General features: G+C 35.0%; 6 protein-coding genes across 6 annotated transcripts; 1 reads left to right on the top strand and 5 right to left on the bottom strand.

Moving 5' to 3' along the window:
• Positions 1 to 51,745: 51,745 nt before the first annotated feature.
• Positions 51,746 to 55,191, bottom strand: l(2)37Cb (DEAH-box helicase 16 lethal (2) 37Cb). The gene has a single exon (XM_076462589.1). The coding sequence runs from the start codon at positions 55,027 to 55,029 to the stop codon at positions 51,913 to 51,915; it is 3,117 nt and encodes a 1,038-aa protein (XP_076318704.1). The 5' UTR covers positions 55,030 to 55,191; the 3' UTR covers positions 51,746 to 51,912.
• A 9,817-nt stretch (positions 55,192 to 65,008) lies between these two features.
• Positions 65,009 to 70,485, bottom strand: mRpS18A (mitochondrial ribosomal protein S18A). The gene is made up of 4 exons (XM_076462590.1): positions 70,329 to 70,485; positions 67,587 to 67,729; positions 66,911 to 67,034; positions 65,009 to 65,286 (listed from the first exon to the last, which is right to left on the bottom strand). Exons 1-4 carry the CDS (start codon positions 70,396 to 70,398, stop codon positions 65,210 to 65,212), a joined length of 414 nt encoding a protein of 137 aa, XP_076318705.1. The 5' UTR covers positions 70,399 to 70,485; the 3' UTR covers positions 65,009 to 65,209.
• Positions 70,486 to 72,923: 2,438 nt separating this feature from the next.
• LOC143229799 (protein MEMO1-like) lies at positions 72,924 to 105,813 on the bottom strand (the record flags this gene model as incomplete). The annotated part of the gene is made up of 9 exons (XM_076462591.1): positions 72,924 to 78,179; positions 79,729 to 79,833; positions 81,246 to 81,322; positions 82,585 to 82,721; positions 89,776 to 89,887; positions 92,176 to 92,288; positions 97,295 to 97,363; positions 104,312 to 104,396; positions 105,681 to 105,813. Coding segments are annotated over 9 exons (972 nt in total), but the record flags the coding sequence as incomplete, so codon positions are not given.
• Positions 105,814 to 108,732: 2,919 nt separating this feature from the next.
• Positions 108,733 to 150,321, top strand: Fibp (acidic fibroblast growth factor intracellular-binding protein). Its single transcript, XM_076462593.1, has 9 exons — positions 108,733 to 108,946; positions 115,467 to 115,665; positions 120,709 to 120,835; positions 123,573 to 123,673; positions 124,896 to 125,029; positions 135,286 to 135,461; positions 135,715 to 135,801; positions 140,507 to 140,607; positions 147,171 to 150,321. The coding sequence occupies exons 1-9, from the start codon at positions 108,862 to 108,864 to the stop codon at positions 147,247 to 147,249; spliced, it is 1,089 nt and encodes a 362-aa protein (XP_076318708.1). The 5' UTR covers positions 108,733 to 108,861; the 3' UTR covers positions 147,250 to 150,321.
• Positions 150,322 to 155,569: 5,248 nt separating this feature from the next.
• On the bottom strand, positions 155,570 to 174,596 carry LOC143228392 (uncharacterized). The gene is made up of 10 exons (XM_076459656.1): positions 173,866 to 174,596; positions 171,152 to 171,359; positions 167,600 to 167,706; positions 166,297 to 166,502; positions 165,614 to 165,785; positions 163,580 to 163,757; positions 161,968 to 162,065; positions 160,432 to 160,576; positions 159,255 to 159,503; positions 155,570 to 155,691 (listed from the first exon to the last, which is right to left on the bottom strand). The coding sequence occupies exons 1-10, from the start codon at positions 174,004 to 174,006 to the stop codon at positions 155,570 to 155,572; spliced, it is 1,626 nt and encodes a 541-aa protein (XP_076315771.1). The 5' UTR covers positions 174,007 to 174,596.
• A 910-nt stretch (positions 174,597 to 175,506) lies between these two features.
• Positions 175,507 to 195,503, bottom strand: LOC143229800 (uncharacterized). The gene is made up of 10 exons (XM_076462592.1): positions 195,185 to 195,503; positions 192,856 to 193,063; positions 192,446 to 192,552; positions 189,122 to 189,327; positions 188,110 to 188,281; positions 182,852 to 183,029; positions 180,878 to 180,975; positions 179,719 to 179,863; positions 177,307 to 177,555; positions 175,507 to 176,923 (listed from the first exon to the last, which is right to left on the bottom strand). Exons 1-10 carry the CDS (start codon positions 195,311 to 195,313, stop codon positions 176,799 to 176,801), a joined length of 1,617 nt encoding a protein of 538 aa, XP_076318707.1. The 5' UTR covers positions 195,314 to 195,503; the 3' UTR covers positions 175,507 to 176,798.
• Positions 195,504 to 207,205: the final 11,702 nt, after the last annotated feature.

Raw genomic sequence — 207,205 nt, forward strand, 5'->3', positions numbered from 1 at the left:
CTACAGTTTTCTGATTACTAAGCGGTAATCACAATTAAAGCTTCCGAGGCTAATAGTATACTGACTTTAGCTGGCCAGTAGTATTCTATAATTGTCTCTTTGCGTCTTGTGATGGTTTGTTTTTATACTCATTAGCTGAAATTCTCGAAAGTTAATAATTGAAGATACGCTAGTTTTTTTCCATAAAACATATATTGTTGATTCTTACACTCTGGTATCTTCTACAAATTTACAGAACAGGCGGAATTTGTGCAATACACATTTAACGATATATGTTACATGCATTAAATTGAAAAAAAAGTAGATATTAATGTATAACAGCAAATTCTTTACAGTATATATGCATATGCAGCTGCAAAACTGTGCATAGCGAACCATAATTTTGAACTTCGAGACCAAAGAGAAGGCAGCTAGTTAACACCTTGAACTACTTCAGACTAATTGAATACTGAAAATTGACTGTCACTCTTATAACGCACTTATGGCCCTGAAGTGAGGAATGCATTTTTTGATTTCGACAACAGAATTCGAATCGTGAACATTTAGTTTAACACGCCCATTGTTGCGAAGTGTATAAATCAAATCCAATTACAACTGGGAAAAGCAAACTTAAATCCAAATTGAGATGTAATTTTCTTGTATGAATATTTATCACAGATGTAAAACACATCCGTAAGGTCCATTAGAAAAGTTAAATTCATACGTAAAATCCAATTAAACTCATGAAGAGCGAGCATAAAGGCTTAATCTAGGTGAATATATACCGGCTCTATGTAGATTATAATTATTTTTATAAAGCTCTTTTTCCAAACTTCACCCATAAAGTTAAGTGATCACATAAATCGTACATATAAAATAGATTTTGTTTCTTTAGTGTTAGGTGCAAAGCTAAAAAAGAGGCTACCGGTGTTGTGTTCACCACGGGTATCAAACCTCGATATTTTCAGGTTATAAGCACTCCAACTTATTCCAGTTAGCTACGGGGGCCATACGAATAGGTCTATACAGCACTGAGCATGAAGAACTGTTATAACAAGCTGCTACTTGACAGTTTGTTAATACATAATGAGAAAGACCACTTACAGTAAAATGAATTGACTGTTTTAATTTTCCATTTTAATATCTTAACTTATTAATGCTAAAAATAAACTGTATTCACTGATGCAGTGTTTTCCAAAGTTTTCAGCTCGCGGAACACTTTTAATATCCCAAACTTTTGCAGAACGTGTAAATAAGTTCGTATAGCAGGCCTTATGATACCCCTTCCCCGCCCCGACTAAAACAGGTAGAAATTGCTGTAATGTTGTATATTAAGGAGAAAATAAATAAAATTTGAAAATGTAAAATTATATTAAATTTAAATCACTGAATAAAAACGGCTTAATAACAGAAAACATTTTGCAGTACACAGCTTGGGAAGCACAGCACTAAGGTAGAAACTTTCCCATTAAGATTAATAATGTCTACATTTCCTGATTCTTCCTCTAGAGGGGATGAGAATTACTCTGTCATTTCAGTTTTACGTGGGATAGTGTTTCCAGTTCTGCTCACACACACAAAAACGAAACATTTGTTATCTGAAAATACTACCTATAATTTGTTGTAGTGGTACTGTGGTTACGCTATAATTTTATATATTTTGATAGATTATGTACTTCTGTTTTCCACCCTTTAAAGGCCTGCAAAATAGTTCAACATGCTTTTATGGAGTTGTTCGTTGTATTTTTTTTCTTTCTCTTGTACATATTACTGTTGTATATACTTAATGTTTTTTTTGTACATTATCGTTTTGTATATACTTAATGTTTTTTTGTACATATTCGTGTTGTATATACTTAATGTTTTTTTTGTACATATTCGTGTTGTATATACTTAATGTTTTTTTGTACATATTCGTGTTGTATATATTTAATGTTTTTTTGTACATATTCATGTTGTATATACTTAATGTTTTTTTTGTACATATTCGTGTTGTATATACTTAATGTTTTTTGTACTTGTTTGCCACTTCTGTCAAGCCATTTTGTATTGTTTATTTTACTGTAAATAAATTTCAATATTTCCCGTGAAAAAAAAAATATTTATTTCTCATAGAATATTAGGAATTTACAAAATAGTGTCAGTGATCACTTTTCCCATTAAGTAAATTAGTGCCCTCTTTTTTAAGTTTACTTTTTGCTTTACATCATCACTTATCAAGTAACAGGAAACTTTTTTGTGGGTTTTTTAATCAAGAGAGAGTCAAACTAAGCTTTAGCTGGCGGAACATTATATTCAGTAATAATTATTGAACTAGCAAAAATTGTGTTATTTTTAAAGGTTAGAAATACAAAAGAATAAAACTATTCGTGTCAAACGACCTTCAATATGTAAATAATTTTTTTTTTTATTTTGCCTTGTTTATTTAAAAGAAAAAGCAACAAGTGACATCTGACTTAAAACAATGTCACTTAATATAAAAGTGCTTATCTCGAAAGTATGTATAAAGCAATGTCTGAAAAAGAAACCTCTCACATGATTGAAGGAATTTGAATACGCAATAGCTTAAAACGTTAGCTCTACGCTGTTATTATAAATAGTTTAGTTCTTGTCCTTGATATATCCGTTATGATTGCAAGTACATAGATTGTATATATACCCCATGTAATAAAAGAAGAAATTGGAGAAATCCCATCAGTTTTCTTAGTGGCCCCCTTCTGACTGACCTATATTTAACCATCACTAGCGCTACGTCATTTATAAATTTTAATAGAAAAATAACTACTTGACCACCCCAAATCATTCCTAATTTATTAAACCATGTTTGGCAGGTCTAAATGCAATAATCTAGGAGGAGTTAGAAGACAAACACGCTTCTCTTAAATTATAGTTGGATTGTCAGTCTTACTGTAATTCAAGATTTCATGTGTGCGCCGGCGAGAACGAGAGAAAAATGTAGTTAAGCAGTGAAAGTTAATTAAGTAATAATAATTCTTAAATACATAATAAATATAAATAAGACGCGGAACACATGTTAATTTCGGGAAGAAGGAAGGGCTTAGCTAACACTTACGAAATCCTCATTTGTTCTATCCAAATGATGACCGAACAATTAGAAACCTAAAACAAATATGAAATTAGAGAATTTAGATGAGAAATAATTCTCTAGTTGTCTGGTTATCATGCAGTTTATATAATGTAGTATAATTAATGTTTTAATGGTCGTAGATCGATGCAGTTTGTATACTGGTACTGTAGTATGTTTAAAGCTCATATAACAGAAAAAAATATTGTGATTATTATATTACAATAAACAAGTGGTGTCTAAATGCCCTGGCTCGTCATTTGTTTAGGTGTCTAGTGTCCAATTGTTCAGTGTTTAGTTGTCTATTGTTCAGTGTCTAATTATTTGGTGTTTACTTGCCTGTTGTCCGATATTTAGTTGTCTATCGTCTAACTGCCCTGTATTTAACCGTCCAGTGTCTAGTACCTAATTCTCCAGTGCTGACCTGTCCATCGTCGTGTGTCAAGTTGTCTAGTGTCCAATTGTTCAGTGTTTAGTTGTCTATTGTCTAATTATTCTGTGCTTAGTTGTTCATTGTCCGAGGTTTAGTTTTTACATCGTCCAGAGTCAGGCTGTCGACTGTCCGATGTTTGGATTAATCAAAACAGCGACGTCTCTTGATAATTATGTACATCTATCTCTCTAGTCCCCATTCAAAGGTGCACTTTGCTACCGGGTCAATATTTGGATGGAAGCGGCATGTTTAGTTAAGCATTCTAAAATAATTTAAAACATAACACCCTGGTTTCCCTGATAATCATCAGGACCTTATAACATAATATCATAAACCATTCTGTCTATAATCGGTGGCACTGTAAAGTGATCTCTTCAAAGAAGTAACTTGTAAACAGTGTACCGGTAATCGTGTTATATGAAAAGGTTTATATATCCTGTATACATATTTTTACTTGTATAGGGGAATATTTTTTTTCTATTTAAAATACATTCAATGTATAAGTTATACTGCCATGGATTTTAAAATTTGGATCTTGGAAATTTATAGCGCATGATGGTTAACGAAATTCAGTTACTTTATGTAAAAGTTAGTCCAAAGTAATTACGTAAAGAGATATTTCATCTAAGAACTTGTTCTGAAATAGTATCCATTTGCATTTTATACAAATATATATGGATAACACTAGTAAAATAATTTTAATTTTTCTTGTTCTTGAGCAGAAAGTGTTATTTCCCAATTGCTTATGCCTAAAGTAAAAGGAAAAGACCTATTTTTCTCTTAAAACTTTCATTTTGTGACCTGGGTAATGAAAATTTTAAATTTACCCATTTTCCACAACATTCCAGGTAGATTCAGTGCTAAGGAACTGATAGAGAAATTTCTCGAACTTACAAGAATTTTCAAGAATATTTTAGAATTTTCTAGAAATTTCCATAGTAATATGTATACAGGGGCTCACCACTCACCAATTCAGTTTAGTTCTAGCTAATTGAAAACATAGACCTATTTGATTTTACCAGAGATATCATCGAGAAGCTGCAAGCATTCTCCAGATGCATTCTGTTAAGTATGTGGCCAATTTATTAAGACAAGAGCGAAAAAGTATTCTGTGACAGCATCTGCTAAAACGTATGAAGCCTAAAAGGCACATTTTGGCATGCCTGTCGGGGATAAAGACAAACCCTGGGCACCTCATTTTACCTGCGAGCACTGCAAAAAAACTCTAGAAGGTAAGACAGGCGATTTTTGCTTGCTTGAATAGTAAAATTTTATAGTATATAAATTTTAGACCTTTTAAATTTTTTTTTTAATTTCCAATAGTATAGAAAAAATACCACTATAAAATATTTTGCATGAACCTCTTTACACATTAGTTGTGGATGAAATAAATTTATTCTTTATAATAATAATTTTATTTTGCTCTTTTGCAGGATGGTACAATGGGGAAAAGAGAACCATGAAGTTCCATATTCCAAGAAGTTGGCGTGAACCCACTGACGGCTCAAGCAATTGCCACTTCTGCATGGTAGACCCTTCCAAACGTCGCGCTGGAAAGAATGCATTTGCTATCATGTATCCGGATCTTCCATTATCCATCGCCCCAGTACCACACTGCCTTGAGCTCCCTGTACCCATTCTGCCAGAGAAAAAGCAGCCATCCTGAGAAGAGAGCAGCATATCAGAAGAGAAAGTACACGTTGAAGATCCAGATTACCATTTCAAAGGTGTTGCTAGTGAAAGAAACCAATACTACCCCAACTAAAGAGACCTCAATGATTTGATCAGAGATATTGGTCTAACAAAGAGGAATGCAGAGCTTTTGACATCTAGGCTCAAGGAGTGGGATTTGTTAGATGAAAGTGTGGAAGTCGCAAGTCAGAGGAAACGTCACCAACATTTTTCAAGCTTCTTTACTCGTCAAGATGGGCTCTGCTTCTGCCACAATGTATCCGGTCTGTGTGAGGCAATTGGAATTACCTGTAACCCGAACGAGTAGCGCCTCTTCATTGATAGCTCATCTAGAAGCCTCAAAGCTGTGCTGCTCCATAACGGAAATAAGTATCCATCTCTTCTCCTGGCTCATTTGGTGCACCTCAAAGAGGAATACAACAGCGTCAAGACCTTGCTAGAAGCCTTGAAGTATGATGGGTATGGCTGGGAGGTTATCGGAGATTTCAAAATGGTGGCATTTCTGGTGGGTCTCAAAGGAGACTTTACTAAGTTTCCCTGTTATCTTTGCCTTTGGGACAGCAAAGACACCGCAGCACACTACAACAGGAAGCACTGGCCACAACGGACCGAGTTCTCTGTGGGGAGGCACAATGTCAAGTGTGAGCCACCAGTGGACCTCCAGAAGGTGCTGTTCCCACCATTTCACATAAAATTGTGTCTTATGAAACAACTTGGCACAGCTCTTGATACGGAGTGTGCAGCCTTCAAGTGCCTTCGAGACTACTTCCCTAGATTGTCTGAGGCAAAGGTTAAACTGATGTCTTTGTTGGACCACAATAAAGAAGATCTTGGAGTGCACAGTATTCTCCAAGAAGTTCAGTATGAAGGAAAAAAGCTTGGAGCAGCTTTGTCGCAGTGGCTCGAGGCTTCTTGAGTAATCACAAGGCCGAAAATTGTGTAGAACTGGTTGAGGCTCTGGTGAAGAACTACAGCAAAATGGGCTGCAGGATGTCCCTGAAAGTCCATATCCTTGACGCTTATCTTGATAAATTCAAGGAGAACATGGGAGCATGGTTAGAGGAGCAAGGTGAGCGCTTCCACAAAGATATACCGGACTTTGAACGCCGCTACCAAGGAGCGTATAATTAAAACATGATGGGAGACTATATTTGGGGGCTGATACATGAAAATGATTTACATTACAGTCGCAAATCTCGAAAAAATATCACTTCTAAACATTTTTGTATAACTTTAGTATAAATACATGTAAATCTTGATTCATATGTTGTTTTATTCAGACCTTATATAAATGAAAATGTGCAAATTTGCCCGTTTTTACAAAGAAAATAGGTTAATTTCTAAATTTCATTATCCAGGTCACAAAAGCAAAGTTTGAAGGAAATAATGGCCATTTTCTGTACTTTTACAACATAACCAATTAAAAATAACACATACTATCCAGGAACAAAATTTGTGTTACATAGTATAATAACTCATCTTAATCCACTAACCAAGATAGCCATCGTGTAGCTATGTGCGAAATTCGAAACAAAACAAACTAAACTACTTTATTTCCCTGGTGGAACAAGAAATTTTTCCAAACTTTCTGTCTTTACAACAACACGACTCGCGCGTAGTTTGCTGAGAACCTTTTATATAGATCGTTAAAATCTAAACAGCATTGTATCTTTGACCGATTATTTAACGCCTTTTGGGCATTCGTGCAGACCCCACAAAAGCTTTTGTATAAGGTAATTCTGACATCGACCCTACTATTTCCTTTTAACGTATCATTTATCGAGGAAGACAGAGTACTTGTCTCTTTTCGGTCAAAAAAGTCTTGAACCACCCGGAACGTTTCTTCTAACTCTTTGTCTCAACCCTCTATCATAAACATTGATTTACATTCTTTACCTTGACGATGATGTAGCTATAATTTATAGAAAGTAATTAACGTGTTAGGACAAATTCCTATTAAATAAAACTGAAACTAAAGCCGCAAAGCTTCGTTTCTGTCTCCTGGTCACATCGAGGCCTGATTCTCTTTCTTTTCTTTTACCAAATATTTTTACTTTTAATGGGCAGTTCGTAATGCAGAAACTACATTCAGTTATTATTATTATTGGCACGGCATGGCCAAGCGTGTTAAGGCATGCGACTCGTAATCTGAGGGTCGCGGGTTCGCATCCCGGTCGCGCCAAACATGCTCGCCCTCCCAGCCGTGAGGGCGTTATAACGTGAGGTCAATCCCACTATTCGTTGGTAAAAGAGTAGCCCAAGAGTTGGCAGTGGGTGGTGATGACTAGCTGTCTTCCCTCTAGTCTTACACTGATAAATTAGGGACGGCTAGCGTAGATAACCCTCGTGTAGCTTTGTGCGAAATTCAAACTAACCTTTTCATTATTATTATTTTAGAAGTTGGTAATTCAAGAGTCCTCATACATCGTATGTTGTTACCACTTGAAAACTGTTGCAAATCAACTGTTTTTTATCATTCTTTAGATACTATATTATTCTATGCCTGCGGACTTATACTGCTAGAAGCCGGATTTTGATAATCGTGGTGTGCAGAGCACAGAATACTCGTTCTGTAACTTCGTGCATAACAACAAACAACAACAACCAAATTATACCGAAATAACACTAATTTACTTCTTAATATTTTTGTTTTTCACAATTCTTTTCGAGCACGTGATGGCTATATGATAAAGCTATGGATTTCGGGACTGGCAAGCATGGTTAATAACCATGCGATACTACTGAATATTTCATACACTTTTAAAAAAGCTATATATGACAGTCAATCCCTTAAGGTGTATGGTGAGATGTAAACTGCTGATGATTGGTTGCTTTCTTTCTGGCCAGTAGTTCAAAATTAGGAACAACAGGAGATAATCTTACTACCTTTGTCATAAATATAAAATACATATGCTAAGTTCTCTCTGATATCAAGCAGAGAAGTAGAATCTGACATTTGATTTTTTTTTCATAAAATGCAATTAACTCTCCACATATTACATTTCCCAAACGCTTATTTATAGATCTGCAATGAAAAAAAAAAAAAAAAAGTTTCAGGTTAAGAGATAGTCTTATGTTTTTCTCTCACGTTCTTATGCTCGGCATAGCCAGGTGGTTAGGACGCTTGACTCTCAATATTAAGGTCGTAGGTTCGAATCTACGTCCGAGTAAACATGCTCGCCTTTACAGCCTTGGGAAGGGGGAGGGTTTGTAAAGTGATGATTACTCCCTCTATTCATTGGTAAAAACGCAATCTCAAAGTTGGCGGTGGGTAGTGATGACTAGCTGCCTTCCATTTAATCTTTCATTGCTGATTATCGACGTGGATTTGATTCCTTGAACTGACTTTTAAAATTATATATTTCACAATAATTTTAAATGGATCATTGTTTTCATTAATCAACAAAATATAAGGCTTACGTCAATCCCTTTTATAAGTTCTATAAATATTGTATTTGTTTCTTGAAAACTTCACACGACCCAAAGACTTTTAGTATCCCGATAGTTTTTTCTACACCCTGAATTTAAATAAAATTGATTTAGCAGTCAGTTTTATGTAACTAAGCACAAAGTTGTACAATGGGCTACTTGTACTCTGGCCACCACGTGTATTTAAACCAGGTTTCTACTATTGTTAGCCCGCAGACAGACTACTGTGCCACTAGAGGGCTCCGCAGTCTCAGAGTATACTTATTACTATGTTATTCTCACCATCATTTCAAAGGCTTAAGTTGTTTTTTGTTATTGCTATAGTTTAAACTGTACAGACAGAACATAAAAAATCTAACTTTTTTCATTCTCTCATCCAGGTGTTGTCGACACTAACTCCCCACGGGCAACTAAGGCAGAAATAAAACCAGCAAACTACGTGACGTTACTCAACATCATATCACCCTCAGGCGAAAGAGACTGTCGTAGTACCATCTCAATTAGCGAGATAAATACTTACCCTGTAAAATAAATCCGATTCCAAGGGATGATTATCTCCTTGTAAGGATATAAGACACTCGAGATAATTTTGCCGTCAGACCACCCGAATACCATTCTGTGTTGATCCGAAACATTTAGCACTAATTACACACTAAATATAATGTTTACGAATTGGAGGATGAGACCTGAATACATTTAGTACTTTAAAACAAATTCGAATGATTTTTTACGAAACTAAAGTAATGTTCGATATTTTGAATAACCAAAGCCAGCTGAACCTGTTAACAACGTCCAATAAAAAATTCCTAGCACATTTAACCTATTTAAAAGTGTATGAAGTGTTCGAATATATCAGATTAGATCTCACTTAAAAGATATATACATCGTTCACAAAATATATATCTAAAATTCCAACTTTAATACAAATTATTATAGAAAGAAACTACTTAAAGGGGTCAGTGCAAGAATAATATTTTGTTTTTTATAGTTGTAAAAGAATAGTCACTGTAGTAAAGAAACGAGATGGTAGTTTCCAGAATACGAATTGGATATTTTGTCAAATATTGTCTAAAATTAGACACTAAGTCTAATACTCCCATGAGCAGGACATTGATTAGCGTGCTTAATAACTTACGATTCGCTGCCCGTTCCCACAAACACATATTCCACACATTGGACAGTGAGTAACAGTTAAATCCCACCACTGTGTCATATAAGAGTAACCCAATAGTTGGCCATGGGTACTGTTTTTTCCCTCTAATCTGTCAGTTCCAAGGTACAAATATACACAGTCTTTGGCCTAGCTTTGCTCGAAAATTATATTACAAAACAAGATAATTTAGTATATAGATTTAGAACTAACTTCAATATTCTAAGCTAGCTAAACCTGGTAAGATATTATTGGGATAACCGCCATATGTATTAACAGCAGCGCGAAAACTCAGGTGGAGAATAAATGCAGTTTAATGATCGTTTTTGCTTTATGACCTTTTATACACGTAGTTAGAATGGTAAATATAATTAGTACTTTAGTCAATGGTTAATATATTTAGGTAGTTTACTTTGATCAGAAGTGAATGATAATTGGATTTCTTTCCTAACTGATGAGGAGCCCAGCATAGCTAGGTAGTCATGGCACTCGACTCGTAATCCGAGGGTCGCGGATTCGAATCCCCGTTACACCAAACATGCTTGCCCTTTCAGCCATGGGGACGTTATAACGTGTCGGTTAATCCTGATATTCGTTATTAAAATACCTAAGAATTGGAGGATGAGATCTGAATACATTTAGTACTTTAAAACAAATTCGAATGAATTTTTATGAAAGTAATATTCGATATTTTGAGTTGGCGGTGGGTGGTGATGACTAGCTGCCTTCCCTCTAGTCTTACACTGCTAAATTAGGACGGCTAGCGCAGATAACCCTGTTGTATCTCTGCGTGAAATTCAAAACAAACCAAACTTAACTGATTTGGAAAATGATTAATTATAACAACAGATAATATTGTCAGAGACTAGAACTTTTTGAATATCGACTTCTCTTATTTTCATATCCCATTGTTTCCCTACCGTCTTCCTAAAAGACAAAAGATATTTAATCAATACGCTGTAACAAAGTTTTTGACAGGTTTTATACTCGATTCTGCTTTTGTTAGTTTCAAAATTTCACGTAAAGTTACAAAAAGGGTTAACTACACCAGGCATCCTTAATTTTTAAATGTTAGGTCAGAGGGAAGAAAACTACCAGAAACCTCTAGACTACTCTGATCGATTATTCAAATACGTTGTTGTTTTGTTTTTGAATTAAGCACAAAGCTACACAATGGGCTGTCTGTGCTCTGCCCACCACAGGTATCGAAACCCGGTTTTTAGCGTTGTAAGTCTGCAAACATACCGCTGAGCCACTGGGGGGCATTCAAATACGACTGTCATTTTTATAACAGATCCATCGCCCAATAGTGCAGAGTAAGTTTTTGGGGCAATGAGACGCGAACCGTGGACCCTCATATTCACACTTAGACACCATAACTACTACTTCCTGTCCGTCTCTGTATACTGAGAAAGACCAGACGTGTTTGTACAATTAAAAAATGATAAACTGACTTTCTTTTTCTTACATTTGATAACTTTTTTAAAGATACGAAACATAATTAACCTACAAAAACATTTCTGTTTTGTGTTAACGAATTACTCCTGATAAACCGGAAGACGATGAAGTGGTTTTAATAAGGTAGAACTATCACGTTCTACTTGTCTGAAGTTGTTAACTGTAGTGTACAAGGCCAGGACCTGATAAGGTCTGTTTGACTTATTTAATTTAACCTGAAACGCTTCTTCTTAATGTTTATTATATCCTGTTTTTAGTTGCTCGGTCTATATTCATAAATCTATAACGTAAGAGTGAAATATTTTAAAGGAAAGAGGAAATGAATGGCAGAGCCATACCAAGGGTCCAAGAACATGCATCCTTAACAATATTTTGTAATTGTCTCTGAAAATGGATTATTTCGTTGTTATACAAATATGGATGCAATTTAGGGGGAGCGATCGACCCGCCATCCTACGCAAACGATATTGTGATAAGTTCAAAGATTCAACCACGTCATAACACTGAAACCAATCACTAATACCGAGACATTTTCCTTCCTTAACCTTGAAGAAAAGGCTTAACCTTTTATAATCTTATATGTATTTTTTGTTCTCACGCTGAAGCTTTTCGTGATAAATGAATAAAAAACGTTTCACAAAAATGGTTTTAAAAAACAACAAAGATATGCACGAACTCTGCGTTATTATTTTCGATCAGTACAGAAAAACAACAAAAAACTCAAACACAAAAGAACTGTGACAGGTAAGCTAGCAGATTCTACTCGACTCTCAGGTTAAGAGGGAGTGATTCGGGGGTTGTTTCCACTCCTTTAACTATTGTTTGGAGTAGCTCTTTACTCTCCACAGAAGGTTAGGACTGTCTCCTGGTCTACTCAAACACGTCGGAGAAAACAGACATATAAAATGAAATGAATAGTGCGCTTGTGTACTTCCTTAAACAGTTTTGTGTAATACAAAAAAAAACACAAAGAGAATGCAAAATATTGGAACATTGCATATAAATTGTAAGCAGCCATAGCGTGTCTTATCTACATAATACATGATTTCTTCTTTACGCCTCGTGGAAGACTGTCGTTTCTTTTTAAATTCTCATGCTCAGGAAACTCATGAATCACGTCCATTAAGTGTTAGATTTACCACAGCGAAACGACTTAAATGGGATAGTTTTTGAAGCAGGTCACACTTCATGATTAAATGGCTTCTCAGTAGACAATGTATATTTGTTTGACTATAGTCAGTGACGTAATTTTCTTAATACAGAAGTACAGGTGTTCACCTTTGATCTTGACTCTTGGAAGAAGTATGAAGTTTTCTGCAAGTTAACAACATGCTTTTTTTCTTGCATTAATCAAATTCAGTTACCGAATACTGACAATGTCTGAACTTGGTATTGGATAAAACAAATACACATACACTGACACAAAAGCTGTAATTCCACTTTCATGGTAAGTACAGGTTTATTTTCATGCCTGAATATAGTATGTTTTACATCTGTACATTTCTGTTGTTATTGTGTTTAAACATTGATTTATATGAGATAAACAGCTTTGTATTCCTGACAAAACAAACTCTCTGTTTAGTAGAACTTAAACATCTGTTCCACTAACCACTCATCATGGAAACATACCAGTGGAGAACTAAATAAAGTTACTGACACAAGCATTAATGTGTGTAAAATATCTAAAACATACTTTAAACATCTTATAGAGTGACATTTTTATCATATCGTTCTTTTTGGTTCAGTATTTTTGTTTACGAAAACTTTCTACGTATTGAATATTATAACGTTAAAGAATAAAACATTTGACAATTTAAAATAATTTAATCACTCTTTTTGTCGCATTGATTACCAGATAATCTCCTTATGGCCCGGCCATAACACTGACGGCTTTTGTAAAATTCGAAACTCGATCCTTACGGTAGCCCCTAGTATAGATTCCTGTACGTGGTGAGGGGACCTCCCAGGGAAGGTTCTGTTCTTTCAGTTTATCTCGTCCGAGATCTAAACATCCACCCACGTGTTTACCGAGCGTGGCAACCCGTGAAGGGGAGGAGAGGATCCTGGTGGTTGAGGGGTCCATCCCTAACACATCACTTTGGCCTTGAATTCCTGTAGACAGGCAGCTATGGGGTGGCCCCCCTTGGGTCAATCGGCTGGTCCACTCAGGCTAGGGTCAACCAAGTACCAGTGTTTGATGTTCTCAACAGGTGTTGTGGACATTATATCTGATGTTGGTGTTTGGGTATAGTGCTCACAAAACCATGGCGTTGCTGCAGTGTCCTTGTTTGACGTTGTAGTGCATCCTCTCGTAGGGCTCCATGGTGGGTGGGGTATTTCGTCATTATGAATCCCAAAAATAAAAACTTAAATAAAATAGTAAAAAAAACAGTTCATAAGTAAACGACAACCTTTTGAAAATTCTGAACAGCAGTCTTCAACATCTGTAACGTCTGCTCCTCTTTTTCTTATATTATATTCTCTTCCCGACAAACCTTTAGAGCAAATGTCTCCCTCTTTTATCCAGAAGAGACTTGCTGGCTCTCCAAAGTCAGTCAAAAGGCTTCGCTCTGGCGACATATTAGTGGTAACATCCATATCTAAACATAGTGAACTCCTCTTATATCCGAAGGCGATTGTGGATATTCCCATTGAGGTTCCTCCCCATGCTATTTTAAATTGTCACGAGGAGTTATTGTTGAGAGGGATTTGAAGAACATCTTCGAGCCGAAGATTCTCGCTGGTTTCTCCACCCAAGGAGTTTCTACAGTGAGACGTATCTTCACTCACAAAGATGTCATTATGATGCCGACCAATGTCCTCGTTTTAGCAAAGACCTCCCCAATCAACCCAGAGCAGGATTAATGAGGGTCAATAGACCTCCCTCGAATAAAGAAAAAAGACGTGGTCGAAAACAGAAGGGTTCTCCACCCAGTTCGCCTACACATAAATTAAAATGGACACATTGATAAAATAGAACTGTCGAGGTTTATTTTGTAATCTGGATGACATCAAAGCACTGATTGCTTCTTACCATCCTGTATATATTTCCTTATAGGAAACATTTCTGAAACTTGCCGATACAGTCACCTTTCGGCGGTTTTCTTTGTACAGAAATGACAGGCTGTGCGATAAAAGAGTGCATGGAGAGGTGGCACTGTTGGCTGATCAGCATGTGCCTACCCTGTCTTTGCCACTCGACACACCCTTGAAGGCTGCAGCCATCCGTGTTTCCTTGGATCATACCATCACTCTTTGTTTTCTCAACCTGTCGCCTGGAGAGACATATGATCAATCAGACCTTGATCCTCTCATTTAACACTTGATAGGAGGTGTCCCTCCATAGAGCATATGCTATCTGATCACAACCTTTTTCTTTTCAGTACTGGTTCTTATACTTATTTTCATGCACCTAGTCAGTCCTTTACTGCTATTGATCTCTCAATTTGCTCCCCTTCGCCATTCTCCCATTTTTCTTGGAGGGTTGACAGTGGATTCTTGGAGGCAGTGATCATTCTCCTATAATTTTGAGAGACGTTGGCCGTGGCCGATACCACCCGACCCATGTGCCCCGGTAGAAGCTGGATCAAGCCAACCGTTCCTCTTTCACTGCTCTTGCAGAACTTGATCCTACCATCATCGCCTGTAAGCTATCAATAGACGACTGCGTGGCAGCAGTAACTGACTGTATTATACAAACAGCTGCTCAATGTATTCCTAAAATCTCTACACGTTTTCCACGAAATTCTCGTCCGTGGTGGAATCCTGCCTGCCACATGGCATAGAAGGGCTCAGAAACAGGCGTGGGGTACTTTTTGTAGGTATCCCACACTTTCCAACCGCATTGCTTTCCAGCAAGCACGTGTACATGCTCGGCAGGTAAGACGTCAATGTCAGAAGGAATTTTGGATTAAGTTCACAACCAGCATCTCTTCTACCACCAGTTCCAAGTCATATGGAACAAGATTCGAAAGGTCAGTGGGAAGTATAATTATGTCCCCCTTTCGATCTTGTCCTCTGGTGATCAGGAAGTAGCTGATACCCAGAACATCGCTGATACTTTCAGTGAAAGCTTTTACCAGATATCTAGCACTTCTGCTTTGTTCTTCACGTCATAGCCTTCAAGACTCAAGCAGAGCGATCACCTCTTTCCTTTCAAGCTCATTGTCTCTATAACTATAATCGCCCTTTTACACTGGGGGAACTCAAACTGGCCCTTCATCGGTCTGGCAGTACGTCGGTCGAACCTAATGATATACACAACGAGATGCTGCGCCATCTATCTCGTGCTTTTCTTCTATTCTTCTGATTCTTTTTAACCAGATCGGCAGTTGAATGATTTTCCTGATGCCTGAAATCAGGCAATTGTCTTACCTTTCTGTAAGCCTGGGAAGGATCTCAAGATTTCTGTACACTACCATCCAATTGCTTTGACGACCTGTCTCTGTGAAACCTCAGAGAGGATAGTTAATGCTCGTCTTGTTTGGTTCCTCGAACCAAACAACCTCCTCTCGCCCACCCAATGTTGGTTCCGACAACAGTGTTCCACTACAGACCACCTGATTTGACTTGAAACATCAATCAGAGAAGCCTTTCCCAAACGGCAAAATCTTGTATCAATATTTTTTTTACCTTGAGAAGGCTTATAACACCACATGGAGGTATTGCATTTTATGAGACCTCCGCTTATATGGGTTACGTGGTCATTTGCCCATTTTATTAAAAAAAATTTAATGGACAAGCGATTCCAAGTTTGTGTGAGTTCAACACTTTCCCGTTTTTTTCTACAAAAACTTGGAGTCCCTCATTGCTGTGTTTTGAGTGTCACACTGGTATGAGATGTGAGAGTCATCGAACTTGAGGTATATTGAGTGGCAGCTACAGACTGTCCTAAATCGTTTACTGAGGAGGACCACAACAAATGGTTTTAACTTCTCTCTCTCTAAAGCGTTTGCATGCACTTTTGCTATCATCGGGATATTCTCCCCTATCCTAAACTTGGTGTCGGTGAAGTTGTACTACCTGTGGTCCCTGAGACAAAATTATTGGGGCTTATCTTTGACCATAAGCTGACCTTTATACCATACATCAAGCAGCCATGTGTCAAATGTAGAAGAGCACTGAACATCCTCCGTGTCCTCTTTTCTACCACTTGGAAAGCGGATCGATGCTCTATGCTGGAGATATATATCGTGCTCTTATTAGATCAAATCTAAACTCTGGGTTACTGGTCTATGGCTCTGCTAGGACCTCGACCTTGAAGATGCTGGACCTCATTTATTATCAAGGACTTCGACTCTGAACTAGGGCTTTCTGCACTTCCCCAGTTCAGAGCTTGTACATCGAATCTCAAGAACTTCCTCTACACCTCCGCCATTTACAACTGTTTTTACTGTATGCTCGAAACTTCGCCCATGACCAAAGCATTCCACCTGGGGTTGTGTTTTCCTTTCTTGATGGGCCATTCTTTATCAGAACAAACGATCTGCCATTGCTCCTTTTGGCCTTCATATCCAGGTGCAATTCAATGAATCGGGTCTATCATTGGATAACATTGTTGTATCCATTGGTTAGCCCATCCCACCATGGCTTCTTACAGTCCCCAAATGTGACCTATCTTTAAGTCGTCTGAGAAAAGCAGATACTTCTGATTGGAAATACTGTCTGTTGTTTGCTGAACATCTTTCGAACCATCCTTTCATTCCTATTTATACAGATGGTTCGAAATCGGGTGACTGTATTGGCTCTGCCATGGTTTGTTGTGATTCGATGGCTGCACGCAGAATCCCTTCTACAGCTTTTGTGTTCACTTTTAAACTGTACGCCATTTCTCTTGCCCTGGATCAAACTGCACTATTTATACTGACTCTCTTAGTTCTCTACTGGCCCTGGAATCGCTTTACGTTAGTTCACACCCTGTTTTCGCCGATATTCAAAACCGACTGGCCCATTTCTCTTTAGCATCTACTTCTATTTATTTTTCTGGATACCAGGCCACGTTGGTATTCGCGGGAACGAGCTCGCTAATACCGCAGTTAAGTCTGTCTGCTCTGGCACCATCACTGTTGTGCCTATTCCATACATGTACTATGGTCCTATATTCAAGGCTTAGTTCCGTGCCAGTTGGCAGTCGACTTGAAGTGAGCACACGGCCCGGCATGGCCAATCGTGTTAAGGCGTGCGACTCGTAATCTGAGGGTCGCGGGTTCGCATCCCAGTCGCGCCAAACATGCTCGCCCTTTCAGCTGTGGGGGCGTTATAATGTTACGGTCAGTCCCACTATTCGTTGGTAAAAGAGTAGTCCAAGAGTTGGCGGTGGGTGGTGATGACTAGCTGCCTTCCCTCTAGTCTTACACTGCTAAATGAGGGACGGCTAGCACAGATAGCCCTCGAGTAGCTTTGTGCGAAATTTAGAAACAAACAACCAAACCGTTTGTCACCTGTTATGATAATTAAAATTATATTAGACAAAGTCCTTTACAACTTGTATTAATGTAGTTTTTCTCTTACTGCTGTAACCTAGATACAAAAATTGGATTTAACGCTATTTATGTTTTTAATTAAAATATTAAACTTTGTTTTATTTTACCGTGACTGCGTTTTACGAATCTGAATAATTTTACTTTGATTTTAACTTTTATCGGATGTTTGATGCGGATAGTCTAGTTGCTTTGCGCCGTAAAACGCCAAACCAATCAACCATACGGTGGAAACATCGCAGATAGCGTATTGTGCAACTTTAAGTAAACACAGGGACTTAGAGAGTAATAAACTACACAAAAAGTTTTAAGAAAAAGAAACGTTCGTTTACACTTACTCATTTCGTTTAGAGTTGTTTAACAAAATTACTTAAATCATGTATTTATAATAATTTCGGACATCAGAATTTTCGATAAGTAGTCTAAACTATAAAGTATTATATTACAATGTTTTCAGTTGTTGTTTTTTTTCTTAATGACCTCGGTTGTGTCTCTTCGACTACCATTTTCAGTCGTCTTTTACTTGAGTATTTTGTATACATGCCAGAAACACTGCCACGTGTTGCCACTCGCGTCATAGAGTTATCACGCATTTTCGAAAGTGGAAGTTACACGTGAACTCTAAATCTTACAATAGATCTGTACACGGCTCAGTGGATCTTACAGCAATAAGCAAGAACGTGAGAAACACATGAAGACGTTTTAGGGAAGATTAAATTGAAAAGTTCGTATCTGTTGGTGGCAATAAAACGGAAAATTATTCGTCTTTTTTTTTTTTTTTTAGGGTTCGTAGTTTATGTTTAGAGACGGTTCACATTGTTTTTTATTGTGTTTATTTTTCAAAAACAGTCTGTGATTATAGAAAATAAAACAAAACCCAATAAAAGATACATTACAATGATGTATTTTCGAAATAATTGTTCGAATTAAATAATTATCTTTACAACCTCACCAAAACATATATTTTTCTTGTATGTAGAGAGCATACGCTGACTGATAAAAGCGGTTAACTTTCGTTAGCATCGTAATAATATAATTAACCGATTTTTTAATCATCTACAAATATTTTATTTTCCCATTGTCAATAAACATAGAGAAGGTCGAAACGTTGTTCTCTACTTTATTTTAATAAAAGTTTTAATACCCATACCAGCCGTCTTGAGACACAGTTATGCATATTGTTATAAGCTATATTTTTTGTTGTAATTTAGATGTTAGTTATAGGGCATACGAAGTTGATATCAAGTTTGTTAGGGTGTGCTTAGAATATTCTAAACTCGCATCACAAAAATCTAGATCCTGTGCGAAACATCTAGAACAAGGATTAGATTATAAATATTGGTGAAACACTTAACTGGTTTCTAAGTAACCTTACAGCGAAACAGCGAAACATCGATAAGATAAAATTTATATTCTAACCGATCAGTCAGTGACTTACATTGCACAAGTATGTTGATTTTTATGTTAGTGCAGTGCATGTAGCACAACTGTAAACGAACGATTGCAAATAACAAGAAGACGAAACTTTAAAAAATATTAAAGAGAAATTAAAAATAATTTGTTATCGTTTCGTATTGAGTTATTTTCACCAGAAAATTTAAAATAACCGACAACGAAAGAAGAACTATATAACAATATGTCTTGTGTTTTCAAAGTTTAAGAAATATAACTCGAAAGACAGGCGAATCCACACTCAAAAATATTTTTTTTCCAATGGCTCAACTATAAGTCTAAGAGCTGATGATGCTAAAATACGGGTTCTGATACCCGTGTTTGGCACAACTCAAACTACCCATTTTATAGATTTCGCTTAACAACAAACAAACAAAAGGTTCGTGTTCTTATTTCTTTTAGTCAAGTTGTTGTTGTTTGTTGTTTTGAATTAAGCACAAAGCTACACAATGGGCTATCTGTGCTCTGCCCACCACGGGTATCGAAACCCGGATTTTAGCGTGTAAGTCCGCAGACATACCGCTGAGCCACTGGGGGGCCTCTTTTAGTCACTCGTTTAAAGTCCTGCTTTCTGCACTGTTCTAGCGTAAAAATCAACATACCTGTGCAACGTAAAACACTGACTGATTGGTTAGAAAATAAATAATCTACCAATTAATATACTACAAGTTGACTGTGAAGAAAGAGTGTAGTAACACCATGGATTGCCAACCAGTGGCTCAGTGGTATGTCTGCGGATTTACAACGCTACAGATCGGGTTTCGATACCCATCGTAGGCAGAGCACAGATAACACATTTTAGGCCTGGCAAAACAAACCAAAAACCAAGTTAAATATTGTCATTAACTTTATAGAAGAGGCATCTCATGGCCACGGAGTACTGACTACTTTATGGTAGTTCATGCTATTGCTAACTATGTATTGTCATGACTAAAACCTATGTCATTTATTTAGAATTAATAAGTCTCTAAACACGCGAGTACAAAACGGTATTAGTAAAATGTATTATATCATGTCTCACTTGAACTTAAGTACATTTATGGATTAATCTCGTGAAGTTAATTTGTCAAGCGGTCCGGCAAAGCCAGATGGTTAGAGCACTCGACTCGTAATCTGAGGGTCAAGAGTTCGAATCTCCGTCACACCAAACACGCTCGCCCTTTCAACCATGAGGGCGTTATAATGTTACGATTAATCACCCAGCCCTCGAGTAGCTTTCCGCTATATTCAAAACAAGCATTTGTCAAGCTTATAATCATCTTTATGTGTAATACATGCATATATATATATATTCACTTTGAGAATAAATATATTCCTATTTTTGATTAGTAAATAAGAATACAGTTGTTTCTCTTAAATACTTTATATTGAAGTAATGTAATATTTCGTGGTGAAGTTTATAATTATTAGCATTTCCGGACAGAAACTTTTATTTCCAAATTACAAGTGGAGTGTTTATGATTACTTTTGATATATTGTTTTGTCCAATAATTTTTAACTACACAAATACACACACACACACACATATATATATATATACGCGATTTAATAAAGTTTATGAAATTACAAAGGTTTATGGATGTTTGTGGGGTAAAACAAGTAACACGATGAAAATCTATCATGACTTTTACACGATTTTCTGATACCTTTATGATTCAAAGGTTCTTGAAATAAAACATAATTAAAAAACTGCTTCCACAATTTTTGTTTACAACAAACTTTAAAATGTTAATGGGACCGTCTCTTCCAGAGAAATAAATCAGATCTCTTTCTTAGAAGATATTGAACAAGGTAAAAAATTACAAATAGCCTTACTCCTGTAGACAAGAGATAAAATTTGTAGACGGTGCATGGATCGTTACGAAGTTACGATTTGTCGTAAGGGGACATGTCTCTCGTTCTCTCTGTACCGTTTATAGGATTTCAACTTTTACAGATTTAAATCTCTAGGCTGATAAAACGTTCCACTCCCAGATTCAACTCAGAGTTGTTTCCAGGTCTAACTTTCAAATTTAAAACTTGTTTCAGTATAAGGACTGACTACCAACACTCATTCCATCGTGTACATCTAAATGTACATACAGTGACCTTAAGGTCACACATACACCAGTAAAACTCTAATAAAAAACGATAGTATTCTAAGATCGATGAAATTATCTAATCGTTCCTCATTAAACCTAGAGCTTGCCTTTTAAAGAAATGTAATAACGGACGCAGTTATAAATGGGGCTACATGGTAACTCAGTCTCGTGAAGATTCTGTAATTTATTTAATAGTTTTATTTTATCTTATGACGCACGTAATGAAAAGTGTGGCGCCAATAATACGCTGTTATTCATTTCTCTTATCTTAAGGGCTAACGTGTAGGAAGGTCAGGAGTCAGTTTACACTTGTCCAGCAAAGTTCTCAATATTCAATATTAAGGCGCTGTGCTTCACTTAAAATTTCCACTTCAATTAATAATATGCAAAAGCGTAGGTATAAAGACTCAGCTAAGACGACAGCGCGGAAAAAACAAGTGGCGTTTTTTTTTTCCTTTCAAATATTACTTTATCTCGGACTTTAGAATACATTCTTAGAATAAGGAATCGTGAGAATGGAAGGGTCAAAAGGATTTAAGTGATTTATGAGTGGATTTTTTTTTTAATTTTTTGGTACACAACTTCAACAAAGACAGTTTCGTTTGTGAGGAGACGCATAACTGTTTCGACTAGTTAAAACTACTGTATTAATAAATTCAAGAACAGCGAAACTGTTTTCTACCATAATTTAAAATAAGGAATAAGGTATTTTTATGTAAATCTGACGACGAAGATTCCATTGTAACAGTTTACCTGTCACCTTGTGAAAGCACAGCGTTGAATCCCAGGTACTCGTGGATTTGCAGACTGGGGAATATGTAATTTTAAATGTTAAATGTTTGTTTCTTTATATGAGGATTCTGAGACAAAGTTACACGAATGGGTATAGCTCTATAGCCGTCCTTCATGTTGACCTGGTAAACTAGAAAAAAATAACTAGTTAACAATACCCTCCGCCAACTCTCGAGCTACTATTATCTGACCTGTCGCTCTTATAACGCATTCATAGTCTCAAAGCAACATGTTACTGAGGTAATGGTACAAAAGTAACACATCATAGAATTCATGATCCACGTTTTGGATGTAAGAGACTCAGAATTGTAACTATTTATATATTCTATATTTGTTTGTTTGTTGTTGAGCGAAATTTATAAAATATGTAGTTTGTTAATTATCACGTGTTGTAATTTATCTCGAGTCTCTGATTTATTACGTTACAAATACTATGTATTAAGGTTTTAAATCTCCGTTCCAGCAAACATGGTCGCCTTTACAACTGAGGTGGTGTTATAATGTGATGGTCAATCTCACTATTCATTGATAAAAAGTAATCTAAGAGTTGGCGGTGGAAGGCGGTGACTAACTGCCTTCCCTCTAGTCTTACACTGCTAAATTAAGAACGGTTAGCGCAGATAGCCCTCGTGTAGCTTTGCGCGAAATTCAAAACAAACCAATTCTACAACAGTTTACCTTATCAGTTAAATATGAATTGTGTAGTAACAATTTTACCAATTTGTGACAGAATAATTTGCACATGTTTCTTTATCTCATGTTTTACAAAGCCGGACTTTTACATATACTTAAGCAAAAGTATTGCTGTAGGGTTTTAAGAAATATATTGTGACGGTACTTCTATAAGTTGTCAGAACATTATTTAATTTAACATGTGTGAATAATATTACAACTTATATCTTACTACATATGATTAATTGCTATTATAGAATAATCAACATTTGCTATAAATCTTTGAAGACCACGTTAGTAACGTAACGTGTTCAAAATGCAATATACAAAATACAGTACCTGTGATATTTGCGTCAGTGATAGTACAGAATCATGAAATACAAATTTCTATGTGTTATTTTTATATACGACTAACAAACTAGTATCTGATAAGAAGAAAGACCAGAGATGTCAAGCTTTATTTTAAAGTACTTTAGACATCCTGACACCATCAACTTTAATTCAACACATTTTACGAAGTCTGATTCAATGAAGACTACTGATCACCTTGAAAATATACAAAAACATCTTCTTAGAATAACAATGGTCAGTTCTGAGTTGATCAAGCTGAATCTTTAAAGGTGCAAAATAAACATAGATTGTGTTGTAGTGCAGAACAAAGTAAACACAGATTGTGTTGTAGTGCAGAACAAAGTAAACGCAGATTGTGTTGTAGTGAAGAACAAAGTAAACACAGATTGTGTCGTAGTGCAAAACAAAGTAAACACAGATTGTGTCGTGATGCATATGACTTAAACACAATTTTTGTATTTAAATCAAGTGTACGTTTCTAAAATGCAATTGATAAAACATTGTCGCTGCCTATGAAAGCTAATTACATGGTTAGACAAAACACTAATTGTATATTCACAGTATTCGATGAGTTAGCGTACAGTTATTGCATACTGTGATCAAAATAAAAAAAAAACAGTTTGACTGTATCAGTCGACTTAGAACAATTTTTCAAAGTGAAAGATCGATTCTACTTAGATATTTGAGATTTCATAATTATTTTAATTATCTCCTGTTTTCAAACATTGTTGATATATATTAGACGAAGATTTCAAATCACTGACAATGATCAGTTTTGATTCATCTAACAGCAGTGATAAATTTATTATACGATACTTTTTAAATCAAAGACATGACAAATATTTTATTTATGTAAACATTTCTATCAGGATATATTACACTGAAAATCAGTGTCATAACAATTACACATAGAACTTACAAATTGTCAAAAATATCTTGGGGAAAACCAATCACAATGTTAATTGTACCAAGAAAGAAAAACAATCTCTTACCATTATGCCATTTGTCTAGTAATTCATTTTTGCTACAGCTAATAGTAATAATTGATTGCCTACTGTTTATATATACATTTTGAAATAAACGTTCACGAAACATTAAAACATGCGCATATACGATCTCGAACTTGTGTCAAAGATTATCACATGGCCACACAGGTCAATAATTAATGGTGATGTTTACTGTAAATTTAAAAAGTGAGAAATGTTTCATCAGTAGAGGCGACATGTGCAATAACAACTTTCTCTTTTCTTACAATGTGATAGACCTAAAAAAACTTTAAATTTTCGTACATTCAAACAAAATCGTTTTTTCAGAAGAAGAACAGCCTTCATCATCAGTCCGAATATAGAATATCTAAATGTTAATTCATACGATCGTCTAAACAAAATACATCTTCATAAACCAAACAAATACGATACTCACCAAAATTATTTGTTGGGATACACTGATCACGTGACTAAGCATTTAGAAGATATTCTCCACAAAGAATACACTCGTGACTTACAGCTCTATCTGTTCCTGTTTATTATTTTACGCAGATGAATATATATATATATATATGTGTATATATATATCAAAAATAAAGAAACATTCTAAGAACAGACACTAAAGGTTGACCAGAGCGTTGACCCTTGTTTATTAGTAATATATTAGGCAGTTCCTGTATCCCTAATATCGGTTGGAAATGTCACGTCTGAACTTAAATATCTTAATAAGTTATGTAATATTAACAACTGATATTGTGTTTTGACCGACAAGATGATTGAGAAAAACAAAAATTATATTCGTTTCTATACAACGGTCAGACACACCAGAAATACCGGCCAGCATGGCCAGGTGGTTAAGGCGTTCGACTCGTAATCTGAGGGTCGCGGGTTGTAATTCCCGTCGCACCAATCATGCCCTCTCAGCCGTGTGGGCGTTATAAGGTAACGGTCAATCCCACTATTCGTTGGTAAAAGAGTAGCCCAGGAGTTGGTGGTGGGTGGTGATGATTAGCTGCCTTCTCTTCAGTCTTACACTGCTAAATTAGATACGGCTAGCGCAGATAGCCCTCGTGTACCTTTGCACGAAATTCAACAAACAAGACATATAAGTAAAATCACATATTTAACAAGCATACTAAAACATTTGTGGACAAAATTTCAAGATATACATAAACTCGTCAAGTTTACAATCCAAACCACGTGATCAGTTGGTGTACAATAATTACGTAGTGTAACAGCAAATGTTCAAAACGTTCAGAGTGTGTCAGTCAACTTGGAATTAGGTTACCATAAATGAAACATAAGGGTCGAGTAATCAAAATTGTATTTATTTTAGAAACTAAACAAAACGTTTGGAAACTAAATTTCCTGTCCCTTCCCCGTTCTGACCTTCACATACGACTTGTTTACAGCTAATAAGTTTTTATAATTTTTAAGTTAAAAATCTACATATTGATTCTGTTTAGTCAGCCAAAACAAGATAATCTTAGTTATTATGTGCTTTTCTTCATTTTAAAAATTATACGATAATAGTTAAGAAAACCTATAAAAGTTATTTTCTCAGCGTGAAAGCTACCATCACAAACAAAATAATAAGTTGAAAGATTCACGTATCACTTGAATTTTCGCTAACTTTCTATATTTATTTTAGGTTTACATTTAGGTTACATTATATTTCTGAATTCATGTTGAATACACTACTATTAATAAAACTCAAAGTGTAGAATTTTTTCCCCTGAACTATTTACCTGAGAGAGTTTGAAAATGTCATCTTAAGTACACCACTCCTGAATCGTGAACCCCCTGTGTGCAGTATGCAGTCACCCTTAAATACTTTCACAGTAAAACAACCAATCAAACACGAGTTTAACAAATATAAAAAAATACACATATGCTTCTGTTGACCTTCTTTAACCTTATTTTAATTCTCGTTTCATTGCTTGTTCTCAAAGGTGACTGGAACAAACATAAATCTTTAACACTTTGTTGATGTCCTGCCACATACCGTGTTGATCTTTGTCAGTATCAAGACGCCTTAGAAGTTCACAAATTTTATGGAAACCATGCGGTTCCAGCGAACGACCTCGTGTAACACACACTCATTCTAGCTTGTTAAAGTCTCGTGACAAATTGTTTAAATATTGTAATTCCCGATTGTTCATTCAGTTCTTTCACATACATTTTGATTTTCTCAGAGGTTCACATTTTCAAAGTCACGTGTGTACTACTTGTAATGCAAATTGTGCTCGTTATCATAGCAATACAAACTAAGTGTTTGAGAAGTGATTGTAACTGTCACCTTATTTATGTGACATAGATGAATTAGTATACAAAGACACAGTTGATTAAGAACGCATAAAAATCACATTCGTTTTCGTATGTGGCTCTGCATATTTTGTGAAGTATCATCAAACATACATTTATAAACATTCACTCATAGTATTTAAACTAATGTCAGATATAATAGGATCAGAACATATCTATACCCCTTTCTCAGTAGCACAGAGGGACACCTGCGGACTTACAACGCTAGAAACTGGGTTTCGATACCTGTGATGACAGAGCACAGACGACTCGTTGTGTAGCTTTGTGCTTTGCTTCCAAAAGAACAGAACGTATAATACTGAGCTGTAAATGCTAACTAAACTCATAACCATATATTTATTTATTATTTTACCTAGTTTTGCAGGTGTTTTTATTATCAATACGTTGCATAGGGAAGACAATTAAAACTAGTTTTAATTAAATATTGATAAAATATATACAGGTTGAGTTCAGTATATCAAAGCTTATTCAGTTAGTCCTTCTATACATTGTAATTTAAATAAATCACAAAGAAGTACAGAGCAGAACCTTTTCGAAAAATGAAGTCCTAAATATTGTTTAGATTTAATGTGGTTCTTCTTTTCTCTTTCACCCAGTGTAGCCCTGCGGTTAAAGAGTATGTTAGTGGATCTGCGGGTAGTACCTCGTTTGCGTCCCTTGCTGCTAGTGTGTTATAAAGATGACAGTCAAATACCACTATTTTGTCAAATGAGAGAAACCTCAGAATCGGTGGTTGATGCTGTTGACTAGCCGCTTTTCCTCTAATCTATCATTTCAAAAATTTGAGTGGCTAGAGAAAATGACCCTTAAGAAACATTTAAATTTTTGAATATTATGTATTACTTAGATATTCTATCTAAATAATAAACACAGTAACGTATATAAAATCTCAAGTCCGTAATTATGATAAATATAACCCTGTAGTACATTAGGAAACTTTTATCAATCCAACTAGGCCGAAAACATAAGGTCCTGCTCGAAAAAAATTTAGCCATTGACTTATACTGTAATATTTACAAACACATGTTTATGTATTCTGAACATTACTGTATTTTTAATGTTATTATACACCATATTTTCACTATCCTCGCCCCTTTTTAAATTTTCCGTTTATTCTTGTATAGATACAGTTTTCAAGCAACATGTGGTCAAGAAAGTTGAAAGATTTTTTTGCTCCAGCTACACGCTGTGTCATTTGCCAGAGAAAACATGTTGTCTGTCCGTAAAAAATAGAGCTGTAAAGTTGTGCATGCAAGTGGACAGCAGTTTTATCCAATGGTTGTTCAGGTTATATCACGAGGTTACCCTTTCGTTATTTTCTAATACGAATGTGTGTGTGTGTGTTTTTTTTCTTATAGCAAAGCCACATGGGGCTATCTGCTGAGCCCACCTAGAGTAATCGAACCCCTAATTTTAGCATTGTAAATCCATAGACTTACCGCTGTACTAGCGGGAGGACTAATAGGAATGAGTCCGAATGACCAGTCATGTTAATAGCGCTGGGAAAGTTTTAACCATATGATTTTTTCTTCTGAAAGGAATGGAATTCACAGTTGCAAAACTTATACAGATCTACAAAGAAGTTAGAATTTGTGTTCAGTAGAGAGAGTCGTCCTTTGTTCTAAACACGCATACCGTTGTTTTACTTGTAAGTAAATATTGTGTTATGTTGTGTTAAATCTTATTCTTCATACAAACACAGCTTTGAAAAAATTCACAATTACCTTGTGACATTTCCAAGTGGAAACTCCCATTATATAATAGATTTGTTTTAATAATTCTTGGGGAGGGTGGGTTCATTTCATCTGAAAATATCACAGAGTCTCAATAACCAATACATTGTTGTATAAATATGTTACATGTACACTGCTACGTTGGCGAGAGTCAACTAACCGGACGGACAACTTAGCACTGCCCAGGTCCGTATGTCATGGCAACACAAAAAATAACAGATCAAACAGAAAAACAATAAAGAAAGAGAAAACAATAAAATCATAAAGACAGAGTGGAGGCAGGGCATCTCAGGAGCCGTTCCCCACCCGACCCCCATCAACGCACAAAGAGGCGAGTCCTCATAAACCCCCGCTGACCCATCCTAAACTGGGAGGGCAGAACCCTCCTCAGAGGGTCCCACCCCAGCACTTACAGGGAGGGCAGGATCGTGGGCGCCCACACAGTCCCAACCCCCACACCATCCGACAGGGAGGCCTGAGCCTCCAGGGAGACAGGGGACGCCGCAGGGGCAACAAGTCCGAAATGAACCCTCACAAGGGCCCCATCCAAACCAGGGCCCGAAGGACGGGCCAAAGCTTCCTCAGAGGCTCTCCTACCCGAACGGTACCCAAAGCAGCAGCGTCCTCTGGGGTGGAGGGGCCAAGACTGTCCTTCCCCGAACACGGCAGCCACTGGGACAGGCAACCCCTCGGGGTCCCCTCACAGCCACCGTGGACGAAGCAGGAGGAGGAGCTGCTGCCACCGCCCGTTTCGCCCTCGCCCGTTTGGGCCGCACAACCGACGGTGGCCCCGCAGCTAGTGCAGCATAACTCACCACACCCCTCGGGCATCGCGAGGGCGTGTGGCCACCACCACAAATATCACACCTGACAGTACAGGCACTATCTATATGTCCAAAGGCCAGACATATCCTGCACCGCGAGGTCTGGCACCCAGCCAGCAGGTGGCCTTTGAGTCCACAGCGGCGACACAGCCGTCGCATACCCGGATAATGACACATTACCCGAAACCGTTCACATATAAGAAGTACGGAAATGGCGTCTTCATGCTCATACATACACGTCGGTTCCCAATACACGCATTAGGGCGCAACTGGTGCGCCTCATGTTCGACCTTCCTGACAGACCCGTACGCCAACAATACGTCCTTGACGATGTCATGGGATAGTTCAAACGGAACCGCCTGGAGGGTGATCCACTTAATGTTCTGCCAGGCCGGCTCCATGGACACGCGCTGGTCGCCCAAGGGAAAGTCTCTCTGGTCCAGCAGGCGACGGGCGTGAGCGGCCGACATAACGCCCGTTGTCAAAATGTTGCAAGCAATCAGTGTGGCTACTCCCAACAGTGGCGTTCTCGGCGTCTATGACCGCCGAGGGTAGCGTGGCTGCGGGCACCACAAAGCGGATAGACCGCGGCCGAACAGAGTACGGCCGGATGGCAGCAGCCATGCCGACCTACACGGTACTTACACAAACACAGACACGACAACACTGCTATACAGCACGGAAACCCCACAACACACAACCAAGATTCACAGAGAAACCCGAACACGATACAGCCCACAGTAACAAATAACACAAACTCCCGGAACGGGCACGGCGAACAACGGTACTGACAAAAACCCTGAGCCGCTTGGATACTGAATTTATTTACAACAATAAACTGTACAAAGGAGCGCGACATGAAATATATACAAGAAAAACAAACACTAATCAAATACAAAACAAAACTTCAAATATCTACAAAACAATACTTTAAATATATACAAAACTTTGAAGATATACAAAACTAAATGAATACAAAACATTAAATATATACAAAACATAACCGGAAAACAAAACTGTAAAAGGCATACAAAACAAATTCGTAAAGAAATACAAAACAAAACCCTAAACAGAAGCAACGCAAGACGTTAAATGGAAACAAAACGGTAAAGATCGAGAAAATGTTGATGAGCGACAAAACAGCAAAGAAATACAAAACTTGAAATATAAACAAAAAGTTAAATATATACAAAACATAAGATATATACAAAAAAAAAATAAAATATATACAAAAAACAATAAATATAAACAAAAGAAAACAACAAAATTATGAAGAGACAGTGGAGGCAGGGCGGCTCAGAATCCGAGCTCCACCCGGCTCCCCAGCAATGCACAAAGTGGCGAGACGACCGGCCGCCAGAGATGGTAAAAAGTCTCGGAACCCAGGCGTTGATAGTCCGCCTCAAGGCGGAGCAACAGCCGACATCTGGCCCTTCCCAGTATCGAAAAGTACGACACCGGCGCCTGATCGAAAACGAAGTTGTTTCGAACAAGCCAGATGACGTTAAAGATGGTGACGGTAAACTGAAAGGAAAAGACGGCTGGGAACAGGGACCGGTACGTGGTACAGGATGGTCTCCGTCGAGAGCGGCGGGACCCGGCGAGCAACCCTGACCTAGATCGCCCACGTCGGACAGAAGACCACCCTGTGCAAGACAGACTCCACTTGGGTGTGACACACTGGACACAACTCAGTCGCACCAGAATTCCACATGCACGAACGCTCTTTCACCGGCAGGATGTTATGCACAATGCGCCAGTTGAAAGCCTGAAGACAGTTGCCAACATGGTGCAGCGCTGTGCGGCCCCAAATAAAGTCCTACGGCAGAGCAGGGTGGTATCGCTCGATCCTGTGGGTACATTCGGGGACCAGCAGGCGGTAGAGGGAAGGGAAGTCTGTCGGTACTTCGGCAGACACGGTACGACACCGTCGGATCGCCGCAGCAGCGTCGACGTACCAAGAAAGAGGGTCAAAACACATAGGTGTCTGCAGCCTGCCCCCCGTACCAACCAAGAATATCGCGAGGTGGCAACAGGGGAGACCCTCCAAAGACAGACAGCGAAAGGTAGTAGAGAGTAAAAGGGATAGACACTGGGTCCAGACATGTGGAATGCCCAGATCTCCCCTGCAGGCGGCAGTGTCAAGGAAAGCCGAGACACCGCCTCAGGCTTGCCACCCCACAAGCAGGCAAAGACATGACGCTCGATGGCTCGTGCAGTGCAGTCATCCAGAGGAAGAACAGCCCCCAGGTACCAGACCAAGAGGAGTATCCTCCTCCTCACCACCTCTGGAGGAAGAGCAGCCCCCAGGTACCAGACCAAGGGGAGTATTCTCCTCCTCACCACCTCTGGAGGAAGAACAGCCCCCAGGTACCAGACCAAGGGGAGTATCCTCCTCCTCACCACCTCTGGAGGAAAAACAGCCCCCAGGTACCAGACCAAGAGGAGTATCCTCCTCCTCACCACCTCTGGAGGAAGAACAGCCCCCAGATACCAGACCAAGGGGAGTATCCTCCTCCTCACCACCTCTGGAGGAAGAACAGCCCCAGGTACCAGACCAAGGGGAGTATCCTCCTCCTCTCCAACTCTGGAGGAAGAACAGCCCCCAGGTACCAGACCAAGGGGAGTATCCTCCTCCTCACCACCTCTGCCCTGTCAAACAGGTTAACAGGAGCCCCCAGGTACCAGACCAAGAGGAGTATCCTCCTCCTCACCACCTCTGGAGGAAGAACAGCCCCCAGGTAGCAGACCAAGGGGAGTATCCTCCTCCTCACCACCTCTGGAGGAAGAACAGCCCCGGGTACCAGACCAAGAGGAGTATCTTCCTCCTCACCACCTCTGGAGGAAGAACAGCCCCCAGGTACCAGACCAAGGGGAGTATCCTCCTCCTCACCACCTCTGCCCTGTCAAATAGGTTAACAGGAGCCCCCAGGTACCAGACCAAGGGGAGTATCCTCCTCCTCACCACCTCTGCCCTGTCAAACAGGTTAACAGGAGCCCCCAGGTACCAGATCAAGGGGAGTATCCTCCTCCTCACCACCTCTGGAGGAAGAACAGCCCCCAGGTACCAGACCAAGGGGAATATCCTCCTCCTCACCACCTCTGGAGGAAGAACAACCCCCAGGTACCAGACCAAGGGGAGTATCCTCCTCCTCACCACCTCTGGAGGAAGAACAGCCCCCAGGTACCAGACCAAGGGGAGTATTCTCCTCCTCACCACCTCTGCCCTGTCAAGCAGGTTAACAGGGCAGTAGCGGTAATCGTGCACAGCCGAAACAACACGCCGAACCACCCCCTCCCAAGCCGCTCCAGGACTCTCGAGAAAATGAACCCTGAAGCAAGTGATCGGGAAGGGGTTTCAATCCAGACCAAACGAGGAGTCGGCAGACGAGGCCCATTTGCCAAACCCCCACGCACGAGACTTGAGAATATTCAGCTGGGCAGCACTGGCCCAAGAGAAATGATAGATGATGGCCAGTGCTGAACCTAATGGAATGAAGTTCTCAAGAAATAGGTTCACATCGTCTGCATGCGTGACATACATCACGCACGAACCCCCTAGCATCTGGAGGTCACGCACCGAGACCGAGTGGAACAGATGAGAGAGCAGACACTTGATAAACAACATGGATGGCCCCATTAAAATGCGGGTGAAAAAGGATCCTCACCCCACGCAAACGTGCAGTGCCAACCGACCAAAAGGCACGGACAGGGTAACGCGAAGAAAAGGAAAAATGGTCCCTCCGAGAGGCAAAATGGGTGTCCTGCAAAAATATGGCATCAATCGCAAAGCCGTTGAACAGGGAGAATGTGTAGAATTAGATGTTTAAAGTGATGCAAAAAACACCCATCATCCAATCATAGGGGAGAAAGTGTTGGGGACAACGGGCAGCCCTGACGAACCCCCTGTAAGATGGGAAAGGAAGATGTCAGGTACCCGTTAACCAAGAGCCTGCTCGAAGCAGTCGTATAGAGGGCTCGCACGTACAGGACAAAAACCAGAGGGAAGCCACACCTCTCCAGAACGAACCACAGAAAGCCATGGTGAACTCGATCGAAAGCTTTGCTCTGATCGAGGGATACAAAGACTGCAGGAACATCCTGATCCGTGATGTAGTGGAACAGGTCCCTAAGAAGCACCAGATTTTGTTGGATACTTCTGCCCCGCATGCTGCACGTCTGCGTACAGTGAACCAAGGAAGGCATAACTGCACCCAAACTAGCACACAGGACCTTAGAAATAATCTTTGCATCCACGTTCAGGAGAGAAATGGGTTGCCACGAGGAAAGATCTTCAGACTGGCTGGGATCCTTACAGATAAGTGTAATGAGCCCATCCAGCGTTCCCGGCGGCAGAGACCCCACAGTCAGACAGTCGTTAAAAAGCCTTATGAAAGAAGGTCCAACAACATGCCATACGTGGCTGTAAAATTCCACCGGCAGTCCATCCAGCCCAGAACACTTTCCGAGCGGCATGGACTGAATGGCCGACCAACACTCACTCAATCTGATGGGTTTCACCAGCTGGTCGTGAAAGGAAGGGTCGAGGGAGGGCAAAAACCGAGTAATGTCGTGTCCCACAAACCCTCGTCCACGGGTGAAGCCAAGAATAAACGGCGGTAATAGCCGAGGCACGCGACCAGAATGTCGGAGATGTCAGATGATGATTGACTATTCTCCAACACCAGACTGTAGATGTGTCTGCCCTTAGCCATCTCCCGCGCCTTGCACAGTGGACCCTGGTGGCAGTTCTGGGATCGAGTGATTTGATCAGACTAGTGATGCTCACAGTATGGAACAGTCCAAATCTATTTACCTACAGAGTGTCTCAGTGTTCGAGATGACCCAGCAATCCATTGGTCTGCCATGAAGTAAGGCAGCCAACGTGTCCTGCTTGCCCCACAAGGCCAGGCGGCAGGCCCTGCGAATACAGCATACCGGCTTGCCGCAGCACGGAGGCACAGGCTTTCTTGAGACTCGCCCACCAAGACCCAGTAATAGACTCGACACAACAGAGCTCTCAAACAAGGGCAAGCAAAGTGGCTCCAACCTCACCCTCGGCAAGGAAGAAGACGTTGAGCCTCCACACACCATGGCCCCAAAAAACGGGGGCAAAATCCCGAAATGTTGAGAGTAGTGCCTGATGGTCAGACACATGAAACGAGACATTCCTAACCCGGTGAACCGCAGCCCCGCTGAGGCTCTGCCGAAGGTCACGTGTCACATAGAACCTGTCAAGGCGACAAGAAACGCCCCGACCACTCCAGGTTGCCACAAAAGCAAACCCATGAAGCACACGCCAGACATCGGAAAAGGCGAAATCTGACATCACCGCATGCAGAGACTACGTATACTAATCACCAGAAAGAGAATCACCCCAATCTTGTCAAGGTGAGGATCCAAGATGCAGTTGAAGTCGCCACCAAGGACGATATCACTCTGTGTAACCACGAACCTGTCCAAGCCCGAGAAGAAGGCCTCCTGCTCCCCAGACCAGGCAGGTGCATAGACATTGACAAGCCGAATCTTACGACCCCAGCGACAACATCAATGTACACTACCCGCCCCTCAGCATCACTATGTGATGCGAGGATGGCCCCATTAAAATGCGGGTGAAAAAGGATCCCCACCCCACGCAAACGTGCAGTGCCAAACGACCAGAAGGCATGGACAGGATAACTCGAAGAAAAGGAAAAATGGTTTCTCCGAGAGGCAAAATGGGTCTCCTGCAAAAATATGGCATCAATCGCAAAACCGTTGAACAGGGAGAATGTGTAGAATTGGATGTTTAAAGTGATGCAAGAAACACCCATCATCCAATCAGAGGGGAGAAATCACTGATGCTGCTGCTTTGACAGAGTAGATGGAGGCAGGGGGCGTGCGGTCTCTTGAGGCCACCCGACCCCACCCCTCTTTGCAGCAGCGGCCGCCAATATCCGACCACTGCCGTTGCACAACAGAGAAATCTGGACCCAAGTCCGGCAACAAAACGGGGTTGCAAGGCCCCCGCACCTCCCCACTGTTCTCACTCAGTCCAGAGAGACAAGGAAGACTGGGGAAGTCCAAAAATCTGTCAAACGAGCTGAGTGACGGCAGCTCGTCCAGTGTCGGGGTCGGCTCCTGCACGGCCGCGGGGGAGGGGACCAAAACACCCACCATTCCCACAGCCAGTGCTGAGGGTCCCTCAGAACCCCCAGCCACTGTAGCACCAGCAGGGGAAGCCAGGGGCTCCACAGATTACCCATCAAACCCAGCTGACCCATCCCAAAAAGGGGGGCAGGACCCTCCTCAGAGGGACCCACCCCAACACTTACAGGGGGCAGGGGCGCCCACACAGCCCACAATTCCCACGCCAACCGACAGAAAGGCCTGAGACCCCACGGACATAGGGGACGCATCAGGGGCATCCAGTTCATCCAGAACCCTCACAGGGGCCCCATCCAAACCAGGGCCCGAAGGATGGGCCGAAGCTTCCTCAGAGGCCTCCCACCTGAACGGCACCCAAAGCGCCACCCTCCACTCCAGAGGACGCAGTCTCCACGACCTGGGCGGGCGAGACATGACCCCTTCAGGGGACCGATACTCTCCCTCCCCGGACACGGCAGCAGCTAGGACAGGCACCCCCTCGGGGAACCCACCCACAGCCGCTGCGGACGATGCTGGAGGAAGGGCTGCTGTCCTCGCCCTCGCCCTTTTGGGCGGCCTAACCGACGGCGGCCCCGCAGCCACCGTGGCATAACTCGCCACACGCCTTGGGCATCGCGAGAACGCGTATCCACCACTACACACATTACACTTCGCAGTGCAGGCACTGTCTATGTGTCCGCAGGCCAGACATATTCCGCACCGCAGGGTCTGGCACTCTGCCAATAGGTGGCCTTCCAGGCCACAGCGGCGACACATGCTCTTACCCGGAACCCGTTCACAGATTCGAAGTTCGGAACTGACGTCTTCATGTTCATACATACACGTCGGTTCCCGGTACACACATTAGGGCGCAACTAGTGCGCCTCATGTTCGATCTTGCGCACCGTCCCGTACGCCGACAACACGTCCTTGACGACGTCATGGGACAGTTCTTAGGGAACCGACCAGAGGGTGATCCACTTAATGTTCTGCTCGGCCGGCTCGACAGGCGTAAGCGACCGACGCCAGCGTCGCCACATAACACCCATTGCCTGTGGCTACCCCCGACACCAGCGTTCACGGCGTCTATGACCGCTGAGGGTAGCGTGGCCACGGGTACCACAAAGCGGATAGACCGCGGACGTAGCCATACAAACGTACACAGCACTGTATACACACACGACAACACTGCGAAACAGCACGGATATTAAACAACACACGACCAAGATTCTTGGACGAAGCCGCCACACGATACAGCACACTGTAAAAAAACAACACAAACACCCGTTACGGTCACGGCCAATGACAGCACCAAAATCCCTAAGCTGAAGGAGATACCCCACGCGGAATGCAGCTCAAGAACAATAAGATGGCATCTACGAGAGAAAGGCTTTAAAAACCGTAAACGTCTTCAAAGTCCATGTCTCCTTCCACACCACGAAACAACTCAATTAAACTTTGCTGAGAAGCACCAAACATGGGACCTAGAAAAGTGGAAGAAGGTTTTGTTCTCTCATGAGAAAAAATTTAACCTGGATGGTCCAGATGGCTTCCAACGTTACTGACACGATAAGGATATCCCACCGAAGACATTCTCTACACGACACAGTGGAGGAAGTTCCATCATGATCTGGTGTGCTTTCTACTTCCATGGAACAATGGAACTTCAGGTTATACAGGGACGTCAAACAGCAGCTGTCTATATTGGTATGTTGGAGAAAGCATCCTTATTGACTGAAGGCCCTCGCTTGTGTGGAAATGACTGGATCTTTTATCAGGACAACGCTGCAATCCACAATGTGATTCTTTTGGACTATCCAACGTGTTCGCTTGAACTGAACCCCATTGAAAATGTTTTGGGGTGAATGGCAAGGGAAGGCTATAGAAATGGAAGTCAATTCCAAACAGTGCATAATCTTCATGAAGCCATCTTCACAACTTGGAATAACATTCCAGCCAGCCTTCTGCAAACCCTTGTATCGACCATACCAAAGCGAATGTTTGCAATTATTCGCAATGACGGTCGTGCATCTCACTACTGAGACCTCTTGTTGGGCATTTCCTGCCCTGTTTAGGACTTCTTTTAGGTATGGTCTTAAACTTTTGACCAGCTAGTATTTAGGCTAATTTCATAGTGTTTACATTTTCCCTATTAAATGCTAAAAACGTTTTTTTGTTTTTTTTTCATCTTTCGAAGCTTCTAGTAGAGCGGTGGACCATAGAAGTTAAACTGTAATCCATAGGTCGATGGTTCAAATCCGCCTCGATGGACAATCTCTTTTGGGCCCGGGATGGCCAAGCGTGTTAAGGCGATCGACTCGTAATCCGCGGGTTCGAATCCATTTGCACCAAACATGCTGATCCTCATAAAGTTATAAAGTGACGGTCAATACCACTATTCGTTGGTAAAAGATTAGCTCCAGGGTTGGCGGTGGGTGGTGATGAGTAGCTGCCTTCCCTCTAGTTTTACACTGTTAAATTAAGGACGGCTAACGCAGATAGCCCTCGAGTAGCTTTGCACGAAATTCAAAACAAACAAACTTTAAAATTTTGGCCAGCAGTGTATATAAGAAATACGCAAATATTTTCATTAATCATTTTATATTTCGCTTAATATTAAAATAAAAATTTATCTTAAACTTAATTTATTAAGAACTATTTCGATTTGAAAACAAACTATGAAAAGTGGTTTCTTATATCAAAGCCACATCGGACTATCTGCTATGTTCACTTAGGGTAATCAAACCTCTGAATTTAGCATTGTAAATCCGTAAATTTACCGCTGTCCCTTCAGTGAACAAACTATTGAAAGTGACAATCAATCATATTGCATTCAAACAGAACTGTCCTATAATGGAAAATTGTTGTTACTTGTTATTAAACAAAAAACTACACAAAGGGTTATCTGCTTACCACAGGTATCGAAACCTGGTTTCTAGCATTAAACATCCGCAGTCATAGCACTGTATCACTGGGGGTTACGTTTAAAAAAACAACAACAACATGATAATTATTTCATAATGCACAGACAAACAATAAATCTAGTAAAACATACACTGGTCTCTGTAGCTTCCATTCCAGCAAATTATGGGTTTTATTTGCATTGTTTCACTGATAGAGAACGAAGACTGCCTGGGGGGTTCATCTGATTTTCTGTTTTAATCACTCATACCACTATAGAGTAGTTAGTTGTTTGTCAGTCAGTCAGTAGGCACAAAAATGACATCACATAATGGACTTTTTACGTCACAATTGGTATTATAGTGGTGTCAGTAAAAAGAGCGCTGACCATGAATCACAAGAAGAATTATGTAATCAGTAGATAAGAACACTGAATTACACATGAACTTCAAAAGCAAGAAATAAAAATATTTGTATCCTTAATTTGATTAACATCAAAAAGAAAACATTTTCAAGAATCCTGCGCAAGTACACCTAGTTTGTTTTTTGTTTTTTTGAATTTCGCGCAAAGCTACTCGAAGGCTATCTGCGCTAATACGTCTAGTACTTAAGATGTATAGCAAAGCTACTGAGGGAGCCTTAATCTGTCCCTAATTTTGAATTATTGAATAAAAGAAACGCGTCCAAGCAGGTGGAACCTCTCACCCAACATTCATGTAGATTGATTGTTATTCTTATAACACACTTGCAGCTTAAAGTACGGAGAATATTTTAATGTATATTACGGATTCAAAATTGAGAGCTTTGTCAGAGGGCAACCCTCATCTGTTTGAAAATGAGAAACTATGTGTTATTATTTTCAAATTAGAATATAAAATCAGTTTCAAAAGGCTAAAAAAAAAAAAATCTTTCTTTGCCTGTGAGCCCAACCAATCCACCACTAAATGTTGGTGCTATTTACATAAATTCAATTGTAATTAGTGGCGTACACACAGGTAAGGCCGCTTTTTTACAGTACGATTTGAAATCCAGTTGTTGTCTTAGTAGTTATTCGACTCTGTTAATACAGAGGAGGCCGCCTAACCCAGCTCATTCCAAACACAAAACTTGTGAGCTATATAGCAGAGTTCCATTTGATGGCACTCAGTCCCAACACACATATGCCCAATTATAATATGTACAAAATTTAGCCTTTAAGGATCTTTGGGCACTCCATACGTATAATTGCCACTCATTACACACCGATCTGTGTACAAGACCAGTATTGCAGACCTTGAATAAATCTAAACGTCAAATCTGAAACCATGCACTATTCGTGTTTCTTTCTTTGGTAGATTTTCCCTGTTACGTCTTCATTCAAATCCGGTTTCTTTGGTATTTTCTCAATCAAACAAATTTTGTAAAGGTTTCGCTGTTGGGCGGCTTCTTTTGCATTATTTGGTCAAAATAATGATAGCGAAAACATACTATTTCTTTGGCTACAGATTACAACTTCAACTGTTTCTCGGATTCATAATAGGACGAATGAGTCAAATAGCGCTAAACATTCACTTATTTGCTAATTTCTTCCATATTCTAGGACTTCTTTGAAACACAAAGTTAAAATTTACAAAAGTAAATTAATTGACCAATATTACCATTAAATAAATCAGTCTCGTTAATTAATCAACGAAAACGTCCTTTTCACCTGAATCGCATTTTATTCATTCAATTCATTTCCCAAACATTCAAGAAAGGCCTTGCATGGCCTGGCGGCTAAAAAAGAATTCGATATGAAATCTGCGGGCCACGGAATCACACTCAGTCACCGAATATACTTGCCTTTTCAGCCGTGGGGGCATTGTAAAGTTACGGTCTATCTCACAAGTAGCTCAGAGACGGAAATAAATGGTGTTGACTAGCTGTGTCCCTATAGCCTATAACATCAAAATTAGGGACATGAGGCGCAATTGTCCTTAAAACCTTTACGCAAAATTTTACAAAGAAACGACTTTTCAAGAACATTCAATATTAATCCACATCCTGGCCCGACATGGCCATGTTGTTAAGGTGCTCGACACGTAATCTGAGGGTTGTGGGTTCGTATCCCCGTCGCACCAATCATGCTCGCTCTTTCAGAGGTGGGGCGTTATAATGTAGTGTCAATCTCACTATTCGTTGGTAAAAAAGTAGCCCAAGCGTTAGCGGTGGGTGGTAAAGACTAGCTGCCTTCCCTGTAGTCTTACACTGTTAAATTAGGGACAGCTAGCACAGAGAGCCCTCATGTAGCGAAATTCATAACAAACCAAAGAAACAAACAAGCCTACGACGTCAGTTTTTAACTACTACTCATAATTACTGTACGCTTATTTACACCAAACAATCAAATTAAAGTAGCAAAATACTGCTGATTTGAGTATCAATATCGTTTTAATGAGTTTTAATTTCCGAGTAAATAAACACAAAATAAAAGAAATTGTAATGATTCATTTTTAAATTGTATGAAACTGGGTTGAGAGGCTCTGTTTCGTGTCCCATTAACCTCTCCAAACAAACCAAAACTACTCCTCATTCAGGAACCGTGGGTGCGTTACCAGAGTGATAGTCAAATACATATATTCCGTTTGACAAGATCAGCCCAAGAGTTGGCGGATGACGGTGTTCACTGGTTGTTTTCCTTCCAGTAGTGCAAGTGAGAATAACCAAACAAGGGATGTGGTATATGGCAGGCCTTAGTAAGTGGGTTCAAAACCCCTGGAACGCACTTTATAAGAAGAAAAAAGTGATGGTAGGAAAAGCTTTGATATTAACAAAGTGGGAGTATCCCACTCTCCCTCACTTCAGGCACTGCTTCCCCTGAGTCTATCACTTCAAAATTCAGCTCTCTCGCATAGCTTTGTAAGAATACAAGAAAGAAACAATAGTGTATGACATCATGGTAAGACCAAGTGCTCCTCTAAACTGATAGTTTATGTTAAAACATGAACCATTTTACCTTCTAGGGTTTCGTATAGACTTTGGTTCTAGTCACTTGCTTATTTAAAAATATCGCGTATGTAAACAGTTATATAGCGGATAATTTATTACACTTATTTAATGAAATAAATAGCGTATATGGTGTTTATTTTACTAATAAACTGGTGATGGCATTGCGCACTTGACTTTTTCATCTACACTACATATCAAAGGCCAACATAATGTTCTTCATCGTCAACGCAGACGGTGAAGGAATGTTAAGTATCAGACAGGCTCTCTGTAGAAGAAACTGACCCTGAATATTAATCGGTCTGCGTCTCAACTGCTCTTAAAAACCAATAGTTAAGGGCTTCACAACGTTTAAAGACGTAGTTCTTCATTTTTATACCTTGTGAAGCTATTCTATAAAGCGCGGATGACGCAAGAATGTAACATTTTAATTTTTTTTTCAGTCGGAGTTGGGTGTGGCCTAGTGACTAATGTGCAAGGTTGGAAATCAAAAGACCTGAATTTTAGCAATATGTGCGTTATAAGAGTGACAGTCAATCCCTTTATTTATTCGGCTCAAAACTGATAAATCATTTGTGGTGACAGCTGCTGCTGACTAGCATAGTTCTTTCTGATGAGTAATTCTGAATCAGAGGCACATGTACATCAGCCCTAAGGAGTCGCTTTATTAAGAGTTGGTGGTTGAGCCTTAGTGGCTTTCTTGTAACTGTTTCATTAACAGGAATTCGCTGGCGGATTTCGAAATGTCGAAGACTCAGTTACAACAGTTTATTAGATACACTGAAAGTCTCGAGGTTGCAAAACACGATTTTGTTTTTGTAGAATTTTCGAACAAAGGTAAACAATCATTGTTTGCACGTTGTCATATCTAATTTTAAATGGCTAGGCTTAAGGAGAAAGACAGTTAATTAATAGTATCGACCTTCAGTTCTTGAACTGTTCTTAGCTGACCCAGAAATGGGATTTGACCCACATACTTATCGCTGATCACGGCCCCAAAGCGGGGATCATGTTTCTACTCTAATGGGTTTGTTTGTTTGTTTGTTTAAAATAAGCACGAAGCTACACACACATATATACTATGCCAGTGCCCAAAAAGTACAACATGTATTTAGTTTCAGCTGAACTTTCGTATCTTAGTTTCTAACATTTAAACTTTATCATTACAACTTTCACTTTAATAACAGTTATTATAACTTTGTAACCTATAATTTGAAAGTTTTTATTTAGGTCTTTTTATAGCTCTATGTTTGTTTGTTTTGTTGTTATCCACAAAGCTACACAAAGGGCTGTTTGTGCTCTGCCCACCACGAGTATCGAAAAAAGTTTAATAGCAATTTTTTTTGTGAAAAAATAAAAGATCAGGTGGCAGCTAAAGAAGTTTTAATATTAAACATATGAAATAAAATTATCCAATGCTAGAAGAAAACATATAACAAAAGTCTTAGAAAACGAACTAATATTTCTTCTAGCACATTATTGCAAAATAAGTGTGTGACGGTCAATCCCACTATTCGTTGGTAAAAGAGTAGCCCAAGGGTTAGATGTGGGTGGTGATGACTAGCTGCCTTCCCTCTAGTCTTACGCTGCTAAATTAGGGACGGCTAGCACAGATAGCCCTCGAGTAGCTTTGTGCGAAATTCAAAAAAACAAACAAACAAGTGTGTGACTTGTCTAGGAATGTTTTAACTCTTTTTACTTTCTAATAGTTGGTTAGAATTACAACAAATTGGTTGAGGACATTTTCCCAGGTCGATTACAAAACGTTATTTTTGTTTCTGCGATAAGTCTGTGGACTTATAAACCTAGAATCCGGGTTTCGATACCCGTAGTAGGTAGAGCCCATTGTGTTGCTTTGTGCTTAATTTCAAACACATAAATAAATTCTTGTTAAGCACAACACCACGCACTAAGATATCCGTGTTGTGCGAACCGCGACTATCGAAACTCGGTTTTTCAGCGCTATAAGTCTTCAGACTTATCACTGAACCGCTGGGATGCCAATGGAAATAACAAGATTTCTGTTTGAAGGGAAGTAAGTAAACAAATTATATTGTTTAATCACCAAATTGGAGACTTGGTTTTATACTGTTCTATCTATAGTGAGTAATTTTATGTTTTTGCTTGCCACGAAACTTGTAATAAAACTGATCAAAATATTGGGTGACGTCAGTTAGATGCTACATACAAGAGTACCCAAACAACAGTTAGGGTCAATTAATCGAATACTGATTGTCTTTTCTTAACACTGAAGTGTATTTGTCATATATATTATTATTAACCTTTTCTTTTTTGTAGTGTAAACACAAGGCTACACAATGGGCTATCTGTGCTCTGCCCACCGTTGTCATCGAAACCCGATTTCTAGTTATACTTCGTACTGCTGTGCCACTGCGGGTTGAAGACCCTTGTAAACAACAAAATTATGGACTCACAAGCAATGTGATGCATAAATGATTTTACAAATGTATTTAAAAAGCAGACGTTACTAGTTGTGGCCAGAGACTAGAATAATTTTGATTTACTAAACTCCATATATCTACAGAAAAATGTAATTAACACATGCTCCTAATATGGCTCTATCTCACCATCTTATCTGGCTTGGGGTCATGTCCCATTCATCTGTCAATCAAACTCTTTCGCCACACACCCCAAATAGGCGACTGCAGTTTGCCACGCCCAGTGGACCGTCATCTGTTACTCAAAATTTCGCCTGGTCTCGAGCCATAAACTACTAATCATACGAACCATATCCGTAGCTATAGTAGCATGAGAAGACAAAATAAACTTGATTTTTCAAACAGTTTTTAATAGTTACCTCTAGCTTTTTCAAGAGCCCGGGATGGCCAAGCGTGTTAAGGCGTGCGACTCGTAATCTGAGGGTCGCGGGTTCGTATCCCCGTCGCGCCAAACATGCTTGCCCTTTCAGCCGTGGGGGCGTTATAATGTGACGGTCAATCCTACTATTCGTTGGTAAAAGAGTAGCCCAAGAGTTGGCGGTGGGTGGTGATGACTAGCTGCCTTCCCTCTAGTCTTACACTGCTAAATTTGGGACGGCTAGCATAGATAGCCCTCGAGTAGCTTTGTGCGAAATTCAAAACAAACAGTTTTTCAAAATTTTAAAAATTAAGTATTATTTTGTATATTTAACCGAGAAAATGAAGAATAAAGAGTTTCAGAAAATAAATAACGTTCTCTGACCACGATTTAAAAATAAAGGTCTGTTTCGTTCTCCTTGTTCAAGTCAATCAGTCCTCATTTCTATATTGTAAAAATAAATAATATGAACATGTCAATTGAATTTATGTTAATCTGATTAATGAATATGAGTTTTTATTAGCTCAAATCAGACAAGTCGATGGATTAAAAAATATATATTTGTCTGTCGAAGCTAGAGCTATGGATTCTCAATTAAAAGGTTATATGTTTGAAACTTATTCGCTACTTTGTATTCTTGAGCAAAGCTCGGTACCAGCTAAAATTCATGGGTTATTCTGCAATGTACTGGCATTTCGTCCAGGTGAATGTGCCGTTATTCTAATCGACTTGCACTACTGCAAATGTGGGTAGGCGCCGTGCGTATATGTCTATGAAACACAAAGAGATTAATTTTTAAAACTTTTATCTTCTTAGAGCTTGGTATGGCGTGCTTAGCTTGTGGAACTGGAAATTTATGGTTGACGACTTATTCCTATACAAACACTTTCCGTTATTTATCACCATAGGTGTACTATAAAAATAATAGTGTGATATGTGAATATACCTTGCGTTCTATTTTCTTGAAGAGTTACAGTATTTATTTCGAATTTATCCTTTACTCAGTATATGCGTATGTTTCACATAACACGTGACCAATAACGCTGATAGCTCATTTCGTTTTATCTGCTTTTTTTCCTTTGTTATTCTCAAGTAGATAACACCTTGTTTGAGTGAGGGGAGGTAATGCGACAATTATAGACGTTGTGCAAGTACGTCCCAGCAGTGTCCTTCAACTGTAGTTCAAATTATATCTAGAGGTCACGACCTCACCTATATTGTGATAATAATGGCCAGTCACGTGGGTAGTGTTAGTTGCTCCGGGTAAATACGACATTTCTTGCAAACTTAGCATTGTTGTATTTAGTCAGCTTGGAGCACGATTTTGAAAGAGGTGTAGTTTATAGTATCTAGTAAAAACGACAGTTCGTCGTGTTATAAAGCAAGTGTCCACATTGTGCTAGTGTTTAATGTTGTGATCAAAGTTGTCCATTTGAAGATGTAGTTTATAGTATATAGATGGTAGACAGACTGTAGATAGCCTATTACGTACATTTACACTATAAAACAAGCACAATATGCACACCAGTAAATAAACTCTTAACACGTTCGAGTAGCCATATCGAAGGCTTATAGTCTTGACAAGATATATGGACAACTTATGCCCGCTTTCAAAACAACAAGCTCCTCAGTGGTTCAGCGGTATGTCTGCGGACTTACAACGCTAAAACCTGGGTTTGGATACCCGTGGTGGGCAGAGCACAGATAGCCCACTGTATAGCTTTGTGCTTAATTTTAAAAAAAACAACAACAAAATTAATGAATTTTAATTACCAACCCAGATTACACATTATAACCCACTGAAACGTATTCTGGAAAAGTAAGAGATGATTATTCAGGTGATTCAAGAAATACTTTCAGTTATCTACAACTAGTCAGCTTTTCAAGTGATAGTGTAGAAAAGTTACACCAGATTCTGGTTAAGGTGAACTGAATACATGATTAACAGTAACATTCACTAACTAAATCAAAATTAACATTTAACAATAACTTCACACATGGCAAACAATAAGACTAAACTAAAAAACAACTTTAATGATGGTTGATGGACAGAGCTGAATTACGAGAAGGTGCAGTTGTGTACAGTTCCCCCGATCCCTTCAAATCGGCATGGCCAGGTGGGCGTTATAACGTGACGGTCAGTACCACTATTCGTTGGTAAAAAAGTAGTCCAAGAGTTGGCGGTGATGACTAGCTGCCTTCCTTCTAGTCTTAAATTGCTAAATTAGGGACGGCTAGCGCAGATAGCCCTCGAGTAGCTTTGCGAAAAATTGGAAAACAAACAATTCGTTGTCATCAATTTATATTAATTATAAATATCAGAAGTAGAATCGATATATTATTTGCTCATCGCTTGTGTATTGCTCAAATTGTATTTAATAAATGATATCAATTGTGTATTTGACTGATTGATTTATGAAGTTCGGCTCTTGGGACTCCCACCATTTTTTCTCCTGACTCCAACTTCTTGACCTGGCCCTGTTGATGGAGAAGTAACTTGGCACAGGAAGACCTTCATTTGGGCTAAGACAATAAGTAAAGTCTTACTACCGGAACCTTCCTCTTTGAGCATGAATTTCACGAGGGGGATAAAATTATATTTAGAGTAGGGACATGAATTTCCTCAAGCTAAGATCATGTACCATGATGGTTATTCAAAGGAGACTGAACCAGCTGGGCGTAGCTTTTATTGTCTCTGTACCAGTATTCGGTCATAGATGAGTGAAAAGATGGTACAGAAATTTTTGCAAGTTAGTATGAGTTGGGAGATAATTTTCCAATAATTATGTTTATTAAGAATGATCATTGACGTGAGAAAACTACGATTGTGGGATATTTTGGTCTGAGATGTAAGTATGCTACTGGCATAATCTTCTTTTATTGGTCAACTGTTTGTTTGTTTGTTTTTGAATTTCGCACAAAGCTACACAAGGGCTATCTGCGCTAGCTGTCCCTAATTTAGCAGCGTAAGACGAGAGAGAAGGCAGCTAGTCATCACCACCCACCGCCAAATTTTGGGCTACTCTTTTACCAACGAATAGTGGGATTGACCATGACATTATAACGCCCCCACGGCTGAAAGGGCGAGCATGTTTGATGTGACGGGGATTCGAACCCGCGACCCTCAGATTAAGAGTCAAACGCCTTAACCCACTTGACCATGCCGGGTCTTGGTCAACTGAAAAGACAACTTTGAGTTTGTTTGCCTGTGAAGCTACAAAACAGGCAACTCACACCCCGTCCACCACAAAGAATCGCATCCTGGTTTATTGTATTGAAAGTCTGTAAACTTACCGTTTACCTATTCGGAGACGTGATCAGAATATATATATTTCACTGTCTTTGGTCCCGTAAAGACGTGTCTTTCATGTGCTCCAGTAACCTACAGTTTGAACACTGACAGCATATAAAAGATTCTTGGTTTTCTGAAGTGTGATAAATAAAGATTGTGATTTTGGTTTTTAACTGGTGTTTGAGTCTTTACATTACTGCTTGTGTTCAATTAATTTTTCTGCAAATAAATTACGGACTTATAGCCGTCTGTTAGTTCTAATTTTGTTTTGTTTCTTTTTTACCCTTAACACATTAAGTGTTATAGAGTTATAACTTTTTTAGAAAAGGTTTTTTGCTCTGTTTAGCTTAGGAGATGCCATTGTTTGTTTTGTTTGTTTGTTTTTTGAATTTCGCACAAAGCTACTCGAGGGCAACCTATGCTAGCCGTCCCTAATTTAGCAGTGTAAGACTAGAGAGAAGGCAGCTAGTAATCACCACCCACCGCCAACTCTTGAGCTACTATTTTACCAACGAATAGTGGGATTGACCATAACATTATAACGCCCCCACGGCTGAAAGGGCGAGCATGTTTGGCGTGACGGGGATGCGAACCCGCGACCCTCAGATTACGAGTCGTACGACGCCTTAACACGCTAGGCGATGCCAATCCAGGAGATGCCATATAAGCACGATTTCGTTTTGTAGCAATCCTCTACAGCAGCGAAGACAAAACAGTGACGTCAAGTCAAATATGCAAATGTCAGTAAAATCTAAGTGTGAAGTGGTTTGGAAGTTACAGACAAATCTAAATTTAACATTTCTATGTATAACAGTGAATTGTAGCGTCATCTGAAAAGTTTGAAATAATTCCCTTTATATTAATAATTCATAATATAACCTTGCGCCTTGAGAGAGGGACATTGGCTCTTAATAGAGTAGGAATACTATAGAAAAAAAGCAGCAGTTATTCGGTCAAGAAAGGCAATCGAGTGTCTTAACCACCTGGCCATGCCGGACCTTTTCTTAAATAAAATTGAACAAGACTAACCAATGTGGTTGCTGCTAACACTTGGCATTGAATATTCTTGAAATCTAGCTCTTAATAACTCTAGCCAGCTATTGACATCTAATCTTTTGATTTGTATTCAATTACAAAACAATAAATGTTTGGTCTTATAATTAATAATTCTCTAAGTTATTTTTTCTCGATAAACGTTTTATCAGTGTAAAAACCTTTTCCCCTTTAACCTTTTAATTGCGTTAAAGCTAACGTGTTGGGTAGTGCAGGAGTGAATTGTCTTACTGTCACAAGTTCCTGACTTTTCAAGACAAGATACAATACAACTTACCCCATAAAAACCAGAATATTCTCCCACTTGTGAATAAAAACATTTCATAATTTTCCCCTTGTAACTGTTTAATTAGACACGTCAGAAGAGTGACAGCTAATACTATTAATTAAAACAATCCTGTAACGAGCACTATTGAGTGCCTTTTCTGTAGTCCGCAACACTTGTATATAGTAACACCCCTTTTCAACACTAAATATACAATTAAAAATCCGTACTGATACTGTGAAATAATATACTGAATTTTGTTTCATTTATGAATGTCGCGCAAAGCTACGCAAGGGCTATCTGCACTCGTCGTTTCTAATTGCTAGTGCAAGACTGAAGGGAAAGCAGCTAGTAATCACCTCGCACCGCCAACTCCTTTACCAACAAATAATGGAATTGGCCGAAACATTATAACGCCCCATTGGCTAAAAGGGCAAGTAGGCTTGGTGTGGCAAGGATTCAAACGTGCGACCCTCAAATTGCGAGTCGAGCGCCATAACCATCTAGCCATGCCAGGTCTAAATTTTAAGATGTTAATTTTTATTTTAAAGGATTAAATTATATTAGCGCAAGAAAACAACTAAAATCCGGAGGTTTTAAACCTTCATTGCATATTTTTTGAATTGGATGACAGTAAAATGGGGGCCTGGCATGGCCTAGCGCGTTAAGGCGTGCGCTTCGTAATCTGAGGGTCGCGGGTTCGCGCCAAACATGCTCGCCCTCCCAGCCGTGGGGGCGTTATAATGTGACAGTCAATCCCACTTTTCGTTGGTAAAAGAGTAGCCCAAGAGTTGGCGGTGGGTGGTGATGACTAGCTGCCTTCCCTCTAGTCTTACACTGCTAAATTAGGGACGGCTAGCACAGATAGCCCTCGAGTAGCTTTGTGCGAAATTCCAAAACAAACAGACAGTAAAATTGTTAGTATCACAAAAACATACATGAAACGTTTTTGTTTTACGTTTTTACCAAATGACTGACTACTTTAGCAGCATAAAACTACGGTTGGTAGGAAGGTATACATTTCTTTTCCATACATTACCCGTATTGCAGTATTTAACATAACATACCAACTAATCACTTCCCAAGTTAAAATACTATGTAGGAAAATGAGATTTTTTTTTAAATATACCCGCGTGCACAAACACGCATATTTTAATAAAGGTCAGTGCTGCCATCCAGTGTCAAGACAATAAAATAGTCAGTGCTACAAAGATACGACACACTTGTTCAAAGCGTTATAACACAATAAGAAAATTTAATATATCTAGAATACTGAAAAAACAAACAAACAGAAGATCCTTTGAATAATGAACAAGTCCTTACACAGTAAATAACTGGTAAAATCTTTAATTGCCCATGGAGGTGAAAATACAAAATTCATTAAAAAATGTTCACTATTCACATCTGCACAAAAACAACAGTGTACACAGGATATTTCTGTAGCCACAACTATTACAAATAAAAAAAAGGGTTAATACAATATAAAGATGTTTCATCAAAATATCCATTCAAAGATACTTAAGAGCTATCTGTACTAAACTCCCTAACTTTGAACTGACAGGCAGGCAGCTAATGAACACTTCATTCATTACCAACTCCTGAACTAATCTAACTCAATAATAGGATCTTGAAGTCAATCTTATACTTCACCAATGATCCCAAACGGCAGATTTTGCAGTAAAGGGTAGTAAACCACAGATTCTTAGTTAAGAACATTAAATGTGGCTAAATGTATTGAGATATAATTGTATCCTTTGTGTCAGAAGCTATACAAACCACATCCACAATCATAAGAATATTTTATATTGACCCATAAGTTTGTTTTTCATAAAATATGTCAGATTTATATAAAAAAAAAGTTTTACAGATCAATCACATATGCATCTTTGCTGGTTTGGTTTTGAATTTTTAGTAAAGCTACACAAGGGCTATCTGTGCCAGCTGTCCCTAATTTAGCAGTGTAAGACTAGAGGGAAGACAGCTAGTCATCACCACCCACCTCCAACTCTTGGGCTACTCTTTTACCAACAAATAATGGGATTGACTGTTACTTTATAATGCCCCCATGGTGGAAATAGCAAGCATGTTTGGTATGACAGGGATTTGAACCCACGACCCTTGGGTTAGAATTCAAGTGCCTTAACCGCCTGGCCATGCCAATCCCTTTGCTGGTTTTTGCATGCACATAATTACCATTTGATTTATATGGTCCTACTCCCTATCACCTGTTCACACTTCTCAATTTTATATGTACAATAAAAAGGTTCATAGTTGTGGCAAGTGAACACCCAAAACTTAAATAAAAATGTTAACTACCATATTTAATATTAAATCTTTGTTCAAACTTTTGGTAATACAGCTTCTCACAAATATTCTTCCAGTAAGCACTTTATAACTTTTAAAGTTGTTTGTATTATATTTGCTCATTTATAATAAAATGAAGGTTAAACATGTTCTGAGAAGAAGTACATGCGGCAAAATTATTGTTGCTCCTATACAGACTCAATATTATCATATATAAAAAAGCAGTTGTTTGATTTAAATTAGCTTTCAGTCAAAGTTAACACAGAAATGAAAATTTTTGTCTAACAATATCAAGCTATGGTGTGTAAGAAAGTTTTCAATCATTTCTTTTATAATAGCCAGGCATATCTTGAAAGAGACTCCTTAGTATGTAAGCTCTCTTCAGCAGAAGATACAAAAAATTAGGATCAAATATTTGTTTCTAATTGGAGCATCACTTTTATCTAACAAGCACACCAAAACACTGACGTTGTTCCATGATAATGCTACATTTTGTTCAAAAATATATGTCCTTTTCATTAAGAGGCATTTCCATCAAAAGATATCGTGATCATAGATGAGTGTCGTATTATTCCAAGTTTGCACACATTCAGTAAATCTGATGCTTCTATCAGACAATATTTTAATTTTTTTCAGCTTCAACTGGAGAAAATCTACTTATTAATGAGTCAGCTATTAACATACAGTACCTCTCATGTTTCGTAAAACTAAAATACCACATAAAAACATTTTGGGAAACTTTAAGTTAAAAAAAAGGCCATTTGTAATTAGGTGTCTGTTAAAAACCAAAAATAATTTAATTATAAACCATGTGATGGTTTTTAAGGTAAAAAATTCTGTATCAACATTCTAAGATCTTACAAAGTACAGCTTAATATATATATACCTTCTTGTTATGTAATTGTATTTTAAAAAAGTCATTACTTTAAATTTGTTCAATAACTACAGTTATGACAAGTATTCCAAGCATTACCTAATATTTTACAAGTCAAAAGTTTATAATCATTAGGTTCATTGACCCTTCCTTACATATGTATTCTAACATAACTTCTGAAATCTATGTAACTGTCAGTACCAGTTCCAACTTGTTTACCTTCCAATATTATAAATTAATCATTTTTATTTGACCAAAATATACATTTTCAACATAAAAAGGATTTTCATTATGTAATTTAAAGCTTTATGTACAAAGATTTCAGTAAGTCATAAGTGACTGCTTTTTACAGAAGAAAAAAACCCATAACATTAGATAGCTTCAGTTATGCATTTTCACCTTTCCAACTCAGCTCGAGCTTTGCCCGTGTTTTTTGGCATTTTCTTACTAGAACTGTCATCCAAATCTTTTGCTTTGTAGAAGTGTGGAGCCACTTCAAGGAGCCACGAACATTCAATTTCAATTACCTCTCTCATAAATTCCTTGGTCGTAAAAACAAGTTCGTGATATATCAGCCAGCGAGGTAAATCTTCGAACATTGAGCTGTTGGGATGAATCATCACAGTCTGTTGATGTTTAACAGTCTTATAGTGGCCACTCTTGCTCAACCTTGCAGTGTGATAAAAGTATCCTGCTGTTATAGCTTTCCTAATATTCACCGTGTCAAGTGGGTTAGAGACAACTTCTATCTCCACCCGGTCCATCAAACCTTCGAGCTGCTCTCGAACATCCCTTGCCCTTCTCATAGACCGATGTTGAATAAAGTTCTCAAAGCACCATTGTGTTGAATAACCCGTTTCCATCCACTGGTTGTAAACGTTTAATAACGTCAGATGATCTCCACCTGGGCTGAAGAAGTTTTTTCTAGCAGTATCAGCATGAACTATTTTGTCTTTTGGGCGATAGAAGATTGAGCTGTTACAAGACAACATTGCTGCAATTGTAAGAATTTCCTCTGAGCATTTGTACTGTTCAGAAGCTAAGATCATTTTGGACATCATGGGGTCAATAGGAAATTCTGCCATACGTCTCCCTCGCTTTGTCAATTCCCCAAGGTGGTTTAGTGCACCAAGAGCATACAACTGTTCCAATGCTAGAACAAGAGTTTCATGAGGGGGTGGATCAAGGAAATCAAAATGAATGAGATCATTGATACCAAGTGATTTCAACAACAAGACAACATTCCCTAGATTTACACGCTGGATCTCGGGAATAGCGTTATCTTCTAATTCATGCTGATATGCCCAAGCGGTATAGAGCCTAAAGCACTTTCCTGCTGCCACCCTGCCTGCACGCCCAGCCCGTTGATTAGCTGAAGCTTTTGATATTGGTGTTACTACTAATGATTCCATGCCTGTACGAGCATTGTAACTGTTCTGTTTGTTAAAACCCGGATCTATTACGTATATTATTCCATCTATTGTCAATGATGTTTCTGCAATGTTTGTGGCTAGAATAACTTTCCTGGCACCAGGTGGTGTTGGTTCAAATATCTTAGCTTGCATATCAGATGGTAGGTTTGCATAAATTGGGAGAACTATAAGTTCCCGAATTTTAGAACCTAAGCTTCGAGTTCTTTCCAATAACATTTCTTGGCAAGTTTCAATTTCCTCTTGACCAGTCAAAAATACAAGAATATCACCCAACGGCTGTGTAACATGTATTTGCAACACAGTTACTACACAAGCATCCAAATAGTCTGCCTCTGGAGCTTTGGTATAGTAAATGTCAACTGGATACCTTCGTCCCGGAATTCGAAATATTGGAGCACCATCAAAGAAGTCTGAAAACTTTTCTGCATCGAGTGTTGCACTAGAAATTAAAAGTTTCAAATCTGGTCTGAACCGAGCAATATCTTTAACCAGTCCAAACAAAATATCTGTATGAAGAGTCCTTTCATGAGCTTCATCAACTATAAGCACACTGTAACCAGACAGATCTGGTTCTGACAGAAATTCTCGTAATAGCATTCCATCAGTTAAATATTTCAGGACTGTTCTTTCGGATGTACAATCTTCAAACCTTATACTATATCCAACTTCATTACCAAGTTTAACACCCATTTCTTGAGCAACACGAGCAGAAACACTCATAGCAGCTACTCTTCTGGGCTGAGTACAGCCTATTTTTTTCTTGTCTTTTGTATATCCTGCCTCATGCAGGTACTGAGGAATTTGGGTTGTTTTACCAGATCCCGTTTCACCTTCAATTATTAGAACTTGATGGTTTTTTACGGCTTGCAGCAAGTCCTCTTTAAATGGAAAAATTGGAAGACTTTTTCTCGTTTCTCCTATAGTTAATTTTTTTTTCTCATACTCAGACAACTCAGGTTCAACCTCAACTTTCCCATTTGACCCTGGCATTTTCAATGCTTGAACAAATTCAACTGCATCATCCATTACTAATTCATAATTTTTTTCCTTGTTTCGTTTCTTGGCATCTCGAGCTCCAAAATGCATCTGTGCACTGCCTAGTCTTTCTTCTTCCCATTTCTTTTGTTCTGCATTAGGAACTCGTTCCTTTTCATCAACTTCAACATAATGTTTTGGAGGTTCTTTATCCTTCTTCTCTTCTGGAATATGATATCTCTCAACTTTTTCTAATTCTTGAGCCCTTTCATGTTCTTTTGTAAGTTCTAATACTTTCCTCTTATATTGTATTTCAGCTTTTTCTCTTTTTGTTACATAGATTTCAGAGAAAAGAAATTCTTCATCTGCAATATCTCCTTCTAATTCTAACAGTTTATCTTGTTTTCTTTTCTCTAAGTATTTTCGACGAGACTCAATTCGCAGTTTAGGAACAACGTTCTTCCTATCTTCAGCTTCTAGTTTTAATCTTCGTGCTGCTTCCTTAAAAGCTTTTTTGTCAGATTTTTCAATAATATTTCTTGTTTTATCTTTATCCTTATTTTTCAGTCGAGCTGCAAATTCATCTCTTTCTTTCAAGTCCTGAAGACGTTCATGTTCTGCATCATCAAAATCACTATCAGACTCCATGTTACGATTAATTTTACTTTGACTAGAATTGTCTGGTAGAGGTTCACTTTCATTTGAATCGTCATCAGACAACATTCTTTTCCTCAAATGTTTCTTTCTCTTTTTTTGTTTGTTAGTTCGAGATTTTTTTGTAGGGATTTGATCACTATCTTCATCATCCTCTATTAACTGATAACTTTGATTTTTCTGCAAAAGTTCTTGCACTGCACGTTCATGAGCACGCATTGGCTTCTCCCTTTTTTCAACATGTGGAACTTTATTCCAAAGTTCTGCAGCAAATCTGCTGAGTTTTTTATCAACTGTAAGTGTCCCTGTATTTTCAACTTTGGTTAGAAATTCTTCTACACTGACACTCTTTCCTGCTAAATTTATCAAAAACTGAGCTACATATTTGTCACTAAGTCCAAGCAGTTCATGCAACTCATCACTCACCCACTGTTCTACTTGCAAATCCATGGTTTATAAGTCTTTCAATCAGTAAGGAAGCAAAATAACATTTAAAAAGTCCACGGTTTCATTTTTTTAAATATAATTACTAATTCTGTTTAGTAAACGAAATAAACCTCTTAGTAACTACGCTAAGCCTATCACATACATTCACACACAGTCTTTCAAAGAACAGTGAGCCCTCTATAAAAAAAAATTAAATATTAAAACAATCAAATTTGGAAATAGTATAATTACTCATTTTTTGTTGATGTTTATAACTACAATAAATCTAATGTAGCTGAGTAAATAAAACAGATAAAATTAAAATAATAATTTATTGACTAATAATTTGACTTGTTACGAAACATAGCGAAAATTGGGCTATTAATCAAAGTTTATTACATTTTAAAAGAAACTTTAGTGCAATTATTTTCCGAAGAGCACTGCCATATTCTCCTAGTTACTCATCGGGACGTCCGCCGATTTACAACATTAAAAGCCGAGTTTCGATACCTGTCTGTAGCAAAGCAAAGATAGATCATTGTTTAGTTTTGTGCTTAACTACAAACAAACGAAAACGCACTGCCGTAAGTTACTAAAATTATCCCGCTGGGGCAGCGGTAAGTCTTCGGATTTACAACGCTAAAATCAGAGGTTCGATTCCCTTCGGTAGAAACAGCGGATAATCCGATGTAGCTTTGCTGTAAGAAAAACACACAAATTACCAAAATTTACATGGTTCAAACGTTATTCAAAAAATAAAGTGATAGAATGTCGCCAAAATGCACAAAAACAATTAGATTAGGTTATAAATATTCTACCATGATATGCAAATATACGAGAAACAGAGAAACTATCAAAGAAATATATCTAAACATCTAGGTAAAGCAAGATAATTGAATATGCATGAAGTTAAATAAATTTACCAAGAAACATAATAGATTTAAATAATTCAAATTACTTTTAAAAACAGAATAAATAACATCACCATTAATTTTTTACAAACTTTTGTTATTATCGTTCTTAACCATTAATACTTGTGCATTTGGAAACGATCGCATCAGTGACAGAAGCGTCGTAATTGTTCTATAAACAAATTTTACCTACTTTAAAAGCTGTAACTTTTAAAGTAACATGAATTTTTGTGATGTTCTTGCACGACAGAGATTGTTTGATTTTTTCAGGTGAACTGATTTCTTCGTAAACATTAAATAGGAATATGAAGCAATCTGCATCTGAAAACTGACCGAGTTTTAAGTGTTATATTTTTGTTTATTTGTTTGAAATTAAGCACAAAACTACACGATGGGTTATCTGTGGTCTGCCTACCAAGGGTGTCGAAACGAGGATTCTATCATTATAAGTCCGAAGACATACCGCTGTGCCATTGAGGGGCCTTAAGCTTTATAAGAAACAATGAGGCTGTATAAATGTGATGAAAAACGATAACTATCTTTATTACGAGGTCTGTTAAAAAAATACGCGGACTGTTTGAATTGCGCGGCTCCAGTTGGTTCCAGGGAAATCCGCTTGGTGTCGCTAGGTTCGCATAGATCAGCTGATTACGACGCCATTTCCCGATTGCAGATATCTTCATTTGTGTATTAGCTACGCGGTTTTAAGTGAAGTGCGAATTTTTCGTTTGGCAGATTTCAGAATGAATGACCTGAAGGAGCAACGACTTGCTGTGAAATTTTGTGTTAAACTTGGAAAATCTGCGACTGAAACTTTTGCTATGCTTAACACGGCTTACAGTGATGTTGCTATGAAGCGTACGGCATATTTCAAGTGGTATGAACGTTTTAAGGATGGTCGACAGTCCATTGAAGATGATGAGCATCCTGGACGTCCTTCCACGTCAACTGACGACCCACACGTCGACAAAATCAACACCCTGGTGCGGGCAAATCGACGTCTGACTGTCAGGGAGCTTGCTGAAGAGTGTGGGATATCAGTTGGATCTTGTTACGAGATTTTGACCGAAAAATTGAAGATGCACCGCGTTGCTGCGAAATTCAGCCCTCAGAACTCGTGAGTTTTTGGCCAAACACTCGATCACTGTTCTTCCCCACCCCCTACTCACCTGACCTAGCTCCTTGCGATTTTTTCTTGTTCCCCAAACTCAAAAGACCCTTGAAAGGAAGAAGATTTGAGACGATTCCCGAGATTAAGGCAAATGCAACGAAGGAGCTGGAGGACATTACAAAAGAAGCGTACCAGGACTGTTTCAACAAGTGGAAACACCGTTGGGATAAGTGTGTGCGTTGGGGAGGAGAGTACTTTGCAGGGGTCCCAGACCTGTAACTTCTAAATAAAGTACATTTTGTTTTATAACGTCAGTCCGCGTATTTTTTGAACAGCCCTCGTATTACACAAAAAAAAACAACAACAAAGAACAACAACAAACAAACAAAAAAACAGTGTACGAACTTATGTAGACATTTATACAGGTGTTTTCACTGGAACTCTGAATAGATTATCAGTTTCTCCTACTGTGAGATAAATTTATATAAAACTAGCTATAACGATAACCAGTTAGAACTCTAAAAGTATCAGTTCGGGAAATTTCAGTCCCTTTCTTTGCAATATCGCCACCATATGACCGGTTGTTCTCTAAGAACATGTATTGGCTGGAACATTTAAACATCATCCACTTTTCCAGAGCAGGAAATTATAGTCATTAACTTCTTTCTTACATTGATGTGCAAAGTTGTTGTGACCTCCCTGCTGGCAGAGTAGATACTATTTGCTATCGAGAATAGCAAAGACAACTGAAACGAAATAATTTAAGAGTTTTCTGGACCACGTGTGTATACACGATAAGCGCAGAAAAAGACAAAGTGAAAAAATTGTAAAACCTATCTCAATAAAGATAGTGGAAAACATTAGAAGTCAGAATGTTACAACTTTATTATTATTATAAATGTTTCTACAATCTAGCAGCATTGTTTACTGTCATCCTCAAAACAGATAAGTTGTTTATCACTTAGATTAAAACTATTTCTTTGTTAAGTATTCTATAAGTTACTGTTGTTAAGGAAAGGTCTTGTTGAAGATTTTGTATAACAAAATATAGAATAGTGCACATTAGTTATATGAAAAGATGTGATAAACACAATATTTTTCGAAGAACAAGCTAACTGTGTTACATTATTATTACGTATTAAACTCGTATTAAAAAAATATAATTACTTTGGCACGTTTGTAGCTCAAATACCTTTAATAACAAAACGTCTCGTAAAATTTTTCTGATTGATTTCAGTTTTTATTGCAGATGAATCTATCCAATACTTGCTAGAAAATCGATATTAATTAGAATAATACAAGTGAAAAGGAAAATAACATTTGTTGCCATTATTGATTTATTGTGTGAATCTCTGGCGAAACAAAGTATTACATGTACATACATCCTAATTACTCTGTTTTAACAAAAAGAGTTTAACTGTCAGTGTGAATAATTTCTCTGAATGTTGAAGCACTAGAAAGTAAAAGATTGGGTTCACTCATGAACAGAGCCAGTTTAACAAGAGAGGTATCAGTTGGAGGAGTCCTCTCACGGGTGTAAAACTTTCACTGATGCTGCAGAAGGTCATGACATCAGTAAATCTTTGCTGACTCATAGTGACCAGTATGCATTTAGTACACTCATATTGCGTAAACAGGTCGTGCCCCCTACAACAAGAAGGAGTGTAGATGTCTGATTTCTGCTTGCCATCTTGCAGCCACGTAGTATTAGATAACAGAGTGCCAGTAAATAGTTTCTGTGAAGAGTCAAGAAGATTGACAATACTTCTATCTGGTGTCCATCAGGGTCAACAAGAAAGGAATAGGCATCGCTCCAGCACAAAATGTATGGTAGATGAAGTGAGACAGATCACGTCTCCAATCTTTGAAGAGGTAGTGAAGGATGCCTTTGATCGATTTTTAAAACATTACAGGCAGGTGACAGCTTGGAATGGACTCTAGAGCAAGCAGTTTAATTTCTTGTCCTAAGCCCTGATGTTTCAGTCCTCGATATCATAGACCACCTGAATGAAGTGCAGTTAAATGTCTGGGAAAGCATTGTGGATAATTTTTACAGTTTATCTTGCAACCTCTGGTAACTATAATGGCTAATAAAGCCAAATTTAATGCTTGAAAGAATGCTAACATTGAAGAATTGAATACTTATGTCGATGGTTTGTGGCAACTACACAAGAAGGCCAACCCAACAATAGCCATGACAAAATAAGATGATACCTAACAAAGATAAATTCATCAGAGATCCCTAGAGCTCCTATGCAACAATACCTAGAGATGAGAGATACTTTCACCCTTAAGTTGTGTCTATCCAACGCTATTTGAGGTGATAATATCACTACAAAAACCAAAAAGAAATCCCACAGCAACTGATGCAACAGTAGTTCCAATGAAAAAAGAGCACAAAATAATATACTAAAATCAATAGCTACTTCTACAAAACGCAGATGCATAATAATCACATTGGCTCCTGCTGAATAGTTCAGGATATGAGGGCTTAAATCTGCCAATGGGATACATACTGCTGCAAGGGCCTCAGACAGAATACCTCATACAGTCACTACCAATGCCCCAACTGAAGCATTTATTTCACCTGTGAGATTATGGGACATTGAAAAAAGAACTGACCAAGCCACAAGATTAGCAGGGCCAATTATTCCAGCCAATGACACAACAAGTCCAGATTGGCACTCATGCCTTAACTTTGCTGAACAGAAAAGTTGGCAATGGGGTAAGTGCCACCCAGCAGATCTGTAAGTCAAATACAATCAATAGTAAGCAGTGAATATTGTGGTTAATGCTCTGGAAAACTAAAGAAGCCAAAGTTGGATTTGGTTACATGTTTGGGAAGATACAGTGATCAGCTTAAAAGAAGGAGTCTGATAGTCAGCTCAGCTTTGTCAGAACTGTACAAGGAAAATGACGTTCAGCTCAGCTTTGTCAGAACTGTATGGTACAAGGAAAATGACGTTCAGCTCAGCTTTGTCAGAACTGTACAAGGAAAATGACGTTCAGCTCAGCTTTGTCAGAACTGTATGGTACAAGGAAAATGACGTTCAGCTCAGCTTTGTCAGAACTGTATGGTACAAGGAAAATGACGTTCAGCTCAGCTTTGTCAGAACTGTATGGTACAAGGAAAATGACGTAGAAAGAGAAAATGTGTATGACAGAGACACTTTGTGAGCTATATATGGCCACCAAGGCTGTTGTTCAATAACGCATTATTATACTTTGCATAGTTATCACTATTTTGGAAGTGAGCTGTGGTCAGAATAGATTATGTTTAAATGACTAAGTGATGCATCATAAAATGTCTACATTACAGACATTTTTCAATAGAATATGATCCTTCATATACTATCCATTTTTTTGCAATGCTCCTAAAACGTTGCATGAGAAAAGAATCGCTCTGTATATTTTACATAGTACGAAACATTACTTACCATAATAAGATGACTTTGAAAGATTTGTAAAACAATAAGAAGACACGCCTTTCCCTCTTTGATAATAAACGTCAAAAATAATTACAGCTCTTGCATACAAAAGTCTAGAGATACAGCAACTAATACTTTCTATTCCAATCTGTAGTAGTTTGGCTTATTAAAAACAGTTACTTCTGTAATATTTAATTTACTCAACAAACCAACTGTAGAGCAAACTGGGCAGAGGAACAATATTACATAGACTCGTAACCATCATAGTTAACAATTGTTTGAGTTCCACCAGGCTGAGGTGGGTGGAGCTTGGACTTGATCGAATTAGTATGATGGTAGTCAAGTCCAATAAAAAGCAAGTTTATTACAAATAACTAAACTAAAGACACATATATAATCCTAATATGGAAGCCACCACCTCTAGGTATTGCACATTCCATCATATCTAATAATCTACATATTAGTTCTCTCTTATAAAAATGAAAAAGCACAAGTAATTGATAAAAGCAAAACAAGGCACAACAAAGTAATTTGTTAATAAACATAAAATTATTTTTTCAGAATAAGCAAAATAAAAAGATATCAATGAACAAAGATGAAAATTGACAAAAAATAAACATTTTGAAAAATTATTACTCATTGTCTGCATACTGAGAGTAGTGAAGACAAAAATATTGATGTAAGTTATTTGTTTCACAGCAAATCAGAATTAAACTATCTACTCTTCTAACAAAGATAATCGAGCTTCGGATTTTAACACTATAAGTACATAAACTAACTGCTATCCCAACGGGGGATATTGAGCTAAGAAAAAGAAGTAACTTTATCTTCAAATCAAGACATTTCCAGATCTGCAAAACTTGAACTAAACAATTCCAGGACTTGAATTTTTGTTTACATATTTTATAGGTTTCTCCCTGTTTAACAACTGGCTTAAAGTTCTCACTTCATATCTGGTCATGATATAAAGTACCTTAATTAGGATGAGGATATCCCTCAGACCCAAGCAATGTTTCATTATCTTGCCAGGAAACCCCTGAACAAACTTGTCCAGGAACATGTTTTTCACAATGTGTAGTCATTACTGGTCAATATTTACCATGCAGATACAGGCCTCCCATGTAATTGACAAAACACATTCAGAGGCAATCCTTCTGAGCTTTTAAATTCAGCCCAGTGGTCTACTCAGTTTTCCAATAGATTGAATCAGTTGCACAACTGAGCAATAACTGTGTTTCAATTTTCTTCTGGTGCTTATCAAAACACTTGATCAAACCCATGGCTGAACTGTCTAAGCTCAGAATCAAGTAATAGATTGTCTTTTCTTGAGGAGTTCAACCATTTCAAACCATTACCTGCCTGAAACAGTTCAGATATTCCTTCACCACACCTCTCCTTTGTGGGTTCCCAGCCAGTGACTTGCTGAGATGCTACCATTATCATGGGTATGGAGAAAGATACGTACTCAGAGTCTCTCTGGCAAATTCTCCCTTTTGATTGTGATTAATTATACCCACAGAAAAGAAAGTATTTTTTCGGCAAAAAATGTTACTTTTAATTAATTTAACCCAAGGGTTTAAATAAGGACAATATGCATATTAGCAAAAACAGAAAACTACACAACACCAAAACTTCTATTTACCTACTCTTTGGTAACTTATTTCTTCAGAGAGTGTTCGATATATCTACTTTGTAATATGGAAATCTGTACAGTAATGCTTAAACCTAACACATTACAAGAAATATATTTACCTTTAATATTTGCATTACTCACGAACATTTTAATTAATTTTTTAAATATCATCTGCTCTACCATTGAAAGACATTACTGTCACTGACCTTCTTGTACAACATGAGGCATTACAGCAATATTCCTCAAGGGCAAAGCGTGTATTCTCTCCAGACAATAAAACGACAAAAGTAGCCAGAAGGTCCACTCAATGATTTTTTTGTAGACTACTTATTACGGAAAAAGTGCACAGACTCAAAGTAAATCAAATATTTTGAAAATTTCTCTTTTAAAATATACAATACTTCACACATTTGTGACTGCTTTTGTTTTAATAAACTATTCTACATATTCACTTTTCTGGAGAGGTGAATAAAATATGTAAACAAAAATTCAAGTCCTGGAATTGTTTAGTTCAAGTTTTGCAGATCTGGAAATGTCTTGATTCTCACACCTACACTACACTTAGCTCAAGCTATGCTGATGATTAACCAATCACCCACAAACCTTAACCTTGAAATACTACATCGTTTTTCAGTGAATGGACAGGGTTATTCAGGTCTGCCAATGTTTTATTTGTTGTAGCTTATGTCAGTAATGCCTCTGCCTGGAAACTGTCAGAGGTGGTAGGAGTAAAGCATCTGCTTCACTTGTGATATGTTGTGGTACTGGAAATGAACTGACCATACTTTTTCTCATGAGCAACAGAAGTGGTAATTTATTCTAATAAATGCCTTAGCTGGTGCTGAAGAACCAATGGTGTCTATACTTTACCAAGCAGTAAAGTAGACAAGGCAGTTTGTTTCAGCTAAATAGAGAAGTTATGGTAACTTAATGGAACCAATTTGGGTCAAGCCACTGATTTATGGGAACATCAGCACTGATGAGTTTGGTATTAAAAGCCAGCTTTCTAAGAGGACAAAAAACTATATTCATGATTAACAAGGAAGCAGCCAGAATATTGGTGGATCTTGCACAATATCAAGCTCACTAAGTGGGACGCCACTCTGGCCACTAGATACCGACTTCACTCTGGCAAATGGTAGCAGACTAGACTTAAATGGAAGGGTAGATTACTAGCTGTATGTAAAGAGCTTTCACTGATAGAATAGAAATAGCCATACCTCAAACCTGGTACTGGCATCCTTTTGATGGATATACTGCAGAAATCATAAATCAGTTTGACCTGTGCAACAGATATACTAATGTTCTTTTGAAGAGTCATCCGATGTTGACAAGATCAATTCCTGGAACCTGATGTACACAACTAGTGATTTGTGGTTCACTATGGATGAAGTTCAATACATTGGTACCATGTCTAATAGTTTGAAAAGTCACACATGAATGGAGTTGTTTTCTCTCCAGAAATGCAACAGCATTAGCTCAGACAGTTATTTGTCTAAATTGGGTTGAAGTCCTGGCAATGTTTGTAATTATGGGTAATTGGCTATCCAGTGATACACTTGAATGGTTATAGGTGTAAACAAAATGTAAATAAACAAGGCCAGAGGTGATAGTAGGATGATCTGTTGCACCATGGACAAAAATAAAAGTTGCAACCAACATACCTTAGGTCATTGGTGCACCAAAAGCAGTTCAGTGACTTGTTGGTTGAATATGATAAAGTATTTCTAAGACCAGACAGTCTTTGAACAACAGCAAGATTGCCACAATGCAGAAATTGGCAATGCTCCATTAACAAAAGTAAACACTGTGCCTGCCTTCTTGAATGGAGTCATAAAACCTTCTGAGAGTTGTGGTATCTCTCATGTAATCAGTAACTCAGAGAAGTTAAGCTCACTTGTAATAGGAGATTTTGGGGCCTCTGACTTTGAGATGTACTTTCCTCTGAGTTACAAATGGTGGATTGTGAGAAGATAGTTAGGACATGAGGTTAGAAAAATAACAAATGATTAATGAAAAAATCACAATTTATAATACAGACTAATGCAATACAGGCAGCCAGTGACCTTGTGTGTTTTAGGATGAAAAGTGTAGAACTAGCAGTTGTCATACGAAATGCTAGAATTGTTTCAAACCTTTCTTGAATGTGACACATAATTTGTGCAGTAAAAGTAATTTATGTTTTTCATACATTTTTATGCTAATGTTTATTAGACCTTTCAAGTACAGTTACTGTATATGAACTACACTTTGTAACATGAGAAGGTTGAATGTAACTTTATACCAGCACAAGAGGAAAGTTTGTCTGTGATGAAAGTAGCTACATACGCTGTTGTTAAAGGAAAACAAATGTTTTACACAAGAGGTACTTTTAAACTTGTTGGCATATATTTTGTCATCCCTCTCAATGAAACCAATGATCAAATATTTAGGAAAACTGCATCTGCAAGAATACCCAAATATTTCAATGTGGTTGTAAGATATAAAACTAAGACAAGTGTGAATCAATGAACCATTGTTCTTTGTAATATAATACCAGCAACACACATTTCAAATTCTGTAATATTAATATTACAATTAGCAATGCAGCTAAGTTCAATCTCTACTTAGTTAACTTTCACATAGACAGTTGTAACTGTTTTTAAGATGTTGCTGCTGAGAATCTTCAGTCAAATTGTATGAATGATTCATGTATATTTTACATTTCACATGAATTTAGTCTAACATATTATGTAATCAAGTATTTATTTTAGTTTCCTATTGTCATGCTTTTTTAACTACTACTTTTTTAAATTTCTTGTTATCAGCAGTTGAAAGTTGAAAGTATTATTGTTACCTGTATTGTACAAACTAGGATCATCATGTTTCATATAAATAAATCACTGAAAACTGTTTAAACCCAACATTAAAATAACCACACTTGAATAACTTATCTTTATTTTTTCTTCTAAATCAACAGTTTTTAACAGTGGACTGTTCTTAAACAGATTTGTTGTTGGTTACATTGAAAGCATTGATCAAAACATTGCTCTGATCTATGTTCAAAATAAACATGCTATTAAACCTGTCTTGTAAAAAAAAAAAAAAAAGAGATCCTTGTACTGGGCTTCCTTGTCTAGCTTTATTTCTTGGTGGTATAAGTATTTAAGTGCTCCCAAGGTTCTGTCGCTGGCATGTGAGGCTTTCGTGGAAGCAAGCCTACAGCAAACAGCATATTTAATAACACACATTTCTATTTAAGTGTTATGCTGCTGAAAAACATAAAAGATATCACTAACAACGAAGAAACATAATTAATTTGTATTATTTCACAAAATATATTAAATTTTTGTTACCAAAGTTGTTAAGAAGTCTGTATCTGATTACATCTTTACACATGAATTCAAAAACTAGTGTAAGGATTCTGTATTAGATATTAGAAACATTAGTCACATGTACAGCATAGTAATTACTGATAAACAAAAGCTGCAGCTATAGAAACAAAGAGCAACTGGTTAGATTTCAATAATGTTAATGCACCATATTGTTATCATGAATATTTTTGTTATACGACCAGAAAGTAAATTACAGTTTCATTCTTAAACAGTTAAAACTAGATTCTTCCATAATAAAAAAATAATGATAAGTGTCTGTTCTGATAACAGTTCATAACCTTTGAATGACAATTACAGAAATATATTCTAAAAGACAAAACTATATTTAAATTGTCCAGTTGTAACATTAATGAAAGGTAGTCAATACCTGAATAATAAAATGTTAATTATTAAAGTAACTGTAAACATGAAGAGTGTTAGTAAAGCTTCCTTTGAGAGTTTGATAGCTTCAAACATTACAAAATTAGATTTTATTGTACAGGGTGTTTGGAAAGTCACTCTGCAGTTTGGAAAGCAGTGAAAACAGCATTCATTTAGTCTATATCAAGCTAGCAACTGATAGCGATGTTTAGAAACAAAATAAGAAGGATCCAAGCCTGTATTGATGCCAACATGGGTCACTTTCAACATTGTTTATAATTGTCATTCATATTTACCTCCTGTATTCTGTATTGAAACATGTCTGTTAATAAATATATAAGTGCAAAGTGACTTTCCAAACACCCTGTACAATGACTACATGGAATAGATTTTATAACTATGCAAATTAATTAAAACCCAAGGTTTCTGCAAAGCTAAATTTATCTTTACATATCATATTAACCAAAGATATAAAAAGTTACATTTATTTTATTATGATGTATTGTTTTACATTTCAGTAATTATTCTCTCACTCTTAGCTTCAACTGTTGATATTATACATTTAAGTTTAGCATTCACTTTGAAAATCTTCTATAAATAACAAAGTAAAACAACTTTTTTGTTATTCTTTCATATATCTAATTGTTTTACACAAAATCCATATTGAAGTTACAAATACAATCTACAGTTAGCAACCAACTATTTTAAAAAGAAGACAGCAAAAAATTCAGTATCTTTAATTGTATCAAACATGTTGGTGAGAAAACGATTTTAGTAGTCACTATGAGAAACACCTATAGACTACATAAGTGAAAATGTCACATTGGAGACTATTCATTTTCTTCACATTATATAGCCCCACAACAGCAGGTATAATAAATAACTTTAATAGTTCAGGGTTACCGATGAAGAGTGAAATTCTCCAAAACTAGAAAAACCTAATAGCACACATTAATCAGAGTGTAGATTGAACTGGAACTTCCTTGAACTTAGAATTTGAAGTTAAACAATTTTTAGATTACTAAGTTTATTTATCTTTAACTGAATATTGTTATTGTTTTTCCCTAATCTTGCAGTATGATACATACCAGCTAACTGAGCATGATGAACCATAATACCAACTTGTCTGTACTGCCTACCACACAAACCTGTTATTTGTTTTGGCAGTAAGGTCCCATCAGAATTGATAAACTGACTTAAGATTAAAACATCCTGAAACAGAAAATGGATTTCATTAAATTTTATTTTTTTATCCTTTATCATATTTGAAGTATAAATCATACATCTCTTATTGAATATTAAAAAACAACAAGTAAATCTGCAAAAGTGTCTTGTTTCTATTTTGGTTTGCACAGACAAAAAGAAATACTTTGTCCAAATTAACTATGTCATAAAACTAGTAAGAACACTTCAGCACGAATATAACTTACTTTTACCAGTCAGGAAACATTACTCTCTTTTGTAAAGCATGGTAAAATTACAAAATACAATTTGTAATTTATTAATTTTTCAAATAAAACATTTTTCATAGCAAATCTATTACAACCATAAATAACCACTGTTTTCTGTGATAAATGTGTGGGGTACGTTTACATAACATGTCTCACTTTTGCCAGTCTGAGAAGATATTTCTTTTAAAAACACTAACCAATATAAAGTTTAATTTTTTTTTTACATATCTTTCATAACAAGACCAGTGCAACCACATATTAACAACAATTTTTGTGTTAACTATGTGGTGTGTGTTTGCTCACTTTTCCTTACCGTATGTCTAATATTCTTCAGTCCAAGTCTACATAGTGGACAGGCACGGGTATTATTCTGTACTTTGATAACTTTGCCCTCCCTTGGAGATTTTACCTGAACACCTTCAACTATGACAGTGTTTTCAGTTTCTGTATGAACAACTGAAACACACAATTATATAAAGGAACTTAAAATGTACAAAAACAAAACACATCATTTTCAGTGTTGCTACAAAATACGAGATTCTGATTAATGACCAACTGGTTGTTTTAATTCATTAGGTTTACCTAACATTGAACTAGATTTTATTGGTTACCTGGTTTCACTAATTACAGGAGCATTATATTTTTACCAGTTTTTTTTTTGTGTGTGTAAGGCATTAAATTAATAAATCTATGTAAGAGAAATATTTTCTTTTCCATGTAAATTGATAAAGTTTAAAGACTAAATGGAGATCCCAAAACAATGATTAACAACCTTTATAAAGTGAAACACATGTAGTTCACACAAGATATTGATCCACAGTTTGTTTAACGTTGTTTTCATATTTACTGTCGTTTTCAATCAGAGATTTACCTGCTTCTAAAGTTAAATAGACAGTCAAATAAAACTTCAAATGTAATTTCACAATGTTTCCAAATATGTATACCTATTAATAATTTAGTGAATGCAATGTTATGTTCTGATAAACCACAGAATATGACGTTTACTTACTTCAAATAGATTAAAAAGAAATATTCAACACTACGACATGCATTATTAACACTGGTTATAATTCTGCAGCATCACATAACACAGTGAAATATTAGCTATAAAGCATTATTACGTTAACATTAAATAGAGAAATGTTATTTATTTCAAGGCTCTGCTAAGTTATACGCTTATGTTTATCATTTTTTCTCCTCATAACATATCAAATGTGCTTGTAACAAAACTTCATGTTTATTCCTGTTTTAATAGTGTTTTACAACAGTATACTTGTATAAGATATATTATCACATTATATCGTATGATATATTATCATATTCTGACATGAAGGTACACAATTAATTTTCATGAAAACAATTTCTTTTATGAAGTAACTTACTAACAAAAAAAGCAACCAATTCATATATGTGTTCTGTGACAAGAAAATAGTGTGTTTGTAAACTACCCCAATTGAACTATGTGTGCAGTTTATATAAGAAGGTATTTCACATGTTAACAAAACACTGAACTTACAATTACATGTTTGTAATAACAGTTTTGAAGAAGTCAAGCCTACTTTTAGGCTTTATGATAATATTAAAACGGTAACTGAATGTACTACTAGTAGCTTCATTTTTGTATGTTCTGCTTATTAAAAACTACTAAATTACTGCAGTTTACTAAACCAGATTCACAGAAATCTTTCATGCATAAAAAATGTATTTAATCACATTATATCATAGTTTAACCTTCTGAGAATAATTTATCCACTTTCCTTTCACCAAAGAATAGAAATTCTTAAATCTCAGCATTCCTCAATAATACAAGTAATAAATGAATTATATAGAATACATATAATACTTTCATGCAGCAAAAATATCTGTACTGTAGTTTATTTAAAATATTACGAAAATAAATACAATACCCTTAATTTCACCAATATCATAACAATTTAATCACCTATTTATCTTTTGTATGGTACCTACCAAGTGATTTTGTTAGTTTAAATACGCAATACTACATTTCATGCACAAATTACTTACATTTTTACAGTTATATTTATAGTATTCTTACAATATTGTTTTGACTTATTATATTTATAACATTAGTACTTATATTGTGACAACCAAGAATCAAAATATTCCATTCATTGGTACAATATGTTTATGCAATATTAATTATTACAGTGCAAAGCTCGAGCATTATATAATGCAATCAATTACTTCAAGTTTCATAATAAACAAAACCAACATCAAAACCAGATTTAAAGTTTAAATTTACCTTATAATTTAGATCAAAGTCATTTACATCTCCTAAAACCTGCCAACATACTTTAGGCCAAGAAAAAATAGAAATGTCATTAACTTCCTGAGTTTTCAAAAAATGATGGAGATGGTCTTTTTCTACTTTTTTATAATGATCTCTTTGAAAGTTTTAACCCTTTCTTCTTGATTGTTGCTTGTTTCCAAAAGCTCCATGTCAAACAGAAGTCTTCATAGTTTAATCTTTTATGAAAACAATATAGAATTTATGACGAATAAAGACGAAGAGCAAAATGATTAATTTTTTCTTGTAATTAAACCCAAAGTTAAACTATGTTTATTGAAACCTGATTTCTAGTGTTTTAAGTCAGCAGACATATGGCAATGTCAGTTACTCATCTTTGTTTCTTTACATGACTGAAAAACGACAATTTAAAAATGTAAAAAATCGCCAAAAAAGTGGAGGAAAACAGTTGACAAAACAATTAAATGGGAGGGTACGCTAAACACGTTTGTTTTTTTTTAATTTGGCTTTATCAATAAACTTTATCAAAGGAAATGGTTTTGAAAAAATAACTTACTGACATGTACTTTTGAAGTACTGTACTATGTAACCTACCCTATTTATGACTCCAACAATTAGATTACACTATTAAACAATAGTATATTGACAATTACCGAGTTAATGTAACTATTTACTGTTTTTAGTTATGAATGTGAATCTGTGATCGAAACCACATAATAATATGAATTTATCTGAATTAATGTTCAACATTACATGAAAAAACTTCCCTGGATAATTTAAACTTACTTTTTTTTAAATAATTTTGTTTTCCTATTGATAACGCTACTGACTGCAATGGAAATGGCTTCAATAACATAGAATTTTTCTACCAACACATCGGCTCAGAGTTTTACAACCATACACCAACGCCATATTGTTCAAGCCACCTAACGGAATAATTCACTATTAACTAAAATACCACTAAAATAAATGAATACCGTTACTATGTAAATTTACCTCAGTTCCATCAGAGGGCATGTGGAGTAGAGTGTAAGAATCTGCTAAGATAACAAAGATTATTCCATTTTTATCATCTTACAGGCACATTGCGAACAGTAATTGTGGTTGGACGCAAAAGCAGTCCAAGATGTGACGCTTATAATGCTTATTCTGAGGCCAAATACACACAAAATGTTTCCAGCAGCCTTACCTAGCCTACTCTTTAAATGTAGAATAATAATAATGATAAATAAAGTCTTATCTACACCATTTTGAAACTAAACTCTGCATCTTTTTTTGTACCTGTTGAGCTTTAAAAAGCTAATGAACCGAATCTGATGGAAAGAATGGAAACACAAGACCTTTTAATGTTATTAGTTAAATGCGTTAGTAATTTTGTTAAAAATAGAACCAATACTTCGTTTATTTAACCTCAACACAGATCTCAAATTTTATTCGTTGGGATGAACATATCTTTACATTACGCTCATAGCTTGGTAGACAATGAGCTTAACATACCTTATCTTTCACGCAAACAACAACAAACACATTGACAAAAGTTTGTTGAGCGAGATTTTATTCTGTAGTCGTCGCCACTGATTGCACACTCATAACCCAAATATGACTTTTTGATACAACAGTATAATTAGTTTTACCGAACTTGACATGTATCTAAATCGAAGCACCCTTCAACTTCTGAAGTAGTATCTGAATACAGATTTATGTTCTTTTTTTACCCATTACATTAAAAAATAGTATTGGGCCTTCATTGGAATTTCGAGAGTCGTTAAGTATAGTACGTGGTGCAAACAATGCATCAAGATTCACGATAATGAAGTTATTAGCTCTTTTATTGAACAAAGTTAACTTTGAAAATGTCTCTACTGTCAATGTGATTACGTTCATAAAGGTTTTATTAGATTACGTAAAGGCTGTTACCTCCAAAAATAATTTATTTTTATAAAAATGTAAAAATAATCACCATGTTTCGGCCAGTAGGTAAAACCTCATTTCGCATTCAGATATAGCATGAGGATTAACATACAACTCAGTATGATCGACATTCATCTTAACGAAGTGTCTACAAATACACACAACACTAAGCAAGTGCCAAAAAAAGTGCAATATATATCCAATTTCATCAGAGCTTTCTTATCTTAATTTCTAACATTTAAACTTTGTCATTGCAACTTTCACTTTAACTATAATAATAATTATAATTTTGTAGCCTATATTTTCAAAATTTTTATTTAGAGCTGTACATTTGTTTGTTATTATGCACAAAACTACACAAAGGGCTATTTGTGCTCTACCCACTATAAGTATCGAAACATGATTTCTAGCAGTATAAGTTCGCAGACATATCACTGTGCCACTGAAAAGAGGAGTCTATGTTTTCATCTAATCGTGATGATGAAGTAATAATCGACAAACTTCAAATAATACATCAATGTGTACTTTGATTATACATGTGAACAATGAAGAAGTAATAACATAGTAATACTGTAACTTATATTTTTAATACTGTCATTTGGATGTTAACTAGAGGGCGCATGACGCTAAGATAGGCTGATAAAAGTTATATGTCGATGCCATGTTTTTCTCGTATACTCGAAGCTAGATTATAAAAATAGAATACCTTTTTCACGAGTAGAGTGAGTTGAAAGGTAGTTGAGAATAATGAAGAGAGTGTAAAGTTCTTTTAACGTTTCTTTAATCAGAGTGAGGGAATGCACATCAAAGAACCGCCCATTGCATCTGAGGTTCAAGACTTGCCTTAGGGCCCTGAAAGCTCTTGAGTTTTGAATTAAGCAGCATGGCCTGGTGGTTAAGGTACTCGACTCGTAATCCGAGGGTTGTGGGTTCGAGTTCCCGTCACACCAAACATGTTCGCTTTTATCCGTTGGGGCGTTATAATTTTACGATCAATCCCACTGTTCGTTGGTAAAAAAGTAGCCTAACGGTGGTGGGTGGTGATGATAGTTGCCTTCCATCTAGTCTTACACTGCCAAATTAGGGAGGGCTAGTGCAGATCGCGCAAAGCTACATGAGAGCTAAGTTCAAAAAACAAACAAAACAATTCCATTTTTCTTGAGAATAATTTTTCTAAATTTTATCCATTATAACTGCGACAGATTGAAAAGTGGGGTTCTGTCCCCTCTCCTTCTTGGCGAATTTTTAAAGAAAATAGTAAAGTGAGCTGGTTAGTATGTTATCTTTTGTAGTAACTTAGTGCAGATAAGTTGATTTTATATTAAAATGCATACAGAATAAATTGTTATTTGTTTAAGATGGTTGATAGGAATTAAAATCATGTCTGATCCTTGTTCAAGTTAAATTACGTATATCTGACGTTTTAAAATTCAGCAACAATACGCAAAAATAACGCAGGCATATAACAAATTACGACATTATACAATTGTTTAATTTTCTCAGAAATGTTAAAGGAGGAAATAAACTAATTTATTATAATTTAATTAGACTGGACTTTGAATTATTACCACCAGATAATTTGAAACCAACCAATGATAGAACGACAATACAGCGTTAAAGTATTTAGCCTGTGAATTACCGAGTAGTTTTGATCAAGTTAAAGTTTCTGTAAGATAATCAGTAAATTGGTCAGTATTTGTTATTAATCAAAGATGTTTCTGTTCAACTTCACTAGTGTATTAAGCCTACAGCATTGTCAGAGTTATGTTGAAAAATGTGTTTGTGAAACACAACATTTACAACTTGCTTCAAAGTAATTGTAACTTTTGGTAAACGTTACTGAAGAAATAAAATAATTCGTTATCATTACATGGACTGGACTTGGCATTACTTTTGTCAAGCAATTCAAACAAGCAAACAAAAGAAAACCTTATGGTAGACAGACATTACATCACTGGCCTCAGAAGCAGAATTATTTTGATGATAATAAAAGAGAAGTTTCAGTAAACTTGAACTTTCAAAATGACCTCACAAGGAAAAACTGTAAACTTATTGGAGCTGATGAAAAATCAAGAAAAGAGAGAGAGAAAAATCAAAAGAAGTTTAAGTAAATGAGACGTGAGTGTAAGAATAGAATTGAAATAAAGAGAAATAATCCTTAAATAATCAATAAAATTAAATGTAAATATAATTGAAGGCAAAATCAACGTAGCTATTGGAGTTGTACATAAGCATTACAACAACTAGATGTGAAAAGTACACAAAGATTATAACAGCAAGACAGATGAAGTAAAAAAAAAACCAACATAAGTGGCAGAATAAAACGTGGCCCGGCATGGCCAAGCGTGTTAAGGCGTGCGACTCGTAATTTGAGGGTCGTGGGTTCGCATCCCCGTCGCGCCAAACATGCTCGCCCTTTCAGCCGTAGGAGCGTTATAATGTGCAGTCAATCCCACTATTCGTTGGTAAAAGAGTAGCCCAACAGTTGGCGTGGGTGGTGATGACTAGCTGCCTTCCCTCTAGTCTTACACTGCTAAATTAGGGACGGCTAGCGCAGATAGCCCTCGAGTAGCTTTGTGCGAAATTCAAAAACAAACAAACAAGAATAAAACGTTTGAAAAGCGAAGTGATTAATATAACCAACCACACATTTTCTTGCAAAGGCCCAAGAATTTTAATTTTAAACATAATTTACTATTAAACATGTGATAAGCGAAGCTATTTAGTCTACATCCATTGCCATTACTTCTATGCCATCTGTAATTGCAGGATCTTCCTGGACTACTCCAACTATGTAACCACCAAATCCAATTTCAAAATTCAGCTGGTCAGTTTAAGAGCATTGCCCAATCAAGAAATTTTAATAAATAATAATAGAAAATTACCACGAGAGACATGTCAGATCGAAGTAGTTTTTAAAGTGAATAAATGTAATACTGAGCATTAATGTTAAAATTGTTACCCATTTGAAAGTATCAGCTTCTTCAACATAACGAATCAAGGGACCACAGTGTCAATAAGAGAACACTATATTAAGATTTGAATATAATAATGACCATTTGGAAATAAGGAGGAAGAGAGTGCATCTGATAGGTTCACTAATTTTTGAAAATTAATCCAATCACGCGACCCAAGAAGACTATATCTGCAGAAGACCATCCTCATTGTATTATTAACACCAACAAAAAATCAAATAATTAATTAATTAATTAAAACCAAGCATGATCCTCCTTACACTTTTCATTTTTCAAAATTTTCCTTCTCGATTTGCATTCCTATTCTACAGTTTATTTCCAGTTGATTTCAAAGCTCTAACAACATAATATTTTCTAGAAATTTCCAATAAGCATAAAATGTATTACTATCTGTAACCACTTTTTTTTTTTAAGATGGCGTTGCCCCCCTCTCAGCTTCATTCTTTATTCCTTTCTCTTCTGTTGGCGTTAAATTGGTGAGGGTAAATCTTGTTTGAAGGCTCGCCAGGATTTACCGTACATATGATATAACATGGTTGGATTCATCGTACTTGGTCCTGGCAATATATATACAGATTTATTTCGTTCCTGCACATGGCTTCTTGATATAATTCAGTGTTAACATTCACTTAAAGGTTCTGGGCAAATAATAATCACGAATGTCAGATTGTCCATCCTCAGATTTCGCATTTTTTACTTAACCTTCTTGTCTCTGTAGCTTTCATCGAACAGGTATTATCTTTTTTCCATATTCCAATTTAAGTTTAGGGAAAGAATTTCTATCAGTCGGCTTTTATTCGAGTTTCTTCAGATGACAAGAATCTTATAATAGCTTAAATAAACACATTCTTCATGCACTTGTCCGTGAATAACACACTTTTTTTTCATAAATTTAGCTTTCGGCTATTATTTGTGCATCTACTGACGATATATGAAGTCCTTCGACTTGGGCTCGGCATGGACCGATAGTTAAGGCACTCAACTCTTAAGCCGAGGGTCGCAGGTTCGAATCCCCGTCACACCAAATATGCTCGTCTTTTCAGCCGTGGGGGCGTTACAACGTGACGGTCAATCCCACTATTCGTTAAAATAGTAGCCAAGAGTTGGCGGTGGGTAGTGTTGACTAGCTGCCTTCCCTCTTATCTTATACTACTAAATTTGGGAAGATTAGCGTAGATATTCCTAGAGTAGCTTTGCGTGAAAAAACCAACAATAAACAAAGCGTTCGACTTTCGCTGTACTTTTATTTACTATCCGTTACCGATTCTTAAAAAAATAGCAATTTAAAAATTAAATAAATAATCGATATTGCTGTGGCTAGAGATGTGGATTTTCTTTCTCTATCATGGCCAGATGGTTAGGGTGCTTAACTCATAATCTCTAGTCTTTCACTGCAAAATTAACCTTTTGTTGCTTTGCGCCAAATTCAAAAGAAACCGAATTTTCACTACGGATGCATCACGTGATTGATTAATTAAATACAATAGTATTTTTAATCACACTGTTCGCTATATCACTTCTAACAAATACAACTGGTTAATAAGAAGAACGATTCGCCATTTTAAAATGAAAGTATTTACGCCATAACAATTAATATTATTTTTTATCAAATGGATTATACAATGAGCGTATGCGAGTTGTGTCACAGCCGGCTTGATAAGTTACTGTATGGAGTGAAACGCATCGTTGACAATGAAAATTGCAAATATGGTATGGTTGAAATAACATTTTACACGTTTATTCTTAGCAAAAACTCTGACGCAGGCGTGGATTTACATCATTACCATCTTTCACGTTAACCGGTCAGAAAGAATAAAACTCCATTGACTAAGAACATTCGATACATTTTTTTTTTTATTAATGAAAAGATAATTCGAATATACGTGTTCCTAAAAATTCTACTGCACCGCTGCTTCGTTTCAGAGGCGTAGCTAGGGTTTTCGCGCCCCCTCGTGACAAAATGTAAGCCATAATTCCTAATTATGTGACATCAATTTGCCCACCCCTGATGCTGCGCCTGGGGACAGATGTACCCCCTTGCTCCCTCCTAGCTACGCCACTGCTTCGTTTTCTGTTTCAGGCCGTAATCTTATGGTCGCGGGTTCGAATTCTCGTCACACTAAACATGCTCGCCCTTTCAGCCGTGGGGACGTTATAATGTATCGGTCAATCACCCTATTCGTTGGTAAAAGAGTAGCTGAAGAGTTGACGGTAGGTGGTGATGACTAGCTGCCTTCCTTCTAGTCTTACACTGCTAAATTAGGGACGGCTAGCGCAAATAGCCCTCATGTAACTATGCGAAAATTTCAAAATAAACCAAACAAATCTCTCCCGTACTCCAAGAAATTTGATTTACAAGCTGTTTAAAACAATGATCTTCTGTTGGTTAAGGTAGCCGGATTCGAGAATAATACAACCACTGAACTATAAACAATTCATATTGTGTTCCCTTGTTTATAATAGATAGTTAACTTTCCAGTAAGACAATGCTGTTATCTAACAGTTATAAATCTTACTACATCGCTCCAGTTGTCCAACGGAACGCTGGACATGGCTGCGAAAGGACTTCTGACTGTGCAGAAAAACATGCCTTTTAAGATAATTCATTCGATTGGTCATATGAATCGGAAATGAAAGCGCAAATATAGTCTAAAATATGTGTTGGCGAATTTATTAGCCGAGATTGGAGTAGAACAAAATAGAATTGTATTATCAATGAATTCTGTGGTTAAGGAAAAAACGACAAAAACCTGCCATTCAATATATATTTCAGGCTGTTGATCAAGGGGTAACTCAAAGTTTGGATTTGCTCTCGGCCTTTGTTTTAACATAAATTTCTCCTAGTAAGAGTAAGTTACTGACATTACTTTAAAATAATTTATTGAATGATAAAACTGGAAAAATATAGTGAACCAACCAAACTATATCAGCCATTAATTTTAATGGATAAAATAAGCATCTGATAATCATCTTCAAACCATCGTATTTCCTGTTAACCCTACTTCTTTCGTAGATTGCTTACGTATACACATGTGCTAGCCGTATATTATAAACGTATACACGTTTGGTGTAATGGGGAACTTTGACATTATTGGTATTTAATTGTTCCTGTAAGAAATATGCAAGAGTTATAAAAAAACAGTTAACAGATCCAAGACTTAAAGTGGCTTGCTACGATACTCTGAAAATACTATAAACTATCCAATAAAAATAATTTTAATTAGTGAATTATCATAAGCAATCATAAAGCTTCATTTAATGTTTCACTTGAAATATAATATTTATTTCTTATCATTTATTATTTCATTTAGTCTTCAATTTTTGGTTTGAGGTATGTAATATAGATTTCTTGAGCAACCCAGAACTATTGAATAATACTATTAAAAATGTTTAACAACAAAAATATTCCTATATCAAACACCATAATATTAACAACATCAAGTTTGGGCACTTACATGTCACAGAGAAGGTGAAATATACAAAATAAACCAACAAATGCATTATAGATATTGCATAGACAAATCCTTGAGATCTACATAAGTGATATCAATAAACACAACTGATGATATTTGTTTTAAAGTAACTCTTAAACATCCTACAGTATGTATCATCATTCAATCTGTAGGCAACCAGCAGCATAGCTTACTGATGAGTCATGCATGCTAAGACACTGGCTAGATTGGGCATAATGAAGAAATTTCAGGGACATCTTGTGGCCATTACTAGTAGTCTGTTGTAGAATGTTAACTGCCTGAAAAAAAATATCAGAGAGATACAGAGTTAACAGACAGATATGATGAAAAAAAAAACAACCAAAAAAACATTCATATTGTATCTAATAGGCATCTATGTTAGATTACCAAGAGAAGAAAGAGAACTGTGTCCATTAAGAAATACAAAACATGTGTTCTTCAGCAGTAAGTCTGAGGGTTTAGAGCACAACTAGAAATTGGTTTTAATATTTGTATTGTGAACAGAGAAAAACAGCCAACAGTGTAGTGTTCTGTTTAATTACAAACAAATAGAGCATCAAATAAGTTATTTTAAAATAAAAAGTAAAAATAAAATGAAAATAAAAGTAAAAGAAAACACTGAAAAAATCAACTGGAATGAGGTTTATAAACGTAACAGATACAGAAATAACATTAACATCAAAACGTATTATTTGTGAGTACATAACAAGGTTGGTAACAAAATAATATAAAAAACATGCAAAGTTAGTAATGCATGAAGTTCAGTTTACAATCTGCATTGAAAATTTTAACACCAAAACAGATCTGCTTGAATCAGAAAGAATGTCTTGTTGTTCCAAGATTCTTTTGATAAAATGTTATTTAGTTAAAGTTTATTGGACTGTTAGGAACAAGTTTAAGTCATATTAAATTCAGATAATCTCATTTGATAATACTAAAATAAATTAAAATAACTGTATTAGATAATTTATTTCAGAACTGCAATTCTATAATGAAGATCAGTACATCAGCATATAATTGTAGCAACTTCAGAAATACTGAGGAAAAACAAAAGGAAAATTAAGAAATCTACCACACTAGCAACAAAACATTAACTCTGCGAGATTAGAAATTAGTTTATAGATATTACTGGTTGAAAGAAAAAACAAACACCATTCTAGTAGTACCATCCTCTAAAATGTTTTTTGTTATGGCTGAGCAGACTAGACATAAACACTGACAGTTGAACCACAAACACGACAAACATGTATGGAACTGAAAATAAATCACACAGTTGCCTAACCACCAGTTCACGTGATTGGTTGTCTAATTTAACAACTTAACTACCCATTATCTAGTAAGGATGCCTTTTAAATAAACAATTTATTCACAATCTGATTAGAGATTACAAAATTTAGATTTAGAAATCACAGAGCAGCAAGTTTGATCATTCAATAGAATATTCTTGAATTTAAGCAATGCCATATACAATACGTACATCCAAATAATTCAATACTGACCAACATGTTGAACCTAAAATTGCATTAACTTGAATTATTAACAAAGCATAATTACAAAAAAATTAATAATACTAATAAGTGTCTTGGACCTAAAGAGCACAATTTTAATGCCAAATAATGAGCAATAAAATTATACACTTTGAAAAGTAAGAGGAAATTTGTCTATTATTTTATAACCTAAATATTGTTAAAAAATTGTGTGCTTATATAATTATTATTGGTTGCTTTATACATACTGTTTCAAACATGTCACCTACAGCTGTTGGTGTGTGTGTGTGTGTGTGTGTGTGTGTGTGTACAACTTCTTTCAGCAAAAAGCTTAACCTACATTTAAGAGAACACCAATGGGATGACGTCCACAAATCGTGTTTCCAAACTTTCTCAGATATGAAGTGAATTCAGAGGGTGATAGAGACTCAATAATTTTCATACCCTAAAAGGAAAAGGTAAATGACAACTAAATAAGTGATAAAAATGAGTAAAGTTCAAAAATTCTTTATTTCTGTACCTGTAAAATGAGCTTGTTGTTTAAACTGCAAGTACATTTAGAAGAAAATTGATTGCTATTTTAGCTACAAAGATATGCACAATTTTTTCTAACACATGACCACCATAATAATACTTTCTAAACCACCATATTTATTAAATAAATGTAGAATAACCTTTTTTCACATATCCTGAAACCAAATGCAAATATATTTATAAGTCATTGATTATTCAAAAGCTACAAAAACATATTACATGATCAAATGCTTTGATCATTCCACTAAAAAGGTATAGGTGTCTCCACATTTTTAAATGCTGGAAGTGCAATGGCTTTTACTCTGTTAATTAGTAGGTATTAATGGTTGAAGCCAGGTTGAAGAAAATATATATTCTCCAAGACAAGAGTAATTCAAAAAGTACTTGTCTCTTTCATAATTTATCCCAAAGAAGGCAACAGATGTGAAATTATTTTTACAACCTGTTGTTCAATGTGGAACATAAATAAATTGTAATGCTATCTGTATATGATAGAAAAAGAAATCAAACATTAATTTAATGTTGTTTCAAAAATAACACTTCACATATTTTATCAACTTAACTTATTCTATATTCATTAACATATTTGTCATACATATTTTTTTGGACACTGAAACAATTATATAGACAAAACAAAACATTCTGCACACTCAATAATTAATATTTGAATGTCACTGAGCAATGTAATATAGAACACTTGCTTGTAAGTGCTAAGTACCATTACCTGACTTCCAGTAATAAAGAAATATTTCTGTAATTTTCAAAAGCAAATAAGATATCAAAAATTTGTAATATGAAAAACAAAAAAAATCCCACGTCTTTAATCATACAGGAAATATATCATAAAATTATTCTATCCAACCATAAAATGTGGCTTTACCAGACCATCCTTCAAAAATCTTAATTTCTATAACATCTGTTACAAATAATGAGCAAGTTTAAACTTCAAAGGTTAGTTCCTTTCACAATATACTTCAAAAATTAGTTGCACCTAACTGTTACCTGTCCAGAATAGGATGAAAAGTCATGTTTTACATTTTGTTTAAATGATAGTGAACTAACAATGTCTAAATTAAGCTTCATGGTTTAACAGGGGTATTAAAAGTGACAGAGACAGAGCAAAATGTAGTGCTTAGTTGTTATCTATTTAATAAATTATAAAAATCTATAAGCAATTAAAAATGCATAGAAAACACAAAGCAAGAATATAGCTACCACAGCATCAATGAAAAACAGATTATATAAGTGAAAAACAAAAACATTAATTCAGTCAAATACTTCAATTATTTGGAACACCACACACAGAAATAAATCACAACTTACCATTTCATCTAATTTTTGAATTGATTGGTAGATATCTCCCCACGACTTATCATAGTACTGGTAGTGGAAATGAGCTCCTACGATTGCAAGATAATGGTTTTATTGTTACCATTATCCATTATTTAGTAACAAATTTTTAGTTTTTACCATGCAATACCTTAATTACATAAAAGTGAACTGAACTAGAAACAACAATCCTGTTATTTTTTTTTTTAGGTTATATTCTTTTTATAGAATTTCAATATTTATTGTTAAAGTGATATTGGTTTAAAAGGAGTAAATTTTTGAGTTTAACAAAGTTTTATGTTCCCTAGAATGTTTATAAATTGTTTTTAAGTATGCTATGACTTTCACTATCTCATTTGTTGACTGGATGACAGGCAGAAATAAGTTCAACTGGGTGAATTTCAAGTAATTTCTACTTGCAGTTTAAACTAACAAACATGTCCAACATAATGATTATCAGCCAGCTTTCATTTATAATTAAAATACAGAACTTAAGCCAGTAATGTCTAAATCAAAGTAGTTTTCTAACTGCAGGATAGAGACCTCTGCTTTTATTATGAGAACTGAGGGTTTGTATAACTTAGAACTTGCCAAAAGTTAAAAGTCCTTTATAAAAATACAATTATAAATTAATTATTGTGCTAATAAAAGCTTCAATAATGAACCAAGGTTATCAACTGGGTCTTGAGAATTCTACTTTATCAAGTTAGTTTCTACTATGGAATGTTAAATTATATGGTGACAAAAAAATTCAAAATAATAAAGATGATGCTTTATAGTGACATACTTAAATTATTGATGTTTTGATATGTCAATACCTCTACTAGCTCCAATGTTGTAGGATCTTCAATGGCTTTTAGCAGTTTTTATAAGATGTGAAAAATAATGATACAGCATTAGTTTGTTTTGAATTTCACACAAAGCTACATGATGTCTACCTACACTACCCGTCCCTAATTTAGCAGTGTAAAACGAGAGGAAAGGCAGCTAGTCATCACCTTCCACTGTCAACTCTTGAGCTATTCTTTTACCAATGAATCGTGGGAGCCTGTTTGGTATGATGGATTTGAACCTCCAACACTCAGGTTACGAGTCGAGTGCCTTAACCACCTAGTCATGCTGGGCCTTACAGCATTAGTGTTCTTGAAATTTTGATGAAAAACTCCTACATTTTTTCTTACAATTTTATTTATTTTACTTAATTGTTAACTTTCAGTAAACAAATCTAAAGTACCTCAGAGAAAAATGAAAATAAGTAATAATAATATAAATAAAGTCAAATACAAATATAACAACCAAAACTGTCTTATAAGTGATGGCAAGAAAAGCTCACCCCAGTGACAAAAGTCAGATGAGATGACAAATAAGTTGTTGGGATCAGCTATAAACTTGCTAAAAACAGCTCCATAAGAAGCCTCTTTTTCTGTTGTAAGAGATCCCACTAGTATAGGCACTATGGCAGCTTGGTAGCTAAAATAATTCATGATACAAGTAAAACTTTGATTTTCTACAGTCATCTATCAAAATAGTAATTAACTTATCTAGCCAATTAGTGAACATACATACATACTTTACATGGCTTAACAAAAATTATATTTGTTTACATAAAGTAGTGGCATCAGAAAATGTTTCTATCATAGTACCAATTATAAAGTCCCATTTTTTGATTCAACAACTAATGACACATACAAATGAATGTAAAATAAGTGTGGAATTTCTTCAGAAGAGCTCTTTTAAATTCAGAAGTCCGACACCATGTCCTTACAAAACTGATTACAGAAGAATAATCACTGCACAAACATCACTTGTACATTAACAAAAACCTACTATTTTAAGGATTTTTTTTACAAACTATAAAGCACCATTTGCTGTTATATATTTAAATCTTAATTTTAGTTTAAACACTTCACATATCATAGCCATAATTAATAGTATGTAAAACTATTTTAGTATCTCTGTGCAGTATGAATCAAAACCCAGGTAATACAAATAGGCAATAAAATACATTGAAACTAAGACTAAAACTTTGGTAAGGTTTGTTTTAGATACTTGCACAGAACTATCTTTCCCACAGGGTTATCTGTGCAATCCTTCCCTATTTTTGAGCTAGTAAAATACAGACAAAACAACTAATCATTACCTCTTGCCACCAATCCTCAGAGTACTCCAATTGAAATGAGGGATTTGGTTTGTTTGAAATTTCATGCAAAACTAGACAAGAGCCAGCCAATTCTTGAGCTACTCTTTTACTAAGAAATAATGGGATTGATGTGCACGTCTAAATGAGAGAGTATGACTGGTAACAGTGATTTGAACCCACAACCTCCAAATTTGGGGTTGAGAGCCCTAACCACTAGGCCACAGATAGATTTGATATTCACTCTCATAATGTATTACAGTCCTCCCATATACCACTTAAAGTTAGTATAGTTCATTCACATAGAAACATGGTTTGTATGAATTAATTTCTTCAACAAATGTAGCAAGTTAAAAGGAAGACCGACAAGACAAGTGACCAAATGTCAGTAGCAGGGTTAGTATCAAAGCAGTATGTCATTGAAATATATTATATATAAAGAAATGGAATTAAAGGTCAATGGGACATTTATGCTTTCTGAGCAGTGAATGCTATTGTGTAGAAATATTTTTTTTTAATATGGAAGAAAGATGATTATAAAAAAAGTCATTTTACCATGTTTCACCACTAACTATGAAACAACTTCGTGTAAATTATGATTCTATTTGAATATTGACATTTCTCAACATTTTTGTCTGAAAACAAAAGAAAATTACAGTGGAAATATGTCAGAATTTCCTTACTGTTTAATGTAATGTCAAATTCATACTTCAGAATGTTTAAACAAGTTTTAAATGGCATAAAATATTTGTAGAGTACTTCATAACAAATCAATATATCTAAACAATAAAAGTTCAAGAGGATGAAATATGAGGATCAAAGGTAAAAAAAACCTACATAAACACAATGAAACAGAGCATACTATTGTGAATAAGCAGAATTTGAGCTCTTTAAGAAATGTTTTCACATATTTAGCTGCCTCTTTTATTCTTACTACTGGAGAGCCTTAACAGTGATAAATGTTAATAAATATTAACCCAAGTTACCATTTTATTATTGTGTTCTATTATTCTGTTTCTATTTTTTATATATTACTTATTTATTTAGGAATCAAATTAATAATTCAGTTTGATATTTTTGGGCATGAACAAAGGACAACATGTAGGTTTTGACTTTTATTATTACAAAAAACACGCAGTTAATAAGCAACTTGGAATAAATATCAATTTGTATCAGAAATAATTCATGTTCTTTGACTGTAATTTATTTATTTTCTTATTTTCTCTTACTAACTCTTCACATATTATGAATATAGGAAGTCAACATATTCATTACCTGAGAATGTATTTCAAACAGACAGTCATCTTTTCAAAAGACTGATAACTAGCATCTAGTATCACTGCTGAAATTTTTGCATGTTTTAAATCACAAGTTGAATCACTACCCCCACATGTATAAAAGCATACTGTACTGGTCTATAGTACAATCAATATTAGAATCTAGCCATGCACTAATAGGAGGGTGAAACATCCTCCAAGCTCAGTATATCCCAGGTACATTTTGTGTATTAATGAAGACTCATTCTTGACAAGACTAAAATAAACACATCAGAAATGAGAAAGACTGGTGGTAGGCTATGTTGGGAGGTGAATATCTGTAAGAAATATATTTTTACAATGAAACTTTAACTTCACAAGTGCTACTCACCTAACAATACTCACAGTTAAAATTTCATATAAATAAGATATTGCAATGATTGGTTTAAAGAAAGCAGTTAAAGGATGAGCACCTTCATAATAATATAGCATAAAAAAAGAAAAATTCATAATGTATAGCATTCACTTCAGAGAATAATGCTTAGTGTGACATCACTGCATGAAAGACTACACCCATTTTATGCAGTGAATACTTTTCACCCAAGAGGTGGTAGAGCAAAAGGTGCAGTGAAAAGAATCTCCTGCTTGGCAGTAAAGTGTTGCACAGGTGGGTGAAATAAAAACTGCTAAACTGGCTTGTATATCCTGGGGGGGGGGATATATGTGTGTGTGTGTTTTTCATATAGTAAAGCCACAAAGGGCTATCTGCTCAGCCCAACGAGGGGAATCAAACCCCCAATTTTAGCATTGTAAATCCGGAGACATACCGCTGTACTAGCGGGGGGAAGGGGGGAATAAAGCATGTATGTGTATGTAAGTACAGAATAAGCAGATGTAGGGAGAAATCATTCTAGACCTGCATCCTGAGGAAAATAGACATTCTGGTTGGCATAACCACTGGGAATGATCTGGCTCTCAATACAGGAAGTGGCTTCTGCTATACTTCCATCTATAATTTTGATCAAGAGTTGTGTTCACTTAGTCTTATGCCAGTGGGATTATACCAACCTGAAGGAGAATTATCCATACTGATCTCCCCAGAAGCTTGGGACTGAGGAAGTAACAGTTCTCCCTTTACTTCAAAAGAACAAAATTAAAATAAAGAATATGCATATGAAAAACATAGGAGGGGTGATAAGAATTCATAACATCTATAGTGGGTCCCATAGTGATAGCTCATGCAAAGGCTCATCATGAGAAGGAACGGAAGGCATGAGCCAGATGTGAGGGCAGGTTTGCATTTGGTGCTGTCATTTTTTGTTTGTTTTTCCCCTGAAGTATGGCTTGAAAGGTAAAATGCTTATACACTGCCAAAGAAGTCTTGCAGAAAGACCCATCTCAACAGATGACACTGATCAAAAGCAGATGGGCTTAACACTGTCTGTTATCTTCTACTTGATATAGATTTTGGGAAGTATTAAAAAAAAAAGAATAACGAACTACTGATTTCCTTAGAGTATCTGTGATGGTTGAAGTATAGCAACTAAAGGGAGGCAAAAATCAGTGACTGAAGGAACTGCAGTGTGATGTAACCAATGTGACACAAAGATGTCAAAGGTTGTTTTTATCCTTGCCTGTAAGATCTCATCCAAGGGACATCAACAGCTAAACAAAACAAAACAAAAGAGCCATAAAATGACAAACTTCAGGGAAGTTGACAAAAGAAAATAAGAGGTTCATTATCTATAGAAAAAAAATTACATAAAAGAACTGTTCAATCTAGCCTGTAAAGGTGAAAGAGATAAGTTATGGGATAACTTCACAGCAAGAAAAGATGATGTTGACTGCCTTGAAAGAAGGCAGATAGGAAAAAAACAATAAAAGGTAAGAATGATGAAACAGAGAGGAAAAAGAAAGGGAGGGTGATTAAAATGAAACATCTAATCAACCTCCCAAACAGCTTAAGTAGAGAACAGTCTAGGAGATGTTCAATACACAGATGTTACAGCAACAATTCTTACAATGAAAAGAATAAGAAAATATACCATTAGAGAAAGACAGTATAGTAATTAGGTAGCCAAAGATTTGTATAGGGGAAGGTTGGAGCCCTAACAACTAAACAGAATTTCCAATCCAGAAAATAAACTGGATAAGCAGTATAATTCATGATAAAAGCTATATATCTGTATCAACCAAAGAAAGAAAAGAAGAATGGCCAAGGAAGAAATGAAAGGTTGTTAGTGAACTTATAGATAGTGACTGGACCATTTCTGACTCAAACCATCTATATTTAGAATTTCAGAGGCCTGGATTGTAACCAAGAAAGTGGAAAGAAAATTGATGGTAAGGGGAATTGCAATGACACTGATGAGAGTACTCTTAAGGTTGGAACAAATTCAGAGTAGAATGGAAAGAACACTCCATGGCAATAATTTAATCTATATGAAACATCTGATTCTCACTAAGTTAAAAGCTCCCAAGATGAGACAGGCCAACAACCTAAAGTGTTGGTTGTGGGGCCAAAAAAGAAAACAAAGACTCAGGAAACAAAGGTCTTGAAAAAGAGTATCTTCTTGCTGGCTGATATAGAAAAAACAGTAAAATTGTCTGAGTGTATGATATGACTGAATAGATGAGGTTGAATATCATGGCAAGCAACATTCTTGAGGGAGTTATGCATAGAGAACTCTTTTGGTGGACACTAGGACCTGGAAAAGGTGCAGATCTTAAAACCACCTCCAATCTAGGAAAAGATGAATTTTCAAACACAAATACAAGTCTGTCAAATAAAGATGTCCAGGACTGTGTAGAACAAAGTAAAACAATATAACAAAAAGGAGACAAGAGAAGACAGTGACCAGCCAGTGTATCTTGAATAGGATGCATATGGAAGCATTCAAGAGAAATAAGGGAGTTAAGAGAAGTTACAGAGAAAATAACAGTGGTAAGACAACTTGAATGTAATGATATACTTAAAACATCAATTTTAACTATCAACAGCCTTGGAGATAATACTCTCCTCACAATGAGAAAGAACTCAACTGGGAACCAAGAAATAACAAGAAGTTGGTTCAAATAAGATAAATCTATGAAATAGTGCCAACCTCCCAGCTTGTTGAGAACAGAAAAGATGAAATTAAAATTTCAGAGTGAGTTCAAGAGCTTGTTACACAGTGTTAATAACATGAAGATAATAAAAAACATTCTCCTGGCTCCAAAGATGCAAGAGATTGAGAAGGAGGAGGAAACAAAAGTTTGAGCATAAAAAAGTCAGGAAAAGCCTGTGAGAATGCACCACTGTGACCCTAAGATATTTTGCAGAGGGAGTTCACAGGTAAAAAAATGTGAAAGAGCTAAGCTCTTACTAGATGATAGCTGACTAACAGCTTCAGAAAAAAGCCATCTCTATGGTATATGATGACCAGCTCTACTATAGGAGGGGAAATAGAAAAGTATGGAGAAAATGAAGAGCAGGTAAGGGGGCAACCTTACAAGTCCCCCAAATATGAGAAACTTGTAAGAACCTCCAAGTACCAAGTAAAGCATGAAACCAAAGTAAGCAGAAATAAATGGTGAAGAGCTACCTCAGCTTGAATGTCCATTGCATAAGAAATTCTCCCTAAACTTCATCACAAAAGAAGGATGCCACAGTAAGGTCCATGATGTAAGACTGAGAAAGTCAAAACCTGGAAAGTATGGCAAACCAATTAAGTATATCCTAGAAACAAAGAAATCAAGTAAATTGGAACAATACAAAAGAAGAAATAAAGGCTAAAGTGGAAAACAGATGGGTGTGCTTGTTCACAGTGAAGTTGTTGGGCTTGCAACGTATAGACTTGGAAAGAAGATGAAAAAGACAAACAAGGAGCTTCCCAATCTGGAAGAAGAGATCTTAGAGGCTGAAGTTCAAAGAAAAAACAATAACCATTACCATACACCACAGATTAAGATTTGAGGTCTTGAAAGATAAGTAAGTTGGGGTTTGGTACAAAAGTGAGCACAAAACAGTATCAGCATGAACACAAATACCAAGGAAGAGAGAAAGAGAAGATAGTCAGAAAAAGGAAGAGAGTGATGCAATAACTTAGCCCAAAATTCACTTGAAAAATAGAGTTTCACATATCTGTATAATAACAGGACAAAGGTGGTGTGACCTGTTCTTCGTCTGGAAAGAAAGAACCAGAAGCAAAAGAGTTGATAAGTACAGCTTGACAAAATCATCCAAACAGCAGGCAGTTCAAGCAAAACAACAGCAGCAGGAAGACAAGAATCTTGGACCTCAGATTAAAATTGAATCAACAAGTTGTACAATAGAGGTAGCATCAATGATCCTCAAGATTTTAAGGGGTGTCATAAAAGTATATGTGAAATCGTGATTGAGTTTAACCACAAAAAACATTGACCTTTTCTTTTTTTTTATTATATTGCTTTAAATACAAAATTGGTCTGGTATGTTCATGGGACATAAGCCTTGGTCACTGATAGAAGGATGGAAATTTTGATTAATTATCAAAACCCAAACACTAAGAGAATAATAATGAGGATTATTCTAGTCAAAGACACTATATCACAAACTGGAACATGTCTCTTATTTCATAATTTGTTCAAAATGAGGAATAATATTAACAGAAGAAAATATAGTTTGAATCAGAAGTTCTAATTCAAACATTTCATATTTAGTAATCTTCTTTTACAAAATCAACAAAAAATAAAGGGAAGGTTACAATTTCAGATGACAACTAAAATGTTAATAAAATAAGTGCAAGTATTCTGTAACTTGTAACTCCAAAAACATGTTTGAATCACAAGCAGTACCAAGGAAAGAATGAAGCTTTTTAATAACACAGTGCCCATATTGCCTACTATGAGTGGAAGATGCATCATCATTCTATTGGTGTAAGGCTATATTCTGCTGCTGTTTGCATCACAAATTAATGTAGTATGTGTTAATATTTATAAAGCTGTAAATTTTGTTTTTTTCTTTTATAGATTAGTGCACGTTTCAAAATACTTTTAGCAGTAGCACAAGGTAACAGCTGTCAGTTCTGTGAAGAGCTCAGTAGCATTTCTGAGTAACTATCATGATCCTTGCAATCTTGAAAGCAAAAAGAACAAATAAGTTAAGCCTTACTTTTCCATTATTTTTGCTATGTAAGGAAGTTGCATTTCTATGCTATGTTCATCTTCATCAGTGAGAACAGACATTTCTTCAAAAAGACCAGTGCTATAGAGCTCATCGTACACTGTAATGAAAAAGAAACAATCAAATCAGTGCTAAATATAAGTAAGAGTTTTACTACTGATATAATTTTACATTTTTAATTACACTTCAAGGATTAAGTAAGTAAATACAAGATATACTATGTTAAAAAACAAAATGAATATATCAGTCTATTGTTCAAACCATTTTCACATTTTCATTTATTTCTTACAACATTACTTCAAGTTTGGTGAATATTCAATGAGAGCTTGCATAAAATAATTCAATAAATATGAAAAGTACCAGGAGAATTGGTTAAGTAGTTTTTTGTATGTTTTAAACCTCTACACTTGATAATAATACCTATTTCAATATCATGTGTGTTTGTTTTCAAAAGGTTTCACAGTTAGAATAGAACCAACCACCTAGTGCACAGCAGTATTGATTTTTAAAACCATCAGAACTTCAAGAGGTGAATTCATAGATGAGTTGATCCACAAAACCATTTGTCGTTTTTATTATTTTTTAATTTAAAAATAGCTATAATATGTCTGTGGGGCATAAGCTTTAATCAGTGATGTAATAATGACAATTCTCATTAATTATCAATACCAAATGGTGGATAACAATGAGAAATATTCCAAAAGAAAGTATATCAAAGTTTGGAACACATCTCTCATTTTGTAATTTCACACGTTTCAACAATTAAAATAATTATTTTGCTAAATAACAACCTTTTACAGTTCCTATATTTTTTCAACTGCTTGTTAAGTATTGCTCCAAATTACATTCTCTGATAAATGTTGAGAATCACTCTGACAACATCATGAAATCTTAGACAAAACATTTCGAAATACTCCAAGTAAGAACAAACGGAAAGGAAAAGAAAACCTAGTACTGTTCAGCAGTAATAAGTGTAAACACTATATGCTTAACCAGAATTTTGTAAGAAAGTAAAGTGTTCATAACTAAAGCACCACACGCAAATCTTGTAATACACATAAACCTAATTTTAGTCATCTCTGTTACACAAGTAACCTAAACAGAGAAACTCAACAGTCAAATGTAATATGGTAACATAAAAATAAAAGCAATGCCTCTCTTTTTAGAAAGAGAACAACAATGAAATATTATACGTGTACATAGAGATAAGGAATATTCAACAGCTAGTAAAATACTTTCTCCGTATGTGCACATATATACCTTAATTTTAAACCTCAAAGATTCAAATACAAAAATAACTAGGTTATACAAAATAATGTATTTATCAGATTACACTATTGTTAATATCTAGAATTTATCTATCAAAAGAATCATTTTATAATAGCAAAAAAAAAAGTCAGTCATCAAATATGTAATATAATAGGGGTTATAGTCAGTTACACATACCTTTGAAGAAGAGTACAAATATAATGAAAGACTCAGAACATTAATTCTTGTACACACAGACTCACCACTGATATAAACTTGTATAATCAGGTCAGATTAAAAAACTGCTTCTTTGCAAAACATTACTTTTCCTAAATACAAAAAAAACAATTTCCATTTCCAGAATTGTTTTAGTCTATAAACTTTCTCAAGCCATTAAATATGAAATGAAGTTTACATCTAAAGAACATATTCATTCACATCCAGAAGTTTAAAATCTTTTATTAGAGTCCTAGATAGTAGAATATACTTGGAATATAATTTCTGCACCTTATAAAAGACACACTGTGTACATAAATATGTAATGACAATGTCAGTATGGCCTCTTAGTAATATACATTTATTGTAATTAAAGGTATACAGATATTCTTATACTGTGAACAAGTTTCTTACAATTAACTTATACTAAAGTTAATTTTTTGTGCATTATTATTTTACAGATGTCAAAATGCAATATTTTTGTGAAGAAGAAAAGGATTATTTTTTAAGAACTATTTTGATAACAAACCATAGTTCACAGTATTTAACTTTTCTATTTTAATTGTTTCTTAAGTGTTCCTAAAATTTACCTTCTCTACATTATGGGAGCTTTCAATTTCATATGAATCTTTCTCTAATTTGTATTTTTGCAGCATAATAAAGATAGCTTACTAATAATGTTAATTACAAATGTTATATAAAACTAGCTATGATGATATTTATTATGGGCACTGTATGTTATAAAATTAAATGAATGCTAACAGAATTTGTCTTCTTAAAGTATATTTATGTGGTTTTGTCTTGGGCTAGTGTAATTAATATGTTTTTCATAAAAATGGTACATAGAAATGAATCATTACAAGTTTGAATTTTCCAAGCATTTTATGAAGGTACAAAAAGTGCACATGAATCCTATAAATATACCTTGTTGGTCAATGGAAAGATCACCAAGGGGGGTTCTGTACATCTTAGCTGGAGAAAGAGCACAACCACCAAGTCGTACATGGTGAGATGGGCCTAAGATGAACACACGTTTTCTAAAATCACACAAAAATAAACACAACTAATTATAATAAACTGAAAAAAACAAATAAATTTTGTCATGTTACCACTTTGTTTAAATCAATAAACACAAATACAACTACAAGTCACTCATCCATCATAATTTTATTAGTACCTAAAATAGAGCTGTTCTAATTCCTTACACCACTTACTACTGGTAAACATGATGCACAGATCAAAATAAGCCAGTATGATTTAGTAATGGTTTAAGATATCATACTGGGGATAATGATAATTATTTGTTTTGTTTTTGAAATTTGCACAATGCTACACGAGGGCTATTTGTGCTAGCCATCCCTAATTTAGCAGAGTAAGACTAGAGGGAAGGCAGCTTGTCATCACCACCCATTGCCAACTCTTGGGCTAGTCTTTTACCAACAAATAGTGGGATTGCCAATAACATTACAACACCCTCACAGCTGAAAGAGTGAGCATGTTTGGTGTGATGGGCATTCGAACCTGCGACCCTTGGATTACGAGTCGAGTGCCTTAACCACAGGGCCATGCTGAGCCAATAATGATAATAATAAAAACTTTTGAAGTTTGCAGATGAAATTAAGATTTTTTGGGATGACTAACTGTATCAAAGATGCTGCAGACTTACAATGAGATTTAGATCATTTGATGCATTGGGCCAGAACATGGCTGACAATGTTCAACTATCCAAAAGGTAAGGTGATGCATGTCACAATTTAAGTTACAATTTAAATGGGAATATATTAAATACAGGATTAAAAGAAAATATCTTGGTGTTGTGATCGAAAAATAACTTAAGACGTCTAAACAGTGTATTATAACTAGCAATAGAGCTAATAGGATTTTAAGTAGCATCTACAGAAATATAGAATGCAAGACAAGGAATATTATTGTTTCACTATATATATATATATCACTTGTAAGGTCTGTGAACAGATTTTGATTCCCTTCCTCAAGAAGGACATTGAATTGTTGGAAAATGTTCTGAAAAGTTACTAGAGTGATACCTGGGATGGTGAGATTGTCCTATGAAAAGAGATTAAAACCTCTAAACATGTTTTCTCTGGAGAGGAGAAGAGTTAGAGAGGATATGATTGAAGTGTTTAAGATTATTAAGGGTATTGATAATATAGATCCATCAACCTATTTTGTGTTTAGCAGTGAAAACAATAAGACGAGAGGTCAAATTCAAATTTTGGCAACGTAGAAAACATTTACAGTTTAGACAATATTCAAATGGGGTGGTTGGTTTTTGGAATGAGTTGCCTTCAAGGATGATACAGACAGTATTTAACTGAGTTCAAGAAAAGATAGGATGAATGCATGAGTAATAATGGGTGGTTATAGTTGGGAGCCAGAAGGGTCATTCTTAATGGGTTATTTAGCTCCTATTTGTCCTTTCAAAATTTTATGAATTTATGGATATTTCCCTTTAAAATTATTTTTGCTTGTTTACTGAATAAATATTTTATTATTTTCAAAGGTCAATAATTCATTACTCTCTGTGATTGGCGAATTGTATACATTTACACAATTGAAATAATTGAGAAACTGCTTGTGTCTTCCTTACATCTGTTGGTATGCAGTAGCAGGGGATTTTGTTTCAGAATTTTTTGGTGAATTGTATACATTTACACAATTGAAACAATTAAGTAAATGCTTCTTTCACCTTTGCATCTGTTGGTATGCAGTAGTAGGGTTTTTTTCAGGATTTCTTTTATGAAAATAGAATCATGTTTGGTGACTGATGTGGCATGAAGTATTTTATTATGTAAGGAGTATTATCTAAATAAATATCACCTAGTTGTTTTTCAGTTATTATTTTACCCATCTAAAATGATGTAGTTTTAAGGGTACCTAACTTTCTCTAACCAAAAGTTAATCTTACAGAAATAAAAACTCAAATTTTCATAAAATCTAGGGGTGGATTGGAAGGGATTAAGTCTCAAAGTAAGCTTCCCCCTGCCTAAAAGATAGAAAGCTCCTGTATTAGCATACTGTTGATACCTGTGTGTTAAGTAGCCATATTGGACTGGTGAACTATAGGGTAAAACATGACAACTAAAATATTTCATTCTGTGATGACAAGAAAACCCACTTGTAGAGAAAAACGTGTAAAAACAGATGGTATGGATAGAGAAAGCACTATGTAGAGGAGCAAACAACATTTTGACCTTTTTTCAGTCATCATCAGGTTCACAAAGAAAGAAAGAGGTAACTGACCGATAGCTGATCACATGTTTGAAGGCAGTTGTGTAACTGAGTGTAGGAATGTAGAGGGCATGCTTAAATGTTTGATTATATTTATTAATATAGGTATAAAGGTGTTCCTTTGTATTGGTTTATTTTGGGCTTGAGTTGTTGTATAAGTAAGGCTTCTTTAATTTTGCATTTGTTTATGTTTATTTCTTTATTTAATATTTAGGTGTTTTCTATGGTTATGTTGTGCTTATTTGATTTACAGTGTTCAAAAAGATGCGAATGTAACTTTTTGTGTTCTTTGAATCTGGTTTCCAATTTTTTACTTGTTTCTCCAATATAGAAGTCGTGGCAGTTATCACATTGTATTTTATAAATAATGTTGGTGTGGTGTTTGTCAGTGTAGTTTTTACATAGTATAGACCTTAGTTTTGTGCCTGGTTTTTGAATAAATTTGGTATTAACTGGAATGTCATATTTTATTACTAGTTTCTGTCAAATGTTGGTTATTTTTCTGCTGATGTCAGGAATATATGGTATGTAGCCATACATGGAATTAAATGAAAATACTAATGTAGGTGAAGTGCTGTGTCTGATATATGAAGTTATTTAAAAAAAAAAAGCATTCAACAACATGATGCAAATAAAAGGAGTCCATCCTACAGCCTGTAAATTAAAAGTCAACATCTTGACTAATAACCTAGTGAGAATCATATGTGAAAAAAATCAATATTAGTATTTTATGAAACAATAGTTGAGGTGGATGAGATGAATGAGAGGACATGTAGTAAAGTAAAAAAAATGTTTTCTGTGTGTGTACTAGGAATCTCTTGAAAACTATTAAATCATTTGAGTAAATGCTAAAAAAAATAATTATAAGAGCTATGGAAAACAGAAGTGAATAAGTATCATAAAGTTGTTGGAACATTATCATTCAAAACTTTCAGTGTACCTTTACCATATGCAATATCATAAACCACCTATCTTTCAGCTTAATGTGAGCAATTTCATTCAACTCCAAATTAATAAAATTAGCATACACAGGATTTCGGCAGAGGCAAAAAAGAATTACTTATGGAAAGACATTGCTGTCTTGGGAACTTAATCAGTTATTAATACTAAATTCAATGATGCTGCATTTTTCTGTTATATCCTTTCTATGAAATGCTTGCTTTAACAACTAATGTAAAACTGCACCAGGATGATTTGGAAGGTGGTGGCAGACACAAAGCGAGAAGCAATGATGTCTTAAGATACTTGATAGCCAATCACAAAATATGAAATTTATTAATCTTCATTATTTTATACACACACACACACACACTCACATATAGCCATATATTTTCTGCACAAATTATAAACAAATATGGATTCATTTACTTTTGTCTTATACAATCTAAGAATTATAAAAATTTGTTAGTAATTTTTAGAACACACCACTTTATGCAGATATAGAACATTTCAATAGTTGTGACATCTGTATACATAAATGCACAACTGAAGCATTTGCAGCATTTCTTGGCATTTCAAATGTTTCAAATGCTGAGCAAATACATGCAGTAAGGAAAAGTGTGATATATGTTCACAAACACATAAAAAAAGATTATATAACAGCAATTGCCTAAGAAGAGAGATATACTGAAAAATGTTCTTGTTTATGCCAACTACAAGCAACACTATTAAGGTCACAAGAAGGGTTATGAAAGCCTCACGAGAGAGACAGGAAAATAGACTTATCTACAGTCTGGTACCATCACAGCAGTGAGGAAACTACAGCAAATGTTTACATTATCTTGAACAAAGTTGCCAAGAAAGAAAATAAAAAGTTCAATGCAGTATCAATTTCAAAAAGTGTGTATATGGATACAAGTAAGAAGGCTGTCAATTTACCAACTTTATCTACAACCAATAAGCAAGTGGTTTTAGTTCTGGCTTTGAGAAATGTGAAACAATCAAGGAAAAACAACCAGTTCAGTGTCAGATCTACTTATGGGTAGTTGTGTACATTATTTAGAAGATTGTAATAATACCAGAAAGAGTTTCTATAAAAACTTAAGTTTGAGACTTGAAAGTCAATTGTAGTTGTTGTCATTGAGTTGAATTTGTTGTCATCAACCAGTAGCCTTGAGCAGTTGCAGCTATTGCCAGCAGACTTTACAAGGCTGATAAAGGAATCGTAACCATCTTTATGATGAATATACCCAACTTTTCTCGAATAAGCTCTTTGTAGGTACCTTATTGCTAGCAGCTTTCTTAGCATTGAATAACATGATCAAAATATAGCTGATCTGATTAGTGCAATGCTTAGTAATGTTATTGAAAACGCACTTAAAGAACGTTTGTTAGTTATACTGCAAGTGTTTTCTTAGTTCATTCATTTTTTCTACCAAATCAGTTATAACAGAGAACATGCTATAAAGCTTATTAAAGGTGTCTTATTACGTGAAACTTAGTCTCATAGTCAAATTCTTCACTTTAACTGTAAATTCCTCAAGTTAGTGCTCATGTGCTTTGCTCACCACTACATTTTCAATTAACATAAAGTTGTGACTGGAAGTAACAGTCTAAACTCCAATGACTAGCCTACCTGACCTGCCTGTTACACAACTGTATGTCATGACTGATAATCTTCTGTGATTGCTTGATTATTGTTGGTATATCTAAAGAAATTGTATTATGGCAGACAAGCATTACTTTTTAAATTACATTTTCTATCACGTCTTAAGGAGTCCTAAAATAATTTATAATTTCTGGGTCCATAAAAAACATAACTTACATACCTTTTAAAATAAATTTAAATACTTACACAACTGAAGGTTTAACTTGCTTGTACGCATAAGCAGCACATGCACCACAGTACTGGTATCCAGCATGACTGGAAAAATATTAATTAATGATTAATCAATTTGAATTTTTATACAGTTATTAATATTACCATATTTACATATCCATATGTTTTATGACTGTGCATCATAAAATTACTGAAATCTCTAAGAAATGACTTTCTATTTGTAGAAGTATAGATACGGGAAAGCCAACTTTAAAAGCAGTAGACAGTGGCTGAAGCTGCATTGTAAGTAAGAGGATTTATAATGTTTTTGGCCAAATAAATGCCCAAACTCATATTCAAGATATATTTTGATTTATGTTCAAAACTAATTCCCAGCATTTTTGATAGAATTATTTAAATAAATAATAAAACAAGTAAAAATATGTAATCACTCTGGACGAAAGTCATGTATATATGGCAGCCCCATCACAATTCAATAAGTTAAATTCAAAATACTCTCAAAAATCATTACCTTCTTGCAGAAAATAGTTAAACTCCTATGTGTTTATCAATAAAAAGCAAACTTATGTACTGATGGGAAGTAAGATGAAATTATTTTTTTTTAGAATAACACACTAAAAATATATACAAATATATATACAATTATTTTACAAATTTCTTTTATTCTTAGTTACACATTACAAGAACATACAGTAGGTAGACTACAGTAAAGACACCAAAAGCAAAACATACGTCAAATATATTCATATTATCTGTACCTCAAATGTATTTTCACAGTTTAGCAAAAAGTAATTTACAGCCTGTTTCAGGTATTAAATGCAATTTATGTTGTACTCTTCTGTAAATTACTTTTTGTACAAACACGTGGTACTTTGTGAGTTTGTTTTATTTTGAATTTTACCCAAACCTACATAAGAGCCTTTTGCACTAACTGTCCCTAATTTAGCATTGAAAGAAAAGTGGAAAGGCAGCTAGTCTTCACCACTTATCACCAATTATTGGGCTACTCTTTTAACAATAGAATTCACCATCACATTATAATGCCTCCACAGCTGAAAGAGTGAACATATTTGGTGGCATGGGAATTCAAACCTGTGACCTTTAGATTGAAAGTCAAGCACCCTAACCACCTGGCCACATTAGGGCCTATCCTGTAAGTGGTATATTTCAAGACTATTCTCTCTCTTTGTTTTCTATAATGGTATACATCATATACAATGCTTTTTTAATTAATGTCATTTTTAGGAACACAGTCTCACTTTTCATATAACCACATGTTGATTGGCATGTTTACATACAATTGTCACTTGCCCCTGAGGAAGGAAAGTTACAATTTTTCTACATTGAATAAAGGCATGTTATAGCTCCAACTGCAATAAACATGCAATCAAAGAGAAAAGGGTTGAATGTTGACATACAGATTACACACAAGATTGCAAAATCTCAGATACTTGATTTAAAACATGACCAAAGAAACAATACAGAAATCCCAACATGAGATAGGCAGCAAGTGTACCTGTAAAAAAAACAATCACAAAAAAAAAAATCCCAACTACAGTGAAATCACTGAAAAGCTAGAGCCGATAATGACAAATGAGCCAATGTGACATTAATAAAAAATTATAGAAAAACAGGAAATTGGATAAAACATTCCTGAGAAATCATGTTAAAATGTCATAATAGGCCTAGCTGATTCTGCAGGAGGAGTGGGGAAAAACATGTCAAAATTTTTATCAGCCTGAACAGGTTTGGATTATTCAGAAATATCAGTGGGATAAGTTCAGGAGAAGAAGGCTTACCCATATGATGATCAATCTCACTATAGATAATAGCAGAGGAATACAACAACAGGTCTCTCCCAGCTACAGTCTGTGAAAATAGTGCTAGAGGTATAACACCTGAAATGGGAACATGAATGAGCCTTAAAATTCAAGGTAGAAATATTTAAATCAAATAAAAGAGTTTGATGTTAAATATGAAAGTGTGAGAACATAGTAAAGGTTGAGAAATGAAATGAAATTAAAAGATTTCTTTAAATGTAAAGAAAAAAAGATTAAATCCTATTTTGAAAATTAAGCTATTAAAATCCTGATTTATATTAAGAGAACCAAAAGAAAAAATGTTTAACACAAGTATTGCCTAATGAAAAGTGATAGTTTGGTAGAATTGTATAGAGGGAATCACATGTCATGAGAGTATGTTGCACACTTTTTGGTGAAGGGATGATGCATGGTGTTTTGCATTAGAGACCCATTGGATTCAGTTAATCCAACAGAGGGAGGATAGAAGGCAATTTGTGGTATGCACAAACTTTATTTTTACATATAGTGCAGCACTGAATGAGAATAGCTATTTATGTGAAAATAGGTAATGTACCATATAAGAAGATCACTTTTCAGGAAGCAGAAAGGAAAACCAACTTCTGTTCTAACAACCCAGGCAGGGCACATGTGCAGACTTAGTACACAACCAACATCAGGTCACCCAGGAGCCCAACAACTAGACATTGATAGAAAGAGGGAATGCAAATATGGTAGTGGGTCAGCAAGTTCAAAATCAGGCAATGTCAGGAATTTTTTGTCCTATCCATAGGAGGAGAAGGGCTTCTGTCAACCACATGTTGGCTGGTCTTACAATGATCCCACACAAGATCACCTGGGAGCCAACATCCAGATGATGGTAGAATGGAAGAAAGCCAGCTTGAGGGGCAAACTATTTATGGTGGATTCATCCAGTTCAAACCAAGGTGGCATTGGGTATTTCTCTTCCAGTCCACAGTTGGACAAAAAGTCACCACCCTACTCTCAACTGAATGGAAGTGGTCACACTGAGAAGGAAGGCTCCATGGTACACAACCCCATTAGCAATGGCAGTAAGTGTAAAGAACTCCTGTAATCCAGTGAAAGAGAGGGAGAAATCAACATTGTGGAGAATCCAGAGGAATGCAACTCCTTAAGAATGTACAGTGGGTGATCAAGAAAATCCTATTTATTCAATTTATTTAACTAGGACCAGAGGAGAAGGCAGAAATCTTGAAACTGCTACACTCATGGTAGTTCATGAGTTGGTACAGTCTGGAATGGACCTTAAATATGATGCAATATATCAAATGAACCCTCAAGTTGTTTTGTGGAGAACTCCATCTCATCAGTGACCATTACAGAGCTTTAAAAGTTACAAGACATGGTTCAAAAGTTAAGTACACCTGGACAGGCACCACTGAGTAGATTCTATAGGTGTAGAAATAGTTGTAAAGGTAAGATACATAAAAGAACTTACTCATTCAGCAGCAGTAAGGGGTATGTATAATAACAACAGAAAAAAGTCAATATTCAAAACAAGGAATGATTAGAAGATGAAGAAAATGTGTGACAAAGGTGGGGTAGTCCCTATGACAATTTGCATGAACTCCACCAATGGATGACAGAAGTGAAGAGCCAGAGAAAGAGAGAAAGGTGTTGAATTTGGTGATAGAACACTTAAAAGAGTTGATGTGAAGTTACATCTAATAAAGTATAGACTACATGGATGAGATGCTGTAGCCACCTATTGAGAATATCATAAATATCTCAAGGAGGCGAGAAATATCAACAAGCAATCTGGACTTCTCACAAAAGGCTTTTCTAACAATATGAGAGTCATAGCATTTGATAGAAATATTTGTGAGAAAAGTTCTGGGCACACAAATGTAAGCATATTATTTATATAAATTTGATGGACAAGTTTGAAACAACTTTTATTTCTCAACATAAATGTTGTTAGTTATTTCTTTTCAGCAGACAAATTAGACAGTTGGCCTCAATTTTTTTATCTCTGGTTATTTGTTCACATCCAAGCATCTAATGGAATTTTTTAAAAACAATTTGTAGCATAGTTGTAACATTAGATAACATTTAGTAATCTTGACATATTCTATTCTAATGCCTGATATATTTTCTTATGTTCCAAAATTCATGTTTGCAGGGTTCATGAATTCTTAGATTTATCTTACCTCTATGTGAAATTACTTTAGAAGGAAGAAAATAGTAGAAAGTATAGGTAATTGTTGTTGTTTTGAATTCAGCACAAAGCTACACAAAGGGCTATCTGTGCTCTGCCCACCACAGGTATTGAAACCCGGTTTTTAGCGTTGTAAGTCCGCAGACATACCGCTGAGCCACTGGGGGGCAGTATAGGTAATAAAACAATAAAAATGAAAGTGAAAAGCTTAACAATGTAGTAAAATTATTCATTACAAAAAAAATATATTGTTCATTTTATTTTATATTTATCAACCTTTTATTTCAATGCTCCTTTGTGAATTCACTACAGTTAGTGTTAGAGAAAAAAAATAACAAAGGGAATGTAAGCTTTGAATCTGCAAAACCACATTTGATATACATTTCAGAGATTCTAGAGGTTTCACAAATAAAGTATGAAAATATTAAAACAAAGTGAAATATTACTCATAACATGAAAATCATCCTGCACTCATACTGAAACAATAGACTTTATAAATTGACCTACAAATTTTCAGCAGAAATACTTCATTAATAATTCTGATTTTTTTTATGAACATATTAAACACATGCCAGCTTTTGTGAAGATATACAGTACTGTGGAAAGATGTCAGAACAAAAAATAGTTTGTCATTCTTTCCATTTTATGGGGCTAATTCTTCCATGCCATTATAAAATTATAATTTCAACATTATTGGTAATACTTCACTGATCCCTGTTGACAACTGAATAACCAGGTAACAATACTTGTCACTCTTTAGAATTCCAATATAATTGTACCAAGAGCATGTCATAAGGGTTCTACTTCACTAAACATACTGATCAAATTTAGGGTTTGAAATAACTGTCATGATACCCCATGCAGTATTTTAACTATACAGTAAGAAGCTAGTATATGGTAGAAGTAATCAGTTTAATAGCACTTCACAATTAAACCTTGATAAAAACAGCATTTAACACTATATATTAAGTTTTGTAATCATTACATGCCCCAAAAATCATAGAGAATTGTCAGTAGAGCAGAGTGTTCTCATAAAAGCTTTACATGATGCTGGTTGGACTCGGACAAACTGCTGTGGACTTGAAATGTTTCCCAAATACTATCAAGCACATCCTAGATCATGAGACCAAGACAGATAAATCTGAAAATTGGAAGAGGAAGAACACCTAAGCTCAATGACATTGATGTTAAGTATCTTTGTTTATTCATACAGCCTTTGGGACAGAAGGAAAATTGCCACTGATCTCAAACATGAGATAAACCACCATACACCAAATGACCATCTTACCCAAAGTTAAACACAAAATGCAGCCTGGCTAACTAATGAATGAATATTTGTCATAAAATTATTATCATTGCTATAAATGTAGCTACCAGTTTGGCCACCAACCTTAATCTTATTACTTTAAGTCACATGTTGAATCCTTTTTTGGCCACACCTTTTTTTTCTTCACATCTAGGTGTTTTTGATCAGATTGAAACTAAAAAGGATTTACTTAAGCAAATTGATGGAAAGGGTGTAGGCTTGACGCATTTACTTTTTAAAAAAAAATTTGATAATCGAAAGGATAGCTATGAAATTCTCACCTATAAGGGTTAGAGAAAGATTAGTTTATTGACCTACAGGGTCATTGGATGGCTAAAAAGTAAAGCTTATTGTTAATATGATTCTGTCAAACTGAACCCTTGTTGCTAATTGACCATCTGAAGTACCAGTGGTTGGGCCTTTGCTTTCTCTTATTTACATTATAATGTTGTTAGAGGATTAATTCATATATTTGAAAAGCTTATTTATGACATTAAAATATTAGGTACTTCTAGTTGTATTAAGGATACTGATGAATTATGGAATGATTTTTATTAATCAACAAGTTTCACAAATATTTGGCAAATAACCTTTAACTATAAGTTTGAAGTAATGTATTTGGGTTGTCATAATTTGGATCACACTATTAATATAATATGGATATAAGCCCACTCAATGATGTGAATAAAAAATATTTCAGCATCATGGTGGAAAAGTCACTCAAGCCATTGAAGCAGTGCTGTGTTTCTAGTAGTAAAGGTATTAAAACTTCAGGGTGTACTTATGGACATGTTGATTAGACAACAAAACAGGTAATTATTTCTTCATATAAATAATTGGTTAGGCTTCATTTCAAATACTAGGTACAGTTTTGGTCCTCTTATCTATGACAGGATATTGCCTTCCTCATGGGAGATTTATTAGGATCATTCTTAGATTTGATGGGTTATGTTGCAGAGAGAGGTTGTGATCTTTAGATTTTCTCTTAAGAAGAAAGGGCTACGAGATGATCTTACTAAAGCTTATAATATTATTCTAGAGATAAAAGCCTTGATTTTGTTCTGATATATTATAAAAACAAAGAGAAAATCCTCAATAGCTGACAATGTCAGAAGGGGACAATAATAGGAGAACTGAAGAGAACAAATTGAAACAGCTCTACAGCTAATGTCGTTCAAACTGTAAAAAAGATCTTAAAAACTACTATCGCAAAACTGATACCCAAGCATTACATCAATAATATTTTCAAATCACAAAAACAATATAAAACAAAAACATCTCTACAGTATATAAATATGTTGAATAAACAGCACATTTTAGCAAAAAGTTGCAAAGCAATTAAAGAATCAAAATTAATAATCAACATAACATAATAATCTGGTAAAACACTGAAAGAACCTTCATCGAGCTTCCAATTTTATTTTTTACAAACACATGCACATCCTGCAACACGTGTTATGCAAATGCAAACAATATAAAACTGCTTCAGAACTTCCCACATAAAGACAGATCCCAAAAATAGACAACCAAACCCCTTTTACAGTTCATATCTTAAGAACAGAACACAGATTTGTTGAAAAATATGATAGTTAAACCAAAAACAAAACAAAAATAAACAAAGAGGTACACTTAACTAAACATCCATTCAAACACACATAGATATACCATGCCCAATATGGTTAGTGTAATAAATAATGTATCATTTTTCACACAACAATTATACTTACGGGACAATGATTGCTCTAGCAGGGAAGTGAGAGGCTGATCCGACAGCACTCAACCAGTTGTCTAGTTGATGTCTTAATTCTTGAACTGAAAATTAAAAGTACATTTCATTATTTACATAAAATTTGTTATAGCACATAATGCTTTTATGAATGATATGATAACACTCCAATCATGAACACTTTAACTGCTAACTTAATAAAATGTAAGGTAACAGAGCATAGAAAAATGTTCACTTGTAGTTGTATAAATGCCAGAAACTAAGATTATTTCAATGATCACACCTATAGTTTATATTATTCAGTATTTTGTTAGTTTTTTTTATTCATGGTCTTTATAAATTATTTTGGTACTGGTACATTAAAAATCTACCTTTATGTATGAAATGATGATACTTATGAATACTTTGTCCTGGTATCCTTCATAAAAAATCATTCTAAGTATTTTTTTAATCACTGCTTGGTTATTTTTAAAATTAACAATCTACCTTATACTATTAACATCACACTTAAAACATTTGTAAAATTCTAAAGTAATCTTTTTTACAAATCTAACAACTAAATTATTAATTCACAAAATCCAGAATCCAGTATTTATAACACTTATAATAGATTTTGAGTCATGTTCTTAAATTAGAAAAAACTAAGCTGGTTTTATTAAATAGTTAAAGAAAAAATAAACTTTTATAAAGCAGGTATTAATATCATTTTCCACATTCCACTGAAATAACATAGTGTTTACTATAACTAATCATTATCACAATTTTCTTCCTACTTTGAGAAATCGACATGAATAAAAATGATGTTAACATTTATATCTGTTTGAGTGTGTATTATTTAGAAAAATGCATAACAGTGTAAAAAGCTATTCAAAGTTATAGGAATAAGCACTTAAAGTTTACACAAATACATAACTAATACTTGGCACAGACCACATCATACCTATAACTTTAAATGTTTGTCTCGTAAACTCAGATATACAATGAATGCTAATTGCTCGCTGTATAATTAATACACACTGAAATTCCAGTAATGGCACTACATAATTCTCATAAAAGCTACTTTAAAAGTTTATTTTTTTAAATTTATGGACAGCCAAATAATATTTTTAATGTCACTTTTCTTTGATCTTTGGAAGTAAGAAATACTAATAATAATACTATGGTAATATGGCTATCAAATAATAGCAATGGAACACAAGTCATTATAACTAATAATCTTGTGTACAGCGTAAAGTTCTATGCCTTCATATTGACACTCTGGTCACAGAAAATTTAATATAGTATGTAGGACATATAAATCTTACTCTTCTATTATCTCTGTACTTACATGATTTATTATATTTTCATTAATATCAGTAAATATTACTAACCAACTAAAGAGCTTTTTATATATTTATTTGATAGATACTTAATGACAAACAGCCAAATATGAGAGTATAGATACAGGTCTTTCTTTTTATAACAACAGACAGTAGAAGACAGAAATATTAAATTCGAAGTGAATAAAATTTATCAGAACTATTAACTATAAACATTGCTTCAAAGTCGCACTCACAGACCTGATTCACTGTACCAGCTTCCTGAGTGAGTTGCCCTCCGGACCGATTTTTTCGGCTGACATAACGAAACCAATTTTGCCAATTGAGTTAAATTCCTGTTAATTAATATTATACGAGATGAAGAGTTTGCGATTTTTTTTTTATTATAATGCTTAAACCTTTCAAGGATTTGGGAAAAAATAAAAACTTGAATTTTTGTCAAAATGACAAAAAAAAAACACAAAAAAAAACAACTGACAATGAATAAGAGTATAAATTACTCCGATCAAAACCTTTAATTTTGTGGCTCTTGATATGTTAATTTTCCATCGTAGCGCTATCTGTTTACAAAAATATAACAAACTATATTCATTACTTTCATTTCTTTTCACATACAGATTATATAATTTAAGTTATTTTGAGCTGTATACTTTAATATACTTGTACTTTTCCTTATTTCTATTTAATCTCAAACAGTATTTCGTACTTTTATCTTTTCCTTAAATTTTAAAATATCATGCGCTCTTTGTAATTTTCAACAGGAATAATTATTGATTCATATTTGTAATTATGCGCTACAAAATAGAATGATTTGGTGTCACTCTTGACAAAAAAAAGTTGAATCATAAAATTAATTTTCTGTTAAAACGTAATTAAAGTCTTTGTAAGTTAAAAGAATATGGTGAATGACAAACTTATACCACAGTTTGTTTATAGGATATATCGATTTCACCTTTGTCTAAAATTGGTAAAATTGGTCGTATTTTTCTATCTTCTTATTATGTTATAGTATTATTCCAGATTTATTATTTGTTTTGAAAATATGGAAGTTTCACATAATACATGGTTAAGAACATTCTTAAATTGACCTTATTACGATTTACTTTTGTTCGTTGTTATTTTTATAGTAGATAATACTTGTTACCGCTTGCGAAATACGTATGACAGGCTTATTTACAATTGTTGGTGACGAGAAACCAACTTGAAATAAAAATGTTTCACAGAACGGCTGTCATATGTATTTGACAAGCGGTAACAACGCTTAATCTGAAGATGACCAAAAAAGGTCGAAACGTTGTTCTCTCCTTATCAATAAACATGTCAATACCCATACCAGCCGTTCTGAAATACATTTTTATTTACAACTGACCTAAATGCCATTACTATAGTGAAGTGAAACGTACATCTGAAATCATAATAATATCGATCCTTTATTTTAATTTCTTAACTTGGTATTTACTTTACTAACTGGCATGGCAACAGAAGGTGAAAAAAAATATAAAAAGGAGGAGGTACTTTATGTTCCGTCAATTGATGTTCAAATACTCGCAGAAAACTAAACTGATGGACGAAAAAAGATATGTGCGATATTCACGAATAAGTGCATGAAGAATATACCTGTGTCATCCTTTTAAAATTTCATGTTATGCCATCTGAAGAAGCAGTTATACTCGAATAAAAGCAATAAACAGAAAAAAATTATCAAGAAAGGGTACATTTACGCAGAACATTTTCTTTGCGTTTCTTGTACCATGAATCCAACTATGTTATGTATAATGATCATATGTATGCAAAACCCTGGTCACAGTTTCAAACAAGATGTGCTCAAACCAATTTCACGCTAACAGAAGAAAAAGGTGTACAAAGTAAACTCGGTGGAGGGACAATGTCAGCTTTAAAAAAATGTAGTTACACATAGTAATATACTTTCGTATATAGGTGCATTATGTGTGTTAAATACGATTATTTAATAATTTTAATAGATTATTTTGTGTGTGATTTCTTTTAGTTTTAAGGTGGGATAATAAGTGAGTTTATTCTCGTATGCCTTTGTACACTATAGTGTAAACTATACACTAGTAATTACATATATAGTTCCTTTATTATTGTATCTGAGGTTTTAGTTTATTATTCTGATTTATACACAGTAAAACAAATATTGGATAACTGTATTTTATAAAATTATTTTATATATGTCTTTTCATATATTTTCTCTGTATAGTACTAATGTACTGTTATCATAAATTAAATTTTTATGTTTATTTTTATAGGTGTGTCCAAACAAGTTTTCTTTCATCTTTGATTGATGTAAGAACTGGATTCAACACGTTTAATTATCACACGAGAGTAGCTGACCATTTAATGACTGTTTTAATGACTTCAGTTACATTTGATATTTTACGACTTGTCTCAAAGATTCTTAAATATCAAAAAATCTTTTATGTAAATTTTTTAACTCGCGAATTATAGTTCTGGCAGATAAATTAAATTTAAGGATTGACCTACATATAGGTAAGGACACTGATAAATTAGAATATTAGTGAGAACAACAGTTTTGTATACAAATAACATTGTATTCGAAAAATTTATACCTTTATCTTTGATATTTCAACATAAGTTACACATTCAATTATTGCCAGATCTCGATAAATTAAACATTTTTTAATTTGATGTCCTTGTTGTTCCAATTCAATTTATAAAGGTATATTTCTCACTATCGTAAACTACTATATGTACAAGCACATTGAAAAATGAACATCAGTGAGGGCGATAATCGAAGAAAACCTGTCTGTACACTCTTCTAATTCTTGAAAATCCGTAAAGGACTAGATTATATCATCCTTCGCCAGCTTCTGAAGTGTAGCTACATAACAAAAAATATCAAATACATGTACTAATTATTTTGCCACTCTTTGGTAGTAGGCTGTTTCTTATCGGTTATAAAGAGCTGATTATTAAGGAGGTTTCAAATATGTTTTATTCGTGTTCTCGTAAACTAAACTCGTCATACTCGTTCTGGAATTAGCAGAAAATAAATCACAGAGAAAGATTTTATTATTTTTCACCACTTAATATAAAAAATAACAATCTAGGTCGAAATTATTACACCAGAGGGCTAATTTCAAGTAAAAAAAGATACGATTATTAAACATTACTTATTGGCTTGTCAGAAGGTTGGTGATTGTCGTAAATTATCTCGTGAATTTGTTTTACATGTAACGTACTTTGAAGAATGTTTGCTGAAGTTGATGTATTTGTGGGGAACAACATGCTTGTTGACCCAGAAGTGTACCAGTTTTGGTTAAACGGATATACAGGTAGCGCTTTCAGTTTAATTTTACTGCAATGCTCATACCTAATTCGTAGTAATAACATTATTACTAATACTTAGTATCGTTATCAGTAATAATTAACACTAAAGTACATATTAATACTATTGCTTCTGGTAGTATGACTACCAGTGAGTACTAACTTATGTAGTACTACTGTCAATACTTGTACTACAAAGTAGCACGACTAATACCAGAAGTAGTACCACTTGTACTGTGGTAGTACTTATTGTTTTAATATTAGTACTAGTTACTGCAGCAGGGTAGGTTGTATAACATTAACAACAGTACTTTCGATAGTAGATTCATTAAAAATAAAGCTTTTGAGCACAGACTGTTACTAAAGGTACATAGTAGAAATATGGACTGTGTTTTCCACATTTGTGTATAAAACTAGAAAGCAGCAATAAGTCCATAGTTATATATAGTGAAATAAAAATAAGTAGGCTTTGTAATCGAATTTTGTGTAGCCAGTTGAAAATGATACATAACCAACATATAATATATTGTTTTGGCTATACACATAACCATATTGGAATGTTTTATATTTTTACTTCTATTCAACTACTTAGCTGCATTATAGTACATAACATTTTAACCATGAGTAATGAAACTTAATCTATAATAAAGTAATATAATCTGATCAAATGTATCCTAGATGGTAAGAAAATGCTAAAAAATATAGTATGCCTGTTTATGTGAATCAAGGTGTTGTGCACAGTCAGAAAAAGGTAGAATATAACAAAGTAAATATTGGGAAACATTTTTATGAAGAAGTAACAGTTTATTAATAATAGTGATACTTTATGACATGGGAGATAATCATCATAACTCGTGTATCATTCAAATTCTTTGGTACATATGCATGATTGGCTTGTAACTTAATGTTTAATTTTTGAACATAATTTACAGTTATTGGAGTTCAAAAGTATGAATAAAATGACAATGATATCTATGTAATAGGACAGTTAATTTTATCATAAAGAATATACAACACTGAACTTATTAGCATTTAACTCGGTCAATCACTGCTCACATTTATGTTGTACCCTTATTTCTGCATTAAGATGAAGCTTCTAGATCCTTAACTTTTGCCCCTCAGTGTGGGGATTCCTATATGTAGTAAGGGGACCTCCAAGAGAAGGTTCTGTACTTTTACTTTACCTCCTCTGATATCTAAACATCGACCCACGTTTGCCTGCATGGTAACTCATGACAGGGAGGAGAGGATCCTGGTGGTACAGGGTCAATTAGCTGGTTCACTTTGGCTAGGGCTATCCGAGTACCAGTGAAGGGCGTTCACACCAGATGTTGTGGACATTGTGTCTGATGCTGATTTTTGGGTATAGTACTCACAAAACACTGGTGGTTGCTGCCATGTCCTTGTTTAGCAGTATAGTGTGTACCCTCAAAGGTTTCTTTGGTGGGTGGGGTTAGTGGACACTGAAACTTTCTTTCTTTATTAAGGATCCCCCAAATAAAAAGTTAAATAAAATAGTGATAAAAATAGTCCATAGGTAAATGACCATGTCTTGAATATTCTGAGCAGCAATCTTCAACTTTTTCAACACCTGTACCTTATTTTCTGATATTACATTCTTTATCAGACAAATCTTTAGAGCAAATATTTCCCCTTTTTTTGTTCAGTAAAGATTAGAAGGTCTTGCTGGCTCTCTTAAGTCAATCAAAATGCTTCATTCTGGGGAAATCTTGGTGGAAACATCTACTCCAAAACACAGTGAACTCCTCTTGCATTCAAAGGCCATTGGGGATATACCTATTGAGATTACTCCCCATGCTACTATGAATTTGTCATAAGGAGTTATTGTTGAGAGGAATTTGAAGAACATCCCCGAGTCAGAGTTACTCGCTGGTTTCTCCACCCAAGGAGTTTCTGCAGTGAAGTGTATCTCCACTTGCAAAGATGGAATTATGATGATGACCAGTGTCCTAGTCTTGACGTTTGCATCACTACATCCACCTGCCACCATCAAGATGGGTTATCTAAATTGCAAGGTGCAGCCATATATTCCTTACCTGCCTATAAATTTCCAATGTAGTTTGGTCACTCAAAGACATTGTCATAGTTACTTAATGTGTGCTTGCTGCGGTGACAAGGACCATGATGCTTACGAGTGTGAAATGGACTCTCATTCTGTTAATTATAGTGGCTCTAACCCAGTTACTTTCATTCTTGCTGTAGATGGGTAGAGAAAAAGAGGTAGAGCATTTGAAAATGGTTCATAACATTTCTAACCCTGAAGCTTAAAAATTACTACCAACCGCTCCATCTTGGAAGTATGCTGCTGGACTCCATTCCACTGTTATAGTGGGAATGCAGACAGATCACTTTGTGTCTCCAACAGAGTTGGTTTCAAACCATGTGAAGCAGCTTTTGCTCTCCATGGTTAAGTGAGTTGACTAGTCAACATCAAAACCTATCTCTATCCCCATAATTCCTTCCAGTGACACCCCAGATCTACTTCCTCTGGCTCTGGCTTCTGGCATTTCCTCAGTCTATCTTCTTATTGAACCCAGAGATGCAGAACAATTATTTGTTTATGCTCTCAGTCACTGGAATCTTCATCTACCGACAGAGACTTGCCCACTCAACTCAGGGCAGGATCCATGGAGGTCAATAGAGCTCTTTCTGGTAAAGAGAATAAAGAGTAAAGACGTGGTAAAAAACAGAAGGACTCTCTGCCTAATTCTCCTCCATGTGAATAAAAATGGGCACATTGATACAGTGGAATTGTCGAGGTTTACGTTCTAATATACGTGGCATCAAAGTGCTGATTGATTTTTATCATCCTGTGTGTCTTTCCTTACAAGAAATGTTTTTGATACCTGCCATTATAGTCACCTTTTGGCAGTTTTCTTCATACTGTAATAACAGGTTGTGTGATGGACGAATGCATGGAAGTGTGGCGCGCTGCTGGTTGACCAGAATGTGCCTGTTCTATCTCTGCCACTTGATACACCCTTGGAGGCTGTAGTCATCCATGTTTTGTTGGATTGTACCATTACTGTTTGTTCTCTTTGCCTGTCTCCTGAGGAGATCTATGATCAGTCAGACATTGATACTCTCACTGAACAGTTTCTGTCTCCCCTTTTAATCCTGGGGGACATTAATTGACATAATCCCCTCTGAGGTGGTGTTGATATTGATGGGAAGAGTCTTCCCATAGAGTATATGCTCCTGGATTACAACCTATCTCTCTTCAGTACTGGTTCTTGTAATTATTTTCATGCACCTAGTCAGTCTTTTACTGCTATTGATTTCTCTATCTGCTCCCATTCACTTTTCTCTGATTTCTCTTGGGGGGTTGACAGTGATCATTTTTCTATCATATTGAAGGAGACAAGCCATGATTGATGCCATCTGACTCGCATGCCATGGTGGAAGCTGGATGAGGCCAAGTGGCCTTCTTTCACTGCTCTCTCAGATCTTGGTCTTTCTGTCATTTGTATGCCATCAATAGATGACTGTGTAGCATCAGTAACTGACTGTATTGTCCAAGAAGCTGCTCAGTCTGTTTCTAAAACCTTGACACATTTTTCATAGTATCCTCATCCATGTTGGAATTGTGTTTGCTACATGCCATGAAAGGCTTAAAAACAGACATGAGATACCTTTAACAGGTATCCTTCACTTTCATACTGCATCACTTTCCAGCAGGAAAGTGCACATGCGTGGCAGGTAAGGTGTCAAAGCCAGGAGGAATCTTGGATTAAGTTCACAACTAACAATTCTTTTATCACCAGTTCCAAAGTCATATGGGATAAGATTCAGAAGGTCAATGGGTAATATACTTCTACCCCCTTTTGATCTTGCTCTCCAGTGGCCAGGAAGTTGCTGATGCTAAGAGCGTTGCCCATACTCTTACCGAAAGCTTTTGTCAGGTATCTAGCACTTCTTCTTTTGAGCTGATTGTCTTTATGAATATAATCCCCCCTTTACACTGGTAGATTTCAAGCTTGTTCTCAATTGGTCTGGCAGTATACTGGTCAGAACTGATGATATACACTATGAGATGCTGCACCATCTTTCTCCTGCTTATCTTGCTATTCTCCTGGTTGTTTTAACTGGATCTGGCAGGAGAATGCTTTTACTGATGCTTGGTACCATGTTATTGACCTACCTTTTGATGAACTGCCTCTGTAAGATCTTAGAAAGGATGGTTAATGCTCATCTTGTTTGATTATTTGAATCACACAACCTCGTTTCACTGTTTGCAACTTTCTTTTCCCTATACTTCAAAACTTTGATTCTTACCACAGCATCCCACCTGAAGTTGTGTCTTCCTTCCTCAGTAGGCCATGCTTTTTCAGAACAGACAGTCTGCTATTATTCCTTTTGGTCTTTGTATCTGTGCACATCTGACTAGATTGGGTTTCTTTGGATAGTGTTGCTGTATCCATTGGTTGACTCCTCATCCCACTGTGCCTTGTTGTCATCCCCAAGTGTGACCTTTTTTAGAGTCATCTAAGGAAGGTAGATACTCCTGATTGAAAGTACCATCTTCTATTTGCTGAACATCTTTCGAATCATCCTTCCATTCCCATGTATACGGATGGTTTGAAATCAGCTGACTCTGTTGGCTCTGTCATTGTTTGTTGGGGTTTGGTGGTTGCACACAGAATGCTCTCTACAGTTTCTGTGTTCACTGCTGAATTATATGACATTTGTCTTGCCCTGGAGCATATAGAAGCTAAGCAGTGCTTGAATTTCATTACTTATATTGATTTGCTTAGCTCTATATTGGCCTTGGAATCATTTCACATTAGTTCTCACCCTGTTCTTGTCCATATTCAAAACCCAGTGGCCCATTTCTCTCTATCATCTACTTCTATCCAGTTCTTCTGGATACTTGGTCACATTGGTATTCATGGGAATAAGCTCTCTGACATCACAGCTAGGCCTGTCTGCTCCAGTACTATCACCACCATGCCTGCTTCATACAAGTACTACTGTTCTATATTCAAGACTAGGCTCTGTGCCAGATAGCAGTCAACTGGATGTGAGCAATATGATAAGCTTTTCCAAATCAAACCTTCTATTGGGACTTTGTCTTGCTTCTTTAAGTATCAAAAGGAGGAAATTGTCCTAGCTAGGCTACACATTTATCACAGTTTTTTAACTCATTGTTTTCTATTATCTGGGACTGATGCACCAATGTGTGGTCTGAGTGACACTCAGGTCACAATAGCCCATGTTTTATGCTGTCATTACGATTAAGAGCAGTGGCATCATTTTAAACATATTTCTACCATGAGTTCACCCTTGATGTTGGACAGTGTAATTGGTGATGGTGACAATGTCCACCTCAGTTGTGTTTTTAAATTTTTAAGGGCCATTGGCCTTTTTAACTCAAAGTTTTCAATTAAAAAATTGGACTTTGTTTTGTTTCAACACGATTCCTTTTTATGTGCTTCAATAATTTTACTTTTATTTTTAGTTTTTTCACCAGTTGTGTGGAGCAAATTGTCAAGTTGATTTTCACCAGTAAACGACGACCAACCAACCTAAACTTTCATCAATCATCTAGCAAATATCTAAATTAAAACATGAAAAATATAGCATGTAATACTTTATTAATAATTTACAAATAAGTGTGATAATATGTGGTGTTAAATCCAATTTTTAAATGTACATTTCATTTGGGAATTTAACCTTTTGTGTTCAATTTTGTGGAAAAAAAGTTTGTTTGACAAATCCATAGATCTGTAAACATTCAGTTGTGAATGTCAAAATGTCAGCAAAGTCTGTGTGACAGTGGAATTAAGCTCTGGGTTTAGGTACATTGCAACTTGGTCTTTACTGACTTAGGAAGAGCATCTGCCTCAAACAAACTTTAAAATGTTTTCATTTAAATGTGTCAACTTATTTGTTTTTACCTTTTATTGAAGTTTTTCCTCTCACATAATTTTATTTATCATGACTTTGATTCAATGATTGCTCAATAATTGAAAACAATAATAATTAGTCACATCAATTTTGATTAGTTTATTATTTTATGCGGCAATCTACTTAATCAAAAATTTGATTGATTGTTGGTATAATAAAAAATAGCAATTACTGGAAACACTAATTTTGATTGTTTTTGTGACAGTTGACATAAGTGGAATTTAGATTAATTTATTGTTGAAATAATCAACATTTATTTTATTTGATTGATTTAATTGTAATTTTGATTAGTAGGATTAAATTACATGACAGTAATCAAGGTAGTAGCTATTCATAGGTAATTACTTAAATGGCCCATACCCAGTCACTGTGTGGAATAGTTTACTTTAGGTGTAAAAAAATCTTTAACATTCAGTTGATTTAAGAGAATATTATAAAACTATTCTAGAAATACCCTATTGTTATACCATGCAGTTCAAATGAAAATAAATTTATATTTAATAGTTATGTAACTAAATGTGTAAGCTTATTTATCTTGGCTGTGTAACACAAATGTATCTTCAGACCTCATGAATTAAATTATTGTTATCATGCTATTAGCTGAAGAAGCTGCAGCAGTTCTTCAGAACCATGGTGTATTGAAACAATCTGGTCTTCCTCCTGACCTTCTAATCAGTGATGTCACTGACCATTATCGTACCTTTCAAATGTTGGAACGATGGCTTCATTATCCATCTCGTCTTACAGAACAATGGAATTTTCAGATGGCTCCTCCAACTCAGAAGATGCTTGTTGAAAAGTAAGAATAATTACTGTGTTTTTCATAATATTACTAACAATAAAAGTGTTTTGGAGCCTATAAAATTGTGTGTCATTACTGCTATTTTGAAAAAAAACATATTCTGTGTGATGCTGCACTGTTATGGAAAAGAATTGTTAAAAGTGAAGTGAAATAAATGGAAGAGAAATTAGCTAGAGGAGATAATAAAAGACTTGTGAACATAATATGCAGTGTTAATTGTAAGGATTCGTGAGAGGGAAGGAAAGAGATCAAGTTTTTCTGTGATAATGGATGTGTGAATGCTGATGTATTCTGACTTTCTCCATTGCAAACAACTGTTTTAAATTGATTTGCTCAATATAATAAGACAGCAAGAATGAAATACTGAATGTGCAATTTACTTTGTATATTTTTGTTTCTTTTACATTTTTGTGTGTGTATCTGAATTACTCAGTGTGCAGACATTTACTATTATGTTTTTTATTTATCATTTTTAAAGACAGAGGGCACCCATTAATTCTTTCAATAAGTTTTCCTATGGGCAAATAGTAATTAAGAACATGTGAATAGAGAGGCAAGAACTAAAGGAACTTTTGTTTGACATTTGGACTTATGAAGAGGCAGCTGGATTATTTTGTTCTGTTGGTCCATGGACATGATTAGTGTGTCCATAATAATTCATCCAATTGGTTTGGTGACAAGATTGTTTTGAAAGCTTACTATAAATTTACTGGAGTCTGCTTACACTACATTTAAATAAGGAAAGAGATATTTTAGTGGCTTTCAGGAAATTACTTTTAGTTTAAGTTGAAAAAGTCAAGTTGAAAAATAATTTGAACAATACAAAAGGTAAAATAGATGTTTTTGTCTTTCAGATTCTTACTTAAATAATTTGAAATATTATTTACTTGTATTGAAGGGTTTATTAACTGTTGAAGTTACTTGAAATATAATTGTGGTATATTTTTGTTTTCATAATACTTTGGTGTCTTTAGAAAGATTGTTATAAGATAAAGAAGGATTGGTGAAAAAGTATTTGAACAGCTATTTCTTAAAACAACCATTTAACTCAATGGAAATTAATTAGGGGATGATTAGAACACAAAATGAGGTGATAATTAATTACTAATCATTAAACATCTGTACTTTGAGTGTGTATTCATGACAGTTTTTCTGAAAATATTGTCACAGTAGAGATGTATGTAAATTATTAAAAAAAATATTGAGAATTTGTCAGAGTAAATTTTGTTAGCACAGTTCTCCAAAACAAAGACTCTTAGGAATACCAGTATTATTACAATATAATGTTTGTTTATACCAGAAAGCAACTCAAAGTCAAGTCTTGATACCATGTGGAGATAATGATATAATATGCTACTTTGTACAAAATAATAGCTGTATTTTTGTTTCATCATTAAAATTTTTAACGCTCAATTTGACAGAATGTGATTTATTTTTTTTATCCAACAGAATGCACAAGTAATTACAGAATAATTAAAGTAGTAAGAAAATTAAACCATTTATCAAATTATAAAAAAACAACAGAAAATTATATTAATTGTTTATATTGCAATATTTATTATTTATGCATCAGTTTTTAAAATAATCTTTTGTACCAATTGTTAGGAAGTCGTATTGTTTGAAATTGTAAGTTGAAGACAGATGATCTTGGAAAACATAATAGGTATAATCCACTGTTGTTGTTAAAGACAGTGTCTGTAATGTGTTCTACCTGTCTTTATCAAGAGGATTTAATAACTAAAAATGTAAAAGTATACATCTGTTTTATACATAATGTACATCTGGGACATATAATTGCACTTGATAGTCTGAACTTTATTTTATGGGGAAGTTTTCAACTTGAGAAGTATTTTATTATTGTTGGATTTATTTTATTCCGAATTAGTGTGTAAGCTGAATTAATTTGTTGTGAAGTTTCACCCTGCCAATATGGGCTAGGTGGGATCCATCCAGTTGGTAGCCAAGAAAGTATATATGAAAGTAATTATTTTATAATTCCTAATAATGCATGTGTATCTTTACAAGATTTTGCAGCTTACTAGTAAGTATTACAAGGCTTTCATACACAAAATATCAGTTTCTTTTTTAAGATTAAACATTAAAAGTTTCTTTATGAAAGATTTTCTCATGAATTTTTTTTTCAGAATGTTGACTGTTCAATGTGCAAAGTAATTTCAAATTTATTGACCTTTGAACCTTGTCTGACTGAAAATATTCCAACACAAGTTGAAACTTACATGATGCACATGCAGCTTGCACTACTATATCACAGTGTAATGCATACATTACTATATTAAATAGTGTAATGCATAAATTGCTGTTGCATATACACCATGAAGATTTTTATTATTTTTCTTTTGTTGTTTTAGCTAATAGTTTCTATTTTTTACATTTTAATTATTTTAATAATAATAAATACTGAAAACAAATGAAAACCTCAATCATGTATTATTATTTTCACTGTATTTTCTTTACTTAACATTATACTTATTCTCTGGCTTGCAGGTAAGTAATAAAAGTATGATAAAAATAATGGTTGCAAATGGAAAATAAAATATTGTTAGTGTGGATCACAAATTTCTAAGTACTTGTGGTCAGAGTTTATGCATTTCACACTGTAGTTATTTTACTTCTAGTTGATGGCTTAGAAACTAGAAGAACAAAAATGAGTAGTACTCTGTCCTTTTCAGATGGACAATGATATTTTCCAAAGTAAATCTCCTGAGAGTTTCTTTTAATCTTTTTTATACCTATTTCCTCTGTTTATTCTATTGTTAATGGGGGAAGTAGAAACCTGCCAAATATAAAGCATTGATTCACCTTTCCTGTTTAGGTATTACTGTACTTTGACACTGTAAGTATGAAACAAGCATTTTTGGCACAATTCCCCAGAACCTTCCCTGCTTTAAAAAAACAGTGGGGTAGGGTTTATCATCTTGTTGCTAGTATAATGGTTACAATGATAATTGTTTAAAGTATTTTAAAATGCTTGTTCTGTGGCTTTGTAGAAAGTCTGGGCCAATTCAATAAACTTAAATAGTTTAATGTTGGTTGATAAGCTCTGAAAACACAGTGAGGTAGGATTTATTGGTTTGTTTACACAGTATGATAGTTGCAACAAGACTTGTGTAAAGTACTACACAGAATGATGTATCTGATTCAACAAACTTAGATGGTTGGTATTTGGTGATAATACAGGTGTGAAAGTGCTTATGAATATCCTGTTTCTTATTTTACCATGCTTATGCAGTAATCGATAAATGCATAGTTTCTAATTTTCTGGAGATTTGGTTATCGTACAATTACATGTACATATGTGTGTATTGTTACTATTTGCAAATAAATAATTAAATTTCTTTATTTTTCATAAAACAGAAACACCTATATGAAGAAATTCGTAAAACAGTGATCTCCATTACTTTTAATGTTTATAAGTTCTTTTTTGTACTTTTGAGTCATACTTGCTAATCCTTGGCAGAAGCCTTGTCTAAGTTCACATATCAGTGTAGAAAAACTTAATTTTTCTAGACTTTATATATGCATTTTTGAAAACCAAATATTTAATTACTATACTGTTACCACATAAATCTATTGTGCTTTACCAGGCTTCCTTACTATGTTGTATGTGGGTGTAGAAGAATCTAACTTCTGTTCAGAGAATAAATAGTATTGATCAAAACACTTCAAACTCTCCAACAGTGTAAGAGCTTTTTTTATCTTAAGTAACTTAGAAAGACTAACAGAATTATGTAGAGGAAATTTAGAGCTTTTGGTTGGTTATGAACTTGGGTATGAAAAAGCAGGAATAGATAAACAAGTCTTTTCAAAAGAAGTGGTAAGAGGAACTAATATGGCAGATTTGATAAATATTATGGAATAGCAAATAGGAAAGGTAGGAAATATTTTATATTCAACTTGCCAACATAAGAAATGTGAGTTTATAATTTGCATGAAACAATAGATGTTGTATTTTCAGCATCAACAAATGTAATCTGACCAAACCCAGAAGATGATGTATCAGTGTGACACACAAAATTCGATATTTAGCATTTTTTTATTTACTTTCAAAATAATAAATTAACTTGTGTGTAATACTTTAATTTGAGCTAAAAGCTACAATATGATATTAAGTTTATTGACATAAATTTGTAAAATAGTAGTTCAATAAAATTTTGAATGCAAGTCCACAAACATGATGACATGCCCTCCAATATCTAACTACATGTATAGATAGGGTTAATAATCACAACCATAATTTTTTTTCAGTTTCATTGGTTAATAACAGCTTTTGTCATAATGAGTCATTTAATCTTCAAAATAACTGCATTACACTGAAAATCAAAACTTGGTGATGAAACTTTGGATAATATTGGTTTCAGTTATATTTTTTGCTCGTGCAACATCTGACATTTCAGCATTATTCTACAGTGTTTACTTGCTGCACATTCTTTTTATTTTTGTATTAACATCCTCTTAAGTACCACCCAAGGCAATTACAAAGTAAATTCACTTCATTAAGTGCAACAAATGGAATAATGTACTGTTCAACAGTAACCTCAAACTTCAGATAATTGCCAGGCAGTGATTGCTGATATAAATTGTGAAATTTTCTTTTGATTTGCTATTCCCTCTGCAGTAAACTAGTTTTGGTTAACCACAGCTTTTCAGTATTGCTTGGAAGAACAAATGGAAGAGATACCTGAAGACTCCATATGACAGTAGAATGCAAATAATTTATAGGATGTGAGGCAAAATTCTTTACATCAAATCCTACAAATCATTGTGTAACTTGTAAATCAACTTGTCATAAGAATGAACTCCCATGTTTTAATGTTTGTTTCTTTAGAACTGGTAAACACACAGGTGTATCATATAAATACCAACCAATATCACATGTGGCATGCATGACTGTGGTTTCTAAAGCATTTTTTATGTGCAAAAATATATAATTAAATGAAATTATTATTAATGATTATTTGGATATAAGTTTTATAGTAAAGTGTTTAAGATGTAAGTTGTAATTCATTTAAAACTTTTCAGGTATTATGAATTTGACACTGCAGTAATCAGAGAGTTCCTTGGTAAGAAATTGTCTTCGCGTAACAGAAAAGACTTAGATGACGTCAGTGAAAAGACAGGAGTGGACATTAAAAGTTGTCGTAGACAGGTATAACATGTACCTTTTTAACTACAAAAATAATTAGCCATTTCATTTCTAGAGATTATACTGTCATTGTATACATTTCCATGAAAGAAACATAAAGTTAGTTTATAAATATTTCTTAATTTGTGTCATAAAGACAAAATAGTGTTCTATGTATGTAAAAACGGCTGGTTTGGTTTGAAAAAACTTTTGTGTAAAGAAGCAAACAACGTTTCGACCTACTTCGGTCATCGTCAGGTTCACAAAGAAACAAAGAGGTAACTGACCGATAGCTGATCACATGTTTGAAGGGGGTTGTGTAATTGAGTGTAGGAATGTAGAGGGCATGCTTAAATGTTTGATTATATTTATTAATATAGATATAAAGGTGTTCCTTTGTATTGGTTTTTTTTGGGCTTGAATTGTTGTATAAGTAAGGCTTCTTTAATTTTGCATTTGTTTATGTTTATTTCTTTATTTAATATTTGGGTGTTTTCTATGGTTATGTTGTGCTTAGTGGATTTGCAGTGTTCGAAAACGTGTGAAGGTGAATTTTTGTGTTCTTTGAATCTGGTTTCCAATTTTCTACTTGTTTCTCCAATATAGAAGTCATGGCAGTTATCACATTGTATTTCATAAATAATGTTGGTGTGGTGTTTGTCAGTGTAGTTTTTGCATAGTACAGACCTGGTCTGGATGCAAAGAGTTGATGTAAAATTAGCAATTTCAAAGTTTGTGTCCGTATTCCTGATAACATGATTGATATGAAAATAAAAACAGTTAGAAATAATTGTTTCAAACATTTTAATTAAAATTAAATAGTAATACTTATTTATAATTATATATGGAAAAATAAAAGTCTATTCTTAAACTTTTGTTATAGTGTTCTTAAGCAGGATTATCTGTTGTCAAAAGTGTTTGAGCCATTACTGATAGTCATACCACATACATTTTCATTTATTTTAGGCATTAACAACACAGAAAGCATTTTTCATATCAGAATTCTAATTTCCAAACAATGAACAATAAATTCTGTAATACGTATTTGCTACAAGAGTTGTGTCCTAAATACTCTAAAATTTGATGTAAACATGTTTCTGAAGTATAGATACATTGTTGATTTCAGAAAATCTAAAAAAAAAAATATATGGTAATTAATAGACCAATCTTATGTTGTTTTCTTTTTTGAAAAACAATGGGATGAGGGTCCTGATTAGGGCTGTGACAATTACGGACTTTTGTAACTGGTTAATCTTTGCCTCGTAATTGAACCTTAACCGGTTAATCGTGTAATCGTCACAGCCCTAGGAATTTGCGCATGAAGGCTGCACTGAACGTTAACAAAAACATTAAAGGCTTTCAACAACAACAACAAAAAATTCAACCAAACAAAAAGGCAAGCAGTTCGTAAAATTGCGATAGGCAAACATACCAATGTCAAGGTCAAATAATGGAATATTTACACCCACATGTTGATAATCGTATTGTTTCTCCCATTTATTTTTCTCGGAAAAACATCTTAGATTAACTGGTTAGGAACTCCGTAACCGGTTGAGAGCAGTAACCAAATCGTAACCGTTTAATCGTGTAATCGTCACAGCCCTAGTCCTGATCTCATGGATCCTTCCCATAGACCTGTACCTGCTTACAGAACATTAAGGAATATAGTTATGCAATTGTAAATTAGAAACATAACAGCAGATAAAAAACCAGTAAACTCACACTTTATGCAAGTTTAAAATTTTTAGTGCTAACTAGAGAGCTCTTTTCATTGTTAAAAGGAGGAATAAAACCTGACCCATCAGTTGATAAGTGCCTTTTTTTTCCTTGATAGAACCATAAAGATGAAACATTTACTTAAATAAAATTAAGTATATTGTTTGAAGTAACAGGCTGTGTTTTATTTCTCCTTTTAGCAAACTAAACAGTTTCTTTAACACTCAAGTTCTCTAAGAAGTGGTTGTCTGTGCTTCCAGTCAGTTGCCTTCCCTCTAGTCAACAGCTCAAAACTAGTTATAGGGGAGGATGATCTTAATATCTTGGCTTGCTCTTTCTTTGTTATGCCAAGTTTGATGGCATTGTAAATTGAATCAAAGACCTTCAAATCACAAGTTACAACCCTGTAAAATAACCTGGACTTAAGCTCAACAAATGTGAAGTTAAAAAATAAAATAGCTAGTGTTAGAATTCGGTTTTGTTACTTGCAGTGAGCAAAACACGTCTAGTATATAGCTCTGTGCTTAATAACAAACTTAATAGCTATATTTTGATTTTTACTTGCACAGTTTGAATAATCAAAAAATGGTAATAGGAAATACTGATTTTGATTATTGTATTATTTTCATGCCATTAATTGGTATAATTGTAATTTTAATAAATTAATTATTGTGATTAATCAAAATTGTTTAGTAATACGTAGAAACACTTTTAAGTTTTTGTTTATTCTCATGACAGTAATTGATTTACTCATAATTTTGATTAATCAGTCAGTTTACATGATACATATAATAACTGCTTATGAAACATTATATTGTGTCACAGTTAAGTACTTAGAGAAACTAGTTAAATTTACTAGTACATTACAATATTTATACATACTAATGCTCATTCGAATGTTAAGTTGTATATTTAGTATAATTATTTTAAGCAAAATTAGAAAATTTTGAACTACCAAAACAAGCGTACATATAAATAATTTCAGGACTTGCTTATCTTTAGTTAAGAATATTTATATAAAAACTCTATATTTTGCTCTTCATAGTTTGACAATGTGAAGCGTGTTTACAAAGCTGTAGAGGAAACAACTGGATTTTTGGTACAGAACATCCAAGCACAGTTTCATTTACCTGAAAAACTGGCCAAGTAAGATTTCAGGAATTTGTATTTTGATTGCTTTTTAGGTTTGAAAATAATGTTTGAAAATGTTGAATTTTGTTATTGAGATTGTTCTTGCATGTAACTGTATACCTAAAAGCATGTTTAAATCCTTCACATTATATTGTATATATATATATATAAGTATATATATTGAAATCGGTGAAATATGGAATAGCTAGTTCCATGCTGTGTGAACACTAATATTTACATTGCATATGGTATATACTAGGATTAGTGAAACTTAAAGGAGCAATGAAACTGTAAATACTATGTGGTTTTTATTCTCAACATTTCAACTACAAGTCTTACACTGAGAATAAAATATCATGTCATAGCATTCAATTGTCTCATTGCTACCTTAGTATCCATTTGTATATGAATAATGCTTAGTGAAACTTAAAGAAGAATGATCACAGTTTTTTACTACTATGAAGGGGATCAAGATAGAATACATGTAGCTTTTTGTAATTTGTCATTTTATTCTGAAGAGTGATGTCTGAGTGTTCATTCTTCTATTTACAATGGCCACTTCTGCAATGCCTTTAAAAACCTGTGCACACAGGTATACCTCAACATTTGCTTTTGAATTGATGGGAGAACAGACATAAATAATGTTGATGTCAAATCTGTTTTGCAAGCAGAATATTCTACACTAAATTGTTGAGAATCAATTATACTATTATTCACATTTCAGAATGTAATGCAACTAGAATAAAGATCTAAATTTACTGCATGTTATTGTTTAGTGTCTCTTAGCATGACTGAAATGTTCAACATTTACTTTTCATATATATCAGAGTTTTAGCTCTGAGTGAAACCAGGAATGCAATACAATTAACCATTTTAAAGTCCTTGAAGTAATTTAAATTGATAGCTTATCTTAAACTTTTCCTGTCACTGCAGGTGAGGTACTTTTGTATATAATTCAAATGTTTAGGAAGTGGGGTTTTGGGTATGATAAACATGTAACTTTCCTATGGTTAATTTGAAATGCTAGCTAAGAAACAGTTGGTAAGATCGGTGTTTGTATAATAAAAATATCCTTACAAAATTACCACTGTGTAATTTACCTACAGTTAATCTGAAATGTCAGCTAAAAAACAGTTGGTAAAACCAATGTTTGTATAGTAAAAATATCCTAACAAAAGTTAAATATCCAGTCCCAACCACTAATAATGCTTTTTCAATCTTCTTTTTTTTTTTATAGAAAGTATGCAGCTGTTGTGTATATAACCAACAACAGGTTTGAAACTGGGAAGAAGAAGCTGATGTACTTGACTATTGATGACTTCCTATATTGTGCTAATGAAATGATGATCAACTGGGCTTGTCCTATCCCAGGTATAGTAAAACAAGTGAAGTACCAAGCCTTTCCACAGAACCATATTTTATAAAGGTATGAGTGAAAGTAAACTCTGAATAGGCACATCGTAATATTATCTGTGTGTTTATTTGAATAATAATTTTTCTCCTTTTTAAGAACTTAATGTGTTTGGGACATCTTGGGACCTGTTGGTTCATCTTGGCTTTCCATCCTCTACACTAAACTATATTTCGTAATAAGTATATTTAAAAAAATTAAAGCCAAATCTTTTCTTCCATACACTTATCAAGCTTTCTCTTGAAATTACTTAAATTTATTACATCTATAACATTTGAAGGCAACCCTTTACAACAGTTCAATGTCCTTTATAAGATAATGAGCCAGAAACAGAATATAATACTCCAAATGTGGCCTGACCAGTGACCTATACAATGAAATTATAACCTCTGTAGACTTTTTTATTCAGTGTATTTGTAGATACAGCTTAAAATCCTATTTGTCCTACCACTATTAACAGCACACTGCTTGGATGGCTGCAGAGATTGATTAACCATTACACCAAGATCCCTTTCTTTCATGACACTGTTAAGGTTATTCCCATCCAGATTATACTTATTCAAATTATGGTAATCCACCTGCATTGTCTTGCACTTATTATATTTAAAATCCATTTACAGTTTATTTACCCAACTCACAAAGTGTTCTGAATCATCTTGTAAATCAACACCATCTCCACAACTAGCAATACCAAAGACTGTAATATCTGCATATTTAAGTAATTTATTGATCAGTAAGTAGAGTACCCTTCCTCTGGACAAAATTTATGTAAATTCATGATTAATGAAAGGTTATCTTAGGATGTATAAAGTTGCTTTGCTTATATGTATTTGTAAAAATAGCAAACACGTCCATAAAAGCAGCAAAACTGAAAATGCAAACCTTGACATTTGTATGTGTCCTGCATGGAATACTAATTTTGGTGAGGATCCATCTACACCCTATGAAGTAGTTACATGGATAAACCACAGATGGAATTATTATTTTAATATAGATTCTTTCATTTAGGTAATTGAGGTAAATTAAAAAGAGCAAAGGTTCTAAGACTGAGCCCTGCTTGTAACATTAACCCAGTTTGACTGAAATCCATTTGCTACAATCCTCTACTTTCTTTCATTCAGCCACTATTCTATCTAGTGTGCTAACATACCCCCTATGTCTGTAGAGATGTTTATCAGCTTTTTATGTGGCACTTTGTCAGTTGCTTTCTGAAAATTCAGATGCACCAAATCCACAACTTTCATCTATATAAGCAGTAACCTTTTCAAAGATTGTGAAAAGATTTGTAACTATCCAATAAAATTCTAAACTTGTTTTTAAATGGCTTTCCAAAGTATCTTTTATTATACTTTCCAATGCTCTTCTGACAATTAATGTAAGACTAATGGGCCTATAATTACTTGAACAATTTTTATCACCCTCTTGGAAAGAGGGATGACATCAGCTAACTTCCAATCATCTGGTACCTGCCCATTATTCAAGGACTTACAAAAATAGTAGCAAGTAGCTCATATATTCAATCCTTAAACACCTTCCATTTATTGGAGAAATATTATCTGGCCCAGGGAAAACCCTTGAATGTTTTAGAAAAACTTGTCTTCAAACACCTTTTAGTTATTAGCGGTAAGTTTTTTTTTAGTGCACAGTTAGTGATACTTAACAAAATCGTCAAATTTTTCTTCAAATGTAAACTTACTCTTTTATATTCTATTCATTTTGACCATATTTTGTGAAAAAAATTGTGAATATTCATACTACCATAAGTCGAAAAGAATGTTCAGCGTGTTTTCCAAGTATACAGTATTTACTATAAGCACTGCTCCTTTGGAAGTGGCAGGAATGCACAAGTTTGGTTTCATTTATGTTTCTTGGCTATGGCCGTGTCTCAGCAACATGATATTCAGAATACTTTATGGGCATGTAGTTGTGGACATAGCCTAAGATCTAAAAACATTTTGTGTCCTGAGATGTCGATGATTTGTTCATGAGTGTCAATCAGTGGTAACCAGTGTGGGCTTATTCTGAATATTCTGTTGAATATAGCATATCATTGGAGCATTATATGCCAGTAAAACAATTAAAAATGTCTTCTTTAGCAGTGCTTGGTTGTGCTGCAATCATGGATGAGTCAGTTAACTAACTATTGAAATTAAAATGCTCAACTAATAAGAAATTTGTAAGGATCTTTATAAACCTCGGTACTTTTTTTTTAAAACAACTTTGAAGTTCATTAGTGTTACAGGTTTTGCAATATACAAGATCATTAAGCAAATTGAATTTTTTTTTTTTTTATCCCTGAATAGTTAAATTCTTCATCTTCTGACAAATATTTTCCCTTTTGTTATTTATCTGCTTTTTAATCCAGCATCTTTTGAAGTTGTTTTCTTTAACAGTTGAATAATTAAAAGTGAAGCTTTAGCTTTAAAGAAGCCTATAATCTATTATTACAAACAAGAAGAAATGAATGCCAATGTTTGATAATACATGCTAAATAACATGTCAACAGAAAACCCAGTGCTAAGTGAAATTTAACACCAACCTCCAACTGCATGTAAGAGTATGTAAGGAATTAAAGCTTTATTAATAAGTTCTGAATATGGTACTAAAACACACACACACAAAAAACAGGAAACTAAACATTCATATATCCCCATCCTTCTTTGTTACATGATAATTCTCTTCTCATTGTTTGGTTCCTCCCACCTTTCCCTGGAAAATAAGGGTTCATGCTAAGCATCTTGTTTCTCTGATGGTTGAGGGTGCCAGCATTCCTTGCCCTTCATAGGGTTTGTATCAGTTTGTCTTGGCCTGCATTCAGGCTGAATGTCTGTTTCTTGATTACCAACATTTAGAATCAGTTTTGTTTGTGTGGTTAGCAGACCTAGATCATTCTGTTTATTTATTCCATGTTCAATTTTCCCACCTTTGTCTTACCCTGTTGACCCTCCTACAATACTTGTCTACTCTCTACCTCCTTTCTTAGTTGATCCATAGATATCCTGAGGGTTTCCTGAGGAATTACTTCTCACTGATTACCTTCTCATTGGCATGTTTGTCATCTTCTACCCTAGCCTTATATGCACAGTGTTCTGTTGTTGGGATCTCCTGGGAAGGGATACAGCTTTATTCTATGTTCATTTACTGTCTTATTATCTCTGAGATGTACATGTGGCCCTTTTTTTTTGGTGATATATTTTTAGTAATATTCCTAAGACTTTGGAATCTTGTGTGGAGTTGGTGCAATGGCAAACTACCCTTTCTTCCTTTGTGGATCATTTATTTCATTCTTCATAACCTCCATCTTTACATCTGGTTTATCCTGGTGCATCACTTCTTTATCTTATTCCCTTCAAATATCCTCTGAAAATGTTTATCAATGGAAATGGAACATTTTCTTCCATTGGTTATTGAGTCAGGGATTTTCACGTGCTAGACCTACTTCTCATGATATTAGGGATGTCATCACTTGGCTCTCTAATCAAGGGTCTTCTGTCTTCTTGATCCCCAGGTTATTGGGCTGCATTATTTCACAGTTCATTTTTTCTGACCATAAAACTTTCACCTCTTCTACCTTTTTCCTTTCATTACATTCATTTCAGATTAGTCATCTATATTGGCATGCTGCCCTTTGGGATTGGGATGCTACTGTGGTTCTTCACTGCCTCAGTTTGCCTCCATTTGAACCACTGTCCTTGTGCTCAATTTTTCATTTATCCTTTAAGACTTCCTTCCTTTTTCTCCTAGCTGGTGGATATTGTCACTTGGATATATTTGTCATTGATATTTCATGTACTCTATATCATGCCACATATATTTTTCTTTATCCAAATCAGTCGTTTTTCCCAAAACTTCTCAGGCTTGGGAATGGGTAATTCCTCCTCCTCACAATTTCCCTTCCTTCCATTTCCCACCTTTATCCTCAGTCAGATCTAGATATATTACTATCTCCTGTCCATGAGTCTCATTGTTATTTTGTCAGCATGGCCTCTTTCTGTGGTGCCTATTCCTACATATTCATTACTTGATGTAAATCCTCTGTTTGTGATCTTTGTCCTTCCATTTTGACTATTTGGGTTCAGCTTAATTTGATTGGCTTACCTTTTCCCTGGCTTCTCATCTCAATCATTCCTTGAATGAAATTCTTCTGTTGTGCAATGTGTACTATCCATGTATGTTCATATATCTTCATCTACATTGGATTGTGGTATCTTCACCTTTGGGTTGTTGTCTTCTGTTTGTAGTCATTCTTCTAATTCAGTGAGACTGTGAGTGGGTAAATTACTTTGTGTGTGTGTGTACTTTTTAAGGGCTTTACCCTTTTCTTCTTTTTTACTGTGGTGAGTGGTACCTGATCAGGGCTATGCTTTTCATAGTCAAATCCACACTATCAAGCCATGCTGACTGATTGATTCTAATTTTCGTGACCATAAGAGACTAGCTGTTGAGGTAAAATGTTTCACAAGATTGCTTGTAGGTTTGTCCTTGTGATATATTTGCTTCATGGGTAAAGCAGAAATGAATAGCTCTCCATCCTTGCCATATCTTAGATTGAATAAATCAGGCATGGTTTGCTTTTCAAAATAGTTTTTATGGACCCCTGATGCACTGTCTATGGTGTTGTCATTCCTCCAGCCACTCCATTACATTTCTCTCCATCCCCTTTGCTTTTAGTGGAGTATGGGAGTCCTTTCCACTTTCCAGTTTGAAGCTGGTGGTGGTAGTGAACCATGGAGTCATCATCCTGAATATGATAATGATAAACTATATGCATAATGAAAAGATCATTCAGATGAGTGTAGGGTGGTGGTGTTCTTCTGGTGTAGATGCCCTTCAATCTAATGCTCCATCCTTGTAAAGAGTTATTCGAGGGGATGTGGTAGCTTTATAGTGAGCTGTCAAAATTCCTGTTAACCTCTTTGATTGAGATCCCTCATCCTACACCCATGTGGATGTCAGTTCTCAGATTTTGCATTTTGGATTCAGAGCTGAACCAATTAACATAAGTTCTCACACTTGTATTAGAGGTGTTTTTGTTTCAACAAAAATTATATTCTTGTTACTCCATCTGTGTTATGAGTCAGGATTAAGGTGCTAGCAGATTAGTATGGTTCTTCCTCTTATACTATCTATCAAGTTTATTATGCTGAGAGTGTTATTACACTAGGGTCAGTTCCTGTTAGATTGGTTTTTGAGTGAAATAGTTTACATTACAGAGACATCTTTATAGTACCAATTATCCAGATGCCAAATACACAGATTAGTCAATCATTTTCTTACACTGCTCTCATGTGTCCCATTCGTAGATTGGGAGTATGAGATTCCCTCTAATCTCTCCTTGGTGTGGATTCCTGTACATGGTGAGCAGACCTCCCAGGGAAGGTTCTGTTCTTTCAATTTGCCTCCTCTGGGATCTAAACATCCACCCACATATTTGCTGTGCATAGTGACCTGTGAAGGAGAGGAGAGGATCCTGGTGGTTGAGGGGTCCAACCCTAATACACCAATTTGGCCTTGGATTCCTGTAGACAGGCAGCTTTAGGGTGGCCTCCTTGGGTCAGTCGGCTGGTCCACTTGGGCTAGGGTCAACCAAGTACCAGTTTTGGATGCTCTCAACAGGTGTGGTGAACATTGTATCTGATGCTGGTGTTTTGGTATACTGCTTTCGAAACTCCAGTGTTGCTGCAGTGTCCTTGTTTGGCATTGAAGTGCATCCCCTCATAGGGCTCCATGGTGGGTGGGTTGGGTCAGTGGGCACTAAAATATTCCACTTTTTATTATGAATTCTTCAAATAAAAACTTAAATAAAATAAGGAAAAACAGTTCATAGGTAAACAACCACGTCTTGAAGATTCTGAGCAGCAATCTTCAACATCTGTAACACCTGTTGTACCTCATTTTCTTATACTACATTCTCTTTCATACAAATCTTTAGGGCAAATGTCTTCCTTTTTCATTCAGAAGAGACTAGAGGGACTTGCTGGCTCTCCAAAGTCAGTAAAGAAGCTTCGATCTGGTGACATATTGGTGGAAACATCCACATCTCACCACGGTGAACTTCTTTTGCATTCAAAGGTAATTGTGGATATACCCATTGAGGTTCTTCCCCATGCTATTTTAAATTGTCACAAGGAGTTATTTTTGAGAAGGATTTGAAGAATATCACCGAGTCTGAGATTCTCGCTGGTTTCTCCACCCAAGGAGTTTCTACAGTGAGGCATATCTCCACTCACACAGATGTCATTATGGTGCTGACCAATGTCCTAGTTTTAACAAAGGCCTCCCCAATCAACCCAGATCAGGTTCCATGGGGGTCACTAGACCTCCCTCGAATAAAAAAAATAAAGAAAAAAGACGTGGCTGAAAACAGAAGGGTTCTCCAACCAGTTCACCTACACATAAATTAAAATGGACACATTGAGAAAATGGAACTATCGAGGTTTATGTTCTAATCTGGATGACATCAAATCACTGATTGCTTCTTACCATCCTGTATATCTTTCCTTACAGGAAACATTTCTGAAACCTGCCGAAACAGTCACCTTTCAGCGGTTCTCTTTGTACAGAAATGACAGGCTGTGCGATAGATGAGTGCATGGAGAGGTGGCACTGTTGGCTGATCACTGTCACTCAGCACACCCTTGGAGGCTGTAGCAATCCGTGTTTCTTTGGATCGTACCATCAATGTTTGTTCTTTCTACCTGTCACTTGGAGTGACCTGTGATCAATCAGATCTTGATGCTCTCATTGAACAGTTGCGGCTTTCCTTTTTAATCCTGGGGGACATTAATGGACTTCTGGGAAAGTGCTGATATTGTTAGGAGGGGTTGCTCCATAGAGAGTATGCTCTCTGATCACAACTTTTTCTTTTCAGTACTGGTTCTTCTACTTATTTTCATGCACCCCTTCACTATTCTCCCATTTTTCTTGGAGGGTTGACAATAATCCATGAGGCAGTAGTAATTTTCTTATAATTTTGAGATAGACATTGGTCATGGTTGATGCCACCCAACCTGTGTGCCCTGTTGGAATCTGGATCAAGCAAACTGGCCCTCTTTCACTGTTCTTGCAGAACTTGATCCAGCCATTGTCTGTAAGCCATCAATAGATGGCTGTGTGAGAGCAGTAACTTACTGTATTATACAAGCAACTGCTCAATGTATTCCTAAAACTTCAACAAGTTTTCCACAATATCCTCATCTGTGGTGGAATCCTGCCTGCCACATGAAAAGGAAGGCTCAAAATTGGGCCTGGAATATGTTTCTTAGGTATCCCACACTCTCAAACCGCATCGCTTTCCACCAGGCCTGTGCACATGTTCAGTGAGTTAGACTTCAAAGCCAGAAGGAATCTTAAACTAAGTTCACAACCAACATATTTTCTACCACCAGTTCCAAAGTCATATGGGACAAGATTTGAAAGGTCAGTAGACAATATAATTCTGTTCCCCTCTCAATCTCTCTCTCTGGCCAGGAAATAGCTGATACCTGGAGCATTGCTGATATTCCAGGTGAAAACTTTTGTTGGGTATCTAGCACTTCTGCTTCTTCCTCCACCTTCTTAGCCATCAAGACTCAGGCAGAGTGATCACCTCTTTCCTTTTGAGTTGATTGTCTCTATGACTATAATCCTTTTACACTGGTGGAACTCAAACTGGCCCTTCATCTGTCTGGCAGTACATTGTTTGGACCTGATGATGTACACTATGAAATGTTGCACCATCTATATCATGCATCTCTTTCCTGTTCTTTTTTACAGAACTTGGAGTCCCTCAGGGCTGTGTTTTGAGTATCACACTTTTTAGTATAAAGATTAATGCCATCACTGAACAACTACCTTTTACTGTTGCAAACAGGCTCTATGTTGGTGACTTTCACATCTCGTGTCAGTTGTTGAACATGAGGTATATTAAGCAGCAGCTACAGAATTCCCTCAGTCGTTTCCTGAAGTGGACCACAACAAATGGCTCTAACTTCTCTCTCTCTAAAACCGTTTGCATGCACTTTTGCCACGAACAGGTTGTCCCTCAGATAAAGTTCTTGTGGCTTATCTTTGACCCTAAACTGATCTTTATACCACACATCAAGCAGCTATGGGTCAAATGTATAAGAGCACTGAACATCCTCTGTGTTCTCTCTTCCACCACTTGGGGAGCAGATCGATGTTCTATGCTAAAGGTATATCCTTCTCTTATTCGATTGAAACTAGACTATGTATCACTGGTTTATAGCTCTGCCAGGACCTCAGCCTTCAATATGCTGGACCCCATTCATCATCAAGGACTTCGGCTCTTCACTAGGGCTTTCCGCTTTTTCCCAATTTAGAGCTTATACACAGGGTCTCATGAATCTCCTCTGCACCTCCACCATTTGCAACTGTCTTTACTGTATGCTTTGAAACATCGTTCCTTACCAAAGCATTTCATCTGGGGTTGTGGTTTCCTTCCTCAGTGGGCCATGCTTTTCCAGAACAGATAATCTGTCATTGCTCTTTTTGGCCTTCGTATCCAGGTGCAGTTGGATGAATTGGGTCTGTCCTTAGATAGCATTGCTATATCCACAGGTCAGCCCATCCCACCATGGCTTCTTATAGTCCCCATATGTGATCTATCTTTAAGTCATCTGAGAAAAGCAGATGCTCCTGATTGGAAATACTGTCTGTTATTTGCTGAACATCTTTCGAACCATCCTTCCATTCTTATTTATACAGATGGTTCAAAATGCAGGTGACTCTGTGGGATCTGCCATGGTTTGTTGTGGTTTGGTGGTTGTGCACAGAATCCCCTTTACAATTTCTGTGTTAACTGCTTAACTGTATGTCATTTTTCTTGCCCTGGATCACATACACTATTTATACTGACCCTGGAATCACTTCATGTTAGTTCTCACCCTGTTCTCGCTGATATTCAAAACTGACTGGCCCATTTCTCTTTAACATCCATCCAGTTTTTCTGGATACTAGGCCATGTTGGTATTTGTGGGAACGGGCTCGCTGACACTGCAGCTAAATCTGTCTGCTCTAGCACTATCACTGCTGTGCCTGTTCCATACATGGACTATGGTCCTGTATTCTAGGCTTGGCTCTGTGCCAGTTGGCAGTTGACTTGGAGTGAGCAATGTGAAAATGAGCTTTTCCAAATAAAATCTCTATTGGACTTGGACCGCCTTGCTTCCGTAAGTATTGGAAAAAGAAAGTTGTTCTAACTAAGCTGCACATTGGTAACAGTTTTTTCACTCATCGTTTTCTTTTATCTGGGACTTATGCACCAACATGTTTTCTGTGTAACACTCAGGTCACAATAAGCCACATTTTATTGTTTTGCTGACCTTATGATTTTCAATGATGGCACCATTTTAAACATGTTCTGGCCCAAGGTTTATCCATAACGTTAGACAGTGTTTTTCTCTTCCTCCACATTAAAAATTAGGGCTTTTATTTTCTGCCAAAACTCAAAGTGATAGTCTGGTAGAATTGAATTAGAAGGCATCACGTGTCAAGAGTGTGTGACCCTTATTGTGGAGGGTCATCACAGGATGATTTATATGTGAGATGTATTTGAATTATTTGTATGATATGTCAGAGTTCAAGACTTATGTAATGCAAAAAAAAATTGCATATTTAGTGCAACACTAAATGAGAATGACTGTTTACATTAGAGGAGGTAAGTATCTATTAGAAGTATGTTATCTGTATAGGAGAATTAGAACTTTACTATTGTGACTTTTTTTGATTATTCCAGATATCCAGGTTTTATGTGAAGATAATCAGTTAATTGAATGTAATAAATTTATGAACCTGATAAGCAAATTCCACTAATTTCTCAGCTCTAGTTATTGCTAGAATGTCATGTACAGCTGTTACTGCATTTTGTAAATAAAAATATGAATGTCAGTTTTCACTTGAACTCTACTTACTGTGGTCTCTGTGGCCACATATGCATCATCTTGGTGTTCTAGTATTGAACATGATCACATTGTTAATTTTCAGTCTGCCCATGAGCAGGTTAATGGGGAGTTTTTGATTTGATTTTTTGCTAACACTGCATGTTTCCTAGGGCTCACATAGTTTGTTGTTGTTTGGCATATTCTTTTTTGGTTAGTTTTTTACCATAAAGTTTTTAAGAATATCTTTTATTTAAAGTTTAAGGTGTGACTGCATTTTTTTCATATGTATTGGATATTCGGGGTATAACTTAACTTTTATAACATTTATGCTGTAGATTGTAGGTATGAAGAAACAGCGATGGACATGGATCGGGAGTTTTTACAAGATCTTCGGGACATGAAGATTCTGGTGGAGAAAGATGCATTAGATGAACAGAAGTCACTGATTATGTCTTTTATCAGTGGAAAAGTTTCTGATAAGATTTATAATGACCTTGACTGCAATTTTAAAGTAAGTTAATAGTAATTGTGGCAGATTTTCTAATTATTATTAATTAGTAAGCCTTTTCACTTCCAAACAGGACAAAGCTTTCTAAATGAATACCTTTACAGTTTTATGAAATCAATTTTGTCTACATTTTGTCTGAAATCTATAATCATAGTAATGAAATATCTGTAAAGATAGTGAGCATTTGACATGTGTATGTACTGTAGCCTGAACTATCATCATTGTTACAGCCAGTAACTGAGTGTGTTTTTTCTAGAACCTGTCAAGAACCATAGTCAATATTGCATATGGATTAAATCATAGTAAAGAAATGAAAGACTTGTTTGTGGACCTTGTAGAAAAGGTGAGTTATGTTTAATGTTTAAACATACCAACTGTAATTTTATTATATTGATTTTCAGAAGTTTTTAACTACATCAGTATTATCTCAAAGATCATACTTTAACTTGATATAGTGTATCAATTGGTGTTTAGAAGGAATGTGAAATACTGTGCACTACAAAGGATAGGTGATTGAAAGCTTAATCTTTTAAGTTTTGTTGTTTTTTGTTAAAAGCTAAGTTGACATACTTTTCAATTTTTTTACAAATATTATAAATAATTTGGAGTTGTATATTGAAGATACAATAGTTAGCTTGGACCAATTCTCCGAGATTGTGAAATTTTTATACTATGTTAGACTCGTGTGTACTCTGATTCTCTTGTGTCTAATCGATAATAGGTCTATTTTTAACCATTAAGACACTAATTTCTGAAAATATGGCAAAATGGAATACCAATGCTAGACCAGATGGCTTCTAACAAAAATACCTAAATTCACCTTTGGATATTATACAATATTAACTTAAAAAAGATAAGCTTATAGCTTACGTTTTTTTAGCCCTTGTAGCTTTTTATCTCATTGCCTTTAGTTAAAATATTATTACTAACTTGTGACAAGTTTCAGTTATTTCTGAGAGAACAATAATTAGTTTGGATTGAATTGCTTACTGTTTACAAATATGTACAATGTTGTTGATGCTAGGTTGGGTTTCCATTTGTTGTTATTGAGCAGCAGTTAATAGTCTTGTTCTCTGTATTAAACAAGTTTGGGGTATCTGTTAAGAAAACATAAATTGTGTAAAGTAACACGTTAGGTAATGTTCCCATTTGTGTGTTTGTTAAATCCTAATGACTCCATTAGATGCTAATTGTGTACTTTGCTTTATGGAAAGTAATAGTGGACTCATTTAACTGTTAAGTACACATGAGTTTAAAATAAAAGTCTATTTAAAAAAAAAAAAGTGGAAATGTGCCCCATTTCAGGGGCAATTTTATCCACTTCTCAAGGAAAAACTAAAACAAAACAATCTATGTTCATCTTAGGACAGTTTTTAGTTAACATATAAATATATAATGAAACCAGCCAACTGAAAATGTGACTTATTTCAGAGACTTTTTTTTATTCCACTTCTCAGGAATAAATTTTTAATAAGATAGTCTGTGTACACCATTAGAGAGTTTGGGTTACCTATCCAAAAACTGTTGTAATTGAGTCAGTTATTTCTGGGTGATGAAGCATAATCCCCCTCTTATTTACATTAAGAACCTCTGACAAAGTGTTCATAATAATTAATTAAAGTAAAAAATAAATAAGTTAATTAAGAAATAATTAAATAACATGTCTACAAGAAGAGGAAAAAAAAGAGCAGTAGGGTGCTGCCAACCAGTTACTTTCCTGTGTTTAAAATGAAATAAAGCACCATTCTATCTGGACTGTGTACTGATAAACATGCACCATTCTATATGGACTGTGTTCTGATAAACATGTTTCATGAAATAAAGCACCATTCTATCTGGACTGTGTGCTGATAAACATGTTTCATGAAATAAAGCACCATTCTATCTGGACTGTGTACTGATAAACATGTTTAATGAAATAAAGCACCATTCTATCTGGACTGTGTGCTGATAAACATGTTTCATGAAATAAAGCACCATTCTATCTGGACTGTGTGCTGATAAACATGTTTCATGAAATAAAGCACCATTCTATCTAGACTGTGTACTGATAAACATGTTTAATGAAATAAAGCACCATTCTATCTGGACTGTGTGCTGATAAACATGTTTAATGAAATAAAGCACCATTCTATCTGGACTGTGTGCTGATAAACATGTTTCATGAAATAAAGCACCATTCTATCTAGACTGTGTACTGATAAACATGTTTAATGAAATAAAGCACCATTCTATCTGGACTGTGTGCTGATAAACATGTTTCATGAAATAAAGCACCATTCTATCTGGACTGTGTGCTGATAAACATGTTTCATGAAATAAAGCACCATTCTATCTAGACTGTGTACTGATAAACATGTTTAATGAAATAAAGCACCATTCTATCTGGACTGTGTGCTGATAAACATGTTTCATGAAATAAAGCACCATTCTATCTGGACTGTGTACTGATAAACATGTTTCATGAAATAAAGCACCATTCTATCTGGACTGTGTGCTGATAAACATGTTTCATGAAATAAAGCACCATTCTATCTGGACTGTGTGCTGATAAACATGTTTCATGAAATAAAGCACCATTCTATCTGGACTGTGTACTGATAAACATGTTTCATGAAATAAAGCACCATTCTATCTGGACTGTGTGCTGATAAACATGTTTAATGAAATAAAGCACCATTCTATCTGGACTGTGTGCTGATAAACATGTTTAATGAAATAAAGCACCATTCTATCTGGACTGTGTGCTGATAAACATGTTTCATGAAATAAAGCACCATTCTATCTGGACTGTGTACTGATAAACATGTTTCATGAAATAAAGCACCATTCTATCTGGACTGTGTACTGATAAACATGTTTCATGAAATAAAGCACCATTCTATCTGGACTGTGTGCTGATAAACATGTTTAATGAAATAAAGCACCATTCTATCTGGACTGTGTGCTGATAAACATGTTTCATGAAATAAAGCACCATTCTATCTGGACTGTGTACTGATAAACATGTTTCATGAAATAAAGCACCATTCTATCTGGACTGTGTGCTGATAAACATGTTTAATGAAATAAAGCACCATTCTATCTGGACTGTGTACTGATAAACATGTTTCATGAAATAAAGCACCATTCTATCTGGACTGTGTACTGATAAACATGTTTCATGAAATAAAGCACCATTCTATCTGGACTGTGTACTGATAAACATGTTTCATGAAATAAAGCACCATTCTATCTGGACTGTGTGCTGATAAACATGTTTAATGAAATAAAGCACCATTCTATCTGGACTGTGTGCTGATAAACATGCTTCATGAAATAAAGCACCATTCTATCTGGACTGTGTACTGATAAACATGTTTTATGAAATAAAGCACCATTCTATCTAGACTGTGTACTGATAAACATGTTTAATGAAATAAAGCACCATTCTATCTGGACTGTGTGCTGATAAACATGTTTCATGAAATAAAGCACCATTCTATCTGGACTGTGTACTGATAAACATGTTTCATGAAATAAAGCACCATTCTATCTGGACTGTGTACTGATAAACATGTTTAATGAAATAAAGCACCATTCTATCTGGACTGTGTACTGATAAACATGTTTCATGAAATAAAGCACCATTCTATCTGGACTGTGTACTGATAAACATGTTTAATGAAATAAAGCACCATTCTATCTGGACTGTGTACTGATAAACATGTTTCATGAAATAAAGCACCATTCTATCTGGACTGTGTACTGATAAACATGTTTCATGAAATAAAGCACCATTCTATCTGGACTGTGTGCTGATAAACATGTTTAATGAAATAAAGCACCATTCTATCTGGACTGTGTACTGATAAACATGTTTCATGAAATAAAGCACCATTCTATCTGGACTGTGTACTGATAAACATGTTTCATGAAATAAAGCACCATTCTATCTGGACTGTGTACTGATAAACATGTTTAATGAAATAAAGCACCATTCTATCTGGACTGTGTACTGATAAACATGTTTCATGAAATAAAGCACCATTCTATCTGGACTGTGTACTGATAAACATGTTTCATGAAATAAAGCACCATTCTATCTGGACTGTGTACTGATAAACATGTTTCATGAAATAAAGCACCATTCTATCTGGACTGTGTACTGATAAACATGTTTCATGAAATAAAGCACCATTCTATCTGGACTGTGTACTGATAAACATGTTTAATGAAATAAAGCACCATTCTATCTGGACTGTGTACTGATAAACATGTTTCATAGCTGGAGGGAGGGTAGCTCTGTTCTCTGATCAGTGCTGAAACTTGTTTAGCGTGTAACAATAATCACACAGCTCAGCAGAGTCTTTTGTAGTTAAAAGTAAAATGTAAGTGAAGTTTGTTAGATGTTTGTTTTTATTTTACCTTTATTTTAGGGTTTTTGCTTCAAAGGCAAGACATGGCTTCGTGGTTAAGTATGTAAGGGTTATGAATCCATGAGCTTACTGTTCATAGCCCATTGCTGCAAGAAGTTCTTTGTGATTTTGGGACATGAGTTAAGTGTAAGAATGATGGTCAAATCTCACTGTTTTATCATACACAAGTTGGTTATAGATGGTGTTGGGTAGCTGCCTTTCTTCTAACTCATTGTTTCTCAATCACTTATCCAAAGACTGGCACCAGTCCATTTCAACCACCTTGCTAATCATGGGATTTCACAAAACAAAACTGACATAATAATCACAATGTTTAGTTGCTGTAATTACTGCATCTCTACTCTTGCAGGCCACTAAAATGCAAGTCAGTTCCTATCATTATAAAGGTTAATAAACACTGCCCAAAATTGGGATTGGCTGTGCAGATATCCTTTTTTGTAACTTTGTTCAAAATTCTGAAACATTTATTTTATAAAGTTTGAAATCATAATGTTCATTAATTTTAAGATATATTAACTTTAAACATTTCTGCTGTTACCTGTAAAGAGAAAAATCCAAGATTCTTGAAATTTATGCACTTAAGGACTTTTTTTTTTATTGATGGATTATTGTTTTGATTTTTGTATTTAGGTTATTGAACCATGTCGACAAGCAAGATGGACAAAAAGGGAACTGCAACTGTTTTTGGAGTCATATAGGAATAGCCCTCAACAAATGCCTCTTCTAAGAAGGTTTGTTTTGTTTTTCTTAATCAGAAGTTTGTTGGTTCAAAAGATTCTTCCATTTACAGTTAAAAATGTACACAACTTAATTATGTTAAAGGCATGTCTAACAACAGTTCTATGTATTTCACTTGTTTTCCTTGGGAAAAAATAATATTTTACAAATATTGTTTCTTGTTTCCTTCATACATGCTTACAGTTCAAGAAACTATTTATCCCTAGATGGGTTGTTCTATAAATAACTAAAAAACTTAAAAGTTATTACAGATAATTTCTTAAACTAAAAGGTGTATGAAGTATTGGTCTCTATGCTGAAGCGTTCATCAGGCTTCATGGAAATTTCTGCATAGATAATGAAACATCATTCACCTTTAAACTTCAGGAAGATGCATTTCAGTGAAAATTAAACTATTACACAATTGTGTAAATTGTTTCAGTAATATTACTCTCATCTCTACAACATAAAGAATTATGTTGTGCATATTGCCACTTAATATCCTGTACATGCAACAAGCCTCAGATGGAGCTCTCAGCTTCATATGTGTCATTGTGTATTGTGCCAGTCTACAATGTAATCATCATTAGACTGTATCTCTTCTCCAATAGGAGGACAACAAATCTCTGCCCAGTAATTCTCATCAGTTCTAATGTATGAACACAGGTTCATTCTTTCCTGTACACCCTTTGTTGCTACAGGCTTTTTTTTTGTTTTGATCTTTTGTTATTATTCATTGTGTAGTTTGTTATTTAAATTTCTAAACACTAAAATTTTAAACTTAATGATTTAAAAGTTGCATTTGAATTATCATCAATCTAATTTTCTTTCAATCAGTATTTTGGGGACATGTATCGCAGTGCATGTCTGTGTTTTGTTTAATCAAATACAAAAGTTTTTCGAGTTCTCTTCAAGATCGTCATTAGGCCTATGAACTGTCACAATATCTGGTTCATTTGCTAACTAATAAAAGCAAATAAATATCTCCCTCCTGTATATCTTAAAAAAGTCTATCACTGTGGTATCAGTTTCATGGATTAACCAGATTATGCATTCATGTTACCATGTTTTTGACATTTTCAAGGTTTTTAACACTTCTTCATAGGAGTCATCTAGTATTACCATAGCAATTGGTAGCAGTAACAGTCAGTGATATTACTACCATTGTGTGCCACATGATTGACTTCATTCTGATCTTGGATTCAGAATTTTAGACTTCCTGTTTTTACTACTACTTTTTATTTTATTACTACTGATTATTAGCCTGTTCTGCCACATGATATAAATGTTTCACCACTATTATTTCCATGCCTGCTTTTGCTTCTTGTTCCCTCCTTCCAATATGGATCAGGTAATCCCACTCTTCCTTCACTGTGTGGATTTCACAGATATTTCTTTTGTTTTCTCTTTCTACAGTTATTTTTACTCAGTTTCCCTTCTTGAATGAGCTTTATTCATCTGAATATTTTCTTTCAACGTAGGTCTCCTTTGTAGATTCCTGTATGTGGTATCAATTGGCTGGTCCACTTGGGCTAGGGTCAACCAAGTACCACTGTTGGATGTTCTCAACAAGTGTTGTGGACATTGTATCTGATGATGGTGTTTGGGTATAGTGCTCATGAAACCCTGGTGTTGCTGCAGTGTCCTTTTTTTTATTATGGATCCTCCAAATAAAAACTTAAATTAAATAGTGAAAAACAGTACACAGGTAAACAACCACATCTTGAAGATTCTGAGCAGCAATCTTCAACATCTGTAACACCTGTACCTCAATTTTTTTAACTACATTCTCTTTCAAACAAATCTTGAAGGCAAATGTCTCCCCTTTTTCATTTAGAAGGGACTACAGGGACTTGCTGGTTCTCCAAAGTCAGTCAAAAAGCTTCACTTTGATGACATTGAGGGAAACGTTCACAACTCAACACAGTAAACTCTTCTTGCATTAAAAAGCAATTGGGAACATACCTATTGAGGTTATGCCTCATACTACTTTGAATTTGACATGAGGAGCTATTGTTGAGAGGGATTTGAAAAACATCCTCAAGTCAGATTCTCATTGGTTTCTCCACGCAAGGAGTTTCTGCAGTGAGGCATAACTCCACTTGCGAAGATGGAATTATGATGCCGACCAATGTCCTCATTCTGACATTTACATCGCATCCATCTGCCACCATCAAGGCAGGTTATCTTAATTGCAAAGTACAGCCATACATTTCAAACCCTCTCAGATGTTTTCAGTGTCAGCAGTTTGGTCAACCGAAGACATCATGTCATGGTTACTAGACGTGCTTGTGGTGGTAAGGACCACGATGCCTGTGAGTGTGAAATGGACCCTCATTGCATCAATTGCAATGGCACTCGCCCATTGTACTTTCGTTCTTGCTCTAAGTTGTTGGAAGAAAGAGGTGCAGCATTTGAAGATTCAAAACATTACTTACCCTGAGGTTCAAAAGTTGCTGTCCACCACTTCATCTCAGATGTATGCTGCTGTACTTTGTTCCACTACTACAGTGGAAGTACAGATGGATCTCTCTGTGTCTCCAAAAGGATCGTTCTAAAACCAAATGAAAAGCCTTTTGACCTCTATGGTTAAAAAAGTTGATGAATTAATGTCAACACTCATCTCTGACTTTGGTTCTGGGTATGGGCATTTCCTTGGGTACATCTTCTTCTCCCACCCCAAAATGCAAAATGATCATTTATTCATGATGTCCTCAGTCACTGGAATCCTCTTCCAATAACAAAGACCTGTCCAGTCAACCCAGGGCAGGATCCATGGAGGTTGACAGATATCTGTCGAATAAAGACAATAAAGAAAAAGATGTGGTCGTAAACAAAAGGGTTCTTCACCCAAATCGCCTACACATAAATACAAATGGCCATCTTGATACATTGAAACTGTCAAGGCTTACGTTCTAATCTGAATAACACCAAAACACTGATTGCTTCCTACCATCCTGTATGTTTTTCCTTACAGGAAACATTTCTGAAACCTGCCAATACAGTCATCTTTCGGTAATTTTCTTTGTACATAAATGACAGATGAGTGCATGGAGGGGTGGCACTGTTGGTTGATCAGCATGTTGCCCACCCTGTCTTTGCCACTTGACACATCCTTGGAGGCCATAGCCATCCATGTTTCCTTGGGCCATAAAATCACTGTTTGTTCTCTCCACCTGTTGCCTGGAGAGACCTATGATCAATCAGCCCATGATACTCTCATTCAGCAGTTGCTGTCTCCCTTTTTAATACTGGAAGACTTTAATGGACATCATTCCCTCCGGGGAAGTGCTGATATTGGTGGGAGGGGTCGCTTTGTAGAATGTATGCTCTCTGACCACAATCTTTCTCTTTTCAATACTGGTTCATCTACTTATCTTCATGCACCTAGTTAGTCCTTTACTGCTATTGACCTCTCAATTTGCTCCCCTTCACTATTCTCCCAATTTTCATGGAGGATTGACAATAGCCCACGAGGCAGTAATCATTTTTCTATAATTTTGAGAGACATCAGCCGTGGTCAATGCCACCCAACCCGTGTGCCCCAATGGAAGCGGGATCAAGCAAACTAGCCCTCTTTCACTGCTCTCACAGAACTTGATTCTGGCATCCTCTGTAAGCCATCAGTAGATGACTATGTGGCAGCAGTAACTGACTGTAATGTCCAAGGAGCTGCTCAGTCTCTTCCTAAAACTTTTACACATTTTCCATGATATTCTCATCAGTGGTGGAATCCTGCCTGCCATATGGCATGAAATGTGCAAAAACAAGTCTGGGATACTTTTGTAGGCATCCAACACTCAAACCTCATTGCTTTCCAGCAGGCCCATGCACATGCTCAGCAGATAAGACGACAAAGTCAGAAGGAATCATGGATTAAGTTCACAACCAGCATATCTTCTGTCATCAGTTCCAAAATCATATGGAACAAGAATCGAAAGGTCAGTGGGCAATATAATACTACTCCCCCTCTCTTGATCTTGCTCTTTGATGGCCAGAAAGTAGCTGATACCTGGAGTATTGCCAATACTCTAGGTGAAAGTTTTTGCCAAGTATTTAGCACTTCTGCTTCATCCTCCACCTTCTTAGCTATCAAGACTCGGGCAGAGGAATCACCTCTTTCCTTTCGAGTTGATTGTCTCTATGACTATAATTGTCCCTTTACACTGGTGGAACTCAAACTGGCCTTTCATTGGTCTGGCAGTACATCGGTTGGATCTGATGATGTACACTGAAATGCTGTGCCATCTATCTCCTGCTTCTCTTGCTATTCTTCTGATTGTTTTTAACTGGATTGGGCAGGAGAATGTTTTTCCTGATGTCTGGCATCAGGTTATTGTCCTACCTTTCTCTAAGCCTGGGAAGGATCCCAAGATTCCTTCAAACTACTGTCCAAATGCTTTGACAAGCTGTTTCTGTAAGACCTTAGAGAGGGTGGTTAATGTTTGTCTTGTTTGGTTCCTCAAATCAAACACCCTTTTCTCACCCACCCAGTGTGGTTTCCGACGACAGCTCTCCACCATGGACCACCTGATTCAACTTGAAACGTCAGTCAGAAAAGCCTTTCTCAAATGACAACATCTTGTATGAGTATTCTTTGACATTGAGAAGGCTTATGATACAACATGGAGGTATTGCATTTTGCGAGACCTCCATTTATATGGATTACGTGGCCATTTGCCCATTTTTATTAAAACATATTTTAATGGACAGGCAATTCCAAGTTTGTATGGGTTTGACACTTTCCCGTTCTTTTCTACAGGAACTTTGAGTCCCTCATGGCTGTGTTTGGAGTATCACACTTTTCAGTATAAAATGAATGCCATCACTGCACAACTCCCTCTGACATGAGATGTGAAAGTTGTCGAACATGAGGTATATTGAGTAGCAGCTACAGACTGTCCTCAGTTGTTTACTGAAGTGGACCACAGCAAATGGCTTTAACTTCTTTCTCTCTGAAACCATTTGCATGCACTTTTGCCACCAAGGGGGTATTCATCCTGATCCTGAACTCCACGTCAGTGAAGTTGTGCTGCCTGTGGTCCTTCAGACAAAGTTCTTGGGGCTTATCTTTGACCGTAAGACGACCTTTATACCACACATCAAGCAGCTAGGTCAAACGTACAAGAGCACTGAACATCCTCTGTGTCCCATTCATCATCAAGGACTTTGGCTCTGCACTTCCCCAGTCCAGAGCTTGTGCACAGAGTCTCATGAACTCCTCTGCACCTCCACCATTTGCAACTGTCTTTACTGTATGCTTAGAAATCTTGTTCCTTACCAAAGCATTTCATCTGGGGTTGTGTTTTTTTTCCTCAGTGGGCCATGCTTTTTCAGAACTGATAATCTGTCATTGCTCTTTTTGGCCTTCATATTCAGGTGTAGTTGGATGAATTGGGTCTGTCCTTAGATAGCATTGCTATATCCACAGGTCAGCCCATCCCACCATGGCTTCTTACAGTCCCCATATGTGATCTATCTTTAAGTCATCTGAGAAAAGCAGATGCTCCTGATTGGAAATACTGTCTGTTATTTGCTGAACATCTTTCGAACCATCCTTCCATTCTTATTTATACAGATGGTTCAAAATGCAGGTGACTCTGTGGGATCTGCCATGGTTTGGTGATTGAGCACAGAATCCCCTCTACAACTTCTGTGTTAACTGCTGAACTGTATGCCATTTCTCTTGCCCTGTGTCACATAGAATCTAAGCAGTACTCAAATTGTACTATTTATACTGACTCACTCAGTTCTCTACTGGCCCTGGAATCACTTTATGTCTCTTCTCACTGATACTCAAAATCAATTGGCCCATTTCTCTTTAACATCTACTTCTATCCAGTTCTTCTGGATACCAGGCCACGTTGTTATTTGCAGGAACTGGCTCGTTGACACTGCATCTAAATCTATATGTCTGGCACTATCACTGCTGTGCCTGTTCCATACATGGACTGTATTCAGGGCTTGGCTCTGTGCCAATTGGCAGTCAACTTGTAGTGAGCAACATGAAAATAAGCTTTTCAAAATAAAACCTCTATTGGCTCTCTTGCTTCCATAAGGATTGGAAGGAAGAACTTGTTCTAACTAGACTGCGCATTGGTCACAGTCTTTTAACTCATTGTTTTCTTTTATCTGGGACTGATACACCAATGTATTGTCTGTGTAACACTCAGGTCACAATGAGCCACATTTTATTGTTTTGCTGACGTTACAATTCTCAATGATGGCACCATTTTAAACATGTTTTGTCCAAAGGTTTATTTGTAACACTAGACAGTGTTATTGGCAATGGTGACATGTAGGAGAGGAAGCTTTGTTCAAGGCTTGAGGCATACATAGGAAATTCTATGGTGTTGTAGACAAGGTTATGGTTTTTTTGTGGTGCAGTGAGGTGAGTGCCTGTCTAAAACACATTTTAAGCTAAGGAAAATGTAAAGTTTGTTCTCTTAAAATAAATTTCAGAATGCTTAACTTGTGACTATTTATTACATGTGTAGCATTATAACATGTATTCTGATTTACAATGTGCTGTAAGTTAATTACATAAGTAAAGGTTAACTTGTTTGTCATATGGTAGTGAGAGCCACCTGCTGTATACCTGGGACCGTTACATCACAACAGTTTCAAGCTGCATCCTGAAAATGTACCACAGCTGAAGATCACTTTACAAGATTGAAGATGTTATTAACCTATTACTTTATCTTACTAGAACATTTAACCTCTTGGACATGGAAGCTTAATGTGCTCATGTCATGACCTTTTGACATTTGAAACTTAAGCCTCTTTATTGTCAGTTTTTGTTAATAAACTTGGCATTAAAATATAGTTTATAATTCAAGTTCTTACATTATCTAAGTTTTAATTTCAAAAGGAAATATTTGTATTAATTCTCAATCTGCACTTTAATTCACATGATCCAGTGGCAATTTGACTTTACATTTATAGATTTACTCTCTTTAATTATAAGAGCTTCAAAGTTCAACCAGTTAGAAACAAGTATTATAGATATTTTGCTTTTCTGGAATATGATACTTTTTCAACCCACATGACATGCCCTTCCTATGTCCTCTGTCTTTTCAGAAACATCTGTAATCCTTTGTCTGAAATTGCAACAGACATATTTGTAACCAGTAAAGAATATGTATTTAAGTTGTGTACATCAGGTGATTGTTTGTTTTGTTTCAGCAGTTAAAGCTGATAACTCATGGAGAGAGTTTAATATATTTATTGTTTCAAATAGCAATGTTATTTTTTATCCTATTTGTAGGTTAGTCAAAAAGCCAGGTAAATTATAGTAGCTTCAGAACATTGTGTTCCAATGTTTGATATACCTTATGTTCTAAATGACTTATAATAATTCAAGTAGCTTTTAAATGTATGCAGTCAACACAAGGTGAAAAAAAGTAGTTGTGTCAAATTACATTTCTGAATACAAATAGGCTAAGGAAGTACTAGATTTTTTGAAGTGTAATTTTTTTTATCTATTGTAATATAGTTTCACTAAAAGTATTTGAAATGTAAACACTCTCAGGTTACATAAGAATACTTAAATGAAAAATAAGTATTCATGATCCTTCCTTGATGGATGTATATAGTTTGATGTTTTATGATGTAATCTAACACTTGGTCTGTCTTAAGCTCTCCTGTGGGCTGATATATTGGTTGTCATGGTACTAAAGGTAGTGCAGCATACAGTAAAAAAAGTAATAAAACTAATGGAAAGAAGATGTGAAAAGACTAGAAAATTGAAGTTCTTATAATAGATAATTGGAGAAATAATTTTTAAATTTATTTTAAATTTTTAACTTTTCATTTACTGTAAATTGATGGCATTACTACATTTAGTGTTAGGGTAAAGAAAATAAGTTTACCATAAAATACCTTGATTATTTATTTAGGAGGTTCTAGAGATTTTGTAAATTAAATATGAAAACTTTGAAAAGAGCTACAGACTTTGTAAATCCACAAACAAGTCTATAGCAAAAAATATTGTATTACAAAATTAGATTTTTTCTTTGTACATCATACATGTAATGTTTACGAGGAGCTTGCCAAATTTCTTGAAGGTACTTGTAGTACACTAAGAATTATGGTTTGTACAATTTCACAATTACATGGTTGGGCATGTTGACTCCATGGGGTTAAGCCACATTATTGTATATTTATTTCTTAAAACCTCAGATTTAAACTATTCCATACATTGGTGATCATATCCTGTTGATTTTATGAATTTTTGTAGATGAAACAACTTTCTATATGTATATTGTTGTTATTCGTTGATTTATTTTAATTACAATGAGTTATTAAAAGTAAGTATGAGACTATTATTTATTATTAGTAGGCTCGGCATGGCCAGGTGGTTAAAGCAGTCGATTCGCAATCCGAATATCACAGGTTTAAATCCCCGTCACACCAAACACGCTCGCCATTTAAGCCACGAGGGCATTATAATGTGACAGTCAATCCCACTATTCATTACTAAAAGAGTAGCCCACGAGCTAGCGGTGGATAGTGATCACTAGCTGCCTTCCCTCTTGTCTTACATTGCTAAATTAGGGACCAGCTAGTGCAGATAACCCTTGAGTAGCTTTTCACAAAATTTAAAACAAACCAGATTATTCTTAGTAAACCTAGGTATTGCAAGATATTTCAAGGAATTTGTCAGTTTTGTTGAAAGAAAATAGCTGTAAGGTTAGTTTTTGTGGAAAATCATCTTCAAACTAACATTTCCAAACAGTTTGTTACTGTTAATGAATTTAATGTTAAATACTTTACATTGTTAAAAAAAAGGAAATAAAATTACTTCTACAATTATGTATTATTTAGTATCTAGAATAAACATTATTTTGATGAGTTTATTTAAATTATTTTATGAAAGAAATGCATAGGGATTTGATAGAGTTATCCAAGCTTGATTTGGAAATGCTGGACAGAAGAGTCTTGTGAAACTTATATTAATCACCAGTAAATGTGTATATATTTTATATAATATAAAGTTAAATAAGTGAATTAAATAATGTTTATATTAGTGCATCATCTACTTTAAAACTGAAAGGAACTTTTACATATATAACTGTGTAATAAAGCAATAAAACTAAAAGAAAGATGGGAAAAGGATATAAAATCAAGTCTTACAATAGATAATTGTCAAAAGAACTTTTTTATTTTAAATTTTTTAACTTTCATTTGCTGTTAGTTGATGGTTTTGCTACATTTAGTGTTAGGGTAGAGAAAGTACATTTGCCAAACAAACAGCCTTGATTTAGGAGATTTTATAAATTAAAAATGAAAACTGTAAGATAAAATAATTATTTTTATTCTTAGCATGACTCAGACTAAATCAGTAAAGGCTGTGTAAATCAAAAACATTTTTAGTAAAATGTATAACAAAATTAGATTTTTTTTATGTATATTATACTTGTAATGTTTACAAGGAACTTGCTGAATTTCTTGGAGGTACATGTAATGCATTAAGACTTATCATTTGTATTAGGTCATGGCTACAAGGTCTTCAAGATGCACTTAAAAAACAAAATTTGTATATGCGTTCCATATATTTATGTGCTGATTTATCAGTTTCCTTAAAATAATAACATACAGTAACATTTTCAATTTTTTTCCAGTTCATGCATATTTTTTGTGTAGCATGTGTAGATATTTCATGAACAATCAACTGTTTGCACTTATTGGAAATGAATAAAAATTTTGTGGAAAAACAAAATTAATAGTAATACCAAAGATGTTAAATTCATTTTCTAGTATGTTCACAAAAACTACTAAAAATGTTTTACATTGATTGAACTATAGATAATGAGATACCAGTCCTGTTTTGATAAATATTTATTTAGCTGCATGTCAGCTCATCACTATTTTTTATTTTTATGCATACATATTTCAGAAGAGAGAACTGGTGTGGATTATTTAATCTTAAAGGACTGTAAATTACAGTTACTAACTGAAAGAAAATAATGAAGTTAAAAAGCCCAAGAGATTTTATATTCTGTCTGATGTTTTTACACCAAAACTGCATTGGGATCCACTGCATGATAATTTACATTACATGTCCAGATTTATGCTTTTCAACGATAATTTATGATTCTTTAGGAACATTTTTTGAAAACATTTTTCAGTTTATCATTTATTTTATTACTTAAACTTGTAAATATGTCTCATGCCATACAGTTATTTTTTTTGGTGAGAAAATAAAAACTGCATCAAATTGCATAAACTCAAACAAAATTTTTTTTGATACTTAAAATTATTAACTGAACAAGTTATATTTGATGATAACATGCTCCTTCTCACAGTTAAGCTATCTTCACCATGCATTTGCCTTATAGGTTTAGCTTTTGTTGCAGAAGCTTTGATTTTTATTGTGAATTCTCACAGCACAAATTTATATTTGGTCTTGAGTGTGTAGCATTGTTCAGACTTGGATCTTATTTTGTCTGTGACATATGGAAGCTCATTGACTATCAGGATTATTGCAGCCATTGTTGTGCTGTGAATCACCTCTAGCTTAATGGGCTTCCTGCTTATGTCCTGCCAGCCAAAGTTTTTTTTCAAGAGATGGAAATGATATATTTGACTTTGTTCTTCACTTGATTGGCTTTGGGTAGTATTTTACCATTCACGAGATGATCTTAATCTGCCAGTCTCTTTCTGCATTTCCTTCTCATGTTTGTTTCTTTCCTTATCCTTTTATTATTTTCATTTTATCGTCTGCTACTCTTGGTGTTTATCTTGTCTTTTTCCCCCTGCTTGTTATGAGGATTTGTATGTTTTTTACTTTTATTTCTCTAGCACTTCTTTTTTTCATTCTCATAAGCCTTGTTTTTCTTGCACTTATGCATCATTTTATTCTGATTTGTAGACTTTCTTTTTCTTGATTCTCTGTCCTTGGTGTCTAACTTGGGATCTGTACCCCTTTTCTTTATTTTCACTTCTAGTTCTACCTTTTCACATTTTTCATCTTTTTCATTCTGTCCTTCTGTATCAACTTCTGCCTTTTATCTGATACACTTCATGCTTCTGATGAATTTACATGTCTTTGTTCTGTCCTCTGTTTAGCCCATTCCACTTCTGCTTTACCTCTCCATACTTTAGATCCCCAAAATCAAAATAAAATAGTGAAAAAAAAAAGATCAATGGTAAACGACCACGTCTTGAAGATTCTGAACAGCAATCTTCAACTTGTTCAACACCTGTACATCTTTATCAAACAAATATTTAGGGCAGGTGTCTCCTTTTTTATTCAGAAGGGCTTGCTGGCTCTCATATATCAGTCAAAAACCTACGTTTTGGGGGCATGTTGGTGGAAATATCCACCAACTCTTTTTATATTCGAAGGCCATTTGGATATACCCATTGATGTTACTCTGAATTTGTCATGAGGAATTATTGTTGAGAGGGATTTGAAGAACATCTCCAAGTCAGAGATCTTCACTGGTTTCTCCATCCAAAGAGTTTCTGCAATAAGGTGTATCTCCACTTGCAAAGATGAAATAATGATGCTAACCAATGTCCTAATTTTGATGTTTACATCACAATGCTCACCTGCCACCATCAAGGCAGGTTATTTAAATTGCAAAGTATGGTCATATATTTCGAACCCTCTCAGATGTTTCCAATATCAGCAGTTTAATCACTCAAAGACATCATGTCATGTTTCCTTGTTGTGAGCTCGTTGTATTAGCAAGGACAGTGATGCCTACAAGTGTGAAATGGACCTTCACTTGTAGTGGCTTTCACCCATCTTACTTTTGTTCATGTCTTAGATGTGAGGTACAGCATTTAAAATCAGTTTAAAACATTTCTTACATTGAAGCTCAAAAGTTACTCTCCACCACTTATCTCGAACATATGCTACTGACGTCTGTTCCACTCCAACAGTGGGAGTGCAGACAAATCTCTCTGTGCCTCCGTGAAAAGTATTTTGTCCTCTGGGGTTAAGAAAGTTGATGAGTCAATGTCATCACCCATCTCTGTCCCCACCATTCATTTCGGCAGCTCCCCAGATCCACTTTATTTGGTTCTAGGTTTGGGCATTTCCTTGAGTCCAACTTCTCCTCTGGTCTTGAGATGCAGAATGATTATTCATTCACACTTTCAGTAGCTGGAATCTTCTTCCAATGACAGAGACCTATCCATTTCGCCCAGGGCAGGATCCATGGTGGTCGATATACCTCTTTCTACTAGAGAGAATAAAGAAAAAAGACGTGGTCAAAAAGAAAAAGGTTCTCCACCCAATTCTCCTCCACATAAATGAAAATGGCCACATTGGTAGTGGAACTGTCACGGTTTCCATTCTAATTTAGATGACATTAAGACACTGATTGATAATTATCATCTTCTGTGTTTTTCCTTATAGGACACTTTTTGAAATGCCAATATTGTCACTTTTGGGCAGTTTTCTTTACACTGCAAAACAGGTTGTCTGATGGACAAGTGCACGAAGGTATGCCACTGCTGGTCAACCATCACCTGGCCTCTCTATCCTTCCCACTCGATACACCTTTGAAAGCCATAGCCATCCACATTTTCTTAGGTCATACCATCACTGTTTGTTCTCTCTGCCTGTATCCCAGAGAGACCTATGATCAATTAGACCTTGATGCTCCTATTAAACAATTGTTGTTTCCCTTTTTACTCCTGGGGGACTTTAATGGACATAACAGCCTCTGGGGTGGTACTGATATTGATGAGAGTGAGTCCATCCTTAGAGCATATGAACTTGGACCACAACATTTCTCTCTTCAATACAAGTATTTATACTTATTTTCATGCATCTAGTCGGTCTTTTACTGCTATTGACCTCTCTGTTTGCTCCCATTCACTTTTCTTGGAGGGTTGACAGTGATCATTTTGAGAGAGACTGGCCATGGTTCATGCCATCTGACCCACCACCCTTGATGAAAGGTAGATCCAGACCAAGTGGCCCTCTTTCACTGTTCTCTCAGAACTTGATCCTGTTGTTGTCTGTAAGCCATCAGTAGATGGCTCTGTGGCAGCATAACTGATTGTGTTGTTCAAGCAGCTGTTCAGTCTAATCCTAAAACCTCATCATGTTTTTCACAGTATCCTCGTCCTTGGTGGAATCCTGCCTTCCACGTGGCATGGAAGGCTAAAAAAAATGGGCCTGGGATACCTTTCATGAGTATCCCACACGTTCATAACATACTACTTTCCATTTCACAAAGTTTCATTATGAATACTCTGCCTAAACCAATCAACCAAAAAATACTTGAAGGGTATTTTGGCCTTTTACTAACCAGGGGCTGTCAGAAATTGTTTCCCTTCAACTCTTGCAGGTTGTTATTAAAACATCACAGGTGTGAAAGGCTAAGAGCCTACATTAATTAAAATTTTATTAAAATTCAGTATCTTAGTTAAGTGATTGTTGACTAGGTTAAAATGGGGAGAAACATGTACCTTATTTAGTAAGTTTACATGTGTTTTGAATTTTACACAAAGGTATACGAGGGCTATGTCTGCTAGCCGTCCCTAATTTAGCACTGAAAGACGAGAGAGAAGGCAGCCTAGTAATCGCCACTCGCCATCAACTCTTGGGCTAGTCTTTTACCAATGAATAGTGGTATTAACTGTCAAGTTACAACGTCCACATGGTTGAAAGGGTGAACATGTTTAATACGGCGAGACTGAATTTATTAGTAATGCTAGATAAAATGTAAGATTATGTTGCAAAAATTGTCCTTTGATGATCTCTAGCAGGCCCTAACAAGGCTCATTTGTTATGTAGTTTGTCTGAGTCAACTTCTCTTCTTCTCTCTCGCCAATGGATGTCCGAGACTTGCCTTGTCTTCATCTCTCCCATCTTCAGACTCATTCAGGTTTTTACCCTTTAGTGAAAACCTTAACTGTTCCCAATTGACCCTTTAATATCGTTAATTCATACGATCTACATTCACCTATGTCTCGAGCTGGACAAATAGAGTTTGTTAATCTTTCATCACACCTGATGGTTATATTTTTAAATTTTTTATCATTAAAATAACTTAGATAAGATAGATAGATTGTGTCAGTGCTCGAAGTTGGGCAGGATGAAGCAGTTGCCATTCCTTTAATAATAATAATAAATAATATCTTTAATCATAAAATAGTTGTTCTTCAGAAGTTAGAAGAAAGTGTATTCCACCAGTTGAGATGATATATGTCAGGGTGTCAAGGGAGGAAGGATTAGATTTAAGATTTCAAGAATACTTTTCCCCATCTTTTGTTGGCAATTACAAATGGAGTGAGTAATACAGGGTGGAGACAATAAAGGTGTCATCATTTTTTACATTATTGAAGTTAAGGGAACTGTTTAATTGTGCGAGAAAGACGTTTAAAGTGAGTGAAGTACTTTCTATTAAAATAATAAGGAAGCAAGAAGAGAAGCACAAGTGGAAACTATGGGCCCTGTGAGGTATATCTAATTTATAACACAACATAATCTTTTGCGAAAATCTGGTACCTATTGGTCCGTCTCGACTGTCCCATCTTCTAAACAAAAACTTAAATAAATGAATTTTAAAAAACGTCTTAAAGCAAGTGATATATTTATGAAGCTTTTTATTAAACCCACTTAAATTTACTGTCTCTACAACATCCGAAGGCAACCACCCTGTGAGAAAAATGTAACTGTCTTATCTGAAAATGGCTCCTCCTACCCTGCCAAAATTATACTTGTGTCCCCTAGACCGTTCTCAATGTTCAATATGAAGAAAGATGATATATCAACACTATCGATTCCCTTTACAATCTTAAACACCACCAGTAGAGAACAATTAAAACAAAACAGTCATTTATTGAAAGTTAATGTTGATAAACATAAGATACATACAAGTATAATAGGTTCAATATATGAAGAAATAGCAAAGTATTTATTTTATTTTTGGCATAAGCTGTTCAGATTTGTTTCCTGTTATGTCTTGTCCATCTTATAGTACTTTCCGTATCACCAGTCAATGCTACGACTTAATTGTTCAGATGCTGAAAACGTTCTTTCAACATATTACGTTGCAACTTGCCCAAATCAGAACGTGGAATCTGACTTACAATTTCCACTCCTTTCAACTGTTTCTGTGGAGCTAAACGATCTGTTGAGATAGATGAAGCATTAACTATTCAGTTTCTGAGATATATCAACTGTTGGTTTTATAGCCAGTGGTTTTTGTAACTACTAACTATTGTTGCCATTGTTAGTAGCTTCTTGTAAGTAGTGCCATAATTAAAAATCTTTTTCAATTAGCAACTGTTGGTGTTATAGCTAGCACCCTTTTGTAATTAACAACTGTCGGTGTTATAGCTAGCAGCCTTTTGTAATCGACTACTATTGTCGTTAGAATTAGTAGCCCTTTTTTAACTAGAAATTATCGTTGTCGTGGCTAATTGCCTTTTATTATTAACAACTATAGTTGTTAAATATATATATATATATATATATTAGTAGCATTTTGCAATTAACAACTATTGTTGTCATGGTTATTAGTTATTTGTAACTTAACTACTAAAACTAACAATAATTGTTATTTTCGACTAAACGTGACTACCAACTATTATTGTTAGTGTTAATAGTTATTTGTAACTTAAAGTAACTACCAACTATTGTTCCTAATATAAAACTACTGCAAAAACTGCATCATTTATAAATAACATTCTCAATAAGTGAGTTTAATTTTGATCTTTAAGAAATTTTTAGATGAATTTTCAATATTCGTATTATAATCATTTCTGTTTAAAAATACTGATTTCTGTTCTTAATTTTGTGAACTAATTCAGAATAATAAAGTGAAAATGAATACGGTAGATTACTAGTACTTTTCTGATACAAATGTTCATTTTGTAATATGAATCAACTGGTATTACAGTATATAAATATGTTTCCATGAATAGCATGTAACTATTGGTTTGTTATTCATAAGCGCCAAGAAACATAATTACAGTGGTACCTCGGTTCTCGATCGACTCCCTAAACGAACAATTCGGTTTTCGAACATATTGTTTGAGTAAAAAAATATATCGGTTGTCGAACATAAACTCGGTTCCCGAACCAAGCTGTCGTGGCCCGAACGACCTTTCGACCATTTTCGGCCCACGCCAAGCTTGCCCAAAATATTTTACCCGCACCTGTCGCTCAGTCCACACCCCCGCTAAAATCTGCTGTGAAAGTTCTCGTTTTTCTTTTCTTTTTTCTAAATATTCTGATTAAATAAGCCACCATGGGGTCAAAGAAGGATAATGAAAGCAACAAACCAAAAAGAAACGTTGTCAGAGCTACAATAGAGGTGAAAAAAGATCTCGTGGCGAAGTATGAGAGTGGTGTCGTGTGTCTGAACTTGCTACACAGTTTGGTATGGCGAAGTCTACAGTCTGCACCATACTGAAAAATAAAGGAGTTATCAAAGGAGCTGATGTTGCAAAAGGAGTGGCAGTGCTTACGAAACAAAGATCACAAACAATGGAAGAGGTAGAAAAACTGTTGTTGATTTGGGTAAACGAAAAACAGTTAGCTGGTGCTAGCAATTCTTAGACCAAAGCAGTTGCATGCTGACCTCCTGAAAAACACCTTTGGAACGAGTACTGATACAAGTTATGCCTTTAAGGCTAGTTCGGGGTGGCATAGAGAAGTGGCATACATAGTGTGGTGAGACATGGGGGAGGGTGCCACTTCTAACAAAGACGCTGCTGATAAATTTGTTAGGGAATTTAAGGGCTATGTAGAAGCTGGGGGTTTTATTCCCGAACAAGTGTTCAACTGTGATAAGACAGACCTATTTTGGAAGAAACTGCCAAAGAGGACCTACATCACCAAGGAGAATAAGTCACTGCTAGGACACAAGCTAATGAAGGACAGGCTAACTCTATTGTTATGTAGTAATACAAGTGGGGACTTAAAACTTAAGCCTTTGCTTGTGTACCATTCTGAGAACCCGAGGGTTTTTAAGAAAAATAATGTCCTGAAAAGTAAGCTAAATGTCATATGGAGGGCTAATAGTAAAGCATGGGTAACCAGGAAATTTTTTATGGAGTGGGTCCATGAAGTGTTTGCCCCAAGTGTAAAGAATTATCTCACGGAAAAACAGTTGCCACTCAAGGCCCTTCTTGTGATGGACAATGTACCTGCTCACCCACCAGGCTTGGAGGACGGGTTGGTGGAGGAGTACAGTTTCATTACGGTGAAGCTCTTGTTCCCTAACACAACTCCTCTCATTCAGCCCATGGACCAGCAGGTCATGTCGAACTTTAAGAAACTCTACACCAAAGCACTATTTCAAAGGTGCTTTGAAGTGAACTCTGACACAAAGTTAACCCTCAGAGAGTTCTGAAAAAATCACTTTAATATCCTCCATTGCTTGAGGATCATAAACAAAGCCTGGAGGGAAGTGTCTTTGAGGACCATGAACTCAACCTGGAAGAAATTGTGACCAGACTCGGTAGCAGATAAAGGCTTTGAGGCTGAGCCTGGTGTCGAGAATATTGTCTCACTAGGCAAGTGTATGGGCTTGAATGTGAGAGGTGATGATGTGGAGGAGTAGGTGGAAGACCACAACACTGAGCTCACCAGGAAGAACTCCAAGACCTTCAGAAGGAGCAGCAACAAAAGTCAACTGAGGAAGTGTCTTCAGATGAGGAAGAGGGAAGAGAAGATGTTCCTAGTTCACTAATCAAGGAAATGTGTGGAAAATAGGGAGAGTTACAAAGTTTTGTGGAAAAATATCACCCTGACAAAGCTGTAGCAAACCGCAGCATAAACCTTTTAAATGACAATGCTATGTCTTACTTCAGAAACATTTCAAAATGCAGGCAGGAACAAACCTCATTAGACAAGTTTTTAGTGAGAAATAGGTCCAGTGAATCTCAAACAGGTTGTAGCGGTGCAAAGAGAAAGAACCCCAGAAGGAGAGTTACCTGACGTTTTTATGGAAGGTGACTCCCCTTCCAAACAATAACAACCCTCCTACTCTCCACGTTCCTCACCACCTTTCACTTACACCATCAGCTCTCCTCAGCACAGGTAAAGAGCAGTTAAATTTTCATTTATTGTTTTTTATTGTATTTATAGTTTTTGTGGTTAACATTATTGTAAGTATTATTATACAGGTATAAATAAGCAATATTTTTACTTAAAATGCTTCATAATGCGTAATTTTTGGAGATCTGTAACGGATTAAGTTCGAGAACAGAGGTACCACTGTATGGTGTGTCTATGCCCTGCCTACCAGGGGCACAGAAAAGCGATTTTTGGCGTCACAAGACTATAGACTTGCCGCTGAGTCATTGGAAAGTCGTGATTGATGTATGGCAAGTACACCAATGGTCTAACTATAGATGTATGTATACAGAATTACTTATTCCTCAGCCACATGCTTCAGAGCAACCGGTATGAAGACCAAATCATGCAGTGGATTTAAGCTCTGACTCAAAAGCTCTTTTAATGTTTTAAAAAAAAACATAAAACATAGTAACCATTATATTAATAAGATAACTCAAATGTTTATAGGGTCAGGAACAAACACGTTGTAGAAATTGGGAAAAAATAATATATAAATAAATATATCTAAAGATTTAGGCTAATAAAGAATAAATCCTGATATTTATAATCCATATGTAAGAACAAAAATACCTTAATGATATCATGAAACTGACGTAAAATCAATACCTGATGCGAAATGGATGATATCCTCTGGCGTTATATTAACACCAGGCTTAGTCACGACGAACCCATAAGGCACTTCTCCTAATGCCAAATCTGGAACACTAATTACAGCAGCGTCCTCTATAGCATGATGGCTTAATAACACAGACTCTATTTCAGTGGGAGAAACTTGATGGAATCCAGTCTTTATAATTTCTTTTATTCTGTCAGTAATGTAGAGGTTTCCCTCGATGTCATAGTAACCATAATCTCCTGTTATTAATAATTATGATTAATTATTTTACCTGTTAATATCTAACAAGTGAGTACAGTTAGTACAGGATTGTTTTAACATTGTAGGAAATTTAATGTCTGTTATAGGCTCTGTCATTTCAAGTTTTGAACTTGAAAATAAAATTTTATGTAAGAAGTTAGAATTAACAATGATACAAATTGACTAAATTCAGTGACTGTAATTTATCATTTAAACTGACGTGGAACAATGGAAGAACTTAGATAATTTTTAAAATAATTTATACGTGATACAAGTCTGTACTTCAACAGGCCGAACAACAACTGTATTCAGTACATTTTATATATTTTTGAAACACTTGGCTCGTTCTCTCAAATTATTTTTATTTATTTATTATTACTTTATTGCAGGTACTTATATAATAACAACAAAAATATTAAGTACTGTTGCATGTTATGATTTATTTCAGACGATCTTCCAGTTTATTATGTTACGTATTACGATTTCAAACGGATAGAAATTTGAATTTGAATTTAAAGGTTAATTAAACGTCTATATGTATCAAATTTAAGATATTTGCCAACAAGCTTGATACACATAATTTTCTTTCTCAACACCCATATATTTTAATATACAAATGAAAATACCGTTTATAATAACGGTTATTACGAATAATAAATTATATACAAAAAGTTTACAAACTTGCAAACAATACTGAGTTTTCTATCTGGTCTGTAACTAAATATATTATCGACGGTTCACGAGTAGCAAATTAATTCTATGTTGATTCAAAGTTATTACAATTCACTTGACTGTGAAGCTTGACAGCTGCTTCAATGAGCATACGTAAGTTACATGTATTTCTAAATATATATATTTAACTAAAATAAATATCAATATTAATATAAATATACAATCGTAAGTCCGTTACAGTACAAATAAAATTACCTGTTTTGTACCAACCATCCGGTGTGAACGCTTCTACTGAAGCTTTAGGGTTGTTTAGGTACATTTTCATTAACTGTTTACCACGTACAAGAAATTCTCCACTTTCATTAGCACCACAAGTGGCCCTTGTTATAACGTCTACAATCTATAAACAAAAAATCAATATTTCTTCATGAATTTGTTTATTCATCGTAACACGTAGTTTTAACAGGAAGAAAATGCTGAAGTATACATGGTGGTAGAAGCTACGGTTTTAGTAGTTCCCGTCTCCTCCGATAAGACTGATAAAGGACAATAAAAGCTGCTCTATCAAAACTTTTTAATTAAAGTCGTTTTTGAAAGAAACTTAAAACTTAACCTTCTTACAACAAACTCAAAGTGTTTGTTTGTTTGTTTGTTTCGAAATCTAACCTGTCTACACTTTGAGCCAAAGTTTATTTCCGCGCGCAGGGCTGAAGAGAAACAAAAGTTTCTGAGCTCCCCTGGTTGTCTCGCGAGTCTCTTATGGGTTTGTGAGATTCAAAACCTAAACAACTGCCAAGTAAGATTGGATTGGATAATGACAGTCAATCAATACTGTGGGAGGGACTGTTGGTGTAGGACACTACTGATTGTTTGTCTTCCCTCTGGTTAGAAGTTCGAAATTAGTGACAAAGAGCTTTAATAACGTCGCCAAAAATATAAAATATATGACAATCTTTCCCATCCTTTAAAATTAAACGGTTTTAATTTCCCCAACACTTCTCTTTCCGTCTATGAAGCATCAGAGCACATTATCTAAGTTTAAGCTTCAGGTAACAAACCTGACCTTTAAAGTTATCTGAATCATAGGTCTTTTTTTAAACAATACATATTTTAGTTTAAACTACATTGACATGTGATACTACTTACATTTTTTTCTGTTATTGTTGTTTTAATATGAAAAGGTAAAAATTCAAGAAGCTTGAGTATTGTTGTTTTTATATCAACAACGCTGAGTTCACCTCTCCCTAAGTGACTTTTCGTATTGTAAATTAATTTCATAGAAAAACACACAAACTTCATTTTAATAACCTTTCTTTTTATAGGGCCCGTCATGGCCAAGCGTGTTAAGGCGTTCAACTCGTAATCCGAGGGTCGCGGGTTCGAATCGAGTCGCACAAAACATGCTCGCCCTCCCAGCCGATGGGGCGTTATAATGTTACGGCCAATCCCACTATTCGTTGTTAAAAGAGTAGCCCAAGAGTTGGCGGTGGGTGGTGATGACTAGCTGCCTTCTCTCTAGTCTTGCACTGCTAAATTAGGGACGGTTAGCGCAGATAGCCCTCGAGCAGCTTTGCGCGAAATTCAAAAATTCATATTCAACAAAATTCAAATTCTTTTTATGGCAATCGTCTAGTAGCTGCTAGAAATATTAAAGGAACAATGAAAACTAACAGTCATTGAATTAACTTAATTAATGTGTATTTATCGGGGAGCGTTTGTTTCTTTTTTAAATAAATAAAGGAAATAAAGGAAAACGTTAACACCTCAAATAGATTATTTCAAAATACCAACCTTTAACTCCATGGATGGATACAATGTTCCAACAGAATTCGGTAGAGTTTTTCCTTTTTCCGGACAAGAAACAAAAAACGTTTCGCTGAGACCGTACACTAACAAAGATGAAATAAAATTATGTTTCCTAAACAATGAAAATCATAACAAACGTTTAATAAACGATTTTCCTTAAACTTTGACAATTAAATAAAAGGGAATATATTTAAAGAAGTGTGATTATACCTTAATTCTACTTTTGAGAATTTGCTTTCAAGTATTTATAAACAAAAGAAACTTCTTCAACCATAGGGTTTGTCGAAGGAGAACATTTTTATATTTTTCGAAACAGAGTGCCTTCTGCAGGCTTGTTTTATATATATTTTGATTCTGACATAAGGTCTTATATAAAGCATTGTTCTACTTCTAATGGCTCGCAGATGAAAACAAAACAAAATATGAAATAATATGTCTACCACAGTATACCAACCCTATCAAGAGTTGAAAACAGATTTTATCCAAGTACCAAATATCATCTCTAAGTGGCACAGCGGTAAATCTGGAGTCTTATTTTGGTATAAAGCGAGTTTCGATACTCGTGGTAAGTAGAACGCAGATGACCCTTTTGTAGTTTTGTACTTAAAAACAACATATGGAATATGATGGATACAGTAGTGGTAGAGGAACGTTTTTATATTATCACATGCATAAACAAGAACTATTCTGGTGTTAACCAGTTCCAGTAAGTGAATTGTAATTTTTTAACAATTTTATTTAAATCATTTACAAATCATGATTAGAGTATTAATTAATAGCATATTATTATTATTAAGAAGAAATATGTATTCATATTATTAATATCTTAATTTGAATTAATTTTAAAACCTTCTAAAAAAAACCGATGAACTAGTAGGCCCGAAGCAGATGAAGTAATAACAGCAGAAAACTATATCAATAGTTGTATGAATTTATAAGAGAAAGTGTGGTATACGAATCTATCATGCATTTTTATTTTCTTTTTTTATTACATCATTTATTCTGAACTTATTTTTACTCGATATATGTTCCACATAATACAGGGCCAAGAAAGCCGTTCAGTTCAGTTCAGTTCATTCTAGTTGCATTTGTTATCCTCACAACTGTTCGTGACGGTCCATCCCACTATTCGTTGGTAAAAGAGTAGCCCAAGAGTTGGCGGTGGGTGGTGATGACTAGCTGCCTTCCCTCTAGTCTTACACTGGTAAATTAGGGACGGCTAGCACAGATAACCCTCGAGTAGCTTTGTGCGAAATTCAAAAACAAACAAACAAACACAACTGTTCTGTTCATGAATATCTGTTACTATCCTACTACATATTTTCCAAGGATATCATCAGCAGTATTCCATAATGTTACAGATATTAATGTTTTATGCAAAAACATAGTGCTAATGTACTCTACTAGTTCGTAACGTACTATGTAAACCATAGTTCTGATGTACTAGACAGAAATACGTTACGTAAAGCATGATTCTAATGTACCACGTAGTAATGCATTGTGCAAAGTATGATCCTAATGTACCAGAGAGTAACGTGATATTTAAAGCGTAATCTTAATATACTAAAGTGAATAGATAGCAACGAAAATATTTTACACTGTCTCACAGAACGCAAGAAAGGCAAGGTTTTCATGAGAACTTCTTCGTTGGCTTCATGACGAAGATTAGCTCCAGTTGTCAGTATGTCCTTCACACTGGTAAGGTCGTACTGTTGTGCTTTTGGATCATTCAGAAGGAAGTAGACCACAGAAACGGCCGCTAAAACGATGGACACCTGATGATGAAAGTAAAAAGCTTGTTTAATGACTAAAATATCCAGATGATTTGGGGATACTTTCCAGCACACGATAATTAAACCAGTTATTTTAATACATTCACAACCATCTCGATTATTGCACCAGTTTTTTTTAATCACATAAACATAACATAAGGAATATTGTACCATTTTTTTTCACGTAAATAAAGTCACTGTCATAGTTTTTGTACCACCTCTTTTACGTACCTAATGTTTCAACATGGTTATCGTACCAGTTCTTCTTAAGTGCAAGAACTTACCATCACGGTTATTGTACCAAATATCCAAAGTATATAAAGTGTACAACGATGATTACTGCTATAAACTCATTGTTAAGTTAAAGTACTGAAACTAACCCTACTAATGTATAAAGGCTACCTGTTCTGAATGAAACTGCCTCTCAGAAAAGTTCAGACATATTAGGACAGTCAGTAAATCACATTAAAAAATGACAAGATTCAATCACTTTCGACACGTTGACCTTTCTTCAGACAGACCATTTTATAGATTGAAACACAACTATTTTGGTTTCGAATTTCGCGCAAAGCTACTCGAGGGCTATCTGCACTAGCCGTCCCTAACTTAACAGTGTAAGACTAGAGGGAACAGTGGTAATGACTAGCTGCCCTCCTTCTAGTCTTACACTGTTAAGTTAGGGACGGCTAGCACAGATAGCCCTCGAGTAGCTTTGTGCGAAATTCCAAAACAAACAAACAAATATCAACTGTCCTTGAGACAAAATTTCGCAGGTTCTTCTTGTTTAATTAACTTGTCATCACATTGGGGCTAAATCACAAGGTCCGGAGGTCTGTAGGCTATTTTATAATTCTTGTATCTTTAGTTGACCCACTTAGACGTAATAAATGACAAGTATATGTTGAAAGGATTGTAAGAGTTTTTCCTTCTGTAAGCAACGTTTACTCTTAACTGTACCTTTATCTTATACGGCTGAAAACTAAGCTGTCGTTTATCAATGTTTTTTTGTTTTTTTATATATTTCTCCGTGTTATAACAAATCATGTAGATCAGAATTTCAAACTGATTTCACATGTTTATCTGAAACATAGAATTTGTTTTCATTAAAAAAAAAACCCTGTTATTATGTATGTATTCTGAATTCATTTAATTTATTTAATAGTTAAGTACAATAAACATAAAGAACTCCTTCTGGTAATACTAAAGTAAAATGTATATATCCCTGATGTGATTGTAAAGTAAAATGTTCATAACGAACTCTTTCAACTAGTAGTAGTAGTAACAACGTAATATGTACATAACAACGTCCTTCATGTAAGAGTAAAGAACAATATACCTAAAGAAGTCCTTGATGTATTAGTTTTGAATTTTGCGCAAAACTACACGAGGGTAATCTGCACTAGCCGTCCCTAATTTAGCAGTGTAAAACTAGAGAAAGGCAGCTAGTCATTACCATCCCCCGCCAACTCTTGGGATACTCTTTAATCAACAAATAGTGGGATTGACCGTCACGTTATAACGTTCCCAGGCGAGCATGTTTTGTGGAGATTCGAATCCGCGACCCTCAGATTACGAGTCGAGTGCCTTAACCACCTAGTATGCCGGGCTAGTGTGAAAAGTACTTTGACTTAAAACTGTGTTCTGTGATAAATAAATAGTTGTTGTACATATCACAGTATAGACAAATATTTGTTTTAAGATTAACATATTACAAACCAGCATAAGTAATAGTTTCTTTATGATGCTTTTGTTTGTACTCCGGATGACAAAAGTGTGCTTAAAATATATATATTACATCACACTCAGCATGCAAGAAGTCAGACTGAATGATGTTTTGAACGTTCTTATTCTAGCTTCACCTTATGACGTGGTATGACTTCCAAAAACAAGTCTGAATCATAAAATGGTACGTTGATGACTGTCAGTCCTTGTAGCATACAGACAAACAGAAACATCAAGCCAGCCGCATGGCAGAATGGATACATGCCTAGAACAATTTCATCACGAGGGTATTTCCAAATATTTGGATCCCTGGAAGAAAAAACCCTTAAATGCTAAATATTATATATACTAACGGATGACCTCATAGTATTTATAAGATTATGTTATCTAGTACCCAGATTCTTTAAAAAGTGGTTGAGTAGGCTCAAACTAGAGGATATGGGTTACTTTCTAAAATATGTCAAATAATACACGAGATACAATAAATACAAACATTTTGAGTTTTTTTCACAATATTCTCTCACGTACTTACCTTACTATAACGTCTTTTTTAAATCTATATTGACAAATATATTCATAGTCTTTTGTTTAAAAGAAATTGTGCTATTTTTGTTAAACATAACTGCATTCCTTATGACTGTCTAACTTAAACGAAATACATATATTTGGTTGTCATGTAATAAACTAAACAAAAGTTTAAATACATTTCATCAATATAATTATCATAATTAAATAAAATTATTTTTAAACGAGTACATTTTTGTACATTTTATCTTCTTCTTTTTTGTTTGTTTTTCCATTTTTTAACAAAACAACTAACATCGTGTGAAGTATTGTTGCCAGACAACTAAAATGAGTATGGACAATAGCTTTCGGTAAGCCAGTAGTTCCACTTGAAAATGGTAACAGGAATGGTGTATCTTTAGGGTCAACCTTGGGAGGGCCCCTAAAGGCAGATCCATCATCTTCTTCAACAAGTTCCCTAAAGGATGGACAATCTTTGGTTTTCTCAAACACCAGTATCTCCTGCCCAATTAAACAGGGAGAGCAAGTAAACTACTGAAACAAAGTTAAATACCAACACTTTCCAACAACAAGTAAATTTATTATTATTACATACATAGAGAGATGTGCTAAGTGCTTTTAGACAACAGAATAAGAGTTTATATATATACATAAATATATAAATGTGTCTTTGACAACATTGAGTTGGTATACCATCTGAAGACTACGTTTTTCTACAATTACAATTTCATGAAACTTCCTTTTCGGTTTAAGAAAACATAAACTATTAAGGTAATTTCACCTGACATTTCAATGTTTTTAGCAACACTCACTTCATTTAATTTTAGTTATAAGTAATTATAATGATAAGGCTTCTGCTTCTCTAACCTGTAACTAACTTGTATATTGACTATTCATCAGCTTGTCACGCTGTGGAACGAAAGTCCAAGGTTTTACATCTTAGGCTTAATGACCTTATTATACTTAAAGTGGCGTCACTTGAACAAAACAACTTAAATTTTAAATGGCATATAACCAAGATTAGTGTTTGACTACATTAATTATTGTAAGGGAAACCGTTACGTTGATAATTTTGTAGAACAGTGAAAATATTGGCTATTTCCAATTTGATTATCAAAACATTTTCTACTGAGAGAGCAGCCATATTGGATGACAACAGTTGATCGCCTTCTACGCCTATAATAAAAGTGGAACATTATTGGTAGCGTTCTGAATGGGTAGTATAAATATATCTAGGCCAATTAGAAACTATCATCATAGGTCATCCTATAATACTGTGTCCATAAAGGTGAATCAGCTTCGGTTTGAAGTTCATCTGCCATTTTTAATGAAAAAGACGTCTTTCTAACCACTATACTACTATCATTTTATTTTGCAATATGAAATTGTTGCAAATTTTTAAAGTTAGAAAAATCATAGCTTATCTACATGTGGATATGCTGATAAACCTGTTGTATTTACGCATCATATGATGTAGGTAAGGACAGTTTGGCCATTCTTTATTTCGTTTGTTACACATAGAAAGTAATAAAAAATGTATCTAAAAATCAACACACAGTGTGCTTTCTGTCCATAAATATTCCAAGTGAAAAATTTACCCGAAAGTTCGGAAGATGTTTCGTTGCTTCTCGAGCCTTTTCCAGGTTTTCCCTCTCAATTAACAAATAAGTTGCACCAGCCTTCTCTAGTCTGTACTGTAGTTCTCCTTACGTCCACAAGGAAATGTAGAGCCATAAAAAATTAAATTAAGCTATGCTGCCTTTATGTCGAAATTAATAGTGGTAAAAAAATTTACTGTAATTTTAAGATAGCAAAATGTAGACATTTTCTCGTATATGTATATATATATAAATAAACTACAATTAAAGGTTTCTTTTCAAGATGAATATATATAACAAAACGTAAAACCTTTCTTTCTTACAGTTTCTTATTTTACTAGTTTCGTAGCATCACAGCGTACTGTACGGTATTAAGACTATAATAATAGAAGAAAAAAATAAACCCTTTTAGAACATAATTAAAAATTATGTTTAAAGTTAAAACATAAGTTTAAACTTTTTAAGTTTAAATATTTCAATATTTAAGTTAAATATTTGGGAGATAGAGCATTTTTACAGTAACTTGACATATATAAAAATTTTGCCAACAAACTACGTTCTGACCTTCTTTTATCTCTAAGTGTTCTTACAACAACGTGCTTTTATGCAAAGTTGGTAAAACTTTCCCAGTTACTTTTGACTCAAAATAAATTTGTTTTTTTTCCTCATTAAGTAAACCTACAAAACACGTGTAACTTTGCGAGAAATTCAACTAACTAACAAGCTTTAATAGACATATGTTCTTAGTAAATACCATTATTAAGGTGTTCTGACGTCATATTCTTACAATGACTGTTTTCTATTACAATCAAAATACTATCCTTACCAGTTATTTATTTTTATAATTCTATCTCCTCTCCCTATTTTATTTAAAGCTTTCCTTTGTTTTTTTATAAAGAATATATTTTTCTCCATATAAGAAAGTTATCAATTTTTGCAATCTTGTTACAAGTCAAAACGGGCCTAATTCACAATTCATTTATCCCAGCGTATCAAAAGTTTGTTGCTGAATTTCGCGCAAAGCTACACAAGGGTTATCTGCGCTAACTGTCCTAAATTTAGCAGTGAAATAGTAGAAGGAAGGCAACTATTCATTCATCCCAACTGCCAACCTTTAGGCTACTGTTTTGCCAGCAAATAGTGCGATGCACTGTCACATTATATCACTTCCACGGTTGAAAAAGCGAGCATGTTTGGTGTGATATTTGATGCGACTCTCGAATTACGAGACGAGCGCCCTAAACACCTATCCAGGTCAAAACGTACCTTCGTCTGTATACGCTATAACCTAGATAATATCCATATTCACATACTACATTAAAAGTTTTGTATGGGAGAATGTGATCATTATATCTGAAATAGAACAACACTGTAACCTACATACTAGTTTGAACGTACAACTCAATTTTTCTAAAGGGTATATTCGATGACAAAGCTTACTTAAATGATTTCTGATCATTTTCTGTAGGTGCTGTAGCATGGCATGGTGTCTCTCCTGTTTTTTTGTTCTCGTGACATTCGGCACGTGCTACCTATATAACCGTATAATTTGGCTTAGTGTTGAAATCATATTTTAAGTTATAAAGTTTGAAAATCTTGTTTCAAAACTCTGGTTTTTAAAACATTAGAGACATTTCCTTTTGTCTCAGAGTTTCCCTTTTTTATTCCTTATCTCAAAAGCCATCATTTGGGCTCACGGCACGGAATATGTTGATGGATTGTCTCACTATAATAAGATATCTTGTCTTCTCAATGATTGTCCTGACCTTGTCATCCTTTGGGAGTTATAATATTATCTGCCATTGTGACATCAAGAGATATAGTCGGACTATCCGCTAGTGACTGAATGCCATAATTACTTCTCCAAGGACTCCAAGAAGAGCAACTAGAGACCCCAGAACAAGTGTAGGCACTCCTTCACATGCAGCAAGGTAAATCATGATTAATACAGTTTCACCGCCTTTGGACAGGTGTTCGTAATTTGTGGTTCTTATATAAGCAGTTAGAAGTAAAGACCTGGCTTACCATTATAATCAACCAATGAAATGCGGTTTTCGTTCTGTTTCATTTAAGGGCATACATGGCTTTGAGGCGGTAAATTCTCCACACTCCTCCTAATCTAAGGCTAGACATCATCAAGATAAACACATGTATTAATATTAAATGGTTATTTTACTGACTCCATTTGAGTCGAGGTAGTAAGTACTGTCATCACTTCGCAGGATAAATACAAGCAGGGAATGGTTGGTTTTCCTTTACAGTGAGTAGCTATGAATATTGGTGTGTTTTTCCTAAAATCAGAACAGAGTAATTGATACGTGCTTGTCATTTTCGGTTACTTCATTAATCTGTCAAATTTTATTATTGGTTAATACTTTAGGACAATCCATATCTCTTGTGTTGCTATAAAACTGAAAAGATCAATATGGTAAACCTGAATAATTTTTCGCAATGTATTAGCGAGTTGATTTTAACAGCAAGCTAGTCTCTGGGATATGCAACGTTCTCGATAGGGTGAAGAAGCATAGTTTACTTCATTACTCCAATCTGATGGTTTGACGTTGGTACAAACTGTCATTCAGATACTTGCAGAGTTTGTTAATACCAACAAACAGATGAACACTTGCAAAATGTCGTGATAACGTAATACGTGTCAAAGCAAAGATCAACTGACAGGATGATCCATTGACATAGTAGATACAGCAAATATTTCTATTATGTAAGCATATGGACAGCATAAAAATGTGACATTGTTATATACCAAACTTTCATTTGCAGGCTTGACTATGAATCATTGGTTGAGATTAATTGGTCAGAGGATGATAAAATATTGTTTCATCTCAGCTGATGACAAGGAAGATACCGAAAGTACTGATTTTGCTGTTTGGGAAGAATTTAAAGTGGAAGCACTGGTTCTCTCCAGTGATTCCCTAATTGTTATGGTATGGGTTAGCTGCCAGACCATCAGCTAGAACTGTCATTTCGTTTAACAATGAATTAGTGAAAGAAACACACATTTCGTATATTCTGAGCTACCAGTTGTTTTCACCATATAATATATGCACTACACTGTGCATTTTCCACTTGATCATAACAAAGTTAAGACATTTTTTTGATTGCAAGATAATGGTATAAAAAGGGGCCAAGCCTATAAAAAGGCCTCTTAAGCTTTACCTAACAGTTAAATTCACTCCTGGTTGCTATGCTCTCGTCAAGACAGTTAAGTGACAGAGCAATGTGTTTTCTGAGTACAGATTGTTAAATTTGGTTATTGCGAATTTGAGAGAAATATTTTTTATTTCACTTTTCTGTAACCATTACTAAAGCACATGAATTGACTCTTATAGAGTGATGCAGTACATGTATGGTTCTACTATTGATATAGGCGAGTTATAAGACTTTAGTGACAGCAGTGTAATTAATCTTGACTGAAACCGTTGTTGATGAAAGTCTTAGTTGGGCTGAATTCTGTTTGTGTTTATGTTCTAAGAAAATCAGTACCCGCTATCTTATTATTAGTCTTATGTAGTTGTATAAAGTAGTTTTAAATACCTTTTGTATCCATGGGTTTTCCTAGAGTTATGGTGGCTCCTGCATTCATTATTCCTAATACTGCCGCTGGAAAATCCACGTTATTAGAACAACAAAGGCAAAATACGTCTCCAAGCTTTAAGCCTCGTCGTATGAGAGCGCTGGCGAACCGGTTTCCGTACAAAAGCACTTCTTTAATGGTGATAGAACGAGAATTGTCATGTGCTATCTACAGAAGAAAAGCTTTGTTCACTAATTTTGAGTCAGGCAAAAACAGATTAAAATGTGAAAACAACAATTTATTATCTCTCGTTTCATAAATAAATTATTATACACGAAAGAAACGTGTTACACCATCAATAAATAAGTAAGATGATGTTAGAGAATAAACGATTAAAACACTTTTACTGGAAGTGTTCGTTACATATTGCTTGATATTTGCATTAAATCAAAATTTAAAAGTAACACTCCTTTTAACTGCTGAATAATGAAGAGTTAATTAATTGTAAAATGTATGTTGAAACCAAAGGAATCCAAACACCTTGTAAAATGCGCAAACTCCTTGAAGTGCAATGGAAGATGACTAAAAAAGGATCAGCAAAGAATTAGGTTTTAAATGTTCCATCACCCACCTTCGTGCTGTATTCTTTTCATCAACCTATTCAAAATTACACAGAATATATATTCTTTTTGATTCAAGATTAGTGTGAAATTAATAAATTCGACAGAGGCCTAATCCATCATTGGTCATTACATCATTAGACTAATTATATGTAATGTAGTGTTAACATTACAATTTATCGTCATTGTTTGAAGAGTTGTTATTTGTCATCTCTGTGTGAAAGAGCTTTGCAGGACTAAAAGTGTCTTGCACTAAATTCTTAACTAATGCATCGTTTTTATTCAAAACATTTTTTCATTGTTGTTTTTTGCTAAAATTTAGGGATAGCTAAGAATGTTTTGAAAACAAGGTGTGGGAGAACATTGAAGAATGCTAAAACTCCTCAGCATTTGTTTCATGTTAAACGAACATATTTTGTTTCATCTCAAGTTTCAATATTTTATTTTATTTAGTACATGTACCAGTTTAATACTAAGCGGTATCTATGAAACGCGACTAAACTGTCATAATCTTAGAAACATACTGTAATGAGTCATTTTTTTTTAGTGACTCGGCATGGCCAGTAGGTTAGAGAGCTCGACTCGTTATCTGAGAGTCGCAGCTTCTAATCCCCGTCACAACAGACATGTTTGCTCTTTCAGCCGTGACAGTCAATCCCACTATTCGTTGATAAAAGAGCAGCCCAAGAGGTGGCGGTGACTAGCTATCTTCCCTCTAGTCTTATGTCCCTAAATTATAGAAGGCTAACGCAGACAGTCCTCGTGTAGCTTTGCGCGAAATTAAAAAGCAACAAACGTTTATGACGTCACATACGCCTTCAAATTGGATGATGTTTTCTAAGTATGCATGAGTTAATACCTTGTGCAGTGTATTGACCAGTGGCAAGTTTTGTGGATAGTTAATCCAAGCTGCAAAGGATGTTTGTTTCTTTTCTTTGTTTTTGAATTTCGCGCAAAGCTACACGAGAGCTATCTGCGCTAGCCGTCCCTAATTTAGCAGTGTAAGACTAGAGGGAAGGCAGCAAGTCATCACCACCCACCGCCAACTCTTGGACTACTCTTTTACCAACGAATAGTGGTATTGACCATCACATTATAACGCTTTTACGGCTGAAAGAGCGAGCATGTTTGGTGTGAAGGGGATTCAAACCCGTGACACTCACATTACGAGTCGAGTGCCTTAACCACCTGGCCATGCCAAGCCAAAGATGGTGCTATAACATAATTATATATATTCATTGTATTCTTTCAATATGGAAAGTGTCTAAATATATATATATTGAGAACAAGATAAAATATTTAGCAGTATCTTTCTTTGACAAGAAGGCACTGTTAAATATTGTGGTAGCTTCTGCATTCATTATTCCAAATATTGCTGCAGGAAGATCCACATTATTAGAAGAACAAAGGCAAAATACATCTCCAAGCTTCTAAACTACTCGTATGAGAGCGTACAGTTATCACATCTTATGTAGAGAAGAAAATTATTTTTTTTCACTGATTTTCAATCAGGCAAAAACAGATTAAACAATGAAAACTGTTTATTATCTTTTGTTTCATGAATAAATTACAATAGACGAATGAAACACATTACTTTATCAAAAATTTTAAAAAATGAGATTATATAATAAAAGTTTGAAATAGTGCTCAGTAAAATAGTTTTACTGAAAGTTTTTGTTATGCATGCAATTTTTACTACAAATTCCTTAGTTGAACGTCATACCAGATGGGATTTAGTGGTTAGCACGTAACTCTAAATCGGAATGTCCATGTTTTGTGTCGTAATCTGCAGTTTTATGGGATTCACACTTTTAGTTATGGTAGAGTTAAAACTATGACAGTCGATAATCGCGTATGTGGCGGAGGTATTTCTCCCATCCTTAGTTAACATCTCAATAATTAAAGCTGGCTATGTCGGAGCCATGGTGTCTTTTAACTTGACCGATTAACACTACTCAGGATATAAATAACAAACTAATGATGTAGGTCAGTTAAGACTCTCGTTAAGCATCAAGTTTAAAAGATTATTACATTAAATCACATTATTGTAACACTTTAAGCTACGTTATAAAAGTTTCAAATTTTAGCATTAACTAAATACTATAAAACCTTACCATTAGATATTTGTCAGTCTGGTTCTCTAAGGTTGTGCAAATAAATTCAGGTAAGGAGACATCAGGAATGTCTACAGTAGTTTGAGAACGAAGGATCTTTTCGTTCAAAGATCTAGTATTAGAAGTTGTGGTATCAGACATCTTGACTTCGTTTGAAAGGTACAACGTTGAAACTAACTTAATATTCGCTGTTTGGGATTATTCAGAGCCAACCCTAACCTGAAGTTCACTCCTTTGTAATACTCAAAGATAATTTCGATCTTCACTGTTTATGAAGGAACCCAGTTTTCGATTAAGAGAGCTATTTTTAGTTCAGATGTTTCAGTAAACACCGGGTGTATGTTTTCACTAAACTTTTAATCAAACAAAAAACCACCACAAAATCAAAAATTTGATAAAACGTCAGCTGTACAGCGCGTTGCATAGAGAGTTTTTAAGCCCCAAAATATACATATTTCGATTATATATATCGACAGACAACTGAGAAGTGTTTCTTTGGGAACACACTCTATCAGTAAGGTCAAAGGTGGAAAAGTTTGTTTATCCACGTATCATAAGATTGCTACTTCAACACTCATCGCTGCGTGTAAATGGACGAAAGAAAGTACTCTGAAAACAATTGGAACCAATTTAATTATTGTTTCAGAGTGAAATGTTAAAAATGAAAGTAGGTGTTAAACTGAAATAGCTGTATAGTGATTTTAGCAATACCTAATATATATATATATAAATAGAAAGAATAAACGAAGATAAAAAGTCTGATGCAAATTAGAAGTCAATAATGTTGTGACGCAACCGTATGAACATTAAGAGTTAAAAAAAAAGAAATTAGTGATTAGTATACAAATATTTCACCAGAACTTTATAAACATGTTTTCTATGTTACAATTCTGTATAAAACTAATTTTAATTCCTCGAAAATAAATAATTCGAAAGCGGGTAAATTGTAAGTGTATTTTCAAAGGAAAATGTAAGTTGTCCATTTTTATAACATTAATTGCTTGTCTTAAGTTTCCTATTTCTTGTAGCTAACACTGTGTGTAGATAGTTTCGTAGAAATAAAGCAGTGGGTGGTTAGTTTTGTATAGCTAAAGCATCGAGTAGTTATAGTTTTTTGCCGGTAATGATTACTTTAGTTTTACTGAAAATCTACCAGGTCCGTCATCTTTCATAAAACTAGTTGGAAACTAAATTATTTGTTTGTGTAAAATTATATATTCAATGCATTAATTGCTACTTCATAATTTATAATGAACTGATAATGCAGTGAGTAGGTTACTTTGTTCTCATAATATGTAGCTAGTTTTATGTAGAGAATTGTAGTGGTCAGGTAGTTTCATATAAACTACGATAAATACGTCACCTCTTTCTGTTATGAAGAAACTAAAGCGTAAACAGTTGGCAGAGGGACATTAAATGAGGTCTTGATTATACATTTCACATCTACACTTGCTACATTAAAAACCCTCAAAATGTATGAATGACAAGTTTACAGACTTAAAAAACTAAAACATTAGAATTCAGAGTTCGATTCGCCACGGTTGATAGAGCACAGATAGCCTATTGTGCATCTTTGTGCTAAATCAAATATATACAAGCATGTGTTTAATCTGAGTTTGATTTACAAGAACCAGACTTGAACAATTTTGCAAACCTTTTTATAATCTAATTTACAAATAACACAATCACAATTCAAGCTCACAGTTGAAGAAAGAAGGCTAATAATACCTATTTGTTCTCTCTCAACAGTTCACTTTTAGTTCACAAATTCCGAGTGTAAATTTCTGCCCTCACTCTCAATAACAACAAGAGATATCATTCTTGGGCCATCATCAAACTTGCTAGTAACAAAGACAACATTACTTTATATATGTCTCATGTTACAGGTATTTTCTTATGGTGAGCACATGCGTTGTTTGTGGTAACTCATCCAGTCCCTTGAATATCTAAGGCGAGAAAAATTTAGCGGGCTCCCTTTACCAACTTACTATACTTAAAACAAAACCTGAAATAGTGTGAACAAAAACCTAATAACTAAGGAGCTAAGAAATGTAACGTATCTAAGTATATTACAGGCATAACTCGTCTCTAATTTTGAGTGTAAAACACGAGGGAAGACAGCTTATCAAGAACACCCACCGCCAGCTCTTGTAATCTTGTACGAGTGAATGATGAGAGTCAACCAACATTCTTATAACATACTCTCAGCCCCAAACTGTTGATTTCTTGAAGCGAACCATGAATCCTCAGAGTGAAAGTTCGGAAATGTTAACAATTAGGTAGAATCCATCTTGTTAGTAAATTCCAAGAACGCTATTGGTATACATGAAAATATGAAGTGTTAACAGTAGAAATATTAACCATTAGGTAACGCTAGAATCCATCTTGTTAGTGAATTCCAAGAACGCTATAGGTATACATGAAAATATGAAGTGTTAACAGAAGAACAGACAAACTTACTGAAAACAGCGTTTATAATTTTAAATACGTCAACATGAATATTACTACACTTAAATGTAAATGTTCTGGCTTTCCGTTATCTTGTTGATGTCGGAAGTAACGTGTGAAAAGTCTTTTTACAAGTTCAAGTTTAACACTGGTAAAGTACGGATAGCAAAACACTTTATAATTTAAACTGTCGGTGAAACAAATGGTTTTTTTAAATAAATAATTTATGTATTTTACTGTATTGGTTAAAGTCGTAAACAAGTGGTTTTGAAATGTTTTTGTTTGAACGAAAAAAAACTAAATTCCCCAGAAAAAAATGTCAATAGTATTTATAAAATGTAAATTACAAACTGCTTCCTGTTTATTTATATTTTACTTTTAAAAGTTATTATTTCCAAAATATGCCAAAAACGCTTAATTTTACTCTATTCAGTTGTCAACAACAAGTGTGTCTTTGGTAATTCATGATAGTAAATGACCATTGGTCAGTTTATCAGTTGTTGAATAGCATAATCTTTTAACCATTTACGTTCAATTTTCCCAAATTGAGACCGGGGAATTTCATCTAGAATTGTCAGCCCCTTCAGTTGTTTCTGTATCGCTAGACGAGCTGTAAACAGATAAAAAAAACAACAACAACATTTATTCTTTAAGTACCTGAAGAAGACAAACTAAAGTAGTGTTGAAACATATAGTAAGATGTCTATATAAAATGATTTTAATTATACTTATAAATCGTTGTTTTTAATTTACTATTAAATTATCATTTTCCTATAATTACTGTTTGGCTGGGGCATCTAGATCTGTACCCACAAAATTATTTTTATGTTTTATACACTATTTCATCTTCAAACCGTAAAATAAATTCAAGAGGATCCACTTTTAAACAATTTACATACTATTAATAACATAGAAATAATATCCTAAAAAAAAAACGCATGGGAATCCACTGTTAAACTATTTACGTTTTATTCATAAAATAAAAGTAACAACCTGAAATAAATGCAAGTAAAGTTTCCGATGTCACGTGAAAACAACTTTTAACCACCACGAACCCGTAAGGTACTTCTCCCAAGACAGAGTCTGGAATACCAACTACAGCAGCGTCCTCTATAGCCGGATGACTGCATAACACATATTCTATTTCAGTGGGAGAAACCTGATGAAATCCTGTCTTGATCAATTCCTTTATTCTGTCCGTAATGTAGAGATTTCCCTCGTAGTCATAGTAACCCAAATCTCCTGTTATATGTTTTTAATATGCATTATTTCATATGATTAAATTTAAAAGTAAGTAACAAAGTTTTATATAAAAAAGCTTAAAACAAAAACAATGTCTTGAAAGATGCTGCTATATAAAACACACAGTTAAATAACTTAAACCGTTGCCTACCCTTCATTATTTTATGCTAACGGATTAACATATATATATTTATATATTTCATCAAAATATTCTGTTTTGAATCTTATATTAAACTGCTAACACTTTGACTACTTGAAAGATTCATTCTGGTTAAGAAACTAGCAGCCAGGATTACATACAAAAGTCATAATGGATTTCAAACGAGACCCAAAACTTGGAACTTTTCGGATAGTCCACCATACTTCTTCAGGAGAATAAAGATATGCACAGGAGCAAAAAACATGTTCCCGTAAAAAGTGTGTCTTTAAAACAATTTACAGTATTATTATGTTATAATATCACACGCATTACTCGAGGAGAAATCGTGGTTAACAATCAAATTTACATAATGTACAAAAATAAAATATAAACAACGTCCATTTTTTTCAAGAGTAGGTAGATTATAAACCACGACAAGCTTGTGAGCATTAATAGCACTAAATCCGTTGGCCCAACATAAACATTACCACCTCCTTTTAAGAAAAGACTGATTGTAGAGTTCAACTGTTTTAGAAACAGTAAATCTTCCCAATGAGAATCGGTAAACGATGGCAATCCAGGTAACTCTTTCACCAAGAATGTTCATGGTTCTCAAGATTAGTCGAATTCATAATTAACTTTCGTAACAAACACAATCTAAATATATTTAACATTTGTTTCAAACGCAACCAAGTCAGCATTTGTTTAATTTTTCTTCTTTCGTAACGATTGATTTCGTGAAGTCTGTTTGTTTGTTTTTAAGCACAAAGTTACACAGTGAGCTATCTGTCCAACATGGGTATCAAAACCCGGATCCTAGCGTTGTATTTTGTTTTTTTTTTTTTAATATCGCGCAAAGCTACACGAGGGCTATCTGTACTAGCCGTCCTTAATTTTGTAGTGTCAGACAAGATGGAAGGTAGCTAGTCATTATCACCCACCGCCAACTCTTGGGCTAAATTTTTTTATCAACGAAATGTGAGATTGGCCATATGTTATAACGCTCCCCCTGCTGAAAGAGCAAGCATGTTTGGTGTGACGGAAATTTGAACCCGCGACCCTCGTATGTGTTTATTTATAATCTAAATAATATGATTCATAGTATAATCATTATTATTATCAAAAAAGAAAAAAAAAACAATTTAAGGCTCCAAAAACCATGAACTTGTCAGTTTTATACTTTCTGTAACGCTGAAGTTGACCGTACTAATAAGTTGGCTCAGCTGACTTGTTCCGAGATGTACTCTTAGTGTTTTATCATATGCTAGCAAGTGTTCCTTGAAACTATTCAACGGTAACAACTGTCCTTTGTCATTTTCTAGAGGACTGTTTAAAATCGTCTTTTGTCATTCCATGTGTTATTTCAATAAAGAAAATTGCACTGTGTTTGTATCAATACAAAGGAGACTGAATGCAATGCACTGTTGGCAAAAATGTTTATCTTTCGATATAACAGGTGTACCCAGCATCACATAGCCCTCAAGTTTGCCAAATAGCCGCAATAATTTTTTTGTGTGGATGGCACCGTTCCTTATCGTTTTACTAACCGCAAGAAAAAACACCTAACAAAGTGAGTGGCAAAGAGAAGATATTCAATTCAGATTAATTTGTTCGACACGGTACAATATAGTCAAACATGTATATAATACCGACACGAATATATATGTATATATATGGGTGTACACATACATCAATTGAACAACAACGAATATTTACTTAAACAGGTTCCTCTCTTTTTGAGTTTCTTCTTGCCAAACACTTATACTTTTTTTCAGTCATACGACAGAGAAAGTCCGGTTTTTTATGTTTATTTTGAAAAATTTCCTTAGAAAAAAAAAACATTTTTCTTATTAGTAACTTTTACTAAGACTAACCGTTCAACACATACCAAAAGTGGCGACTCAATGTTCATATCGATATAATTTTAGAAACTAATAATAATAATAATTTTTATGTAATTTACTCATGGATATAACCATTTTGACATATATTTCTATAATTAGCCTTTCATGAATCATACTAACCTGTTTTAAACCAACCGTCTTGTGTAAAAACTTGAGCCGTAGCTTCAGGGTTATGTAGATATTTTTTCATTATTTGTGAACTACGGACATAAAATTCTCCGCTTTCGTAAGGACCAAGAGCAAGCCCTGTGTCCAAATGAATGACCTAAAAAAATTTTTTTTTTTCGATTTTTATACAAAGCTACACAAATGTTCTCTTTTCTTAATTTTGAAATGATAGACTAAAAGGTTTTGGTTTGGTTTGAATTTCGCGCAAAGCTACACGAGGGCTATCTGCGCTAGCCGTCCTAATTTAGCAGCGTAAGACTAGAGGGAAGGCAGTTAGTCATCACTATCCACCGCCAACTCTTGGGCTACTCTTTTACAAACAAATAGTGGGATTGACCACCACATCCTAACGCCCTCATAGCTGAAAGGGTGAGAATGATTGGTGTGACAGAGAATCAAACCTGCAACCAAAGACTAGAGGAAAGACTAAAAGGAAAACAGCTATTCAACAACACTCATCTCTTGAGCTCTTCTAATCAATTAATAGGATTTGACTCTCACGCTTATAATGCACACATGGCGATTTTGCATCCGTTAAAAAAGGAAAGTAGAGAAAGAAGTACATTTATAATCTTATAACTTTTATGTCTTATTTGCTAACATTTCCAAGTTGTATAATAATACAGCGTAATACAGTAATTGGATATTTACACAGCACGTTGATTATTAAACATCTCTCCCCATTCACCCACCCCACGGAACAGCGGTATGTCTACAGTCTTACAATGCTTGAAATCTGATGTCGATACCCGTGGTTGGCAGAGCACAAATAGCCCATTGAGTGGCTTTATACTTAACTTCAAATATACAAACAAGCAGTAAACATCTGACTCTTATTATTAAATAATTGAAGTTCGACAGATTTAGTTTTATTAACGTAATACACCTTTTAAACCACAATTATTTATTATTCAAAAATAAAAATATATATTCTGCTACATTTTATTTGGTCTTCGTTAGTTTGTTATCAATGTTAAACGGATACTTATTAAAATCTCTTCTACTGTGCAGTATAAAAATTATTTAAGTGTTTAACTCATTAGAAGACAAGCACAAGAAATTAAAAGTTTTTTTTTCAATTTTATTTAATAAGAGTCACTTAAAAACAAACCTTCAAATCTACTGAAGAAATCAGTTTTCCAACAGAGTTAGGAATGATCCTTCCTGCTTCGACACAAGTAAGGAAGCCTGTCTCACTTAGTCCGTATACTAAATTATAAAAGTTAAAAATTATACACTAACTACGGGCACTTATTATTATTTACACTGTCATAAACTTAAGTTATGAAACAATTGTTTTTTCATACCCTGTGAAGAAGATAGTGGGCATGCAACAGACAGAACTGTTATATTTATAAAGATTACAATTTTCCCGTTTGTCTTGCTTTTGTTCCTCAGTGTCTCAGTGTTACTTCTGAAGGCTTATAACTCTAACCTTCACCCCCATTGTCACAGCGGCGAGTCTGGCAACAAATAATGTTAATAGCCGTAAGGGTTTACATTAAAAACAAACAAAAACCCTTCCTATATTATGTTATCTGTTGTATCCACCGTGTAGAATAAAATCTCGGATTTCAGCGTAATAATTTCAGCGTAACACAACATGATGAAAGATAGTTAGCCTGATAGTGACCTTACTTTTCCTCAGAGTGTATTAACTTCACATGGGATAATTCGTTTCTGCTATGTAAACTATGTCTTTATGTTATATTTCTTTTGATTTGTAGCTTTACTCTTAATGGTATATTAAATGTTCAATCTAAGCTAATCTTGATTTTCTTTATTATTATGTATTACCTTGGGTGGAATTTAGGTGAGCTTCCTCTTTTACATATACGCATATTTTCCTAAACAGATTATTTCTAATTTGTAATAACGAATTATTAATCAGAGTATGAGTTTCCAATGAAAACTGCATTGAAAACGCAGTTCAAAATAACACACCTTTCTGAAATGTACCTTGGTATTTACGTTATTATAATTTACCATCTATACTTCATACTGATGGCATTTTGGGAAGCCTCTCCATAGTTTACCTCAGCCCCCCTAACGAAAATATCCTGGCGCCGCCACTGCTTTAAAATAATATCTATTAATTGTTTATAACATGGATCGTTGTTTAAAACAAAACAATATCCTCTCCTTGTTCATAACATAGATCGTTGTTTAAAACAATATCTAGTCCTTGTTTATGACATGAATCGTTGTTTAAAACAATATCTAATCCTTGTTTATGACATGGATGGTTGTTTAAAACAATATCTAATCCTTGTTTATAACGCGGTTCATTATTCAGAATTCAACAAAGCCCGCTTCTTGCTTTTCGTGTCAATCTCAAGTCACTATTTCTTTCAGGAAAACTACAACCCTAATGAATCAGAGATTCGAGAGTGACTAGTGTTACAGCCCCCAGCAAGTTTCACTCAGATTCTTCGACAGATTCCGGGCTACAACCATCTATTGGTCAAGAACCGAACCTCGTGACCATTTGAAGAAAATTAACCTTGGAGACAAGCAGACAAACCTAACACACAATTTTCGTAGATTCACAGTTCAGGGGGAAGTAAAACTACATACCAAACTGTGAGGATCGACAGCGGACCCTTTAATCTGACTGTTACTTTGTGACCTCCATCGAACTGAAGAACTGATGATGTAAAAAGATGAATCATTAGTTAACAATACCCACATCTCCCGATGGGTCAGTAGTAAGTCAGTGGTCTTATAATGCTAAAATCCGAGATTCTAATACTAACAGTGAGTGCACGTAGCCAGTTTGTAGCTTTAAGTTAAGAAAACAACAATAATACATACTTCTTACTTGTACGAGTATACCTTATAAATTTAAAACACAAATTAACACTTAACAGAAAAAAACGGTTTTTTCGCTTTTATATATTCTCCAATTTCAAAACCATCTATACTATATGTGATGTTAGATCATAAGCTAGTTATCGTACGTTAAAATGGTGCACAACAGTGTTTTATCTTCATATTCGTCCTAATACATCGTGTGTTTTTTAATTTTAAAAAATTAATGTATTACGGATGTTTTTAACATCTCTTAACAGATCGTCTTTCTTACCCTGGCGAATAGATTGCAAAAAAGGAAAACTAGTCATAATGACTTCCTCGTTGGCTTCTTGATTAAGAGGAGCGCCCCCTGTTATAATCTCTCTCATACTAGTGAGATTGTACTGTCGAGCCTTAGGGTCCTTAATAAGCCGGTGAATTATTGAAACCGCTAACGCAACAACAGAAACCTGTGGAGTAGAATAAACTGTTGAGTTTAGTAACTTAGAGGCTTCTAGATGTAAACAATTATTAAAAAGTGAAATTTTACTAACATTAATGGAAAAAAAGAGAAGAGTGAACACCAATGTTGTTAATAATAATAACAATAGAATGTTAATAATAATAATAACAATAGGATGTTAATGTTGTCAATAATAACAATAGCATGTGTTAGTAATAGCATTGTTAATAATAATAACAATATCATGTTAATGTTTTTAATAATAATAGCAATAAAATGTTAATGTTGTTAATAATAATAACAATAGAATGTTAATAATAATAATAACAATAGGATGTGTTAGTAATAGCATTGTTAGTAATAATAACAATAGCATGTGTTAGTAATAGCATTGTTAGTAATAATAACAATAGCATGTGTTAGTAATAGCATTGTTAGTAATAATAACAATATCATATTAATGTTTTTTAATAATAATAGCAATAGAATGTTAATGTTGTTAATAATAATAACAATAGAATGTTAATAATAATAATAACAATAGGATGTTAATGTTGTTAATAATAATAACAATAGCATGTGTTAGTAATAGCATTGTTAGCAATAATAACAATAGGATGTTAATGTTGTTAATAATAACAATAGGATGTGTTAGTAATAGCATTGTTAGCAATAATAACAATAGCATGTGTTAGTAATAGCATTGTTAGTAATAATAACAATAGCATGTGTTAGTAATAGCATTGTTAGTAATAATAACAATAGAATGTTAATGTTTTTAATAATAATAACAATAGAATGTTAATGTTTTTTAATAATAATAACAATAGAATGTTAATGTTGTTAATAATAACAATAGCATGTGTTAGTAATAGCATTGTTAGTAATAATAACAATATCATGTTAATGTTTTTAATAATAATAACAATAGAATGTTAATGTTGTTAATAATAATAACAATAGGATGTTAATGTTGTTAATAATAATAACAATAGGATGTGTTAGTAATAGCATTGTTAGTAATAATAACAATAGCATGTGTTAGTAATAGCATTGTTAGTAATAATAACAATATCATGTTAATGTTTTTTAATAATAATAGCAATAGAATGTTAATGTTGTTAATAATAATAACAATAGAATGTTAATAATAATAATAGCAATAGGATGTTAATGTTGTTAATAATAATAACAATAGCATGTGTTAGTAATAGCATTGTTAGTAATAATAACAATATCATGTTAATGTTTTTTAATAATAATAACAATAGAATGTTAATGTTGTTAATAATAACAATAGCATGTGTTAGTAATAGCATTGTTAGTAATAATAACAATATCATGTTAATGTTTTTTAATAATAATAACAATAGAATGTTAATGTTGTTAATAATAATAACAATAGAATGTTAATAATAATAATAACAATAGGATGTTAATGTTGTTAATAATAACAATAGCATGTGTTAGTAATAGCATTGTTAGTAATAATAACAATATCATGTTAATGTTTTTTAATAATAATAACAATAGAATGTTAATGTTGTTAATAATAATAACAATAGAATGTTAATAATAATAACAATAGGATGTTAATGTTGTTAATAATAACAATAGCATGTGTTAGTAATAGCATTGTTAGTAATAATAACAATATCATGTTAATGTTTTTTAATAATAATAACAATAGAATGTTAATGTTGTTAATAATAACAATAGCATGTGTTAGTAATAGCATTGTTAGTAATAATAACAATATCATGTTAATGTTTTTTAATAATAATAACAATAGAATGTTAATGTTGTTAATAATAATAACAATAGAATGTTAATAATAATAATAACAATAGAATGTTAATAATAATAATAACAATAGAATGTTAATAATAATAATAACAATAGAATGTTAATAATAATAATAACAATAGGATGTTAATGTTGTTAATAATAACAATAGTATGTGTTAGTAATAGCATTGTTAGTAATAATAACAATATCATGTTAATGTTTTTTAATAATAATAACAATAGAATGTTAATGTTGTTAATAATAACAATAGCATGTGTTAGTAATAGCATTGTTAGTAATAATAACAATATCATGTTAATGTTTTTTAATAATAATAACAATAGAATGTTAATGTTGTTAATAATAACAATAGCATGTGTTAGTAATAGCATTGTTAGTAATAATAACAATATCATGTTAATGTTTTTTAATAATAATAACAATAGAATGTTAATGTTGTTAATAATAATAACAATAGAATGTTAATAATAACAATAATAATAGGATGTTAATGTTGTTAATAATAATAACAGTAGGGTATTTTCATAGATTTGTGTTGAAATCTTTTTAATTAATTGTTATAACAATAATGTAATTTCAACATAATTATTGCTAGTAATTAATAATCGTAGTATTCATATCTCATTGAAGAAACCAGAGAAAGTAGACATTCTCCATTATAGGATTTTGTTTCTGGAAAATATTGCACAATATTTAATGTATCAAAATTATTCCATGTACAGAGCTCAAATCTTTGTAGGCTGTAATATCTTTATATATTAAAGTGGTACTAGTTATTGAAAAATAACAGTTTTTTGTTGTTTGTTTTGAACTCCGGTAATTTCTAAACGTTCTATCAATAATAATATAATCAAATTCTTGGACGGTCCTAGTGAACTCCTTGTTCGTGTGAGAAAAATACTTTTCTTTAAACTTGTGTTCTGTGATATAGAAATAGATAGCGGACGTACTACAGTTATTTTTGTCATATATCTGAATTTGTACTAAAGAGTAAGTTTTTTATTGATTTTTGCTCCTGGTCTCATTCAATAGATGGCGATAAAGTATTAGTTTCAGAGATAAATACTTACGTACACGATACGCTCAAGAGTGTGAGATTTTTCACATAATTTTGTTTTTGTTATTTAGACCCTAAACCGAAGTTAACAGATCAATGAAAACTAACTTGATTTGATGCTAATGATATAAAAATCCCACTCTACATCACTCCATCAGACTTACGTAGCTTCAAAATATCTCTCTAACTCTTTAGTGAAAAGTTTATTACATCTAGTGAAAGGATTCTACAAATATCTAGTTTATTTATTTCCATATTATTTTATATTGAGAACTGGAGCCATGAATACCTTAAACTTTCTTTCATGAAAAGGAACCATCACTCTAAAAATACTGACTGTTATTATTGGAACTTTCATTACACGAAATTTCATTATTAGAATTAAAACTATTGCTCAAAAGCCTAGCATACAATAGTGTCAGTTATTAGAAATAAGCCACCATTGTAAGAATATTTATTATAAGGTATGAAACATACAATAGATTAAGGTTAATTATTATAATAAAGGCCACCACTCTAGAAATTTTTGTTACAAGGACTGAAACATACAATAAGTTAATTATTAGAATACAGGCAACAACTCTAACAGTTTTTATTATAAGGAATGAACCATCCATAATTAAAATTAATTATTAGAATACAGGCTGCCACTTTAAGAATTTTTGTTATATGAACTGAAACATACAATAGATTAACGTTAATTATTAGAATAAAGGCCACCACTCTAGGAATTTTTGTTATAAGGACTGAAACATGCAACAGAGTAAGGTTAATTATTAGATTAAAGGCCACCACTCTAGGAATTTTTGTTATAAGGACTGAAACATGCAACAGAGTAAGGTTAATTATTAGATTAAAGGCCACCACTCTAACAGTTTTTATTACGAGAACTAAAATATACAATGGGTTTAGGTTAATTATTAGATTAAAGGCCACCACTCTAACAGTTTTTATTACGAGAACTAAAATATACAATGGGTTTAGGTTAATTATTAGATTAAAGGCCACCACTCTAACAGTTTTTATTACGAGAACTAAAATATACAATGGGTTTAGGTTAATTATTAAAATAAAGGCCACCACTCTAAGGATCTTTATTTTAGGACTGAAATATACAATAGGCTAATTACACTGCACAAAAATTTTTTTGAAAAGTTTTGCTTCCTGAAAAGTGTTTGCTGATTGTGACAGGTACCTGGTTGGTATGCACAAATATAGTTTTGGTTTTGTTTCATCATGTAGAAACTCTGAGAAATAGACAGTTAACTGTTTACCGGCAATAACGTATTTAATTGCGTTTATGTTTCTAATATGTTATTAAGTTCAACATAATTAAAAGTGTTTTGCTCCTGATTTTCGTTTATATTCAATGTCTGGTACATCACGTTGCAGTGTCCAACAGTAGTCAGCAAGTATTGATGGATTCCAGTTGCCCTGATATCGTTTTTCCATTCTAGCAATGTCCTAATGAAACTGAAGATTTCGATGAAACGGTACGTGATGGGCGAATTTGGTTGTGATTTTCGTGATCAGCAGCCAAAAATCTATAAGGAACACCCAACAGTGTTCAAGAAGCAAAAACTTTGTTGTGCAGTGAATTATTAGACTAAAGGCCACCACACTAACAGTTTTTATTAAAAGGATAAGATTAATTATTAAAATAAAGGACACCATTTTAAGAATCTTTATTATAAGGACTGAAACATACAGTAGGTTAAAGTTCATTGTTAACATAAAAAACTACAACTCCAAGAATCTTTGTTATAAGGACTGAAACATACAACAGAGTAAGGTTAATTATTAGATTAAAGGCCACCATTCTAACAGTTTTTATTACGAGGATTAAAACATACAATGGGTTCAGGTTAATTATTAAAATAAAGGCCACCACTCCAAGAATCTTTGTTATAAGGACTGAAACATACAATAGGTTAAGGTTAATTATTAAAATTAAAGCTACCGCACTAACAATATTTGTTATAAGGAGTGGAACATAGAATCATTAAGGTTTATTATTGGAATAAAACAGTATTCACTGACAGACCTTTCAAGAAACGTTACAATAGAGATGTGACATATAAAAATCTTCTAAAAATATTGTTTAAAATATGTTATTATAACTGAGTAGAATTTATTTTCACTCTAACCACTTGTAATTTAAAGTATTTCTTCTAAATGTAAAAGAAAAACATTATACGCTAATGTATTCATGAATGCTTACCTTATGTTTTTCTATGACTTCCAGGAACATATCTGACTCATAATACGGCACAACGCTCATCGTTATTCCTTCAACCAAAGCTACATTGAGGATGAAGAAACCACCAAAGTGGCAAAATGGATACATGCCGAGAATAACATCTTCTGAGGAGAAGTTTAACGCACTTGGGTGTCTATGTGGTAAAAATATGTAGAATTTGAAGGGAAAAAAAGAAAATAAAAAGCAAGTTCAATGAAAACATTTACTTATGTTTCTATGAGTTGTTCATTGTGGTAAAGTTGTTTATTTTGTTGAATTTTGTGCAAAGTTACTTATGCTAAACGTCCCTAGTTTAGAAGTATAGGACTAGAAGGTAAGCAGCTGGTCATCACCACCCACCGCCAATTCCGGGGCTACTCTTTCACTAACGAATAGAGGAATTGACCGTAACTTCATAATACCCCCTCTGCCGAAATAGCTTCTGTGTGTGGTGTGATGGGGATTCGAACTCGAGCTCCCCAAATTAGGAGACGAACGCTCTTACCACTTAGCCATGCTAGGAAATATGTTGATAAGAATGTTGGATATAAATAATTGTTTTCTCAAACGATGAATATGAATTTGAGTTATGACTGTGATAATTCAACAACATTTTTATGTTAGCGTTTCATTACATATATTCATCTGATACGAGTAGGTAAACATTGATTTCAGACAATGTGTATTTTCTTATAGCAAATCTACGTCGGGCTATCTGCTGCGTCTACCGAGGGGAATAGATCCCCTGATTATAGAGTTGTACATTTGAAGACTTACAGCTGTCCCAGTGAGGACAATTTCTGACAACTTTATTAACTCTAGTTTACTTTAAACGCAGAAAAAAAACCAGTATGGTTTGAAAACAATGAATGAAAAAATCGTCCAAGTTATAACAGCTGAACAATTAAAAACAAAATAGTTGCACAGTTTCGATATAGATATATTAGATGTAAATTAAGTTATTTCTAAGTATATTTCATTTTTAGTCACTCACGTTATGTTGATTACTGACGTAATAAAAGTAGAATGAGTGTGGACAATAGCCTTCGGTAAACCAGTAGTTCCACTTGAAAATGGTAACAGTAGTGGTGTTTCTTTGGGGTCAACCTTGGGAGAACCTGTAAAGGCAGATCCGTCATCTTCTTCAACGAACTCCGTGAAGGATGGACAATCTTCGGTTTTCTCTAACGTAAGTATCTCCTGCCCAAAAATATTAAAGAATGTGTTTGTTCAGAATTAATCACAAAGTCATACAGAGATGCCGCTAGGGGGCGATATTGAAGAAAATTAAAGTATTAGTAAAATACGAAAGGAACTCACGACATCTAAATATTATAAATACATTTTTGAAAATAATGAATAATCTTTATGTCTTATAAAAAGAAATTTAAAGCTTTAAATAAATGAAGATAGACTAGAATTGTTGTAATTAAAACTAATTTCTTTATATATGAGTTGCAAGACATCACTGAGAAGTTATGTTATCGGATGGTAAATTTGATAAGAATATTTGTTCAGTTCTAAGGCTGCAGTAATTTCTTCATTATTTTTTAAAACAAAATATACTATTTAGCAGGCCCTGCATAGCCAGGTGTTTAAGACACTCGACTCGTAATTTGAGGTTTGCGGGTTCGAATTCTCGTCAAACCAAACATACTCGCCCTTCAAGCCGTGGGAGCGTTATAATCTGACGGTGAAAGAGTTGGTGGTGCGTGGTGATGACTAACTGCTTTCACTCTAGTCTTACGGGGTTTGCATCCCCGTCGCGCTAAACATGCTCGCCCTTTCAGCCGTGGGGGCGTTATAATGTAACGATCAATCCCACTATTCGTTGGTAAAAGAGTAGCCCAAGAGTTGGCGGTGGATGGTGATGACTAGCTGCCTTCCCTATAGTCTTACAGTGCTAAATTAGGGACGGCTAACACAGATAGCCCTCGAGTAGCTTTGTGCGAAATTCAAAAAAACAAACAAACAAACTAGTCTTACGCTGTTAAATTAGAGACAGTCAGCACAAATAGCCCTCGAGTACTTTTGTGTGAAATTCAAACTATTTAGTATAGAGTTTCTATTCTTTTTTTTCAAAGAAACGATTAGAAACTAACAGAAGAAACGTGATATATTGCATAAGTAAACAACCCGACAATGGTTAGATGATGAATTCAAAGTATGAGCTATTACAACAACGTACATAGTGGGGTATTTTTGTGGGATCAAGCCCCTTTTTTCGGCCCTTGTGCTGTAAAAGGTTATTGTTTCCTAGTTAAAAAGTATTTAGTCTGCAACTACTTAAAATATACACTTTATTTGTTTGTTTGTTTTTTAAAACAAAACCACATTTAGCTATACGCAGTGTCTACATCAGCAGGCTGGGTTTTTATTATAGCATAGCAAACATCAGCAGAAGCAGAGCAGAAAACGTGGCAGGTATTTCGGTTTAAAGTTATCTGACCACAAGTCAGAGCTTGGGGGCAGTTATAACTGGAAACGCTCAGAAATGTTTTTTTTTTCATTTCACCCAACTCACGACAGGATATTAGGTTAAGCTAAGGTGGAAAAACAAACAAAAATAAGCGCTCGATTTTGATACCTGATGCAATTAAACTGGTAAACAAGCAACGGTGAAAAAATGACAACGGGCACTGACCGGCGACCATCACAAAGTTCAAAGGCTATCCACAGCAGGATATCTCGCCCCAGAATTTATAGCTGTAAAGTCCGTAGTCTTTCCGTTGTTGAATTTCACGCAAAGCTACACGATGGCTATCTGCATTAGCCGTCCCTAATTTAGCAGTGTAAGACTAGAAGGAAGGCAGCTAGTCATCACCGTCAACTCTTGGACTACTCCTTTACCAACGAATAGTGGGATTAACCGTGACACTACAACGCCCGCACGGCTGAAACGACGAGCATGTTTGGTGAGATGGGTATTCGAACCTGCAACCTTCAGATTACGAGTAAAAAGCGTTAACCCGCCTGGCCATGCCGGGCGAGGCAAATCTAATTCCACATCTTGTTTATTGTGAGTTATTAAGAAAAATATATTTCAGCTTTAAAATGAATGACAGGTCCGGCATGGCCAGGTGGGTTAAGGTTTTCCACTCGTAATCTGACAGTCGCGGGTTCGAATCCTCGTCACACTAAACGTGCTCGCCCTTTCAGCCGTGGGGACGTTATAACGTGACGGTCAATCCCATTATTTGTTGATTAAAGAGTATCCCAAGAGTTGACGGTGGGTGGTGATGACTAGATGCCTTCCCTCTAGTCTTACACTGCTAAATTAGGGACGGCTAGCGCAGATAGCTCTCGTGCAGCTTTGCGCGAAATTAAAAAAAACAAACAAACAAAATGAATGACATACAGGAACTTGTAGGTATTGACAGTAAAATAAAAAGTGACATATTAAAAGGTCTGTACTCAATAATCCAATACGTTTGTAGATTTTATTATAAATGGGTTATAAAACCGACTTAACTGAAATAAAAAGGGATCTAAATACTTCTTGTGGCTTTCTATATTTATGCGTACTAAAACCAATACACAGTTTATTTTGAAACTTTTCTTCTAAAAAGGTTTTAACGTATGATGGTTGAAAATTGCCATTTTTGGCCAATGAACCCTTTGAATATATTCTGCATGTTACTAACTATTTAGGTGTTTATAAAAGTACCTTAATAATGGTAAGATAAGTGCTAGTGTTATAGGAAGAGAAAGAAATTGAGTGATAAACAGTTAAAACCAAACAACCCAGTTACGGTCAGCGATAGAAGTAACTGTGTGCTGTTTGAAGTAATTTCATTAAAAACTAATGTTGAGGTTAAAAGTGGTAACAAGTATTGGTTACAGTATAACTACTTCGGTGGTGCCACTGACAAAACTCTAGCAAGAAATACAAACCTGTGAGAGTTGTAAAGCAATGACTTACCAGTTTTCTCCTGTACGCACTGAGATAAGTCCAGTTTGTTTGTTTCTTTTCAACTTTTGATGACACTACTCAAGCTCTATCTGCGCTAGTCGTATTTAATTTATAAGTGATAAGTTAGAGAGATACAGAGGAGACTATAAACCGCTATCATCCACCGCCAATTCTTGGGTTACTCTTTTGCCAACGAATGGTGAAAGCGACCGTCACATTATAACATCTCTACTACTGAAAAGGCGAGCATATGCAATGATGGAATTCGAACTCATGACTTGCAGAGTTGAGCGCCCCTAACTACCAAGACATGCCAGTACGAGCATCCAAATTTAATACAATAGGTATATAACAGATTCTCTTTCAGTGTCTGTAGTTTCATACTTTCACTTAACAAGGTTTTACCTGAAGTTTTGGAAGGTGTAAAGATGCTTTTCTGGCTTTCTGTAAATTATTCATCTCTATCAACAAATAAGTTGCGCCAGTCGTTTCCAGTCTAAACCGGAGTTCCTCTTTAAAAAAAAAAAAAAGTTCTTACATTAGATACGAAGAAAGAAACAAATACTGAAATATCATAAATTAAACAAGAACGTTATTGCTGAAATAAATTATAAATTATAAATATTTTCTCCTGGTATTTTCAACTTAACGTGCAATTACGTTTTAACGCGTAACTCTACGAGTCTGTTATATATTACTATTTTTATTTACTTGTTTTTACTCAGTTTTAGAAATTATTCGCATTAGTAGAATTGTCTCTGTTGTTCAAGTAATTTAAACTGCCGCATTTTTAGAGCTTCAATACATATATTCACCTGATGTGTCCGCGGGTTTTCCCAGAGTAATAACTGCTCCAGCACTGAGTGCACCTAACATTACCGCGGCAAAGTGGACGTTATTAGATGTGCAAATACAAACTACGTCTCCAGGTTTGAGACCTCGCCGTATCAGGGCACTAGCAAAACGCCTGCTACTCAAAAGAATTTCATTGGCAGTGTAAGAAAGAGACTTGTCGGGAGAGATCTGTAAAAGAAGTAAAACATGAGTTTCTATTTTAATATAATGTTCAGTTGTACGAAACAGTTTTACAAAAAAATTAAAAAGCTAAATAAAAGACTATCACTGCATATCTTCTCTGATTGCCAACTGTTAAACTAGAAACAAACAGCTAGTTAACAACAGTACCTACCATCAACACTAGCACCACAGCAGTATCCACCACCAACCTTAACACCACAGCAGTATCCACCACCAACCTTAGCACTACAACTGTATCCACCATCAACCTTAACACTACAACAGTATCCACCACATAACCCTACGACTACAACAGTATCCCCGCCAACCTTAGCACTACAGCTGTATCGGCCACCAACCTTACGACTACAGCAACACCTATAACCAACCTTAGCACTGCAACAGTATCCACCACAAACCTTAGGATTACAACATTACCCACCACTAACCTTGGACTACAACTGTACCCAACACCAACCTTATAACTACTCTTATCTGACAAAAAATTAATGGATATGACCGCCACTCTTATAACGTATCAACTGCCAAAAGGTAGGGAAAGTGTTTTTAGAACAAAGAGCCGCAAACCTTTGGATTCAAAGTGCGAGCATGTTAACCACCAATGTACGTCCGGCCCAGCAACAGAATACTTAGATGTTTGAATTATTTTTAATTTTAGATATTATTTTGTACACTTGCCTGTTTTGTTTTAAAATTTCGCGCAAAGCTACTCTCGAGGGCTATCTGCGCTAGCCGTCCCTAATTTAGCAATGTAAGACTAGAGGGAAGGCAGCTAGTCATCACCACCCACCAACAACGCTTGGGCTACTCTTTTTTACCAACGAATAGTGGGATTGACCATAACATTATAACTCCCCACGGCTGAAAGGGCGAGCATGTTTGGTGCGACGGGGATTCGAACCCGCGACCTTCAAATTACGAGTCGAACGCCTTAACCCACCTGGCCATGCCGGGCCATTGTACACGTGTACCTTAAAATAAGTGTATTTTGTTCGTTTCGGAGTACGTTATGGTATTAACCAGAGAGAGGCCCGACACTGTTGGACACTGCAACGTGATGCACCGGACATTGAATACAAACGAAAATCAGGAGCAAAACACTTTTAATTATGTTGAACTTAATAGCGTATTAGAAACATAAACGCAATTAAATACGTTGTTGCCGGTAAACAGTTAACTGTCTATTTCTCAGAGTTCCAACGTGATGAAGCAAAACCAAAACTATATTTGTGCATACCCACCAGGTAACTGTCACAATCAGCAAAAAACTTTCCAGGAAGCACAACTTTTTTAAAAAATTGTTGTGCAGTGTAACCAGCGAACGACACCTTGAGAGGTGTCACTTTACAGTAAAGCGAGCCGTATCACGTCAACCATGAATTAATGTAAGTAAGACTGATTATGCTACATTACAACATATTAATATCAGTAAATCTAAGTATGATACATTATTACATATTCACTAGTATTGTTATGAATGAATATTGTCTGATGTTCCTGCTTTTATTAACCTTTTTTCTATCTTAAGCAAAACTCTATAATAGTTTACACGTGATTTTGTGTACACGCTGGTGAAAGGAAAGAACGCACATTCCATGAAACACATTTGAGGATAACTGGACCACCAGTAACATTGGTGAAATGTATCGAAGTTTCAGATAATTTAAATGTTACTTTTAGGAAGGTTGTCCTCACTAAATCATCATACATTATTTATTATTGCCATATAAACAAACATACATAAACATTGTATCTTAAAATCTTAGTTGTCATTGCTGCACTACAAAGTGTCATACCAAACAAACATTAGGTTAATGTTAATCGATATTGTATCAATACTATTATAAAGATAAATAAGAAAGTTGATGGTAAATAAATATAACTGCATGTGTAATAAATTGGGCCGGATTTTGTTTTTTTAATTCCAGCGATCATTGTGTCGAACTATAGATCTGTAAGTTTAAGTTTTCAAAACAATCAAACCCTACACTCTGGTGGGACCGAAGGAGCGTTAACAGGGTGTATGGTGGTTTAACTTAAATAATTCTTTATATCTTTTCACAATCTTTGTAGTGTTTAGAAAAGAAAAAGGAACGAACAACCTACCATCAATGGTTTGTCTCCGTATTTCTCCAATGCTAACGTGAGAAACAGCGATAGAGAGATATTGGGTACGTTACTGGAAGTTCGAGGTGAACGAAGGATGTTGCTTTGTGTGAGGTCGGTGGTCGCCATTCGGGGTGTTGTTGTGCCACTAATAGTTAAACACGATAGAACACTTCAGCAGCAGTGACTTTGACAACAACTTATATTAAGACACTCAATTATAGAGAAAAACAACATCTTATCATCATGTGAGAGTGAATGAGTGCTCTCTTCAGACACAGATAACACAGTCTTTATAGGGTCTTTCTCCGTGTTAGGGAAAATCAGTTGATACCTTACTCGACTGTAGTTCGTTGAACTGCTGCCATCGCAATGTTGATATTCAGAGTTCAAGGCAAATGACCTCTGTTACATTCTACAAGTATATGCTGAGTTTTTCAACAGCTGAATGCACTTTACTATTACAGCATACTTTAGAGTCATAGGTTGTTGATGATTATTTCTGTTAAGGTGAAACGTACTGAAATCAGAAATAAAATAAATCAACTATAATCTTGTGTAATACGTAACTTTTGACGCTATCCGGCAAAGTAAAATATTTTTCTGATTTAATTTTCGTAAGACATTGTTGTTTTGAACGAAGCACAAAGCTATACAATGGGCTATCTGTGCTCTGCCCACCACGTGTATCGAAACCCGGTTTTTAGCGTTGTAAGTCCGCATACATACTGCTGAGCCATTGGGGGGCCCGTAAGACATTGAATAAAAAAGATAACAAATAATAGAATAAGCCTAACATAGTTTATTCAATATTTATTTGTGATACTTTTATTTTTGTCACTTTACGTTAATCTACCAAACACTTCAATCAGAATTATTGAAAATCGAAAATTGAAGACATTTTGTGAGAGAAAATTATTTTTGAAAAACGCGTATACTCCTTATTATAAGAAACATTAACGGTATTATTTCTTGAAATGATTAATGTGACACAGTAAATGTGTTACTGTTGCACGAAAGTATCAACATTGAACTTAAGTTAAGGTTTAATTAATAAATAGGTAAGTCCTATCATTACTTTTGTTTCAGGCAGCCAGATGAGAAATGGTAGTAGACGAAGATTTCTTTCGGCACCGAACGCAGCATGTATAGTGTTGGTGTAATGTTATACATTGTACAAGGTGGCCCGTAAGTATCTACCCATCCATATATTATTATGTTATATTCAATTATCCATGTATTATAAATTTGTTTCTTTTTTTCAGAGAAATATGGCCGATGTAAGCCCATTTACGCTTGAAAATGTCTCACAGAATATGGCGTCGCATAATATTATGCAGCGAGAATGAGGGACAGCACACAGATACACTGGATACATAATATATATGGAGCACACAGATACACTGGATACATAATATATATGGATGGGTAGGGACTTACGGGCCACCCTGTACTTCAGACGCCCGGTAGTACAGATTGTGTAACTTCTCGTTTGTCCACAAATAAACACGACCATCATTATTATCGATTTTACAATAACGTTTCAACGTATTTTGTAATTGAAACTTCTACAAAAAGAAATGTCCGTTTAAAAATATTTTATGTAGCTTATATTTTAAACTTTCGTAGCTATTGTTTATACTTTGCCATTTTTATATTAAGTATGGTTAGCTGATAGGATGATCTTGATATTAGAGTAAAGAAAATCGGGCTTTAACAGTCCGTGATAAAGTCATGTACTTCTTGTTTTACAAGTCCACAGGTTGAAGTCAACTTTCTTGCCACAGTCTCCTGGGGATATATTACTGACGGTATGTTTGTTTCTTTCGTCAGTTGAACCCAAGGATACCGTGGGAATGTCAGATAAAATTACTTGAAGGGCATTTTGGTTTTAAAAATCTTTCATGTCCCAAAGGGGCCTGGGAATAATCAGAAATTGTTCTTCTTCCTCAACTCTCTCGCAGCTTGTTGTTAAAACATTGCAGGTGTGAAAGGCTAAGAGCCTACATTAATTAAAATTTTACTAAAATTCAGTATTTCAGTTAAGTAATCGTTGACTAGTTTAAAATGGGGAGAAACATGTACCTTATTTAGTAAGTTTACGTTTATTATGAATTTCGCGCAAAGGTATACGAGGGCTATGTCTGCTAGCCGTCCCTAATTTAGCACTGAAAGACGAGAAGGAAGGCAGCTAGTAATTACCACTCACAGCCAACTCTTGGGCTTCAGACCTCGTTCAGTTTTAACTGACCTCTTAACATCATTAATTCATTCGATCTACATTCACCAATGTCTCGAGCGGGACGAAAAAGAGTTTGTTAATCTTCAATCGCACCTGATGATTTTTTTTTTGAAATTTTTATCATCAAAATAACTGTCAGATAAGTAGATAGACAGATAGATAGATAGAAAGGAAAGATAGATAAATAGTGGCAGAGCTTGAAGAGTGAGTTCGTGTCTTTTTCTTATAGCAAACCCACATCGAGCTATCTGCTGCGTCCACCGAAAGAAAACGAACTCCTGATTTTAGCATTGTAAATCCGAAGACTTAACGCTGTTCCAACGGGAAACAGTTTTTAAAGTGGGGTGGGATGAAGAAGTTGTCATACCCATTCTTTTCAAGAGGATTTGAAACTATCCCGCTAACCTTTAGTAGACTTAAAACCACTTCGACACTTTTACAGTTATCCAGGATTACATCAAATAACTTATCCTCTCTCCCTCCAGGCGGCTAGATGTGACAAAAAGTAACAATGAAATAAATTTAGTTAATAAAGTATCAAATTTCAAAGTGAGTATTTCAGGCTGATGTGAGTTGTCCTAAGTTAAATCAAAGTGAGTATTTCAGGCTGATGTGTGTTGTCCTAATTTAAATCAAAGTGAGTATTTCAGGCTGATGTGTGTTGTCCTAATTTAAATCAAAGTGAATATTTCAAGCGGATGTGTGTTGTCCTAATTTAAATCAAAGTGAATATTTCAGGCTGATGTGTGTTGTCCTAATTTAAATCAAAGTGAGTATTTCAGGCTGATGTGTGTTGTCCTAATTTAAATCAAAGTGAATATTTCAAGCGGATATGTGTTGGCCTAATTTAAATCAAAGTGAGTATTTCAGGCTGATGTGTGTTGGCCTAATCTGAATCAAAGTGAATATTTCAAGCTGATGTGTGTTGTCCTAAGTTAAATCAAAGTGAGTATTTCAGGCTGATGTGTGTTGTCCTAATTTAAATCAAAGTGAGTATTTCAGGCTGATGTGTGTTGTCCTAATTTAAATCAAAGTGAATATTTCAAGCGGATGTGTGTTGTCCTAATTTAAATCAAAGTGAATATTTCAGGCTGATGTGTGTTGTCCTAATTTAAATCAAAGTGAGTATTTCAGGCTGATGTGTGTTGTCCTAATTTAAATCAAAGTGAATATTTCAAGCGGATATGTGTTGGCCTAATTTAAATAAAAGTGAGTATTTCAGGCGGATATGTGTTGGCCTAATCTGAATCAAAGTGAATATTTCAAGCTGATGTGTGTTGGCCAAATCTGAATCGAAATTAGTATTTCACGCTGATATGTTGGCCTAATTTGAAATTTTACGTGAACCCGTCAGGCTATCTTTTGTTATTCAAATTTCAAGTCTCCACAAACCTTTCCGCTTGTTCTTTTCCCCCACTTGAAGGAGTGGTTACTGGCAGTTAAAGAAGATATTCTCAACTGTGTTCATCTTGTCAGCATAACTGAATTATCAACAACTTCCGATCACAAGTGAGCTAACAACTCCTTGCTGAAATAAAGAAATTTTTATGACGAGACCGTGAGAGCGCAGTAGAAAAAAACCCATTAAAATAAGTCTTATTTGTTGAAACTTAATTTTTTAAACACGTTGAAAACTAATTACAAAGATGCTTGAATAATCAAATTTTGTTTTACAACACAATCATAGCATTTATGCTGACGTTTCGAACTTTCCACGACATTAATTCATAATACATTAATATTCTTACCAACCCAGCACAAACAATAACATTCGTAGAAGTAAATGATTGCTGTAGTTTTATAGTATATTCTCAGATCTGTTCACACTTCATCAGTTTTGCGAATGTAAAGTTTTACGCTGACAAACTAGCAGTCCAATATTTTTCAGTCTATGTTCATCAAACTTTATTGGTTTATTACGCTGACAAACTAGCAGTCCAATATTTTTCAGTCTATGTTCATCAAACTTTATTGGTTTATTGTTTTCTAGCATCTTGCTCTTATATATATGAGGCCCGGCATGGCCAGGTGGTTGAGGCGTTCGACTCGTAATCTGACAGTCGCGGGTTCGAGTCCCAGTCACATCAAATATACTCGCCCTTTCAGCCGTGGGGGCGTTATAATGTTACGGTCAATCCCACTGATCGTTGATAAAAAGAGTAGCCCAAGAGTTGGCGGTGAGTGGTGATGGCCAGCTGCCCTTCTTCTAATCTTACGCTGCTAAATTAGGGACGGCTAGCGCAGACAGTCCTCGAGTTACTTTGCGCGAAATTCAAAAACAAACAAACAAACTCTTATATATACATCCAATTCTTTCAAGTAGGTTAAATTTATTTGAGGTAAGTAATTCCCGACTTCTAATTTTTGCTAGTTGTCATGGAAATATTCTTTAAATTATTAAACAAATGGATGGTAGATAGTTAGCAGTTCCCACTGTCTCAAGAACTTTGACCAATCAGTGGGGCTGTCTGTCTCTTTAACAAAGGACCACCAGGAATGCCATATCTCGGACCTTCGACTGTTTGATCCACCGCCCGATAAAACACGTTATCTATCACAGGGAAAAACCAAAAAAAAGCATCATTAACATTTGGATACACATATTGTCTAAAAATCTAAAGTACGTGTATCATGAGGCAAGTTAAATCTACTTACCAACGTGTCAAAACTCCATTCCAAAACTTTACTGTTACATGTGTGTGTATACAGTACTTGTGAATATATGGTGTTTAGGTGTGCTTGTATCTAGCAAGTAAGTTTAAAAGTGTCCACAAAACATAGATTCTGGAAATGGTGCACGCAGAAAGAATAAGTCGAATAAAAGGAAGTGATAACATAATGTGATAATTATGGATATTTGATTAGAATCTTGGTGAAAGCTAAGAAAGCGATTTGAGTAGAGCCTATAAAACTGTGGGTAAGGCTGAAGTGGATTATATATAACTATGTAGAAAATTACGCGAAGGTGTTGCATTGACAATAGTATATATATTTAATGTATATATACATATATGTACAGTTAACTTCTTCATGGTTTGACGTACAACATTTTTCTTTTTTTTTCTTCTAGAGTAGATTGTTTATTGAATTGTGAATTTACCACAGTTCGTTCTGAGTAGTTAATTTAGTAATTATATTATTCAGTTAAAACATGGACAGTTTGTTTAAGGCTATCAGCCAATTAAAGTGAGTTTTGATATTTTGTTTGCATGGGGCCTGGCAAAATTGTGCGAAATTCCAAAACAAACAAACCTTTTAGGTGTTGCTTATACGGGAAGTTAGGCTTAACATTGCTTACGTAATAGACTGGAAAATTTAAAACTTGAACTTACAGAAATAAAACAGTTTGTGTTATTATTTATTAGATTGCAATCTGCATTAGTATTTTATCAAATAGTGAAATAAACTCTTCAAACGATAGAAAACATTACAACGCTCTGTAAAATTAATTTGGTAAAAAAAAATATAGAAGCTTGTTTGTTTGTTTTTGAATTTCGGGGAAAGCTACACGAGGGCTGTCTGCGCTAGCCGTCCATAATTCAGCAGTGTATGATTAGAGAGAAGGCAGTTAGTCATCACCACCCACCGCCAACTCTTGGTGTAATCTTTTACCAACGAAGAATGGGATTGACCGTCACATTATAACGCCCCCATGGCTGTAAGGTCGAGCATGCTTGGTGCGACTGGGATTCGAACCCGCGACTTTCACATTACGAGTCGAACGCCTTAACCCACCTGCCCATGCCAAGCATGTATTGAAGCTAGACCGAACTATAAGGTGACCCGTTATCGAAATATTTCCTGAGTTAATATTACAAGTAAAAAAAGAACAAGGTAAAAGAGTCTGAAGATTAAGAGAGACCGAAAATAAAAATTAAATCGAAGAGAAAGATAGTTTGTTCAGATTAGAGCAAAACCACATTGGGATAATTGCTGGGTTTACCGCTGGATATCTAACACCAAATTTTAGCGTTGTTAAATCCATAAACTTACCCATAACCTACCGGGTGACAAAGAGCTGTAAAAAAACAAGTTCAGTGATATGAATGAGGATTATAATAATAAGTTCAACGATGAGAATGAGGATCATAGTAACAAGTAAAATGATGTGAAGGAGGATTATAATAATAAGTTCAACGATGAGAATGAGGATCATAGTAACAAGTAAAATCATGTGAAGGAGGATTATAATAATAATGAGTTCAACGATGGAATGAGGATTATAGTAACAAGTAAAATCATGTGAAGGAGGATTATAATAATAAGTTCAACGATGGAATGAGGATTATAGTAACAAGTTAAATCATGTGAAGGAGGATTATAGTAACAAGTTAAATCATGTGAAGGAGGATTATAATAATAAGTTCAACGATGTGAAGGAGGATTATAGTAACAAGTTAAATCATGTGAAGGAGGATTATAATAATAAGTTCAACGATGTGAAGGAGGATTATAGTAACAAGTTAAATAATGTGAAGGATGATTATAATAATAATAAGTTCAACGATGGAATGAGGATTATAGTAACAAGTAAAATCATGTGAAGGAGGATTATAATAATAAGTTCAACGATGTGAATGAGGATTATAGTAACAAGTAAAATCATGTGAAGGAGGATTATAATAATAAGTTCAACGATGTGAATGAGGATTATAGTAACAAGTTAAATAATGTGAAGGAGGTTTATAATTGTGTAACTTTGTGCTTAATTCCAAACAAATAAATTAACTTTATACCAGTGGTTCTTAATCCGGGTTCAATCGAATCCCAAGGGTTCGATGAGTCAGTCTCAGGGGTTCAGCAGAGGTCAAGACACACACACACTGTGTGTGTTTTCGTTCCGTTCATCCCACTTGTATGATTCGTGATGTCATGCTCCTCTTGGCCATCATTGGCTGCAGCTGATCACGTCACATCACTTGGCCTTTATATCTGTGCTTCAGGTAACTTCGTGCGCTCAGCAGTCGACTTGTGACTGTAGTAATCGTGCGTCATTTGTGATTTTTTCTTAATCTTTCAATACCTTCATACTAACTATGTCGAGCAAAAACAGAAAGTGGTCGGACGAATACGTACAATATGGATTCACGCGTATAACGGAACATGATGGGAGTCAGCGTCCTTAATGCATGATTTTCAATGCCAAGTTGAGCAAGTTTAGTCTAGCACCAGCAAAACTAAGAGAACACTCCCTAAAGTTGCATGGAGATGGGAAACACAAAAACACAACGCTTGCTGAATTCAAGGTAAAGAGAGCCAGGTTCGATAAAAAGGCTGCTTTGCCTGTTCTCGGCTTTGTACCCATCGACAAACCGATCCTCACAGCATCGTACGAAGTTGCGTACTTGATCGCAAAGCAGGGCAAACCACACACCATTGGCGAAGCACTCGTAAAACCAGCTGCATTGAAGATGGTGAATATCATCCTGGGAAAAGCAGCTGAAAATAAATTATCCCAAATTCCTCTTTCAAATGACACCATCAGCAGCAGAATAGATGACATGAGCGATGACATCTTGGCTCAAATGGTTGCAGATCTGATTTCGAGCCCAGCAAAATTCAGTCTTCAACTCGACGAGACCACCGACGTTTCCAATTTAAGCCAGCTTGTTGTATTCGTGCGCTATGTGAAGAACGACGAGATAAAAGAAGATTTTTTATTTTGTAAGCCTCTTACAACAACAACTAAGGCAGCCGATGTAAAGAAACTTGTGGATGACTTCTTCAGAGACAACGATCTTTCGTGGATATTGTTTCCGCAGTTTGTTCGGACGGAGCTCCAGTCATGCTGGGACGAAATTCTGGTTTTGGTACGCTGGTGAAAGCCGATGCACCACACATCATTGTAACGCACTGTGTTCTACACAGGCATGCGTTGGCAACAAAAACCTTGCCTCTAAAACTGACAGAAGTATTAAAAATTGTAGTGGAATATGTGAACTTTGTGCGAAATAGTGCCCCGAAGCACCGCATCTTCAAAGAGCTGTGTAATGAAATAGACTCTGAATTCCAGGTACTTCTGTACCATTCTAACGTGGTTATCTCGGGGAAAGGTGCTGAATCGTGTTTTTGCCATGCGTGTGGAATTAGCCCTGTTTTCGCGAGAGCACCAACATTGTCATGCAGATTGCTTCGAAATATCTGAGTTCCTTCTCATTTTGGCGTACATGGCCGATATCTTCAATGCTCTCAACCATCTCAATCAACAGATACAGGGCGGTGGAGTCAACATCATCGAAGCGGAAGAAAACCTGAATACTTTTAAAAAAAAGCTACCGTTATGGAAACGACGAACAGAGAATGATAACTTCGCAAACTTTCCCCTGCTGGACGACTGTGTAAGTAAGATGGAAGATGTGTCTGAAATCGGAGACATTTCTGTACCCGGGGAACTGAAGCAAGCAATTGCCATCCACTTAGATGAGCTCGCAAAGTCTCTCGACGGATACTTCCCCACGAGAGAGTCATATCCAGCATGGGTGAGACGGCCGTTCACGTTTAGTGTTGCGACAGCAGATGTCAATGATGAATACCTCGACGAAATCATTGAACTTCAGCAGAGCCAGGTTCAACAACAACTTTTCAGAACAACAACGCTCTCAACGTTATTGCTAAGAAAGCTCTTAAGATACTCATACCGTTTGTAACAACGTATCTTTGCGAGCAATCCCTTTCGAGAATGGTAGACATAAAAACGAAGAAAAGGAACAGACTTTGTTGCGAAAATATGAGAGTGGCAGGTGAAGCCGCGCATTTCTGAAATTGTCTCTGAAAGGCAACAGCAAAAGCCACATTGATTTGCAGTAAATATTCATTGAGTTATGTTTTTGTTTTTGTGTGAAATTAATGTTTTGTTGGTTTTGTTCTTTTAACACAGTGATATTGTGTGCAACTGATGCATGGTTCAATTTTTGCCCTAATAAAATATCTACTTATGTTTTGAATTTGAAAAAATCATATTTTATTTTTCCACTTACGAAAGGTTCAGTGAATGCAAGTACGAAACTTCCGGGGTTCAATACCTCCAAGAAGGTTAAGAACCACTGCAAGTTTATACCATAAATTATTGTGGACTTCGAACGTTAAACTTATCTATTTTACGTAACATCACAATGTTTCATTCATGTAAAGAACCACCAGACATAAGCCAACTAGTCAACCTATAGAGATTAACCATCACATTATATAATCTTCATGGCTCAATAGACAAACATGTTCAGTGACAGGGATTCGAACCCATAATCCAGTGATTGCAAGTCGAGTACCCTAACCACCACACAGCCGATTCGGTTTTGCAAAAATTACTTTATATATTAAAAATGGTATATACTGAGATGTTTTAGAGAAGCGTAGTGGCCGTTTCGTTTTTGTTTTTTAAAACTAGATTAGGCGTACTAAACACTAGTTGACTATCAATAGATTGTCTGTAAACTGAAACAAATACTTCATAATGAACTGCCAATTGCGTTAGTCTATACAGTTAGTAACATTTATACTTCCATCTGCAACATATGACACAAAACCAGGTGGTTATGGCATCGCATAATAACAGTTGTCATGGAAACAACATATTATCCAAAATAAAGACAGAGTGGGAAGTTAGTCTTTCCAGGGAAAGTAACATTAGTAGCATACAAATGTTATATCTCTGCTTTCCAGTTCTGATTCTAGAGACAATAAATTCGATAGAGATCACGTGATAAACTCAATCTGAGATCTTGCTTTTTGTATCCTTACCTGTTCAGAAGTTTATATACCGTTTACTGTGATAAATGCATTCTGTCCTTCTTTAGGGCCTTATATAGTGGGGGGGAGGGGGAACCTCGAAGTTATTACAAGGGCACGTTTCAAAATTGAACGATACTAATCAGTGTTAGAAATATGATGATGCCACGGGTGGTTCAACACCGACTATAAGTTCAGAAAGTTTAGTTGACTTTGTTAGCATTTCCAAAATGTGCAACTAGGCAAAAGGAAAAAAAGCAACAAAAGAACTGGGATTCACACAACGTTGCAAGTAAAATGCAGTAACATAAAATCACCATACAAACACAACGTTGACAAAGAAACACATTCACCTAACAACGTTTCAGGCAACTGCTCATCGTCAGGCATAATTTTATTTTCATGTTTAGCCTGGGAAACAGTAGTTGTTATATAAAGTAAATGTCTCTATTTCAACATTATGATTTTACAGTGGTTTTAATTTGAAAGACAAAAAGTTGATGTATCCACGATTACATTAAACTGTAAATCTCCAATAACATGTGTCGTACCCATCAAAGAAGTTGCCACATTGCATTTTTCAGTCTAAACGCCCCTTGTAACTGTTTAATCTGTTGCGTCAACGTTCAAGAATTCCCGAAAGTCAACGATCATAAAAGCGTGTCATAGCTGATTAATAATGCATACTTTTAAACTGCGCCCGAACAGATATATGGAAAAAAAAAGAAAAATTCGTGGGAGTGATTCAGCTTTTAAAGGGAAGATCCTCTGGAGTGTTTATGGGTTATAGTTATCATTCGCCCCGCTCATGGAATATCTCTTTATAAAACTGGCGAAAAAAAATGTAAAATACAAATGTATGTGCATTTGTGTATACACTCACACATCTTTCTTATTTTACAGGATTTAACGATTAAAATAAACACTAGAGGACCACTAATAAAATTGTAGAGGTCATGATGGTAAAGCAAAGGTCGCTCCTCATTGATTGAAAGTCAAAAAACCAAACATCCATGCTTTGTTTGAAGAAAGCAAACTATCCTTTTATTTTTCGGAATTGAAGGGATATATAAATCACAACACTAAATCAGCATCCTGATACCCTTTTGTGATTGGTTAGCTGCAATGAGAATGTTATGTATAATTTGTACAGTTTTGGGGAGAAGGTTCGTAATCATTGGTTCTAACTTCAAGAAACAGCTTTGTTTATTCACATTGAAAATGGTAAAATCCAAGTACTACTATGGACATTTTAATTTAATTTCACAATTAATTCATTTTGGTATTCTCAACTTCGAGGCCAGGTAACACAACTGTACGTGAAATAAGCAGCGTGTAGCTAAGTTTGAAAGGTCTTCGTTAAACCTACTGATTAACGCTTACAAGTATTAGAAAGCTTTCTCTGTCAGTTGTAAGTACTGTAATAAATAAATAACTATTTACGTAATTGGTTGGTTGGTTTGGCGTTTTATGGTGCAAAGCAACAAGGTTGTCTACGTCAAATTTACGTAAACCTTATAAGAATTAATTCTTTCATTTCAGAACTACTTTTACGTTCGATAAGATTTGCAAAGTTGAGTATACAAGTAAAACTTCAAATTTAAGACGTACATCACTTTTAAAAAAGGATTTTCAAGAAATAAAAGAATGATAATTAGAAAGAAGTAAACATGTTTTAAGAGAGTTTATTAACGAATAAAATTAATAATATTAAATGAAATTAAATTAATAATATTTAAAATGAAATACAATAAAAATGTTTATTACAATAATGTTACTTCCTGCTTTCTCTCTTTAATCAAAATCTGACTCTGATGTTTCTTCCGACTCTCCATTATATTCTGAAGTTGAAGTATCTTTATCGCTTGATTCATTATTGTCCCCAAAAATGTTATCTTGCGTTACATCTTGAAAACCTGACGGCAATATTTGATTAACTGTTGTCCTTAGTTGTAATGATAAACTTTCTCTTTTCATAAATTCTTCACACCAGTCACGACCAACCTTGAAAGAAATACCAATATTTCCTGCATATTACTTTTCTTTTAACATTA

Source organism: Tachypleus tridentatus, chromosome 10 (assembly GCF_004210375.1).
Source record: "Tachypleus tridentatus isolate NWPU-2018 chromosome 10, ASM421037v1, whole genome shotgun sequence".
Taxonomy (NCBI): domain Eukaryota; kingdom Metazoa; phylum Arthropoda; class Merostomata; order Xiphosura; family Limulidae; genus Tachypleus; species Tachypleus tridentatus.

Bases quoted from the DNA above. Each gene is read 5' to 3' on its own strand.
- LOC143228392 (XM_076459656.1), bottom strand. From the start codon at position 174,006: ATGTCTGATACCACAACTTCTAATACTAGATCTTTGAACGAAAAGATC. The intron at 166,503-167,599 runs GTAAATTTTTCA...TTAATTGGGCAG, and splicing joins AACATCTTCCGAACTTTCGG to GAGATACTGGTGTTTGAGAA. The intron at 163,758-165,613 runs GTGAAGCTAGAA...TTTCATCATCAG, and splicing joins AAGTCATACCACGTCATAAG to GTGTCCATCGTTTTAGCGGC.
- mRpS18A (XM_076462590.1), bottom strand. From the start codon at position 70,398: ATGTTATTGAAGCCATTTCCATTGCAGTCAGTAGCGTTATCAATAGGA. The intron at 67,730-70,328 runs GTAAGTTTAAAT...TGTGTGTTTCAG, and splicing joins ACAAAATTATTTAAAAAAAA to TTGTTCATACAGAAACTGAA. The intron at 65,287-66,910 runs GTATGTATCATA...TGTTTGCTGTAG, and splicing joins TCATCATGCTCAGTTAGCTG to GCTTGCTTCCACGAAAGCCT.
- Fibp (XM_076462593.1), top strand. From the start codon at position 108,862: ATGTTTGCTGAAGTTGATGTATTTGTGGGGAACAACATGCTTGTTGAC. The intron at 120,836-123,572 runs GTATAACATGTA...TGCTCTTCATAG, and splicing joins TTAAAAGTTGTCGTAGACAG to TTTGACAATGTGAAGCGTGT. The intron at 135,802-140,506 runs GTGAGTTATGTT...TTTTGTATTTAG, and splicing joins TTGTGGACCTTGTAGAAAAG to GTTATTGAACCATGTCGACA.
- LOC143229800 (XM_076462592.1), bottom strand. From the start codon at position 195,313: ATGGCGACCACCGACCTCACACAAAGCAACATCCTTCGTTCACCTCGA. The intron at 188,282-189,121 runs GTGAGTGACTAA...TTTACCACATAG, and splicing joins ACGTCAGTAATCAACATAAC to ACACCCAAGTGCGTTAAACT. The intron at 180,976-182,851 runs GTAAGAAAGACG...TTTATAATTTAG, and splicing joins TTTGCAATCTATTCGCCAGG to TATACGGACTAAGTGAGACA.